The 288,358-nt window shown below is 26.3% G+C and overlaps 2 protein-coding genes and 1 long non-coding RNA gene across 3 annotated transcripts; 1 reads left to right on the forward strand and 2 right to left on the reverse strand.

Annotated features, from left to right (window-relative positions):
- Nucleotides 1-27,443: 27,443 nt before the first annotated feature.
- Nucleotides 27,444-157,433, reverse strand: LOC129610834 (semaphorin-2A; the record flags this gene model as incomplete). The annotated part of the gene is made up of 14 exons (XM_055523589.1): nt 27,444-30,775; nt 34,030-34,138; nt 34,583-34,735; nt 34,803-34,966; nt 35,131-35,467; nt 38,236-38,464; nt 38,611-38,967; nt 46,949-47,081; nt 47,669-47,806; nt 51,708-51,815; nt 53,959-54,027; nt 69,978-70,029; nt 71,423-71,510; nt 157,325-157,433. Coding segments are annotated over 14 exons (2,115 nt in total), but the record flags the coding sequence as incomplete, so codon positions are not given.
- Nucleotides 157,434-204,851: 47,418 nt separating this feature from the next.
- Nucleotides 204,852-257,378, reverse strand: LOC129610835 (uncharacterized). The gene is made up of 3 exons (XR_008697108.1): nt 257,047-257,378; nt 241,208-242,667; nt 204,852-205,158 (listed from the first exon to the last, which is right to left on the reverse strand). It is a non-coding gene; the product is annotated as an uncharacterized LOC129610835 (long non-coding RNA).
- An 8,896-nt stretch (nt 257,379-266,274) lies between these two features.
- Nucleotides 266,275-268,446, forward strand: LOC129610820 (MOXD1 homolog 1). Its single transcript, XM_055523566.1, has one exon. The coding sequence runs from the start codon at nt 266,275-266,277 to the stop codon at nt 268,444-268,446; it is 2,172 nt and encodes a 723-aa protein (XP_055379541.1).
- Nucleotides 268,447-288,358: the final 19,912 nt, after the last annotated feature.

Genomic DNA, 288,358 nt, shown 5'->3' on the forward strand with positions numbered 1-288,358 from the left:
TTAGAATGGATTCAACAACATTTAAAATACAACAATACTGTTTTTGTTTCATAATAGAGAATGTATAGAAAGCTATTAGGCAGACTAATGCAAGCAATTTTTTATTTAAGATTAATATTATTTCCATTTAATGAGAATTGGAAGTGTTTTTGATGCTATATAGATTGTGAATCTGGAGAAAATTAAGGGATAAGGGATTGAGAGTCTTAAGTTATCAGTCACGATTCTAACTAACAAATTTTAAAAAGTAGTTCAAGATTGTTGCCTCAAAAATATTTGTGAATTTGAAAAACAATTAACTTTTTGGTCGTATTAGAGAAACTAGAAGAGGCTGGATTTAAGACTTAAACCTTTTTTCTTTGAGTTTTTATGTGTTTCATGCGTTCCAAATTTTTTTCAAGAAAATTTCTTTGCTGCACATTTTGAATAAAGTTAGAAAAGATATGTTTATTAATTTTACTTTGTCTATCTGTCCGCCTATTTGTTTGTGGGCCTTAATATAAATGTTTTAAAATTTTTAAGATTATAAACTGCCACTTCTTTTTTTTTAGGAGTTTTATAATAAACTCCTAAAACTATTTTTTTTTGAAAATTTATAACGTTGAAACCACATAAACATTTTGATTTCTTAAAGCAATGGCCAACTATAGATAGTGGCCGTTCTGAACTTATTTTCTGTACCATCGAAACAATATCGAAAAAAAGATGTTATATGGACGAAATTACCACCTAAATTTAACGATATTTTGAAATTCATATATTACAATTTACAGAAGTTTGAAATCTTAACAGTTTGTATGCCGACATAAACTGCGAATTACTTTTTTTCAGGAAATAATGTGTTTCCATAATTCTATCATGCATTATTATCATTAATTTGTGTTTTCCATCTAAATATATTCCATAAGAGGACATAATTGCTTCGTGATATTAAGAGAATAATGTAAATAAAATTAAGAAGAAGTACGTTCAATTTACCTAAATATACTGCTTTACAAACCATTAGTTTGTATTGCGTTAATTACTAAGACAATATTGAAATCGTTATTTAAACACAGGCTACGATATGCATTTTTAATTGTTATAAAAAATAATTTAATAAGTGTAGTAAGTTTATACTTCTTTTTTGGAAGTTGAAACCAAATCTGAATCTATTTTATCCGGATTCCAAAATAGGACGAAATATCTTCCTTTTCGTATAAAGGGTAAATTTTGTCAATCATATGCGGCTTTTATAACAGCAAATTTTTGATAGATAATTTGCATAAAGCGCTATTTAGGAACCGTCTTAAAATTTTATCTTGCAAAGTTTTCTTAATAACATTTGAATTTTTATTATTTACACCAACATTTTGTATGAGTACAGGTATACACATCCACATTTGCATTAATTTACAGTAAATAGTATTTACCGCAAATATCATTTGTGTTGATGTTAAATTGGGAGGTAGTTATTTGGAGCGTCGGATTTTGAAATCGAATTTTAATATTTTTCTAAATATTCTGGTGTGCAATTTAAAATATAAGAAGACTTATATCTAGTAAATAGTATTATTATTTGCCATAATAAAAATTTTAACTGAAATTTAAATCTTTCTTAAAGTTCAGTCTTATCGAGCTGCCCAGAATATCTTAAAATTTTGTCTTTGCGAAATTATTATTTTTGCAGAAGGTTTTAAAAGTTTAAAATCTTCCCCCTATTGCTTTTTTTCTAAAACTTTCAATAAAACGCGTCATTACAGGAAAAGAAAATTTTCAAAAATTTTATTATGAAGTTTTATGAATTTCCAGTTTTTCCCAAAAAAAAACCTAATTTTCTTATTGACTGTCTCTTTTGAATGGTCCTTTTTCAATATTCAACTTGATTCAGCCGAAATTCTGTTGATTTTCTAAAACATATAAAACAATATGTGCTTCCCGTTGTACGGGCAATTTTTCCAAAGAAGTATACCCAAAGAATCGCCCTACGAGAGCAATTCTAAAAAAACTTGTATAATAAAAAAATTTTTTGATTTTTAGTGAAAAAAAAAATAATATTCTTTAAAAGCGAAGTCAGCCATTTGTAATCACGTTACATAAATGCACATACATTTGTACTAAGAACATTTTTTTTTACTGCGATGTAGTAAAACTCTTACTTTCAACCTGAAATGAATTGTTACTCATTTGTACTTACTTATTTTTTATCACTTTTAGCCTTAGCAATGAAATATTAAGTTATATGTATGTAAATAGGTATATGTATATCATTTGAATGTACAAAGTTAAAAGGAATGCAGTATTATAAATTTTCCTTTTTTGTGGTTTTGTGTTTTTGGTCAGTTTTTGGGGTGTTAAGCTTTTGGTGATTTACGATTTTAAGCCTTTTTTAGTCCTTTTAAATAAATATATTGTTTTACCCCTGAACAACTATTAGATATCTTATATACTGATTTTTTACTTATATTGTTTTATTATTGAAAGTTTATTGTTTAAAATATATATGTACATAGTTTACAATATCTATAAAAATGTACAAGCGTTGGAAATTGTATAAAATATAATGGGAAATAAAGGAAAAACGTAAAATAGTTTTTTAACAGCAATTATTCTATACATTCACATAATCTAAAATAAATGAGCAGTTAGACTTAACTATGCAGCCAACTTTTTGATATCTGCATAATTTCGGGATCGGGTACAGAATATTTACTAAAAATGTTAAACGTATTTTTGAACTTATGATCAAATAGGTATTCAGATTTCTTAGGGTGAATTCGTAAAAATTATAGTTCTCTTGAAGACATTTCTAGGTTCTATGTTAGCATCCATTAGAATTTATTCTGATTTGAAGTATTCATGATTTGAACATCAGTATTGTATCAAATTTGAAGTTGATGAATGTTTATTCATTTTAAAATTCATGTGATTTCTAACAACTTATTTTGTAAAAACCATTATAATTATATAATTTAACCTTTTTCTGTATGACTTGAACAGATTGAAAAGTTAAATTGAATATTTGTAAATAATTTCTAATACTTGGATGTAGTTTTTGTATTCTACAATAAAGGAGTTATTGTGATGGCTTCAAATTCCGCTTGTCTAATATTCGAATGCATTCGAATGAAGAGTACTTCTGCGTTGTGGAGAAGTATAACAAAACTTTTTCTAGAAATTTAGTACTCTGTTAGTCTTTGGATATCTATATCTCAAATTCGACTGATTTTCACTTCCGGCTGACGGGGAGGGGGGGGGGGGGATCGGGTGGCGGCTAGATGGCTCTATTGGGCAACGCTTTGTTTATAATTTTAAAAATATAAAACTTGTTGCAGATAGAGCAAATCCATTAAAGAATTTGAAGATCACCCCCAAAAATATAAAATAAAATATATTAAGTCCAAAAATTAAAAAGTGGGAATTGCCCAGGACAAGCACCAAACAGATGACACTCACAATTTAAAAGTGCCAGGATGAAAAATATTTTTGCAGCTTTCCAGTTTGTAGGAATGTATGTACGTAATTATGCATTTATGTATAGTGTGTATAGATGTGTTAAAAAAAGGTTTGCCTCTAGTTTTTCAAACAAAAGAATAAGAACAGGAAAAACAGCGTATTTGTTAAAAAAAGGCTAGGAATTAAAGATGAGAAAAAAACGAAATGAAATTATTTTGTACGAATCGCGTTCCAAGTTAAATGCACGTTATTTATGTACACATATAGGTAAGACCTAAGAGTGTGCTATTATTTCAAATTTTTAAATTATTTGCTTTTTTTTTGTATAATTTTTTTCAATTTGCAACAAGGATTTACGGATTTTTTTTATTTCCCCTTTACATTACAGCTTCCTCTTTTCTTTTACATTTTTCTGCTTTATCTTTAAAACAATACTAACGTGCTAAATATTTAGATTTATTTTAAGGATCAAAAAGGATAACAAAGAAAAAAAAACTTGATACAATTTTTAAAAATTTTATAGAAATTTTTAACTGAAATACCAAAGATAAGCAAATTTTTAGGCGTTTTATGTTTTCGTTTCCTTTATGCCAAAGAATTCATTACTGTAGCAAATTTCTCTGTTCTTCCTTATTTTTGTTATTTTGTTTTTGTTTTGTCAGCCCTCTCTTGCAATGTTGTCAACTGTAATGAATAAGAAAAAAATTTATTGAGAATAATTTTTCTAAGCAAAATGAAAGTGCCAAAATATGCAGACGGAATTCAAATTAAAAATAGTTCGGCAGAAAATGTTTTTGTTAAATATGAAAATTGTGAAAAAAAAACAAAAATAAAACAAAAATAAAATCTTAAATTAAAATATTTTTTGTTTTTGTATTTTTGAAAATTTTTGGTGTAATAACAAAATGCTTGAATACAAAAATAATGTTTTTTGCTAAAAATTCGGTGAGAGCGGGGAGAAAAGAGTAAACAATTTACAAATCGAGTTCATCAGCATCAGCCTTCACACTTCAGTAGAATGTTAAAACATCAAAAATTGGATACTTACTTACATAATTACATATTTCTCATATGTAAATATATAAATGTTTCCCTTTTCATATGTAACTAAATTTTTATAAATGAATTAATCAGATCATTGGAGACCTAATCGTAAAATTATCATAGAAAAATAGTTACTTGCAAATGGGCTGTAATTATGTTTCTTTTTTTTAATCACAAAAGCAATCATTCCAGTTGCATTAAATCGAAATGTGGAGACTTAGGCCATTTTTATACCTTGAGTGACTCAACTCGTTTCAAGTTAAAGTTTTCTCGTTAATTCTTTTCAATTAATTCTCGTTAGAGAATTAATTCTTTTTAACTAATTCTCGTCAGAGAGGGATAAGTAACCTCTCTAAATTAAAATTGTATTATTATTGTTTGTGAGCAATATGTTGAAAAAGACTCTGCCAAAGAAGAAAAAACACTATAGGTACTACGTCATTAAAGCAATTGTTATCGTTACCTTACGTAATTAAAAATTATGGGAACTAAAGAAACTAAATGCAGAGCATTTCGCATAGATGATGCGAAATTTCGAAGATGATTCTTTGATCAATTTTAGTCAAAAAAACCTAAAAAGTGCCTGCAAAAAGTTTGTGTTAAAATTTTTTTTCAATCTAAATTTAACTAAAACTTGAACTTGAGATATTACAGTACCTTGCTTTGCGCAAGTAAAAAATTCAAAAAAATTAGCAGAAAACAACGGTTAATTTTTTGTTTTATTATTTTGATTAAGGCTGCTGACATTTTTCTGTACTTTTCGACACAAATTAATTGTCAAGAGATTACATTTTTTATGGATATGACGGACTTTCTACTTACATGTGATATTAATAAGGATGATTAAGACGGCGATTTTGATGGTAATGATAATTTAAGGGGGAGAGCAGTGATTCTAGATTAGACTGACCGGAAATAATTATATTTTTTGGATAGTTCCGAAAATTATGACGTCAGGTATGAAAACATTTTTCAAAGCTTTATGGAAATCATATTAGAAAATTTAAAATTCTTTTTATTTCAATTATAATGAGATCAGTTCTAAGAAGTTTAAAGTTTTAAACAGTTTTCTGTTTCTGATTTATTTTTTGTTCATATGAATTTCAGAAATGTAAATTTGCTAATTTTTCAAAAGCCATTTTTTTCGGAGTTTTTTCAGATTTTGCGTTCTTAAAAATCTTCCTATACAATATTTGACTGGAATAAATGTAAAAAATATTAACGCCACATAAATTTCGCTATTCTGAAAAAATTTCACTCATGCTTTTAATTTTGCAATTTTGTTTTTCTCATAAATAAATTAATAATTCTGAAAATTTCAATATTGTCAATTTGAAAAAGTCAAGGGGGTTGAAAATTTAGCTTACAAGTAAGAAATCTTCAAAAGAATTAAAAAAACCTGGCAAATGCAGAAATATTTGGCGACCTATGGAAAAGTGTTAGATTAAAATTTTCTTTAGTAATTATTTTTCAAGTAATTACTAAATAAGTTTCGGCCTAGTTTTTTACTAGGCCGTTTTTGTGTAGCATCATCTTTTTAAAGTTGGAATAGTTTTGTATATAAACTTTAAAATCAGCAAACAGATAAATTGACAATAAAATCAGCACAGTTTTTCATTTTTGTTCGCTCAACTAGCGTTTTCAAAATAGAAAATGGAAAACAGAAAAAATAAATATGTGCTGTTTGATATTATTAAGTAACACCACTGTTGCATATTATATGAAATCATACATACATGTATATACATACGTATGTAAATAGCCAAACAACACACCCTAAAATTACATCTTTAAAAGTTCTCTATACACACATAACTTGTCAATCAATTATGTTAAACAATTTAGAATCAATTTTTTAAATCATCATCATTAATCCTTACATCTTAGTCTTTTTGTATATATACATTATATCTTCTTAGCAATCTGAAACAATTGATCAGTAGAAAATTATCTCATTTTTTTATAGGAAAGAAAATTAATCGTAGTAAAAAAATAAATAAAATAAAAATAGAAATAGAAAAAATTTTATATATGTGCATACAAGGATAACTTTTCATTAGGAACAAATGATTGAAAAGTTTTTGTTTCATATAGAATTGTTTTCCTGGTAGAATTCGGCCTACACAATAATGTTAGAATCGTTTCTTATACAAGGAGAGTAAATAAACAGAGACTAAGATTTAGTTAAGGAGAGTGTACGCAAAAAACATAACCAAGTTTAAAAATGCTGGTATGTCAAATTTTAAGAGATCTCTTCCATGTAATGACAATTTGTATTTCACTAACAAAATTACTTCATTTGAACCTTCGCTTAATTGGTTTAAAACGTCAAATAACACATGCACTTGTTTGATTTTAGTTTATGTTACAAACATAATATTTGCTGACTAGATTTCTGGCAGCCACTGCGATTTTTATTTTTCATTTATTATTTTGTTATTTTGTTATAGCTTCACTTTTCATTTGTCCTTGAAGTTTTTCTCAAATATCTACATATGTATGTATACATAACGTATTTATGATTGCAAGTTCCTTTTCAGTCTCTTTCAATCTGGCTATATTCATGTCAAATATAATTACTCTATAAGGTTATATAATATATTATGTATGAAAGTGAAAGTATAAGAATTTCAGTAGCACCCATTTTGAACGGAAAAAGTATTGCTTGTTTCCTGTAATCTATTGATCTATTCTCGTGTTACAATTTTAGTACGTATTCCCGTTTTAATATTATCTCTTTTACAGAATTTTGTATTGCAGGTATATAAAACAGGTGGAAAAATATTATTTAGATTTAATGAATATACATACACTATGGCATCTTCATAAAAGAGGGAATCTAAATATTCTAAGATCCCAATAAGATTTTTGGGGCAATAATTTATGTTTATATTTAGTTTGACATAGTTGTAGTTAATTGTCATACGAGCTTCATGAAATTTTTCGCTAAAGTTAATTGTTGCTATTTATTAAAAAAATAAAAAAAAATTTATTTTTTTTTTGTATTTTCAAAATGACAGAGACGTCCAATATTAAATTAATTATAAAGTCATTAAAAAGTTAAAAACCTCTACATTTTCAATAAAATTGAGATTTTTCTTAGATTGAGGAATGCTGTAAGATGGTGCTAACGGTGTCGAGGATTTGCCATTAAATCTCATTAGAAGAGCGGCTAATTATAAGTATAGTATTTAGAAAAACTTCTCCTCGGTTATAGGGGGATACTGAGATGAAATGAGAGGAGTTACAATCTGTCAAATGGTATACTGCGAATGGGAGAAATTCCGTGTTGAAGAAGCAAGTTTTTTGATAAACTTTGATAAACTAATTTTTGTCATAAAAGTCTGACAGGGTCTATTTAATCAATAATCACAATTGCTTTGTAAAATCTTTTTAACTCTTATATAAGAGAAGTAAATATTTTATGTATTTCTTGAGAAAAAGGAAGAAAAACAAGCCTAACATGCCATGTTTATAATAAAATAGAAACAAGTATTAAAATTGTATGTATAAATGTAGGTAAATCCAGGTACATGCAAATATATTTTACAGTCTAAAGATTTATTGGAAAATGTTAATCAGAATACGATTTATATGGAAGAGGTTTAAAAAAAAGTAGGTATTCACATTTATATAAAATACAAATATTTACGTATGCATGTATATAAACGATTAGAAGATGAATGAAGACTATAAATATGGTGTTCATACATACTCACATTTGCGAACTCTGAATTTTATTGTATATAGGCATAACAGATGATTACGTACAACAAACGAAATGATCCTATAAAATTATTTATCAAGAAAACAAGTTATACCTTTTATGACTGATACGTGCATATAAAAATGAAAAAAAATTAAATTTGATTATTATTATGTATTTTTTTTTTCAGAGAAACAGGATAAAATCTCAAAGCAATCGAACAAGGATATCCAATTTGTAAGAATTTTATTTCAATTTTAAATATAAGGTATTATTGTTTTTGTAAGGTGTATAGACATGGATATTGGAGTTTTTTTTTTTAATAATGGTGAAGGTTGACATAATTTGACATAATGGAAAATTAAAATGTGTTTTGTAAATTTACAATTTGAGGTGAAATGATAAATTGAACTATTCCGTTTTATGGTATACTACTATAGTATCTCAAAGAGGAGGCGAATCGAAACCTGTATTAATTTTCATAATTTAAACATTAGGTACAATATGAGCAGATTAATTGATTTGTATTTGTGGTAAATTACGTACTGATGTCAATATTCACATAACCGATAGGAAACTAACCGATAACAGAATATTCTAATTAAGTATTCCACATTTTTGCTTTAATTATTCTCAACATTTTGTTTAAACTTACAAATTTAACTTAGGCGACACATTGGTTTAACCCATACTTGTTTGAACAAATTTAGCTTGCAAGGTAGCGTTTTATTGAAATTGCTTCTAAGAGTGTAAAATTGGAACTTATCCAGCTGTTTTCTTTCTGTAGCTTGATTTGCAACTAAATTTTTTCTCAAAATATCGACTTAACTAGTCATCTGCAAATGCAAAATGAATAAATGGCTGTGGCGAACAAAATTTGGCATAGATTTTTCAAAAAACAAAAACGAAATTTGGAATGCGCTAAAAATTCTTTTCACTTGGAAATCACATTAAGCAAATATATGATACTCATATACTTTCTTCCTATACAGCGAGTAAAAAGACGAGATCATTCAAATAATTTTCTTATTGCCATAACGCCACAATTTTCAAAAAAGTTATAATAGTAAAAAAATTAAATTACGCTTAGTAAAGGGAAGATTATGCTCTAGGGTAAGCGAGTGATTATTGCAACTTGCTTTTAAAATTTTATATAGAAATTTGAAAGAGCTTATACTCGTAGAATCGAAGAAGAAGGTTGAATTTAAAGTAAGCCACATACTTTAGTTATTGTTCTGCACATTTTTAAGCCTTATGAAAATTTCATGGTATTAAAGCACTTACATTATTTTTTCATAAATACATACTGTGTATATTTTATTATGTATGTGTTTAATATAATTTAAAATAAAAATAGACTCGAACTCATTCTACAGCAGCTAAAAATTCAATAATCGAAAGAACTTGCGTGAAATAATTCTTTTAGAATGCAAAATTAATTTTATTTGTGAAAAATGGTTGTAAACTTGCAAAATTTAATTTTCAAATTAAAATTGCTCTTTATTATGAGAAAATATATTTTTTTACAATCAAATTGGTAAGTGAAAAGAGCATCAGGGAAAACCAATGTAGTAATTAATATTGCGGTAATTTTCAAATTAAATCAACGACCAAAAAATTGCAGCATTAATGTAATTTCGTGAGAATTTTAAATTGTTTTTATCCAGAAACTTTTTATATTTTCGTCTCGTTTTTATTATGGTCTCATAAAATGCCTTTAAAGACTGTATAAATTTGATTGCATCTCAAATTTCTTTTATACATACATACTTATATCAATTTTATTTTCGAATAAGGAAATGAAATAAATAAAACATTTTATATAATTCCTTTAAATTGCAAATTGAAAATATTTTATGTGGAAAATAAAGAAAGGCATTTGTGGTAATTAATAATTTTCAGCTTGTTGCAAAATAAAAACAAAGCATTTTGTAAACACACACAAATACATGAATAAAGTATATTTGCCATAGAGTGAAAATATATTACTCGAATGCTTTATTCTCAAATGAATTGCAAGTAAGTCTCTGGCTGAAACAATTAAACGCACATTTGTTTATAAGAAACTTCGAATAAAAACCCTGAAATTTGTAAAAAAAAGTTTTAAAAATCGGAGCAATTGATATTAGTAATAATTGTAACAACAAAATAATTTGAAAAACAATCAAATTCTTGAATTTTGAATCCCCAGACATACCAATTTTTACGCTCTCTTCCAACAAGTTGTTATTTGGCGTTTAAATTTGCGAATAGAATTTTCCTTTTCTAACATAAAACACTTGAAAAGAAGCCAAAACTCATGTGTTCCCAGAAAAAAAGTATGAATCTGACATCTCATTTTTTTATGCTGTTTTCTGAGCTTGGGAAGCAGCACTATATTATTTCACCTATAACAAATTACGGCACTATTCGAGAGGAAACGAAAAAAACTCTCAATGTTTCATGCGTTTCGACGAAATGATATGCCAACCTTGAAGATCCAAAAATATCTAAGTGGATATAAAATATGGAACATTTTACAGTTCGTATAGATATATATAGTCATTTATGGTACGTTCGACTAACCACATAAAAATCATAGTGAAAAACGAAATAATGCGAGAATTATAGCTAAATTAAGTAAAGAATATAATTCAAGTTGAATAACGGAGTACAGTTAAATAAAACAAGGTGGCACAAAATCGATTTAAATTTTCGGCATTTTTGACATTTTTCCAAATATTTTGAGATAAAACAAATACGCCTATTTGCTTTGCTCTCTCTATTTCTCTAAATTAAAAAATTCAAATTGATTGAATTAATAAGTAATCTAATTAAATTTAATATAAATTTATTGAAAATTATTTTGTGAGTCATCCTAAACGTACATATGTAAAAATTTATGGTAATAAGAGAATTGCTTATTGAACAACACGAGTATTCACTATTGTAGTCGCAAAACTATATACGAAAAAAAGCTCTAGATTTGAAAATTTTAATGAAAATTTGCTATTTTACAAATCATACGTTCGATATTTTACATTTTATCTGTGATTTTTGCTATTAATAGAAATAGTTTACTATACATAATTATAAATTTCATTATTTTCTTGCGATGTAGCAGTTCTTATAGTTTTTGGGGTGGCCGGTGGGTATAAAAGTTCCTTTGCTTTATGCTTTGCCATACCATGGAGTTTGCCACAAATATTTTTTATTTTTTGTTGTAATATTAAACGACATGAAACATAACAAAAGTTTTCTAAAAAAGTGGACAATAGAAATACAATTATTCTGTAACAGCGGTATTTTTTGTCGCTTTTCTAGCAGTAGTGTGAAATACTAGCCCACAATAACATTTTTAACTACGATTTTTAATTATAATTCAATTTATATTATTTTACAGTTCACAGCTTATTTTCATTATCCATACTGTAATTTCTTATTTGTTTTTACAAACACAATAACATACTCGCATTTCTAATTAATATACAAGAATTTTAATTTATTTATTTTGAAAATATCTTTTGAAAATTTAGATAATTAAGGTTTTTTTCATTTAAAAGTTAAGTAATTTTCGTTTAAATTTCTAAACTAAAAAACACGAGATTTCCATCTATAAATTCAAAAATTTTTATATTTCAATTTATTATACTAATATAATATAATATACATATATAAAAAGTTAGATTTACTTAATTTTACTTCATTTTAAAATAAATTAAGAATCCACTTTACTTTTAATCCTTTTAAAAAGTAAGTGATCCATAAAATTGTTTTAATGCATTTTATTTTAGTATTTTCGTATAATCATCTTATTATCTATTGAATTTTCTCAAAACCTAAAGTAATTATTATATTACATGGTATAATTTTTAGAAAAGAAAAAAAAAATTCAATAATCATAAATCAGAGTTCAAAAAACGGAAATTAAAGAAATTCCATAAAAATAAATTGTAAATTTTGCAAATAGACAATTTATTGATTTTGAAAATCATTTTATATCCTTGCACATAAGGGGTAGTGTGAAAGAAAGAGCAATATATATAGAGAGAGAGACTTTATGTATTATCGTATATATTCAATTTTACATTCTGAAAACAAAATATAACACATTATTTTAGAATTCAAAATGGTTCATCATTACCATATTTTACAAAGAAGAGCTGAACATACCTGTAGACACATGGATAGATCAACATATTATATTTGTGCAAAAATATGTACCAATTGGGTGGGGGGGGGGGGATGTGGGAAGGGGAACTAACTATTTTTCATTTAATACCCACATTTAAAAAAAAAAACGGAAAAGAAATAATAACTAATACGAATAAAGAATATGTAAAGAAGTTGTAGAAGGAAGCAAGAAAAAAAAGGTAACCATCAGCAGTTCGATTTTATTTCAATACAAACAAAGACAAAAACAAAACAAAAAAAAGGAAACAAAAAAAAAAACAAATTATAAAGAATTTTTGAAAATTAAAAGAAAAAGTCATTTTCTAACTTTGATCCTGGTCCGAAACCTCTGAATTAACAGTTTAGGAAAATTTTTTGACCTGAATCCTAAAATGCCATTAACTAAAGTGGGTTATGAATACCAAATAGATAAATATATGTAGACCTCTCAATCCCATAATATTGCAAATGTGTAGACATAAAAATATTTTAAGATAAGTATGTTTGTATGTGTATTTAAATTTTAGATACGTTATACGTTCAGGTGTAAGAGAAGATGAATAAAAATTAGGTATTGAACTTTTTGATAATATTTTCTTTTTTTTTTTAAATATTCATACAATTTATAGTAGATACATATCACATATGTATGTGTGGCGTAGCGTGCGTGGCAACGAAATATTTGATTTCTTTAAATAAAAAAAACGGCGACTGCTTCATAAAATTCTTCAATGCTTTTTCAATAAAACCAAAGAATAACTAACTGAGAAAAATGTCTTACTATTGAAATATAAAATTTTTTATATAACAGTTTTAATAACAACTTCAGGGGAAATGTCACCATTTTATAAACCTCTCTGGTTTCATTTCTAGTGAAATAATGTAAAGAATTTACTGCGGTAATTTTAGGTTTACCACAGAAAATGTAAAGTGTTAAAAAAACATTTATAAGTGCAAAACATCCTGCCCAGCTCATAATTTTTGTTCTCATTTTTAATTAATTTCAATTTTGATTTTGTGGAATATAAAAATGGCAATTTAAGATAACGATAAACACATTAAAATTTGTGTACGGTTATTAAATAATAGATGACGTTAATGTCACCAAATTCATTTATGTTAAATTTTACTTGAATATTCAAGCAGCATTTCTTTATAAAGGAATAAGAAACAAATTTAAGACAAAATAATAAGCACATCAGAGCCCTGTAGCAAAAACCATTTTTCATTTTTATTTCAACTAATTATAATCAAAAAATATTACAAAAGTTTCTGTTGCACCAAAAGTATGTACCGTACTAAGAAAAAAGGTACTTTTGAAAAAATTGAAATGTAAAAGTGATTGGTGCAACAGGGCTGTAGAACAATGCCTTTACCATGAAATAAATTCCTTAAGATTTGCACAAATATTAAAAGTGGGTATGCGTTTGTGTGTCAGTGTAAACAGTGTGGAAGGTTTTCGTCCTTCAATAATATTATTTTTTTAGTTTATATTTGATTTGACATTCTTATTTAAATAAATTTTTTAAAAACACCATTACACTCTTAGTTAACTGATTTTAGACAACCAAAACTGATTCAGAGTTTAAACTTTTCAAACAGACACACAAATTTCTTACTTAAATTTAAAATTTCATCGCCTCTGAACTCTTACAAAATGTTATTGCATATTATACAAAAAAGAGAATAAAATTCATATACACACACGTTATGTAATCATAAAATGAAAAAAAAAATGTTAGTAAAAAAAAAGTCGGTTGAATCTAACAAAATAATAGTAATAAGAAATCAAAAAAAGGATAACAAAATTATATGAATTTGCATATACCCTTTTAGAATTTTTTAAGAGTTTTGTTTTTGTTCTTTTTTAGTAATATTACAAACCTGAGACTCATCTTTTTTGAGATGTTAAGCTTTCTTTTTCAATTCTTTCGAAATCAATTTTTTCCTTTTTACAATTGGGTAGCTATGCATGCTTCCATACATACATACAGATCAGTATAACTTCCTGAAATATTTATAGTGTATGTAAATTTTGAAAAAATACCTGGGCTATAAACTCAAAAAAATAGAAAAAAAAAGAGGAATAAGGGATATGCTCTTTTTTTTCGTATACAATTTCTGCTCTTATTATTTTGAGCTCATTTTCATGAAGAAGAGAGAAGGAGGGCAAGAAAAAAGGAAAAGAATATGAAAAAAAAGTTATAACGGAATTTAAATTATAATCCAACAGCACATTTTGAATATAATTGTTTTTTTTTTTTTTTGCAAAATCATTTTTTCGGTCTTTTAACTTGAAATTATTTTTTTTTTCGAAATAAATAAAAAATATAAAAACTAAAAGTTATCTATGTACACTCCGACACACACACATACACCTATTTAATATTTTTGTGCATATCTTAAGGAATTTTTTCTTATTTTCATTTTTTCCTTTTGCTCCGAAAGGTATCCTCAGTTTAACTGGAATTGAAAAAAAAGGTTACCGTTATAACTATTAGTTGAAAAAAATTTTTTTTTTGTATTTAAATTTGTTTTCCTTTTATTTTTTAGTGTACATTTATTTTCGTTTTCTTCCTTTTTCCATTTGTGATCTTTTTTTTTTTTGGCCTTTTTGTTTTAAGTTCCATCTGTATAGGTACCATTTAACTTTATCATTATATAAATTCAGCTCGGGTGCAAATTTTTGTTTTTGATTTTTTTTTCTGTTGCTTTTTGCTCAGGACGATAGTTAAAAAATTCAAATTCAATATTTACTACATCTTATATACATTATAGCGTGCTATATTATGTGGGCATGCACGCAAGTATATGTTTTGGTAGCTATAAGAATTAGTATACATAATGTATACGATTTTTTTATGTACATTTATTATATGGCCTTTAGTGTGCTGTTATAGTACATATAGAAATTGCATTTTTCAATAATTATTATTTCTTTTATAAAAAATTACGTTTTATTCTGTTTGAATCTAGTGCGTTTAAACTGGGGCTCATAAGATACGCGCGGTTTTTCAATAATTTTGTGTGGCTTCCATTAATTTGCATAATATCTACTGTGGCCCTCATTATGCTCAGCGAAACGAATGAAATTTTTTATGAATATGAATTTTTGGTATTATGATTAGCGAATCAGACTAAATCTTAGGCGAATGAGCTGTCAATTCTGTTGAATAAAAATTCTGTGTGAGAAACTTGGCGAATGAAATCAAATTAAAACATAGACAATAAATTAGACAATAAAAATTAATACAATAAGTTTTCTCTTTTTATTGGATATTATAGCATTTATATAATGGAAAAATCTTAAACTATCTGTAAAATAAGTTCATAAAATTTTACAAAAAAAATTGATTGTTTAATATTACTTTAAGCCCGAAAAAAACCAACTAATTTCGAAATTTTTTTTATTACAGTTTTATTTCAAACAAACACCTTCAGAAAGACCTAGTAAAAGACTTAAAATAGACATGCTGCTTGATTCTGTATTTTATGTACTTTTCGAATACCGAGCATTAGAACTTTAGGGAAAATCAAATTATTTGATTTGTTAGAAATTTTTTGAAACCTTGAAATTTTTTTTTTATAGAATTTTTTCCAGCTGCTTAAACTTTAATTTAAGTCCTCAAATATAAAAAACATTTTTATGGCACGGAAGATGTAGTACAACAACCATTTTTAAGTGAAAATTTTTCACTATTTTTGATTTTTATTGATTTTAAGCACTGTATTTATCAACTACCATTAATTTTTGATGACTTATTTGAATATTAAATTTTAATGTTTTTATTGAAATGTAACAAATAAAAACAAAATTGAAACGAAATTTTATACAAACTTTTCATTTGAAAAACAAAAATTGATTTTAAAAAATTTAAAATTTTTGAAAAGAAAAACTAGAATTTTGAATTACGAAGAACAAAAAAAAAATCTAGTAATCAAAAAATTTTGTTCGAAACTTTTCTTGGTAAAGAAAATTGATTTGTTTTTTATTTTTGCCAATTTTTGTCAGAAATGGTACCTATATGGTTTGGAATTTTTAAATGCATTTTTCTCAGATTGGGTGCAATTTAAAAATTTGAAAAAAATATTTTCGGAATTTAGGCGCCATTTAGCATCTGAAGTTATTAAAATTATCCAACTGGAGTGAATTTTTAAAGGCATACCACATAAATTTTGACATTTATTTTAATAGAAAAATTTTTTTTTTAATAGGGAAATTTAATTTTTTAGAACAAAATGGAGTATGTGGTATTTACATTATGTAGCTAATAAATAATAAATATATAATTTAATGCGATTAATAAATTTCAAACATATTTCTACAAAAGCTGAACTTGGTGTACGGTTGATGCAACTAAAGAGGTGTTCCAGTAAAGCAATCAAAACATGCGATTGAATTGAAATAGATTTGAAAGAAGAAAAACATAAATTTTTGCCGAATTAGGTGAATTTCCTAGGAGAATTCGGTGTTTGTTTTATGAAATTTGTAAATTTCTTAGATAAGGAGTTCGTATTGTCCCAAATATTTTGATAAAGAAATAGGTATTAAATTGAATTTTATTTTAGTTTTATTAACACCTGGTTTGATTTTAATTGAATTTGTGGCTCACATCTCTTCTGTACCATAAAAAATTTTGTATTGTTTGAGGACTTAAATTGAAATTTAAGCAACTTTCTATAAAAAAAATTTCAAGGTTTTAAAAAGTTTCTTACGAAATTAACCAATTAGAAAAAACTGGAAAAATAAAACAAGGCGTATGTAAATAAAATACAGAATCAAGCAGCATATTTAGTTTAGGTCCTTTAGTTAGAGTTACCGAATGCAATACACCAAGCACTCCTTTTGCACTAAACCTAATTGAATGAGTATTTTCAATAATATTCTTCTGTAAATATTGTCAAAAAGACCTTCGCTATATCAACAAATACTAATGATATTATTGGGTTTGGATGTATTAACTCTTGAACAAATTTCGTAGTAAATCAAATAATACCGCTATTTTATCGGAATCATAAATAAACTATTTTCTTTCAAATATAATGTTAATTGCTTTGAAACACAGGCTTCTATGACTCCACTTAAAACGGTAGATACTGAAACTTTCCTGAATGTTTTTGATATTCATTTTTAAAATTAAATTTGCTAAATACTGGAGAATTTCACATAGTTCACATGAGAAAGCAGAAGAGACATTGAGATCAATGTAAAAATAGTAATGAGTCAGTAAAAATAGCACAAAAATTTTATGTTTTCCAAGCATGAAATTGAAAAGGAGTCCGTATTTCACAAATATAAAATAAAAAATTGTCAATATTTCCAAGAAAACCAATATTTAAAAAGGTAAATTTCATGTCATTTGTTTGACCTTTCAATAACCTTGGTGGCCTTACCTATTTTGCTGTATATAAGTTCTAAAAAAATTGCTCCAACCTTTTTACGTCATAGAGTGTTCATCATCAAAAGTGGTGGAATTACAGTTTCTTTTGCTACAGTCCGGCTCTCTTACAAGTTCGGAGCCATTTGTCTGAGTGAAAAACACTTTTTCTTGTAATTTATAGGTAATCGACATTTTCTTTTATATCCAATTATAAACAACATTGTGATATTTGGTTGTGCAAAATAAATGCCGTTTTACGCCAAATTTTAAAAAATCGATGACTCAAAATTTTTTACAATAATGCAGTAATAAACTTAAATGAATTGTTCAAATGTCAAACTTTTCTAACTTCTGCTGTCTTCTCCTTTTTGTTTACTTATATGAATGTCGAATAACAATAAAAAGTTCAGTTACTTCTAGATTATTTATCTAGGTTTATAGGAAAAGCATTCGATAGAATTAAGGGCATTCAATTGGCTTTAATGAGAAGACCTTCAAAAACTATAATATTGGAACTTTTCAGGTTCTTAACTGTCCCCTTTCCCTTTAGCTCTTAATGGTTGCTGTCGAAAGTAACCAAATACATTTATATGAGACATATGTGAATTCAGAAGAAATTTCAATAGTGGTCTGAATTTATTTGGTGTATTTTTTGGATATCCGTTCTGTTAGGCCTGATAGAGATTATGGAGACATGAAATAAACATCGAATACAATCATGTGATATACATGTTAAAAGGTCATACAGGTTTCTATGAGTTTTCTGGGAAGTTTTTTCGATTTATTTCAATGTCATAGGTTTTAATAGTAAACGCAATGACATCACAACGCGATTCATTTTAAAACTTTTCCTATTTCATTCAATATTTTTGCAAACGTTATGCATTATGCCAAAAATGCACTTAGCATATAATAAAAAAAAGTGAATGCAAAACAAAGATTTAATATTAAAATTGTCAGTAGGATAGAGATCACTTTCGTATTTTACATTGAACACCTGAATTTTATATAGAAACGTTTGGTCTGAAATCTCTGTAACTCTTTTTGTTACATACACAACCACAATATGTTAAGGTTGCAGCCTACTTACAATCTGTTGAAAGACCTAAGTGTCCTAAGTGATTAAAATTTTATATTAAAACAAAAATATGTACACAGACACACACACAGACATACTACGTGTTGAAATTTAAAAATTGTCTATTTTTTTCTACAATCTAATTTGAATTTTTTGTTCTGAAGTGGTTTAATTTAAGACATAAGTTTCTTTTTCTTAAAAATTACTTGAGTAAAAATATTGAAATAAAAGAAAGGAATCTTCCTTTATTTTTTCGAAACATTAAAAAATCTTAATGCAAACAAATTTCAAAAGCAAAAGAAAAACAGAAAGACGATTGTGTACCAAGGAGTAATAACAATTCTATAAATTTTTAAGTAGTTATGAAAAACTTTTTAATAAGTGAAAATTTTTGTAATTTTTTTTTTTGTTTTCCTGCACATTAGTACAATGTCTTCGTCCCAACACTAATTTTTCGAATATGAAAATGAGGTAAAAGGGGCAAAAACAAAGTTTGTCTTTTCATTTTCTCTTTTTTTTTTAAATTCATTTTTGGAGCATGAGAAAAAAAAACATCATTACATTTTCATCACCCAGCCCCCTCCATTATTTTCTCTATGTGCTATTATAATCTTTTATAATAAAATTATTTTCACTTTTGCAAAAAAATTTTCACCTCAGACATAATTTTTTTTTTGTTTTTGATTTTCTTTTTCACTTTTCATCCAAAGAAGTCCTTTTTTCCCGTTATATATAAATTATTTTTCTATTTATTCTTTAAAATTTTTCTATTCAGGTAAACTCATGTACCTATACATATAGTAAAAAAAAAACCTTCTCTTTTTCTCCGTGTAGTAAAATTAAAGTGATATTTAAAATGGTGAAATAACTGTGCTTTATAGTGTTATTCCTTTTCTTTGGCAAGTGTTTTTTATTATTTTATTAAAAAGTATTCATAAAAAAAATAAAATGTTAAAAAGAAAGGGCAAGAAAAAGACAAAGAGTAATATAGAATAGATAAAAAAAAATCGGGAATGAGGTCTAAATAAAATTATTATTAATTTTATGCCTTGTGCTTTTTATATAGATAAATTTTAATTTTACTTTAAATTAAAATTTTATAATTTAAAAATAAAAAAAAAAAATTGTTATGGTTGTTAATTTTTATATTAAACCACATCAAAATAGGCAATTAAATAAACGTTACGGAAAAATGTTTTTTTGTCTCTCTCTTTCAATCTTTCTTATATTGCAAAGTTTTAAATTTGTTACAAAGTCAGTCAATCCTAATCAGTGGTCATACAGCTAGGCCGTTAGTTTTTTAGTGTGAATTTTAGGTTGGCAACGATATCGGCAATAGTAAATTTCCGTTTAAAAACAACATTATAGCAGTGACTCTGAAGATACTGGGGTAGGTTCATGCCAAATGTTTTGTATTTGATTGAATTATGTCGGGTCCTCAGACGATTGTCTTTTTGTCTTTTTACTGACCGCCTTACTTTTTGTGAAAAAAGGGTGTCAGGTTGAATAAGGCCGAATTTATATTGTTGCTCATATATACAAGGAAATAAATAACCAATTTCTTTAAAGTTTAATATTTAAATTTAAGGTGGTGCTGATTTAAAATTTAATATTTGAGTCCTGGTTGGTAACGAAATTAATAGGAATATTTCGTTGGAAAGTAGGATTACAGAAAATGAGTCTATATTTAAAACTGCAAGTTTACAGTTTTCTGGCTATGTGAGGTATAGGCTTTCTATCTTTCATAGAATTTAAAATAATTGTTTATAGGAAAACTTTATATTATGCAACACTTTAATAATGCTGTCGGTTATTTGCTGTTCCCATCAGATTTTTTTTATTTTCTCTCTCTTTTTTATTTAAACTGTGCTTCCAGATTTCAATTCAAAATTCAATTGAATGATTGTTCACTCAAAATATTATTTCAAAACATTTCAAATATGTGTCCTAACTTTTGTTGAAACTTTGAAATTTTATTCGAATTAGTTAGAAATCTTTCTTTGGCTATTATTTTTAAAATTACCCCCATCTTTATATCTAACATTATTGTGTGGAAAAATTGCAAGTAAATAAAATCTCTAAGATTTACATCTTAGATTTATATTCAATTAACTAAACTTAAGTTGCGATTTAAAATATTTAAATTTTGGAAATTGAAAATTATGTTCGCGGGAATGAATTTCGAACGTGAGTGCAACGCATCACTCCTCACATAGGTTATGATGGAAATGGATTCATCAATATGTATGAGTTATATTAAAACTTCCGTTAGATGTAATAGATGAGATTTAATACTATTAGATGATGATGCTATTAAGATTACTATTGCTTATTGAGATTGCAGGATACTAGCTCAGTTTAAGTCCAATCGAATTTCAATTTAATCAAAATCAATCTGTAGAACACCTAGAACTAGTAAAATGATAAATATCTTTGTAAGCAGTGATGAAGAACCGATAATCGTAAAAATTCAAAACATCTTTTGTATTTTTGATCACATTGTAAGGGGTGTGTGTATATAACAATTTTCGCGCCAATTTATAAAAAACACTTTTGAAGTCATTTCAATACGAAAATCTTAAAATTAATAAGGAGATCAATATTTGTAAAAATAACGCTTTATAATGTAAATGGCAGAAATAATTATTGAAATCAAATATTGTAACATAAAAATATATGAGATTATAAAAAATTATAAGAACGAAAATAATTTTAAAGAACAGGAGATGATCATTTCGACACTTTATATTTTTATAATAAAGTTGAGGATAAATTGTCAATTAAAAAATGCGTTAAAATTTAAGGATTAATAAAATTAAATATAAATGGTACTTTTTTTATACCCTGCACTTCGTGAAGGGTATATTAACTTTGGTATGGAGTTTGTAACTACTTGAAGGAGTCATCTGCGGTATGGACATATATATATATTCTTGCTCAGCGTAAAATTCTGCGTCGATTTAGACATGTCCGTCTGTCCGTCCGTCCGTCCGTCCGTCCGTCCGTCCGTCCGTCCGTCCGTCCGTCCGTCCGTCCGTTCGCACGATAACTCAAAAACGAATAATGCAATCGACACCAAACTTTCACAAGTTTTTTCTTTTGTGCCAAGGACGAGCCCTATTGTTATTGGACTAATTCGGACAACGGGTTCGGGTAGCTGCCATACAACTCAAAGAGTTTATTTTAAATATTTCAAAAACTAATAAAGCTATAAATATAAAACTTTGTATACATGTGTCCAATTATATTCTACACATGCTCTAAAAATTATAATGGGATAGCTGCACCGGTTCGGGTGGCTGCCATACAACTCCAACAGCAAATTTTTTATATTCGGCAAAATAATAAAGTCAGATTCATGAAACTTGGCAGTCATGTGTCCAATTATAGGTCAAATATACTTCTGAAGTTTTAGAGGAATTGCTTTACAGGTTCGGGTACCTGCCATACAACTCCAGAAGCTAATTTTAAATATTTGGAAAAATAATAAAGTCAGATTCATGAAACTTGGCAGTTGGATGTCCGATTATAGATCAGATATATTTGTGAAGTTTTAGAGGAATTGCTTGACAGGTTCGGGTACTTGCCATACAACTCCAGAAGCTAATTTTAAATATTTGGAAAAATAATAAAGTCAGATTGATGAAACTTGGCAGTTGTGTGTCCAATTATAGGTCAGACATATTTCTAAAGTTTTAATGGGATTGCTTGACAGGTTCGAGTAGCTCCCATACAAGTCTTAAAGCTTATTCTTAATATTTGGAAAAATAATAAAGTCAGATCCATGAAACTTGGCAGTTGTGTGTCCGATTATAGATCATATATATTTGTGAAGTTTTAGTGGAATTGCTTGACAGATTCGGGGACTTGCCAAACAACTCCAAAAGCATATTTTAAATATTTGGAAAAATAATAAAGTCAGATTCATGATACTTGGCAGTTGTGTGTCCGATTGTAGATCAGATATATTTGTGAAGTTTTGATGGAATTGTTTGACAGGTTCAGGTACTTGCCATACAACTCCAAGAGCTAATTTTAAATATTTGGAAAAATAATAAAGTCAGATTCATGAAACTTGGCAGTCGGATGTCCAATTATAGGTCAGACATATCCGTGAAGTTTCTACAGAATGACTTCACAGGTTCGAGTAATTGCTACACAATAACGAAAGGTGCAGGGTATTATTCAATCGGTTTATACCGACTGAAACGTTTTTACTTGTTTAATATTCAAGTAAAATTAATGAAGAAAATTAGGTTTTGCAATTTAATGGATGATTGTTATAAGCACATTTTCGTATTTTTTAAACTCTGAAGCTTTCAATCTTACCAATATTTGTTATGTGTTATACAAGTGCATATTTGAATATAGTTCAAGGCGTTAGAATTATGAGAAAGCATTTGAAATATAATTGGAATTCTAATGTTCATTTTGTATGCATGAAAATTTATAGACTTATATAAGCTGAGCAAATTTATAATTAATAGATAAGTTATATGTGGTTTATTTATTCTCAGTCTCATCTGTCTCATAGAATGCAGAATATAGAAACGGATCTTTGCAAGAAATTTCTCTAAAAGAAAAATTAATACGATACGGTATTTTTTTTTTAGGCCAGTCAACTGTGGAAGTTTAAGATTTTGATGGTTATAGATGAGATTCATTTTGATTTTAACGTATTTATTGGTTACGTGAAGTCACTGACTTATGACCAAAATAGTTACTTAAAATAAAAAGACAAGAATACGTTTCTTTGAGAAAATACTTTGTTTCAAGTTCTTTTGCCGCTTTATTTTTAGTACCTTTACTTCTATACGTAAGGATATTAGCATTCTGATTTATGAGCATAGGTTTGTAATTTTTCTATTGTTATTATGCACATTGTTTTCTTAAATTAATTTTTTAGTTGCAGGAAAAGGCTAAACTTTGCCCTCTCCACTTATATTTGGAACTTTTAAAAACCTGTCTAGGCTTTTGATAGGAACATAACTGAACATATAAAATTGATTTAATTCTGATACAAATTTAAAAAGGCATTTTTCCTCTCATAATATCACAAAAACCAACGTAAATTTCGAAAGAAAGATAATTTCTTATTCAAGAAAAGTTCTTATTCAAGTTCTGTCCGTCCGAGCGTCTCTTTACAAAACTTTTACAACCTTTTTCATAGAAAGCTGCTGAAATTTTATACATGCTTCTAGAAAATTTTTTCTCACGTTCATAATATTTCAAGTTATGCCCTTTTGAAAATAGTAATATTTTCAATTTTCTGCACCTCATATTTTCGAAACTAAAAGTTATTCCAAATTTCTATAAGACCAAAAAACTAGCGATAAATCAATAAATTAAATGTTTTATTTTAACTCACCTTTTCAAACGTCGAATTGCACCACTATATTAAAGCTTATATTAATTCTTGTTATTTCACCGGAAAGTATGCAATATTTTTTATTGTATTAAGTAAATTGGAGCTACCAGAAAGAGACAAGCAATTTCAATATATTTTATCAAATACATTGGACCTACTAATATTTTCATTTGTGTGAAATTTCATATATTAGATACAGTTTTTATAATTTCTGAGATATACTCAAAATTTTGAAGTTTTATGGCAGCTACCCGAACCAGTACCTCGATCATATCCAATTTAAAAAGGGTTCTGGTATTTACTATAATAAATCATTTGTGTAAATTTGATGAACTTAGCTCAATTAGTTGTTGAGCTTTCGTTCGGACGGACGAACGGACGGACAGACAAACCTAAATCAACTCAGAATTCGGCGCTGATCAAAAACATTCCCTTGAGTTTATATCTCTGACCATTATTTCTTAGCGTTACAAACGATAAGGCAAATTTAGTAAACCCTTCGAACATACGTTTGTACGGGTATAATTACAAAAAAAAAACCTATTTGTGGAATTCTTCAATGTCCGAAATTTCTCTGTTATGCTTCTCTTTAAATTTGTATAAAATTTTCGAAGTAGCTATAGGAAGGTTTAAAATTTCCTTTAGAACATTAATCACAACAGTAATTCGTGAACATGTTTTTTGTGTTGAGGAAATTTGTCGCACATGCTATTTTTTCATATTTTTCGGTTTGGATTTATCGAACGTGCTTCATTTTAAAACTTAAGTTAAAACTGAATTAACGAAAATCCCCGAAGTATTTCCACCATTTGAAGGGAAAAATAATACTTTAGAAGTTATTGGTTTGATCAGAATTTTTTATTAAAATTTCTAGTGACATTATTACTTTTGTCTCTCACTTTCTTTACTGAAGGAATACGTTTCTTTAAGCAGAGGGTACAATTTCTTCTTGTAGAGGTACTCTTGGCTTAGTAAGCTAGAAAAATCTTTAAGTTTTTTTTTAAAAAAATGATAAAAAAATTTATAGATATTTTAAAAAATGATTTTATTTAATATTTTCTTTCTCTCTGAAATCTCCAAATTATTATTTAATATTAAATTACTATTTTTTTTTTATTACTAAAAAGAGGAATTTATTTTATCAATTTTGTTTTGTTTTCTTTGTATATTTTTTATATTGATGTGTACATATATTATTATGTATGTAAATTTATGTATATGTATAGAGCTTTATCTATTGTGGAACTTTGAAATTTAAAACAAAATATGAAAAAACAAAAATTAATATTTTTTTATAATATTTTTGTTTTCTATTTTTAAATAATTACAATTAATTTTTTCTTTTTTTTTATTCATATCTGCTTAAATATCTTAAAGATTTTAGATAAAATAAATGCAAAAATTTAAGTTATTAGGCAATGTAGAAATATAATATTTTTTTTTATATATTTATTATAATGCTTATGTAGTTATGTATGTATATCTTATTTTTAAGAAACTATAAACTAAAATGATTCAATGCATTTAAATATTAAGTAAACAGACCTACAGAATAATTGCAATAGATTTTTTATTTGTTATTAAAAAATTTTAACATAAAAAAATGATGAAATTTATAAAATATAATTGAAAATTCTTTTTTCTTAATTTAAATAGAAAGGATTTAACTAATAAGAATAACTGATAATTAGAATTGAAAAGAAGGTACCATTAAAAAAATTCATTTGCATTATTGAAAACTCGTTTCTGTTGAAAATTAGCTGACACGTATGAAAGTCAATATTTTATGTTTAAGGAAATCAGCTTCGCAAAAGGACTCAATTGAGAATTGTCAGAAATTGTCAAATTTCTCGAATATTTATTAGAGAATTTTCAGTTTAATTAAAACACTTTGGAAAAAATGGAGAACTACCTAAGTGGCAATTATTGTTAGGTTCTAGTTCATCATTCTATTGACAACTCATCTAGCATTTTTAGTTGTATGTATAGCAATTAGATTCACTGATTAATTTTTTTTAATTCAATGGTAGTATTGTACACTATTGTTAAATTTTTGAAGTAAACACAATAATTTATACTTTTGAGAATTACGCGTACTTGTAACATTTCATTTGCTTTCGTCAAACTTTTTGTCAAATCCATAAAGAAACTGGCAAAATTTTAGAATTTGATTCAATAAATTATGGTATAGGTTTTTCCGAAATATGATTAGGGTAATACTTTTTTTAATATTTAACTTAAGTTAATTGAATGGTCCGACTTGAATCAAATTTTTCTAGATTATAAACGAAGAATTTAAATATTCTCATATACCAAATTTATATCAAGTCCAGATGAAAATTTTATACTGTTTGCATACGTGAATTTTCGAATTTCCCCAACTATTGCTAACAAAAACGTTACCATTAACTTATTTTTCGGAGACTGCTTGCTTTTTCGAATTTATTTAAAACAAGTAAACAATCGGTAAATAAATTATCATTTAAAATTATGATTATTTACCATAATTTATTGAACTAATAGTCGAATTCGATGATCATCTTAACGTATTCCTTTAATTGTTTTAATCCTAAAAATATGCAATTATTATTGCTTGTAAAATAATAATTTTAGTATCTACATCAATAAGAAATAAGAAATTGTTTTTGAAGTAAAGTAGACACTTTCAATTGCTCAAGGTAAATTTGGTACAAAAATGAATCCTTGATTTGATGCACTATTTCATTAATGGACACTTTCTTTTCAATTTTAATTTTTCATTATAAACACTTATATTATTAATTTTTTTTTATGTTTTGTTCTTAATATTTTTTTTTTGCAAATTTTTTATTTTCTGATATTTTAGACTCAATTTATATTACATAAATGTTTAATATAAGGTTTATTATACCTTCTAAATTTATATATTAAACCTTTTTCATTCCATTTTTTAGCTATTTATATATATATATAATTACATGGGTGTGTAATACGATGAATGGAGAGGGTTAAAAGCGATTTCATTTTAATTGCTATTTTAACATAATTTTTTTTTTTATTTTTCGTTTTTTTTTTATATTAAATTAAAAATTTAAATATAATTTACATGAACTTATGTAAAGTAAAATTTTTATATTTATATGTACGTACATTTATAATATTATAATATGTTTGTTTTGTATATATATCTATATATACATATAATTAGTATGTATAGAAATTGTTAAAAATTTATACTAACTTAAAAATTTAATAGATTTGAACAGATTTTTAACATGTATTTTTCTTTTATTGCAAATGTATGTGTGTATTATTATATGTATTTGTTATAATGTATAAGATATTATGAATGTGTTATATGTATAAATTTTAATAATATTGCACATTAAAATAATTTTGAAAATAAATTTTCACTATTTAAAATTGGTGTTTTTTTTGCTATTAGAAATTTGTTTTGCATGTTTTGTGGCATTTTTTTAATTGTGTTAAAATTTGTTTACGTGGACGGAGCTCGTACTATTTTAAATTTTATAAAATTTTCGTTTAATATATTTTTATTTATGAATATTTTTTAGCTATTATATTATTATTATTGTTTTTTTTTTGTGGTATGCATTGTTGAGAACATCATCAGAGTGTGTGTGCGTGTGTGTTTATAGGTTAACAAAAACTTAATAATGAAAATTCTTTTTCAAATAATTTTAATGTGCCCTTTAATTGCTTATATGTGTATATGTATGTACATGTATTTTGCATAAGTATAATTAATAAATACAATGTGATTGCTTCTAATATACTTGTGTGATATGATTAAAATATAATAATAATAAATGTTATTATTTTGTTGTTTTTTTTCGCAAATGTTTTCGGTAATACTAAGTCAGGTAGACGATAATGTGGTCTATCATGTTGCAATGTCTTCAATTTCCAATCCCTATTATATTAAAATCTGACTGAATTTAATTTATGCTTTAGATTTGTCTTGCATACGAAATCATTATATAATGGAGAAAAATTTCAGGTTTTTGCTTCTTAATTGGATGTTAAATTATTTGATCTAATTCAATATATACTGTCGAATTATAACCATCGTTTGAAATTATTGTGGTTAGAATTTTCGTTCAAAAATTAAAATTTATACACAACTTGATTTGGGAGTAACGTTGATAGAGAACATTGAGTTTTGACTACTATGGAATAATACAAAATATGATGGAAATGCAATCTAAATAAGGTTTACGATAAATTAATAATATGTTCTATTTAAATATATCTCTAATTAAAGGAGTTGAACAACACTAAATAACATATTTTTCGCAGCAGGGTATTTTTCACAATATTTGAGAATTATGTTTCAAAATTAATGAAATATTTTATTTTATATATTAAAAATTAATCTAATTTGAGAACGATTTTTATGCAATATTAAGGAATTTACTTTATAACTTAAAAATTATAACTTTGAGAAATTAAACAATTCAGAAAATTTTAGAGTTTTTATACCCTTAACACAGAGTTCCTCTTAAAGATTCGTCTGTGTTAATTATTGGAAGGTTTGTGTTACAAACTTAGCATTAGCTGTCGTTTTATTTTTGTAACCTGTGTTTCTGTTGTTATAATTACAATTTTACATAGAATTCTATAGTATTTATTTTATATATTAAAATTGTAATAATTTTAATTATTTCTTTCTCTTACTTTAAAATATTCTAATTAGATAAAAATTTGTAATCATATAATAGTTTTTACTTTTACACTCTTGTTTATACCATGTACCCTCTTTTTCATACTAATAAAACTACAATCCTTAAATCTTTTTTTGAAACTTAAAATGCGCATTAATACATCAATTATGTATGTATGTGTATTTAAAAAAAGTTTTGTGACAAATTTTCAAGAACTACTTTCTTGTATATCTTTCTGACGATGGGGGAATGGGATAGCATAAAATATATTATTATAGATCGAATACTTAAATAAGTCGTTTGTGGCAAAAGTGTGATTGAACATGATTTCATAAGAGGAATGGTTACAAAAGAGTTTGATTTCGAAAATTCGATTTTATATGCATACATGTATACAGTTGATCTTCTAAAACTTGCATATCTTCTATAATTCCTAAATCTTTTTTGAGCTCAGGTCATTTTGATGAATTTAACATTCTGCCAGTTTTATTTATTTTAATAATATCTTTTAACTGAAAATCTCTTTAATTCGAACTTCTCGCCGGTTTGAATCATTTTATGATATTTAAAATATGACACAACAGTATAAATTTTTTTTCTTTTAAATAGAACATTCTTTGATATAAACTAGTTACCGCCCTTTTAGAAAGTTCGAGTATAGACGCTCCATTATATTATATTCCGCACTCAACTGACCTTTTAAGGTGAATGTGATTCTTCTCCTATTTTTGAACTTTTGAATTATTTTCAACGATCCGAACTTATTTCCCCATTATTTTCATATTGTGAACTTCTAATATAAATTTATAAATTATTCAAATTAGTATAATGTTATTAATTTTTTTTTGCATAAATATAGGCGCAAGCTAATTGTTATCTGTTTGCACATGTAATTAATTTTAGTATTTTGTTGAAGTTGAAAATACCATACACGTAGACAACACTGCGGTGAAAGCAAAATGGGCTTCTAGCTCATAAAATTGAACATTATTTCAATTTTGGAAGTTATTATTGATTACATTTCAAGAAAAATGAATGTTGTGATGGTTTTTGAAATTTTAAAATAATTTTTTACGGGAAAAGTGAACATCTTCAATGCTTGGAAATTCGATAAGACTCTGTAATGTTATGCGCCATTTTGCGAAAATAATAAATAATGATTTCACTTACAAGTAATGATTTTAAAATGATATTACATTTCGTTTCTTTTATTACATTTTCTACTATTTTTTTTTTTTACATTCTAAAAATCAAAAACTTATTCACTAATCAGTTCTCCTCGCCAAAAATTACCTACAAGTGTATGTATGTATGTTGATTCGTTTATTTTCGTTCTGTTATCATTTTGTTTTTTTTTAGGTTAGGTTAGGTAGGTCATAGGTATGCATTTGAAGTCTTTGTATAATAGTGTATTAAGGTATAATATGTACGTATATTTTAAAAATTATTAACGGGCTTTTATGGAATAATTATATAATAAGTACAACAAAATTATAATTTTAGGAAAGTCTATGTAATACTAAACTGACAGTTAAGTAATTTATAATAGTATGATATTATTTTCTAAAAAGAACTATATGTTTATGTACGTATGTTTACAGAAAAAAAAAATTAAATTTTTACCGAATTATGATTTTTGAGTATGTTTGCATGTATGTTGAATTTTGACTATTTTGCGAATTTATTTGAATTCAAATTATTTTTTATTGTTGTGTTCAGTTCAAACTTATGTTTCTTTTTCATTTATTTATTAATTTAATATTAATGTTTTCTAAATTGCTGTTTCTTTAACGATTCTGACTTTTGTTTTTTGTTTTAATTAAATATAATATATAATGGAAGTTCTATGGACGTAATTAAATACTGTCGGTTTAGAGATCAGACATTATTTTTACGAAATATTTCGTTAGGATGATGTTGGCTGAAATTTTGCCTCGATGAACATTGCTGTAAGTATAAGAAAGAAAAAGACAATTAAAAAATAATTTTTTTTTACTTATTTAAAATATTTTCTAAAGAATAAGTAAATAATAAATAAATGTGTTTTTATTCTCATAATTGGCAGTTTTACTGCGTATAGTTTTTCAAAAGATAATGGGAATGCTTTTTGGTATAGGATTAACACTGATAAGAAATTTTTCGCCATTAGACATTCAAAACAAAAAAATTGGGAAATATATTTAAGGCATTCCTACTGAGAAATAAATACTAACTATAAATCAAGTTGCGCAGCTAGGATTAGATCATATTAAAACAGCATGCTTAAATGTATTTTTTTAACTTCTAACCGCTGAACTGATAAGATGACTTGCGCAGGATTAAGAAAATTGTAAGTTTTATTAGCGGACTTCTAAATTGTGTTTTATCGCATGCCGGTGTAGTTAATAGGTTTGAAAAATAAAAGAATCTTGAGAAGCATATCCTCTATTTATTCTAAAAGTTTCCTACGAATCGAGTTTTGGCGGCTATATGGAAACCGGGGCGATAATTGACATGAAAGAGTGTCTCTGAGCCACATCCATACATAGGAGCAGTACAAGAAGCGGACTACTCTCGTTTTGATTTTTCTTTTTGAGTGTTTTTCCCGGCAGCATACTGAATCGGGTGCACACAACGTGAAATTAAAAATTGTATGGATCCGAACATAAAGTTAATAGCGTTGCAAAAATTTCAATTTTCGACAGTTTAGTTTTTGAAACTGCTTTTCCAAATTTCTATAAAAATCAAAAACTAAATATTTTATTTATTTACTTTAACTGGTATAAATCTATACTGGGTCTAACAATCACCTTGCCTCACCACTATGTGTTTTCATCCCAAAAGTATGTAATGAAAGGCCATAATATGGCGACCAAATTAAAATATAACTTGGTTTAATGTATCATTGCTTTCATCCGAATGTATCTGTGTATGTACACAACAGCAAGAGATTTTTATACCCGTACGAACGTATGTTCGAAGAGTATACTAAATTTGTCTTACCGTTTGTAACGCTAAGAAATAATGGTCTGAGATATAGACTCATGTGTATTTTTTCGATCAGCGTTGAATATTCTGAGTCGAGTTTGCATAAATTAATACTGTAATACGGCAACTTAAATTCATAGTCTGTCCCATAGTCAGCTATGGCATATTTACTCGCACATATAACAAATTCGTACGGATATTCTTCTCGTTTTTTCTATTATTTTTAAAAAGAATTTTTTTTTTAAATTTTTAAATTTTAGCTTTTAATTTACAATATTTTGTGCATTCTACCTTGTGTAATATTAAAAATACACCAATAATCATGAAATAATTCTTTTATAATTTCAGAAATTAAAATGAAATAAGGACAATTATTATCCTTCAGACCTTAATCAAAGTACTGCAATGTCAGCTTATCTGATTAAAGTTTTACTACATACACATTTTTTTAACTTAATAGTTTTTATGTTTTTTGCTTGTCATCCTCAAAGTAATTTTTCATTTAACGTAGAAAATGGAGAAAATACGGAAACTGCAAATTAAAATTTCACTTAAAAAATATTTTAGTTTTTGTAACATTTTTTTTGTTTTTTGTTCTGTGAAAAATTCATTTCCCTCTTACTCCTTCCCTTTTATATTTTAAGAATGAAATTTATGTTCGAAATACCCTTGAATTTTCCTCTTGATATCTTCAAAAAGGATTCTCTTTTTCATTTAGGGTGTTGTCGAACTTAAGAAAAGAAATCGTGTGATGGAAAATTTCTGTTTTTTACTATGTCAATACAAAATGTTTGTATGTATATGGATACATATGTATATGCACATATAAATGAGAAACAATCAGTAAATACATAGATTAGTATGCATTAGTTCTTTTAAAACTTATTTGTCATTACACTTCGTTGACATAAACATCAATGATGACAGGACAAGATGCTGTTGCTTAATTTTTTTTTATCCTTTTTTTTCTGTAAAGAACCATTTTCTTTTCATTTATTTTATAATAATGCTATATTAATCATCTCACGTGTTCTATGTCATGGAATAATAGTTTAGAGAATTTGAAAAACGATGATTTTTAGAACATAAAAAATTAAAAACACATGTTTTATTATAGAAAGTACATGTGGATATTTTAAAACAAATGATTGTGCGGGGAAACAAAAAACAAAGTAAAAACTAGAATAGGTCATCAGCCATACACAACGCTATCGAGTACGTATTATATAAGAACTGTAAAAGTATTATAAAGAGCTGCTTCAAGAATGTACAATTCTCTACTCCTTTAGCCTGGTTATTAATTTATTAGAAGGGTGGTTTTATTGGCACCACCTGGCTTACTATATTTGCTTCCGAAATTTCGATATTGTAATTAGGGTCCGTGTTTAAATATGTAACAATTAAATTGTTTTAAAAATTAAAAATTGCATTATAGACTGCATTCTAAAATTATAGAATATCGAAAATAAGTTATGATTTGTACAACAACACAAACAGGCATATTTCATTTAATTTATATAGAAGTTGAATTAATGCTAAAAATTTTAGGAATCTATATGTTTAAAAATTTAATTATTTGTCTCGTTTTAATAAAATCGGAAAATAACTAAAAAAATTTACTCCTATTTTTTTCTTTCAAAATTTATTAGTAGTAATTTTAAGTAATCTGGTGTTTCGTGCATAAAACTCGAGTAATTTAGTGTCTGATATATGAGCACTTAAGAGGAGTTAATGATAATGGAAACAATTCTAATTGTAATTTGTTTTTAATGATTAATAATTTTCTCTTAAAAAAATTTGTATATTTTCGAAAAATATTCCGAACTAAATAACTATTAATAATTAAACTGCAATGCGTATAACCCTAATTTTACACAAAATTCCGGATATCCAATTTTTAAAAAATATTTTATTTGTTCTTATTATAAAAATTTACTATATGGGATTGCCCTTAGTTTATTATGAAACATGTAATCATTTATTGAATTCATATGCATGCGTATATTAACTATTTAGGCGGACTATATGTAGTTTTCCATCCTTAGTTTTAAATGTACACCTTCTACACCATATTTTGCTCAACAAATTATACAAACGGACATATAAAATAACTATTGTACAACAAAAAATAACTATTATAATGAAAAATAAAGTGACTTTTAAAGGTATAAAAATAATATATAATTTCTTTCCTCCTTTTTTATGAAAAGAAAAAAAAATAAATCGTGACTTACCGCTTGTTTCTTTTCCCATGACTTCATAGCCGATTTGTATTTTTCAAATTCGTGACACCAGTCTGAATAGATCTTTTGATAGTCGTTACTCTTATTCGGTGGAGTGCACCTGTTTCCAATCAAATTATAATAATAATTGTTAGTAAATGTTATAATTTTTTATTTTTTTTTTTCAATTTTATCTGTACTTTTTTTTCGTCCTTTATATTATTGTTTGTTTTTTAAGAAGAAAGGACATTATATAGTTTTTTTTCTGTATTTTTGTCATTTTGTAGTTTTGTCATTAAAATGAAGAAAACAGAAAGTATAAAACAATTGAAGAAATAAAATGAAAGTCATTAGAAGAGTTTTCAAATGAACTTGGAACAATTTAAGAGGATTTTTTCCTTTTTAATTTTATTTCAAAAGTTCCCGTTTTTTTTTTTTAATTTTCTACCTCATTTTCATAATGTTTTTATAATTATTTTTTTTACTTGGAATTTTTATTGGAAAGCACAAATTGTTTTTTTGCTATCGAAATTTGACTCTAAAAAAACTTATTTTCATAATTTACCTGTGAGCATCTACTGTTATATTGTAACTGCATAATAGTGAACCACCTAAATGACAATCATAACGCCCAGCATCTGCTTCATTAACAGAAATAACAACTAAACCTCGTTCAGTTGTTTCAATATATTTTGTCGGACTATATTTAATTTCATACCTATGGGAAAACAAATTTTGAAAATAAATTTCAAATTTAAACAATAATTTCAAATTCATGTATTTACCGTCCTTTCTCCTTGGAATGATGATACCATGTCACTTGTTCATTTTTTAATACTTCTGGTATTTTAACAAAACAGCCCAAATGCACACTCTGTCCATATGTAACAACAATTTTTTTCTTTAATACACTTGTATCACAAATGTCACTTGTTTCATTTCCAACATCCTACAATTAATAAGGCATTAATGAGAAGGAATTTGAAATTCGATAGAAGGAAAAATAGAATAAAATTTTATAGAATTTTCAAAAGAATCTTTTGAAAACTAAACAAAACTTTAAGCATTATAAAATAAACTTTATAATAATTAAAATTAAAAATTAAAATTTACCTGCAATAAATCTAATTCATATGGACGGCATATACTATTGTCTTTATCCCAACCACAATATGGGTCACGTACACAACGGAAACAATTATCATAACGACGATTGCACATTGCTAAATCAATTTGTTTGACACGTTGATCAGTTGCCACATATAATGATTTACGTCTTTGACTTAATTCCATTACTTGAATTGCTTCATTCTGTGCTATTTCGAATATATCCAATAATTTTGATTTTGATTCACCATTTCGATAATATTGAACAATTTTATAAATACGTCCTTGATTTGTTCCAACATAATAAACGGTATACTCTTGATTTAGTAAATCAATTTTAATTCTAAAGACAATGAAGATAATAAATTTTTATTAACATGACTCACTTACATATTATTCTTTATAAATATTTTTGATTAAATGTTATTTTTTTGTACTCAAAGTGTTTTTGTATTTATCAATAGACATACATATATGTACATGAACCTACGAATTTATACCTTTTGTCTATTTAATTCGTTAAAAGTAGAAGGATTCCTTATAAGAAAAGAAAAAAGGGAAGCTACGAGATTCAAATCCCTTCAACTTTGTATATAAACATTGTGGTCAAGATTGTGTTTCGAAACAAAACTAAAAGAACGTAACAAGTGGAACCAATGTGAGAGAGATATTTCATTAAAAATTTAAGGAAAAATATATTAAGATTAACGCAATTTTATTAGACAACACTTGTCAAATCATTTTCAATTAACAAAATATTTTCTCTTCCCTTCGCGTCCCCTTTAAGAATTCAAGCTCAAATTTGTCTTTGTATAATTTTAATTCTAAAGTACTGTTTATGTACATGGTAAAATATAAGATTTACGGTAAAGTTTGATATCTATTTGCATGTCATACTGAAATTATGTGGCAGAGCTTAGACTTTACATCAATATTCCTTATTTGCTTTGAAAATTATAACCAAAATAAATATCAGGTGATCGCTGTTAAAAACTTCACAAAAATTTAATTTTCACCATTTTACTTTTAAAATATGGACGGCTGATGAAAATTTAGTAGTTTCTATTTGCCTTCCGATTATATATACGACTTCCACTAGACTAAGATTAAGTCTTAGATTTTTTTTATGGAATCACTGTTTAGCCTAATGATTTAGGCTTTTTCTTAGGGAAGTAATAATAAAGTTGGGTCAAACCAATGATCTGTAAAGTAGCTCTTTTATCTTCAACAAGTGAGTGTAAAAGATGCTCTTGAAAATAGTCTCCTTTTCAAATTAATTCATCACATTATTTAAATTACTTTCATTTACAAATGCATATGTTTTACCTACGATTTAGAAGAAAATTAATATCAAAAATTTGGAAAAACGAGTTTTTGGTAAGGGCAAATTTTAACGCCTTTTTTATTTTTTTAAATAAAAATGAATTTACCTTTAAAGAAAATCTTTTCTTACATTGTTGTGTTACAAATTTATGAAGTGAAAATTCCAAAAGAAAAAATCGCAACGCTCGGGAAAATAGACCTTTTTTTAGCAGTGTAGCATGTCATTATTATAAGAAAACTAGTCTTAGAACATTGTATCAGAACTGTTATGTAATTTAAATATTTATTATATAAGAAAAATAATGCAAGAGGCCGATGTAATGCAGAACTAAAAGAAGCAACAGCCTTTTGATTTTTAAATTGTATTAACTAGGAGCCGCCATAGTTACATACATAATAAAAACACCCCTTTATAATTATCTCGCACAATATTTTAAATATTTTTTAATTCATTATTAAAATGTTTTATTGTTGTAATACAATATTAAAATAAAAAAAAGTAAGGATTAATTTATCAGTTTTTATTTTATCCTTTTAATAAATATTTAACAATTAAGAATTAAATGATCGAGTAAATATTTGTTATGTTAATTTATTTTATTTTAATTTAATTACAACATTAAAAGCATAGGATGATGAACAAAAAAGTTTCTTTTATGGTAAAAGTATTTTAAATATGGATTAAAATATTAAGGATTGAAAATCTACTGAAGTGTGTTTAACATTCATGTTAATTTTAATAATAATTTTTCATTACAAACAGAAGCAGAACAGAAAAAAAAAATTAAAATATTCTTGAAAATTTTGATGAAAATATTAGCATAAAAAAAACACGAAAAAAAAATATCCTTTAATTAATTTTGTTTACCTACACACACCTCTGTTATATTTTCTATTATAATTATGATTTTCAAATATTTGAACTAGGCTAAAGAAAAAAAAAACCTGTTATACATTTTGTTTTAGTAGCACGTTGAAAAAAGATGAATCGTATCATTACACTGTGTAAACTTTGTAAGTAGATCATATTAATAGCATAAAAGTTATATTAAAAGGCATACGCTCGTATATTGCAAAAATCTGTCACGTAAAAGGACTTTATAAAACGTGACATTTGTCTTCTGATTTGTTTACAAAATGTAATGTAAATGTTCAATAATTCTAGATAAATGAAGATTTATAATTTTAACACCTGTAAAATTTGTTTGTTTTTCTTTTTTTTTTTTGTTTTAGGTAGGTGCCATAGGGAAAATTAAATGAAAATTATTTGCGTATTCAAAAATTGTTTGAAAAATAATTTTTTTTTTATTTTTAATTCCCCAATATTTTATAGAAAAACCAACCTATTTTAAAATTTATTGCGTTAGAAAATATGCAATCAATTAAAAAAAAAAATAAATTAAAAATATCCTGCCAAATGAATTGTTTTTCAACACACGTGCAATTTTTGTAATTGCAAATGAGAATAAACAACTTCGGTCTGAATTGTGCAGAAATCTAAAATTTTTCGGAATGGATGTTCCGAAAATTTTTACCATTATTTTGTTCAGTGAAAAAGATTCGTGAGGTGAAATATTTTCACAACAATCACAAAAATTTTCATTAATAACTTCAGCTGGGTCCTATTGTACCAACCACTTTTTACATTTTTTTAATCATTTTTCAATTGCACCAAGGCCTAAAAACTAATATAACCAATGAAAAAGAGTCCTTTTGTAAACAAATTAATTATTGAAAAAATGAAAAACCGTTTGGTGTAACACGGTTATGCTTTAACGTTTTACTTACTTATCAACAACCAATTTCGTAAAAACTAAATCTCTTTTATAATATACGGGATTGTTATGCTCATGGTTGACAGCCTTATCCATTAAGGGATGAGATCTAATGAAATTCAAAACATTATCTGGTAATGTTGATGTGTCATTCACACATGTACCCGGTCTAGGCTCAGGTATTTTTGAATTTAATACTGGTAACCAAGCTGAATTTGATGTTGCTTGTTCTTTAAATTTGCCTAAAAGTATACAAGAAAAATAATATATTAAAATTTTGTTTTTACGACTATGGGTGAGAATTTGTTTTATGGAACACATAAAATGCAGTCTAAAAATTTTGGTAATGTTGACTAATATTTTAATTTGTTTGAAAACAATTACTTACCCTTGAATGCGGCATGAACTTCATTTAAATCAAAACTACAAACAGCTGAACCAATTAGTCCATTTGTACTTGTTGTAAACGTTGCATAAAATTTCGTTTTGTCCGATGGTAATTGATAAACTGATTGAATTTCATTAAAGTAAAACGGAAATTCACCTGATATGCTACAGTTAAGACGTGCTTTTAAATATGTTGCCCAATTCTGGGATAAAATATTTTTGCCGCCATTATCTTTTTTACAAACTCTTGCTATACGAGAATAAACTGCTTTGCCACAATTTATATATTCAACGGCTGTTTCACGAAAGAAGAAATATACAAACTCTCCAATATCAAATGCTCCAACAAAATTTGGTTCTAAAATGAAAAAAAAGAATTAAACCTCAAAAATCTACCAATTTAAAATTTAAAAATTAAAATTTATTTTCATAATTTCAATTGACTTTTTTAAAATTAAATTTGATTGACTTTTAAAAAAAAAATTATAATTTGTTCTTTAAACTTTATAAAATTTTGAATGAAATGAGCCAACAATTCTATAAGGTCCAGCTTATAATGGAAGCAAGTTACACTTTTTTTAATCGCAAAGTGAAATCATGTATGACATTTTGCAAGTTTTCAAATCTTCAAGCACAAAAAAATTTCATTCAAGTAAAAGAAAAATTTATTGTTATGTAAAAGTTATTTATAAATTGAGATTCGGCCGTAGAGACAAAATATTATTAAATTGGGGTTAGGAACTTTGAAAACCTGAGAATTGCTTATAGTTTTTTAAAATAAAATAAATTATTCTCAAATCTTTCTGCTTTTAAAGAATTTGAATGCTACTGACGTTTTGGAAAAATAGGTTGAAAAATATTAGATAGTATTCTCATCTATATATATATATAGGGCAATGACTTGAAGGGAACAGGGTTTTCAACAGATATCACTAATCACTAAAATTATTTTTGCCGTATTTTAATATGTAAACATGTTTAGGTATAGAAAATTGTTCCATAAAACAACGATATGAATCTTATGCTCGTTCTTGTGCACATATTGAGATCAATCCGAATGAAAGTTTGGCACCAGCTGCGCTATTACTTACTAAAACATTTGTTTTACATAAGTCTTTGGTACAGTTTATTTACTTTTGATTTTGGACTTTGATTTGTCTCCCACTTACTAAATAAAAAATTTCATTTTGATTTTAAGGTTTAAGCGTAAATATTTTATTATTGAAGAACAGAATTGCAATCTAGACCTACTTCATTTTAGATTTTGCTCTCTTTCCAACAATTAAGATACATTCATGTATTTTAATGTAGTAGGTTGTTGTCTATAAACACATAAAAAATGGAAAAGAAATATTCTGAGATTACCACAATTCCCCAATGGAAACCAAAAATTATATTATTAGACAAAAGAAAAGTAAAATCTCAATAAACATTTAATTGGAAATTTTTAGAAAACCTACAATATGCACACATACATTGATTCAAAACAAAAATTCCATATCGAGTAACACTTACTATTCACTTTAGACATACATACAAAATTTTCGCATTTTCTATAACAAAATTAAATGGTTTGATGCCTTCAAGCAAGTGCCAGATGTTTCAAAATTAATTGTGGTAAAAGTATTTATTAAAAAGTACAAAACGATAGAAACAATAACAATAACAAAAAAAAACAAAAAATAGGAAAAGCATACCTACCAAAAATATTTAAGAAAAAAAACTTTTCCTTAAATTCCTTGTTACTTTTTTACATACATTTTAATGTATAAAAGAATTTAGAATTCCCAGGACGTTTAAACACATACCAAACATACCAAAAAGAAAACCGTTCCAAACTTCTCTTTTTTTATGTTATTTTTTTCATGTTTATTTTCTTCTCGCGATTTTGTATCAGACTGTCTAATATAATTTTCCAGAAACTTTTTCTTCTTTCTTTGCGTTTTCTTGTTTTCCATTTTTCCCACAAAAAAAAAAAATCTGATGTGGTCAGCACATAACCGACCGCAATGTGTATTGTCTAGTTAAGTGAAAGTGTTACAGAATATTATAAAAATGTCTGTTAAATACTTCTTTCCAATTTTTAGGACATTAGTAAGCTTATAGTTAACATACTTAGAAAAATGTAAATTTGGCTCTTAGTAGAGTTTCGCTTTGTGCTACTCGAATTCCCTGAAATGCTCGTCAGTTAGTTTCGGTAACAACCAGAACTCAAATATCAAATTTCAAGAAACTCCATCAATTCGTTCCGTAGATATGGTGAAAAATGTAAAATCGGCCCGCAAATAAGTCTTCGAGCCCTGATCTTTCCAAAAAATTTATATGTTCATAGTTTTCATACGAGGAATTCATATATTAAATTTCAATGAAATCGGTTGATTATTTCTCTTTATATACACAAAAGTGTATGTTTGGCCCGTGGTAAACGTCTAGTTGCCGATGCCTGATCTTTCCAAAAAATTTACATGTTCATTATTTTAATACAAGGAACTCAAATATTAAATTTCAATGAAATCGGTTGATTATTTCTCTTTATATACACAAAAATGTATATTTGGCCCGTAGTAAAGGTCCAGTTGCCGATGCCTGATTTGTTCCAAAAGCTAGGAATTTTCACGGACGGTCAATCAAAGCTCATATATGAAATTTCAAGTAAATCGGTTGAATATTTTCTTCAAAATGGTGAAAAATGTAAAATCGGCCCGCAAATCAGTTTTCGAGCCCTGATCTTTCCAAAAAATTTATATGTTCATAGTTTTCATACGAGGAATTCATATATTAAATTTCAATGAAATCGGTTGATTATTTCTCTTTATATACACAAAAATGTATATTTGGCCCGTAGTAAACGTCCAGTTGCTGACGCCTGATTTCTTCCAAAAGTTAGGAGGTTTCATCGCCGGTAGAGCAAAACTTATATATGAAATTTCAAGTAAATCGGTTGAATATGTTCTTCAATATGCTCAAAAATGTAAAACAGGCCTGCTGAAAAGTGCAGTTCCCGAGGCCTGATGTATACCAAAAGTTGATCGATCCGTGCCATGGTGGAAATAAACTTACATATAAAATTTCATCAAAATCGGTTCAGCCGAACTTGAGATACACGCGTGCACACACAGACCGACAGACGGACAGACCGACAGACCGACAGACCGACAGACCGACAGGTTGCTAAAAATAGTTTATTTACACTTCCCTACTATGGAGAAGTACGTTCCCACCGAAAACTCGATATGCAAAATTTGTTGCCATCACATAACCTACCTATTGTTTACACAATACGGTCGGTAAAAAGAAAAAAATTTATTCAAAAAAGACCTGAAAGAATTTTCATTATTGGAAAATGAAACCCATCCGGATTTAAAATCTCTTAAAGAAGTTATAGTTGAAATCTTATATGTTTTCTTTTTTATTTTGGTAGGTTTGGGAAAGATTTAAATAAATTTATGACAGGGACTAAGTGAAATATTTTTGTTAGTTAATTTTTGTTTATCCTTTGCGACATTGAATTTTTAAGGCAAATTTAAATTAACTTTTTAACTGTACCATATTCAATACACCGTCCAAGGACCAATAAGATCCCAATTAAATGAAAATTTCAGCATATAACTTTGTGTAGCGAAGTTTTCGTGATATTTATGAGATATTTGGCCATTCAAAGTAAAACAAAATTTTGAAAGTGGTTTTATATTAGAAAGTAAAATCAGCTTTACTTGCGTTATTTTCAAGGAAAATTGCTTCTTTATAAAATTGTATAAAATAATCATTTATTTTGCATATAGTTAATTTCCTATACCACCTCGAAAATTCAACAATGATTTTGAAAATCCTTTAAAAATCATAAGCCAGAAATTAAATGAATTATTTTATTGGTGTAAAAACATCAGGATTTTTGGTATACTCTTGGTAAGAAAGAAATCGCCACAATTATTCAAATGAAAATATTTTTATATAACAAAATTTTCTCGCAAAAACACACACAACAAATAAAAAAGAAAAGAATGAGAAAAAAACACAGTGTATAAAATTTTCATTTCTATATTTTTATCCTTATTATTCTCTCTCACGTCAGCAAGTTGCTTTTTGTACAAAATACCAATTAGTTGTACAAGATTTTAAATTTCATCAAGGATAATGGTATATATTAGGTACAAGACAAAAAAACCAAGAAAAAGAAAACAAATAACAAACAAACAAAAAAAAATATAATAATATATTTTATGTTTACTCTCGTACAGTGTTAAAATTACCATCTTTATTGCTTTTAACCCTTCTTTGTTCAAAAGTTAAAACCAAAGTAACAGTAACTGTATTGCGATGCATATTACCATTACACAATAACATATCTATCTACCTCTACCTATTTTCTAACATTAGAAATGCGACATTGAAAGTTCTTACCATATTATTTAAAACTAATTTGGTTCATGGAATGAATAAGAAAGAAAGAAACCAAGAAAGGAACAAACGAGTCCTTTTTTTTTATGTTTTGAAGGTAAAACCTCCTTTTTATTTAAAATGTGCTCATTTTCTTTACACAGCAGATATATAAAACAAAAGAAGAAGAAGAAAAACTTTGTGATTTACATAAGGTCCTTAAGGCAATTTTGTTTTTGTAATTTTAAATTGGGTGTTTTAACACAGAGAACAACCATAGAAGTGTAAAAAAGTTTTTTTTTCTCAAGTTTTTGTTTTTCTTTGTAAAAGAATAGAAAAATTTCGTGGGTCCTTTTTATTTTTTGTTCCTAAAGTTGTTGTAGTTTTATAAATTGTGATTCTGGATATAAATTTTTTTGTTGAGAATATAAAAAAATAAAAATGTGAAAAAGTAAAAAAAAAATTCAACGAGTTTTCATTTATGTACGCTTTAAAGAAGGTTTGGTTTCTTATATTTTATCCATGGCTAACATATTTTCTATCCGCTCATTTGCATTTAAAGATAAACCTAGTGGGTGTTGGTGTTTTGTTATTTTTCTTATTTTATTTTTTGGTACTCGTAAAGCAAGAAAAAAAAATATTATATTAGTTTTAGAGTAATACCATGTACGAGACCCAATATGCTATGTATGCGAATGTATGCAAAAATTGTGTATTGAAAAAATTATTTATTTTGGGTTAGGCATTTGGGTATATATTAGGAATTTTTTTTTTTAAGGATAAAAATTAATTATGTAAATCGAGTGGATACAACACATATATTTTATATTCATAATATTTATTTTAATATACGCAGGTGAATCGAAAAATATGTGACCACTAACAATTCACATATTTTTATTTATTTCTTTATAATGTTAACTTTTGTTTGAGAGAAGTCATTTTTTTCGTGGAACATTCAGTTCGACTCGGTAAGGATTGTGAAGGTACAATATTGCCTTTCTGATTTTGACACAACAGCTGTAATTTAGTGCAGCACGTAATTAGTTTATTTACTATACTATATACAAGTCTCCATATTTCCATCCTACATGACTTTTGATCTATCATGATGTTGGATTGACTTAATATATGGATGACATTTATATGCCTTCTAGACGACTAAGGCCTTATTATGTTTATAGTCGGCAAAGATGTCAGTATTTTATAAAGCTTTTTCCGTATACCAAATGATATGATGAATTAGAGTTTGTTTTGAAATCAATAGCAAATCTAAAAATCTTTTTTTTATTCTTAGGTGAGTATTCGGGTTCTTTTTATTGTTTTCTCTTAAATCTAGGAAAAAATTGTAATTTTTAGTATGGATTCATAAACTGTTTCCTAGTTAGGGATATTTTTTAACATTTTGCTTTTGTTAGTGTGTGGCGCTTAAGAACGCAAGGTAATACTAAAATTTACTGTTCGTAGAACGATCTTAACTCTATGAAAGTTTGACCAATTTCAGCAGGTCGTTCTTTATTTGAAAGTTTGACCAACTCTATGAAATCTTGACCAATTTCAGCAAGTCGTTCCTTATAATTTAATAATCAAAAAAACCAAAATCTTCTTAAAATTCTAGATTTTTCTTTTTTTTTACACAACAACTTGGAATCAAAAACCGAAGAGTGTTTCATTTGAAAATATATAATTAGTAAAATAGTAAAAGTTTATTCTATTTCACCTCTGTTAATTGTAAAATATGCAACAACTTTAATGTAAATAACAGGATATTTGAAAAAACAAAGGGAATTGCTTTCTTTAAAACGATTTTTGTTTGATACTCTCTTATTATTTTATTATTCATAAAAAGTATATGTAGAATTCAATTAAGTCAAAAGAAAACATTATAATATGAAAATTTGAATAAAATTTGTAAGTAAAATAACAAAGGTTTTCTGCGTTATTGAAATCCCTAAAAAAGATTTTCTTCCACCCATTCAAGAGTGAACAAAAACAAAATATGAACTTAAAACTACAAAGTTAACGAGATTTACATGCTATATCGAAGGATGCTTACACTTATATGAAAGTAAGGATATGATGATGTGGTTTTTCCAAATACTAATGAAAAAGTTTTTTTTTGTTATTTTTGCGTAATTTTACATTCAATATTATTTAATATTAATTATGACCTAATAGTTAAAATTCTATGGTTTTGTGAATATTGTAGAACCTATATTCTATTTTTAGAGTATATAAGTATAGAAATATTTTTGTGGCTTTATAGAGTAAAGTAAGCCTAAAAGGGTGTTTTGTAAAAAATTCGGGTACTTTTTTTTTTGTTACTTGATTGTTTTGGAAACGCGTAAAAGTGCTAATTTTATTATTATTGTTTTTAATTAATTTTCATTATTGAAAAAACAAAATATGTTGCCATCATATTGAATTTTTGTTTTTTGCTAAATTACTATTTATGACCTTTATGTTAAGAATATGGAAATTTACTTATTTGTTTCAAATTACTGTATATATTTTCGATAATCTAGAGAAATCAATGATAAGCATTAATGAGGAGCAGGCACTTTATTAACGTAGCAAATAATTGCTAGAAGAAATTATCAGCATAATATAGGAAGTTGCTAAAAACTGGTTATACTCTAGAATGAAATTTTAATTGAAAGGTGAAAATACTCTTTTCAAAAACAATCCGGCTATGTAAGACGCTAACAAAATTGCATACTTCATTCATCCACGAACATATTTTGAAAATTGCCTACATCTGGAATGAGCAATTTATGCAATCATTGAAATAAAACAAAAAATTAAGAAAAATGAAAGAGGTCTTAATGGTCTTAATGGAATTTACCATTAGAATTCGTACAGAAAAAATTTAATTTTGCATACTTCTAGGGACCGTAACTTGAGAAAGGGTGAAGGTGGGAAAAAATTTCCTTCTAACGAAACGAACTTTTTATGAATATGTAAAAGCAACTAAATTTTCAGACAGGTGAAATCTGAGGTCAAGAAGAAAAACGATATAAAAAATTTGTAAGAAACAAATTTAACTATAAGTTTTAGAAGGTAGAAGACAGGTAAAATTTCTCGTTTACAGAAATAAGTTTGAGTAAAGATCTATTTACATATGAAAATTTCAGATGTCTATCTTCAAGTATGTAGAAGTTTTGTAAAAATGTCCACGAACGGAAGACAGAGTAAAACTTAGCACTCTTTTTCAATTTTTTTTTAGAAATGTGCTAAAAACTATAACCTTATTTAATATTTTTTTCAAATTAACTCTTTACCAGATATCTTCTATCTTGGCATTGCTTACAACTACTGCTTTTAAGTTTGTGTTATAAATTTTTAGTGAAGTATAAAATGTTGCTAAAGAATTATATTAATTCCATGACACTTTTTTAGGAGGCGCATTTCAATTATTTCTAGTAACAGAAGCAGATTAACTTGTTTTGATAAATATATTTTTTTTTTGCCTCTGTCGTGTGTAACAAGAAATCTAGCTACATTATTTACTTAAGTGTAGTTGGTATTTTTATGCCTTTACGTAATTATATTAGCTGGTCGATGTACGACAATTTTATTAAAAGTATTGAATTATATTAATTCTTATAAGTTATTTATTCGCGTTATCAAATATTTAAATTGATAGCATTGTGATGCCACTCAATTAATTCATTAATGATTTAAAAATAAAAATACAAGCTATAATCATAATCCGTGTCTCATCTATAGATTTGCAGAGGTAGTCGTATAAGATAGAAATATTTAAATAAGGGAAAATAATTTTATTTTCATTTAACTTTTTTATTTTGTACTATAACGAATAAATATGGGGCTAGCATTTAGGCAATCTAAAGCAGAGATTGATACCTTATCCATAAGCTTCGGCAAGCTTCATTGAATGCATGCTGTAGTTGTTGTTATCGAAACACATAAAATATTAAAATCATTTTTTGTATACTTACTATCGAGCCATTTTGAATCGTACTTTAATGTCCTTTTAAATGCATATTCTTTCTTTTTTGCACTTATATTATATAAATCCGATCTAAAAATAACTGTATCAGCCTTTGTAAATTCAGCGTTTGTTCCAGAATACTATAAAAATAAAAATGAAAAAAAAATAAAAATTTAATAAAAATTAAAAACTTTAAAGTATTCGATGGTTTATTGGTTTTTTTTTGAGCGGGCTTTTTGTATATAATTGCAGTTATAAAATTTGTCATCATCAACAATTTTTTTTTGCTATCCAAGTACACGTAAATTTTCTTTTGTCGTCGTTTTTTTTTTAAATTGTTATTATTGTCCTTCGTCTTTCTATCAGCAAAATATAAAGGATTTGAAATTCTCTTATGCAATTTCTTACATACACACATGTACAGTTACATATTGTTATATGAGTGTTTTTATTATTGTAAACAAAATATTATATTATGTATGTACTTTGAATATAAGAACTTATACAAACACACATGTATAACATTATAGCATTATTATTTTATAAAAAAATGTAATATTATACAACGATAAAATTGCTGATGACCATGCCCAACATAATAAATAAATATTTTATACATATTGTATGCTGTCTTGTATACATTATTTTTCTGTAGAAGACAGTCAAAAACCATTAAAAAACAACAAAAAAAAAAATAATAAGAAAAAATATCAAAATTTTAACTTACCAATCCAGGTAAATCACCAGGATTTCCGTGCTCAACGTATATGGCTGTTGAATTATCAAGTGGATCATAAGGACATTTTGCAATGCCTAAGCCAATTCCAGGCACGTATTCCGACCTTGGTAAATGGGTTAAATTCGACTGTGTAAAAAGAGAAAATAAAAATATAAAGAATATTTTTTTTTTTGTTGATTTTGCATTTTTATTGTTGTTTTATTGAAGCAATTTGTTTAATTTTTTTCTTTATTTTTACAATAACATGAACTATTTTTGTATTTGTACATTTAAATCTATATATACATACAAAAGTTTTTCCATTTTGTAAAATAAATTGCATTCTATATGGAAAAGAGTTGAAAATTTATCTGTTATACAGAATAAAAGGAAAATTGACTGAATAGAATCATTATACTTGTATGAAAAAGAATTATCCTTTCTTATGCTAAAGTTGCAACAAAATTATTTTTTTCCAAGGAAATAAGTATTAAACCACGTATTCTTCTTAAATTTCATATTAAATAGTTATTAAAGATTTTATAGGCAACCTACATACATATGTACATACATTTATTTATAACAAATGTACAGTCATATAAGTAACAGTAAAAATTATATCACTTCTTACAATTATTTCTTAATTTTAAGAAATAATTTTATTTTGGTCTTATATGGGCTTTTTTTGCAATATAAGACTCATAATATGTTCTTTTTTAGCTAAATTCTTTAAATTTTATACAGTCTTTTGAAAAAAACGGACGATTATATAATTAATTTTTAAATTAAGAAGTACAACTCCGAGCTAGTGCACTTCCAAATCAAAAAAAATATATTGTGCTAACTCCTATTTTAAAAAGTTATTAAGATCCAATTTTCAATTTGCATGTTACGCATATGACATTGATTAGATCTGTTAATGTGAAACCAAACCCAAGGTTTGTAAAATAGCATATTTCCCTTAAATGATTCAATATTCTGTTGAAATAATACTGTTATTGTATTCTACATCTTATTTAAGAGGATATTAAATTTGTTGTGGAGTTTGTATCGTAAAATTCGGCGTTTCTTTAGACATGTCCGTTCACCTATTCGTATACTATAACTCAAAAATGAAAAACGCAAGCACCACCAAACTTTAAAAAAATGTTTCTTTTCCACCAAAAACGAAAAAAACGGCTGTTATAGTTATATTATTAAAAACGGCTGTTCAAAATGTAAACATTTCAAAAACTAATAAATTTACACGAAATTTGGCCGTCATGTGTCGAATTACAGCTCAGATGTATTATGTCAGAAATTGTAGAATAGTTTAACTGATTTGGATATCTACCATACAACACTGAAAGTTGCAAATTTGTAATGGTGCAGGGTAAGGATATACTCGTAATTCAGTTGCTTAAACTAGGCTATGCGACGTTATTCTACTTGTTATTATATAATTTTGCAACAAATATAAAATGATTGAGATATTATAATTTTTATAAAAGCTACTACCAATATTAACATCATAAATGAATTAGCCTCATTGATTTAGTGAAGGCATAATGATATATTGCAACATACTTGCTATTCTAAAGGTGCGATAGAGTTTATAATATCCAAAAAATCGGGAACCAGAATTTGAAATTTTGTAAACTAAGAGTGTGAATAAGTTCGGATGAGGAAGAGCTACAAAACAAATTTTCTATCAGTATATTAAAATATTTATCGATACTTACAAATTTTCTGCGTTTAGCAATCATTTCAAGACAGTCTTGCATCCACGACTCTTTATATTTTGTTTTAATATAAACAAAACAATTTGCAAACATTTGAAATGTTATTGTTTTCAATTTCAAGAAACCAATTCGTTATAGAAAACCTAAGTGGAAACATATAAAAATGTAAAAATGTTAAGTTTAAGCTTGAATGTCTAAATCAGATTAAAGATCCTTTTCGTACTTTTACTTGTCGAGATAAGTGGTGCCATAAAGTTTTTACCACACGACAGGCTGTGATAGAACAAAGAATTGATTATTTGTCGATAGCTGCTTTTTTGTACAATCTCCGACGTTGTTTATTAGTTAGAAGATTCTACAAAATGTGGAGTTTCAATAAAATATTTGGAATATTAATGCCCGAAATGTTCAAATTGTTGTTTACATGGTTTATCTACGAAATCAGTAATTAAATTCGGACTTTTTAATTTAGATATTTCTGCATAATATTTTTAACATTATGTTTACTGTATGCATGTGAAAAGGATTTATCAAATTTTGAAAAAAATTTCTTATTCTCAAAGGCGTTTTCCCCACTAAGGCCATTTGAAAAATTTCTAGGGCCAATAAAATTTTTCCTCTTGTTTCACATTGTTTGATATGGAGAATAGCAAATGGTTGAAAAAATTAAATTTAATTTTTCACAAACCAATGGTATATGAGCAAAATTTATTAGTCACTAATTTATTTTATGAAATCATAAAAATAAACCTAGTCCATCTTTTGCCAATATCTGTATGAAAAATGTTCCATGATCGTTGCTACATAAGTTATTATTTCTTGTTGCATGTTTACATCACTTTACTAATTTTTTCTTTTGTCTTCCAAATTTTTTTTTGTTTGTGATAAGAATTGAAGCACGTATATTGTGTTCTAGTAAGCTATAGATAATACAAAAGCAAACTTATAGATAAAAACCATGCAAAATCCTTGAAATACCAACTGGAGAACAATTTTCAAAAAACGTGAGATTTTCTCACATGAATTTTTTTTTCTTATGGTTTTTTACATAGGTTTTTGGTATTTTTACTTTAATAACTGCACAATAATATTTAAGTTGCTTGAATTTTTCCTTACAATTTCTTAATTTTCATGTCGCGTTTCTGTCATTAAATTTGTATTTGTCTCTATATAACTGAACGAACGTATTCTAGAAGGGTATTAAAAATTTACTTTTACATTTGTAACGCTCAAGAATAATGATTTGAAATATGAACATGTGCATCGTGAGATCACTTAGGTCATCAATCCTGTTTTTCTTTCTTGTCCGTTCCGAACCAGACCAATATACTGATTAAATAATAGCGAGACAGCGGTTCGTTCAGCTTTCATTGAAGCAACCAAAAGACTGAAGGCATAGTATTAAAGTTTTATATTATGAGGACTCAGATTCGGATGAGTACTTATAACAGTAGTCGTAAAATTAGAAATATTTCAGAAATTATTCAAGTTTGACTACTATTTATAAAAATAATTTTTAGTATGAACCTTCGAGGTAATTCAATATATTTATTGAACTTTGAGAATTATTTATTTGTACGTGTGTCACTAAGTTGAGGGGTTCAACTTTACAAATTTTTGTTTGTATTTGACTTTGTGGAAAATTATAAATATATTTTTTTTTGCAAAGAATTCCCCAGATTTTGTTTTTGTGCTTTTCGTTTATTGTCCAATAATAATGAAACTATTGAGAAGCGCTAAGAAAGTTAGTAATAAAATAAAGCTGGCCGATTATTAAAATAATCAAATCAACTTGAACCATAGTGAATCATGTTAAGAAGCATCGAAAATTCTGTAATGTCTGCCGGAATTTTTTTTATACATTTAGTCAATAGAATAGTATTTTCAATTATTCAACATAAGGAAAGCGAAAAATATTTAATAATTTTTTATTATTTAAGGTTATAATAATAAAATTATTTTATTAGTTTCGAGCACAATTGTTGTTCTAGAAAATTTTTTAATTTATTAAATATAATAAAGTTCAAAATTTTGAATTTATAAATGTTAAATGTTAGCATCTACACACTTCTATGCATATCATACCCACTGAAAATTATTTTTACAATTGTATTATAAAAAATGTATCTTTTGTATAAGAAAATGTTCTTGGTATGAAATTATTGTCAAAAAAGAAAAAAATTTTTAGGAAAACGAATTTTACATTTAAATTGAATTAAATTTTATATTTATCTAAATTTTCATTTTCCTTCATTTTCTTCTTATTTTTCATCATGCTAAATAAGAAAAAAAAATATTTTTTGAAAATTCCACAATATTTTACTTACATATATGACATAATCCTTGGGATTATGAGCGTTTGTTCCACAAATATACAGCCTGTTGCCTCCCTCCATTGGTTGAATAACGCGAATATGATTTTTACAATCGAAAACCTATAAGAAAAGCAAAAAAAAAAGTTTTCATAATGAGAAAAATGTCAAAAAATAAAATAAAAAAAAAAGTAGGATTTAAACATGAGATTACGCATAAATCTACTTTCAAAAAAAAAAAACATAAAAACAAGAAAAGAAAAAAAATCAAAAATACAAATTTTTTTCTAAGTGTATAAATTTAGTTAAATCCTTTGGAGAATTCAAAGATTTAATATTAAAATTATAAAATAATGTTATAGCTATGATAATGCTCTATGTGTATTTAAATAATGTAAAAATGGAGGTGGAATTTATTTTCTAAATTTTTCGTTTGTTGTTAAATAAATCTCTCATCGTCACTCAATATTTTTATCTTAGCCCGTACTGCTAAATTTATCAATTGACTAGGAGTTTATTCTAGCGGAATTTTGCTTTTTTTTCTTAAGTGATAAAAATAGAAACAATCATTTCTAGAAAATTTTCATCTAAATTGGACACAAAAATGTGCTTATAACGTTCACATTGTCTCCCCATCTTTTGAAATTTTCAATACCCATTTTTTTTGTCACTTGATAAACTGGAGGAGTTTAAGATTTCAGGAGTTCCTAGACAAAAAAATATTTTCTTAAGTTTTACTTGGTCCTCAAGGTGTCGAATTAATTAAATTAAATTTTTAGCCGCTTATTTTGTTGACTCTATAAGCTTTCTCAAGTCAAATAAATAAACAACACAAACTCATTTTTGTTAATGAATCACACATCAAACACAATTAAATTTTTAATTAAATGACCCAATTAACTGAATTAACCTATCAATTTGCCACAATTTTAATTTCTTTTATTTTCGTCTTCTCCTATAATTATGTAAAAATTTTAGTAAATTTGCTACTTTACAAACCATTTTTGGTTTGATTCGAGTTTATTTGATTTCTCTTTTCTTTTCAAATTTTAAAATTTTTTCCTTTAACATTCACACGATATTCCTTTAACCTCGATTTGAAATGAAGTTTACACTTGAATGAATTGAATTTTAAAAGTTTTTTTTTCTTTTTTGAATTCAAATATAGGAAAATTTTTTAAATATAATTGATATTTTAAGAATACACAATAGAATCAAAAGAATCATTGTAAAGCAGACGAAGGAATTATCTGTATATGCAAACACTAGCACACATTTTTAATATTATGGTTATAGAGTTTGTATTTGTATGATAAAATCAGACTTTCATACTATTTTTAATAGGATTTCAGACTAGATGGCACCAAATTTCTTTTACCGAATTATTTTGTGGATTAAAAAAGTATTGAGCAGAATATGATAATTTTTTAAACTTGTTAGAATATTAAAAATCTTTACTATTGCTGAAATCAAAATGATCGAGACTTAAACTAATACTTTTGAGGCAACTCTCTTGAGATTGTAAACTTATAAATTTGCATTACTATTTTTAAATTTTAATTTTTATAAATTATATTTAAAATAAAAATATTATGTTAAGATATAGCATTCATACATTTTTTTAAAACACATTTTTAAGGGGAGAAATACTCAACAGAGGAATGACTTCCAAAAATCAATCATGCGAATCAATACTTGGAATCATGTGTGACCATGTTTAATTTTATTTAATTAAATATCCTCATCCTGCGCTTCTTCTGGTCCCAAAATATCTTCTAGACAATAATCTGCTTTAAAAATATCCCAAATTTTAAATCGTTTCTATACTTATACTAGTATTCATCTTAACATTTTTTTAATTTTCTTATTGAGATCTGACATCCCGCATATGCGAGTGTATTCTTTCACGGTAAATTCCATTTCAATTTGAGTTCCTTGTGGATAGGATCCCACCAATTTAATCAAATATTCATTATCAACTTGGTAGGCCTTTAATTATAGTGTGATACAATGCTATTCAAATAAGAGAAGTTATGTAGTTCCGAAACACTTGCGCGTTTGCAAAATCATAATAAATAGGAGGAAACTTTTGTGTATTACAAGTGATAAGAAGAAATTTTTCTTTAACTTTGCAACTGCAGGTTTTTTCGTTAAAAACAAAATTTTTACATTGAAAATTAATTTTTAGTATGGGCTAAGATAGAAAGTCTTTAAGAAATAAAAATTGTGATTTTTGCAAAAATAAAATTAGTTTTTATGAACTTACTTGACTTTTTCCTTTTGATACACAGCTGACAACATCTTCTCTTGTTGGTTCTAGTAGGATATGATCTCTCTGAAATTAAAAAACAAAATTTAGTTAAATAAATTTTTATTAAATTAAAATATTTTAAATTATATTTTTTAAATAAGGAACTAAAATTTCAAATTTTAAATTACTTTAAGGGGGAAAGAACGTGAAAGAAGATAATTATTCCGTATAACTTCTCAAAATATGCCAGTTTTCAAGAATTAAACCAAACACAAGATTGTCTTTCACAAATTTAAAAAGTTTGGACGACAGTACATAGACTTAGAACAGTACTTATAACAGTTCTAGATACATCTGTGATTTGGCATTCTTACTTCTAAATAAATAATTTTTAAAGCTTTTAATTACAAAATTTACAACTATTAATTACAAATTTTCATCTAATTTTTATTTGAATTGATAAAGCAATTGTTGCCATTTACCTGTTAACTATTATCTCATGTAAATTTTATCGCGACGTTTCTGACACTATTTTCAATTCTGTTTTCTAATAGCAACCATCCATAGAAAATGGTCGATATGAAACAAGATTTCATTTCTATTTGCAAAAGATATATTCAAGAGTTAAACTCCGTAAAGATATATTAAAGATATATTCAAGAGTTAAACGTTAAACTCCGCGATCCTGGTGGCCCATAATTGCTTGGGGGTCCGTAACTTTAAATTATTATTATTTCCAGACCTAACGTACATTCCTAAATAAAAATGATTTGTTAAATGTTGTTAAGGTTGATATGATAGTTTACGAGTTCAATAAAGTCATAATATGAAGCAGTGTATTTCATTCTCCTAAAGTGTACAATTATTTAAGAAAGGTGAATGAAAACAAGTAAAAACGTTTCAGTCGGTATAAACCGATTGAATTATACCCTGCACCTTTCGTTATTGTGTAGGAATTACTCGAACCCGTGAAGTCATTCTATAGAAACTTCACGGATATGTCTGACCTATAATTGGACATCCGACTCCCAAGTTTCATGAATCTGACTTTATAATTTTTCCAAATATTTAAAATAAGCTTTTGGAGTTGTATGGCAAGTACCCGAACCTGTTAAGCAATTCCACTAAAACTTCACAAATATATCTGATCTACAATCGGACACATAACTACCAAGTTTCATGAATCTGACTTTATTATTTTTCCAAATATTTAAAATTAGCTTCTGGAGTTGTATGGCAGGTACCCGAACCTGTCAAGCAATTCTTCTAAAACTTCAGAAATATATTTAACCTATAATTGGACAAATGACTGCCAAGTTTCAGAAGCACAGAAATAACAAAATTTACTACTAGCTAAAATGCATATAGGAAAATTTCAAAAAATTTACTCCCTCGTTTTTGGCAATATGTTATTTGTTTTAATGATAAATGAAATTAATGATAGACGGAAAATATTTATTGGACACTTTGCTACAAATTATAACATGTTAAAAGAACGCAATCGAAATAAAAGAAGCATCAATTTCTAAGTAATTTCAATTTTTAATAAGAAACAATAATTTTATTTCACTTTCAAACTTCACTCATAAAATATTGTAATATTCGTCTTCTAGGAATCTGTTCTAGAAGTCCCATGTCAAATTATCACTAAACCTATATATTTTACTAAAATAATAGATAGTCAAAATCAAATAGTTTCCAAATTATAAAATTTTTGTATTTAAAATAAGGAATATTAATAGAGGAAAGGAAGGTTAGATTCCACTATCAATCTATTGATCTTGTACGGTCTCTTATTCCACAACCAGCAAAAAATTTTGCTATCAAAATTTGATAGCAAAATTCGAGACGAATTTTGTGGAAAAGCTACGAAATTTTCGAAATCTATCCTTGGATTTTGTTCGAATTTTTACATTGGCAGAAACTTTTGTTAAGTAAAAAGTTGAATTAAACCAATGGTTTGCAAGGTAGCACTTTTAACTTAAAAAAGTGAAAATTGCGTTTTAAAACAATCAAATACATTATTTAAATTACTTTTCTTTATACATTGAAAGATATTTAATAATTGCATATATTCAGGATGAGTATGAAAAAAATTTAAAAACCGTCAAAATAATGGTTCGTTTCGACAGTTAAGTGAGTTAAAATAAATAATTTTGTTTTAACGAAATTATCTATTTGTTAGTTTCTAAAAGCTGGTTAATATTTAGATTCCTACCGTGTAGCACAGTAATTCCCAAAGTGGTCTATACTATATATAGACCCCCAGGGGTGCATTACGAAAACATATGAATTTAACTAAATAAGTTTTTTATTTAACTTTCTCACATCATAGGTGTACCTTGGTGCTGTTAAAAATTTAAATCTATTAAAGAAAGTAGCATGGGGTCTATCAAAAATTGAAAAACACAACAAGAGGTCTACGAGAAGAAAAAGTTTGGGAATCTCTGGTCTAGCACAAAATATTAAAATTTGAAAAATAACTGGTTTTAGATAACGGTTAATTTTAACTGCATATATGCTATATATTTCAATTTTTTGTAATAACGCTAATAGTTTTTGAACCAAGAAAGTTTTTGGATTTATTTATTTTTGTGAATCCTTTAAAAATCAATATAATTAAAGATCGAAAATTTTATAAGCTTTCTAAACAACGGTATTTTATAACATTCTTGTTATTATGTATACAAAATGATTTGTGTATGTGCATCTAAAATAAGAAAGAAAATGTCAATTTCATTATAATGCCAAAATAATTTCTAAAGGAATTATAAAAAAATCTGGAGTATAAAAAAAAGCAATTTTCCCACATAAAAGTGCTTTATGTAAAAGCAATTATGGTTTATGTGCCGAGGTTTAAGTATATTACATTGTATATGAGTTATCTTGATTATCTTCTTAAGCCTTTAAAATACTAAAACATACCATACACACTCTTAAATATTTAAAAATTTTCGATTTTTAAGATTATGCGATATCAATGTCTTTTAAGAATTCATGGTAATGCTAAAGGCTTTTGCTGTTATGGGTATTTTATCGATGCATATGTATAGTTATTATATATATATATAGATTTACGTATAGTATGTGTATCCATTTATGTTATTGAATACCTTTGTATATATTATAGCTTCACTTTATTCAATAAATTTTGCATAATATTGTAACACTCGGAAATCATGTCAACTTAAAACTAAATAAATTTTTTTTTCTTGTTCTTATTTTTCATGTAAATATTTTTATATCGTACTTAAGAAACGATATTTTATTTTGTATATGCCTTAACTGTTCTAGATTATAAAATTAAAATATGTAGATGTAAAATGTTCATTTAAAATACAAACATAGTTGTGGAAATTTTAAGAAGATACTTTTGATTGAAAAATTATAAAATAATAAGGAAGCAAGTTGTTTCCTGATTATTCCTTATAATATTTGGGTTGTCTATTTTGTAAATACTATCCGAGTTGGTAGATAATAGTTATAAATACGGTTATATATATGAAAAGAATTTTATACATTATAAAGTGCTTCTAGGGCAATATTCGTAATGGCAAAGTACAAGACCAGGGTATACGATATTTTATTTTTTGATGACATTTAGTATTCCAGAGATATTTGCTCTTACGTGACATTTAAAAATTGTATCGTGGTTCTGATATGATTATAATTGATTTCGGATTTTACAATACCCGACTTTATAGTTGAATAGACTCCATTCAAATTATTTATTAATATATCAATTTAAATTATAAATTTGGAGTTTTGATATCCTAATTGTAATGAAAAGAGTTGAAAATATTGAAAACGGTAAGACATAATTCTTAAACAATATGCACGTTATGATCATGGCAAGTTACACCTACAGGAAATGTTTAATTTTATCTCTCTTAATAATTTCAAGTGCAATGTTGACTGATACTAGATTTAGTTCTGATACTGACTGCGGAGGCGGCAACTTTTTAAAAGCACAAACTACAGATAAGGAGAACCCATCCCTATTTTGACGATTACCCTAAATATAATTTTCATTCTTATATACGAAATTATTTAAATTTCTCGTATAGGGAGCCGAATTTTCGAATATACGCACACAAAGTTAAGATTAGATTAAAAATCTCTCTTTTACTTGGGCTAAATTTTGTGGAAGGGAATGAACAAATTTGTACGTATGAAATGAAATATATATGTATTCAAATTTTTGTCTTTTCTTGAGTAGTAGAAAATTATATTTTATATATTTTAATATTATGTTCGTATATATGTATGTAATATGTGTATACGCGTTTGTCATTTTAAAGTACTACACTATTTATGATAAGAGTAATGTAAGAATTAAATTGTGAAAATTCTTCTTGTTTCTTATTGAAAAAGTGAGAAAAAATAAGTTTTATTGCAAAGAAATTTTACCTGGTTGTCATATCTAAGTAACTAAATGTCATTTATGTCAAAAAACACTAAGTTTGAATAAAAAATAAACTTTTTGAATTTCATTCAATAGCTACAGATATTATTTTTTAATTTATTTTAGTTTTAGGTAAATATAACGAAAATAATTTTATTGTATATTTAGACACTTACGATTTTATCTTTCCTTACATTGCTGTTTTAACCATAGTTAATTGACATTATGAAAAGAAAGTGTCTAACTTTAAAACCATTACTATTTTAAAGGAGTTTTTCATTACATAATTGCTGTTATTGTTTAGAACTTATAAATTGTTTAGAACAGCAGTAATTCATTAGATATGGAAATTCTCTTGTTTCTTAAAAACTGGAATATAAAGAATTTTAACTTGATTCTTTATAAACGAGAGATCTAAACATATTATATATGTATGTACGATGGTTTTGCTTAAAGGATGTAACATTACTGTATACTATACTAAGTATTATCCAAGCGTTGACTGACCATTTATTATTGAAATCAATTATTGTTGACTACTTTTGTCATAGTAACAAAATATACAGCTTTTGGGCATCCAAAAAGAGTTTCATTAACGCCATCCAAAATTAGTTTAATTTTCATTAAGTTTTGTGTTATATTTGGCCGGATTAAGCGAAATACAATGCAGTTTTATGCTAAATTTTGAGAAATAATTTATGTATTACGTTAATCGTTCTTATAGATTCTTCTAGTTGAAAGTGTTACAATTCGAAACATTAAACATTTAGATTGTTATGTTACTGTCTGAAGGTTTGATATTAAACAGGATTGCATCACAACGCACGTCGCGTCGTGTAAAATTTTTTTCTATTTACAAATTTGAATTCAATTACAAAATTGAAAATCAAAGATTATTTAATGCATTCTTTGATTGTTAACGTACTAAAAATACTAAAAACGAAAAACTCAATGCAAAATATAGAACTATTATTATATCTAAACACTGCTCAAATTAGTGTTATACCCAAATATATCTTGAAGGTTTTCGTAAAACAATTGTAAGTTGCAATATGAAATCTGTCTTTTTATTGGTGTTTCCACAAATAAAATAACTACGTACTAGATTTCGCGTTCTACCTAAAATATCGAGTAATGCAAATAACTTTGTATTAAATCAAAGGGTAAATTCACGTGAATCGCGAGTACTTTTTCGTATCTACATACATAAATACGTATTATATACATATACAAGTACACGATACAAACATTCCTCGAGTTAAGATTTTATTCCATTTTTCTTTTTGAGAAACGTTAAACGATTTTACATAATTATGAAAACAAAAATAAATAATTTTATATAAAAACTTTAAGTGACATTTTGACAAGAGAAATAAATAATTGCGTACGAGCGTATAATATACACATACAAATACACAATGTATTTTAAATCTAATATTGTAGAATAGTATTATATTAAGGCATGTTTTCTATATAAAATTAGAGTGCTTTTGACATTGATTGTCGAAAAAAAAAATTTCCTTTTAAATATTAATAAAAATATGTTACGCAAATGAATAGTTTTTAAAGAAGCACATTTCAATTTAAAAATTGGTTAAAGAATAAACTATAAGCTCTTTTCGAAATTTTTCGGAAATTGAACCGACGCACGTTGCCAAGCAAACTTTGTAAAGTTTCATAAGAATGAGGCCATTTTCATCATTAAAGATCATTGTGCCAAGTTACAATATTCGATAATGTTTTTTACAAATCCCTCAATATATTTTTCCTGTTTTGGGCCTGTCGAAATCTATTTTCAAAAATCTCTCTTCTTAAAGTTTTTTGGGGAAAAAAGCTCCTTCATGATCCTTCCACCAGTTTAAATTATTATAAAATTTATAATACAACCTTGTTTGTCTTCTCACATTTTATTCGACTGCGTATAGTATACTCAACTACTATAAAAATATAAAATTAGAAATTGCCAAAATTTATTTTTACGCCGTATATGGTACCTATACGAGTATTACTAAAACTATATTATTTTAATTCTATTGCTAAAATATAAGAAACAAAGGACATTGGACAATAACAAAAAATACATAAGCTTTGTATTCTATTGCTAAAATATAAGAAACAAAGGACATTGGACAATAACAAAAAATACATAAGCTTTGTAAATCGAAAATTTCATAATTACCAAGGCAGAGTGAGAGCAAAAAGTTTCATCTGATAGAAATAAGTTTCTCTTCAGTATCTATATTTGTGCTTCGAATTTCGCTTTCTTATTTAAAATTTATGCAAAGACACAGATTTTGTGAACGGGCAAAAGAAAAGGTGTAAAAAGATATTTTCAACTTAATTTTTTGGAAATGGGCTAAAAAATGTTTTCGATGTGTGAATGCAGTAACGAATTGTGAATATTCAGGAATAAATAGAAATTTAGAAAAATGGAGAATGTTTGTAGTGAAATTAAACTAGAAAAACAAAATTGTGTAGATTTATAAAATAAAAATATGCATAGGTTAAATTAAATTTAATGAGTTTTAATTAAAAAACAGACTGAATTTATTTTTTTAATTTCAAAAATAATTTATTTTAAAATCAGTGATTTTCATGAATAATTTAATAACATTTTTGCTGATTAATTAAGAGATTTCAAAATTTTTTTCTGAAACTCGCAATGAGAGAAATTACTTATGTTCTTCATAAGATACATATGGGAAACATGCTCTATCATATATACTTTATACAAGTAGCATACTCTATGCGAGTATTTTAATTTAAATTTGTAAAGATTATAATTATAATGAAGTTAGAAAAATGCAGAACCTTTTTGGAAGTCCTATAACAAGTGTTACTTTACATCGTGTATGAGTTTTACATTTAACACAATACATTCTCAAATTTCACAGACGAGCTACTTGAAGCTGAATTGACAAATTCATTTCAACTTTAATTTTGCTCAATTTTCATTTAAGTTTTAAAAATTACCTATAGTTTTCTAACAATAAGGCCCATCTATGTAGGTAAAATAGATGATATTGTCTTGCAACATATTACGTAAGGTATAACTCTTGTAATTTTACAGAATTATCTGGGGCTAAAGAAATTCTCTAAGCTAGCACGAATATTGATTTTGATCTTTGTTATTTTTTTTTAAATAAATTGTAAAAATAGTGAAAAACCAAAATTATTATAAAATAGTTAACTTTAAAACGTTTTATATAATTTATTTGCTATTATTTTCACGGAAACTGTGGGAAACCGCAGCTTTTGATTTACATTTACAAATCTTTTTAAATTTTTGCACAACAAATAATATAAATGAATGCATTATTTGGATATTTTAAACTGAGGTTTCCAATAAAAATCATACTACAATAATTTGAATACCTAAATAACTTAAAATTTGTGTTTATTTATATATGTATTAACTGCACACATATATAAGAGAACATAAACATTCTTAATCAACGATAATAGGAAATCAAAAACAATTTTTTTTTACTCACTAATATTTTCTAATTAGTTCTGACTTTTAGGTATGCAATGCTGGTCGAAATCTCACCGACCAATATTTATGGCTTGATATATGATTTTTGGTATGATAGAAAAATATTTTATTTATAGTTCTGATCTTTAAGTAAGCCGTATGCTATTCGAAATTTGGAGGTTCTTGTACTTGCTAATGAACCAACTGTCTTACTCAGCTATAAATAATACTTGTAATTATCAAAATTGCCGTCCTTACGCCAATATTGTTTTGATTCGAATTCAAAATGCGTAGCAATATTTTAATTGATAATAATTCATGCTTTACAATCTTGCGAATTCAAATTGCATACACCTTTCATTAAAAATTATATTTTTTATACGAATTTTAAAACATCCCTTAAATGAAAAAATTAAAATTAAAAATGTGCCTATATTTTATTTTTATTGAAATGGAAAAAAAATGCGACTGTTACGCTTTCCCCTTCAGTGATACACGAATTTCGAACACAAATTTCACAGTTAATGTTTTATTTCAGGTAATTTTTCTTTTTGCAAAATAAAAGGCACATGTTGTTGAATAAATTGGAAGGACCTACAAAAAATATTTAATTGAAAATGCACAAAAAAAATGAAAAGAAGAAAAAGGAACAAGAGAAATTATATTGTAGGAAAAAAAGCAGGCGGTGAGGTGACATAAAATTGTTTTGAATTTGTGGGTATGTGGTTTAAAAACCTGTCATATGAACTTTTTGTGCAAAAGACAGAAATATGGAAGGTGGTAATTTCAAATGTGGAGAAAAATTATTATAACCACATTTTAAAATTATCATATTTTGGAATTTTAAAAATTTAGATGAGTGGAAAATAAATTATTTAAAATGTAAATTAATGAAAATAACGTTGATGAGTTTTCAAAAAAAAAAGAAATTTACTAAAATTATTAAGTGAAAAAATAATTCGTTGAGGTGAAAAGATAATATAATTGTGGGTAAATTTTATAAAAAATAATAATTTTAAAAATTTTTGAATATTTTGTGACATAAAATGCTTTAAATATTCAAAATATACAATTATAGTTTCTAATAGAAATTTAATTGCATTATTTCATTAAAATTATTTTACAAATTTTTAATTAACTTTAATAGAAGTTTAGTGCACTTAATGAGGAAAACTGTGTGTTGTTATGAAGTCAATATAAAAATTAAAATTAAAAAAAAATTATACGATCAGACTATTAAATATTTGATATGTGTGTTTAATGGTAAATAATAAATGTGGCTGCACAGAGACGTTTGTGTACGTTTGTGTCTGTACTTAATTTTATAAATATTAAATTATTTACTTAATGAAAAATTATTTTAGAATGAGAACCATTTTTCAGCGTTAATCATGCCACTCATCTTCTTATATTATTATAGATTTTAGATATTTAAATAGTGTTAAATTTAAAAATTATTTAAAATTTTTTATGTTTTTAATGATGTTTGCAATTTCTTATAGAATTGTAGAGAACCTGTTACGATTGCGTATGTATAATCTAAAAATTAAGTATTTTAGTAAGAATATCTTGATCTCAAACTATTGATGTGACCACAAATGAAATGAAATATCGATTTGCAATTCTGTATACCATTTGCTTAAATGGCGTTTAGAAATTGCTCAGCTATTTTATCCAAATTGCCAAACAATTTATAGAACGCTTTGACGAATTTTATAGTGTAAGTGAACAAAATTTCCACTATTAGAATGAGTGATCTGTTACTAACGAAAGAATTTTATATCTAGCAAAGTAGACCGTTTAGCGTGCGGTACGGCGGAATTCCAATCAAATGGTTTTTATTTCTTTGAAAACGACAAACGATAAGTCATTACCGTTAAAAGTAAGCCAAAGCCATACAATTAACCAAAGAATCATTTTATCAAGTACTTAGTTCTTTACGTTTAGTAAGTAGAATTAATCACTTCACCATAAAGAAACTGCTTATTAAACACTAGTAAATTGTTTTTTGTGAGGTTATTTAAACTATTGGATTACGAAAGCTGGTCAGATATTTTCATATTTACACTGGGTTTGAGAGATATTCCTTCAAATATTGCTTGGAGTAGTCGAATGGATTCATAAAATTCGATTTGTAAACGTAGTCATTCAGCATTCCTAATCAGACATGATATTTCAAACTGAAATGTAAAGTTTTTCTTTCTACTTTTAATTCATTTTATAGTTTATGATTAATAGTATCGAGAAAAATTTTATTTAAAATCCAAATTCAGAAATTCTTCAATAGTTTTAACTGTTCAACTGTTCAACAATAGTTTAAACTGTTCAAGGATGCCTTTCTTGTAAGTTCGATTGTCAAAAATTTTATTTAAATTGAAACTAAAATATAAAATGGCTTTAAAAGCAAAACACATTTTTGCTCTTTATCTCTATTTATTTTAAACTGGAGGTTTGTGGCTGAATTAGAATCAATGAAGTAAAATTTTAAATTTTTCAATAGGGTAATTTTGGTCTTATACAAATTATTTCCATATTACTAAGGAGAAAAATAATTTTTTTTTTTGAAAATTTCAACAAAGTTTATATTCATTGCATTTCAAGATTTATTACAATAAATTTTTGTTCAAAAGTGAATTTTTCTGATTAATTTTGTGTTATTACCATTATTTTTACTCGAATTCTTTTTAATTTCGAATTTGATTGTAGGTGTTCCCCTTTCTTCTTGCCTATATCGACTATTACAATTGCATGATTGCACATAAAAATTTTTTAGCAATATCCTGTGAAATGATACCAATTAAATTTCATTTGTATTCCTCTTGAGTATTTGAAGAATGTTGATTTTATTTATTTATTTATTTATTTATGTTTTTGTTTTTGTATTTCAGTTTATTTTATTCGCCATTACTAAATGATTTCATTTTGTGACCATTTTGTGTCCTTTACAGTTATATATTTTTATTTTTAATTTATAAATTTATAGAAACTGTATATCACAAATACGAAGGAGTATAATGTGGTATGAATATATGCATATATTGTATGTACACCTACATATGTATATATAGTTCAACAGACAGAAAATTTTAAAACAGAAATATTGTATTCCTAAGGGGGACATTAAACGCATGCAATACATTATAGCATAACATAAATCTATATATTTATACATTCATATACGTATATATAATAAATAAAGTATAAAATATATAAATAAATAACTGAAATTGCAGTTAGTCTCGTCCATCGTAAGGGTTGTAGAAAGATGCTGCAAATATTAGTTAATTGAAGTAACGATGTTTCTTACCATTTAAAAGGAAAATTTATAGTTTTATAGTTTTGTTCATTTAGCAGCTTTTGTTTTCTCAGTTATGTTTGAATATTTAAAAATGAATAGTCAATACAGGAATAACGCTTCGAAATTTGTTGTTATTTTTAAAATGTTATAAAAATTATAATAAAGGCAAAAAAACAAAAATACATAAATTTTGATAAAAGAAGATGAAGCAAAATTGTTCCTTTTGGCGAACTAGCATTGAGTTATCCTCACTTTTATACAAGTCAATGTTTGTCATACCTCTTTACAGCTGAAAACAGCAAATATCTAAGTACTTTCACCGTAATGGTGTGACGTCTCAAATGAGGTTTGAGACTTTTGAGTTTCTATCTGAAAAGAAGAACTTAACGATACCTTTGCATTGTAGAAAACTATAATCTAAGGTAATTCATCTTAGAGTATTGCAAAAAGAAAATATTTTTTTGCACCAGTGCTTGATTCTGTTTAGCGCATTATAAAAAAGACGCGGTATCCATTTTTTTTTTTCAAAAAATTTTGCTTATATTAAGTCCGGCCTTGGCAAAAGGATTTACAAGTTCCTTGGTTTTGTTGACAGGACAATTAGTGAAACAAATCCTACGTTTTATTTTTGAAAAAGCCATCTGTATGTAATTTTGAATATGCTTTGTAGATATTATAATAATATAATTTGTAGATCGATTGGTAAATATGCTTAGTCTTTCATATCAAAATATTCAACATATTCAACATTATAAATCAATAAATAATTCAGTTATACCATTAGTGTTCTAATGCAACTCAGAAATCATATAAATAAACATTTTTTTTTGCTTTTTAATTCGTATGCATATAAATAAATTTTCAACGTACATCTATATTATGACGTTGCAAGAATTCCAGACTACGATGACATTCATTTTGTATTTAAATTTTGTCACTTTCAATAAAATTTATAATAACATTCAAAATCAAAAAGTCTAGATTATTTAAATTATTTCTCTTAATAATACGCATTTACTGGCCTAAGTGCTTTAAGGAAAAAAAAATTTGATGACAAAATTAGTTTTAATTTACGAGAGCATCAGTCTTTTGGAAGAGTTTTTTACTTTTTTATTCTATTTTGCTCTCCAAATGTCACCCATTGCATTTTATGCGATTGGCGTTATTGTTTTAGAATATATATGTGTATGTATTGCTTAGCTTTATGCTTGCAAGTACTTCATATTCACATACACTCTATATAGGATATATGTTTGTATTTCGGTTAGAAGTATAAGGATATATATATGTACATATAAATAAGTTTACTTTACTCTGAATATTTTGATGCCGAATTTGAATGGGGAGAGTTGTTATTTTGTTGTCCCCCGTTTAGTTGACAATTTTATGTGCGATTAATTATTTGGGATATTACACCAAGATATGCTTGTAACTAGAAAAATAACTATTTCGTCGGATTGAAATTTTTTTGCTTTAATGACCTATATACCGCGATAGAAGTTATATCACGCAATCTAGCCTCGCGCCAATACAAAATTTTAAGAGTATTTTTTCGACTTTTGCAATATTTTTAGGGATATGCCGTGATTACATTAAACTTCACATGCTAAATTAAGGCGAAGTAAATGGACTATTTCTAGTAAGAATTATCTTCATTCCGACTTAATTGACTTCAATAAAATGTTATCTCTGATCTAAATTTGTAAGAATATTGATTGAAGTTATTTGCGTACGTACTTTTCTCTATTTTCCATGCGTTGAGCTTCAGAATTTTGTTTTGGCTTAGTTTCGCTTGTTTGCGACTATTAAAATATTCTTAACCAAATTAAAGCACTTAGGATTGGGATAAGTTTGATAGTGAATACAAATCATGTTAAATAAATAAGTGACTAAGAAAAAAATATTTTAGTTCCATCAAATGATGTTTGAATTAAAATTGACTTTGTATTAGTAATCAATTTGCAGGTTCTTCTTCGGCATTGGACTTAAATTATTCTGTAAAAAATTGTAAAAGTCCAATTGTAAAAACTGGAAATAGAAGTAAGTACTAAAATATTTAGACAATACTAAATCAGATAAACTAGACAGCATTTTAAGAAATATTTTTAAAATACGAAATAATTATTCAAACGCTTTATTTGATAGATCGAACTAGATACAACTATAATAGATCGAACAGTTAATTTTTTTATTCTGTTTATTGATCTAAAATTTCTGTGTATAATGTTGCTCAATAGGATCTCGAAATTTTTTATATAGTTCAACACAATCATGCTACATGCAATCCTGCTAGCAATAGTTCGTATAAATTCTCTTAATACTATATCATTTACTCAGAAAAGGTGTTCAATGGAAGGAGTTCACCGCAATATTAAATTAATAATAAATTAGTTCTATAATACCAAATAATATTCCGGAGTAGATTCATTTTTTTCTCTTTTATCCTCAATTACGCAAAAGTAAACTAATTTTCTTCTCCGCATACATTTCCATGAACGTTTTTCTATTGTATTTGTATTTTTTTCATATTGATCACCCGTGTAAATTAACCCCACGTCTGCATACTTTTGAAAAAAGTTACTTGTTCGCCATTAGTCGACCTCATCGTTTAAAATTGGAAAATTAAAAATACAAACAAGACAGAAAAAAAAATTCACTTTCTAATGAAGTTTAAGGATGAAATTTATTTTACCTTGTCTATGCTGGATTAAGGTAAATAATAATATGGAAAATCCCTCAAGTAAATAATTAATTTTTTGTTTTTTCTTCATCTAGTATACTAAAAATAAGGAAGAAAAAAATTTGAAAAAAAAGAGAACGAAAAAAAAATTATTTTTCTTTTTTTTTTTTAAGTAAACAAGGAAAAAGTGAATTTATTTTTTATCTAACATCACAGGATATATAAGGAAGGAAAAACGAATATCCTGACAAAGTGAAGTTTACTGAATACATTCATAATGTATAAAAATAACTCACAACTTTTCTCCTATATAGAGTCGAAGAGCATATGAATATTCTTGCGTGTCATAATCAAATTTAATTTTAGTTTATTTTTTTGTACATACCAACATTTTTCGCTGTAATTTAGATCGCCTAGAATATTCATTTTTTATACATTCTGGAGGTTCTCATTTCGTATTTATTCTCTAGACTTGCCAACTTTACTTTTGATTATTTTAAACAATTTTGAGATCAAGAAAACTCTAAAATTATTTTATAATTGAAATTGTGCTCAAAATGTCAGGAAAATAAAATTCAAAATGGCTACACAGAAAAACAAGTCTGCTTTGTTCCGTTTTGAGGGGTTGACTCGCAAGGGCGGGCGCGGGACTAATTATAAAGTAATTTTGTCTAATAAAATAAATTTAACGATTTTTTAAAAATGTTGAAATTAGAGATGTGCATATGAAAGTACCGAGTACAGAGAATGCTTTTTTCCAGAATGCTTGCGAAATGAATGAAAAAAATAATATCATATGGTCACTCTTGAACCTCGTAATGCAATAAATCTCTATATAATATGCATAGAAAATTTCTTTAACGTAATATTTTTCGCAAATTTTTCGAATGAAGTTGAATGCGAAAAAGAAAAACAAAACTAAAATAGAAAAATCTACTGAAAAAGTTAATTCAAAATTAATTTAACTCTCCAAACTTTTTTCAGGTATAAATCTAATTCTTTTTTCACAAAAATGTATGATTAACAGCAGCATGCAAGTTTATATCTGTGTGTAATCGTATACCTATAGTAAATGAAGGCGCTACGGTTAGTAAAATGATAGATACCACATTGTACGGTATAGGAGAAGAGAATATTCTCTTTTAAAGCAAAAATATACATAATATAAATATGCACGTACGTTTCTTAGTAATTTATTATGGCAAATGTAGAAAGGGTTTTTTTTTTCAACTAACTGTATATGCGTCACAGATCACAAGATATTTCTGGCAATGAAAGTTGACGTTAATATGTGTTGTAGCAGTGAATAAGGTTATAATTATGCAGTATGTAACGCTAAATTCTACGTCCCTATGTATTTGCAAAAATATATAGTATGAAAGGGAAATAGAAAATTATGATGAAAAAAAATTCGGATTCGTTTAGCTGTTGTTCCAATCACAGAAACTTTAGTGACTGACTATTAATATAAGGTATTTATGTGTAAGTAAATTTTATTTTTTTAGATTCTTAATTTTAGTGAAATAGATTAAGAGCGATATTAAAAAAAGATGTCTACACCGTAAATTTAAAATTCTCCACTGCAATTACAAAAATTTTATGATGAATTTTAAGAGAAATTTTAATTTTAAGCTTTCACTTGCTTTAGTAATTTAAATGTTAGTAGAAAATTCGTTCTCAAAGAAAGTATGATAATTTTTTATTTATATGTATGCTCCCTGTAAAACATGTTATATTGGCTATTTTAGTCTAGATCTATCAAATCTAGATTCAAATCTACATAATTTTTCAAAAATACATGTTTTTTATAAAATTATTTATCTACAAAATGCTCTAGGAGCTTGAGGTTTGGTGGGGTAAAGACTTCTCTAAAGAAGAAGTGATTATTATTATCATCGGTCAAAAGTGGTGCCCACATGAGCGTATGAACGTGGCACAATTTCTTTATAACTATCCATAGTTTTTTTACGATCAATTACAGTATAATAATCTACCTCATTTTCCTTTTTAATTTAGAGTTACATTACTTTTCTGTGTGACAGTTTCATACAATTTGCGACTATTTTGTATAATATCCAATTGAATTGCTTAAAAACTCTTTCAAAACTATTTAGGTTTATCAAAAAGTGTATTTCATAGATCATTAAATTTAGTAAGAAAATCTACTCATACTTACATCGCATGTTGATTGACTGATATTTTGTAAATTTAGTCTATATATCCGATCCCTGTGAAATAAAAACAAATGTTTTAATTGTTATAAAAAAAATAAAAAACAAAATTTTTCTGAATAAAATTTTAATTTTATTATAAAAATAATATATAAATTAAATTAATTTAAATATCGTACAACAACCGAATGTTATAAAATCCATTGATTTAAAATGGAAATTTTTTCACATTTAATAAACATGTATATTATGCCAATTAATATTTGCTTTATTCGAGCTTTCGAACAAAACCTTGGGAAAAAGCACATTTCCAACTCACATGTGTAATTATCGTTGCTCATTTGTAAGTATTAAAACGATTTTAGTTTTAGCAGCTAAGGGCCTAAAAATTAACGCTATGAGATAACAGTTATTGATGGAACGGTTAAGATGACGGCAAGAATTCTGAAATTAATTTGCGTTATTGTCTAAGATAGCGAGGTTTCTGTGTTTGGAGTATCAAATTATTCTTGCTTGGGAGATAGGCGAATTTGATTTTACAAAATAAATTTTTCCTCACCCGAATTCATTCCTAAATTTTAACATTTTGTTTAAAAAACTCATCAAAATTTGAGATTGAATAGCTAATCAATTAGGCAGACCTGATATACGAGTATTCAAAGTATTTCAAAATTTTTAAATTGCTAAAAATAAATCACTGCATTTTTTACGCTTCATTAAATACATATATATAAGTACATTATTTTTGAATAAATTTAAAATTTATTCATTGGACATAATTAATATTTTCCACATAAACTACGCATACAATGTATTTTATATTATAAATTTGTCATTGTAGTTGTTGCAAGAAGTTTAAAGGCGAAAAGGAAATATTATTGTGGAACTACTGCGTATGTATATTATGCTAAATACATTGATTTTAAAAATAGCGAATAATTTTTCATTACTTTAGATGCAAATTAATGCTAATTAATATCAGAATTGAAATTTCAACAATTGAGTTTAAAAAATAATAATGCCACATCCGAATTTTGTCTGCGGGAAAGGATGAAATGGAATTCAAACTGGGAAACGAAATCTTTAAGTTTGAAATTTAATTTTAAATTAATCCCTACAATATGATTTGTAATGATTGTTAGGAGATTCATCTTATAACGAGTTTCAAAATTTATTTCTGTTGGCAAATGAAACGATCCCAATTTTGCAGAGACTGTCCATGTCAAGAGAATTGAATAACTTCACCGAGTTTATTTTATAAAATATTTTCTCTCTGAAATCTCATGCAAGTTTTTCGTGTTTCTTATCATGCTTATGCAACAGTTCTGTTCATATAAAAACCTTGTTGCACATACTTAATTCAAGTTATTGCACAAAATAATCGAAAACCTACGTAAGTCCTCTTTGATATGAAAATAAATACAATAAAATTTTGTTAGAAAATACTTACATTGCGCCTACAAACAATGAATCTCTTTCTTCATCCAAATGGAAAGTTCTATAATATAATTTACCACAGTTGAACTCTCTAACATGATCTGAAAAATAAACAAAGTATAAATAAAATTTTTTTTTAATTTGGTATTCAAAATCAATAGAAAAAATCTTTATTTTTTTTTTTCTTATTCTATATAAGTATTTATAAAAATTTTCAAGTTTTCAAAGGTTATCAAAGTTTAAGAGCAAATCCATTAATGGTCTTATAAGATACTTATTCAATGTAGTTTTCTCAGTTTATTTTGGATAACCATTAGCATATTTATAACAGCTACTAAACAGTTTTATATTTATTCTATAGTATCGTCAATTTTTACTACTACCACTGTATTTAATAAATTATACGTTTCTTATAGAAAATTCTATTTTCCTTTTTAACACTACAAGTTTAAAAAAAAATTCGAATTTTTTTTAGAAGTTTATATTTCGTTTGATTGTCTGTCTTCCCTACTTTAATATACTGTGATTTCAGATATGAATTTAAAAGTTGAACAGAATTTTTAAATATTTTCGATTGATTGAAAGAATTTTATAGGTTGTCGAAGAACCTTCTTTAGCAAGCGCAGTGGACAGGTAAATCTTTATTACAAAATATTATTTCCGGCAGTTTTACACCTCTAGTAAAGAAAATCATTTCAATTTCAGATTTTGTCAGTTAGCAATTCATTCAATAAGTACGAGAAATAATTATGGAAAGCATTGAACATTAATTTTCAAAAATATGATCCGCTATAACTTAGTAAAAGAACTGATTTTCAGTCAAATTTGTGTAAAATCTTACGAACTTCCGAACTTAAAGAGCATTTTATAAATTTAAAATCCGAATTTAGTTAAAATTTTATTTAAAAAATAGATTGCTTTACTATTTCATACTCATAATTGCAATGTTCTTACTAAAAGAATTTGACTTACTGCAATGATAATGCAATTTTATGAGTGATATTATAAAAGACAATTCGAATAGGTCTTGAATTGATCCGTAACACTGCATAATATTGGTATCATAGTGTACTACATAGATTTCATATAGCTTTAAACGGGAATACTTCTTAATTCTTAAAAATATAAAAGTAATAAAAATAGATGTAGAAGAAAATAAATCCTTGCAACTCAAAGCATGGACACTTCCTTTTACGTATATAGAAAATTATATTGTGAAAAAATATACTGAAAATTGAAAAATTTTCTTCTTTTGTTTCCCGACATCGTGTATAATAAGAACACTCTATAGATACACAAAAATATGTTACTCATATAATATATATATATATATATTATATGAGAAAATGTCAGAATGTCATTTTACATATGATTTTTATACCTATATTCTATGTTATCAATTTGTATATGCGTATATTTAGTGTATAGGTTCAAGATATAGTGTAATCTATATTTAGTGTATAATGAAAACACAGTTAAGTTTCTTAAAGATTTGTTTGAAGATTTTCATTTGTAGATAATTTTTAACAAAAGGAAAATAATGAATGGCGAATGAAAGAAATTGTCTTTAAATTTAGCAAAATTTAGTTGACTTTGTATATAAAATAGACACATAATATAAAATGAATGAAATGGAATGAAGTGGCTGACACAAACTGTGAGGTATTTTGGTCTTATTGTTCAAGCAACCACTATTTTGTAGCTTGTATATTGACCGCAACTATTCACATGCGAGGAGATAATATTCCCGATTTTTCTTTTCTTTTACAACCTTGTTGTATAGTCATTAAAATTATTTTTATATAAGTTATAAGTTTTCATACAAGTTTAAGTTGAAAAGAGATAAATTTCGTCCATCTTGAATAATGAAAGAAGTTGTGTAAACGCTTACGAGAATAAACAAACAGATTGAAGCTAATAGGTAGATTTTTTCCAAAATTTTTAAAATTTTTAAGATAACTTCACTAGCTTTGTATTTTTTAAAGAGAAGTCTTAAATTCTATAGCAAAAAATTGGTTGTTCACTTAATACCATCGTGGGTTTCTTACTTTCGATTTTTTTTTAAAACAATCTTTTTTATTGTACCCATATACGAACGAATGTTCGAAGAAATAAGCAAATTTTCACATTTTAGTCATATTTTCACATTTTGAGATTTATCATACAACTCTAAATATAACCGAAATATATTTTGGAAACTCCGAAGCATGAAGTTACTAAATGAGTTTAGTAATTAAATGAGTTAAATCAATAAAGTTACTAAATGAGTTTAAATCAAAAAGTTGTCAAAATGTAGTTGTGGTGTTTTTAGTGTTACAATATCACCCATGCAAATTCAAAAATTATTTAGTTGCACCTCAGAAACTGTGAAGCCCACAGAATGTAAATTTCACAGTAACAGGTCAATAGTATTCTTAAGCAGGGTTATCTTTATTAAAATAACAGCAATACTTTTACGAGAGCCATCGTTGTCTTTTGCATAACAATTGAAAAACTTCCATACGAGTGTCACGCTGTCATATTCTATATTTTCCAAAATTGTATTTATTTCCTGTTTTCGACGTGGTCTTTTTAATATCCTTACCTCATGGTACCATAAGAGAACCGATATGCTCAATCTTGAATTAAAAATATAATATGTCGCGTTCGTTTTTATAAAGTAGAAAACGTACCTACATTAAAAACGAAAAATTTTAACTTCCAATCGTAAAAATTTTATATTAATGTTAAGAAATAAATCGTTATTTACTTAGTTCGGGCACAAACAACAACAAATTATAGTGCCAAATAATAACACTTAAATTCCGTTATATATAGAAAATGAGACTAAAAATACAATATGGGTTAGAAATACAATGTGTAAGTATAACTTTTGTTTTATATATATGTACGACATAAGGATACATTGAGTCGGACAAAAAAATATTTACAAATATTTGTTAAACTCTTGTCTTTCAAAAAACAATAAATTGATTTTCTTTGAGTTTCTTTGATTATTTCCTATCCCTTTATTTTATTCTATATTATACTCATTTATAGAAAAAATATAACAAAAGCCAAGACTGGAGCTATAACGTTCTATTCTCCTCTTATATATTGTGCGCATTATATACAAAAGTTATAAGGATTTTTTTCTATTTTCTATACATTATTTGATTTATGTTTAAGTTTTAAGGAAACAATGAAATAAGATAAGAGAAGTAGACATTTCTCCCACATACTTTTATTCTAGTTTAAGTCCCACATAGTAGTACGTTCTTATATAGTACGCGTCAAAAAAGAAAAAAAAATATTGGAGTGATAAGTCTGGGTGAGAGTAACCCAAACAAAATGAAAAAAAAAAGAAATGAAAGAAAATAAATATGAAAACAAAGTGAAAACAAAATATTAAAGAAAGACTCGAAGAATAAGTGGTCAAAACTATGGTGTATGTGAAGAATCAGGGTAAAAAAAAAAGTGAAAAAGGAAATTCTTGTCAAGGAAAGGAATCAAATATTTATGCGAAATATTTGGATATTTTTTCTCCTCTTCTTATCTTGTTTTCTTTTGTTTTAATTTTCATTTTCCTTTGATTGATTTTCACTTATAATATCAAATTTCAGTTTTTTTTTTGTGTATTTTATTTTTTTACAGCCTATGTTTTTTATTTCCTTAGAGTGAAGTGGTGATATTTTGAGCTTTCCGTCTATTTTGTCAAATATTTATTTGTTTTGCTCTTATTGTTTTTTATGGAGACATGGTAATTCCAGATTTTCTTTTCCAAATAAACTAATTTGGATTATGTTTACTTTCACGTTTTTAGGATTTTTGTAATGTTGAAATAAAGGGATATAAGATTGCTTATATGATTTATGTAAAAAATTAACTGTGATAAAAAAAAATTATTAATTCAATGGTGAAAAAGGCTGTGAAACTTTAATTATTGCAATGAACTCTCATATTCTGCCTAAAGGAAGATAAACCAACTTTTTCATTAATTATGATTTTTCATTTGAAATTAATAAATAAAAATAATTAGAAATATATTTAAGAAAAACGGCAAGTTTTATTGAGAAATAAAATGCAAACTTCAAATTTAATGACCACAGAGAAATTAATAATTAAGAAAATAAATAATATTGTATTGAAACGAATGCTAAGGTCTTTTCGAAGTGAGTTGCGCTTAGGTTGTACGCCACTGTTTTAAATAATGTTATTCAATAAAAGTTTTGTGACATATGAAAAAATTGTTCCAAAATTATTCATTTTCAGTAAATTTTAATTATTTTGTTCTTAAAGAACAGATAAGGTTATTCTTTACCAGTAATTGACTTCGAAAGTTTAAAGAACCATGCAGAATATAGGCTAAAATTATTTACAATTATAACTGAATTTCGTTATTCTTTTAAAGTCCACGAATTAGACAATCGAATATTGTGAATAAACATGAAATTTAAAATTTTATTTTAAAATTTAACCTAGAAATTTTATGAATCAAACCAAAGTTCATTAAGAAAAATATTTAAATTTCTTGAAATCTGTTACGGAATTTATGTTTTGAATTAAAAATGAACACAAGTAGACCATTGTAAAACACTATTGAAACAAAACATTTTAAATTAGTTAATCAAATGTTTAATTAATTATAAAATAAAATGAATTAAGATTTATTTAAAATAATGTTTTTGAAAATATATAAAAAGTTCGTAATAATAGATCTCTTATATTAGACAATAGTTCTCTCTAGTGGACATTAAATAATGTTCTCTTCCATTTAAAATGGTTATTTATTTGTATTTGAAATTCATTATGTACAAACATGCTTGTATCTATATTTATTATTTCAATATATAAATGTATATATATATATTATATTATAATTCATCTGATTAATTGTTCATATTATTTAATGTCCTCTTAAAAACTTGAACCTATAAATTTGTCAATTATACTAATTTAGAACAAGAATTGTCAATATTTACCAAACAAAAATTTTTCGTATTTCTTTAGACATGAACATTAGTATGTACATATATATATATATATATAGATTATTTTCTGTATTTCTTATGCAATAAAATTAATGCTTAAGAAGGATAATGATTAATTATATTTATTTTGATTTTCTTTTATGAAATTAAAAAATAAAATAACGAATATAAAAATTTTCATCAACAATAGAATTCATGTACAAATACAAGGATATTAAGGATAAGGAAGAAAAATAAATTAGAAAATAATAATAATAAAGATCAAATAAAATACTTCTTATACGTATAGTTTATTATTAGAACCGGAAAAATATTTAACATTTTGATAATAAACTATTTTCTCTATGGATCGTGGACTTAAAGGATACTCTAATGATTCACATTATATAATTAAATATTTGCCTAACATTCTTGTATATATTGTCTGTCAAAATTAAATATTATACAAAATTACACATTTTAATTTGTACATTACGAGTATTATTATTTTTTATTGTTGTAGTTTAAGAATATAATTTCTACAAATTGTCTAATAATGAAACATAAATAATTATACGAGAACAAAAATAAGGATATAAAAAGGATAAAGATTATACCTTTAAATAAAGATTAGGTAAAAATATTGTCATAGTCAGTTGAATTTTGTTTGTTTGTTCTATATCTTCAGATTATTTATAATTGTGTATGTGTACATAATATTAATATATATATGCTCTTATTTTTTGATATACTTATACATGAATACGTTTTTACCGACCGCCTGTCTTAATGTAAGATAGGTTGTGTGATAGTACCAAATTTAACATGGCACCGTTTCAGCCGGAATGAAATTACACATGGTACAGGGTAGCGTAAATAAAGTACTTTTAGCGTGTTGTTCTGTCAATCTCACGATCTGTGCGTTTCGTTTGTATTAATTTCTGGTTAAACCAATTTTGGAAGTTTAAGTTATTAGATGGTTTCAGATAAAAACTTTACATTTTCTGAAGTTATACCATATGATGACACTTTTGCTCTTCCACTTTTGGCCAAATTGTCCTTGAAGGGCGATAAGGACTTTTTAAAATAAAAGTTTAAAAATTTTTAAAAACTTATATCTCACAAGCTAAAGAAATTATCTCGATCAACTTTCATGTTTGCATAGAACATAACAACATTCATTAGCCGGTTTTGATGACATACCGGTTTTACACAAATGATTAACATTTTGATCAAAAGTGACAAAAAAAAAGTATTTTTATCACAAAGTTGAAGCCACAAATTTCGAAGCTATTATCTGGAAGCACCTTGCCGTCATAAGAGCCCAGATTTTAATGAAGATTTAAATTTTATCAGTACGTTTGAAATATGTCCAGTTTCTGGTACTATGAGCTGATTTTACATTTGTACCATACAAATTTAATATTTGTAATTTATTTCAAACCTGATCTAACTGACTAAGTATTTCAGAAAATTTTAATGGCCAAAAGTGAATTCCTATACTGAGAACCAAATTTTCATTTTTCTAAACAAGTTTACTTAAATCGTCCTTAAAACTTAAAAAACTGTTTAAAAAGAGAATTCTCATAATCTTGTGTAAAACTTTTTCTAACAGGTAAACTAAATCTGTACCTTGTCGTCGGTTATATGCAGTTCACATCAGAATTTTTAAATTTGCTAGAGGATGAGCAGCAGTAAAGAATACTAAATTTTTTTACTTGATATGTAAAAATGAGTTCGTTTTATAATGAATTTTTTACATATATAAGAATATTTATGTAAATTACTTTTAATGAAATATGTGTATATTTTGTTAAAACAGGATATCCTGATCCTTCATAATATGTTGTGCTTGTGTAATTAAATAAAAAAATACTCGAGAATACATTAAAATTACCTAGAGATTTATTTTTTAGTAAGATTGAAATTTATTTTATTAATTTAATTTTATATTTGTTTACTTTTTTTTAATTTTATTTTTCTAATTTTTAAAGATGCCTAATTCCAATTATCTGTTATTAAATATTTACTTAATATATTAAAATAAATCTAAATGATTCGTCCTTATATGTATGTACATAGGTAATAAGAAATCAATGATAACCATTATGACCTGACCTGAATAATTACTGAGGAACCCTTTTTTTTTCACTTTAAATTTTGTTTATGTAGACATCGTAAATGTTTTCGCTTGATATTTTGCTGAGTATCAGTATTTTCATTTTTACTTCTTTTATTTTGTACCTTTAATATAAGGTTTTCTAAATTTATGTACAATTATTGAATAAGTTTATTTATACGTTTTCAAATGTGTATAGATGTTTGTTCAAATTTATTATTAGAGCTACCAATGTTAACAGGTAAAATGGAAATTTATCGAAACGATCACAATAGCGACATTAGTCAAAAATTATATATAAGAACAAACTTGCTTTAATTTCTAGTCATGCCATAAAGTTTTCCTCAAATAATAGAGTCAAATTGTTCAAACTCCTCTAAGTAAGGTCAACGTTTAGCATAGCCTTTGAAAAAAAATTTAATATTAAGTTTCAGTCATGCAAAATTTCTTCAAATGCTAGAAGTGAAAAGTGAAGTTTTTCGAGATGTGACGCCTGATATTTCACATAATTATCATAGAATTGCAAATCTCCAACTTCAAAATTGTGAAAGAATGCCTGATAACTACAGTACTGGGAAAGTCTCGAGAATGAAACTGTTTTTAGCACTTTTCCAAAAAATTTTTTGAAAAAAGTGCTTATTAGTCCGTGTGTCTGTTTACAAAACTTCTACACCTTTGAAGATAGAAAGCTGAAATTTAATACGTACATAGATCTTCACTAGAAACTTATTTCCGTGGAACAAAATTTTTACCTATCTCCCCCCCTCTAGAAGTTATACCCCCCCAAAACCCTAAAAATGGCCTTTTTTAAATATTTGTTGCAATGAAACCATAAGCATTTTTGAAATTTTGCAAACGCAGAAAGGCAGTGGCTTGCTACCCCTTGCGCGGTATATTATAGTTCAACTTAAGAAAAACAAAATGGCCGCTCAAATTTACCGTTATTTAAAGTCCTTTTTTTCCAAATTTTTGATGTCGTTTTTCTTCTAGACCCCAGACTGTAGAAGCTTGAAATTTTAGGAGCTTTTAGACATTATCAAATAGTTTATTTCGCTAGAAGAAAATTTTTTTCCATCTCCACCCCCTCTCAAGTTATCACCTCTTGAAATTCGTAAAATTTGAATTTTTGACACCTTATATTTCCGAAACCGCAAGCTTTTTCAAATTTCTATTAACGCAAAAAGTTAACGGTAAATTCCATGAAATTAAAAAATATAATTATTTTTCTTAACTCACAAAATTAAACCTTAAAATCGAGCATTATGTTAACCCCACTTTATATTAATTTTTGCTTTATTTCAAAGACTGCATAAATCATTCATCCTAAATATATGCAACCCTAGAAATAGTTTTGTATATGAATGAAAATAATTTTAATAGTGTGATAGGTACATAGACTACATAGACTGTATTTAAAAGCAAAATTTTCATTTGTTGAAGGGAAAAGTGCTACAATACAAACCATTGGTTTGACCCAACTTTATTATATTAATTTTTGCTTTATTTCAAAGACTGCATATATGCGTCATCCTAAATATATGCAATCCTAGAAATAGTTTTGTATATGAATGAAAATAATTTTAATAGTGTGATAGGTATACATAGACTGTATTTAAAAGCAGAATTTTCACTTGTTGAAGGGAAAAGTGCTACAATACAAACCATTGGTTTGACCCAACTTTATTATTTATGAATTCTTTTTCAAATTCATACCGGGTGTTTACAAAATTTGCTTTGAAAATTTTTGAAATTGAATTTGAAGAACAATAAATTTAAAATCGACTGAATTGGAACGCCTTTGACAAAATGTACGTTATTTGCTTTGTTTGTGGCTGGAATGTGTGATTTAAATATGAAACAAATTTTTTGCTTCCAAATATTTCAACTTTAAATGGATTTTTTTAATCAATTCCCAAGTGGATCGATTGATAATGGACTGCAGTTTGCAATAATCTTGAGAAACAAAAATTGCAATTAAAAATTAATTATGATTTTGGTGATCTTAATAATGTACACGATAAACTGAAATATTCCTTCATAGACTTATTCTGTTCAACTTTGTGTTCAATAAGAATTTCTTTCCTAACATTAAATTATTCTTATATTATAAAAAAAAATTTAACACAGACAACGTAATATAACTTTTGCTCGTGTAACTTTTATATTTTGTAATTCAATTGTTTTTCTCCCCTTGGTCTAGTCACAATCTTCTGTCAGTATCATTACGATTGTTATTTCGTAATTATTTAAAATTGCATTGCATTCCATAAAAGTTTTTATTTTAATATTTAATTTATGTACTCTGATAGTCTGGTCACCTAAATTATCCAACAATATGATTATTTATTACTTTTTTCTCATTATGTCCTTAAAAATTTTCTGTTATATTTTCACTATAAAAATGGATGATTCTACTATTTACAAATTTATTTAACTTTTGTGCGATCTTTGATATATGAGCAAAGTTCTGTCAACATAACAAAAGAAAATAACAAAAAAAGAAAAACAAAAATAAGAAAAAAATAAAATAAAAGAATAAATAAAATGAAAATTTTATTTCAATTGAAAAAAGAAAGAAAATCCTTTAACATTGCAAACATGTGGAGGAAAGCAAAGAATACAAATGAAATTTTTTTTTTACTTTTGTAAAAAATCAGTTAGGATATTTTTTTTTATTTTTCTTTTACCGTTTGCATGTATCCTTTTTTTTTAATTTTTTCTTTTTATTTTGTATTTAACATATTCAACCCTTTCATTTTTGTTGTTATTGTATTGCAATCTAATGATAATAAAGGAACAGAGTCCTTTTTTCTTCTAATGCTAAATGATTTTATGTGCGTTTATTGTTGTTGTTCTTGTTGTGTTTTTATATAAATTTTTCTATATTATTTACAATAAATGAAAGAAAATAAAAAAAAAAACATAATATGTGTAGACTTAACGACGTCTACAATATAAATTTTCTTTAACAATTTTCTTTTTCATTTTATTATTGTTAATTTTTATTTTAAAACATTGTACATATATCTACAATTTACATAAATAAACATTACAGTAAAATTTTTATATAACGAGCTTCTTAAATCCTTTTTGTTCGTAAATAAAATCGATTGCGAATTTTCAAATATGTTCGTGCGCTAGACTAATTTTGACTGTTACGTGAAGACCCTCAACTCAATACGAATGTGCGAGAACAAAATGTTGAAACTACACTATCTGGATGTAGATATGAAGTTTTTGAATTCAATACATTGTGTAACTGCATTTTTAGAAATTTTAAGAAGCATTTGATTTGGACATTGAATTTGAAAGTTTTTCAAATTCAATTTTTTTCCGATACCATAGTAATTCTCTGAAAAATTACCGAAGGATGTTGTCATGAAATTCAACCCCGATAAAGCTTAATATGACTATACAGATTTTCGCAAATTGTAAATATTTTCAAGTGACCCAAGTCGAAAAATAAAGATTTTTGATTTTTAAGCTAATGTATCTTTTTTACTCACTTTTTATTCAATTTCAAATCAGGATTCTCCGCTTTGGCAGGATTCTCCGCCAATGGATATTTCATATTTCCAATAAGATTACTCATTTTTTTAATCAGAATTTCACGCTTTTTCTCAAATTATTGGCTGAACGTTTCACTTTCAAAAGCAAGAAAGAAAAATAACGAAATCGAAAATTATCTACATTATACAAATTTATAATAGTTACTCACTTTCTTCTTACTTGCCGAGTGTAATAGCGAGATAGACGGTTAGGCCTATAATGTTTTGGATGTTGAATTGTTCGTTAAATAAAGAAATTTTTTATACGTTTGGTTCATTGTATGGAGGTTTTACTGTATATATAAGTACATATGTACATAATATGGACATTGTCCTGTTTTGTTTGTAATGTTAAATTTTATAATAATATTCTATGTATACAAAACCTGTACAAGTGAATTGTACATATGAACGTGTACCTTATATCATGTAATCTAGTATTTTTGATTCTATTATCTCTGTTTTTCGTTTTTTTTTTCTGTGTATTAAAAACAAAGTACACACATGCAGTTTTTGTTATATTCTTGTATGTTATTATCAAGCCCATAATATAAACTTTTGTAAACAAGTTGACATTAAAAAATAAAAGAAAGGAAAAAATCATAAATAAACACAAATTATTTTACAAAAGAAAATGAAGGATATTTACAAGACAACCTTTTATGAATATTAGCTAAAGGAATACAATTATACATGAACATATCTGTAAAATATATATGAATCTTTGTGGGTAGATAGTGAAGAAATCCTTGTTAGTGAAACCAAATAGTAAGCTAAGAAAATTTATTTTTCAAAATAAATTAATCACATACATACATACAGATACATTGTATGTATGTACATATGAAATGAGTTAATAAAAAAAAATAATTTTCAATTTTATTTACTATTTAGTTCTAATATGTATTTAAAATTTTCGTTACAATAGCTAAATAAACTAAGGATATTTGCATATACATACAAACGTTCTTGCAGTTAAAACTACATTTAATCGAATTTGTGAAGAGCATACGAAATTACAATTAAATAACTAATCTTAAGTAAGAGTAACCAATCTTAAATTTTGTATGATTATATTAGACAAGGAAGATAGTTGTGATTTTATCAAATTTCAAATATCGAGTTTTCCACGAAAATGCATTTCCGGAGCTAAAAACTCTTAAAAAAAATACTAATCTGCTTACCCGTCTGTGCATTCCCGTATTCTATATATGAATTTATATTAGAAATTGAATGATCTGATTATGATAATAAACCCGTCACACCTATCAAATCAAACTTATATTTTTAGTCATATACTTATGTATATGAAAATATTCAATCTGATAACTAAAGGGACCTATTTTACATTTATAACAAAATCTTAGCATATATAAATATATAGTATATGAGTTATATGTTTGTCCTAACAACTAAACAACAAACTTCTCAGCAAAATTGAACGGAGGTACAGTAGGTTATAGGGTTGTTTTTTTTTAACGGTCTTATTTCATCAAACTGAAATTGTTTAGCCCTTTCAGCTGGAACATCAATCGTCAGTGAATGAATCAGTTGAATGGACATAAACAAAGTTATCAATATTATGCAATATAATCCAAAGAGTTTATTGAAAACAAAAGACATTTGCGTAATTCTGTCAAGCCTTTTCGCAAAAGTATCAAAAGTAATTGAAACAACAATTCTATACGCTGATCATATCAGATTGTTTTTTAGGTAATTTTCGTATTACTTATATGTTATTCAAACATTAATGCTATTGTTATTAGTATAACAAAAAAGTAATTAACAATGAAGTAAACAATCATTTACGGTATAGATTTTGAACGGCATAACGGTTCAGCTTCATCAAAATCTTATAAATTTTACGGTATAGCTATTGCTTCAAATTTCTGAGAAATCTTATTGCTATTAAAATTTTTTTTGATTAAAAAATTAAAGCAATGAATCGAAAAAAAAGCTTATGAGAAAAGTCTATCGAGTGGCAAAATTATTTATTGTTTCTTCTCTATTTTTCAGTTTCTTCTTATGACGTTTTGAATGATAATAATTTTTATTTTTTTAGGATAATACGAGTATATCCTTTCATTTCATTCCTTTTCTATTCATATGTAATACTTAATGTACATATGTAGATATAGACGCCCCCGACATTTATATATTTTTTTTGCTTTTTTTCTGAACTCCTTTACACGCCGCTTCCCCAATTTTGTTAATTTCTCACTTCATTTTTCGCTCATACAAAAAAAAAGGAAACAAAAATTCAATTTTCTGATTTAGAGGACTTGTAGGAGTAAAAGGAATGATAAAACAAATGTTTATTTTTTGTTTTGTAAATCGTATAAAGTAAACAAACATTTGTGTATAACAATAATGAACTCGTGCGTGTATAGGTATATTATATTTGTATGTGTGTAACGTGTACTTAACATAAATCCTTTTAGGGATTATAACACACAATAAAATATTTCAAAGTGTTTTTTATTTGCGATGGCACTAAAGTTGCTTTTGCTAATTTGAAATGAATATAAATTGAAGGACAAGTGACCAAGAAATTATAAGTAAGCCTATATATTAAAAACAAAAAAAATGGGTGTAGTTGGCACATAATGAAACGCACTATTTATTTTCTGAATAATGTAAATTCCAATAAATCTATTTTCATTGGCTTCATAAAGTCTTAAGTGAGGCTATAGAAATGCCCTTTAAATTATTTTATTTCTAAACTATTATAATTACTTATATATGTATGTATATTTCAATTTTAATAAATATGGTAAATAACCCTTTATTCAACATGCCTTGAAAAACGTAAATTTGAATATTAGTAGAGATTGGTTTTTTCAAAATGAGCCCCGGGTAGCTATGAATATCAATTTGTTTAATGTTTTAATGACCAGAGTTGATATATTAAATTTTAAGAAATCTGTCGATATTTCTGAACATGTTTGAAAAATATAAATTTGGAAAAAATGCTAGCTTATAAAAGTTTCTCGTAGATTCTATCGTACTTCCTCACTTTATTGTTTTGATGTCTACAGAAAAAATAATGTAAATTTGGTTCTTTAGAGACAAGGCTCATTTTCACTCAGCTAATTTTCCTGGAAATGTAATTTTCTAGAAAACCAGAACTCAAATATCAAATTTAAAGAGATTCCGTTAACTAGTTCTTTAGACATGAAAAACAATGTAAAATTCAGCCCTAGTCAATTTCAGTTTCCGAGTTCTGGTGTTGCTGAAAAATGTACTGATTCGATTTTTTGTATAACCACTAACCATAGTTTAAATATAAAATTTGAGAGGCATTGGATTTTTATTTTTTTTGCATGATCAAAAATGTAAATATAGCCCTCTAGTAAAAATTCTGTTAAAAGTTGATTAAATCGCTTAATCCCTAAAATTAATTCAAATGCAAATTTTGATTGAAATGCAAATAGCCGAACGTGAAATAAACAAGTTAATAAAACACACACAAAAAGAGCTTCCTGCTTTACGAATTTAGAAATTCCTCGTCATATTAATATGCTTTGGTTTTTTGTGTAACTGATTAATGTCAAAGCGCCAAAAATGGTCGAAAATTTGCTTTTAAGAATTGATTTCAGGAAACTGGTTTGGTTTGTTATATCGGTAACTGTACCTAAAATAAATTACAGCTGGTTAATTTGACTATTTGAAATTTAGGTTCCAATAATTTCCTACAATACTGTAGGTCAAATTAGCTGCTGCATTATGAATTTCGTATTTTGAAAGTTTTAAGAATTTCTAGCTTCGTTTCGCAGGACTATTGGTGTCCAAATTATAAAATTTCGATTGAATTAATTATTTTGATTGCTGCATATCTGCCTTTACCAATTGCTGCTTGAACTTCCTCTTTTATTTTTCACCTATATTACAATATTACCAGTGAGATATTCCTTTTATTATTTGGTACATTACTTAAAAAATTTCAATTGATTTCAAAAAAAAAACTTTATCCTTTTCTTCTTTCATTTTTAAAGAAGTTACTCTAAGTCGATTTTTCCTTATAATTCCTTCATAAAAGCTTAATTACTTCAGTCACTTTTCCAAGAATTGAAGAAATTAACTCGTACGTTGTTTTAATGAATACTAAACGAAATATTTGAGTGTGTGTATACAAAGTAAAAGAATATCTTAGGAAAGAAATTGTTTTAGCTTGTTTTTCCACTGAATGCAAACCACTCTTGGAATTTTAAACTCTTGCCCGAGGTCTTAACTTTTTACTTTTTTCTTTATTTTAATTTTTTTTGTGAAAAAAACATTGTTCGTTCTGATGTTTTTTTTGGAAGAAGTGGATGTGTTGTACTTACATGAAATGAAATTGAAAAAGGAAAAAATTCTATTTTGTGTTTTAAAAAACTGATGTAAGTATGTGATGTGCATAACATGCTGTTAGGTTTTTTGTTCTATATAGAATGAAATTTTTCTTTTGCATTTTCTTGAAGCGATAAAAAAATTTTTTAAAAACAACTTAAAAATCCACTTGTTTTCGGTTGTTTTAGATGAAGAAAATTGAACTAAATTGGTGTACATAGGAGAACCTTTTTTTCTTTACTCAAAAATTTACTTTAAAAATTAAAGAACGAATGAGGGATTCAAAAATAATATTCTACTTAATTAAAGCGTTAGTGATTTACGTGCTTAAGAATTAAGGTTTAGCTATGTCCATTTCTATAGGATTTTTTGAAGCATATATAAATGTTAAAGACTAAAAGTTTACTTGTTAAACGCTAAATGCTTGTGTATAATATGCATTTTAATTGGTTTCCAATATTTTTATTGTAAAATTAGTGCATTCTTATTTGGAAGACTGCATTAAAGGCTAAAGATTCTTTTACTTTACGCTGTAAATCAAATCATACTAACTCTAAGGTGAGGCTGCATTAGATATATTTGAAACATCAGAAAAAAGAAAAAAAGGAAAAGTAATATTATGTAGATGGTGCCCAACGTGGGGCATAATAAGAAAAAAAGCTTTTGAACATACTGTGTGTCTTTTTAAATCACAAACTACCTGACTTTCATAGTCAGTCAGAACTTGATTTTACTGAGTAATCATTAAAACTAGTTCTATTATTAGAATGGGATTTTAACGTAAATTAAAAATTCAAACCTAACAAAAATATTTGTAAAGGATTCTCATATTCAAACTTCGTTCATTTAGATTTTTCTTTCATAGTCGTGGTTCTTTCATAGGTTAACAATCAACGCAGAATTAAAATATCAAATATTCCTATTAGAACCGCATGTTGTTTACAGTAGCTACTATCAGATTAACCATAGAATTTGATATAGATCGTTCCGTCGTATTACAAAAAAAAAGAAATCAAAACACTTACAACGGTTTTTAAAAAGAGTCGCATTTTTTCATTCTTTTTGGCATAATTTTAGAACTTGTTTTTTATAATCCAGTTCTACATGATTTCTAAGAGTTGGAAGTTTAAACTAATTTAAAAAACCGTATGATTAATTTCCACATGAGTTCGGTTTTTTTAATATTAATGAGGAAATGAAAATTTTATTTTTAAAAAATGATTTTTAAATGACTTTTAGGACATGTGTAAGACCAAATATTACATTTATGGTTTCCAATACAATGTATCACAATTTAGTGCAAACACGAAGTTACAATATTAACTTTTTAATAAAATTTCACAAGACATCCACATTTTAAAAATTAATATTGAAAAAAATCAGCACTTAGAATTTCCAATAAATTTAAAATGATTTTGTGGCCCGATTCCTGTTTTTTAGAAAATGGTGAGTGCCCCAAAATATTTATACTCGTAATACTTAATTTTGACAAAAATCTAATAACCATACACTTGCGTACATATAAGAACTACTTTTAGAATCATATAGATAAGGAAAGTTTTATATACACATTATATACACATACAGAGCAGCAGAGTTACCAAGTCTATAAAAAACGATGGAAAAATTTTTACAACGAAAAGGTATTACTAAACTTGGAGACGTTACGGTTTTCACACAGAGTTACTGAATTACCTTAAATATTAACTGTTTTCTAGTAAAAGCCTATACTTTTAAATTATTTTAAAACTAATTGTTAAAAGGTGTCATATGTTTTGTAGAATAAAAAAAGTTGGATCAAACCAATGTTCTTTAAAGAAGCAACTTCTCTTGAACAAGTGATAATATTGCTTTTCAAAAGATTCTGCTATTTATAATATAACAGACCATATCAAGTCAGGCCATAAAGAAAAACTTTTAAATTTTGAATGATATTTGGACTAAATCTTAATTCAATTTACAAATTTATAAATTCAAAAAAAAAATTTCTCACTCCCAAAAAAATTCGTTATAGTTTTGAATAATAAAAAAAAAATTAAAATTCTATACGATTCCTTGAATTTGAATTAAGCACTAAATTATTTTATAAATCTATATGTACCCAGTTCCTAATTTAGAAGCTACAATATAAAAATGTAAAATTGAAATGCTACACAATCTATTTCAGGTAAATTTACATATTAAAAAATTTTAAAACAATAGACAAAAGAAGAATAGAATGTAGAATGAAAACTGTACACTGTGAAAAAGCGGAATTTTAATCAATTTTTTCAGTGCTTGATTACACCCACGTGCCTTTAATCCATAACAACCCAAAAAAATTTGCATAATTCAGCAAATGCTGATGAATATTATATTAATATATGGTGTAAGAAAATTAATTTTCATCCGTCAGGTACATATAATTCATATATATGTATATGACTATAGCAGACATAAATTGAAATTAGGTATATATGTATATCATGTATACCTGTTTTTTGTGAACCACAAAAGGCTTCTTACCTATTTGAAAATATTGGAAGAAGTATGGTAGCGAAGAAGGAATGAGCGAGCCATTATATTTATGAAATATGAACATGTTAAAGGATCGTGCTAGCTAAATTATTATGGATTTTTATGAAATTCATTGAAATTTTTCAGGAATTTCTGGAAACAGAGTGCAATTAAGCAGTTTTCTGGCATTATACCTTACTTGAATGAATAATGCAACAAATAAAGTTTCCCCCAAGCGAGGAATTTTGGTTTATTTGTTTCTTTTTGACTGAAAAATGACTTGGATTGTTCAAAATGAGAGTAGGGCTACAAAAATTTTGTTGAAATTATAAAAAGGCCTATTAAAGTTCATATTCACACTCATTAACACCCTTCAATTTTCATTAGTATGTGTAAACTGGACTTAATTTTTATACACGCACGAAGAAATGTCTCAAGGTTATCTTAAATTTATTACTCCATTTGGAACGCTAAAAGATAAACATCTAAGATCAGACTCCCTAATTTTGAATAGATTTGGTGATGTCTGTCTGCCCGCCCCAGTAATCACTTCAAAAGCAATTGTTTTAAACTAACAAAATTTTAACAAATTGCTTACAAAAGTTGTGGTACGAACCCTAGTTACTGAATTTTGGTTCAATTAAAATATAAATTTTACGGAAACGACATTAAAAGCAGAACCAAAAATTCAAGAAAATTTAGTTGTGGTTGTGTAACTTCTTACACAATAGCTGTGATACAACCTTAAATATAGCTTAGCCATATATTGAAAACTTAAGGACAAATTGTTTGAATCTTTGATGATTTAGTTCGTTAACAGGTTTCAGTTGAACAAGTATTTAATATAAGAGAAAATCTAAAACAACTTGCTCGTAACTTAAAAATTTTGGAATTTTGAAAAATAGGGCTATTTTGCTACAAAAATGATAATATCAGAAAAAATATTCAAAGGTCATCTCCATTTTTTATTGTTTGTATTTGATGAAATTTAAAATTTTTGTTTTTGAAAAAGTTCAAGCTTCAAGTGCATGAATTATAATAGTTCCCATATGTGTAAATGTAATAAAGTAAAAAACGTCATAACAAATTCTAACATCAACAATACCTTAATAGCACAAACTTTTATTTAAATCAGAACTGTCATCAATTTAAAACAAATCAATTATAAGTAGGCCAAACATATACCCAAAAATTTTGAATTTTCCCTTCATGTCCTTCAAAACAAAAGGTTTTCAATAACTGCTTTTCATTCTGAGAATTTCATATGTACACGAATTTTTATTCTGTATTTTCTAATCCTTTCTTTTTACTAAAGCAGTTAATGTTTTTATTAATTTAAGTATAAAATTTAATTAACATTAGATAGAAGAAGGGGAAAGCCCAAAAAAGGACCTTTTATTATTTTTTGATTATGTTGATTTTTATCCCCTTTTTATTTTCAGTTTTTGTTTTCTTTTGTTTTTATTATTTTTTTTTTTTGAATATCATTCATTTTACGTACTCAGTTTCAATGATTTCGTATATTAAGTTTCTTCCTCTCTTTTTACTTTTTTGGGTGATTTTCTACATAACTAAACTAGTACCCAAGGGAAAACAATGATTAAACAATGATGTGTGGGGATATTACATCCAAATTTTTTGGTTTATCCTTTTTTAAAGGTTTTGATATTTTTTTTTCTTTTATGTTTTTGTTTTAATGGCCATTATATTGAAGTTCCATATGATATACATGTGTATATTTTTGTACATGTAAGACATTGTCCCGAAATTTCTCGCGAGAAATACAATCGTCAAGAGAGAAAGTTAGAGTTAATAATAATTTTATTGTAGGCATATTTTGACTAAGAATATACTTATGTTTGCCAAATACTAGTTTTGACATATTTCTGCTAAGCAAAGCCAATAAAGAATGTTCAGTAATTGAGCGTTTGTTGGGGAATCGAAATAATTTATAAATTTCTTCTCTCTTGTAAGTAGCCCTATGACATGAATCTTCAAACTATTTTAATATGTAAATATTAATGCTTTTATATTACCCATTACAATGCGTTTGTGGGTATAAGAAATTTGAAATTTGGGAAAATTTTTAAAAAATTAGTTAAGCCCCCCTTTTTTAATAATAATGCATACGTAATTATAATGGGACTTATGATTACGTATGCAAAGTAGTGCTTGAGTTATGATAATTCTTAATCAAATATACATTTTGCTTAAAAAAATTATTTGAGCTCTGTACGATATTTGTGTTGAAAGTCTTACAGCCTATGTGAGGCTTCACCCTTAACAGCAATGAATTGCAGAGGATTTTTTTTATCGCTAGAAATTAAAAAACGAAAAATTTCGAGGATTGAATTTTATTAATCTCTTTATTTTTAATTCACAATTTTCAATAAAAAAATTTCGTGGAATTTCTCAACATTTTTCAATTTCTCGGAGAAAAACAAACGCGGTACCCTAAAAGGGTTCCTGTACATGATGGTTTATTTTACTTAGAATAACATGTACCTATTTCTATATGTCATATTCATGTTATTAGAAAAAAAACTTCTAAGTTACTTATTATTTTAACCGTATTCATTAAACTTTGGTCTGGTGTTTTTAAGAGTTGTAAAATAATTTTTAATATTATACACATTTACATATGTACATGTGTAAGTGTTTATTCTAAAACATTGAATTCACGAGCTATAATATGTAATGTGTATTTAAAAATATAACATTTAGCAAAGTAAGGAAAAAAAAGGAAAAAAACTCAATCTAAGTGAAGAAAAAAGACAAACTTGAATGATGAACGTGCTTTGGAAAATTCAATTGAAAATATTTTTATAACCATATTGTTTTTTTTTTTCCTCTCTCCTTGTGTAGTTCTCTTATTTCAATATAAAGAACTTAAAAAAATAATTTTCAGAGCATCAATACGGAAGTTTACAAGTCAAAGGAGGATTTTTTTTTATTGTTTTCTTTCCTAGTTGAAAAGATTTTCCTTTCATTTTTCTTCCTTTTCTCGTGTTTTTTTTTTCCGATTTGGCATTTAGCCACGTACTCATATTTGAGAAAAGTAAAAACAAATAATAAAAATTTTTTTAAGCTAATTTTGTATGCGAAGAATGAATTTGAATTGCGTATGCTTTACAGATATTTTATTATATTGGTTTCAGTTTCAATTAGTTTAATTTAACTTCGTTCTGCTACCCACCTACTACTTCCTCAGTGGTACAATATTGCTTAAATTAATAAGGGAATGACTGTATACATGTTGACTTGTTTTGTTTTTCTTTTCAAAATTTATTTATTTATATACGTATTTATTTTCCATACTACATCAATTTACGAATCAGCAATTAAAGAAAATAAAATAAAAAAAAAACAATCTATGAAGGCTGACATTTTATTTTATTCTGACCTGAATTAACAATTTATTAGCCCACATCCCATCATGTTCCTACTATTCTAGTTAAAAAATATGTGAAACGAATTGTGATTTAATCTAAGTATTCAATTTTCCTTTATTTATTAAATACATCAATACCAAAATACACACATACATACACTATAATTATAGTGATTGAAAATATTGTTTGTAGATTAAAATTTTGATAGAAATATTGTCATGTCCTATAAGATCTAAAACAAATTAGTTTAGAGGAGAAAATTTTGAGTGATATACCGACTTTGAGGGCTCATCCAATTCATATTTAATTTGTAGAAAGAAGTATTTCCCAAAAATCATAAAACCTTTATTTATTCCTGCATAAATATGTATCAGGTGATTTAAGCAATGTTCCCTCTTCCTTTATTGTTCCGTTTTACGAAGATGGAGGTAAAGACTTGAGGTTTGGTGAAGATAACTTACAGTAAGAAGGCTCAAGTGACCTAGATTACCGAATTGAAATGGTCTTTATTCTGCTAGGGTCCAGGAAGTTTTAAAGGCCTTGAAAAGATCCTGAGAAAATTTAAAGCATTACGATTTTACATCTTATTATCAAGCTTCTCATGGATTAGCTATACAACTTTTATTAAGCGATACTTTTAAAAATAAGAATAACATTACATTTGGTTTTCAAAAAAGTTTTGAATTTTTTATGATTTTTTCAATAAGGAAAGCTCAATTATAATAGGTGGACATTTAAAATATTTCGACTAAATCAAAAACAAGGTACTACATTGAATGGTGATCGATGTAATGATAGCTTAATTCTTCACACCCAGTCACTTAAGAGCGGTAAAAACTAAAGTGTTGGGACAGAAAAAAAAAATTTCTCCAAAATTTCAAAAACTAATTCAAATAACTTTAAGTTTGTCTTTTGAGTTTCTAACTAAAAAGAAATGAAAATAACAGTAAACCTAATTGCCTCCTAGAAAATAAAAATATCCATACAATTTTGTCTTCCAAAATCGTAGATGGGGATGTATGCTAGATAGAATATTTGTAACAATTAATATTCCAATAAGAAAATTTAAAAAGTCTAAGTACATGCATACATTTAGTGTGTTATAAAAATTTTCACCTGTTTATTAATTTATATCGTTAGTGCCGAAGTTTTATTATGTCAATTAAAAATTTCTTAATGAATGAGAAATACAAAATTTAGTTCATTCAACTAAATTAAAAATTTATTAGAATTTATTATAGCAATAAATATGCTGTTCAGTTAAACTTCAGTATTGTTATACTGGGGTAAATATTTACATAGGTTGACAAAATTTCAATTTTTGTTCTAAATATGAAAAATAGCTTTACAAAATTTTCAGCGGTTACAATATTTTATGCTAAAACTATTATTGCACTTAAAATTCTACATAAAATTTGAATTTTCGGCAAAATTTCTACTACCGATTTTGAAAAAAAATCTTAACTACTGCTTTATTTTATAATTTTTTACAACGTAATACAATAGCAATACAAACGGAAAAGTTAGAAAAAAAGAAATTTGTGTCAAACCAATGTTTGTAAATCAGCACTTTTCCCTTAAACAAGTTAAAATATACTTATATACAAAAAAAAAATCGTTTACTTGCTAATAGTTGTTATGAATACATTGAAAACGTATTATATGAAAAAAAAATATATTGCATACTTTTCGGAGAACAGCCAAAAGAGAAGCGTGAACATGATCGAATTCGAAAGTAAATTATAAACTATGTTAAAGAAACTAATCATATTTTCTAAATGAAAAAATATTTACCATTTTTATACCCGTACGAACGTATGTTCGAAGGGTATACTAAATTTGCCTTACCGTTTGTAACGCTAGACTCAAGTGTATGTTTTTGATCAGCGTCAAATTCTGAGTTGATTTAGCTTTGTCTGTCCGTCCGTCCGTCCGAACTCAAAAACTAATTGAGCTAAGTTCACCAAATTTTCACAAATGATTTATTGTAGTAAGTGCCTGAACCCTATTTAAATTGGACGTGATCGGGGTACCGGTTCGGGTAGCTGCCATACAACTTCAAAATTTATTTGGCTATATCTCAGAAACTATAAAAGTTGTGATATTGAAATTTCACACAAACGAATATATTAATAGGGCCAATGTGTCTCATAAAAGTCGTTGAAATTACTTGGCTCCTTCTGGTACCTGCCATACAACTTCAATAGTAGTTTGGCACAACCAGTATTTTGAAAAACACAAAGTACTGAAATTTTGCATAAATTAATATGGTAATACGGCATCTTAAAGTCATAGTCTGCCCCATAGTTAGTTATGGCACATTAGTTATTCGCACATAGGACAACAAATTCGTACGGGTATCACAGAGTTGACAAAGTCAACTCTACTTTTTTTCTCGTTGCCTTTAAATACATTCGAAAAGCGTGAAGTTTCGGAAAAATAACAAGCTTAAAATTGAAATGTTATTAGCATTGACAGGCGATAACTTGGAAGCAGAAGAAGTTGGACAAATATTTTGTTCCGACAAAGTAAATCACTTATTCATTTCCATGAAATTTTTATTTTAGATTTTCACAACGTATCTTAAGAGAAAGCAATGTAAAAAACTCAGCAGTCATTTTGTAACTGTAAGGTTTATGTTACTTGTCGTTTCACAATAGAAGATGTAAGTCACTATTTTTTTTTGCTTTTGATTGATTTGAAAAATGTTTTGTAGTTTCTTCACAAATCGAATGTATTTTTAAGATTTTGAAGGGTTATCAAGTGATATCATCGAAGTCGATATGTCTTTCTCTTAGAGAAATAATGTTTCTCGCAATGTAAATGATGTGATCTCTTTGCAGAAGAGTTGCTAAACAGCTGTACAGATAGACGAAATGAAGCATTTATTTTTCTCAAAATTTTATTAAAAAAGTGCTAAAAAGAATTCAAAAAATATAAAAGGGAGAATATTAATTAGACAGCCTCAAAATGTTTATGTGTCAGTGATACAAATTTTTTTTTATAAAAATGTAATTGTAACTCGCTGTGTTGTTTTTTTTTTTTTGATATTCATTACCAACTTTTTATTAAAAAAACAAAAATTTTTTTGTTTTTCAGAACTTACAAAATTAAAGGTGAGTGTCTTTGGGGTGTGGGTTGTCACTGCATATATTCGGCATAGTCTCCCTTTTGTATTTTATTTATTGAAAAGTATTTTGTTATTATTTTTTTTTCTTTTCCTAATGGTTAATTTTGTATAATAGATTAAAAATATATTAAATAGCGTTTTCTGATGGTATTCAATTCCTTTTCATTCTCCAGTTTTGTTTTTATGGTTTTTTTGTTCAGTAGTATTTTTTTTTTTTCTTGGTAAAACTTTTTTATAGGGGTGTTCTGAAAGATTTCAGTTTCAATAACCTAGCATGTTTTTGTTTTATTTTACCATAAAATTAGAATAATATACTAATATGTTTTTTTCTATATGTATGAATGTATGTAAATATATATGTATGCACGACACAATAGTAAAAATTAAATTCTACAAAAACGTGCAGGTAATCAATCTCTAATGTTTTCTTTTGTTATTTTGTTTTTATTTTTACCTGTTCTGTTTCTTTTTTTTTTCTATTTGGAAAATTAAAAGTTTTCTCATTTCATTTCACTTTTTGCTTTTATTTCTTTTTAGTTTCATTTTTTGAATTTTTTTCATTTTCTATACAAATATTTTATATATTTTTATTGTTATTTATAATATGTCAAATTGACAGTAGAATAGACAATATTGAAAGAGAAACAAATATAAAAATATTTTTGTGCTTGTAAGGAAAATTTCAACGATAACATCAATGCTTCACAACTGACTGACTAATTTGTCTAAATTTGGAGTGATTTTTTTTTTTTTTAGTTTTTATTTTGAAAATTGTAAGAATTCTCTTTTTTTTTCAAATTTTTACATTGGTGGGTATACTTGGAGGGAATTTCAGTGATGAAGCAAAATATTAAATTGTGGTTTGTTTTTTTTTTGAAGTAGGACTATGTAATTGTAGTGTGCACATACAATTTTTACAGATTATTATGTATTACATTTGAAATGAATGTATGTATGTCGTGTAATTTGACTATTCTTATATGTGGTACCAAATTTGTATTAAGAGGGATGTAAACGACGTCATAAACATGTAATTCAAGAGATTTTCGTTAGTTTAAGAATACAAAATTGTTGCCATGGCAACTGGCTTAGGAGGTAGAGGGCCCTAAAAGAAAAATTTTTCTTTTGGAAGATTTTATTGGAATTAGGGCTATAACTTTACGATAATCTACGATCTACTTTACGATGCGAAATGAATGAGAATGAATCGTTGCAAATTAATTGAACAAACAATTGAACTTTAGAAAACAATCACTTAATTATTTTATTTGCCGGTTGATTTATTTTAAGGAGTCAAGTTGACTACAACTGAACTTAAAATATAAATTGACCAGAACCCTAAGTTAACAGGACCCACCCTGTAAATTAAAAAGCTACTATTTATGATGGTTATGTGAAAATAATCATTACATAAATAGGACAATATTCTAAACTCAAACGTTAAAGCAATATTTATATGAATTTTATTTAAAATATTTTAAGATATTTTCAGTAGTTTAAATTATTTTGTGCATTACATAAATTAAGACATGTATAGCATTCAAAATTACCTATATTACCCAAATTTCAAAAAGAAGAAGGCATATTAAAAATTTCAGCTCTAAAATCTTTAGCGAATTAAGATTTGATTTTAGTGCTTCAGTTATTCAACTAATTCTTGCCCAATTAATTATCTTTATCACACTATTAATTGTTGAATTAATTGTAAAGTTTAATAATTGACTGGCATTTAACACTATTTACTTATTAATATAAAAAATGTCATTAAATCTTTTCTTTTTAAACTATTATTTTTGTTTTTCTAGAATTAATTAAGTTAAAAAATAAATTTTCCATATTTTACTTAATTCTACGTTGTTTTCAAATTTACATTAGAATTATTCTATAATTATAACGTAGTTTATACAGAATTACATATGTAAACACATTATATATGAAGATAGTAGAATCAAAATCCATACATTTGCAGATTAATAAATTTTGAGTAAAATGGAAAAAAAAACGTTTTGTGGGTAATTCGGCACTCATATTTCAAATTATATTATTTATACTCGTGAAAAAAATGAGCTTAAGTCTTTATGTAAAGAAATAATAAAGATAAACAAGACTCAAGATGTATTCAAGATTTTACGGTTAGTAAAAAGGACTTCAAAAATATTAAACGCATTCTTATACCAATCGTGTTTTTAGCTTTTTTTCATGCGAAGATTCTAAAATAACCTAAATTTTATAATAGATAAGAATCATTTGCAAAATCTATTACTAAAGCAACGTTATTTGAATTGCTGAATAAAATTCAAATTTTTTCCCTGAGTTTGCTTATCTGTCTGATAATATCATGTACTATATATGTATACAGATATGTATTGTGTCGATATATGTATACAGAATTAAAAAATTTCAATAATGATTTATGAAAGTGAAGCATATTCGGCCTTATAATTTGAATTTTCATGTCATTTTATGCGAATTAAAATAGCGTACTTTCTGTATCTGCGGACAATATAAATAACTAATTGTTATGTTTTAAGATACACATGTGGGTGCAATTTTGTCGTTTCTCTTAATTAAGCTAATCTTATAATTTTAATTTTTTTCATAGTTCAATATTTTCATACTCAAACCACCTACCTTCATATTGTATAAGTATTTCATACTTTTGAAAGTATTTATAATGTGTAGTAATTAGTTCGGTTCAAACTTATTCTAGAAACCTTAAGGGTTTTATAATATTTAGAAGATTAACAAAGTTAATTTTTTGCATTATATACTGTAATATGTAATATATACTGTAAAATATACGTATTTATACATATAATGTCAAATTTTTTTCAGTTTACTACTAACAGGAGTCTCAGAAAGGAAAAGTACTTTTGAAATTCCAACAACTAAAAAAAGATTCTACGAAAATTTCATTTTCGGTGATGTTTAAAGCATTTGTATTACAGAAAACTTACTGCAATTTTTTATAATATTGTGCTTAAGAATAAATCTCAAAAAATTTACTGTTAAAAACTCGGAAAAGCTACATAATATTTGCTTATCACAACAGCAATACTATAAAGTATAAGCCGCGTAGTTCAATGACTTCAAAAAGGATTAATTTCTTTGTTAAAAATACTTTGTTTATACCATTATTTATTCTTTTTTTATTTGGTAACGAACAAGGTGTGATAATTAAAAAATTGTTAATAAAGATAAATATATATATATATAAATATACGTTTATATATATATATAAAACCAACAAAACCAATAACACTATATTATAACAAAAAATTATTTTCTCATTTCAGTAAACTATACCTTTATCCCTTAATTGAGCTTTATTAAGCTTAAGTATACACTTTCTATTCCCAAAAGTCACTTTAATTTCTCAAAAATTACCATTAAAACACAGAAAGGTTACAGTACGTATTAAAAAGTGGAGTTACAATTTTACATGATTCTTTTTAGGGATGCAACACTTTCAACCCGTTACAAAATTATTGTACATTACATCAAATGTATATGTATGTATGTATGTACACATTTGAATTACAACAATAGTTTGTAAAAAATAATACAATTTTACAATTATACTATAAAACAACCACAAAATTGCAACCAAAAATAAACAACAACAAAAATTCTCTTCAAATTTCACAGGGAGAAAAAATTTAAATCTCTTGTATATTTCAGTGCATTTTTCCTTTTCACATTAACTAAATCCTTAATGGACCATAAATCAATCGTTTTTTATTATTATTTTTTTGCAGACATTCTCCCTCCCGTACAAACGGTATAAATGTTAACATTCTGAAACTGCTTTTTTCTTTTGTAATTCTTCCTATGTAGTAGAGCTGTTACATGCCACAGTATGTATGGAAATTTTTTAAGAGCGAAATGAAAATTCGAACTTTAACAATTTTTTAGAGAAAAACCTGAATGAGCTCAATGCAACAACACTATTGTTGGCCGTTTATCTATGTAGTACATAATATATATACTCGTACTCTTTCAGATAATTGTTTAAATTGAATATATATATACATTGGTACACATGAACACATTATGTTCAAGCATGGTTATTTGTGTGCATTAAATGGAAACACTATAAGCATAATTTAAAGTTACTCTTGCACACAGAAAACAACCAGAAAAAAAAAACAAAATATGTAAATAAAAATAAATCCTTAAAAATTTTTAAAACAATATTATTAAAATAAAAAAGTAAAACTTTTCTGAACAAGTTGATCCGCTCGACCACTTTAAAAAGTTTTAAAAATAAGTTTTATATTTATAGTAAGTACATTATGTACACATCAGAAAAAAAAACCGTATTTACATACATAAATGTATTTCTTAACGGAACTCATGTCCTGAACTCATTTTTACGTTTATAACACTATTATAATTTTTTAATCATTGAACTTTAGCTATCATCTAATGTTTAGTCAAGAATCAGTTTAAATTGTTGGTTTTTTGAACAGAACTATTTTATTGCTTGCAGATTTTGACCACTTAGTTGATGTAATGTCCCAGTGGACCTATATTTCATAAGCTCTATTTTCTTCGCATTCCCTTATCACTATGTTTCTGGTTTCTTCAATTTTTACCTTAATGCTTTTTACTGCTTTATTTTGTACGTACAAGTTCAATTGACCTACAAGTCTGTTTTGACCATTATTAAGTTTTAAAACAAGGCCAAGCCGGTAAAATATTTTTTTAAAATAAAAAATTAGATTATTAAGAATTCCATATTTGAAGCAACCAATTTTTTGAAAATGCTTTGAAAACGTTGTGAAGCACTCGTTGGTTATGAAGTTCTAAAGCATTCAGTTCTGCGTAATATCATTTATGAGGTATTGAGCTTTAAATGAACTCTAATCAAATCAAAGTCTTAAATAAAGTACATTTGTATATTACCCAAATATTCAAGTTTTTATATACAAAATCTGTTTTAATCTATTGTAATTCGCTAAGTAGATCACGTTTTATGCCGATTCTATCCTTTCCATAAAACATTTATTCGTACCGTTATACAGAAAAATTTCAGTCATGAAGTACAACGGTTATATTACACTTTTTTACACAATTTTTTTAAAAATTGTTATAAAAAAAAGACTGAAATTAATGAATATAACAATCGCCGGTTTATCATGTGTTTTACAGTTAATGCTGTTGTTTTCGCGCAATTGAAAACCTTTTAAAAACACATTTAAATTCAGAATGAATTGAATTTACTGTAAATAAAACGAAGAGGTTTAAAAATCTCCACGCAAATTTAATAGTGAAACAAAAATAAAACGTAAGATTTTTTTTACAATACAATTTTGTGAAAAAAAAAAAAAACTAAATTGAGGATGTCAATAGCGTTTATAGCTTGCACTTTTCTTATTTTAAAAATTTCATTTTATATTAATCAAACAGTAATGATTACATTATGATAAAACCTATGTGAATTTTGGATTTCTACAACACCATAAAAGATTTATAAAATCTATTTATAAAAATCTATGCTTTATTCATCATAAAACTAAAAAATTTAATTATTGTCTGTCATAAATTTTAAGGAAAATAATGCAATTATCTTATAGAAATAGACGTGATATAATTTTATTAATTAATAATATCTTTTAACTGTCTTATAATCCAAAACTTAATTTAGCGCACTTATAATCCAAGAAAATAAAGCCAATGGGATTTCCCACCAAATTTTCCGAAAAATTTTAATTGATTGAAATTTTCGAGAAAAATGTTGGAATTGAATGTTCTTGCACCAGAGTTTTTGTTATGTGAAAATAATAATTTTTTATCTAATGCCCCAAAATAAATTTGAAATTTTATGTAAAAATTGTTTAGAACCAAATACAGTCGTTTAAAAACCAGGTATAGTTTATGCAAAAAGTTTGACAAAAATTTCTGACAAAAAATTCCCTTAGGTTGGTATGTTTGTTAAGAAATAACGTCAAGACTTTTACAATGTTATTTTACCGAACACACCGTTTAAAATGTCTCTTAATGAGTTCGCACTACTGTTTAAGTTTTAAGTTTTTACACTAAAATTATATGCGCTTTTAAAATTAACGAAATTTGTTTTTTGAAGAATAAAAATTGCATTTTATTCAAAAGTTGTTCTTTTGTAATTGACTGACGTTCAGGCAATTATTCTTTCAATTTTTAATAGCCTGCAAAATAACATTGCAGCAACGCCTTTTTTTTTGGAACAAAAACAATTATTTCACAAATAAAATATTAATTTAATGAGAAGACGTTATTACTCGTATAAAGAGCATAAAGTCTTGCAGTGTTCTGTTTTTTATGCCTTTGATGTGGATGGTTCCAATAAATTATGAAATATAAACTTTTTCAAGATTTTCCTTTAGAGTGCTCATTGTCACAACGATAAAACAAATTATCTTTGGTTTTACTTTCTTAATATATCCAACTGTTAGCTACAATTCCAGAATATTGTGTTTGTGTCATATTACGTATAATTCCAACATTAAAATTGGAATACTGCCTTATCCATCATAAGCCAATATTCCTTACTATTATTGCAATAAATGTTACTAGTATGTTATAAGTAATTATTTATATTGACATAACACTAATATCAAACTTTTTGCGTTAAAATTGTGTGTAGAAAACTACCAATAGGCTGTCACTTTTAAAGATTAAGGAGATTGGTACTCGTAATTATATCTATAATATTATTTATAATGCAGTGCAGTGCAGTGTCATTTTCTATTTACATAATAATATGTACTCGTAAATATGAAGTTTAAAGGCGGTCTTAAAATTTAGTCTTTGACAATGCGTTATTGTCTGTGTTTTTGATAATACGGAATACTATTTTATTAATATGACGTAGCAGTTAGAGTTCATAGATTTCAAAAAATCAAATATTATGATTTTGGTATTAAGACTAGGTTTTCATTACAGAATAAACTGAATAATAATCCAGCGAACATGAAACATATATTTCGTTATTTTCATATTCGAAGATATTTCTATTATTGAGATCTCATACTTATACTCTTCATTTCTATACATTGAGATTTAATTTGTTGAAAATACCCAAACTCTTATTTTAAGATTATAAAACTACAAAATACAATCTATATTTCTATTGAATTACATTGTAATTTAAAAAGCTTTCATTTTCACTTACCGAAAGTTTTTGACAAAAACAGTAAATACAAAATGGATTGGTCTTGACATTTTTAATGTTTTATATAAATTTTGGAACGTTTTTTAATTAAAGTAATTATTTTTGTGGAAATTTGTTTTGAATGAAAAATTTTTTTCTTTTTATGCCTAAATAATGTAATTATTTGGAAATTTGATTGTCTGTCTGTCAATCAATGTGTTACATTAAATTCTTATGAAATTACTCAATTTTTCTTATAAGTATTTTGTGACCTAAATATGAAGTCAATAATCTTTAAATCAAATATATTTAAGAAAAAACAAGAAAACGAAAAAAAATCTTTTATTTTGTGAAACAAAAGCTCAGATTTGTCATACATCCATCGTCGTGGAATTTTAACAAGACAGCCAAAATTTTTCCATAATTTGAAATTAATGAAAAAACAAAAAAATTAAGATTTTCTACTTACGAACATTATCTGTCACTCTTATTACTTAAAGTCTTATTTAAACTGTTTTAATTGCAAACAACTTTATGTCTCACCTGAAATTAAAAATAAAATTTTAAATTAAAATTATAATTTACGCAAAATAAACAAATATTTTGTTAAAATTAATATAAAATATTTTTGTTAAAGGCAATAATGATCTTTTATTCATAAATCATTAAAAATCATTTCCCGACAAATTATTAAAAAAAAAAATAAATAAAAAACGTTCATGAATATTTTGTTTTTTCTTTTGTTTTTAAAAATTAATTTGCATACGTACGATAAGAAAAACCACTTAGCTCAGATGGAACCAAAACTAAGAAAGCACAAAAAATACAAAACTGGTACTGGCATAAAAGTATAATGCTCATATTTAACCCCTACTGCAGTTTAGAAAACATCTTTTCTAATTACGAAAAACAAATGCGAATAAGAAAAACAAGAATAATAAAAAACAGAAACACAAAAGGAGATTATTTCCGCAAAAATTAAATTAATTTTTGTCATTAAAATGATGAAATTTAAACTTAAATCACTAATTTAACTAGCAAAAATAACACATTAACAATAAAACATGTATTAAAGCAGAGAACAACAAAAATATATAGCTAGTAACTTAAGGTCAAAAATGACCTAATATTTTTTAAGCTTATAAATATTATCTAGGTATATATGCTGTGCATATCATATGGAAGGTATAACATATGTTTTCAAAAATAATTTTTTTAATGAACTTAACTTTTTCAACAACTACATTGACCTAAATTACGTTAACAAACTAAAATAAGTGGCATATAATAATTATGAGTAAATTGTACGCACGCAAATATACGCGACTATGTAATTTATATTTTAAATCACATAGTTTTAGCTGCTATTCACTTATCCACCATATTGAATTACAAGCTTTTGATTTCTCTTCAAAGATTGAAACTCTTTATTTTACAATAAATTTTAAATACAAAAATTTTTGTCTCGGCCTTATTTCAAACTTTTGAAGGCAATTGCCATTAATATAATAATATCGTGTTAACAGTTAAACAATCTTATTATGTAGGTTCTTAAACCACAATAATCTTTTTGTCCTTTATTGAACTCAACCAATTCAAAATTTCATATAGGGAGTTTCTAAAAATCGTTCGTCGAATTAATTATTAGGTAAGAAGTTTAAAATTAAGTATTAGTTTTTTGTTTTTACGTAAATTGGATAAGTTTGTAATTATAAATAAGTACCTCAAAAAATTGAAATTTGCTTCAATATTCTAAATAAATTTTTTTGTTATTTTGTGAAATAACTAGTAACTACAGAGACTACAGGGTAACTTATTGCCAAAATTAATCGGTATAAATTTGTCAAATCATATTGGATCTTTGATATGACATTTTCATGTGTCTAAGTCTAATGTAACTTTCCAGATCTGGGAATTGTTTAAGTATGTATATTTAATTTAATTTTATATTAATATGAGAAAAAATAAAGTTGACCGTTTCATTTTTGTGTTACCTGTACGGGAAGCTGTATAACATTTTTTCAGAATAAAAAGGACAGCAGAATATCAAATATGGTGATTTGATGATTGGAAGTTCTTTTTCACTTCTGTATTTCACAGAACTTCATTGTTATGACTTAAGCTTCTATAAACGACTCAAAGAAACAGTTTGTTACTTTATTTAAAACAACAGGTGAACAAAAATTGAAGGTGTGTTTTTTAAAAGCGTAAGAATAAAAGTTAAGGAGCTTTTGTTTTATGTACTAATTTTGTTAAAATATTCAAACACTTAAAAACCAAGCTTTACGCAAGACAAAGTGCAATACCTTTTACTATAAGTCTTAAACGTCAAATATCTAGACTTTAGTTAATTTTTTTTTTTTGGTATCTTTGTTTACTCTTATTTCTTTCAAATAAAATTCAATTTTTCTTTCAATTTTTTTTTTGAAAAATTAGCATTGGATTCGCAGGTTTTTAAAGCGGTGACCATTAAAATCATTTTAATTCATTTTTTTTCTCAAATTTCAATTTACATAAAATTCCAATAAAAAACGAATTATGAGATCTCCTAAAATTAGTAAAACCACTATTTATTTAAAAAAAAATAATTTTTTTATTGCAAACTAAATTTTTTTTTTTGTACTTTTATTAAATTGAGACAAAGTTAATTCAAAGTGTACATATGTACATGATAAAGTAGAAAATTTACTTGCGCACTGAGATAAAAAATGATTAAAAGAAATATGTTGAAATTTTGTGACATTACCATTGATCGATTTTTAATGATTAAGTAGACAATTCCTTCTTTATTACACATTAATTTTAAAAAATGGTTTATGTTTAAATTATTTTAGTATAAATACTGAATAAATTCAGCAATAAGACATCAATCTTCAATTTGTCTTTTTGCAGATAACATTGAGTATTAATAAAAATAAAACTTAAAAATGGTAAGGAATCCAACAAGATTTTCTTAAAATTATAACCAAATCAAAATTTATAAGTTTTTATATATTAACTACAATGCGTGCCTTTTTGAATTTTTAATATAGAAATTCATCTTAGTAACATTAGCATTAGTAGGAGTTGTAGCTGCTCAGTATAATTATCCTGCACCACCTCCACCACCAGCACAAGAATATATTCCACCAGCAGCATCATCTCATCAAATTGCTGCCGCTCCACCACCAGCACCAGCACCAGAATATATTCCACCACCCCCACCAGCACCAGCCCCAGAATATATTCCTCCAGCACCTCCATCAAATGAATATATTCCTCCAGGTCATGATCAAGGTGCTGATGGTTATAGATATCGTACTGTCAAAAGATTGAGATACAGAAACCGTTTTTAATTTTTTTTTAAAAAAGGTTTTGTTATTGTGAAATAAATAGGACAATTATTATGAAAACTATGTATTGGAACCCGATAATCATAAAATATTAAAACAAGAAAAAAATTATAAAATTTGTTTTCTTATTTCTATCATTGAACTCATAAGTTATAAACCCTTTCATAACTTTCGCCAGGCAATTTTGAATAGAAAACAAAAATCCATTTTATCTTGTTAATAATTTTTTTGGTCTAAACTTTTATTAAGAATGAACTACTTAAAGTTCATTCTTAATATTTCTTTTGTGCATATCTACTTATTCATCAACATTTTGTATATAAGAAGGTTTATTTCAAAAAAATTATAAGGACTAAGACGCCCTACAGCCCTATGCACAAATGAAGATACAAGTAAATTAAGGGGTCATTAACAATTTTTACGAAAATGGGTTTATTGCATAAGTAGAAGTTTTGTAATGACATTTATTTTTCATATGCAAAAACCCGTTTTTCAAAAAACGTCCCAATTTAAGAAATAGCTTTGAAAACTGTAGTTGACACCTTCATTCACTTGTGTCTTTAAATATAAAATGTTAAAATTATGAAGAATTGCTAATAGCCAAGGAATTTCCAATCCACAGTATTAAGTTTGCGTTGGTTAATTCTGCAAACTAACTATGTATGTATATAAAATGTTTCTTGTAAATTACGCAATATAATCAGTTTCCGTAAATTTGTTTATAAACATGTTTAAAATATTGAATAACATTGTAATAAACAATTCATATTCTGACTTTCCATTCGTAAATATAAAAAAGTTGCTACGAGAAGATTCGAATACCCTAAAATAAATTTCTAGTATTGCACTTTCGTCAGCTGATCATCTTTTTCCAATGCTAGAAGAAACAGTTAAAAAAATAAAATTTTACCTTTTTGCGTTCATTCATTTTCTAAAGTGACGTTAAAGTTAAATTTTTTTCTATATGTAAAATGGCGCTATATTTTATTTATAAATAAACATTTTCAGTTGATCTTTAGCGCGCCTGATTTTCTAAAGTTAAGAAAATTAAATGTGCTCATGACGAATAAATGTGCACAGATAAGAATCTGAAAAATGAGAAAATCTCAATAAAACTCTGTAGGAAAAACTCAGTGGAAGTAAAACGTGATTCAATAAAAAGAACTGTATCTGATAACTAAGTGCACTATGTACGTATGTTTAAAATTATTGTTAGAAAATTTATTTTTTAGTTTACAGTTTATTACATCGCAGTCTGTCAAAACAATGGTTTTTAAAGCAGCACATTTTCTTTGAACAAGTGAAAACAACTTTTTAATAATACAAGAAAACACTTTTAGCACTTTTCCAAAAAGTTTTTGAAGAAAGGCGCTTATTAGTTTCACTCTGTTCGTCCGTCCGTCCGTAGACATGTTTACAAAACTTCTATTAATACTATAGTTCTATTAATACTAATGCGGCATATCTTAGTTAAACTTTAGAAAAATAAAATGGTCGTTTAAATTTGCCGTTATCTATTCTTTCTTCTAGACCCCAGCTTCTAGGGCCTGAAATTTTACCGGCTGTTAGACACTAATACATACTTTATTTCGTTAGAAGAAAAATGTCTTTTTCCATTTCCACCCCCTCTCAAGTTATCGCCGCTTGAAATTTGTAAAATTTGAATTTTTGACACCTTATATTATAAAATGTAGTTATTTTTCTTAACTCACGCAATTAACCCTTAAAATCAAGCATTATGTGAACCCCTCTTTAAATTATTTTTTACTTTATTTCAAAGACTGCATAAATCGTTCATCCTAAATATATGCAATCCTAGACATAATTTGGTTTAGGAATGAAAATAATTTTAATAATGTAGTAGACTGTATTTAAAAGCAATATTTTCACTTGTTGAAGGGAAAGTTCTAAAATACAAACCATAAGTTTGACCCAACTTTATTAATAATAAGTCTCATTATTATGCAATGCCAAAATTATTGCATTCTTTTCGGATGGAAATAAAATTTAAAAAAAAAATAAACTTAATGATCACTTGTCTTAAGGTAAAGAAATTTTTCGTATATAAAGGTAAAATGCGGAAATTTTGCTTATTTTGCAAGTTTTTGCTTATCTTGAAGTGGAAAAAATCATTTAATGTACACAATTTAAACGGTAACCGTTAAAATTTTGGACTATAGAAAATATATCTATAATTTACCATCCTAAAGGCTAATAAAAATTTTCGTTTAGGAAAGTGGGTTTCTTGAAAGATCTTGAAAGTATCATATGCATGAGTGCCTTGGTATAAGTCATACGCACGAGCGCCTTGGCGAGCGGAGAGCCGGGCAGCTTGAAATTATAAGAACAGTTTTTCCAATTTAATTGAAAATACGCTAATAAGCTAAGATTTCTTTGTTATTTTTTAAAAAATTCATGAAAATCTCAAAACTAGTACGTCAAGGTTTAGTCTTTTAAAAAATAATCATTATCATTGATTATTAATTATTGAAAAACAAAAAATTTATTTAAATAACTAGGAAAATAATTTTATTTTTTGAAATAGTTTGGTATTTTTATTGTAATATATTCGACTGGAAACAATAAAATAAAAGAACAAATAAACTATTAAAATTAACTTTATTTTAATTTAATAGTTTACAATAAATTAGAACTGGTTGAGTTCAAAATTAATTTCGTTTTAATAAAATTTAATACAATAATTAACATTTAAAATACGCGGGTCAGATGCGAACCGATAATAAAAGTTTTCATACACTAACCTTCGAAATTTAAATTAAATATACTACACGAATGTGAATGAACTCTAAAACAGAAGCATTATTCATTAAATTGTGGTTAAAGAAAACTAATGTGTAAACGTTTAGGAATGCTATATTTGGAAAATATTCCATGACGACACATAAATATTGGTAATTCAAAATATCACTGATTTTTGCCTAAAAGACCAACTAGCAAAACGTTCTAGATTGAAAGTAATAATTGCTTTCATATATAAAATAATAATTTACAAAATTCACTCTTGGCTAGATTAAATAACAAGGCTTTTGTACGAAACTTGCTAATAGAGTTGGGAAAAAATTTGAAATTCTAAACAGTTCCTCACGGTAACCTTTAAAATAATTTTAGTTACGCTGTAAATGTGTTAAAAGTTTTTCCATAATGCAGAAACTCTTTCGACGTATTTTTACTATTCAATTGAATGATTAAGCTTACTTAGTTATAAGTTCTTAGTATTTGGTTATCTGATTATTTTAATTAAATATGATCTTAACAAATGTAATAAAACGCAGTCTGAACAATGAGCTGATTATATATTGCATTTTCATTTTATATCAATGGTTGATCTGAGTTATATACATATGAGAGCAACCCTTCTTATTCTAACTCCCGAAAACACAATAAAGAGTAGGCTATGACGGAATATCGGATCAGGAGACAAAGCTCAGTTTTTAATGCCTTCGAATAAGTCAAGGAATTTTTGTTCTTATACATATATAAATCCATCTCGAGGCTTAAAGATTTAGTTAAAGATTAAATTAAAGGCTAAAAGTTTATTAAGGGTGTAAATCTTCGTGAAAATTAACATAGTCCTTTTGAATAATGTATGTAGTTGGAAAACTCCTAAGGGATTCGATTCTTTAAAATTAGAATGATCACGTATACATAAAACATTCTGGTATTAGGGATTCAATTTATCATGATAAAATTTTAAATTTACTTCGGGTTCGATTTAAAAAACTTATCAATTCAGTGATTTTCGCTCTTTCGCTGAAAATCGTAGAAAAAAGTTATTGCTGAAACTAATTTATTAATTTTAGGTAAATATAATAATAAAAGGAGCCCCTGATATCCTATAATAATCAGGGGCTCCTTTTGCAAATAAGAATATTTTCTGATTTATTGTTAAATCTTAATTAAAGGTAAATCAAATAATTAGTAAATGATCTTGCATCCATTTGTGCTAATGTTTGTTGCTTAGTGCTACTTCCCTAATTTTTCGCACCTTTTCTTGTTAATTTATTCCTAGTCTTGCAACTGACGGAGCCATATATGTATATAGCCTGGCAATAAAGCTTTTTGGCTCCTCACAATATGTGGGTTTTGGTGGGCTTCATCGAATATAGATTTTGTGATAGATATCTTAGATGTGAACTTATTTATTATATCGCTTAGTTTATTTACAAGAGGAGAAGCTTCTTCATTCAAACGTCTTCCAGCTTTTATCATATTCTCTTGTATTTTCTCTAGTTTTTCAATTTATTTTTGAAATTCGGACACTAGATGGTTAAATTTTTAAACTTTGGTAGGATCAACTCTGAATAGTCCACTCATTTTAAAATATTGTTCTTTGTATATTGTGTGAAAAGCAACGTATAAAATTATTTATTAATTGGTACTTAAAATTTTTAAAAAGCGCAATGGGTAAAAAGACATTTTTGCTTATACGCTTTTGTTGCTTATTACCATTTTAGTGGGTTCATGGGTTAAACGAAGCTAATGTTTCTCTGGTGAAAAAGAGTAGAACTATATTTACAATGGAAAATTAAAAAGAAAACTTTTTTTTGATTCAAATAAATATTATTTCTTCTTTTTGTAACTTTTTTACACAATAATTATGTATGTAGAGCTTTATCATTGCAATTTACTGTAAAATTTGTAAATGAAATGATTTAAATATGGTTTTCTTGTCATTAGTTGCTGCTACAGTTTCTTTGGTCATATTATTAATTCTTTCAATATTTAAAATCTATTTCTGTATCTCAATCTTTTAACGGTACGGTATCTGTAACCATCAGCAGCTTGTTCATGAGCTGGAGGAATGTATTCGTTTGATGGGGCTGGTGGAGGAGCTGCAGCAATTTGTTGTACAGGTGCTGGTGGTGGAATATATTCTGGTGCTGGTGCTGGTGGTGGGGCAGCTGCTATTTGTTGTACTGGAGCTGGTGGTGGGGGTGGGATATATTCTGGTGCTGGTGGTGGTGGTGGTGGGGCTGGTGGTGCTGGTGGAATATATTCTGGAGCTGGGGCTGGTGGTGGTGCAGCTGCAATTGAATGAGAGGATGGTGCTGGTGGAATATATTCTTGTTGTGGTGGTGGAGGTGGTGCAGGATAGTTGTATTGAGCAGCAACAGCTCCTATTAATGCTAATGCAACCAAAACGAATTTCTAAAAAAAAAATTCAAAATCCATCAATAATAATGTTCTTAATAATTTTCCAAGAATTATTTGTAATTTACCATTGTTGTTGTTTTTGTTAAGTGTTAGATCAGATAATGTTATCCGTTAAAAGTCAAACTGCTGATTGATACTTTTGATTTGAGATCTTTTTGTATTTATAGTAAAAATTAATGTTAATAAGTTTTTCGGTGCAAGTTTACAGAAATATGAATATTGGTTTGCCTTCTACTATAAACTTAATTATATTTTTAATTTTTAAAATATTCTGGTAGGAAATTTAACAAAATTTTTTAATCAAAACTGAAAAAAAATCGCGTATACCGTACAAAAAATAAAGTCAAAATTAGAAATAGAAAATTTACAATAAAAGTAGAAAAAAATTCATTTGAATTGTGGTCAGCATTGTCATATTGTTATTTTTGGCCGATTTTTTTTTAAAGACTCAATATTTTACTCATAAAAAAAACGTTATTTAACTTTTTTTGTTATGCAAACACAAGGCTAATGTCTTGATTGTCTAGGTCAAGAAATCTTCTACCGACGGAAAAAAAGAAGTTTTACAAATGGCTAGTGATTTTTTATTGTAATTTGTGTTTTTGATTGTGCGTCGGGTATTTATTTTGGCGTTTTGTAATTATAATACATACTTAGTTATGTTTTGTTATGCTTTTCGAATTTGCCAAGAAAATAACAAACGAAAATTATAAGATAATCAAGAAGGTTAAAACGGATTTTAGAGATTTTTAATTCGATTATAATTTTATATTTTTTTTTAATAAAATAATTTTTCGATAACTCACGAATACAAATCTAAAAAATTATCAGTTCAAAAGCAAAAAAATATTAACCCTTTGAATCCGGACACTACGTTAATAACTAAAAATGCATTTATAGTAACTCCAGTAGTAGACCAAAATAAAATAAGGATTGTGGATTGTTAATTTCTATTTTAATTTAGAAAAAACAATGGCGTTCGCTAACAACTGGAAAGTAAGTCAAAAATCTCAACCACTTATGTATATACTAAGAGTAAGATATATATCCACTTGTATACATATGAATATATTATATAAAAGCAAAAATACTTGATTTTTTAAATTATTTATAGCAGGTTGTGATATTAGATTGTGCGACTAAATTAAATAATTTTTTTAAAAATTTTTAGTGTTCATAATAAAATTTTGCGCCTTTTACAATGTATGTAGGTGTATTTTACTGCAAAACAAATAAAAATTTCAAATTTAATCTAACAAAAATTTGAATAGCAATAACTTTTATTATATTTCTATCAAAATTGATTTTCTGATCAAATTAAATTTCCGTATTATTTTTACTTATACCGAGCACTACACCATAGGTCATAATTGTGTTCCTTTTTTTGTAACCTAAATAGGTTAGTGGACTGCTATATTTATGATTTTAGAGAATTCTGTAGAGATCATAGTGTCGAGCAAACGAGGGACCAAAAATTACGTTCTGAATATTTTAACGTGAAATAAGGCAGCAAGCAGAGATGGAGTTACAGAAATACCTTATTTTGAAAAAAAGTGTTCGCCGACATTCTGTAAAATAGAGTTTTCGTGGTTTTCGCAAATTTGAGCAGCTGTAACTTTTTGAGAGGGGGGTGAACACGAAAAATTATGAAAAAAGGAAATAACACTTTCTCGGGTAATATTTCTCTTTCATATTTGGGTATAAAATTTCTACTTTTTATATTTAAGAAAATTTTATAAAGCAGATTAACGGACGAACTGACAGAATGAAACAAATACGTACATTGAACGGAATGAAACTAATACGTCTAATTTTATTTGAAAATGTGCTAAAAAATAATATAAAATAAAATAAGATTTCATTATTTCTAAAAACATTGTTGAGTGGTAAAAAAGAAACATTTATGAGTAAAATTAATTTACAACTGTAGACAATTTAATGAAACAAGTTAAGTAATTTCAAATAGTTCAAATGAGGAACCGAATTAAAAAATTTTTCACGAAACCTGTTCAATTATATTAAACAAACTACATGTATTATTTCAAACAATAATTTGAAATTTTATTTGATCTTGCTTTTATAATGAGGCATTTAAAGGGTTAAGTATAGATACCTTAATATCGTATAATAACAATAATATTCAGTTAGTTTTATGGTTATGATTCAATTAAAATGTTAAACTTTATGAGGTGCATTAGGTTGAATATACTATGAATATGCTCATAACAATGAGACGATTATTTAATTTTTGAGCAGTTAATGAATGAAATAATTTTTCATATTGAATTAATTGACTAAAAAATGGGCACTATATACATACCTATGTACATATACATATATTATAATATTTTATGGTAACAAAGATTTTCTGACAAAATATTAAATGAATATTTAATTTGGTATATACGGGCATAATATGCAGTTTTAAAATATTGGAATTTTCGCTAAAAATTTTTTCGAATGCGAATAATATGAATAATCTACTATCTATATATCTAATTAGCATTGTACATACATACATATTTTATTTAAAATTAAAAAAAAATTAAAGACTGCTCTTGTTCGACATATTCCATTGCTACACAACCTATTTTTAAATGTTGTGATTTAACCTAGTGCGTAAGGAAATTGAGATGGATTCGAAAAGGTAGTCAAAAGAAGCACTTCCAATATTTGTAACGCCAGTGTAACAAAACATACAAATCTCATAAATACACCAAATTTCCCATTATAAGAGCCAGCTTGTAAGTTTGTAGACACATAAAACACAGACGGAGAACAAGCGAGAATAAAAAACAAAATTTTCTGCTTACAATGTAAGATGAGTAAGTTGTACGAAGTGTGCTTGTGTGCTTTTTTTTTAAGATTAATTCAATTAACAAAATTTTTTAGTCACGGATAATTTGTAAAATTATAATTAATTTTTTATTAGGCATTTTTTTTAATTTTTAAATGAATAAAAAGAAGAGGAAGGAAAAAATTTCTTCACATATTGAAATATTTTCATTTTATAGTTTGACGACATATCATTGTTATCGTCATGCAAAATAAGGCCACTATTCGCCAAAAATTAAAATTCAAGATCAAAGTAAAATTTTGGTTCTTATAATTGTTGTAATAAAAACTTAATAAACTTATCAAAATTAGATGACTTTTTTTATGTTTTTTGATAATTTTTTAGCGTGTAACATAAAAATTATATGGCCGTTTTTATGCTAAATGCCATATTAACATAAAAGATTGTGTGTAGAATATGATTTGGCTATTTTAATTTATTTTTTGATTTATTCGAGATTATAAATAATCTGTCAACATTTTTTTTACAACTTTTTATGTTTAAATTTATTTGTTTTTTTTTTTTAATTTTTTTTTTTAACAAAAGCTACAAAAAAAAGGTATTTATTACCTCATCAATCGAGATGTGTCTGCGTATATTTTTAACATTCAGCTTGTAAAGAAGTTACTGATGTGTATAGCTATAAGTGTGTAATAAATGCTTTGTGTAGACATACACATGTATTATGTATATATCAGCTATATGTAAAATGATTATACAAAATAGAAAAATTAAACCTAAAAACTTAGTCATTTTCTTAATGAATATTAGAATAGGTATGCAACAATAATGTTATTGAAGTGTTTCGGCAACAAAGGGTTAATATTACAAATTAAGATCAAACGCAAATCTATAGTAATCCTACGTTTCCTTAGCGTTTCATTGTAATCGATTGAGGAATTGTCTTTCAAGAAATTCTAAAACATGTTAAAGGTTTCCATGTTATTAATAATGTGTTTATTTATTAATAAAGTCTGCGAACGTAATAGCAATATACTGCTGTGTAGATGGTTTCCCAAAAAAACAGATTTTTGTAAATTCTTCGAGTAAAAATATTTAATTTTTAGTTTGGTATATCTATAACAATATATTTTAATATCGTAAATTTTCCTAGAGATTAATCGAAAATAAAATAAGCTAGAAAAACCATGCTTTAGGTTTGGAAGTCGTTACAGTAAATTGCCATGCAACTTGCCAATCGTATTTTAAAGTATTTACATATTTTGATTTTGCAAGTACTTATACAATACAATAATGTGGTATACGAATGCACAGAATTTTAAGCAGAAGAACAGAAGAACAAACCTTTCAACAGAAAAAAAATCTGATGTGATCAGCACATAATTAACCGTAATGGGTATTGAAATATGAAAATGAAGAATATGAAAATGCTTGTTAAACATTTTAAGGTTGCTAGTAAATTTTTAGTTGACATACCTAGAAAAATGTAAATTTAAAAACTTTAAGTAGTGTTTCACTTTGTTCATGAAATTCCAATCAGCTTCTTGTAGATATGCGCAAAAATGTAAAATTGGCTTAGTTCCTGAGGCCTGATATATTCCAAAGGTTCACCAATCTGTGAAATAGCGAAAACAAATTCACATATGTATAAAATTTCATCAAAATGAGTTCAGCCGAACTTGATATACGCTATTACTGGTAGACCGACATCTTTCTAAAAATAAAGAAGTGCGTTCTCACCAAATTTGGTCCCATTAGGTAGCCTCTGTTATTGTGTGCAATTCGGTATAAAATAATTTGGTTCTATTTCAAAGCTAATTTAAACTAAATTTCAGGAAACAATTTTGTCAGCGGCCAATACAACTGTAAGAAAAAATTTGTACAGGAATTACAGAAGTCCTGTGGTTCGATTCTGTATTTTTTTATTTATTTTTGCGAATGTGCTTTATTTTACATAAACCTATAGGAACGAGCGGCAGGATAATAAAACATAAAAGAATTGAATAAAACATAAAAACCAATTGTTCATATTATTTGTAATGAGTTCGTCAGCTCTGATTTACTAGAATGTTGTGTATATTTTTTTCTTTTCTTTCATTACTTTGGTTCTATATGAATATGATTAATTTTCTATATCTAAATCTAGTTGATATAAAAGAATATAAATTTAAAAATTTCCATAGTAAAGTTTACCCTTTCAAAAACTCATAACAAAATAGCATCTTGACAGGGTTATGACTATGGTATAACACATTGTAGTGCTATTTCTTTACAAAGGGTGTTTTGTATTCAATAATAATTTATTATTATACGCTTTATGAGAAAGTATTTAAAATTTATTTAATATTAATTTACATTTTAGATGCCATTAGAATTGCACTCTTTTTTGTTGCGTCTAGACAACATTTTAGTTTTTTTAATTAAAATCTCATATAGTGTCAAAGAAAATTTGATTACTTTTAAAATAAGGAAAACTAAAGAAAATAATTTTCTTTTTATAACCATTTTTATAATATCGATTGAACGTTATTGGAAATTAAAAAAAAAACGATATGCAATTAAATTTTATCAGAAACGCATAAAAGCAAGAAAGCATAGTGATTTTTAATTTGTGATATAAAAGTTTTTTTTTTATGTGAACAAATTAATTTTTTATAACATTTACTTAATATTAAATTTAATTTTAAAAGTTATAAAAACCTTTGAAGTTAATTAAAGTAATTAAAAATTTTAGAGTTTTAATTACTAAAAGTATACAAAAGTCAAATTGCATTGCAATCACATTCCAAGGTTTTTTTTTTTGAAATTCTAGCACTTTGAACTTTTTTATTTAAACTTTTGAATTTTGTTTACATTTTAAAATTATAATTAGTTTTTGATAGTTCAATGTGTAGGAAAACAGTCGTCGAAATTTTTTCTTATAAAAACATTGCATTTTTTAAATTTAAAATGTATTAGGTAAGTATATAGTTATTTTATAATATTTAATTATACTTACTAATGATAAATATAACAAATTGAAACTTTTACTATCTATTTTGTTTCAGTAAACCGGAAATTTTTAAAAGTCAAGAATTTAAACTTTAAATAGAGTAGTTGCAGTTCTTTTAAATTTCAACCAATTTATGATCACTAGCGTTTATTGCACTTGCAAACCGATGTACTTTGGTAAATTTATTATAAGGCTGTTATACATTAGTAATTTTTTTTAATTTTGCATGGTTGGAGTCTGGAGCATGATTGATTAAGATTTTACTTGTCCCTTTAAAAAGCCAATCGTTTTCAAAAATTTCTATGCGGGTGAGCCATCTACTTATGCATAATTTTTTAAAATACAATATTGCCATCAGCTCACAATTGAAATTTAACGTGAAAGTTTTATATTAGGAATTAGATGACGGCAAGACTTGTGTATACATCGACTATTGTTTGTAAAATATAATCATAAAATTGTTTTAATTGTAATTAATTCTATAAGTATTAAAATTATAGATCTGAAACTGTAAATGTAATTTTGAATAATTTGATTCAACTATCTCTTTAATTATCTCGAAAACAGGCACGGGTAATGCACATGGGTAAAGCACAGGTAATTTGCATGTTTTCGAGATAATAAATTTCCTCTTTTTAATTGAAGATGGTTTTTTGTCTCTTTCATTTTTATGTAAGTGTTTAAGTACAAGTTATTCGACTAAATAATTTCTACAAGTAAATTTTTGCAAACAAACCACAAATTAAAATATGATTTAAAAAAGTAATTAAAAAAAATTCTTAATTTTGAAGGCCTAATATTCGGCACAATTGCTTAATTTCCTTGTGCTTTTTCGAATACTTAATAATTTCCAGCACTCAAAACATCTTTAACATGAAAAATTTTTTTATACATAATGTTTTATTTCTTATCTAATAAAAATCATAATAAAAGAATTGAAGTTCAAAATAAGAAGACGCACTTCTTAATTGTTATAAAATGCTATAATAACCTGGAGTTTTCAGATGGTTAGTCTTAGAAACACATAATATATGAGTAATGAGAGCGAAAACAACTAACTATAAAATGTTTTTTCATATAAAAAGAATAAAGGTATATATTTCTATTATTATTCTAACTCACATGCTACTAACGGTTGCTATAATTTATTTTGAAAAGTATTCAGTAATTTTTGGTCATATACATACTTATTGCAATTATTTTTGTACTAAAGCTGTGTTACCAATGAAATGCAACTTTCTGGGTATTCATAAGCAACTAGTGAGATTACAAAATAAAAAAAGAATATTTTGTGATTTTTGAAATCCTAACCTTCTCTGATAGTAATTCTATAGTTTAAGTTTGTAGGTAACTAAAATGTTAATTGTTGTTATCGCTTTATTTTACTATAGTATGGCTCAATTTACTAATGTTTATGAAGGTGATTCAGAGAGTTATACAAAATAATATACCATTGGTTAGAACAGCGAAAATGGGTAAAACTTTTGTTCCGGACTGGATGCGAAATCTCAAGGGTTTCCGAATTTCAGGGATTTTAACGAATTTTCACGAAATTTTTAATTAATCAAGTTTTTTGGATTATAACTTCCATTCTGAAAAAGATAGGAACTTCAAACAAACAATTTCAGAAAGGCTCTGTGAAGAACTTAAAATAGACATCCTGGTTAATTCTGTATTTTATGTATCTTCGGAATACAAAGCATTCGAACTTTAAGGAAAATTAAATTTTTTTCTAGATTTTGTCAATTTTTTCTAGCTAGATAATTTTGTAAAAAAGTTTTTGAAACCTAGAAATATTTTTATAGAATTTTCCCCAGTTGCTTAATTTTTAATTTAAGTCCTCAAACATAAAAAAAAAATTTATGGTACAGAAGATTTAGCACAAAAACTATTTCTATGTCATGATTTTTAAGGCCCTATTTTTCACTATTTTTGATTTTTATTGATTTTAAATGCTGTAATTATCAACTACCATTAATTTTTGATAACAAGAGTCACTCGAAAAAACAGTTGTGATTTTTAAGAGCCTGAATTTTAATGTTTTTATTGAAATGTAACAAGTAATATTAAAATAGAAACGAAATTTTATACAAACTTTTAAATTGAAAAACAAAAATTGATTTTAAAAAATTTAAAATTTTTGAAAAGAAAAACTACAATTTTGAATTACGAAGAACAAAAAAAAATCTAGTAATCAAAAAATTTTGTTCGAAACTTTTCTTGGTAAAGAAAATTGATTTGTTTTTTATTTTTGCCAATTTTCATAAGAAATGGTCCCTATATGGTTTGGAATTTTTAAATGCATTTTTCTCAGATTGGGTGCAATTTAAAAATTTGAAAAAAATATTTTCGGAATTTAGGCGCCATTTAGCATCTGAAGTTATTAAAATTATCCAACTGGAGTGAATTTTTAAAGGCATACCACATAAATTTTGACATTTATTTAAGTAGAAAAAATTTTTTTTTAATAGGAAAATTTAATTTTTTAGAACAAAATGGAGTATGTGGTATTTACATTATGTAGCTAATAAATAATAAATATATAATTTAATGCGATTAATAAATTTCAAACATATTTCTACAAAAGCTGAACTTGGTGTACGGTTGATGCAACTAAAGAGGTGTTCCAGTAAAGCAATCAATTTAAAACATGCGATTGAATTGAAATAGATTTGAAAGAAGAAAAACATAAATTTTTGCCGAATTAGGTGAATTTCATAGGAGAATTCGGTGTATGTTTTGGGAAATTTGTAAATTTTTTAATAAAGGATTATTAAATTCAATTTAATTTTAGTTTCATTAACACCTGGTTTGATTTTAATTAAATTTTTGGCTCACAATTTTGTGGTGTTGACGAGTCTTAAATTGTAAATAAATCTTAAACGGCTGGGCAAAATTCCATAAAAAAAATTTCTTACAAAATTATCTAGTTATAGAAAAAACTAAAAAAATAAAACAAAGGAAAAATTTTATTTTGAAGTTCGATTGCTTGGTACTCCGAAGGTTCATAAAATAAGAATTAAACAGCATATCTATTTTAAGTCCTTCACTGACCCTTTCTGAAATTGATTGTTTGAAGTTCTAATCTTTTTCAGAATGGAAGTTATAATCCAAAAAACTTGGATAAGTAAATATTTCGTGAAAATTCGTTAAAATCCTTGGAACTGGGAAGTCCTTGAGATTTGGTACCCAGTTTGGAACAAAAGTTTTACCCATTTTCGATCTTTTAACCAATGGTATATGTTGTTGTATAACTTTTTGAATCATCATGTTAATAAGCTAATTTAGTTTTAAATCAAAAACACAAAATCAAACCGCGTTTGTTTGGTTTTATGGTTTCATAGATTACAGCTGAGAAAAACTTACTATACACACATATAAGTAAGTAAGAAATTGTATTTTGAAGTTAGTTCGAGGGATTGAATATTTCAAATTGTTTGGATTGCAATTTGTTAAAACTTATTAAATTTTTAATTTTTCATAATTCTGAAACAAAACAAAATTTATGAAGTAGATTTCAATTTGAGTTGTACTCATAATTTTGTTAAGTTTCTTATGTATTGAAATTAGTACATTTCCACACTCATAAGTACAGTTAATTTGTCTATGAACCATACATGTATTAGTAATGCTGAGATATTACACTTCTTTAGTCTTTTGTTTTCATACAGATATCATGACTCGCGAACTGTGACACCAATATGTCGTAATTCTATGCTGTTTGATTACGATTTTTATACGATAATTTCATGAGCGGTTTCCTATACAAATAAATAAATACATTGCATATAAAAAAAATTTACAGCATCATTAAAATTGTTCAAGCGGATAAGAAATTTCTTTATATAAAAATAAAAATACTGAGTCCCTCATCCTAGTAATGGTGCATATTTTTTCTTTTGCTTTTATTTATATTTTTTTTAGTTTCTAGCTGTTAACATAAATCATTTATTGTTTTGACAGCAGTAATAAGATAGTGAATATTTGCTCTCTATTGTGGGCATAAGAAGGGAAAGAAATTGCGACCATGCGGGACCACGAAGCAAAAACTATACAAGCCGGAATATCATAAAATGTATAAGAAAATTTTAATGTTTTAAATAAGAATAAAGGATATGTGAAAAGTATTTTATGTCTTCAGTTAAAAAATTTGACTTTTTCTTTAAAAAAGGATAACAAAAAATAAGAATGTATCCTTAAAAAAATTTTAATCTAGTAAAATGAAAAAAAAAACTAAAATATTAAAAACGAACGCGACAAGGCGTTTTATGTCAGTCGAAATAAATTCAGATCATTTTGAACTTTATTTAACCTTAAACAAGCAGTGAGTCACCTTTAAAACGGAAAAAATAAAACAGAAAAAATATTACTGCAGTAAGACTTTCTTCTTTGCAGATACATTTATATATACGTATATATAGGTACATATAGAGTCTTATTGTTTGGGGCCTTATTAAAGATTATAGAACACGGAGAAAAGAACTTTTCCCCTTTACCAAGCAAAGTAAGAGAATTGAAAAAATTTAGAGGCTATAATAATATCTAAGTCTTTAATATACAAATTTGCTGGTTCGTTGCCCATAAAATTATTTTAAAAAGGAATTTGTTACAGTAAGGCTTAAAATAAATACTCCAAAAATAATATTAGCGCAGAATCTTCGTTCTTGATAAACTGCATTTGCTTTTATTTTCAGTATAATACTCTTGATCTAATCTTTATTCTGAAATTTCATATTTTCTTGATAATTTTACTTAAGAAATCAAAACCAAAATCATAATGCCACCAGATTTAACATCCGAAAATAAAACATTTTGATATACAGTCGAACACTGCGACCAAGACCTTGGTTAATTTTTTATACAATGTTATTTTTATATATACAACAGAAACCGATACTTTTATTTATAGTTTAACAGTACTCCTTTGAAAAAGTTTGCCATTTATCTACTTACGAGTATGTACCCTTGCATTCAAAAATTGTACTTTTGTTTATAATTTATGATTTTTATTTAGTGGTGTTATAAGAATTTTACTTATGAAGGAATTTTTTGAGAAACTTTACATATTGTTATTCTCGAATCATAAAATCTGTAGGATATCTTAAATAAAGTTGGGTCAAACCAATGGTTTGTATTGTAGCACTTTCCCCTTCAACAAGTGAAAATTCTGCTTTTAAATACAGTCTATGTATATCCGCCACACTATTTTTCATTCACAAATTATTTTCAATCAAAAACGACATTATTTCTAGGATTGCATATATTTAGGATGAACCATTTATGCAGTATTTGATATAAAGCAAAAATTAATATAAAGTGGGGTTGACTTAATGCTCGATTTTAAGGTTTAATTGTGCGAGTTAAGAAAAATAATTATATTTTTTAATGTCATGGAATTTACCGTTAGCTTTTTGCGTCAAAAATTCAAATTTTACAAATTTAAAGAGGTGATAACTTGAGAGGGGGTGGAGATGCAAAAAAATTTTCTTCTAACGAAATGAACTATTTGATAATGTCTAAAAGCCCCTAAAATTTCAAGCTTCTACAGGCTGGGGTCTAGAAGAAAAACGACATCAAAAATCGCGCTAGGGGAAGCAAGCCGCTGCCTTTCTGCGTTTGCAAAATTTCAAAAATGCTTATGGTTTCATTGCAACAAATAGTTAAAAAGGGCCATTTTTAGAGTTTTGGGGGGGTATAACTTCTAAAGTGGGGGAGATAGATAAAAATTTTGTTCTACAGAAATAACTTTCTAGTAAAGATCTATGTACGTATTAAATTTCAGCTTTCTATCTTTAAGGGTGTGGAAGTTTTGTAAACAAAAAAAGTGTCCACGGACGGACGGACGGACGGACGGACGGACGGACTGACGGACGGACAGAGTGAAACTAATAAGCACTTTTTTTCAAAAATTTTTTGGAAAAGTGCTAAAAATGAATTTGTGAAGTGCAAGAATAACACCGAATTTATATTTGCAATTAATCTATGAGTATATCAAATAAGTAAGTTTAGTTATATAACATATGTGTATTTAGAAGGAAATTGGGACTCAATCTTTAGCAGCAGTTTATATGCACTTATATATTCGATATTTTGAGAAAGCGTGGTGGCTATAATATCAAACTTTTACTGATTTTTTTTGATTAGTGGATTGTATAATGACGAGAATTCCATAGTTTCGAAGTAGATGGCAATAACTATTTATTAAAATTTCTTTTCAAATTTCAGTAATTTACAATTCAAATATAAAATATAAAATAAAATAAATATTTAAATTTTGGCGTTATTTAAGGCTTAAAAATGATTGAATTGGAAAACAGTTTGATCTCTTTCCAAGACAAATGCACTTAAGTTAAATAAAAGTGATAGATCCTCTTATTTTTCTGCAATTCATATGAACTAGTTCCATTCCTTAATTTTTAATTAAGTTTCATAGCATTTACATTGTCCTACTTTCTTTTCCTTTACAACGATTTGTAAGTTTTATTTAACAAGTAAATATAATTAAAAGAATATTTCAAAAGTAATATTTTAAAGTTTGACAATTTAGAAGCCTAATCTAATTGCTGTTGCGTAGTCTTAATTTTGATTTACACTGAAAACCCTTACCGTTAGGCTTTTTGTCTTTACTCAATTTTTTAATAATGCGTTAAAAGCCTTAATTTTAGAAATATTTGCGTTTTTAAAAAAAATTACAACTTCGATTTTTATTCTAAAAGTTAAGACATACATATACCAACACATTACACTTTCTTTCATAAAAGTTTTCTTTGAAGAGAAAAATTTCAAAATCCCTGCAAGAATAACTGAACTTATTCCAAAAAAACTTTCTTCAAAATAAGTTTAAATCAAATTATGTCACGGTTTTTTTAAATGAAGTTTTTATTGTAATTCCCTAAAATATTATTAAAAATGAATGTAATTCAAGTGTACTTGCAAAATAAAAAGTGTAAGGATAACGCAAAAACGCAAACAATGAAATTTACCTGAATTTTTCACCGTTATTACTTTCGTCTTTATTTAAGAAAAAAAAAAACGTGAAAGTTTTAGTCAAATAATTTTTGAGAAAAATAAAAATAATTCGAAAGTAAAATTTAGAACGAAAAAATAAAATTACAAAAAAAAGAATAAAAACAAATGACAAAGAAAACATGAAAACAAGAATTCTGCTATCACTTTTTTTAACAGTAAAGCCCCAAATAATAGAACAATAACAATTGTTTGGAAATAAACTTTTATTGTAACCATATAAGCTTTATAGTTCCCAAAAGTTAAAATTGTTGAAATAATAAAGTATAGAATGGTTTGAGGCGAAATTCAATTATGAAAAATGAAAACAGTCAGTAAAAGTGTGAGAACAGAAGCTACCTTTAACTTCTGCTACCTTTAAATTCAGAAAAAGTGACCGTTTTCTGTACAAGCTCTGTGGTACTGCGTAATTATTGGATCTTTACTCTGTATAAATAAGCTGGAGATTATTCCAAAATGAATACTGGATAATGAATTAGTGTCTCCAAATTGTGCTGAATACATTTCAAGCCGAAATTATAATTTTTACTTTTCGTGTTTATTTCAATAAAATTTCAAACTCTGACAATCTTTGTCTCTTCAAAAATTATTTAGTAAAATTCTTTTCTAAAATACTAAAAATGCTCTAGAATTAGATATTTGCTTCATTTGCGTCACCACTTGTTTTTCAATTATAGAATAATTATTTTTATAAAATTTTACAAAAAATGTGATGTGCAGAAACGCCATTATGTGTTCAAATTCATTGTCAATAATTTTTCCCAGATATGTATATATAAGCATAATTTCAATTAACTAGAAAATAGACCAAAATTTAACAAAGAAAGTATACGTATAACAGTTTTATAAGAAAACTTGGTCTTACTGTTATTCAAATGTAATTTTGATATGAAAATTTAAATAAATTGAATAAAAAGCTTGCAATAAAGCAATATACTTTTACCTTTCATATAGTCTAGACTTGAAAAAAATATTGATTTAATTGAGAAATGAAATAACATTTTTAGAAGTCAATTTTGTTGTCTAAAATATTTTCTATATTAGAATCAAGAGTATAGCTTTCAATTATGAAAATCGATGATCTAGCTAGAGTTTTAACTGTTTTTTAAAGCGTTTAGCATCATAGAAATTTACTTTTCGACAATTAATCAAAGTCTTTCGGATTCCCAAATCAATCGACGTCTTGAGTCTAAAAAGCAAACATCTATACAATTTGATGAATCCCAATATGTTTGAACTTTGCCATTTGATTAATAATAAGTAATAATGAGTAAATTAGTTATTTATTTTTTTGCATATTCTAGCCTTGTTTGTTGGCTTCATCATACTTAGATAAAGTAGAAATTACGGCTTTAAATGAATGGAAACAAAATGTGTCATTTTTAGTTTTTGATTTTTGAAAATTCCCAGTGATTATTAGAATTAGAGCAACATTAGAAATTTTTACAAAAAGAAAAGCTATATTTTAAAGGTTTTTGAAAACATTAACATAATTAAAATAAAGTTAGGTGTGTAATGTTAACCAATGGTTTGTAATGCAACACTTTTCCCTTCAACAAGTGAAACTACAACTTTTAAAAGCAATTAAATTATGTATTACTTCATTAAAATTATTTTCATTTATATACGAATACATTTTAAAACTTGCATAAATAAGAAATGAAAAAAATCAAAATAAATTGAAAGAGGTGTTAAAATAATGCTCGAACTTAAGGGTTAATATTCTGAGTTGAGAAAAATAATTATATATTTTAATGCCAGTTTCGGAAATATAAGGTGCGAGTATTCGAGTTTTAAACATTTCGAAAGGCAATGTGGTATTTGGGGATGTCAAAATTTCAAGAGGGTGGAGGTACAAAATATTTTCTTCTAATGTAATGAACTATTATAAATTTCTATTAAAGCTAAAACTAATTTAAAAGAAATTAAATCACTAATATGAAAGTGATGATTTCCTATACTTAAAATGAAAACCTTAATCTTAATCTATGAGTGGCTATAATTTCTAAACCGAAGCAAATAGGTGGAAATTTCTTCTACGGAAATAAGTTTATAGTAAAGATCTGTACGTATATGAAATTTCAGGTTTCAGGCTTTGTAAACATGTCCATGGACGGACGAAAAGAATGAAATTAATTAGCACTGTTTTTCTAAATTTTTTTTGGAAAAGTGCTAAAAGTGATCAAATTATAACTTTAGTTAAAAATATCAACAATTTAGTTTGAAAACATCTAAGGAATTGACAAGAAGTATGAAAATTGTTTTGTAATTTAATGTCAGGGTTCTGAATTAAATTCTAATTTTCCAAAGTTCAAGTGTCATTATTTCAATTGTTATGATATTTATATGAAATTTTGTTAAAGACATTTCGAATTAGTTTTGAAATTTTAATGTTCCAAGAAATTCTAATATTAAACTCTGGGTTTTATTATACCTATCTAGACATTGCGTGTATACGCAACAAGATAGAAAAGTATTTTTTAAGATCGAAATATTTTTTGATTATAAATTTAAGTCCTACGGATATGGTAGTTGTATTTCATACGGTATATGCGTTATATTACTCGTGTATTAATATTTTATATGATATTTAAATTATTTTAAATTATTTTAAGCAATTTAAGTTTTATGTTTGAAATTTTTCGTCCTGTTTTTTTTTATTATTATTATTATAATATAATAAATACTTGCGTATGGGACGTGACATAATAGTGTACTCTAACTCTGTGATGTAATCAAAGATAGGGTTGGCTCCAAATAAAACAAAAATTTATCCGAAATATTAAATTATGTTTGTGTTATGTCTGTGTTTTATGGTTACTATTACAAGACTTGTACAGTATAAAATGCCAAATATTTTTGTTTACTCAATTCCTTATTATTATTACATAAGTACATTCTATAAAACAATGAATTTGATAACAAAAACAATTTAATGTAAGGACCATATAAGGACATGGTAATATAATTTTTATGTATTTGAAAATTTTTTTATGTTTTCACGTTCGATTGTGTTTTATACTCGGAATAGATGGTGGGGTTTTGAGAAAAAAAAATTTTATTTTATATTCTTCGTTTTATTAAGATAACTTTTTCCATTAACTTGGTTTATAAAAAAAAAAACAAGAAAATTTAAAAATTGGTTGAACTCAAAATTGGATTTTTATTATTTTAACTTTTAAATAACAATTTGACTTTTTTAAAATATTAATGTATTAAATTCTACTTTTTAATTCTAATAAGGCAAAACAAGAAAGAAATAAAAAAAAAATAATTTTCTTCTTATTTGGTTTTTAATTAATATGAAAAATTTCCAGAAATTCTCTACTTTTCTTAATATTAAATGTAGGAGTTGTTACTTTGCAAGTTTTAATAGAAGAACGTTTTAAATTGATTTTTTTTAAGATAGGCTTAGTTTAAAGTGAAATTCATTAAATTAGCGAAATACGATGAAATTAAGTAAATGTGTTTTGTGTAACTAACATATTCGTTACTTTTTCTATTAATTTATTAACGCCTAATGACTTTTGTGGTAGATAATCAAACCACCAAATAAAATATAACAGTTAAAATCACAATAAATTATTATTATGTTTATTAACGGTGCTAGATATAAACTCAAGTGTATGTTTTTGATCAGCATCAAATTCTGAGTTGATTTAGCTTTGTCTGTCCGTCTGTCCGTCCGTACCAGCGATAACTCAAAAACTAATTGAGCTAAGTTCACCAAATTTTCAAAAATGATTTATTGTAGTAAGTCCCAGAGCCCTATTTAAATAGGACATGATCGGGGTACCAGTTCGGGTAGCTGCCATACAAATTCAAAATTTATTTGGCTATATCTCAGAAACTATAAAAGCTGTGGTATTGAAATTTCACCCAAACGAATACATTAGTAGCGCCAATGTGCCTCACAAAAATCGTTGAAATTACTTGGTTCCTTCTGGTACCTGCCATACAACTTCAAAAGTTATTTACCTATGTCCCAAAAACCATAAAAGCTATGGTATTGAAATTTCACACAAACGAATAAATTAGTATTTTCAATGTGTTTGATCAAAGTCTTTGAAATTTCTTGGCTCCTTCTGGTAGCTCCCATATAACTTCAGTAGTAGAGTGGCCATATCTTAGATAATATAGAAAACACAGTACTGAAATTTGGCATATGATAATATGATAATACGGCAACTTAAAGTCTTAGTCTTTCTCATAGTCAGTTATGGCATATTTATTTGCACATAGGATAACAAATTCGTACGGATATCACAGAGTTGACAAGGTCAACTCTATTTTTTCTCGTTTTGAATTAAAAACTGATTGTTAATCAGTTTTGTTGAATTTGTATAGCTAAATTCAAAGTTTTGAATAACCCCTGATGTCTATATTTAAAACTGTTGTAAGTTTGAACTTCAACTCAATAATTTTAAGAATATAAAAACAGTTAATGTTCGCGGAATCAGAATGTCTTTGTTGCGAGTTTTTACGAAAATATGCCTTAACAAATAAGGTATTGTCTTACATATAATTTCTTTCCTATTTTTCATATTTGTGGTAAATAGGAAAGAAAATAAATCGTTTCCTTCACCGATATGAAAGTGAGGAGTTCCTATACTTAAAATGAAAACCTTAATCTTAATTTATCTACGAACGTAAATAGGTATATTAACTTTAATTATTAAAAATGTTATTAATTTCGAAAAAAAAACCAAATTTCAATTTTATCGTTTTCTAAAAAAATCGCTTTTTCAGTACCAATCCTACCCTACCTTATTTAATATTGAAGAAACACATTGACAGATTACGAATTTCCACTTACCCAACTTTTTTTTTGTTTTTTTTCCCCATTTTCCTTTTTTTTAGAGATAATAACCATTTTATAACCTTAATAGCAGTAAATGCTTTTTTTGAATTCTTAAAAAGTGCATTTTACGATCAACTTCAAGTGCTTTTCAAATACTATAAATTTTTTTCAGTTTACTAAATTTGAAATTGGAAAATGAAAAATTTATTTAAATTATTCATGACAAAATATGCTCATTTCATTCAAAGAAGTTGCAAAAGATATCTTGAAGCTTAGGAGGTACTTGAATATCCTTTTTGGAGATGGACATTAGAATAATAATATAAAATATTTAACATATTTTAATATTACAAAATGAATGAATTTTATTTATTTGAAAACTTTTATTGCAATTTATAGAAAATGGGGTTTTATTTTGTATTTTAATCTGGAATATTCGTATAAATTATTCTTTATTGATAATAATTAATGATATTACATTAAAAAGAAATTTCAAATTGAGACCTATAGGAATTCTTATTTAGGATTTTGTAGTATTTTTTCTTCTGAAATCACTGTACCGGCCAGCTTAAAAGTTAGCCAAGAATAAAATTCCCTGGCATGAAGTGACATAGCCAAAGCTGAATCGAAACATAATGACTCAATTGCTTGGTACTAAACGACCAGGTTCTTATCAAATAAAGAAGAAGGGAGAAATGAGCCTTAATTTTTGAAAGGAATTACTTAATATAGTGTAGTTTTGATTCTGACAGAGAACCACCATAGCTTTATTAATTAGCCTTTTAAAAATATTAGGCCGCATAATTAAAATTGTCGTGAAACTCGGAATTTTTACCACTCGTATATATTTAAATAATTTGTTTGTATCGTTTAAGTTTAAAGAAAAAGATTTCAGAAAATAAATGCTTTTTAAACATATGAATTGCGGAATTTTGATTTGTAAGCACATAAATAAAGGGAAAATATTTTTCGGATTACCATATTCCTTATTTGTAATATGATTTGATTGCTTTTTAACTTTAAAGAGATCGGATTGCGATTGGGTAATGAAACAAAATTGAACTTTTCCTTCTTTTTAAGATAAAAATCTTTCTCATATAAAATCGAAGAAAAAATGTTATTTTGTGCGATCCTTTTTATTTTATGACATTTATTTTTTGAAAAGAAATTTTTTTAATGCGAATAAGGTTGCCATATTATTTCAATAATTAAGCTATAAGAAAGACAAGTTCTTATAAATATTTCATTGCATGAAGAACTAATACATGATCAATAATGTTTAAGAATAGGACCCGTGTGATAGAAACAGTTCAGGAGTCCGCACTTTATAGTTTTACCGATGACTCCAAGATTGTGAGGACGATTTGGCCGGTGGTTGGCCGTATTGAATGTATGAGCGCTTTTTTTAATTGTGGTGTTATGCTTGAAGTTGCATTTTGGTGCTCATTTGAATATTATTCTTGGTAGGACTAATAAGAAGTTGGACTTTGTTATGAGGTGGGCTAGGGAGTTTGTTGATCCGTATGTTGCGAAGCATTTATATCCGACCTTTGTTGGGCCAATTATGGAGTACGCTTGTCAAGTTCGGACGCCCTTGCGTGTGGTGGATATCTCTCGTGTTGAGTCTGTTCAGAAAAAAAATTCTGCGTTTTGCTTTGACAGGTTTGACCTGGTCTGACCCATTTAGATTGCCGTCTTATGAACCTAGGTTGATGTTGATAGATTTTCAGTCCTTGAGGACTCGTTGGGTCGTCGCTTATGTCGGGGCCGTTGTGGCTCCTTCACTGTGGGAGCGGGTTTCTATTAGGGATAATGTAAGGAAACTTAGATGTTTAATGTTAGCTATTATTCTACTGATTATGGTAAAAACAAGCCGGTCACTAGAATGTTACATTGTGTTATTTCTAATTCTTTGGTATTTGATCCTACTTCTAATAAAGATACTCTTAGATCTAGATTTTTATGTAATTTAATTTTATTGGAAAATTGTCATAAATACAAAAAGTCCATCAAATTTCATTTTTATTGGATTTTTTTTTGTCTTACTTACTCGCCTTTATTTATCTATTTTTTCTTTCTTAACGCTTTTTTTTGTTTTGCTCTTATTTCTTGTCTCGTGTTCGATAAATTGTTAACCTTTATGTTTTTTTTTTGTTTTAATTATTTTTAAGTTGTGCACGTCATTTTATTGTAGTTGCCTCTCTTCTCTTCACTATATTAACCTTCAAGGAACTGCTAGTTTCTTAGTTTCGGCCAAATGATATTTTTATTTGCGCCTATTGGCGATGTGTTTAATACTTGATCTAAAAATGGATGCCAGATATTAAATAAAGTACTTATAATATTCAGTTCGTCCTCGTATACGATAAAAAAAAACATCCTCCTATTTTATTTAAGACGTGAAGCACACGATTACCTTAATTTATTCTTTTTTCCTTTTTATTAACAAAAAAAAAATCCTGGCTAATGTCGCTTACGAATGGACTTTCATATTATTTAATTTAAAAAGAGTCAGTAATAATGAAATTATACTTTTTATATTTTCTAAATTTTATAGAACTTTAAACATAATTTTGAGTCAATTTGTGAGTTTATGTAAGCAATTATTATGAACATGTACGTATTATATTTAGACTTATTCAGACACCCGACTGTAATATTCTACTTTCATTTAGCTAAAAATTAAAATTTTTATAAAGATTATTTAAAAGGTTGAAAAAACAGTACAGGTTATTGATGTCATTCTACTGAATTTGAATATGAACTTTCTTTGTACCCAAAAGTTTTTTCATTCACGACAATTAAACTTGTTTTCCAGCAGTCCTAGTTTTAGATTTGAATTAAAGCAAAATATAAATGTAAGAAGTGTTGTTAGATTTAAGCAAAATTCAATTTTTTGTTGACTGTAAACGACGATTTAAAGTGACGACTTTAATCGTTTTAAAAGCGATTTTGGAGTTGGAAAGAAACTCTAACTGCATTGTTATGTACATACGAATATTAAAAAAATTATTTTGTTCTTGAATAACCTTTAAATCAATTCATGAATACCACTTAAATCAATTTCAATACTAAAAGCGAAAATTTTGTCCGAGTTCCAGGTTTAAAAAATGTGTACCTTAAATTTTATATAACGACATTGTAATATTATTGTGTTACAATAATATTAACTGTACTAAATTATCTCAGTGAGTTCGCAAATTACTATTAACAAATAAGTTTGACGATGATAAAAATATTGCAAAATTTTACACGTTCATAGTACATTATCAGGGGATAGAATGAAAAATTTATGTGCATAAAGCCGGTTTTATTAAAATGCTGCTTAATAATAATTTTAAGGAAACAAAATATGCTTTTTTTTTATATGCAGTGTGCAACAATATTGTACCTTTAAGAAACATAAAATTTTAAATGAAAATAAAAATTCAAGGATTTAGGGATTAAGTTTATATTTTTACAAAAAAAAAATAAAAAGAATGAAATAACAATATGGGAAGCGAAGAATAAAATAAGTTGTTTTTGCTCTAAGCTTTTAAGAATCTCTTGTCGAATTAAACAAAAACTCATATCAAACCAATTTTTAAAAACGTAACCTGCTAGCTAGCTATTTAAATTATTTTTGTTAATATCCCCAAATATATTTAATTATCGCGTACATTTAACCGTGAAGGAGTGAGAGGGGCAAAAATGATCCTTTAGTGCAAAAAATTATTTATTGGTCATTTAAGTGAAAACTGCTAAAATTTCAGATTTCTATAACTCATCGTCTAGATTCTAGAGGAAAAGCATAATCAAAAATTGAAGAAAAAAACGGGCTTCAGATAACGATTAATTTCAACAGCTATTTTGTCATTTGAATCTTTGTCTATACTGTATAACGGTAAAAGAAGACTCTAGTTAAGTTTGTAGAATTTCGGAAATGTTTGTAATTTCAAAAAATATCATCTCAGGCCTTTCAGAGACTAAAATTTTTGAAGAGGGAAAAAGGTAAATATTTTCTTCCAAAGAAATGAATTTCTAGGAAAGATTAATTTATAAAACAAATGAGTTTCTAAAGATTCGTATGTAAAATTACAGCTTTCTATCCCTAAAGGTCTAGAACAAACGAACGAACGGACTGTTCGTCTGAGTAAAACTAATAAGTGCTTTTTTTCCCATTTTTTTTTAGAAAGTCTCAAAAATTCGAAGACAACATTAAGGAATTCTGAAATTTTTCCAATATATCTCAACTGTTCACATAAATTACTAGTTCGTACGGTATTTTGCGTTTCATGATGCGGAATTGTGCGTGTAATGGATTGCATTTATTAAGCGACATTTACATTTACGTCATTAGGCCCAAACATTAATATATGTTAAAAAATATTTAAATTACATAAAACCAGTAAACCACCATTTTTTAAAATTATTATACGCTTTTGACTATTTCATAAAGTAATATGATACTTTTTTTTAAAAATTCAAAACTCCACTAGACTAAACACTTTTAAATAGCGTGCGTATTGGGAGATACCTAAAATTAACCTTTAGATTTTAATTCAGTATATGGTTTGAGTTCTTTGGCATATAGGATCTTATGATTGAAAAGAAATAAATCTTAAATCATTTCATGTAACATAGAGTCAACAACAAACACATTAAGTCCATCAAATTTCATTTTAACATTTTCAATTTGAAAAAGTTCTTATGCACTTTTTTAAATTCGAAATATTAAAACTGCATTCCAAAACAGATGAAAAAGTTTTTAAAGTAGTTCTCCTTTTTTTAATAAATAAAATTTTAATTTTATTATAATGCTGATTTCATATGTACGTAAATAATATTTTCAAAGCAGCATAAATCAGAATTAAAAACAAAATTTTTAGAAATTACTTATATTTGAGTGATCAAAGGGTGAAGCATTTAGAAATTCTAAAACAAAAAAATATTTAGTTTTAGTTTTATATGACATAAATTTGTGAAACTTATTTTGACAAAAAAAAAATAAAAAATCTTTATAAAAGTTCTTGTTTGAAAGAAGTCTTTTTAATGACCTGAAAGAAATGTTTTTAGAAAGAACTTTCTAAAAAATTTAAAATATAAATTAGTTAAAAAATTAGAAGAATGTGATGTTGTGATGATGTTTCTGATGCCTTAAAATCGTGTGGTGAATGCAAGAGCCAGAATATCCAGTTTCTAATAAATCGAGTTTAAAATTTTTAATTTTAAATTCACAATTTAATTATTGGCTTAATTTTGAAAATCTGTTATAGCCTTTTATTAATTTTTTTTTTTAAACTTGCAATTTTGAGCCAGGCCCAGTTAATCAGCTTTTCCTTTTAGCCACAGAAATAATACACTTTGAAAATTTTTACAGTAAAAATTAGAAAATTTAAATGTAATGATAAACAAAAAACCTTCTTAGGCAATTTTATGATTAAAATATCTTTTATTATATCTCCAATTTCGACCAGGTTTGAAGCCTCCTTCATTATAAATCTGTTATGACAATATGATTTGTATTCCCATTTAAAATTATGACAAAAAAAATTCTATTTGTCCCTTAATCGAATTAAAATACATATGTGTGTAAGAACGTTATAAAGAGCACATAGTGACCTAATCTATTCTACATACAAAAAACATCTAAGCATTTAAAAGAGCATTGAGTCACACATGAAATGAGCATTTAGTCATGTTTTTAATAATCGACAATTCAAATAATTGCGAATAATAGAATATAATTGCTTTTGAGTCTGACTTTATGTAACTACGATTCATATTCATACATCTATGAGTCTGACTAAATTATTTCAATTTTTTTATGAGTTTTGAAATATTAGTCGTAAAAATTTGCAAAAAAATTTATGAAATAATAAAAAAATTAAATGATTTTTATGGCAAGCATATCAAGTCTCTTATATTTTTATGAGGGACTTTATAAGCTCTTCCTGATATCTTAAGAATAGTATAAACTTATATATAGAAATTATGATTAAATAAAAAGTATTTGTGAATTTTTCAATATAAAATAAAATAAAAGAGAAAAAAGGGAAAATTTTTTAACTTAATTTTTCTTTTAGTTTGCACTTTCATTTAAATATTTTTGTGACATAATGATGTCCTTTAGTTACGTATGCGGATGTAAAATGTGTTTATTTTTTTAAATGTTAATATCATTAGCATAATTATTATACCATATGAGCACACTAAATAATAATAAGAGCGTAAGTTTTATTTTCTTTCCTCTTCACATTCAGTTTTCTGTTTTTTCTTTTATTTTTTTCGTCCTTTAAAGATTTTTTTTTCTTTTTTTTTATTGTTTTTCAGCTCCAATTTGTACACAAAGTGAATAAAATGTTCATTAATGCCACTATTAACTTAGCAATATAACAGCAACAAAGTATAATATGCAATGTTTATGTTATAACTCTGTTAATTATGTTTTATGTTATTTAATTATGTTAACACATAATAATATATAAGAACTTATTATATAGATTTTATATTATATTGTACGATAGTAGAATGAGTTGCCAACTTTTGAAGTCCTTTGAATGTACATACATATTTGTGTTATAATAATATTTACTTATAATTTATAATATTAAGGTTATAATGGTTTATTATAATAATTCAAATGTGCTATTATAATTCAACTTTTATGTTTAATTTTATAAGCTTTATTAAATAAGATTGAATTGTTGCTTTTGTGGTTTTTTAATTAATTTGTGTAAGTCACTTAAATCTATAAATTAATGTTGTATGTAGCTGTAATAAAAATATATACATAATTACTCTTGCATTTTTAGATGTACAGAGTTTTTTTTAACTTACGTATAACTGTTAAGATGCATATATGCATTCCATGACTTTTTTAAAAAATTATTGCGCATGAGGGCATTTCGTGGAGATTAAAAAATACGCGTGTTATGCAGAATTTTAAAATGATAATGATTTATTTTGAAATTCTGCACTTAAACGGTATATTAAGCATTTTGTCTGCATTTTGCAATATCAACTGCAATTTTGAAAACTCGTGTAAATTTTTAGAAAAAATTACATGACTAATATTGTGAAAAACAAGAATATCTATAAATAACTATATTTACCCACTTGTGAACATTTGGTGAACTCAGCTCAATTAGTTTTTAAGTTATCGTTGAAAGGGATGGGCGAACGGACATATAGACGGATAGGCATGTTTAAATCGGCTCAGAATACTTGACTCTTTATGTCCGTCCATTATTTCTTAGCGTTACAAACGGTAAGACAAATTTAGTATATCTTCTGAACATACGTTCGTACGCTTATATAAAGTGACAAATAGGCGATTCTCTTCTCTTACAAATTAGGTTTTTGTTTTAATCACTCCACAAAAACAATTCATGTTATGTACTACAATAATTTTGTGTCATTACTACTTATGCACATTATTTCAAACATTTTTACTATACCTACATGATATCAAATAATTATTAGTGTTTTGCAACGATTTGGTGATATAGAAAAGTAAACAAATCCACTGTATTAGCGTAACAACAGTGTGTGCGTAGATTAAGAGATAGTTGAAGATAAAATGTAAATTTGGTAACCCTAATAATTTCAAAAATTATTTCAACATAACAAAAAAAGCTGTTTTAACTCATAAAGAGTAATAATATTTATTCATTTATGTTCTCAATTAAAAGTCTGAAAATATCGTTTCAATTAGAGGAGCCTCAAGCAGTGTGTACGCGTATTAGTATAACAACCATATAAATTAAAGTATATATACTTATACAATTGTGTTCTGTAAAATTCTACAATTATATGTGTGTGTACATATACAATTTTTCATAACAATAATATTTTGTTTTTTATATGATGATTACATAATTTCTACTGTAATATTGCAATAGTTTTGTTTTCTACTAAAGATTTTCTCATTACATTCTTAAAATTTCATATAGCGTAAGGCTATACGAATGTGAAATAAAATTTTGTACAAATAAGAGTAAAATTCCAATTTATTATAATTGGAATTAAAAAAAAAAAATTTATAATGAAAATAAAATAAGAAGACTTTAAAATTTAATTTTTATTTTATTATTATTTTTAATGCTACAAAATTGTAATTTATATGAGCTGAGTGATTGTGTGGTTTTAAAATAATAGACAAACAAAGTATTTAAAATTAAAGGAGTCATTGAAAACTAAAACATATTTCAATTCTATGATATCACAGAAAATAGACAGCAGACGCGAAAGAAGTGAAATTTTACATAAGAAGTGACTAATGAAAATGAAGCATCTTCATATTTCTCTGCCTTATCTATATGATTTTTAAATGCAAAGAGTGTCTGTTATACAATATAAGTATACATGTTATTTCATCAAAAATTCAGACGATCGTCGTATTATATAATATAAATGATTTTTGATAATCATAATTTTAGCAGCTTACATTACAATTCAAATGGTGGTCAAAGAAAGAAGAACTATTCCTAATAAATTTTTGAAAACAGTGGCTTATAATAAAAATTTATAGTTTTCAGATTCAAATTTTCGAATCCGACTTAAAAAAATTCAAAATTTGAATTTGCTGAAATTATCTAAGTAGTTACACATTTTTAGCGGTCAAAATTTGTTAACACTACAATGTATAAGTATGTATGTATACGCAGCTCTAAAATTTGAATATTAAATTTTAAAAGTAATAATTAATTTTATAAAATACTTTTTAGCACTTTTCCAAAAAAAAAGTTTTGAAAAAAAGTTCTCATTAGTTCCACTGGGACTGTCCGTCCGTTGCACTTTTGTAAATCTTCACTAGAAGAACTTCATTAGAACTTATTTCCGCAGAAAAAAAAAATCCCTATTAGTTTTGGGCCCCAAGAACTCTCAAAAAGCAATTTTTCAACTACTAATTACAGGGAACCCATAAACATTTTTGAAATTTTGCAAATACAGCAAAATAGTGGCTGGTTTCTTCTACCGCGGATTACTTTTGAACTTTAAAAAAACAAAATAGCCGTTAAAATTTACCAAATTATTTACCATTTATATTTAAAATTTGTTTTTTCCAAATTTTTTATATCGTGTTACTTCTAGATCTCATGTTGTGCCCGTAGGTGCCTGAAATTTTAGCAGCTTTTAAAAACTAATAAATCTTTCATTTACTTGGAAGAAATTTTTTTTTCTAACTCCACTCTCTCTCGAAATTTGTAAAATTTATGTTTTTGACACCTTTCTGGAACTGTTAGCTTTTTCTTATTTCTATAAATGCAGAAAGCTAACGGTAAATGCCATTAAGAAGTGTAATTATTTTATTTAACTCACGCAATTAACCCTTAAATTCGTGCATTATGCTAACGCCTCTTTCAATATTATATTTTGGAAATATGTTCCTATATGAATGAGAGTAATTTTAATAATGTAATACATCGCCAGATTGTTTTTAAAAGCAGTACTTTCACCCGTTGGAGGGAAAAATGCTACATTACAAATCATTGGTTTGACTCAACTTTATTGTTAAACAATGTAGCTAAAATTTGAACAAAATTTAATGTTATTTTATAGATTTTTTTTAATCAAGTTTTGGGCTTTTTTATATGAAGAAAAACACTTAATATACAAAATTCTTCAAAAAACATTCCTGCACAGTGCACATAAAATTTGAAACATCAAAACTTTTATATAGTTTTTGCATATGGTTTGCATTTTTTACATTTTTTTATATAATAAAATTGCAACTTTAATTACAATAAAAAAAAGTTCTACAAAGAAAAAAAGAATAAAAACAGTTTTCGCGTTATTTTACTAAAATGATTTCGCGTTTTTTTTATGACTTCACAATTTTTTGAATTTTTGAAAGATTAAAAAAACAAGTAAAAACGTTTCAGTCGGTATAAACCGATTGAATTATACCCTGCACCTTTCGTTATTACGTAGCAATTACTCGAACCTCTGAAATCATTCTATAGAAACTTCACGGACGTGTCTGACCTATAATTGGACATCCGACTGCCCAGTTTCATAAATCTGACCTTATAATTTTTCCAAATATTTAAAATTAACTTTTGGAGTTGTATGGTAAGTACCTGACCTTTCAAGCAATTCTACTAAAACTTCAACAATATATCTGATCTATAATCGGACACACAACTGCCAAGTTTCATGAATCTGACTTTATTATTTTTCCAAATATGTAAAATAAGCTTTTGGAGTTTTATGGCAAGTACCTGAACCTGTCAAGCAATTCCATCAAAACTTCACAAATATATCTGATCTATAATCGGACACACAACTGCCAAGTTTCATGAATCTGACTTTATTATTTTTCCAAATATTAAGAATAAGCTTTTGGAGTTGTATGGGAAGTACCCGAACCTGTCAAGCAATCGCACCAAAACTTTAGAAATATGTGTGACCTTTAATTGGACACACGACTGCCAAGTCTCACGAATTTGACTTCATTATTTTTCCAAATATTTAAAATAAGCTTTTAGACTTGTATGGGAGCTACTCGAACCTGTCGAGCAATTCCACCAAAACTTCAGAAATATATTTGAGCCATAATTGGACACATGACTGCCAAGTTTCATGAATCTGACTTTATTATTTTTCCAAATATTTAAAATTAGCTTCTGGAGTTGTATGGCAGGTATCCGAACCTGTCAAGCGATTCCTCTAAAACTTCAGAAATATATTTGACCTATAATTGGACACATGACTGCCAAGTTTCATGAATCTGACTTTATTATTTTTCCGTATATAAAAAATTTGCTGTTGGAGTTGTATGGCAGCCACCCGAACCGGTGCAGCTATCCCATTATAATTTTTAGAACATATGTAGAATATAATTGGACACATGTATACAAAATTTTATATTTATAGCTTTATTAGTTTTTGAAATATTTAAAATAAACTCTTGGAGTTGTATGGCAGCTACCCGAACCCGTTGTCCGACTTAGTCCAATAACAATAGGGTTCGTCCTTGGCACAAAAGAAAAAACTTGTGAAAGTTTGGTGTCGATTGCATTATTCGTTTTTGAGTTATCGTGCGATCGGACGGACGGACGGACGGACGGACGGACGGACGGACGGACGGACGGACGGACGGACATGTCTAAATCGACGCAGAATTTTACGCTGAGCAAGAATATATATATATGTCCATACCGCAGATGACTCCTTCAAGTAGTTACAAACTCCATACCAAAGTTAATATACCCTTCACGAAGTGCAGGGTATAAAAATGGCATAATAGTTATTATAATAAACTTTGTAATTTTTTCAACAACTATGTGTACTTAATTTTAAGTTAATAAAAGAATTGATGAAGTTCATTAAATAAAAAATAAAGTAAAAAATTTTAAAATACATAATTGTTCCTATATAGCAGATTTTTGTTTTTGGAGCGTAACATGCTAAGCACTATTATGTGCGATGAAGCTTTTGTTATATTAAAAAATAAATTTGAAAATTTCTAAAAGTATATTGATCGGTATTTTTATGGTTTAATCTACGTATAAGTCTATATGTATACATACATGTATGTATGCAAGTAAATACACCAAAACCTCGCTTTACGACTATAAAAGTGTAAGTTGCCGAGAAACTCAACGCAAGCAAAACGTCGCAATTTTAAATATGCAGGTGTACTAAAATATTTTAAATATATTTCAGTGCTAAATCCAAATGGTTGCTTGAAATATAAGATGGTGATCCTTCATCAAATATATGAAAGATTCTTCTTGAGTGCGAACGTTCATATATGTATATACCTATGTTGGTAGCTGCAAAATTGACATGTAGGGGTTCGATTGATAGTCATATGAGAAAATTCTTTTGTCAATTATTTTTTTTTCTTAAACGTCGAAAACTAAAATTTCGCTGCTCTCAAAGCATTGGTGTATGTATATAAGCATATGCTCTCAGTATAGAATAAAATATTTTGTATGTCTACATGCATATAAACATTCGTACACGATTTTTTTTATGATATTAATTTTGCTATCTTTTAGTACATTTTTCGTGCACACATATTTATGGTGGTGAAAAAAAAAATTTGCATATGAATATGAATTTAATTTTAATGATAATGAGGTGGAAATTATGATTTTATATTTTTTTTATGTTCTTTCTTTTTTGTTTTTAATACGGAAAAAAATTCAAAAGTTTCTATTTGGGACATACTCGTATAATGTGGTGAATGCTGATAAAAATTATATTTATGGACTTAATTGTGTACAATTATGTTCAAGTATGTATAGTTGCCTGTTATGTGCAAAAATATTTAAAAAGAATGCTTGCATTATTATATAAGTTTGCTTTTAACAAAAATATAAATAAGATACATACATGCAAATACAAGACAGAGTGTCAAACATGCATATTTTTTACAGGAACCACTTTGGATTTTATGTTTTGAGATTTATTTGAAATTGAAACGGATACTACTTTAAAAATCTTCAAAAACGGATTAAAATTTTTCTCTTGATACCTCAATTGATTACATTGAAATTCTTTTTATGTTTAACCATTTTGCCCTACATATATTTTTAATACGAGCTCCTTGCACGGGGCTTGTACTTCTTTGTTATTAAAGCTAACAGAAACAAAAATAATCTTTTTTCGTTTCGAAATCTGTTATAAAAATTTTGCATGCTTTTCATATGAGGCACAATTTTAATTAAAACTAATCGCTAACTCACTGATCGGGAGTTTACATTATCACATTTTTTTTTTCTTTCTTCACTCCTAGGAGGAAGAGCATAGGGCTAGTGTATGATATCACGCCCTTGTTTCATAGCGTCATAAAATTAACTAGCTGGGCGACTAGCCTGCCGTAGTTTTATTTATATTAAGTATTTAAGTTTATTAATATTTACTGCTTATTTTTCATAGTTTTTTTAATATCTAATAATACGAATATTTGAAAATTACTTGTATAATATTTATTGTATGTACTTGTATATAATATTGAACATAATTTTTATAGTGACCTGACCGGGGTTTGAACCCGAAACCCCTCGGTTAAAGGAAGATGATCACTTTTAATTTATTGTAATTTTGTCATATAACTTTCCCCCAAAAAATCGTTTCATTTTCTTTCTCTAAAATATAATCTATATGCGATTGACTTAAATTATTACTTGCCACTTTTTCCTAAAATAATATACATATACTGAGCTTATTTTACAAAAGCTTATACAAACCGTACACAGGATACGTAGATAATATACATAAAAAAAACTGACCATAACTTACTTATTTGTTCGCATACTTGAACCAATCGGCGTATGTGAGTATCAAAATAACAATGCAATAATTTGCGCACATCACGTATTATGTACGTACCTACATACATTTATTTTTGCAAATAAAAATAGAACAAATATGTTATAACAGAAACTATTTTGGCAAGTGTTTATAGGCATGTGCATGGTTTAAGTAATAAGATTTCTGTGCCTTCTGAAAAATTTCTTTTTGAACATAAATTAAAACCTTTTAAATATCCATTGCATAAAATCTGTATGCTATGCATAAAACTAAATATCAAAAGTCTCACAAGATTCATTTTCAAATGTTTCCTGGAACAAAAGCTGCAGATATTGGCAAGAACAATTCCAAGATTTTTTGCAACAAATTGAGTAAATTGTCCACCGCTGTAATTTTTTTATACAGGTTATTGTTTTGAAACCATAAGGAATTTTTGAATTCTACAAACGCAGAAAGTTCGATCTTTAGTGTAGCTTTGACTATTTGGTCGACAATATCTTATCATTTCGTGTCAATTTTCGGAATTTGTTTTCATTAGAAATTTTCATTAGAAATTCAAACAAAAACCAAAAAAATTATATGGAGAACACCTTACACAAAATTGCATTGTTCATAATTACATATTATGATAAAACAACATTATTATTGAGTTATTGGCTTAAATTGTTACACTATCATAATCAGGTGCATTAACAAACAGTTTAATTTTTTATGAAAAGAAATTAAAAAATGTCAACATCAATTTTGGTAATATTTTAACAAAAGCTGTATGTCATGCGACTCATTTTGTACTACTATGTACATAATATATATGTATGTATATAATTGATATATAATAAAGATTATTAAAAGTTGATAATTTTTGGAAAATATGTTGATTGAACAGTTGTATAAAGTTTTTAAAAAATTTTTAATATAACAACCGAAATATTTTACAAAAATAATTTCATTAAAATATAACAATACCAACTTAAGGCACGAATGAATGTAGGCGCTAACAACAATGAAAGTGGGTTTCTTTGCACTATAATAAAGGTGCTGTACTCTATATTTGTATCTTTTATAAGCGAAAACTGATTGTTCGAATAACGATACCATTCATATAGCTAAAAAATTTATGTTATTTGTAATATCTTTTCAGAATATCGAGTTTATGGAAGTAAAAGAAAAAAATTTCATAAGTGCAGTGAAAAAAGATTTAAAACTTTAAAATATTCATTCAGTCGTGTCATAGAGCCTGATAAGGTCATTTGAAAAAAGAAACACATTGAAAGGGAATTCAATATAGTAGTTCTTTCTTATAGAATATTATAAATTCACTCTCAAATGCATTACTTGCAGAACTATATATTCATTATAAACTAATAGATGCAGAATTTCATTGGTTATAAAATGGGCCAATGAAATTCGATTCGAAGACTAAAAAGCCTTAAAATTTAGCCATAATAATGAATAAGGCCATGATTAATTTGTGGTTAATGAGTTCCCGAAATTTGTTATGAACTATTATAAACACATACATAATGTAGATGGAATGAATATTTGAGATTGTAAAGATAATTATTCAATTTTTGTATTAATTTGAATTTAAATTTTGAAGACACTTCAACAATTAATAAAAATATCGTGTATAGGAAGTCTCAACGAGTGTGTAATTCAAATTATGTTTATTTTTGATGTTATTTGACTATAAAGGCTCTATACATAAGTTTCATTTCTAACCGACATTGACATTTTATCTGAATAATATGGTTTTAATTTGTTGTTACAATTCGAAAAGTATAATTGTGTTTCCCATAGTTTTCAGGCACAAATTATGCTTTAAAATATAGTAGTTTTGGATTTGTTAAAAAAATATAGGCTCTGTTCATTAATTATTAGATTATGTAGTGCTAAAAATTTTATGTAAAAATAAAATAGAAATAATTTTTGGTTGTTTTTTTTTTTGTTTTATAAAGGATATTGTTTCACATTCATGAAAAAATTATTTCGTTTTATTCGAAATTTTCAATATTATGCCCAGATAATTTGTTTAATTATAAAGAGTTTTTAGATTACTCTTTATGAAATTAAGGTTAATAGAAACTATCAAATTTTCTACAACATAGAATATAGTTTTCAATTGATTTCCACGCTATTGAACCACAATTCAAGTACTTTCTGTTTTTTTTAGTTTATTTATGGTATAAATTTTTCATTTTAGCTAGATAAATAGTGTTGAGAATTAGGATGAAAGAGTGCCGCTATCTTATATGTGTTAAAAAAATAAAGTGAAATATGTAGTGTTTTTTAATTATTGGCATGAACCGAAAACTTGAATCGCACACCACCTTATAGCTATTCCAGTCACGTGTTTAATCTATATTTTAAATTTATACTTACAACTACCTTGATTTGGGCTAGTTGTAATATTCCAAAAATTCCAAAATACCAAAAAAAAATTCACATAATCAAGAAATCTCTTACCTGTAAAGAAAAAAAAAATGATTTTTGTTAATTGAAATTTTAGTAATTGTTTCAAAATCTAAGATATAAAGTTGTCAGAATATAATCGGCCACACATTGTAAGAGTTCTAAATAAAAAATTACAATAAACATTTACACAAACAGCTATTTAAATTTATAGAAATTTATTATAGACACGAATTGTATTCGTAATGGTTCATGTTTATAATAACAACTTGTTTAAATGGTTCATGTTTATTAGAATAATTTGTTGTGATTAAGAAGCACAAAATGTTAAATTTTTATTGTTTTTTATGAAGCATAATTTTTATAATCATATTTTTTAAATCTTTCTTAATTTCTCCATTTTTTTTCCTTAAAACAATAACAAGAAAATAATTAAAAAAAACGTTCAAATTTTTTGAGTCACTGTAGGTCCTAAATTTTTCTAATTCTATTTGTCAACCCTAAGGAAAAATTACAGCACCATTGGAAAATGGTTGTTCCTTTTTATAATGAAAAATCTTTCAAAATTATAGTTCAGATCAATGTAATAATTTTACGACAGTTTTATTCAAAAATTTAAAAGTTATCTCTCAGCTTTATTCTGGACCCCTTTTAGGTACATGTTGTTCTTAATTATTGTCTCAATTTGGTCCACAATTTTTTATTTATTTTAAATAAATTAATGTAAGAATATGGCAAAATTGGTATAAAATCTGAAAAAATAAATCTAAATCTGTGCTGTTAAAACTCAAGTGTCACTTAGACGCAGTTATTTAATGGAAAGTATTGAAAAATGTTTTCTTTTAAATTTAGATGAAATTACAGCATTGTTCTGAAAAAATATAACTATTCGTTTCTAACAAAAACTAAAAATTACTTTAAAATCATTTGGGAAGCGCTCCGGGATCAAAAATTAATTTATAAAAATTATATTTAATGAAATTGGGTCAAAGCAATGGTTTGTAATGTAGCACTTTTCCCACCAACAAGTGAAAATACTGCGCTATTACTTTCATTCATATACAAATTTATTTTAAAACTTGCATACATTTAGGATTATCAAAAAATGCTAAACTAAAACAAAAAAAAAGAAAAGCGTAAAGAGGCGTTTAAATAATGCTCGAACTTAAGAGTTAGTTGCTAAGAAAAATAATTATATTTTTTAATATTGTTGGTATCCTGGATTTATAGAAATTTTGAGAAACTTGCAGTCCCGGAAATATAAGGTGCCAAAAATTAAAATTTTACAAATTTCAATAGGCGACAATTTGGATTAGGATGGAGGTGGAAAAAAAGTTTCTTCTAAGGGAATGAACTATTTATTAGTGTCTAAAATCTGATAAAATTTCAGACTCCCACAACTTGACGTCTAGAAGAAGAACGTTATCAAAAATTTTGGAAAAAACGGATTTTAGATAACGGTAAATTTTAACAGCAATTTTATTTTTTTAAAGTTCAAATAAGGTATGCTGCGGTAGAAGAAGCCACCCACTATTTTTCTGCCTATGCAGGATTTCAAATATGTTTGTGGTGTTGTTACAATAAATAATACAAAAACGGCATTTTTAGGTTTTTGAGAGGCACGTAATTTTTAGAGACAGGTGAAAGTTTCTAGCAAAGATCTACATATGTACGTATGAAATTTTAGCTTTCTATCTTTAACGTTTTGTTGACATGTCCACGGACGCACGGACGAACAAAGTTAAATTAATAAGTACTAATTTTAAGTGCTAAAAACATATTATATTATTTTGATTTGTAATTTTACAATTTTTTTTTAAGAAGTTATTAGAAAAGAATCGTATTAGGACCGAATTAGAGCAGTTTACTTTTTTAATTTCCCTTTGATTGCACCCTGTAATTCTGGTTTATAGTTTGGAGTATTGATGTCTCAAATTGAGTACGGAAGCCTTTGCTTTCACCGTTTTTACTGAAGCAACAAATTTTCAATGTGAACTAGCAAATTTTACTAGAGGCCGACTTTTATTTCTTACGTGTTTAAAGTAAATTTTCATAATATTGATTGTGTATTACTACTTTTATGCAACCGGAAAATAAACTTTGTCATAAAACATTTTTCATTTCTTGTTTTTTTTAAATTGTACTAACAATAAATCATTAATTAATTCAAAAACTACCAAATTTAAATGCGCGACGTCTGCAGCTATTATACAAAGTATTACATCCAAAATTTCAAACAAAAATCATCTCTTTTTTTTTTGTTATTCTTAAATCACTTAAAACAATTATTATCCTCCTATTTCAATGATTAGCATTAAATTAATCCGAACACGTAACTTTTATACATTTTAAATTCTTTACCCACTCCTAATATAAAAGGCATTAAATCTTATTATTGCAATAAAAACAAATTCGAACACCTCTCTTATAATTTTATGTAACAGTAAATAAAAAGCTGCTCATCACACTTAGATTGGATTTTTACTTATTCAATATATATACCTAAAAGGCATTATTTGTAATTAAATTCGTAAACCAGACCACATAGGACAATAAGCAAAAAGGATAATATTATACGTTCCCATCGTTATCATTGGCTTAATACAATATTTTTACAAAATTGTTTCAAATGAGTAAACGTGAAAGGCATATAAAACGTTTTGTTTTTTCTGTTTTTTTTCCATAAAAACGCAAAACACAAAACAAATTTTTTTAAAAAACATCCCCAGTGTCCACAACAAAAAAAAATATTCAAGTATATTTATATAAGGTGATTCAGCGCGCTGAATAACTTTCTAGATGTTCTATAGTTCTCATAAGCGGCTGGAAACTAACCATGTGTGAAATCGGATGATCCAGCAAAAAAAATTAATGTCATTTAGAAAATAAATAAGTTTTGGTAATTTGGTATTACTTAGCTTGAAAATCGATGGTTAGCGTATTAGATGATTTCATCAGCATTTATTGCTAAAGGAACGTGAAAAATCTACTATTTTAGCTTTATTACGCTTCCCAAATACTCTAGATTCTCTTTATTAACTAATAGTTAGCACGCTAATCAACTATACGGTGATATATAATGTTGTGCTCTTTGCGGCATCACTCTGTACGTATAGTATGTACAAATACAAAGGCTAAAACGAAAAGGCAAAAATTTTTAATATCCGAATCAAAAATTATTTTAAATAAAAGGGACATTAGAAGCTATAAAAGAAATTATTTGTCTTTTTTTTCGTTTTAATGCTCCCATTTTTTGGTAAAATTAAAATTGACTTTTATTAAAATAACTAAAAAGTGAATAAGGATTTTGCTAAACTATTTGAAGTACTTATAGAAATTTATTGGAACGTGTATGCGTATCATTTTTCTGGTGCCGGAGTAATGATATAAATTAAGGCAATACCCCTCGCTTAAATTGTAGATATTTATGGTTAGGAATGTTTTTGCGGATATACATATGTAGTTCTTATGAATGAAATCCATTTTCTCAATTGAAATTTTTTTAAAAATATGTACTTATGTAACTATACTTAGTATAAGTTATGAAATTAGAGTTTCCCAAACGTATCTTGCTACTTATGTTTATCTATATTTTTATAGAATGTGTAGACCAATTAAATAAGATGTATGTATATATAAAAGATAAATGTATTCTCTAACTACAGCATAAGAAATTGGTAACATTCAGATATTAATCTGAACTGAAATTATACAATTATGTGAATTAAGTCAGAACATTCAATTTCTTATACAATGCTTTTGACCACATTTTACAATATTGGCAATTACAAATTGTAATAATTAAAAGATGTTTATTACTTCAGCTGCCATATTCAATCAGAACAATGTACTTTCCCACATTTGTGGAACTCCTAAATTTCTTATCACACTACCACGGCTACATAAAATCTAATAACGGTATGAAAATTGAAATTTTTTTCTAAAGGCCCAAATGAAGAGGCAGTGGAATTAATGAAAGACAGATAAAATTTTGCTAAAATGATTTTTGAATTGAAAATAATCCAGGAAGTAGTTTTCAGAAAACTATAACACTTTTGTAACAAAAACTTTTGCTTGCGAAGAATTATGCTCTATACCTGACAGCAATCAATTTTTTTTGCCACAATCTTCGTAGATTTTATGATAATTTTAGTTTCTATGAAATTACTCATTTACTTACTTTTAATAAGTTTTTTCTTGCTGTAGGGAAGATTTCACTAGTAAATATGAAGCTCTGATCCCAAGGTAAACGTCGAATCTCAAAACAAATTTTGATTCCATTAAAAGATTATAGGTTAAAGTATGATTTATCGCGGATAAATGCTTAGGCTACCAGGGGAAATGGGAAATTCGGAAAATCAGAAAATTTTTAATAGATTTGCAATGCGCGTAATGCTTGAATGAAAACAAAACAAAAATTTTGAATTTTCTCAATATTGATAAGGAATTTCTATTCCTCATTAAATTCGATTAACTTTAAATTTCTATAAGGTTCTGTTTGGATTTACCAAAAATTTTCAAAAATTTTGAAATTTCAAATTACTATTAAATCTTGATATGAGGAGTTCTGCATTCAATTTGAATTTTTGAATTTATGATTTTTTTTTTTTAATTTTTTAATATTATAGTCTGCACAATCAGTCAGAAAAAGGTAATAAAAATTTTCATTCCTTTTGTATATTTTCACAAATGGGTATTTAATAGTATTCATATACATTTAATAATATAATGTTTATATTAAATATTATAAAAAGAATGTCCTTTTCCCTTTTTTTTTTTTATAAAAATTTTTAAAGCGATGTATAATAATTTTGTCTGCATCATACTGTTGAGTTTTGTTTTTGTTGCACACAATATGAATACAAAACGTACCACTTATTGGTATAATTGCATCAGACAAACAAATATTTGTGAGCTACACAAAAGACAAATAAATCAGAAGGACATTTTTAAAAATGATAAAATTTTTTGTTTTATTATTAGCGTTGTTGCGAAGAGGAAAGAAGGGAATATTACATTTAATATCCTTAATGAAAAATTTTCATCGAATGTGAATTTATTTCATATTTTTTTTTTTCGTTTTTCGTATACGTATAGGTTCGTTCATCAGTCATGATTTTTGTAATGTTTATTTTAAATTTAAGAGGAATTTTTTATTCAAATCTTTTCCATGATATCAATAGTTTAAATATTAAAATAATATAAACTGTTATATTCATTTTAAAATTTTTGAAATATTATTTTGTTTAATTAAGCGATTAGTCTCAAAAAATTTTCAAAACATAAAAATTATCAACCTTTTGTCGTACAGTACAGTTTTTTTTTTTCAAAATATTTTGATATTTTTTTTTTAAATTTCATAAATGTTATGAGATTTTACTACTAGACTCTATGTGTTCAAAATAATATCTAAGTCCATAGTGTCATGTAAAACATAATTTTTAATGAAAATGAAATGTACTTAATCACTACTTATGGTAACGAAAAATTTCGAAGAAAAATTAAATTTTTATCATTATTATGAAAACTGAAAAATGTTAAAACAGGGTGATTTCACTTTGACCAGCTCTACCTTCAAAACGATAGAACAGATCAAATTAACTAAAAGACTGAAAAAAAAAAGAACAATCAATTGTCAGTAAAACAAGCCCCCGATAGTAACCCTATGTTGCACGGTTATGAAGTTATAAGCATTTATTTATACTTATACAGAAAAATTTGGTACTTTTTTTTCAACAAGCTCATATATTCGTAAATTAATCAAAGAATCATCCCTGAAATTATTTGCCAACTTATGCGAAACATCCTGTATTTTATGTAACAGTAATATTTATGTATGCTAACGTATGTTTAATACATATCTTTACTGTTATATATACATATATACGCATTTGATTACAATCATAATCAATTATGTACAACAAAATAGTGAATAAATATTTTAATATACCTGAACTACTTATCAATAAACTGTCATACAATACGTGTATGTACTAAATATATTATAATCGAATATAGTTCTTTATTTAAACAAAATTTAATAACTTTTCGAAAAAAATATTTTTTCAAACCAGTTTTTGAACTCTTTTGCAATGAATGTAGCTTTCTCGGTGTTCTATGAGCCATTGGCATCCCTTCCTCCTGGGCAGTATATCGCCACTCTCCTAGTCATATAGACTAAGTTTTCTGGTTAGTTAAAATGCTTTCGGATATTTATCGCGGTTGCGTTGCAAATTTCCTATGGTAACTGATGGCGCTTGTAAAGAACCTTGTGGTACTTGTGTTACTATATATTCCGCATTGCAACTTACTGGCCAGTAGTCTATATTCTTAATTCCAATATAAATTCATACATATAAGTAAGTAGTTGATAAATGTAATTGAAACAAAATTTTTGTTTTCCAGAATTTTTCCACTAAACTTTAGAGCTGAACAATTCTTCTAAAATAATTTTTATAGGACCATTTTGGAAAAGTTTTTTTTTATTTAAAAAAAATGTAAGTTCTTAGCAATTTTAAATTGCTCAAATAATTTGCTTTGCATAATTTTATCATTTTTTGAAATTTACAATAAAAAAGAAAAATATAAAAGTCAAAACAGAAGAATAAATCCTTTGAAAAATATTTTTATTTTTATGTTTTATTTTTACAATTCTGCACCTTTTAAGAGTCACGTCACGTTATCCATAGTGTTATACTACATCTGAATTATAAGATGTTCAATATCCTTTTGATACGCGTTTTATTGTATTTCAAAATCTTTTTACTTTCCCGATAACTTTTGGAAACCCGTTTTGGAAACGAAAAGCAATTGAAATTTTAGTATAACACTTAATTTTGTTCGCAAGTATAGTGTTGTAAGTCAATTAATGAATAATTAGATCTTAAAATTATAAAGTTTTATTTATTCAGCATTAAAAATTTAAAGAAAAGCCTTACAGCTTGCATTCAAACATAGTTTTTTCAATTCTGTACTGAAAATATATAAAATTTTTAAATGTGGTATGGAAAATTTTAACAGAACAATAAATGGGAGCCTCATTTGGAGCAGCAAGTAAAAAATTTGTAATCAATGATGTATTCTGTTAATAACTAAACAACAAATTCACTTCATTGAATTGGATTGTAAATTAAGCAAAGCAATATTCGTGAGCCAATAACATCAAAAGTCGGGAAAACTACGCTATAGATTTGACCATTTACTTTACAAAAATTTAAAAATTTTTCTTTTTTAACAGAATTTGATATTACAATCAAATTGAAAGTTACCAAAAAAAAAAAATTGAAGTAAAATTAAGAAAAAATTGGACGTACTAACGTACATTTTTACATTACAATGAATAACACCATGGACGTGTGTATATATGTATATTATGTTGATTCGATGTAGGGAACATTAAGATGTAATATATGTGCAAGTACCTTAATGTTTATCGCTTTAAAGTAAGTGTGACCAACAAGAATATTTTTGAGTTAATGTTTTTACTTTCTATACGAAATACTTAGAATTTGTTAAGTAAAAAATTGTCAAATAAATAACTAAGGTAAGTTGTATGTAAATATTATGTAAATCAATAAAAAGAAGATTGAAATTCGGCTTCTAAAATCTTTCAGAAATAATAAAGGTAAATAAATGAAGTTAAAAAATGAATTCTGATTGGATGATGCATAGCCAATGTCAAATTCTAAACATTTTGCAAAATAATTTCAAAATATTTTTAGCTTCGAAAATATTTGGCTCACAAAATTCGATTTGGTGTTAACACTAAAAATTTTTAATTCAAAAACAAATTTTACATGTTTTTAACAATGTATGTAGAACTACGAGTATAATAAGATGTAGGGTTATGTAAGATTGCAACATGAATTTAGATTTGGACATCAGGAATTTGCAAAATATAATATTCTACACATAAAAAATTTTTTTACAGTTTATTTTCAATGAATATTTTAAAGAAAAAAGGCTAGACATTAGACGAATAGGTAATCTTTAAGGAGATGAAATTAAAGAAAGAAAAAAATAAAACAAGTTGGAAAAATGTGCTCGTAATAAAGTTTCTGTTTTTTACATTTGAGAGATCTAATTTTAGAAGAACTTTAATTGCTTCTAAGAACTAAAGTACAAGATTAAGATATTCGAAAAATTTGCTACATTCAAATTTTCAAAGCATTTTGTTAAGTATGTTTTAATTATTATTACTTATAGATAACACAAATATTTTTGTTTATTTAGCCTTAAATTTTAGGCAACAATCACAAGTTTATAATTTTGAGGTAGGTATAATTATTGGACTTCGCAAGTTGGCGCTCAATCAAATAACAAGTGGGGTACAAGTAAATCACATTCAAAAAAACCATGTTTTGATAAAAATTGTGAAGTCTATCAGGTAAATAAAAATTTACTGACGTAACCTATGTGATCTCTTATAATATGGCAATACGTTTTGGTACTAGTTGATATTAGTTAACAGAAAATTTTATCGTCCGCACTTATTATAAAGTCAATTTCGACATAACTGAAACATAATTTACATTTAAACTAATTGGTTTCACGAAAGTTGTTTCCAATTACTTTTATTTTGACGGCAATATTTGGATCAGCATTATTGAGAAGGATTTCACAAGGAGTCCGATTATTAAGTACGTCTTAAAAATATCGATCCATCACGTAAGAAGAACAAATTTGGTATACTAATCTTTTATATTTGCTGTGCTCTTTTTCAAGCTCCGCGTGTTTGTTTATACTACATTTCTCTTCATTTCTTAGAAATAGATAGAAATATTAGATAGAAAGTATATTAATAAAATATTAACCATTCTTTTGAATAAAGCTCTAATCTAAACAATATTAAGAGTTAAATTTTTTAAACTCAGAATTCATGCTTAATAAATTAAAATAACCTGAATCTATTATTTACTTTGCTTGTTATTATTTTTTTTTTGTTTAATTAGATAAATGTCACGAGATTTATTAAAACAAATCATTGAAACCTTTTACTTATAGTCAAATAAAGAAGTATACTTGTATAGCATACCATTATTATATTAAATTCCTTTTGATTTTTTACGCATCAAATAAAAAAGATTTTTAATGGATATATCCCTTGTCAGGTTAGGTCAACATCAGGATGATTATCATTATCATTACTTTTATATCATTATTATAAAATTCTCATTATCATCACATTATTACCATCACTTATAGTCATGTACATTAAAGCAAACATTATGGCACTCTATTAGTGTCGGCTGATCCATCATTTTTTTTTTTACCACAATCGTTCTGTTCCGCTATTATTCCTTCCTTATCTTCTTGATAGAAACATCTTTTTTCTATTCTTTTTAGATTTATCCCTATATACATATATTTTATTTAATATATTATGCATGTATATTTATATTTTAGTATTTATACATAGTTTTAAGGATAATAGAATTAGAAAATGAAAAAACGAAATGCTTTGCCCCTTTGTAACATGCAACCATCAATCTATTTTTTCATTGTCTTGAATATTTTATTATGGAATTTTAGAAAATTCTAGGATACAAAAAAGAAACTGGAATAGATAGTTGCTTACATATATGTATTTAAAGAGAATTTTTTTGCGTAGCCTTATATGACCAAAAAGGTGATATAATGATATATAAAAAATGTGCTTCGATACACATGATAAACAAATTAGAAGGTTAAAAATATTCGCGGTAACAATCTGCTTACTGCATAATTATAAATAAAATATTAATGCTAATGCAGCAAAAATAATTTAGAGGTAAGGTAGCAAAGCACATCTCTTATTGAAAAGTATGAAATTATTACTTTGAAATTCATTCTAAACGCATGACAATAAAACAATCATTTTGATACAACACCCTTTTATCATCGATTATTTTGACTTAAAACTATACTGTATGAATAAAAGACCTTAGAATTTAAATTGTTCAAATGTATTGTTTTTCAAATTCTGTGATAGATCGACTATATTCTTGAATTTTAAGTTATAGCTTTTCTCTTTAAAATATTCGAAATTATTATGGTAAAAATTGGGTTTTACTTGCCTTGGATTCTTTATCAATACACGATTATCAATAAAATTTTAATTGTTTGATTTTTCATAGGTTACTTTATGAAAATTGTAAAACTAAACCCAATTTAAAATTTGTTTTAATTGCGAAGAGAAGCATATTGGCAAAAGAATTCCTCCCCTCCAGCCACCGCAGACAGTCATGTCTTATTTAAAGTTTTATCAAAATAAATTACTGAAATATTGTAAGAACTTATTTAAGAATCAATAATAAGAATACAACCAAATTATGATATTATTGAAAGATAAAATTTTAACAACAAATAGAGTGTTGAAAAATAACAATAAAATTGCGTCAAACGAATGGTTTAAAGTGACAATTTTCGCTTGACTCGTTTTACAAACATTCTAGGTATATTATTTAAATTACTTTTATACGTATGTATACTAAATATAAAAGACATTGCATAGATTTAGGATGAAAAAATAAAAAAATTGAAAAAAGTGATAACGTAATGGTTGAATTGCATATACTTAAGTTAGCGAGTTGAAAAAAATTTAATATTTTTGGATAGCACATCAGTTACGGTTAAACTTTTGCTTTCATAGAATTTTCAAATAGTTTGTAGTTTCAAAAATACAAAGCGCCGTAAATTTTAATTGTACGTATTTCGGAAAGCGATAACTTGGGACGGAGGGGCTACAGCTGCAAAGGAATTTTCTTCTAACTATCTAATTCCAGCTTTTTGTCATTCAGGATACAGAAGTTTCACAAAGAGACACACAGGCGGACAATTGGACGAGTAGTCAAATAGATTGAAACTAATAACCTTTTTTTTCCAATTTTTTGTAAATTTGTTCTCATATAATGGCTAAGCCATGGAGAGAAGTTTCTCAAGTTAATTTAGGGATTTTAAAATATTAATTAGAAAATCAGTAACTTTTACATCAAAAACCTCCCACGTTGTGCAAACATTTCATTCCAAATTATAATTTTAAAAATTTATAAGGATCTTAAGAAGACAATAAACAATAGCTACAAATTAACAAAAGAAATTAAAATTTTAATTAATGCATGGAGTAATTTAAATTGTTATTAAAAATATTTTAATTAAATTATTGATCTCTGCATATTAAAATCAATTAAATTCGAAAGAAAATATGGGAAAATACGGAATTGAAAATATTCAAAATTGAAAAAATCGCAAAAAAAGTCAACTTTTAAATTTGATTTTATTTTTCTTTTTGAATGCACTTCAACAGCATTATCACGCTTAAAAATTAATAATAATTTTAATAAAAAGTGTGCATACATCTGTAGGTTGCTGTTTGTACATATAATCAGTAACTGAGTATTAAAATATGAATTGATAATATTTTACAAAATATTGAAATTATAAAAATTGTTTATAAAAAAAAAATCAATAAATAAATTATTTCGAATTGATTGCGATGACTCTTAAACACAATGCACCAAATTAATTTCATATCAGTGTCAGAAAACTTTTTAAAATAATTACTAATAAAATTGTTATTATTAATTATTTAAAAATATTCTTTCATTATGTTAAATTAATAATTTTGCCGACCGAATAAAATACGTTAAAGTATATGTATTGTGATCGCATCAATATAACATGTCGAGTTTTCTATGAACATCAAAACTTTCCATGTCAGAGAAACGAATACACAAAGTGTGCGCATTCTTCTGTATTTAAACTGAGAATAAAACGATTGGATCAATTTTTGATGTAGGTCAGAAGCAAGTAAGTACAGAAGAAAACTATTTTGCTAAATTAATATTTTGGAAGTTGAACCAAAAATTTTGAAAATTAAAAACTTGTCGCACACGTTTGTTGAACGCGTTCTGAAAATTGATGTAGAAACCTCACTCCATTACTTTTTTTAGATAAACAAGAGATAGAATTTGTCTGACAACGGTGTTTATATTCACCGCTATTTCTACTTAAGTACAATGTGAACCTATAACGAACCAGCCACAGTTTTGTCGAAATAAGAGGCCACCAACTGTGGCTTTGCTAGATCCTAAATTATATTTTCAAAAGCATCCTAGGAAAATTTCTTTTTTAATTTTAAAATTTAAATTTATTTAACAAGTTTTTCAGAAAAAACGTATTCTTGCAAGTGAACTTCAGCTAAGAATCATCAAATAGAAATAGAAAGTGATCGGTTACATGCTGAACACATCAGATATTTTTTTTTCAATTTTGTTGAAACATGAACTGCTTATCACATTCATTTAATTACAATACGAAATTTTGTCATAATTTTAATTAATTTTAATATACCCGTGATTTAGCAAATTTAAAATTTATTTTATTTTTCTACAATATTATTTGCAAAAAATTTTAAATTTATAAAATTTTTTAAATCAACGTTGTAGGTATTATCAATTATGTAAGTAATCCTTAATATGTCAGTAATATAGTCAGTATCTTAAATTTATTTGGTTCTACAAAAATTTTAATACACTACGGTTATGCAATGGTATTCCCTGTGTGAAAGAGACCTTCGAGAATCACGAATTTCACATTAAATTTTGAATATTATACTACCTATATTCATCAACAATTCAACAAGTATGATAAGGTATTTGCTAATTCAACATAAACGCATGTTTAAGTCAAAAGGAGATGACAATAGAATCGTAATTGATAATATTGAAATATTTGGAATGATATTGTAAACCTCATTTCAAATGCATAATTTTTATAAAAATGTCATGTGCCTATATAATATGTCTGAAATTTATTGTCTTTTGCATTTAAACTCGAAGACTGTAGTATTTGCTGATTCGATTACTTGTAATTTTTGATTTCTGACTATTTAATTAAAATTAAATTTGTATTTGATTTTTAATTAAAATTATAAATTTTACATTTAGATTATATAGGTATAGATAGGTAATATTATTTGTGTCACAATATTATCATAAAATTATTGAAGCTTAAAAAGTAATATCAAAATTATATAATTAAAATATGTCATTTACCTTTATGAGAATTTGTATAACGTACACCATTTTTAGTTGTCAATCCCCCACAACATGGTTGTTCATAATAAAAATGAAATGTGTTCGCATAATCACAATTAACATAAAAATATTTGTGGTTAAAAATGATAGCAAATACAAATGCCAAAATCAGAAACAATAAATTATTAAGAGAGCACATTTTCATTATAATATTAAAATAATTTCTATATTAATTATATATATACATATATATAAATTTATATATTTACACTATTATATTTTGTATAATTAATATCTTTTTTGTATACTAGGTTAAGTTGTTATGAATAGCACAATATTCTATTTCTGAAATTTATCGTTTGATTGTCCTTTCAGAGCGATTTAAAAAGTTAAAATGTTGCCCTCTAGTGATAATAATATTAACAATTATTAATATTTTTTTTTATTATTTATTTATTTATTTATTTATTCATATTATTATTTTTTTTTATTTTCACTTAAAACAATGAATATTAATTAATTTTTATATTGTTTAAAAAATAACTTTTTTATTTATCAACAATTTGCTCTTCGTTTATTTAACTGAGTATTATTTTCTTATAAAAAAAAGCATGGTAATATTATTTATGAATATAAAATTCAATTTAATTTTTTTTATTAAATTTATATTTAAATATAGACGAAAAAAAAATTCACTTGAATTTCGATATTAATAACAAATTGTTATTGTCTCAGATGACGAGCAGAAAAACAAATAAATACTTAATGTAAAAAAATGCATTAAATTTTTTTTTTTGTTTATTCAATTGTAATATTCAAGGATAATGCCTGAAGTCTCTTGAGATACACGTATATAGTTTTAAAATTCAAAATGAAAAAATTGAATGAACTGTATTATATAATAATATTGTACATATGTATGTCAAGAACAGATCATTTATTATTTGGCAAATACAATGCTACAGGACCCAAAAAAAAAAAACACAAGGATGCAAAATCAATAAAAATATTGCAACTCATAAGTAACATTTCAATTTTAGTTTGAGACTACAGTGGAATACCATCATAGAATATCTTAATTCTAAAAGGTTTATTTTCTTATAAGCAAATGAGGAATTTGAAAGATTAATTAATATAAATGAAAAAGAAGTATGGTGTCAACTCTAGGATACAAGAACAATGTTTTTCTAATACTTGGCAGATGATTTAAAGGTTCATACCACTTTTAAGTACCAACTACCTTGTATTAAAAAGTCCAACTAACAGTTAACAAAAGGATTTACACTCTTCAGACTATCATCGTTTTTGAATATCACTTAACTTTTCTCAACAGTTTGAGTGACTTTTAAAATATTACAAAATTATTTTTAAAATTGTACCACACCTATAATTTGAACAGAGAGATAACTTTTCGTAACAAACTAGTTCATGTAAAATCCGATAACTTTATATTTTATACATTATTCACGATATGAGCCATTATTTTCTGGAGCTGTCCGGCAGCTACTCAAAGAGTTATTTCTTTCTTATTCAAATTAAATTGCGTTCGTGGGGTAAAAGATCTACTTAATTTGAAAAAATCTAGATAGTGTTTCTCAATGCGCTTTTAAACAATCTGATGGAGGGCGGGACAGATAAACATATTTTCAGAATTCTTGTTGACTAAAAATACGTATACCTATTCTTTGGGTTATTGCCAAATTCTAATAATACCAGCTTTAGAGTTTCTTTTGGTATTTTTTGTAATTGGTTTTAAACAGAATTTTAAATAATAATCTAGGAGTAGCTCTTTTAAATTAGAATTAAGTTTTTAGGTTTTTTCTAATTTTGAACAACTCCTTCCTTTTTTTGCATTATTTCTTGGGAAACTGTGTTGCATGGTCTTATTGTTAAAAGAATTAATTACTTTTACTTTTTCGCAATTCTTCTTAAATTTATTACCATTTTATTTAAAAATTTTTCATTTAATTCACATATTTGAAATGCACATAAATTAAAAAAGTAAAAATTTAGAACCCTGGTTTCAGTAAAAAAATTCACATAATACACTTGTTATGCATGATATGTGAGTAAGAGTATATTATGTAATTGAAATTTTAAAAATAATTTAATTTTTAAAGGACAACATTCTTTTATTTTATTATAAGAATAGAAAATTACATAAAGGCTCGTAATTTTCTTTTTAAGCTTAATTGAATTTAAACTATTTCAAGCATTTTTTTTCTTTCTCAAATCTGTATTTGTTGGATTTCTCAATTTATTTATAATTTTCATGGTACTGCTAAAGAATAAAAGAAGAAAAAAAGTAATAACATTTTCTTCATTTGTCTTTTAGTAATAAGTACTTCATTTTTTTTCCTCAGCTCAGAAATTCTAATCTCTTCCAATACTATTACGATACTTATTTTCTATTTTCTTTATCACATTTAAACTAAAATGTTAGAAGAAAAAATGAAATGAAAACAAAATTTTTCTTATTTTTTTTTTTATATTTCTTTTCATGATTTAATCTAACTTCCTTATAGTATTATTCTTTGACTAGACCCAATGTTTAGTCATTATAAACCTCGTTTTATTCCGGTCACGTTTCCGCAAACAAAAAAAAAAGTGAAGAAATTATAGATTTAAGAAATAAAAAAACTAAGAAGCTCCCTCCAGTCCCAACTACTGTTGATATTTGTTTAATAAATAATTCTTTACATAGAGTGAATTCACATAGACTCAGCGTTCACATCTTAATGTAGCATAGCTGAAGAGACAGATTTTTAAATTTAAAATTTTTGTATTTTAAAATTTGTTATGATGTACAATACAAAATAAAATCTTAGTTCTTTTCATATATCAAACAGTATTCGTATATAAAACTTGTAAAATTTCGAGCGCTAGAAATTAACAGAAACCGCGTATTTAAAATCTCTGAAAAGATATCTAACACATTTACAAAAACTTTAATATAATAATTTTCAGACTAATAGGTTAAGTCTAATAGGTTTCAGACTTTTAACAGGGCTCAAGTGTTCCTATTTTCTAAGTAAATACAAATATTCGAATTATTATATTTATTCGGTCACTTTCATATTACAAAATCAACGTTTACTAAGGTGAAGTATCGTCTTTTATATTGATTGTGGAGAAATTTTGAAGAAATATTCAATTTAGCTCAAAACTAGTTTTGAAAGTAGAGAAAAATCGAGTGGGCGTCTGGAAAAAAGTCTATGTTTTTTATAATCTTTCAAAGTGTAGCTTTGCAAGTTGGTTCATTTGATTTATTTCATATTTTTCAGCCATAAAGTCGTAAATTTAAATTTCAAATGTAAAAAATGTAATCTGTAAACTATTTACGCTGCAGCATTTAGAACTATTTAAAGGTGGTTTAAAACCAGTTTTTTTTTTGCAATGTTCAATCTGCGTTACGTTTATGTAACGTGAAAATTTCATAAAACTCTATAACAAGTCTTACGTTATATTAGTTCATTAGCACTTAGACTATCGCCGTTGTAATGTCTATATGAAGATTTATCATACATAATGTAGGTTCAGAAAGTGGAATTTAGGTCTTGAATTCGGAAAAAGGGTTTTGCATTTCTTTTTATTTTGAAAGTCTAATAATTAAAATACTTCAGTTATTAAAAAAGTGAGGCACTGCCAAAAGCCGAAATGTTTATTGTATTTATAGGTGTAAATGTAATTCATAATGAAAACCTTTTACCAATTCTGTTGTTTTCAATCTTCTTTGGGAAGATCACAATTTTACAGTTAGGAAAAAAAAGAACTGATGTTCTCCCCACCCTACATAAATAATTGCAAAATTTCTATATATACATATATATTTACTACAAAAGTACTGTAGCTAATATTGTACAAATAGGTACTCGTATACTTATTAATTAAGTATTTAAGTATTAAAATAGGGTGATTTTTTATTGATTAAAAAATCGAAAAAAAACTTAAATTATTTTAACTTACAATGATGAAAATGTAATATTAATCGGCATTAACTTGCACAAGCTCTGCGTCATATGAATTCCGGCATATAAAACTACAGCTGTCTTAATTATTATTCATTTGAAAATTCTTGAGAATAGCCTTATTTCCATAAGACTTTTATCATTTTCTTTCTATACGAGTATTAACTTTTTTCATTATAATTAAACTTATTAAGCAACTGTAAAATGAGGCGTGGGGAACTACTGGGTTACAATATTAGAGAATCATTGCATCATTGTATGAAATATTCATATAAATAGTAGCATTCGAACTAGTCTACTACAAAAATTGGCTAGCTGTATATCTGGTACAACTATTTGTCAAGACTACTTGTAGATGTTGATGAAGTTCAGGTCAGGATGAATATATAGTGTTCGTTATTGATTGTACTAGCTTCCCTTTCTCAATTTTTAAATAATTAAGGACTGATGATTCCGTCGTGCTTTTGAACAAACCAAGAAGTAATTTTTACTAGATTTAAAGTACGATATCAAGCTGCTTTACCCATTTTACAGAATTATTCAAAATAATTATCGCAATATGCATTTATTTTTAATTAGGATCTTAGAAAAATATGTACATGGAAATAATATATACACACATCCAAACATATTTTATATCACTTTTAAGTATAAGTACTTAGAATTTTATAAAAAATAGAATTTCTTGCTCTAATTTTACGTAATATGAAGTATTCCTAGGAATGTCAATATAAGTATGTATATGAGTACGTGAGTTCTTCAATATCTATTTCGGTATTAAAATAGAAATCGCAAATATATATGTATATACATACATATATATATATATTTAGGAAAAAATCACAAATATAACAGCTGATGATGATTAATTTTCATAATAAAATTTTCTTTTGCTTTATGAGTTTTAAAATTTTACGATAATCTCATTTAAAATTAGTTGGTAAAAAGTGATTGAAAGTGATTTAGAAAAAGTTGTACGATATCTTTATTATACCCGTACGAACGTATGTTCGAAGGGTATACTAAATTTGCCTTACCGTTTGTAACGCTAAGAAATAACGGTGTTAGATATAGACTCAAGTGTATGTTTTTGATAAGCGTCAAATTCTGAGTTGATTTAGCTTTGTCTGTCCGTCCGTCCGTCCGTCCGTCCGTCCGTCCGTCCGTCCGAACGATAACTCAAAAACTAATTGAGCTAAGTTCACCAAATTTTCACAAATGATTTATGGTAGTAAGTGCCAGAACCCTATTTAAATTGGACATGATCGGGGTACCGGTTCGGGTAGCTGCCATACAACTTCAAAATTTATTTGGCTATATCTCAGAAACTATAAAAGTTATGGTATTGAAATTTCACACAAACGAATATATTAGTAGGGCCAATGTGTCTCATAAAAGTCGTTGAAATTACTTGGCTCCTTCTGGTACCTGCCATACAACTTCAAAAGTTATTTGACTATATTTCAGAAACTATTAAAGCTATGGTATTGAAATTTCACACAAACGAATATATTAGTAGGGCCAATGTGTCTCATAAAAGTCGTTGAAATTACTTGGCTCCTTCTGGTACCTGCCATACAACTTCAAAAGTTATTTGGCTATATCTCAGAAACTATAAAAGCTGTGATATTGAGATTTCACACAAGTGAATATATTAGTAGGGCCGATGTGCTTGATAAAATTCGCTAAAATTTCTCGGCTCTTTCTGGTAGCTGCCATACAACTTCAATAGTAGTTTGGCACAACCAGTATTTTGAAAAACACATAGTACTGAAATTTTGCATAAATTAATATGGTAATACGGCAACTTAAAGTCATAGTCTGGCCCCTAGTTAGTTATGGCACATTAGTTATTCGCACATAGGATAACAAATTCGTACGGGTATCACAGAGTTGACAAGGTCAACTCTACTTTTTTTCTCGTTTTTTAGTAGGTTTTTTTCTTCAAGTTCCCTTAATTCTCACATTTAAAATATGGAATGTCGGAATAATTGTGTAATTACTTAACTTTGAAGTAAAAATTGAAAGATTAATAATAATTTGGTGTGTTTGCCGTTGAGTGATAATTTTCTTACGAATTTACACTTACTCATACAGCTCGATTTTTAATGCATGAGCATTATTATTATGACTGCAATATGCAATTTATCTTAAAGAATACGGTCAGTAAACAAATTTATTGTAAGATATTCATTATTCGCAAGGAGATATTTTTAGTAAGTAATTAATATTACGATATGAAACCAAATTGTATACGATAATAAAATAATATTTGAAATAAAAATTCTTAAAACCATTTGGTTTAAATTTTGGAACCATTGACTAAAAACGAAATAGTATCACAATATGATTTTCATTTGGATTTCTTGAAAATGCCGAACTGAATTCAATTATTTCATGCTGCTATTAATGCATGAATTGTAGTATGTACTTGCATATAGAAGTTTGTATGTGTAGACACACAATATGCCATCAAAGTTTTAAAATTTCATTAAATTTCAATGCAAGTTATTTCAATGGTTTTTTGTATATTTTTTTTAGAAGCGAAATAAAAATATAGTTTTTCTTTGAATGCCTGCGTGAAATTGGGTGTGCGAATGTAGACACATTATATACATACATGTATACATGTACAAAAACAAATTTTACCAAAAGAAACAATGAATGCTATTATTAATAAATTATTGCTTTCCGTATTTCATTTCATTTTATTTTTAAATATTCATTTCAATAGATCAACTTTGTTATTTTTATTGAGTTTATCTGTAAATTTACAATTCTCTTAAATTTGAATAGTTTCTTTTTTTTAAAGTTGAACGAATGTATTTGTTTTTAATTAAACAAAATTGTATCTATGTGTGCATACAACAAATCAATAGTTACATATGTATCTATGTGTACTTATTGTTACATTCACATTTTAGTAAGAAATTATCTCTGTGTTCTCAGTAAAATGTAAGGAAGAGGCATTTTTTCTATATTTTATTTTCATATTTTAGATAAAGAAAAAATGTTTACAATATAATCTCTTTACATGATTACAAAAATTTGAGAGACCTAGTGTACATTGCCATTTTGTTTAATGAATTTATTTTTAATTTTTTATAAAATTAATTTTATTTTGAATTAAAGAAGCATAATTTTTTAAACAATTGGCTTTTTCGAAATTGTAAATTTGTTCACCTTCAACAAATTATTATTTTCAATAACTTCTTAGTATACCCTGAAGAATTTAACTTAAAAAATTATTCAGGTTAACACTAATTATGAAATTTTTTATCTCTATTTTATTTGATTTTTATTTTAACACATTTTTTCACATAATTTAAGATATTTGAATGATATTAAAGAAACTTTTAATTGATATTTTTGGAAAAAACAATTTTATATCAATAAAATTATAAATTACATTCTCGAAAAAAAAATCGTATCCTACAGAAAAAATTGACCGACACGTCGGTGTTTAACAACAGCGCGAGGATCACTGACTTTCTTCTTTTATGAATAAAATAACAGAAATTATAGTGCACAAGAATACGTACACAATATGTTGAAAATATCGTTTATTCTGCCAATATTAAGGTTTTTAAAGAAAAATTGAAATTCATACTGAAAAGAGAATAAACGTAGTTGAATACATATACAAGTTTTGATATATTGTGTGAGCAGCTAAAATAGCAGCTCTAATAATTTAAACTAAATTTTAAGGGAATTGAAGCAATATTATGAAATTTGTTTGTGGAAAATATTAAAATTTAAATAATTGGAAAAATATGACGAAATTACATTTGACTACAGGAACTTACACAATTTAAGGTACTTTTCACGAAAATAACGGCTCCGTTTAAAGATAATCGTAGTAAGAGCTGCTTAGGTAATATATTTGTTTGATTAAATTTTTTGAATTTTATAGGTATGTAGGTATAAATTAAATTATATTAATTAGCTTGTGTTCCAAATCTAAAATTTAACAAAGTAAAAATCTCCTAAAATTCATTTTTCTTTTTCATAAATCTGCGTTCAACTATAAACGAAAATAGAATTTTGGATTACGTTTGTTTGCATACTGTGCAAGATATATGATATACATTGTTTATAGTTATCTCCAATAAATAACAGAAACATACATAACAGAAAAAAATGTTATTTTTTGCTCGACATAATGATTCCCGACATAATGAAAACATGACAATGAGAGAGCAAAGAAATTTATTTGTACTCAAATTACAAATAATTGGAAAAAAATATAATGTTCTAACATTTTAAAAGAATTAAAAGAAAGTATGTGATTTTGAGAATAATTTATTCTCAGAAACAGTCAAATATCAAAAAATTCCTACTTAATAAAATGAAAAATAAGAAAAAAAATTAAACATAAAATTACATTCCCAAATTTTTCTCAATTAAGAGAGAAATAGTATGGAAAAAACAATGAAAACTTGGCTGAAAATTAAAAACATAAAATTAATGTCATTCATAACTCGTTATCTGTTATTTTGCGCTGGTGCGAACTTAAAATACGTTTGGATATATGGAAATGTTAGTATATAATGTAAAGATCATTTGTTCATCCATCTCTACACGATTTTAGCTGTGGATGTATGTAGGCGATAAAAATATTCAATTTCTCTTCTCTTATTCTCCATTTCATGAAAAGAAATGTAAAAATATTTTGTTTATTTTTTTACCAAGTACTCATTCTTTTAAATAACATAAAGTAATAAATAACTTGTCTAGCTGAGAAATAAAAATATAACAGGCCGTAATGAAAAATAAATTTGTTTACCTCTTACAACGGCGGTTTATCTATTATGAGGTGTAGACGCTTTTATTTTTGTTTTTGGGATGCACAGGTATGACTCAGTAAACTTTTTGTTGAGAAAGCCAGATACAGAAATTTTTTTTTGTTTTCAATTTTTTTTTACCTTATTAATATTTTCTTGGAAATTTTTGACAAAATCTGGCTAATACAAACAATAAAGGTAAATAATTTTTGTTAGATTGGCGGTAATAAAGAAATTAAAAATTCCAAAAACCAAAATAAAGTTAATGATTTAATTTAGTTCATATAAGCAAATATACAAATTTGTCACAAAGTTACCAGTTAATTTTTTTTTAAATTAACAAATTATGCATCTGTTTAAATAATGTGGAAGCATAATATGTCAATGCTCAGTGGTTTTGTAAAGTTTTCCCTTCAACAAGGCAAAATGCTGCTGTTAAAAAAATCTACTACATTATTTAAAAACTGCCATTCATAATACCAAAAATATCAATAAATTTGTTGCATATAAATTTTCACTGCTTAATTTTTTTCACCTATTATTTTAATAAATCTATCAATTACCCTTGATTGCTAAATCTTCAATTACAAGTAGACAAAATTATTGTAAGAATGGATTTTTTTTTAGAAAACTACTAGTTTGTTCTGAATTTTTTTTTTTCTTTTTGTTTGAAGTTATGTTTGAGCTTCAATTTGTTTTTCTTTTAACATATCACTTCTGATTTTTAATAACATCAATATTACAGATGTTTTAAGTATTTATTCTATTATAACAGTTTTATTGCAAGAATATACCTACGTACCTCAGGTTAAAAATAAACGAAAAACCGGTTTTTTACCTTTATATTTTTTGGATATAACACAATTTTCGTTCTCTGGCATTTTACTCTCTCATACACAATCGATAACATGAACTGGAATGGAATATAATAAAAAATTCAATGATCTTTCATTTTACAATCTCGCATTTTATTGTTGTTATATTATGTGCATACATTTACGTTATGTACATTTCGTAATTGTTTATTAGTTGAATGTCAGTTTAATACATTTTGGATTTGAGTATCTTTCAAAGCACACCCGAAGAGCAACACTTTGCGTAGTTTAAGTTAGTGATTTAAAAGTTTTTCTGTTTAAAATTGTCTCGTGTATCTTGAATTTTGAATACTATGCTGATCTTAAAAAGGTAAAAGGTTATGCTGATCTTAAAATACACTATGTGTGTCAGTACATACATTTATAGATATATTTTATTGCCTTTTTTAAATGTAAAAGCACAAAATGTGTTCATTTTTATGCTTAACTTCATTAGAAATATGAATGTGTGCATGTACATAATATATGAATCTATGGTTGTAAATATGACAACACCAAATTAGGAATTTATGTTAATCAGTGCTATAATTAAACTGTTAAGAATACATGATTAAGCTTTTAATAAGACATGGTATTGGTGAAATATTTGAAATTTATCTAATATTCTATTTTACGTATTCTTATACCGCTTAATAAAGTTATTTACAAATTCTTGAATAAAAATTATAACATTAAAAAAAATGATAATAAGTGTAAAAACAAGGTGAAAATAAGCTGACACCTTATGCAAAAAAGGCAAATGTGACTTTATTTTCTGAGATGTTTTATTTGAAGGGAATTTGTAGTATAAACTGCTGCAGAATAGCTATTTCACAAAATTCAGTTCTAAAATATGCGGCATGTAGTAATCGAAATTATCGTATTAGCACTGCGGGTATATCGAAATAATAAATCCATGTTGATACATCGGCCCAATAAAAAACTGCAAAAAATATGAAAACAGTTTTTTAGTTCGAACAGCGCACAACTGCAATTGAAATTAAGTAAGTAGCAACCGCATACCGCATATCGTGTTTGCTTGCATTAAAACAGAACCTTGTTTTTTTTAAACCTTTCAAACTTAGTTTGCCATCTTTTTCTACAAATCCACAAAAATGTGGGTACTTACCTAAATTTTTCTTAAAACTCTATGTAGATTGATGATTGATGAATTTAATGTGTAGAAATACAATCCTGTGGAACCAAAAAAAGAGTTTTGAAATTGGTAAATATTATCCAAAAAAAAAAAAACGAAACGCTGTGAGTTATATGTTTCTGATCACATCATATGGTCACACTGTATTAAAAATACACCTTTTGTTTGAATTAAATTAAGACATTTAAGACAAAACTGGTAGAAAATGTGGCAGTTTATAAGTATGTGCGTATATACATACATAAATAAGTTCGTACCTGCTTATACTATAATCTGAATCCGTAAGTCCGTTGGGCTTGTAGTTGTATAAAAACATACTTTATAGACATACACAAGCACAAGTGCTTATAAACAGATATAAGTTTCGATTATAATGAAAATGTTATCTGTTCATTTAAAATTATAATAAATTTGGGTTTCTTTTTTTTCTAAATTTTCTTTGAATTCTTTTGTAGCTGTTGATTTATTCCTGTCTGTTTTTTTGTTCCTTCCCAAGTATAACAGCCACATCATTGAATTAATAGCCGGCTGTTTTTTTTCCTTTTCTGAATTCTGTTAAATACATTGTACGTATACATGATAATCATACACATACATATACATAATGTATATTTATAGTTTTCGTTCATTTATAATTATACGATTGGCAATGAATAAAATGAACTGTCTATTTTTTTTTAGATTTGAATGGTGTTCTGAATTCAGCGTTTAGTTTATGATTCCAGTAAATATAAGAATAACAAAATGAATAATTTGTTATGACGACACAAAGCTGAAAATCGTTTTTGACACATCATACCTATTTTGTTACAGTTCTTAACGAAAAATGAGATCAGATTAGGGTGAAATTGAGCTATCAAGAGACTTTGTTTTCAATTTGTCCGAGGACTCTTCCAAGTTATTAATAATTAATATAATATCTACATATATTAGCCAAAAATGTTTTCAATGAGCAATTTACTTTACGTTTTTAGCGTACTAAATGGCTGTTGGAACCTTGATGTTATTAGTCTGTTTTCTTCTGGAGCACATAAAATTTTGCGATCACAATAATTTTTCGATTTAAATAAAATTGTAAATAAATAAAATCTACAAATAATTTGTTATTTTTTCTATATTTGTAGTGTTGACTACTTCTTGTGTAAGTATCTTATTATTTCCATTAGCTGAACTAAATATATTTGGCATATACAGTGAGAAAATTTTACACTTATACAATCTTTAATTGGCATACATACATACCTACATGTATTAATGTATTTTGAATTCAGATACAATTAAGACATTAATTATATTAAAAATATTTACGTTAAAACTCGACTTGCGGCTTCGTTCGTATTATTATAATTAAATTTGTATGCTTCATTATACGATTATAGACTTTAAATTCCTTTTTTATATTCTAAGAATTTTTTCCCGCTTTTAAACAGAAAACAAACTTATATGTACAACACGAAATATATAACAGAAAAAAAACTTAAACAGGCAGAATTGATCAGAAAAAAAACTTGTCAGATATGTTTCGACTTATATTTTCTTTGGTTGAGTAATTTTTCAACGACAAAAATTAAGACATTAAATTTTAAATTAGTATTAAGAACAGCTCTTTTTTGAACAACTCAAGAATATTATTTAACTATTCGTTAGGCCAGTTCTGATATCTTGTTCCCCATCATTATAAAATTAGTCTTCAAGAGCCTGACGTATTTTACTGCGTGTGAAAAATGTATACACATAACAATAACCATAACTGATTGCATGAACAAACATTGTTCTCTTCAAAAATTGAAGAGAACAATGTTTATTAATCTATATATTATGAAGGTATGCTTTTAAGAGATTTCGATATACACGATATACATAATGTATGTATGTCGATTTAGTGTAAAATACATGGGAAAGATTATTGAAAATTTGAAAGCCATTTTACGATTGTGACGAAAAACTATTTTTGTGTACCAGACAGCAACGCGTAGTATCGCGAAATATTTCAACTGACATACATAATTAATTATAGTCTCAAAATAAGGTGTAAGTGAACCCTAAAACTGTTACTCAACCACTTTACTTACCTTGTGTAGCCACAAGTAAGTTAACCACCCAATTAACATAAATACAATATTAAGCACGACCTTACGCTAGTTTGCGAGCATACGTACACATTCAATATCCTCCTGGATAGAAAAATTTAATTCGACACATAAACATTTATCAGCCTTTAGTCAAAGTTCGTATTCCGAGCCCTGATATTCCTAAAAAATTTATTTCTTCTTTCTCTTTGAAAAAGTTCTTTGTTTTCAAATCTTGAATATTGAATTTCACGGAAACTGTTTGATTATTTCTCTTTTTATGCGCAATAATGTAATTTTGGTCCAGTTGCTGAAACCTGATTTTCTTAAATAGTTAAGTGGCTTCTCGTATTGCCAGACGAAGCCTAATATAAAATTTAATTAATAAATTACTCGAAGCCTTAATATAAATTTTAAAATTTGTCAGATAAAGCTTTAGTATAAAATTTCAAGTTAATATTTTCTTAAAGCGGTCCAGTATTCGAAAAATAATATATTCTAAAAGTTCTGCCTTTTTATTGAGAATTTAAAACAATGAGTCGAAGAACATTGCGCTAATTGAAGAATCTTGTGCGACCCTTTTGTCCAACTACTAAAAATAATTTAATAATATTGTTCAGAAAATAAATTTTATTAAACACTAAATGCTTACTAAGCTCAATGTTCTGCTTTCTTTTTTACAAGTCTTTATCTTATAAAATAAGTGTAAATTGTTTATGCGTAAGTACGTATGTACATACAAACTTTCCCTTTTTTAAAGTCCAGTTGGAAACTATTGTGATGTCATCATTACAAAATGGGCTAAATATAAAATTCATTATGGTAGTTTTGATAAAAATCGCGAAATTCTTTTGAAATACTGGTATACCTAATAGATCTAATATACGATAATTAACATTATTCTCTTCTTTTTTAAATAAACTTTAATTGTTTCAATAAATAATAAAGTTTAATAAATTTTTTATGTATTTTAAATTAATTTTTATGAGAAATTGTCTCATTCGATTCAATGCTCACTAATTAAATGCTTGTGTTGTGAGGACCATAATTCTTCAGCTTAGAACTTCAGTTTAAAGATTAAAATGCGTGGCCGTGCTAATTATAATATTTTATTGAGAGAATTAAATTGAATGAGAATTTTTTTAAAGTAGTGGCGTACTAGTAAAAATAATGGTCTTAAGTCAAAATATGCCGAAAAGCGTATACAATACTCGAGTACTAAAGTGACGAATTACGTTAATAAAGTGTTTCGAAAAGCTCGATTAAGTTAGGTTTTAAAGCACCCGAAACTATGTGAAAATTATTAAATTATCGAACACGTAATATTTGAACTAAAATAAATGCTGCAACATTAATTAAAAACACATACTGCTGGGAGTGGATTCACGTCTGTTATCTATTCTGAGAATTATTTTGCAGAAATTGAGTTGTTCTTAAATATCAAAATGAAGCCCCGGAGTCTAAAATTCACTTTATGAAGAGAAAACTTTTTCGATATTAAAATATTAAAAAATACATTTGTATGTGTCTTGCTTTGAAAGGCAATCTGAAAAAGTTATAGGAAATTTCGTTTTATCATTTCATATACATCAAAATTTTTATTTAAAAAAAAAACATCAGATGATATGAATATTGTGTCCACCGTCAAGAAAATCATCCTATAATAAATAACGATCTCATAGATTTTACTTTGTAAATTTTCCTCCTCATTTATAAATTTTTGCCCTTAATTCTTACTTTTGTGTTTTAATAATTTCGTAACTCCGTACACTAAAATTGTAACGGGAAAAGGTACGTGAACTAAAAAGAGATGGATTGTTGAAAAAATTTGATTTATAACATGTCGTCGACATGTGTCGCGCATATTTTTAAAATTTTTGAATTACACTGGCAAATAATGATTTGTTCTAAAAAAAAATCTTCTATGGGTACTGTAATTTCCCTAAACATGATAAGACTAATACAGATATACAAATATAGGTACACATTGTACTTGCATTTTCGTCTTTCGTAATCTGAGCGGAAATTATAACTAAAATATTTTTCGAATATATGATTTTAGATTTTTTAACAATTTTTTTTCAGGAATAAAAAAAATTGCCCTTTTATTTATTTAAAATACAAAATATACAAATAGTTATACCATTCTAAATAACTTAAATATTAAGAAAAGTGAATTTTGGATTTCTCTTATAAAAACTTATACCAAACAAAAAAAAGACTTTCTCTATCAGCAAGTTAGTCTCGACGATTCTTGATGATAACAGTGTAAAACGATAATGCTAGTTATGTCTCGAAAATTTCGTATTTCTTTTCAATGCATACAGTACAACACGAATAAGTTGACATCTATCTAATGTAGTAATCCTTTGTCACTTGAAAAAAAAGATAACTGCCTTGTAGGCTTATTGAAATTACACTTAAAAGAATTTTTTTGTACAAAATATTTGGAAAATTTTGTGCACTTAAACCTCGGTTCTATAAAAATATTTAATTTTTAATCAAATATTTAATTTCGCCGTTCTATATAATAAATTCATTTTGAAAAACATTAAATGTAACTTAGTAGTTTACGCAAAAGTATTGATAAATTTGAACTAATTTAGTCGAAATATGAATGATGAAAATATATGTATGTACATTAAAAAACTTTATTTATTTTATTCATGGATTTTTGAGAACATAAGTTTCTTCTCGCTAAAGAAACTTATTTTCGTGATTTCTTTGGAATATTTTTTAAACCAAAGCATCATAAAACAACATAAAAATTTCCTGTTTGCGGAGGGTGCGGTATTTACATCGTTATTTGCAAGTTCCCCATAAATTTTCCAATTTATATTTTCTGAGAGTTCAATTACTCCTTGAAATCAAAACTCTTTTTTTGGAAAAGTTAACTTTAATGTAGTGATATAAGGAATATGTATTCCACAACTTGTAAACGTATTCAGTCTAATTCTAAAATAGAAAAAGATTTCGTAAAAAGTGCTCAGTCCTACTACTAAAATTTTTGATAATGTTATCCCATTTTTTTACTAGAAATTACTATAAATATTGTAAAACTAATGTATACAGGATTCGCAAGTCTAAATTAGGTAGGTAGTAAGTAAATCATACTAGCTACTTATATGCTGGTCTTACCTTAAAAATATACATTTTGTAACTAAAAGCGGAAATTGAGTGACATTCAAAACTCTTTAGATTTTGTCAGATCTGAGATTTTTTTAAATGGTGCTAAGTAAATTTTTCTATTTGTTACCACTCTTTTAATAATTTTTTATTCAGACAACGTTACTTACTAAATGTACATGCAATGGTTTTATTTTGGCTTTCATCTACAATTTCCATATAAAAACAATTAACTCTAATTTTAAAATGCAGGGTGGGACGCTTCGCCAGCGATTTTTGAAGCAGTTGCTGTGACGAAGAGAAGGAGGATATTGTGACTCATCTTCTGTGTTCGTACCCGGTTTTGGCACCGGTAAGGCGGAGGCTTATTGTAGAAAACGTGAGATATGTGGTGTTGCGTGCGATACGATACAACAAGAAATTCGGTTAAGGGAACATTCGAACAACGTAAGGTCTTTTCCTAGGAATGTAAATTTTGCATTTTGAATTCAAGTTTATAAATTGAAACTAAAGTGCTGAATAACGTGCCCAGACTGTAGTTTTTAATAGTTTTCTTTACTGTAGACTGTTTGAAAGTTACATAAAAAAACTTCACATAAAACATTCATAGAAAAAAAAAACTTTTTCAATTTTTTATCCTTTTTTCTTTTTTCGATTCTTTTTGTCCTGTCAACATAAATATTTATGTAGATTTGCATTGTTTTTTTAAACCCGCAAAATATGTTGACATTTTCTATTTGAATGTTTTCTAGCCTTTTGCATCTCCCATTTCTCTCTCCCTCACATATTTTTCATCTTGTTTCCCCAATTTTCAAAATAACAACATAATACAGTAACTCAAGGATAAGACAGGAAAATATAGAAAAAAATGAAAAAAAAAAAAACAACAAAAATGAACGCAGAGGAAAAATAAAATTCATAACTCCCGATATTTAACTCCTACTTTATCCCTTTTTCCCTCTTTCACTTGTGTGTACCTATTTAGTGTACATTATGTATGTGTTTGTTGTATATGACGTAATAAAGGAATCAAACATATTGGAATAGAGAAAACAAAAAAAAAATCTATTACCTAGTTAAGGAGTGCAAAGAAAATTATTTATATATTTTGTTTTATATGCCAACTTCATTTTATTTCCCATTCAGAGAAGTTCATTGCCGACTGACTATTTAGAGATTTATTACGGTTTAGTTTAATGTAACGAGGGCGGCAAAAAGAAGTAAAACGTAGACGTTTGATTTTAGGTTCTACTATATAATATGTTATGTATACATAAATTCCATATGTATATAATTAGAATGTTTATAAGTAGATATTTCTCAAATAGAAAAAAAAGGAGTGATATGTATTCATAAAAACAATAAGCACAAATATAAATACAAAATATTTTAATGTGGAACTCAGACGTTGTTGAACAGAAACAAGAGTGTTTTGTAAACGTACAGGAATATAAAAAATGTACATAATAATATGTTGGCTGGTACGAGTATGTATGTATATGTTAGCATGTGGATTTAAATACTATATGATGTAAGTACAAATGTTCATAAATGAGAAATTAAAATGTTTACAGACCTTACGTACATGCATATGATTATCCTTTTTATGTAACTTTTTCCTTTAATTTTTATTTTGTGCGGTTGTTTTTCTTCTTCTTATATTTTTGTATTGAAAGGACACTTTTTTTTTATTTAATGTTATATTTTATGGTAAAGACAAGAGAACATTAATGTTTTTTTTTTTTTTGTAATAAAAGTTAAAGCTAAAGTGAAAAAATTGTTGTTTTGAAAAGAACTTTTCTATATATAAAATAAAGAAGTTTTGTGGAATCCATTAAGTTGAGTTGGGGAATAAATGACGGGATTTTTTATATGCAAAGACTAATCGAGTCCATGTGAAAAAGAAAAAAATTATTATTATTCTTTTTTTTGAAAAGTATTATAATTAAATGCAAAAACGATAGATGAATGTAAATATTTACATATGTACACATGAACGTCTTTGCTAAAAGGTAATATTAATTTAAATTATTAAAAAAGAATCTATGAATTTATTAAAATGTTCTTTAAAATGTTTTTTTAATAGAACTTTAAGAAATTTTATAAATATTTGTGTTTCTTAAGGCATAATTATTATACGAAAATAATTTTAGATGATTGTTCGTAGTCCCGTTGATTTATATTTTGACGGTATTTAAGGGCATCTTCATAGAGTATTTCAATGTTTATTAACCTTGAATATATAAGTAAGATTAGGGGTGTTAGAGATCGTTATCACTATTGTGAAGGTAGGAATAGCAAATAAAGGAGCTACTTTAGTATATAAGAAAGTTTTCTCTTATTGAATTTAAATAAGATTGGATCCAACCAGTGGTTTGTAACGTAGCACTTTTTCCTTCAAGAAGTTAAAATACTGCTTTTGAAAGCAGTCTATACCAAGATTGCATAAATTTAGGATAAGAAAAAAAAAATGAAAAATATTTTAACATAATGTCTAAAATCAAGGGTTAATTACGTGAGCTAAGAAAAATTATTACATTTCGTGATAGCTTTCTGTATTAATAAAAATTTGAAAAAATTTGCAATTCCGGAAATTTTAAGAGGCGATAACTTGTTGTGTTGAGAGGAGGCGAATTTAAAAAAAATTTTCTTCTAACTTAATAAACCATTTATTAATAGCTAAAAGGTGCTAAAAACTTCAGACCCCTACAACTTATTGTCTAAAAAACAAACGATATCCAATATGTGAAAAAAGGCGATTTTTAAATATAGGTTAACTTTAGCAGACATTCTCAATTTTATAATACTCAATTAAGTTGTGATGTAGCAGAAAAAACACTTTCAGCGCTATTAGACTTTCCTGCGTTTGCAAAGTTTCTAAAATGCTAATAGTTTTGGTGCAATAAATAGTTAATATGGTGCAGAAAATAGTTAAGATGGTAAAAATTTACTCCTACAAAAATAGCTTTTTAGTAAAGATTTTGTAAACATATCTACGGACAAACGGACGGATGCAGTAAAATTAATAAGTACTTTATTCAAAAACTGATCGCATGTGATTGTGATTTTCAAACAGATCTGAATTGAATTGAAACACAATGAATTTTATTTTGTGCTGCGTTTTTTCGGTTTTGTTGAGCGTTCAGACTATACCAAGGACTAAAAAAATCTGATAGGAGTAAGCAGTTAGAAATAGTAAGTAAGTTAGAAATTTCTCCAAAAACTTCTTTGATCAAATTCGAATTTAAAATATCGTTTTCAGTTTTAAGGAATATGAAATTGGATTTTTCTTAATTATGGAAATTTATTGCATTAAAAATACAGGAAATCTCAAAATTATTGGCGAATCGCAATTTTTTGAACGACATATCAAGTAAATGTATCGTTCACCGTTTTGTAGGCGTATTTGTGGTATTAGTTTTGCATTTAATTGCAGAATGCAATTGCAATTAAATGCAAAACTAATTTTTTAGCCTTGAAATGAAAGTTTAAGTTGAGATTAAATTCATTTTCGTCGTCGCACTCATATTATGTAAATTATGACTTCTTGTTCAACTCTCGCAACTGTCACAAACGCGTACCAATATAAATTGCGCATTAGCCAAGAAGAAAGTAAAGTAAGTGCTTTTGTATGATTTTTTCCTGTGCACTAATTGTCAGTGCCAAAATCTTATTCAAATTCAAAAACGTATTGAAATGGAAAACGTATTGAAAATTTCATGTGATTAAATGAAATTACCGGCATACTGATGCATCGTAAAATTTTGCATATTAATTATGTAATAGAATGAAGGAAGTTATCTGGTAATTATGCATTTTCTATTTAAATGATTTCTCATTTAAAATTAAAATGCATAATTATAACAATTAAACATTTTATTCTTCAGCAACTATGGCACAAATTGTCAAATAGTAAAATGTTATATATCGGTGGCATCTATGTATAAAAATATTTATAATAATAAATATTATAATAAAAATTATAGACGTAAGCGTGAAGGAAAATTTTACTTCATTAATGGAATTTTCAGTTTGTTATTTTGTTAATAAAGTATTTTCTTTTCTTAGCGTAAAATAAATTATTGTGTAAGAATTTCAGATTTATTGTTTAAATTGAAATTTTTTTTAGTGGGAATGGTATAGACTTAACACTCTAATGAACGTATTTGGTAAAAATGATGGTCTCGTGAAATTATTTAAATTAATTTTTTAAAAAAGAGTTTTAATAGCTATTTTTTATAATACAATTGGCATGCAATATCTTATAGGAACAGTTATACGCCAGCAACGATGAATGAAAGAAAGGGAAATTTTTCTACAAAAAACTCAAAGAAAGTTTCTATTTTAATTTATTTTGATTTCGCTAGCATAGTGTGAGGAGAACTTATGAAGAAAAAATGTTTTATGAATGAGAGATTTTTCGAGAAAAAAAATTTTAATATAAAAACCTCAAATTTTTTTACATACATTGCGCCATCAAAGTGTTTATGTGACAGATCTTAAACGAACTGTTAACAAATGTGTGAGTTTTTAAATTTGTAAAGCTTATGGAAAAAGGCAATTGCGAAAAAAGTTTATTGCGAGAAAGCCTATAGTAAGAACAAGTGGTTTTAATAATTTTCCTCAGTTTAACTGTTCGAACCTTTTATTACTATATTGCCAAAAATCCATTTAAGGCTGGCTTTGGGTTTGTTTCAATTTTCACTTTTGTTAAGCCACTTTATTAATTATGTTGCTCAATTTATTTTAATTTATTCCTGCCTTTTGATATTAATAACGTTGATGATATTTTTTAACTGTAAAATTTTGATCAAGCGTCTTTTAAGAAAAGCTCTGCTTGTTTATACAATTATACTGGATTGTAATTATTGTTTAAAATTTTGTTGATGGTTTCAAAATTTTGTTGAAATTTCAGTCTGCAAAAATTAATTGAAATTTTATTGACACAAACACGTACGTCGTCCTTGATTTAAGAGACTTGAATTCCCTTTGTCTAAATCAATATGTTCGTATAAATTCACCTCATCACTTTAGATAGATTTTAATCGCCGAAATTTATTAACTTGTTCTTTAGAGAATTCTTTTTCTAACTCTTCTTTTTTTTATAGGTATTCTTAAATTTCATTTTGGTGCAATTGTGTCTCCTTGGCTTTCTAATTAAAATTTTATGTTATAAAAAGCATTTAAACGTGAAAGAATTTTACATAATAACACAAACAAAGAAGAAAATAAAATAGGGAAAAAACGCGAAAAGAAGGGGAAGCACAAACTTAAAAAAAAATTTAAAAAGGAAAATGAAAATTTATGTACATACTTTGTACATATGTATGTACATTATTACATATTAAGAAAAACGGAGATAAAAAAGGAGCATAAAATTTTTCTCCATAAGGAAAATTATAAAAATTGCAAGAGTATCTTTTGCATTTTGTATTTTTGTGTGTGTGTGTGTATGGATCTACAAAGGCAGGATAACTATAAAATTTTAAAGCTATAAAATATTTTAACATAAAAATTTTGAAGGTATGGCACGTTAAAAATTAAGTATTATTTTTGACTGCTTTAATCATTTAAAGTGAAATACGACGGCATGGCAAAATGAAGTATATATGTATGTATATATACAAGGACTATACTGATTTTATGATACAATTTCAAATTTTTAAGTTAAGTATTAAAAATATTTATAAATATAAGTAATGATAAAAAAATATCTTTACAAATATAATAAGCAAATTCGGGTTACGGGAATTTCCCAAAATATTGTAATTTTCAATAAATTTTAATAAATTTTTGGAATAAGTGTCAGTTATCCGTAAGTTTTAGGAAAATGGAATATAATAGTCATATTCTAATATGAAAGGCACTCAGGACTAGAATTGAAACCGAATTTTTAATTAAGTGATTTAAGACAATAAGAAATATCATGTTACACCTTTAGCATATTAGATTTTCAAATTCTTGTATAGGCAATGTAAGAGGAACTATGAAGCAACACAACAAATTAAAGTAACATACAATTAGAGCAATAATATCAGAATTTACGCACTAATTTTTTTGTTACTTAAAATTTAGCAAATTTTATCCTGGCAGCGTTTGTAATTATATTGTGGTCAATATGTAAAGTTGCATTGAAAACAGAATTTCAAACTAGTGTTATTTCGCTACAATGGTATGTGAACTGAAAGATCTAAAAAGTATCTAAATTTTTGGAATGTGGAATATTAACAAATTTAGCGAAAACTGTGAAAATGATCATTTTCGATTATCTTTGCCAAAATATTTGACAAGTTTGAAATTAGGTTTTCGAAAAACCTCTAATCGTTTCCGAATACCTAAAGAATTTTTAATTAAAATCTTTTTAAATCCGTTTCTGACATTAAATTCTTAATTTACAACAGGATATTTTTAATTATTATAGAAGCTAACACTTATTTATGTATATATATATATATTAATTTCGTATGGAATAGGACACACGATTGTGATTTGCGTTGTTAGAAATTTTTCATGAATTTTTTTTATCAAATATTTTGCTAAAAATGTTACTATATCAGGTTCAATTTGATCAAGATAGAAAAGTATGTACTAATTGATTTTAGTAAAAGAAATTTCCTCGTTATTTCCGAGGAAAGAATTTATTCATTTTTCCCCACGTTTTCTAATTACAACTCTGTAAAGTCTTGAAATTAGCTGGTTTTATCAACTCTTGCTAATCGCCCTCCTTTCTAAAATTTCAAATTTTACTAATTTCGATTTTTTGAAGTATCATTTTAAGATTTCTCGTTAATTCATATAAAATTTCCTTTATGGCAATTAGGAAATTATTTCGATAAATCTTTTTTAAAATTTAGGATTAACGTTATATATTTAAATAAAACGTTCTAGATTTAACAATAATTACTTGTAGGAAATGTGCTGTTTTACAAACCAATGATTTGATTAATTACTTTTCTTTGTTTTTCTTTAAACATATGAAAATTTTCTCCTTAGTAAGGCTACGAACATTCAGATAGTATTTTAGTGGACAGGTTATTAACGAGATTGTATAAAAGTAATTTGCATGTCTCTTATTTCCACAAGAGAATGTTCTTGAATTTACCAAAAAAGCAAAAAAAAAAAAATAAATAAAAACAATTTTACTCAAAATTACAGTTAACGTAAAAAAAGGAGTCGAGGCAATAAAAAAATTAAAAAAAAAAATTCTTAAAAAAACTCATTTGCAGTGAGTTATTTATGGTTGGATCTTCTGTTATCATGAAAAATTTTAATTTTATACTTTTCAACTGAATTTTAATAAATGAAGTATTGGCTAATTATACACCATAAACGAAAAACACAGTGCATGTATGTATGTATGTTTGCATGTACATATTTTAATTTTCACAAATTAATGATTTTATACAAAAGGGAAAACTAAACTTCATTCACACATACTTAGATAAAATAACAGCACGGATCAACGTCATTTTCTTTTGGCCAGCTTTACCAAGTTCAACTAGCCTAATAATTAGAACTAAAAAGAAAATGTATAATTTATTTATCTTTATATTCCGTTGTTGTGGTTACATTATGAAATAATTATTACGATATAGTACAAATATGGCAAGGTAGATTTCATGAATTCTTATTGACGTGAAAAGCTGTAAGTAGCGTTGATTTGTTTATGCGAACTGATATGAAAGCTATTAAAAACAGAAAATGAGGAAGTAGTAAAGTTGGAAAGAAATGCAATTAAAACTTTGGGTAATGCAAATTTAAAAACAAAATTTTTTTCCATTTCATGAAGAAATCAAGACTGTAATTTATTACAATTATATTTTCCATTGTAATTTGGAAAACAAAGCTGTGTTGGTGTAAATGGTGGTGCTATTGTTATATGTATATCATAGGATCCGATGGCTTGATGTCTATAATTTTGAAAAAAATACAAAATGTAATCTCGTTTGTATAGTATGAGCAACACAATAAAAGCGTTAGACTTTTCTCAGCCTTTTCAAGTTTTCGGATACTTAACTACGTGTTAATGAATCTGACTAATGATTCAATAGCCTAGGCGCCGGTCTAGGTCTCAAATCTTGGTCATTTTAATATTTATACTTAATATTATATAGCTTAATATGTAATATTAGAAAATAGAATGTTTATATAAAAGTAACTGCCCCAATATCCACAATATTCAAAATTGAACACCAACAAAAATCGACAATAAATATCAATATTCAGTATTTAGTATGAAGAAAAACTACGGCAGGCTAATCACCGTCTAGTTAACTCTAATGATGTGTAAAACTGATGCGTGACTGTAAAATCAAGTGAAGAATCACGTTTCTGTAACTAAATTGCGTAGTATTCTTTATAAAAATTTCTAGATAAATTCTAAAAAGTCCATTTAATCGATTAATTACCATAATGCTTTAAAATAAGCAAAAATTAAACATTTGGACTTAAAATTATTCTTATTTATTTGCTAATGCGATTAGTTCACTCCACGTGTCATTTTATTAAGATGATTTGTTCATTTTGTCAATAAATAATGCTCCTTGTCGAGAAACAGGAGTTTTACGTACCAGTTTTATACAGTTGAAACAGTTTCCTTTGAAAAAGAATATCTTTCAAGAAATTTTAAGAACTACAAATCCTTTTGTTTGAACTGGATTTTAATTTTTGATTACATGACTAAGAGTCTTTCAAACAATATATCATGGTAATATGATCATATTACCAAAATTTTAAAAGGAGAAGCTTTAATTCATTTGCTTTTTGTTAGAAAGAAAGGTATGAGCATGTTTTCTTATATTTATATTGTATTTATAATAAAACATTTACTTGAAATTATTGTACTTTTGATCCGACAGAAAAGGAAGAAACAAAAACTGTCGATAAACGAAAAATTTATCCTGCATATTATACAATCAATCCCTCACACTACAAATTTAAATTAAAATATTCAAAATTTTATTTTTTATTTCAGATCTAATAAATTAATAAAATACATTTTTCTGATTTGCTGATTTCTCTCGCTTAATTGTTATTAACAGTAGTAGTTCAAAATATATATCTTGCACATGAGCCAAACATAAAAATTTTTCAACATTATAAAAACATTTTTGAATTTCAAATGCGGTACCAAATACTTTTGCCAAAATACACTAATAAACACAAAGTAATAAATGGTTATTCAATAAAAGTATCCGAATTTCAAACTATTAGTGTAGTCTTACGTGAATTGAAAAATTTATTTGTTATTGTTTATTTTATGCTGTAAGTTTCAAAATGTCATCAATGAAATTACAAGTCTGAAAATTTTTTGATGTTGTTAACCATTATAATTAAATATTACACTTAAAATCATTGTTTTTAATCTGGAAATACAAATAACGCAGGCACCATTGAATATTGATCACTGTATTCATGAAATTACACTTCAAATATCACAGAAAAGGGGCTTCTTTTACTTTTCTTTTACTGCAAGCGTAGATGAGGATACCGTATAAATCCTGTTCCATTCCACATATAACATTGTGCTGAAAGTAATTCTGAAATAATAATTTTTCCTCTTTTTCAATTTCGAGAAAAAACTCGGAAACTCTCATTGAAAAACCCTTTGTTTTAACTACAATTATGTACATTTGTGTATGCACTTGATATCAACATGATATTGAACTTAAAATTATTGAAAAAAAAGTGAATAAATAAATGAAAAAGTAAATAAATAAAATAAATATATAATTTTAATTTAAAATGTTTCCTAGGTTTTTATTTACGTATGTTTTTAGGAGGGAAAAATTCTTTTCATTTCGGATTACTTATTGTTTTCTCGCTAATTGGCCTTATATTGCTGATGTTATTCAGTTTTTGTTTTTTAATTTGTTTTTATTTAAAAATGAATAAATTGCTGAGTAAAAGTTTACATATTTTAACTTCATAATCCTATTTAATCACATTAAAAGGATTAAGAAAGAAAAACAATTACCGAAACAAAACAAATCAAAAAACCAAAATGATTTAAGAAAGAAAATCGAAAGAAAAACGAGACTTAAAAGGAAAAACAAAATAATTAACCAATACAGTTGACTAGAACATTTTTTGCAACTACCGAAAATAGGAATAATATCACGGATTAGGCAGTTTTATTTACTTTTAAAGATTTTTTTAACATAATTAGTTTTTTTAATTAAATAAGTATTTCAATTTTGGCTGATTATAAAGTAAAAATAGTTTTGTGTGCAATATTAAAATAGTAAAAATATTTTTTATACATTTAAAAATTTTATCATATGAAATATTACTGTTTCGGTTCAGACACCCTTAAGATATTTTTATGTTATTCGATATTATTATAGTACGAAGGATGCTACAAAATTTTCTGTATCTAAATCTGAATTCTAAATGTAAAATCTGAATTCCGGATTGCAAAAATATTAATTTTTGAAAATTAGGTACCAATGTGGGTAAAAACTAAACATATGAAGTTTTTTAATTATCCTTAAATAAATTTTACTTGAATCTTGTTGACGTTGTTCTTTTGTGTTGTCATCAAACTCGTATAGCTTACACCTCTTTGCCTCCAATAACTTAAATCTCCGAATACCTAGTGACCTATTGTCCTTTATTCTTTTTCCAATACTTCCCACCCTGAAAACGTTCCTTTTTTTAAAAATGGCAAGCAATTGGTAACGAATATGTCTGGACATGATAAAATGAAATAAAATTTCAGTGGGTAAGACTATTCGTTCTATACCTAATCACCCCTCGAAAACTGCCCCTGACAGCTATTATGTATATAGCTGTTGATTGTGGACGAATTTATTAACAAAAACCACATTAAGAGTTTCTTAAAATTTTTGAAAAATTTTCCATAAATGTGATACGAGTTTTTGTATCAATTTGTATATTATTAATAGTTATCATTTTGCTCTATAAAACTGACACAAACTGCTAATAATTATTGTGATTTTCAATAAAATAATCGAAATGTGTACCCATGTGTATATTCTCATATCATCTCTCATATTTTGTTCATATGTACATATAGATATGATTTGTAAAACACAAGTTATCCTTGTAATTTTACAGCATTTATACAAATCACTCCCACTTCATGCCTTTATGTACAAAATTCAATGAAAACTAAATATTGATCGAATAAAAATGTTGTTACGAATTTGCAAGAAAAAAACCATAAAAATAAAATAAAAAGCTCAATAGTGTAGGTATGATTTTTGTTCTTATTTTGTACCTTTACATTGCTGCTCTTTTGACTCCTTTTAATTATTGTTCATTTTAGTTAAAAAAAATAAATAAAAATAAATAAATAAATAAAAATGAAAAGGCTAAAAAATTTTGTATTTCTGCATTTTATTTTTATACCCTGCACTTCGTGAAGGGTATATTAACTTTGGTATGGAGTTTGTAACTACTTGAAGGAGTCATCTGCGGTATGGACATATATATATATTCTTGCTCAGCGTAAAATTCTGCGTCGATTTAGACATGTCCGTCCGTCCGTCCGTCCGTCCGTCCGATCGCACGATAACTCAAAAACGAATAATGCAATCGACACCAAACTTTCACAAGTTGTTTCTTTTGTGCCAAGGACGAACCCTATTGTTTTTGGACCAATTCGGACAACGGGTTCGGGTAGCTGCCATACAACTCAAAGAGTTTATTTTAAATATTTCGAAAACTAATAAAGCTATAAATATAAAATTTTGTATACATGTGTCCAATTACATTTTACACATGCTCTAAAAATTATAATGGGATAGCTGCACCGGTTCGGGTGGCTGCCATACAACTCCAACAGCAAATTTTTTATATTTGGAAAAATAATAAAGTCAGATTCATGAAACTTGGCAGTTGTGTGTCCGATTGTAGATCAGACATATTTGTGAAGTTTTAGTGGAATTGCTTGACAGGTTCGGGTACTTGCCATGCAAGTCTAAAAGCTTATTTTAAATATTTGGAAAAATAATAAAGTCAGATTCATGAAACTTGGCAGTTGTATGTCGAGTTATAGGTCAGATATATTTCTGAAGTTTTGGTGGGATTGCTTGACAGGTTCGAGTAGCTCCCATACAAGTCCAAAAGCTTATTCTTAATATTTCGAAAAATAATAAAGTCAGATTCATGAGACTTGGCAGTCGTGTGTCCAATTATAGGTCAGATATATTTCTAAAGTTTTGGTGGGATTGCTTAACAGGTTCGGGTACTTGCCATACAACTTCAACAGCAAATTTTTTATATTCGGCAAAATAATAAAGTCAGATTCATGAAACTTGGCAGTCATGTGTCCAATTATAGGTCACAGATATTTCTGAAGTTTTAGAAGAATTGCTTGACAGGTTCGGGTACCTGCCATATAACTCCAGAAGTTAATTTTAAATATTTGAAAAAATAATAAAGCCAGATTCATGAAACTTGGCAGTTGTGTGTCCGATTGTAGATCAGATATATGAAGTTTTGATGGAATTGCTTGACAGGTTCAGGTACCTGCCATACAACTCCAAAAGCTAATTTTAAATATTTGGAAAAATTATAAAGTCAGATTCATGAAACTTGACAGTCGGATGTCCAATAATAGGTCAGACATATCCGTGAAGTTTCTATAGAATGTCTTCACGTGGTCGAGTAATTGCTACACAATAACGAAAGGTGCAGGGTATAATTCAATCGGTTTATACCGACTGAAACGTTTTTACTTGTTTTTTTTCATTTTGTTACAATTTCAATTGCACCATTTTGTGGATATATTCACATATGTATATGTATATTTTTTTCAGTTTCATTTTTCATGGTTTTATTAATAGCGAAAGGTTTTGCTCTTATCTATTTTACTGTCATGTGTTTACACAGGACTAATGAAGTCAAAGATTTTTCAACAGAGTGGAAAATTTAAAAAATAAAATACACACATTTTTTGTACACATATATATGTATACATATATACTTGTTTATATGAGTATATAGAAAAAAAATCCGGTTTAAATGTTTACATATTACATACAAAAAAAAATTTACCCGTATGAATCTATGCAACAAGGAAGATATTGAGATCATACCAAATTTCACAGGCCGAGTTTTCACAGAAAATGAATTTCTCAATTATAAGGCAACGTAACAAAGCTTCCTTTAGTTAGATGAACTCATTTTGGAATTTTGTGTTGAGTGCACCAATTTTTGATACATATCTGGCGAATAAATTGAGTGAATTGGAAAGTGAATCCCTCCTAAGAAATTATATATATTTTAGGAGATTTTTTAGGCTTTTCCTTCATTTTTCCTTCATTTTTTCCTTCAATAAGTGAAAATACCGTTTTTTTAAATAATCTATGTACAAACTACATTTTATATAAAATTACATTTATTTATATACTAATACCTACATATATTATGAATTGATTTGAATTGAATTGATTATAAAATTGCATACATTTAGGATGAACAATGAATAATTGTTTTTTTTAATGGCATGACATTTACCGTTAGCTTTTTGGGTTAAATAAGGTGCTAAAAATTCAAATTTTATACATATTGAAGGGCGATAACCTTACCTTTGGTTGGTAAATAATAAATTAACAGTCAAAAAATGGTATTTTTAGGACTTTGAAGGCTTATAATTTTATGGAGGCCGCCTCCATAGGAGGGGATATAGGTAAAAATTTTCTTTTACATAAATAACTTTTTAGTAAATATCTATGTACACATGAATTTCAATTTTCTATCTTTAAGGGAGGAGAGTTTTGAAAAAAAGTAACATTTTTACATTAGAACTTCTAAATATTGTTTAACATTTTGTACTTCCTCTGAAAGCCCTTCATATATGCTGACCACATCAGATATTGTTTTTTCAATTATACCTACATACATATTTTTATATATTTATTGCAAAGGACCGTGAAAAAATGCAAAAATAAAACAGCTATTAACCATTTTATGTGTAGCAAATTTTTACATCAAAAATACACATGTAAATACATTAGAGCAAATATAATGCTCCGATATTTTTTTGTGTTGGTAGATAATAAAATTTGGGATCTTTAATATGTATGTAGTTCAGAAAAATTTTGTGGAACAGAATATTAATGAAATTTTTTCCAAAATATCGTTATTGTGAACTTTAATTTTAATGCGAAATAAAGTTTTGCATAGCTGAACTACAAAAATTAGTACAAATGAAAAATTGTATTAGAATAAGAATTAAATATTTTTCGAAAAAATAAGCACCTAGAAAACCTCTAAATTTTTTATTTGTTTCTTACAAGTAACTTCAGTTTATAGAAAAAAAACTGAAAAGGGTATTAAAATACAAAAAAAATATATTTTGGTGTTTTAATTTCTAATAGAGATAAATTGGCTAGATGTCAGTTTGTCGATCAGTTAGTCTGTTGGTCTATCTTTGTGAGAGAAGGTTTATAATAGTAATATAGGTTATATTAATATTATTATTATTATTATTATTATTATGAACTTATGGCAATCATGTTAACTTTCTTTAAAATTCAAGCCAAAATTGGAAGCTTTTTCAAAATCGTTCCACATTGACAAAGTTAGCATCTAACAATTTTATATGAAATATTCAGACACAAGAACATATTATAAGAAATGGTAAAATAGTTTCCAAATGGTATTGCATGAAAAATGCTTTTTAAGTATCCAAAATATACGCACCCCTACAATCATGCAGGCCTTTTTGAATTTATTTAATTAAGTAATGTCAAAATTTTGTATTTTTAAAGAAAATATGAATACATTTATGAAGTATACTGCATAGTATCCAAGCTCTCTTCTGTATTAAGATGAGTGAGTATTTTCCGAATGAGTAAAGCCAACCAAATGCACATCCAAGTTGAAAATTTTAGAATTTAAAATCTTTCTGTTTTGGTTTTATTCAGTTATTTTTCAAAATTTTATTTTTAAACATTACATTAGTCTAATAAATTGTTTAACTGATTTTCTGTTACTATCCAAAATAAAAAAAATAAAAATCTAGATATTCTCATTGCTTGAACACTAAAATTATGCATGCATTTGTATATACATAATATTTTGCTATTAAATCAGAAATCAGAAATTCTAAACATGTGTAGCTATAATATTTATTGTCAACTAATATTTGTTTGATTCTTAATATTCTCTGTTATTTGTAAGTGAAATATCAATTATAATAATTGTTTATTGAAAATGTGCTGATTGACAAACCACAATTCTATTATACTTCAGATATATTTTAACTTTGTAAGCAATTTAGCTAATATTTTGTATGAATCTAGCTTTTAGCATATACTAGATAATATTTGTATACATATACATATATGTATGTAAAAAATTTAAGTGAGCTAGTGAGTGAACTTATATTTACATATGCATACATATATGTATGTGCATAAATAAAAAATGTTATATATTTTAGAGACATTGCATATTCGATTTTTGATATATGGCTCTTATAAATGGATCATTGAAAATTTCATGCTATATACAAGGCAATGAAAGGCACATTTTTATATTTCGACATTAGAAAATACATATATACATACAATATTTTGTTCTTTTATTTTATGCATATTTTGAATTGCAAAGCACTATTTTTCATTTTATTCTTTTATTGAACTTATACACATAAATGATATTCAAACAAGACCGGAGGTGAAAATGTTCATACATATTTTAAAATTGTGAATATTTGAATATTTTTATTTTTCATTTTTTATATGGTATTAATCCTATATACACATATATATACATGAGTATATATGCGTATTTAAATGATACGTGGCAATAATTTGAAAGATGGTTTAATTGTTATACCGTAGAAAGAGAAAATTTGTATGTTCGTACGTGTGTATACTATTGATGAATATTTTTCACTGTTGAAATAATAACTAAAAATATGCAATTTTTGCGAACAAAGCATGACATTTTGTATATTTACAACCATCAATGTACACACATATATTGATCTATCATATAAACATCTACACAAACAATTCGTATTAAATTATGAGTATATACAGACAAATACATACAGATTGGTCTATCATATGTCAGATGTATGGTGAGTTTTGGATAAAAATATTCAAAAATAACAACAGCTCATAGTCAGATATGTGTACATACATATGTATGTGTAGGTATATATTTTTGGATATAGAATATTAGCAAGGAAAATGTATAGATTTGTTTCAAGGATATATAAAAAATATTTTGGAATTTTCATAATATGCAGTGAAAATAAAAGCAAAAAGAGAAAATAATGAAATTACAAAAATGTAATAAAATGAACATTTGAATCAATTAACGATTTTCGATGTATTTTTGGGAAAAATTTATAATTAAATTGAAAATTTTATTAAAATTTAATTGATTTTTTTAATGGGAATTTAAATTTTTTTCATTTATTTTTATTTTTAGATTTTGGCTTAAATTTTTGTTTTTATATACGACTTTAAAAATGTGATTGCGTTGAAAAATGGCAATTATAATTAATTCTGTAAGAAAAAAAAATTTTCACAAATAATATAGAATTATATATGTGTGTAAAATTTATGTGGATTATTTACATACAAAGTTATTAAATTTTATTTTCAAATATTCATGGCTTTTAAAAAATTTAGTGAGCCGTTTTAGAAAAACAATTAAATAGGTTTTACAGGATAAATTTCCAAAAAAAAACTATAATTAGCATAAGATCAATGTGGATGAAGTATTTATGAAATGTATTAAGAATTTTCAAAATCAATTTTTCCTTTTCAAACAAATAAGCCATAAAATTAGAAAGTCATTTCTCTGTAGCTGCATTATCATGAATCGATTTTCAGAAATATCGGCACCATACAGCCTATATTGTACAAATATTTGGAAAATCCTTTCCAAACAGCCTAATAATTTTGGAAGGAATCTGCAAGTATAATCAAAAAACATGTAGCAGTCAAACGCAGAACCTTCTTCTTCACTAAGTCGGTTATTATTATTTCCTCTTTTTTTAAGAAAAATATTAGCTAATCGAAGTTGTGGTCAACGTCATTTCCACTCAAAAGCTGTTATGTATTTACTAAAATTTATATTTCTCGCCATAATACGAGCAGCTTTAAAGTATAATTTTTCCAAAAAAAAATTGGTTGATCCATTATTATGGACATGTTTATGTACATAGAAATATGATATAGAAATGTATGTGTATGTATATTTTTCAAATTGTAATAAATATAAATTATTTAGGATTTATTTTAAATTTTATCAAATTAAATTAAAAAAAGTAGTAAATTGTTTTAAATTTCAGTCCAATTAATTACACATAGATTTTAAAAAATTATTTCGTTATTATTATTACAAACATAACTTTACTGGAAATAAAAAGAGTATGCTAGATAATTTTGAATTTTTTATCATAAAAAGAAACAAAATAGGGTTTAATTTAAAAAGAATTTATTGCATAACTGGAAATAAGTGGTAAGTTTTGAATTATTCTGAATAATTTCAATTATTTTTGTTTCATAAAAATTTTTGTTTTAAGAACTCTCTATTTGAGAAAATAAAATATACAGAGGGTAAAGTGAGGAGTAGTTTTACTACGGGCCGATTTTATGCTTTTGCTTTTATACCTACCTACAGGGAATATTTTACCCAGTTTTTTCAAAATTTAATATTTCCCACCTGGTTATTAATACAATAAACATTAAATTTTTCGGAAATATTAGGACTTGCAAAAAGAACCTTTTGCAGTGGTGGATTTTATATAAAATCAGATCACAGAAAATAAGCCCCTCTTAAGAGAAAAATTTACATATTTCTAGAGATTCATAAACTAAAAACTACTTTTGATCTTTCATAAAAATTTTAAATTAATGCTTAAGTAAGAATTTTATTTTGGATTGCCGGGGCAAAATCCTAGGTAGTCAATACTATGATGACAATGAATAGACCTTTTATAGATATGCTACAATGACAATATTATTGGACGTCTTATGCATATGTAGGTTTATGAAAATTTGTCAGTTAACTGAATTTGATTTCAAATATCTAAAAGGTAATAATATAAGCTAGTTTGTGCTAAAAATTTTGCTCTCAAAATTAAAGCAAAAGTTTTTGGAAGAAAGTTAGGTATTTTTTTTTTAGACATTAGTTAGCAAACTCTAATCCAAAAGTAGTCAAAGTACAATTAATCAAGTTTTAAAGGTGGGTATAATTATTACAATAAATTCAAAAAAAAAAAAAGGTTTAAATTAAGGTATCACATATACTTAAATTAGGTGTATGCAACCCACGACCCGCCTGCAGTTCTTATTCGGAATTTTTGAAACGCTCATTTTTGAAAAGCTAATTATTTTTTTTTTTAAATTTCTTTGATAATTATAAAACTGTATGAAATATATTGAAATAGTTCTATAGTCTTCCTAACTTAAGGGTTTACAAAAAACATCATTCCATTTCCAAGCTACTCCGAATTATGTCAGAGTAATTTTGATTATGTTCCTATAACAAGAAATTATGGGTAACACGCCTTCAGAAATACTTTCACTTTTTTTGTGAATGCTAACTACATTAATTCGATTTGAAAATGGTGTCGCCAGTCACAATATACTACATGTATTGCATATATACACATTCTTAAGGGCACAATTACAACAGTCCTGTATAAATTTTACTTATACTCAATTTATATAAACCGCTTTTGTAATTTTATATTGTAATTAATTGAATAACATTCTTTGAAAATTAATTTTTATTGAACAATATTTCAATTCTAATGAAAATAATTAAGTCAAGGTTATGAAAGAAACGCTATAGAACAGCAATTAAAATTAATTATCTTATATAGTTTTGGAATTTCTTTCTTAAATGTAATCACATTAACATAATACCAACTTATTAATGAATTAAATTTCTTCGTTTTTTCAATATTATCAAAATATTATTAATATTCATGATTAGATACTGTGAAAGTGGAAAAATCTCAGAAATTATATACCATGTTAATGGTATAAATTAAATTTTTGTGCGATAAAATTGGAAAATTTCTTAATTGAAATAAAGTTTATGAAAACTTTAATTAGTAAATTATTTACATTGTAAATAAAATCACGTAGGTAACAATTATAATTTAATTCTGTTTTTTTTTTGTAACTATTTTTTCTGAACACTTTTCTTCTTAAAAAAATCAATCACGTTCACATTTAAAATAAAATTTAATTCAAAGATTTTTATTTAATTCTACTTTTACAAAGGGTTTAAGTTAATTAATATAGGCACACTAGGATGGAAATTGAAACTTGAATTTAGAATCAGATGAGTTTCTGAAATTATCGAAAGTACGATTAAAAAATATATTTCGCCAAAGTAAAATCTAGGAACAAAAATTTATAGTTGCCTAATTTGTACATAAGAATGTAGAAATTGGGCAAGTACAAACAGGTATTACACGGGTACTTATGAACTTTACAATACACGGGTACAATATATGAACTTTATTTATGATTTAGATTAGGCTAGTTTAGAACTCCTTGAAGAAAAGACTTTTAGGCCACAATCCTAAATTTCATTCCTTGATTCAAATCAGTCTAAATTTTTCAAAAAGCTGATGAACATCATTAACATTTAAATTGAGTCCATAATTCATAGAGAAAAGCTGGGCGTTTGTGTTTTGGTATTTTCACTAGTTTGCTACACTTTTCTATTTTAATTATTGTACTAATTCAATTCAAATACTTAAAACAAGTAACATGATTATAATCATCATTTCAGAAATGGACTTTATTATAAACATAAAACAGAGTATAAATTCTCATGAAAGATATAAAGGATTAAAGATTTTGTTATACTGCGATTCACAATATTTCTCATGAATGTTATGCAATACTTCCAATTACTGTTCTTATAAAATATCACTAGAATATAGTTTGTACATAAAATACAGAAATATCAGCCTTTGGCTAAAACTTATACTAATGTGTTACACGGGTATTATCTGTTTCACAAGGCTCCTTATAAACTTTTATAATATTCAAATTGTACAGAATTATGTTCAAATATATACTGAAAATTTATTGATTTTTAATACAAAAATTTAAACAACAGAATTATGCAATTCTTTTCAAATTTAAATAACCCAATATTCCATATTAAAACCGGAAATGGAAATCAATTTTAATATTTCAATTTATGAAAACATTATGCCTTAACATTTTTCATCAATGTTCTACATTATAGGAGATGTATTGTCTGTATGTAAAGATAACAATATAGAAATAACTATTTAACTACATATATTAAAAGAAAAAAGAAAACAAAATTTCAAAAATGACATGAAGAAATTAAAATTTCCGCTGTAAAAGAGCACCATTTTCCGTTAAGTTTCCTATATCCAAATAAGCAGGATGTTAAGAATAGTTTATTGGAATACTCTTCAAATATCCTTTAAAAATTGCCATCATCAAAAATATTTGAATTTTGTTTTCTTGTTTTTGTTTTTTTTTTTGTTGGGGTTTCGAATAACGTACAAAACAAAAATATTTGCCTTTATGTTATTTTTCTGTAGATTTTTTTCCCCGCATTCTATCAAGTTTTATTTTTTGCCTGAAAATAAAATTCTGTATAGAATAATAACATGTAACGGAATGTTACAGTTGTTGCAGAATTTTCCTTTGAATAAATTATCCGTGGAGACTTTTTGTTTTTGTCTGGAGAAATTACAATCAAAGGTTTTGAGAACAGTTTTATTTTAATATTTTTTGCAGATTTTCGTTAGTAAGAGGTAAGTAGCATATTCAGTATATTAAAATATATTATGTTTTGTATTACAAAATGTATAAGAAAACCAATTCATGAATGTGTGCATGTATGACGTTCTCTTAACCCTTATGTTATTTTTAACATTCTTCTGTACAATATTCTTAACATGTTATTGGAATATATGAAATAAAATATTTCGTATGTTTTTTTTTGTTCCTCTTTCAATAAAATAGTGAATTGCAGACGGTTTTCTACACACAAGGTCAACAACCATTGCAGCGACAATGAATTTTCATTTTTTTTTATTATTTTTTTATTATTGTATTTTTATTTCGCTTTTATTTTCTCTCGATTAAAACAAAAGAAAAATAAAGAAAACACAATTTTTCACTCAAATATCAAAAGGAAATTTTTGAATTGCAACGGTAAATTGCCTCTGTATCCATATATATTAATTTATGTACACATATTATGTGCATATGTATGTATGTATGTTAACAAAATAGTATTTGAAATTATAATAATGTAGGTACAGCAATGAAGACTCGTAGATATTTAAAATATGTATGCATAATAATATAATATTTATGCACGAATTTATGTACATATATAATGTATATTTAAGTATATTTTATAAACATACGTACAACTATGTATATAATCTTAAGTCTTTGACGAGTATTTTACAATACGTTATGAATATACTTGTGTTTTATTACAAGGCATTTCTATTTATATATTATGTAAGGGGTACATATGTATCTATCTATTTATGTATAATCATTTTCAGGATGACTTCAAGGATACCTTTTAGGATTTGAATATGATTTATGCATAATATTTAAAAACAAAAAAACTTGTAGGTATATGTGGTTAAATATAAATTTATAACACTATATAATAATTCTGTAATTTTATGTAGACAGAAATTTTGTGCACATATAAAGAGTAAAAGTATAACATATAGGTATATGTGTTTAAAATATTATATAATTATATAAATGTAGTATTTTACGATATAATAGTACATATACTCTTGTTATAGATTATTTAATATATTTTCAATAGAAGTATGAATCTTATTGTTTTACGTAGAATATCTGAATATCTACGTATATTTGTCAATAATAACGTAAACAGAATATTTATGTTGTACATACATTTATACATATATCTTTACAAATATAGGTAGATAAATATTGTATATTTTAATATTTCATAAGATATTAAAATGATTTTTATAGCTTGTATTGATTTTTCTTGATTTTTTATTGCATTATTTTTTATTTTTTTCTTTTTTTAGCGACGGAAGAAACAAGAGATTAGGAAACAAATTCAAAATACGTAATAAAGCAAAATCAAGAGAAAGTGAAATAAACACTAATGATAAGGATTTGTAAAAAAAATTATTAGACAAATTTGAAAACAAAATTCAGGGCTTTTATTCAGAAATAGTATAGTAAATAGTAATTTTAAATATTGGGAAGGTTAAATTTTTTAATTCTCTATCGAATTTATTATTCGCAAGTGGAAGAATTATAAATGAAAAAGTTAATATTAAAATTTCGACTCAAATCGTAACATCTAACCAAATAATTTTAGAAATGCTTTAACCTTCCTCCGTGCACCGTTTTGGTAACCTGTATTCGTTTTTGGGAGGTAGAATATTTTCCTGATATTTTTATCTGTGTCAATCTGTGTAACTGGAAAATTGTTAAGATTTGTTAAGGCTACAAAATTTTTTAAAATAAACGGATTTTAATTAAGATTTGTCATTTTTTTTATATAATATAATAATTTAAGCGAGCTCTCCTTAAACCATTGGGTTCGGAATTTATATGTCATGGCTAGTTTAATTTACATTTAAGTGTTTTTTGAAGTCGGGGAGGTGTGCATATGCTTAATTTAAGGCTCCAAAATATTTTAAAACTAACAAATTTTCATCCAATTTTCTCCGTTTGGGGTAAGGTTTTCTTGGGGACGGGTTTGAAAATTGAGATGGTTAAGAAAGCTCAGTTTGTTGAGATATTACAGTATAGTTTGTTATATTACAGTCTGAAATTTCTTAGAAAATTGGAATAGATACCAATTATAAATATAGTCACAAACAATAAATGACGAAATTTATTATGTAAGTTAGTGTAATAGAGATTTGTGATGTGGAAAAGCGTTGCATAAATAATTTGAAAATTTAAAATAAAATTTTGTAAAAAAAAAAAATTGAAAATTTGGGACTGTTTATAAACACGTATAGCGTCGAATGATCTGCAAAGTTTCCTGACAAAAATAAATTTATTTTAAAATAATTTCGCTTGTATGCCGAGCTTAAATTGAAGAACAATTCCGTGTTTAAGCTCTAAGATGGAAAAATCGTCCGAAAATGAAAAAAAATAATTTGTTGTCAAGCTGTAACTGTAAATTATGTCACTTTAAGGTTTAAAATAAAAAAAAAACAATGTCACCCATTTGTTTACGAAAACTCATAACTTCATTCAATCAAATTCAAACCTTAATTTTAATATATAAAACCCTGAAATAAAAATTATTGAAAATATTTTAGTGTAAAATGAGGTACAGACTCTCATCCACTCCTACTATATATGAACCAAATGTAAACATTAGAAATAGAATTTGTTTTTATAACAAACAGTATTATCCGATGAAAAGATTTTAACGACATACGAATATAAAAAACAAAAATTAAATAAAATGGAATTTCAATATAAAAAACTGAAATAAAATTCCAAAAATAAACATTTCTAATTAACCTAACTTAATTTAAATAAAAACCAAGAAAACCCGACAAAAAAAAAAGGAAAAAATTAAAAATTAACAAAAGCACAAATAAGCAGAATGAAATTCTCATACTTTCTGATTTTTCACAACAGTAAATTTCAATTACAAATTTAATTTTCCGCTATCCTGTCTGTAGTAAAAACACAAAAAAGAAAAATGAACAATAAAAATAATGGAAGCAAACAAAACAAAAAAAAACAAGAGAAAAAAAAGCGAATTAAAACAAAAGAAAACATAAAATTATTTTAAAACTTCATCGAAAATCAGCTCTCATCTTCATTACATTCGAAATAATTCCATGTACAGTAATAGACATAAATAATACATAAATATTCACATTAGACATACATTCAAACAAATAATTTGAATAGCCCCCCCCCTCCGCCCCAGAAAAAAAAAACACAAATAACATAACAAAAGTCACAGCTCTCTTTCACTCCCTCTTAACATAAAATTAAAGCCAAATAAGTGATAACAATATAAGAGAGTGTATAAAATGACTCTCGTTATTCCACCCAACTAAATCATAACTAACCTTACATATTCGATTTTGAGTTTATTTTATTATTTTATTTTTAATTTGTAATTTTTTTTTCCACAATTTTATACTAAAAAAAAAATTCTTGTTTTTTTTTTTTAATAAAACGGAAACTAAAATAAAATATTACAGGGAGTCGGAAACAGTAAAAGAACACACAGCAGGACAACAGCATAATCAACCGGATAAATATGTACTGCAAATTCAGTATAGTACCATGCTGTCTTTGTGAGGGTGTATACATTTATAACAAATCCAGAAGAGAAGAAATTCAAAGGAAAATGCAAAACATGAAAAAAGAAGAAATGAGAAAAATTTAAAAATAAAAAAAACTGAATGTGTTTGTGTACATAACAAAAGGATACTACTTAAAATAAAAAAAAAAGCATAGAGCAGAGAGCAGAGAAGTAGATTCATATATCATGCAAGTTTTACATTCGTTCCTTTTTTTTTATAGAGAATGTATTTTGACCGCAAAAAAAAAGGAGATGATTTCCTACATTTTAAAGTTCTCTTTTCAAAATAACTTATGTATGTTTTTCCTTTTCGTTTTCTTGAAGTATTTTGTAAAATGTAATTCATGTATAGTGCTTTCAAAAAGCCCAAAATAGATTTTTGTATGAAACAACAACTTTAATTATAATCACATTGACATTTTATAGATTTATCTAATTTATAATAAGATAAGTCTACAAAATTCTTGATTCCCACACACTTTAACCAATACAAGGTTTATTTGTTCCCATACATAATAAAAATATTTCATGAATATGAAATTCTTAGAACCACACGTATGTGCAAATGCTATGTTAATTGAAAACAAAATGTTCTTGCTAAATTATTTTTGGCTTAGAGCTTCGCAAAATAATTTTAGGAAAATTTATATGGCTACGCCAAATTTATGAATTCTTCATTTACATAGATTATTAATGAAGAAGAGTACTTGCAGCTATAAGAATAAGCGACTATTCATGGTAATATTAATATCATCTTAATTATTATTAGTCTCATCAATATAAACCACTTTCCGGTTCATTTTAACGACAACTAATTATAACAAAATGTTGACTAATAAAAATTATCAGTTGCAAACAGGAAAATCAGAAAATCCTTCTTGAATATTTCAGGAATTCAAAAATTAAAAAATATTCTTCTTGTTCTGTTGATATTAGATCAGCCTTTAGATAGACGTTCAGCGTTTAGATGGCATACAATATACTATACATTTCCTTTTGGTGTAGGGTATCTTACTGATCTTTTCTTATTTATTCTTTTATCTAGTATTGATTATTGTCATTTATTATCTACATTTGACTCTATTGACATTATGTCATAATTTTATTTTATGTATGCAAATATTTCTAATTTTAATATGACCCAATATAGAGTTTTGAATTAAATATTAAGATCAAATGTGCATTCTTTTAAAACGTTGAACTTTTGAAGGTTCTATTGAAATTCAAACATTAAAGCAGAACTAGCATACTGCATTTTATTAAATATAATATTGAAAAACTTTGAAAATCTCAATTATCATTCATTTTGCTTTATTAAAATATAAAATAAAATTAAATTTATCCTTTAGTATATTATATTGAACTTTATTAATTTTTTAAAACGTTAAATAAATGTGCATAAATCTGTTAATGCCTTTGTATTTACGTTTTGTGTTTTTATTTGCAAATTATTTTAAATAAAGGCGACATTAATGCAGGACAAAAAAAAATTCAATAATAAATTTATAAATTTTATTTTAATATTAATATAAATTTTAAAATAGCTTCTAATAAACATGAGTGCACTTCAATGAAAATGAATTCTCAATATCATAATACAATCACTAGCAAAAGTTTAAATGCAAATATAGATTTTAATATTTGATGGATAAATAAAAATAATATGTAGACTTGATTTGAATTGTTTCCATAAATTTAATAATATTAACGTTGAAAATTGTAATGCTGATGCAATATTTTCATTCTAAAACTGTTTGTGCGCAAATATTTAATTATTTCAATTTCATGTACATTTATGAATATCTTACTTTCAACTCTTACTTCCAATTATTCTCACAAACGGCTCTAACTGGTATGGTAAATACTTAAAAATAGAAATATGAAGCCATTTCCAACAAAATACGACTATAATCAGATATTGCATAATATTATGGCAGCTATTCCATCCCAATAAATTGTGTACATCGAGTTTTTTACTTAAAAATGCATTTCTCCTATTTGTCATGCAAACGTAAGTAAACAATGTATTTTTAGGTTTCAACGAATTAATTTCTAATTTAAACCAAATATATATGTAGATTCGGACATTTCGGTAGAAGTTTTATAATTATTTTATTATTTGAAACAAGTGTAGAAAGAGAGTTTTCACAATTCTATGGAAAAGTTCCACATTGTACAAAAACTATAATAGCAAACACATTTTGTATTGATATTGATGAAAATAAGCATAATTTTTCGTTCGCCTAAAAATATGCAATTTTCTTGCAATTAAATTTTTTCTGCAGAGTTTTTAAATTGAAATGTTCGACTAGTACAGCATCAGTAGAATAGTAATAAAACAAATAATGTTCTTCCTATGTTTTTTTCATACATTTTTACAGACTTTATTTGGCAGATATACTAAAAAAAAAAACAAAAACCAAAAAAAACTTTCTTGAAAAACAAAATCCAAAACCAAAAAATTTAATTAACTGAAAACTAAATTTTTAAGGAAAGTGTGAGTAATAAAAGAGAAGGAAACAAAAAAAAATTATTTCAAATTTAAGAACAAGAGAAGCTAATTGAATCTATTCGCATCAATGAGTTTTGTTTGAAACTGCCAACAAAAGAAAATAAATGTTTTCTTCGCAGTTCTCATTACCAAAAATTTTTGAGGAAGGAAGAAAAAATAAAAGAAATTTATAAGAAAATCATTTGCATCATTTGTACATTTTACCAACTGCATTCAGCACATTAGGAAAGGTATTGTGATCGTGCCACATTTCATTTAAATAAAGTTTCTGTGTCTAAGTTGAACGGACTTACATAAAAATTGGTGTCTGAACTTATTTGTAGTAATTTTAAGCTTGTATCAACTTTTAACGTATGCTTAATTCCAAAACTGGGAGTTTAATGCGAGCGAGATTTTTTTATTAATGAATTTAAGGAATATATGCTTAATCATAATATATCGAGCTAAGAACATTTTTGCAGAATCAAGCACTAGAAAGATTAATAGTGGACAAAATATCGCTTCGACTTGCTTCGACTTAAAGTAAATTTGCATTTTTGGAAGCAGAAGTGTAATAAAATTTTTAAAATTTGAAATGAGTGATACAAAAAATGTCATTTTCATTATTTTGGCCTGACCTTCTAAAAAGCAAATAGGAATAAATTTATGAGAATTTGTGGTTATTATTCAGAAAATGCACGATGTGGTGGGTTATATGCCGTTCACATCAAATTTTTGGTTTTTATTTAATTTTAAATTATTTAAAGTTAAAAATTACAGTTATTAAATTGGTTATTGAATAGATTTTTCCATATACATATTTTATATTTTTTTTTTGTATAATTCTTAAATGACTTATTATTCGAAATCAGCCACTAATTTCGTTTATAACAATATTAATAATAAATTCATCAAATAGTCGCTTTAAAAACTAATGTGATCTAATAGCTACGTGTTAAAACAACGAAACCGTGATCTTAAAACTTAATTAAAAAATAAGAACGATGCGTTCATATACAAAGTTTGCGTATGTCTACTTGAATAATCCTTATCGAAATCTTGTATTCTAACAATTTTATACGACACGATCTAATGTTTTTAATAAAAATACTGTTGTATTTTCAGAAATCGGTTCAATTTTATACTTTTGCGCTGCATAAAAATACTCAAAATAACTGCTAAAAGTGGTTATTCCGAGCTCTAAAATCGAACACCAAAAATAAAATAAATGCATTATCTCCTTCTATTGGCCGCAATATTGGTTTACTCTTCTCGCAATACAGGTGCAAATAATTGTATCGGTTGTGAAAATTAGATTTCCGAAATATTTATAAAGACAATATAACCGACACCTGCTCATTATTGAATTCAAAGAGTAACGTAATAATACGGAATATAGTGTGGTAAATTTGGTACATTTTCACTTTAAGTAAAATTTTAATCATGGGGGAATTTTAGTACGGAAAATGTGTGGGAGACCTGGTTCTTTTGTTCAATAAAATAGTTTTAACTTTTGTTTTTATCGATAACTATGTTTTTCGTGTGAAAGTTTTAGTTTCTTGTTCTTTTACATTGAATTGTTTACACTACAATTCCTTTATGTGGAAAAACCACTCCATTTCTTTTTTCTAATTTTAAAATAATGCAGTATTAGAATTGAGACAAGAACAATTATTGAAGGTATAGCGATATCAGTATTTATAGTTGCACTACCATGTAAGAAATTAATATGAACTCTTATTCATTTGTAATTTATGGGTTTTTATAGAAAAGTTCCAGACATCAAGGGTAATAAATAACAAGAAAAAAATATTGTTTTTGCGATATGCCACAAAACTGAAAAATAAAAGAAATAATAATTAAAATGTAGTCTTTGATCTTGAAATGTAAAACCATTGTGGTTTTGTTGAAAATAATTGTTTTTGAAATAAAAATAATTTCTTAAATGTTTGATTACGTAATAAGAAAAAGGTAGTATAATTTAGGGATTAAAACGATTAGTGTTTTGCATTTAAAAATTTAGAAATAATCTTAAAACAATAATGAAATTTCAACCGCATTTTTCCTAATTTCATCGTAAAAGTTTAAAACATTTGAACGAAAATGTAATTTAATAAACAAAATCAGAATTGCTATCTTGTGAAAAATCTTACTTAATTTTATGAATAATCCTCAACATTTTTCGTTTCCTTTGCCCAATCTTATTCATATTTTCGTTATTAATTATATTGGCAAATTTTCGTTCAATTCAAATAACTTACATTTATCTTGGCATAACACGGGTGAGTATTTAAATTTAAAAATATTAATAGAAACGAATAAACATTTATATACCTATATAAATTAAGGTAGTTTTATCGAGATCTTAACTCATATTCAAAATTAAAGTTAATTTTTCTAGTCTAGAGAACAATAATTGTACTCAGAAATGAAAAAGAACAATTTCTTTCTTAACAAACACATTTTTCTATTTTTATAGTCACTATAGTTTTGAATTTGGACTCTTTGTTTTGGTATACGTATTGGAATTTACATGATCTTTATAACCTATTAAGGTAGAATAATAACTGGCTATATTTATGAAAAGGTCTTTTCAGAATATTCAAATTCATTATAAGCAATTTTCTATGTTCAAAAACAAAATTACTTTTAATAATATTTTGAGTTGCCATATCACCATTCTCTCAAAAATTTGGAAAGGTAATACGAAAGATTTTTAAATTGTGTCTGTTTTTAGTATGAGGAGAATTATTTTTAGATATCCGTTGTGTAAGGAGCCGTCTGTATTATTAAACAAATTTTAAATTTTAAAATAACTCTTATGACTGAAACAAGTTAGAGAGAGTATAATATAATAATAATCTCAATAACTCATTGGGACAAGTGAGAGAGAAACCGAAATAAGAACTTCTAAATTTAGATAATCTTTATTCGTCGAAGATGTTTAGATATTTACATAAATCAATAATCAAAAATATTATTTTTTCTTCCTTCTCTTATACTTTCAAACCATTTTAATTAACTCTTTCATTCCTTAATCTTGTAGCAGTAAACTTTGCTAAAGGTAATAATCGTAATTCGAAGTAAAGAAGTGCAAAATGAAATCCCACATCAACTTTTTTCTAAATGTACCATCACAGCAATTATTTGTGTTACATTGCATTTTTATAAAACTTTCCACAAAATTCAATGATTTTCATATGTGATTGCTACCATGGTTATATCGAATACCGTAATTTAATTAGAAAACCCATTTAACCTCTTCATTGATAGAAAATTTTTGGTTAACCCGGCCACTCATCACTTGTTCCGTTTTTTATTAAAATATTCATTATAAAATACACAAAATTAAATGTTTTTCCAGGAGTTCATTTTCCCAGAATTTTCCATTATTTGAGTTTGTACCTATGTTTTTCCTTTTTTTTAATACTTCTTATTTTTTCTAATTTTTTTTTCCGAATTTACCTTGAAAAATTGAACGGCAGATTTATCTTTTGTCTAGAATTTTTTAAGGAATTTTATAAAAGGATTTTCTATTTCGTTGGAGTGCTTTCTTTTTGTTTTTCTTTTTTATACAAAATATAAATGTTCCTTTTTCTCTATGCTGTCGTACTCCTGTATAATTTGAGGTATTAAGATTAAGGCGTACTGAAGAGAAAATATTTGTGTTTTGTCCTTTCTTTTCCTTTGTTATTTTTTCTCTCTTTTAAACTTTGATTTTGTGTTTGCAAAAACTCTTGATATGAATTGGAGTGGAGTCTAAAGATTTTATTAAAATATTTGCATAAATATTTTTTTTTTAATATTGTTTGCATAGAACATTTTTTATAGAACATTTTGAAATTTACAAGTGTGAGGTGTTGCAAAAGAAAACTGAGAAAATAATGAAAAAAAAATGTTATTTAAGAAATCGTTGAGACTGAATAGGTCATGTAATAATTAATTACGATGAACTAGAAAATTATTATTGCCTTTATATATTAGGTACGCATACAGTGAGTACATTACAAATGTATAAACAGTATGCAATAATGAAAACTAATAAAATTGGTGTATAAAAGTTTAAAATTTTCATGGGTTTAGGTGGGAAATGTTAATAATGTAATTGATTTTTGAGGTATTTGTATAAAGAGGATTAAGAGGATTAGCATGCGGGCGTGCTTATATTTTACAGATCATGCAATTTTATTTTTTCACCAAACTGAAAAACTCGCAAACATGTGCCGCACCAGACATTTTTGTGGCACATGTTATCACAAAAACTAGTTTACTTTTAATAACATTTTAAATCTCAAAAATGACATTGTTTACTTATATATTACATAATGTTATTTACTTATTTACCATTAGTATATGTAAACAAAAGCAGTGGTCGAAAGTAAATTGTAAATCATTCCTTGTATTCTTTTGGGTCCTAGAGTCACGTTGTAATACAACACAAAAATATATTGTTGAGAATATAGTGAGCATTTTTTTCCATTTATTTTTTGGTATAAGTCTTCGCTATGAGGTGTTGTATAAAAAAATTTACATACAGATACGTTCATATATCTTACTTTATTATGTATTTATCACACATGCATCATATAGAGACATAGACTATAATAATTATAATAAAAATTATTTTCTTATTAAAATTCATTTACCAGAAGAGTCATGGCGTTTACCATACTATTTTGGAATTTTGTTCTAAACAACAACTATTCGATTGAGAAGATATTATTGTAAACGCATGACAATTCATATTCAAACAACCAGTGTCCATAAATATTAGTGATCACACCTTCCCAAAAAAATTTTTTAAATTTTTACCATAACATTCACTTAATTACCAATTTTATAAAAGTTTATGCACTTCATATTGAAATTCTGCAATATTTTTAATCAGAACTGTTTTGTGAGTTTGGTTCCGATAAATTTGTTGCATTCCGGAACGTCGAATTTTTTTGGTGTTGTTGTCAATTTCGATATATTAAAATGACAAGCCCTTCCTTCTTAACCATAAACATATCAACAAAGTTTTGATAATAACCAAAACATTAAAAAAAATTACCTTAATTTTTAACAAAATACTTTAAATCGTTGCATTTTTGACATTTACCTGAAAAAGAAATATAAAATAAACATTAAAAATAAATTTAAATTTAAAGAGTCTTATTTTAAATTTATTTTGTAAAAGATATTTATTTGGTAACTACGTATTTAGTTTTTACCGTCCGCGTGGCACACAACTTAGGTGAAAGGAAATCTTTTTTCTATATTCGGAAACCGTAAATAACCTATTTTTAGAGAGGTGTTTGTTTGTCTATGAATATTTTGGCCTCATGCTTCTCAAGTTCAGGACAACCGATTTCAATGAAAATTTATATTTGTACTTACTTTGAACATATTACGAATTGATAAATTTTCATGCACTATAAACAAATAAAAAATCAAATCAATGGAAATTTAACATTTTATTTATAGAAAGGTAAAACAACAAAACTGTAAGTTTTATGAAAATATCAGAGTTCAGAAACTAACAATTAATACTGGGCGATTTTACGAGTACATTTAAATGATATGTAAGAAATTTAACGGAATTTTTTGAAATTAAATATTTGTGTTCTATTCCTGATCGTAAAATTAGCTGAAGAGAAATTAACAATTTTAATGCAGCCAATTGTTTTTATATGGCAGCTATGACATGTGTTAAAGAAAACTCAAGAAGAAGAAAAATGTGTAATCATATTTTGCGTGACGTACCTACCAAAATCAGTGTGAATAATGTAGTACAAAATAGTCAAGCCTGAGTGGGGTTATTTAATACTACATTATTAGTTTTAGATAAGCTAAAACCTTTGAAATAAAAGTTATAGGCGTCCGTAAAGAGACCTTCAAAGATTTGTAACATTAGCATTTTTTCAGTAATAAATTTCAGTGAGCTATTCTAAAGGTCGCTGAATTAGGTTTCATGAGATATCGTTAATAAGAGTTTGCTCCAAAAATTTATTGAACAAAATTGATTCGGGAAGTATAGTCACGCCATTAGGTTGAAGACGTCTTTTAAGTAGTGAATGATGCCACAAAAAAATCGGTGACCTGACGTATCTGATTCTATAAGACCCTGAGAAGGAAAATTTTTAATAAATTGTATAGAAAGTTTTATGAAATTACCATGTCGTGATGGTCTTAAAATTATGTCGACATTATAAAATTTTTAAGCTTTGAGTCTTCTTTTATTGCACGAAGAAATTTACCTGTTGTATGTATTTAGAATAGTACAGTAACGTCTACTGCAACGGATTTCATAATTTTAAATTTGTTAATACATACTTGCTCTAAACCTGCTATCTCATTACAAATTTTGGAAGTTTTAATTCAATAATAATATTATACATGTATATACGTGTATGTGTATGAAAAATAAAATGAAATTGTGTTTTGAAATACTTGCTTTTTATTTTAAAAACTTGACAGTATTGCATTTTAAAATCTTTTACAATCATTTCGAATTATTCTACACATTTAAATTTTATTTTTGAAATTTTATATTTAAAAATTAAAAATGTCAAAATAAAGAATTATGAAACTGGAAAAAAGTATTAAAAACAGTCATAGCCTTTTATTCCTGAAATAGTTTCTTGCTTCTATTCTTCTTCTTAGCAGAATTCTCCATCAAATGTTTTAAAGACAACTTCATTTACTTTTTATTTTCTTTGTTTGCATTAAAATACCAAAGTCTTATATTGCATTTTGAAAATAATTGAAAAGCAAGAAAAACAAAAACAACAAATACCAAATAAAAAAAAAAATAAATTTTAAGGAAAAATGATAAAATAGAAAATGAAAACTCTAACATTGTTACAAAAACGTCTCGATAGCAAAAACTATGTAATGACATTATAATAAATATAAAAGAAACCAAGGGAATACCCAAAACCTAAAATAAAATAGGAAAAACAAAAATGTCCTTATACTCCAAGTTAACTGTTATACAAACGCCTTTGAAGAAAAAAACTATAAAATAGTAACAAAGTTAACATTTTCAATAATTCTCAGAATATTGTCACGTTGTTTATTATATTGAACTGGGAACACGGTCTAACATTGTATAAAAATAATTTTATAATTGTTTTTTCTTTAAGTAGGACCTACTTACAATTGTGCGGACCGTACAATGAATAAAATAAGAAATTACGATTAAATTTAAAAAAAAAAGAGAGTTGACCGTGTCAACTATGTGATGTCCGTACGCATGAATGATTTTAAGTGCTGTGTTTTGATTGTTCCATAAGTTTATGGAAAATTTCAGCACAGTTATTTCAATATTATCCCTAATATAAGGCCAAACGACTTTCGAATTTTTATGGCAGCATCACCACAAGAAAAGAAGTAATGATTTTTATCGCACATAACAGCCCTAATGATACAAGTAAGACAGACGGCCAGATACGGTCTATATTTCAGACCATTATTTTTTAACGTTACAAAAGGTAAGATATAAATTTAGTATATTATAACACACGTTCTTTTAACCGCTTTTAAAAATTTTTAAAATTTTAATGGCTAATATTGAATTTGTAAATTTTTTTAACTCGCGTATGTGAATCTCACCATTGAAAAAATTTCCCCCATGTTTGCAATATTGCAACATTATTCAATGGTTGGCACAAACTTTAAATCATAGTTAGTAAGGTCAAGAGTTTTGTTTTCTTGTTTATCAAGTTACTATTATTTATAAAATAGGAGTCTTACGTGATTTCTCATATCCATTATCAGTAATAATATAAATGACTTAAAGCATATCAACAGGGCTAAAAGTATGTAAGCAAGTATGTATGACTAATGGCTTGAAAAATCTGATCGAATTCGGAGTTTAAGAGAAATTCAAAAGAAATTTAAGGAGGTGCATGTATGATCAAAAAAAAGTACTTGAACTTGACCCAAGCAACCTAAAGAGCAGTGGTTTTCCATAAAAATAATTGATTGGAATTAAAAATTAATGTGAATACTGAATATAAACATTTGGTATCTTTAAAAATTTCTATGTCTCTCTTATTTTAAGATATTTTAAGAGAGATTTAACATCAATTTTCAAATACAAATTGCGCGAAATTGCAGTTTTAGATTTGCATTCAGATTTTAGCACTTTTCGATTTAGATATTCTTTAATTCGGATGTGAGGTAAAATGTCAAATAATATGAAATATACCAATTTACCCTACTGCGTATTGGAATTTTTTATTGTAGAATTTTCCGAGGTATTCAAAAATTTAAAGTATTTATGCATATAAATTATAATATTTGTGTATATATATATGTTGTTTCCTTGTATGGATACTATAGTAATAAATTAATACTTTTATGCATTCTAAAAATCAAAAAGACATTCCGAGAGATAAAATAAAACACTTTTGGAATGTTAAAAGTGGATGATTATATTACCAGCAATATAAACTGACTATATTATGTATGTATATGCACATTATACATGTACATACACATTACATTCAACATACATTCTTATATGTATGTACACATAATATAAAATTTTGTATGTATGTTGCAAATAATGCAGAAAATCGAATTTTTTTTTTGCGATAACAAAGAAATTTTTTACATTGTACAGGGTGCTGAATTCCTATTGTTTATTTGAAAAATATGATTTTTAAGGGAACTTTATAACTCAGTTAACTTATAAGACTTGAAGTGAATATGTCTACATATAATATGTTTGTTTTACGCATTTTCATACTCGAACAGAATTGTTTTGTTCATTTGTACCAGCCAGACTGTATAATTTCATTGCGAAAATCACAATAGGTTTGGAATATCGTTACACAATTCACATATTGTAGGAGTAATGGAAAGGGATGAAAAGAAAAAATTGATTATTCGACATGAAGAGTTGTGGAAGCTTGTCCACTGATTAATTTTTTGAGTAATCAAGAAAGCAACGACGTCTTCGAATACTCGAATATGGGAAAAACAATATTTATAATTAACTTATATAACCACAAGAATTTTTTGATACAACTGTAAGCTAATAGAAACTTTTTCTATTAGCTTAAGAAACGGTTAAGTAGACGAAAACAATTTTCACTTTCTATTGTAACTTTAAATGCAACACCTTGTATATGAAAAAAAAATGGCAAAATTTATTCAACTAGCTACATAGAAAATATATAGATGTCACTAGCAGGAATCTATAAAACATAGAATATTCAAATAAAAATACTCTTTGAAAAGAGTGGAAGAGGGGTAAGGAAGGAGTCATAGTACAATAAGGAAAAATGAATATGTTTTAAAGCATACGAAAAATAGAAGTCACATGTAACAAAAGAGAAGAGAGACAAAATAGCAAAAATGATAAGAGAAACATGATATCTAAAAATATTTTGTAGAGAAACAGAATGACAGAATGAAATTATCTGTGCAATTGGAAAATTATAAAAATGTATTTGTACTTGTATGTATAAATAGAAACATATTTAAACAAGTTTATGCATTCTTGTACATTATAAAGAACAACAAAGAATACAATTGGTATCTATTACATGGAATGAATTACAGGTGTATCCCAAAAGGGATCTGTTCAAATGATTACTTGAAATACTTTTTTTTCTCCTGCTGTTAAGCTTTTCGTTCGGTTTTTTTTTTAAGCGAATGAGATGAAAGTTATTTTCACTTTTGTTGCACATCTTATCGTAGCTTCTATAGAAAAATATACCGTTAATAATATCAATCTATGCCAATATTTCGAATTAACATTCAGCCACGTATGTCATTACGAGTGTATTATTTTATTTGTGAGTTCAAAATTTAGGACGTTTTTGTTACTTTATGGGTATACAAAACGAAAATAAAATTAAAACATCAGATTGGAAAATTAGAAAGGGTTAAGCATAAGAAACTATACTTTTTAATACTCAAAACAAAAAAAGCATGAATTTACAAGGAGTATGCAAAAAAACGTCTTAGTTGTTTGAATGAAAATTTTTCTTTATCCCCGGATTTTTGTAAAACAAAGAAGAACTTGGAAATTAATTGATTTAAAACCATTAGAAACCATTAGAAATTCAATGGAAAGAGAAAAAAAATTTAGCTCAATTTCATTCTTTTCGCTATGCTTTACAATTTTCGAACTACTATATATTACAAAATCTAAGTAGTTTTTGTTTGCAAAAGCCGAGTCTAAAATATGATACTTTTCTAATTTGTGCATGTAGAAAGTTGTCATAATTGAAATTATTTTATTATTTTTTCAGTAACGTCCGCAAACCATGAAAGATGTGAGTCTCTTTCTTTTTGCTTTTATCTATTTCTCTATCTGTTGCAGTTTAGTCTATCATGATCGGTTACTGATTGACAAGGTTTTGTAATTTATTAAAAAACAATAATTTAAAAGCTTTATTATAAAGAATAGAATTTTATATTTTATCAAATTTTTGGCGTAAGGCTTTGTCTCGAGTAAACTGAACATAAAGTCAAAATATATTTAACTAAAAAGCACATAAGCGTTTTAAATGCCTTTTACTGCAATATGTGCTCATTAAAGCCTTTAAAGTATCTTCTTGTAATTGTGTTGAAGTGCAAATAGCATAAGGCTTAATAAAATCAAACAGATTATAAAAACTTTTAAAAACCTGAAAATAGTAACGATAATAAATTTTTGACAATAGAATATTTTTCATTTAATATTTGGATTGGACTCAATTTGTTTTTTACCGATTAGCATTGTATACAGTAAGAGAAGTATCTAGAAGTTATTATAATACCAAATTTTATTTCTTGAGTTTTCCACCGAAATTATCTAGCCTGTCTTAGGGCAACAAAATAAACTTTTTGCAGTTAAATGTCGTCGTACCTGAACGAACGCATTGTCTATAATGTACCCCGTTCCTTGATTTACATAGTTTTGTTGTATATATTTTATAAATAAAGTGTTACATAAGTAAAAATCTACTTCAAAATTAATTACAAATAATAACATATAGTTTTCAAAATTAATAATAATAATTATTATTAATTAATAATTAAACTTATATTATAATTAATAATTAAACTTATTAAAAATTAATAATAACTTATACTTTTGCACTATAAAGAAACTTTCTGTTTGGATGTGACTGTATAAATTCTTGCAACAGCTGACATATAAATTCAAAAACAATTAATCGTCTTAGACACACACAAATAAACTTTAGCAATAGGTCCATTGAAGTGGAGATAGTGATTCCTTTTGTCAACTGTTCAATAGCTTTTGAAAAGTTATAGCCTCTTAGTCTTAAGGTCCTAAAAATGCCCTTTTTAATTATTTATTGTAACAAAGCGGCATAGCATAATTAATCTTTAAAAAACCAAAATGGCCGCTAAAATTAACCGTTATCTAAAATCCGTTTTTTTTTTCAAGTTTTTTACATTTATTTACTTTACTTATTTCGCTTATTTCATTTCTGCTCTTCAGTTATCGCCTTTCGCTTGTAAAGTCTAAATTTTTGACGCGTTATATTTCCGAAACTGGAAGCTTTTCCAAACTTCTATAAAGAACTGGAAGCTTACATGAAAATGCCATCAAAAAATATAATTATTTTTCTTAATTCATTCAAATTCAAATAAGCCCTTCAATTGCACTATTAATGTATTATCATATAGAACAGATTGTTTTGAACAGCAGTTATTAAAGGGAAAAATGCTACTTTACAAACCATTGGTTTGAACCATCTTTATTATTTTTTTTTTTTTTTCAAAAACATAGATTATTTAAATACTGCGTATTCAAAATATTCTAGTTGTTCTTTTTAATACTTAAATTTTTTTTCAAAAATTTGTACGGACTTTTACGTTTACAACTTAGAAAAAATTCTGAATTCAAAATGCCAAGAATAAAATTCAAGCAGAGCAAAGACCTGAGCTGTACTATCCACGAAATATTTTCTGTATTAAAATTATAAATGTACCCACCTATGTATATATTATTGAATTTAAACATCAAAGAAACGAAAATATTATAAGACTAGATATTAGGTCTTCATCAATATTGAATGCTAACAAAAAAGGATATTAAAATACAGAAAAATCTGAGCAAGAAACGGAATAATGTGAGGAAAGAAGCAATAATTTTAAAAATCGATTTTATAATAGGCATACGTCCCCCATCACCACAAATTGTTCTATAAGAATCGAAAAGTGTCGCCGGTCCTTAAGTTTGTTGTTTTATTTTTTTTTATTATTTTTTTGTCTTTTGATTTAATTTCGTGGATTCTTTATGGAAATTGTTGTTGTAATATTAATTTTTTACTCTCCTTTTATCTTTTCTAAGCTAATTTCATTTCGACCTAATCTGTATTTTCTTTTCTGTTGTCATTTCACACGAAGTGTTAAAAAATTTATTAAAACGTGGAGCAGCACACATAAAGAAAACAAAAAAAAAAAAGAAAGCCAAAGAAAAGTGGGAAAACGGAAAATCCATAATAATATTATCTAGGAAAAATGTTTTTCTTTTCTTATTTTTAAATTTTCTTCTTTCTTTGTTTGATCTTGTTATTTTGCTTTTTTTTTTGTTGTCATTATTCACTTTTTGTCGCTCTAATAAAGAATTTCTCGTCAAGCATATTTCTTTCTTTTTTTTTGATTTTCTTCTTTCTTTTTCATCCTTATTTCTTTGATGTTTTGTTTTCATCACTTGCATTCCTTAATAGTCTTTTTACTCTATTGAATTATGCAAAAATTTTTTTGAAATGAAAGTGACTTACGTATTTCAGTTTCCATTTTGAAAAAGACCAAGAATAAATCAGGGAATGTACTGGGGTGTTCTTGTTATTTTTTTTGTAACAATATTAACTCGGTATCGTTATCCACTACAAAATAAAATCGTTACTTGTGAAACTGTCATGGTTACAACGACAAATCTTTAAAGTACTTCTATTAATTGAAAAAAATTGATAAGGTCATTTGTCGAAAATTAATCATTTAAATTAAATAAGAAAAGTTTAGATTTTAAAGCGATAATTTTAAATTAACTTTGAAGCATGTTCTAACTCATTTTTCACAGTTATCATGTTGAGGAGCACAAAATGTTGTTATAAGCTGTGAAAGGAATCAGTCAAAACCATAAAATCTAACACTTAGATTACATGTAGGTGTTATATGCTAACATTTTTGTAAAAATTAATAAATACTTTTTGGAATTGATTTATACAATCTAGTATTTTAATATTCCACTATAAGTCTAGTATCTTTTCCTAAATTTAGGAGAGACACTGACGTTGCTTTGTGTGCTTAATATTGCCTTAAAGTTTTTCGTATCAACCACAATTTTATATTTTGCCTCATTTAGCTCATAATTTTTTATCAGTTTTTTTTTTTTTGTTTTTCTCTTCTTACTTACTCATATACTTTTGCAATACTCCCTATAGAGTTTTATAATTTTGATACATTCATGGTTCCTGAATCTTGTTTTCTATTTTTGGTAAAATTTTTCCATTTTGTTCTCTTTAAGTAAAAAGTGTTATTACATATAAAAACAAAAAATAACAAAAAATCGAAAAGAAAAAGGAAATATTGCCATACTGTACGAGTAGTTATTAATGTATGTACGTGTGTATGATTGTCATTTAGTGTGGCATAGGATGGTAGATATGCTAGGCTATAAGCGGCTTTAAAATCTTCTTTTTCCATTAAGTGGTTTTCACATTCTTTTATAGAATTTCGTGTAATATGGTTTTTATTTAGTTAAAAAGATAATTGTGTTACCAGGGGTTTTCTCATTTTTCTCTCTTTCTCTTTAATAATTTTTTTTTTCACATTTTTCTTCTTCTAACTTAACTTAATTTCGCGCGTTTTTAATACGTTTCCTTGTATTTTGTTGTTTTCGTCCATTTTTGTTTTAGTTTTATTTCTTTTTGTTTTTTTTTTGTTTTGTTGAAACTCCAAATAGGAAAATAAATAAAATTATAATTTTTTTTTTACAAAAAAAAAAATAATATGCTTTATGATAATAGTTATTTTATATAGAAGTAGAAAGGTAAAATTCTCTAGTTGAGTTAAGTGGAAAATTATTTAATTTCTCGAAAAGAAAAGATAATAATAAGATTTTTAATGGAATTCATAAAATTGATTAAATAAAAGCAAAGCATTAAAAGTGAAAGGGAGAAAAATTTATGTTTTTTTTTTTTATTAAAATGTAAAGTAAAAAACTTGGAATTTAAAAAATAATTTCAGCTTTCAAAGTAAAGTAATTTTGCAATGATTTTAAATGAATTAAATTCTGAAATTTTTGTACAGCTAAAAAAATTGAATGCATTAAAATTTGATGTTTTCGAGTGAAATAAAAGATTGAGTGCAATAATCCCCAACAATCGCGTTGCTCTAAACCGTTTATACCATTACACTTCAGAATTTTAAGAAGTTTGTGTAAAAAGCTTATTAGATTAACTTTAGTTTATAATAAAATTTTGTTAAAAAACTAAAAGGTAATTTAATGAAAAGGGACAAAAAAAGAGATGGAAATATGTATACGTTCATGTTATATTTGCTCATCGTAAGAATCTGCGTTGATTAAGACATACATCTGGCAGTTTGTTTATAATTTACAAATTGAGTCAATTAAGTACATTAAATTGTTGTTCAAAATTTGTTAATGCTCATACGCAAACTCAATTCTTTGAGTAACCAGAAAATTACTTACTTCCTTCTAGTTTTAAAATGGCATCTAAAAATTATGGACTCTTTTTTTTGATATTACAAGATATAAGTACCTACCTAATCATAAAAATGTAATCAGTAAAAACAATAAAATTTTCCTTTATAATAAATGAAATTTTCAAAATAATTTTTGTGCTATAATAAACTAACATAATTATTAAACGAATTACAAGACCTTTTTCTATTAAGCCCTTGAATATTCTCTCTAATTTGCCATAATTTTTATAACGCATGGTTTGCAAAATTTCCACAACAAAAAATTTCGACCTTTTGACAAACTCTTTTATTTATATTTAGCAAAATACAAGCAGAAAGAAAAAAAATACTTTAAAATTATGATTCTCTTCAATGCCTTCCTAATCATTTTACGAGTTAAAGTATAGAAAAAAAAAGGTCTTTTTTAATTTTCATCATCGAGAAGAATTTCCATTTCATTGATTTTTGAACGACCTTCAATACAAATTTAAATTTTGTTGACGACATGATTTATTTATTTTGTTCTCTTTTTATACTTTATTTTTGTCCTTTTTTATTATAGGCACTGGTAATGAATCAATGTTGTATTGATTTTTAGTTATTGAGTTAAAAATATTTTGTTGAGTAAATTTGAAAGGTTCCACGAAGAAAATGAGACATGAAAAATGTTCAATTCACGTAATTATTAAATGAACTTTTAAAAAAATTCTTAAGATTTTTGGGTAGTTAGTAGTGACATAAGCTGTTTTTAAAATTTGCTTTTTATTATGAAAATTCAAAATTTTAAGGACAATATTATCAAAGTTCATTATAGATTTTAAAGGATTTGCCTTTTTGCGAAGAACACTAAGTCTTTTGATTAAAATCTTTTTCATCACTTTCAGATTAATCTAATTTTATAGTAAAATTGCATTTTATTTAAAATAGAGTAAAGTCGATTGAAGAATTTGCTCCATTTAAAATTTATGTCTAAAATATGATTGTGATCTAAGACCACTATGATTATTCACTACAAAATCTGCTTATCTGCAAGATCGCGTGATGGTGTGTCGATAACGCGAAAGAATTTTTGGGGTGATTTTTGAAAAATCTGCCAAAACAATATTTACAAGCTTTATGAAAAACATTACAGCATTTCGTCCTGTAGCACAAAAATATTCAAGTTAAACGTGACTATAAATAATTCCGTACAGTTAGGCAAACAATATTTAGTTGTTATAAGGAAATTAAAAACAACTTGTTTACTCAATAATGTTTAACTTTCGATAACCTATAGTTTCCATTAGATTGATGTAGATTGACTCAAAATTTCTTAAGTTCTTTTATCTACACAATTAAATGCAGTATAGATGTAGTACATCGAAAGAATGATGAAGATGAATCGAAACTTCTCTGTTGCTTAACTCTGTCTTTATAAGTCAATAGTCGTACATGGAAAATTCTTGGTATTATTCAATTAAAATTTTTGTGATTCATTTGAGAAAAACTCATAAATTGGGAAAGACTTAAATAAATATGCTCTTCATAGAACTTGCATTTATTTGCACAATGAAGTTGTATAAAAAGTTGATGAGATAATGATGTCTTAAAGATTACTGACATTATTATTTGCATAATGATAGAACAGTTCAGCATTCCATTAAATATTTCACGACAATAGCCTTGCAAGATTTATCAAACAATGGAAATCTATATGATTTCCTCTGAGAAATTAGAAATGAAAAATTTATCTTCCGACTAAAATGCATGCATTTTTTAATTAGGTTTGAAATATTATGATTTATTTATTTATGTAACTTGCTTTGCAAAATTATATATCCTTTGTGAGATTTTCAATCTTAGTTTCTTATTACAATCGTGTTTTGGGGTTAAATAGAAACCAAAAAAATGAAGTCAATTCATAAATTATAATATTGCAATATTTATTAAAATCCTTGATGATTCTTGGATTTTCTTCTCAGACCTGTTGTATATTCCCTTACTGGAATTGTTACTCATACCACTGAATGTACAAATTATTCTATTGTCTATCATAAGGATTGATACTTTATACAAGTAATAATGTCATTACGATACGAACTGTGATAAATTTACATTATTCATCAGCTTTTATGGCTTTTGGTATTTTGGTATTGGTAAAATTAAAAGAAGACTTCACCTGGAAATTTTAATTGGACATATAGTTAAAAAATTTTACATTAACGCTGTTTTACTTACAACTATCCAATTAGAAAAATTAGAGCAGATGTGCCCAACGTTATTATTACAAGTATATTGGGCCCAACGTTGTACTTGCTTTACACGATTGATCTCGCAAATAGAGAATGCTACGGTAGCCACTTTTGTTGACGATACTGCAATATTGACAGTATGATCAAACATTGACGATTCAACAAAAAAATCGCTGGAGCCAAAAAGAGCCAGTGGCCGAAAGATTGGAAAATAAAATTGAATAAACAAAGTCGGTTCACATAAAGTTCACCAATCGAAAAATAGTGAATCCACCACAAGTTAACTTAAATGGAACGAACGTCGCAATCCATAACTCATTAAAATACCTAGGAATGGCTTTAGATGTCAAGCTAAGGTGGAAAGAGCATATAAAGAAGAAACACATACCATATACGTATATACCGCTAATGCGGTATGGTATATACGTAACAGTGACATTCACAGGTTCTTTAATAATTGCTTTGGTTGTAGATGAAATTGGGAGTTGTGCTACAAAGCATTGGACTCGTCTAGAACAGCATGTAATTATAGAAGCAGCTCGGCTGCTAGACAATGGCGTTATCACAGTAAGACTTTAACGAACAAGACCTTTCGATTTAACACGAAATACCAATTTTCTTATGGAAAGTATTTAATTCCTGTACGGAAAAACCAAGTAAGCGCAGAGTTAATAGTTAGTCTGTGGGACCAGTTTTATCCGTTTAGAGTTTAAGTGATTGTTTAAGGTAGGAGTCACGCCCCCCAACTATCGAAGGGAAAAGGCAGGTAGTGCTGTCTTTCTTCGTCTTTAGGGATTTTTTCACCTAGTAGAAAAAAAAATTAAATTATTAACTCATTACTCAAGTTAATTATTAACTTGCTGATTGAGATTTTGAACAAATCTGTTCGTTAATTAATAACTCCATCTACTAAAATGATTAAATTACTATTACTTAAAATAGCAAAGATGCTTTGGTAATAGTATATTTTTCGGATTTTTTTTTGGATATGAGCAAAAATAATTGATGTGCACCAATATGCATATGAGTAGATTTAAGTGGAAATCATATACGATTCTCAATAAATATTAGTTTAATGTTTTTTATGAAAGTAATAAAGATTTTTCATTCAACTTGTAAAACTAGTCCTCACTCACTCTTATTTTTGTATGGTACTGGTAAAATAAGCTTATAGACTCATTTTTAAATATTATAAATAGCTTATACACTCATTTTTAAATTTCCAACCGCAATTCAAGACAGTTTTGAAGTATTTTAAAAAAAATGGGTGGAACCTATAATGTTGGTAAAGTTGGTGGCTGCAATTTCATAATATAATGAGAACAGATGTAGTTTGACCCTGTTAACTCTGTAATACCCGTACGAATAAATGATTTTGAATAACAGAAATAATTGGAATACACTTTCATACAACTTCTTGCCTTTTCTGTCTAACGCTATTTCATACATAAATCATAGTTACCATATAAACTCATACAATCTAAAAGAGTTTCACTGAAAATGATGACCACATCACCAAATTCTTTTGCTCAGCATTTGTGGGCTCTGACGGCACAGCTTATATAGTTATGTGGCAGCTACTAAGCTAAGATCTCAACAGCTTTTAATAAATATAGCTGCCATTTTACCATATTTCTTTTTCTGTGAAATTTCGGTATTGTATATACCGAAAAACAGTTTGAACCGTTGAACAGTTTGAACAGTTTTCAAGATATAGCCAAATAACTTTTGAAGTTGTATGTCAGCTAGCCGAACTAGTACCTCGATCATATTCAGTTTAAATCGGGTTAAGGCATTTATCAGTTGTAAAAATTTGCTTAACTTAGCTCAATTAGTTTTTGAGTTATCGACGGACACAAATAAACTCAGAATCAACTAAGTTAAATCAACTCAGAATTCGACGCTGATTAAAAGCATACCCTTGAGCCTATATATCAGACCATTAATTCTTAGCGTTATAAAGGGAAAAGCAAATTTAGTACACTCTTCGAACATACGTTCAAACGGGTATAAACATGAAAGTCGAGAAAATTTAACTTCAGTCAATGCTTTTTAATTCAATGCATGTATGTAGTCGTATATATATGGTATCAATGGAAAAGTGGCTTGAATTAAAATGGAAAAAAAAGTTTATTCATTTTCACTTTTTTGCAAAAAATGCTGTAAAATTAAAAACTTTACTTATCGTATTTAATAAAATTTCTCAACTGGTTTGTAATTATTCATTTGCAAATTTTTAGCATAATTTCTGAGCAGTCCCGACTATATCATATCTGCAGTTCTGTGTACAGATATTCATTTTTAAGGATTTTCTTAAAATCAAGTTATAGCGATGTGTTTTATCTCTCCCTTAAGGTATTCAACCATCCAAAGTACAATTAATCTAACCAGTGAAATAAATTTCATTCTTTCAAATAAAATATTTTCTTCCTTTTTTTAAAAATTTATTACTTTGATTAATATTTTCTTGATTAAAAAATTCTTTCTTGAAAGGTATAGACGAAAACGTGAAAGTTGTAATAATTGGGAAGTAATTTTTTGCGTGAATTATAATTGAAAATAAGTACTTGCTTTAGACTGGAAGCGATTTAAAAGATTTATTCTCAAAATTTATTTTCTAATTGAAGAATTTATTCATTACTCTTATAGCATTAAAGCAGTACTCGATTTGTTTAAGTAATTGTTTGAATTAAAGTTATTGTTTTGCTTTAGCACAACAGAAATACTATATTCCAAATATATCTAAAAGAAATTAGGTTCTGTTTGAGAAAATAAGTAGTTGAAATGTAGTATATGGAAATTTACATTTTGAAATGAAGTGTTATGGTTGCTGACACCCGTGCGACAATTTAACCGCACTGCAAGTAGCACAAATGTGCCGTTTTTCTACAATAACTTCTTGAACGTTCGACTAGAAGTCACCTTTTTAAATCTCCACCCAGTTCCTTTGGGAAATCTGTCTCCGATATCAACCTTCGACACCTGGTCAAATCCCGTCACGCTAATCTAACCTCACATGACCAGGTAAGGGTTTGGCCCGCAGAAAGTTGGAATTAAATTTTAATTTCGCTTTTGTCTATCTTTCAGCAGCTGCGACACAATGCGCTGAGGAGTAGCCCCGACCCGGACGTTTTAATCCTCCAACGGCTCGCACCTAGTGTTAATCGTCGTCAGGAATTTCGGTATAAAAATTGCATACAAACTTAAAAAATATTTGTATAAAATGTCAATGAACTTTTATTAACAAACAGGCAAGATGGAAAGAACTTACTAAATCTTTTAATATTTTTATGAAAATATTGGAAATAACCAAATAACCAAAGGGCTTTAATTCCTAACCAAATTTTAAACGTCAAGAAGAATGTTCGATTCAACTCTCTTCTTTACAACTAGTAATCAATCTTCAAAAGCTTAATCGAAATGGTGATGTTGCGGGGTTGAATAATATGATGTACTACGATAAGATATAGTTTAATTGAACAGGTGTATTGCAAGTACTTAGACGGAGGGAATCTTATATCAGAATGATCTCCCAGTATTTTGAATAATTCGAGCTAATTCAAAGTTTGCATTTAATAGTTTTATTCTTTTTCATGTTTTTGTCCATGTATATGTCCCTATTGTACAGTGTGATGGTTATATTATTTAATTAAAATTCATATTGTTTTGTAGAAATTTTTCTTAAAATATACTGGAATATTTTTATTGTAAAATAAAAGACAAAATCAAATGAAACTAGAGTAAAAATAAATCCAAACAATTTACACCCTCATTTAATTTCTTCGTAGTTGTGTTTTTGTAGTTTTTTATTTTTCTAATTTAATCCTTTTGTTTTTCTAAATTTTTTTTTTAATTTTGTTGTTATTGTCATCATTTTTTAAGTAATAAAAACCAATTACATTATCAATTTGAAAATCCAAGTAAAAAGGTACCACTTATATCGATTTGTTATAAGATGATAAAAAATGTAATAACACTTAAATTGAAAGAGAAAAAAAGATGTTTAAATAAAAGCAGAAAGGATATACAAGTATAGAGAAAAGAAAAAGGATATGAAATACATATAATATAAATATTTTAATAATATAATATGGACACCTAACAAAGTGATCCTTAACAGTTATTTTGTGTATTGTGTCAAGTTTTATGCTTTTTATTGTACACATAAATTTATAAATAAAAAACAGAGTGTGTAATTAAAGCTAGTTAGAAGCAGTATTTAATTCCAGTATTGTAAAAATATGAATGCGACATTAGTTTTTGAAAAATGTAGTTGATGAAACCCATAGGTAGACATAAACATAGAAAAGTTTTTCGATAAAGTTAACTATATTTTATAATTTTGCATAAATTTAGGAGAAGTGTTAGAGTAATAATGTTCGGAAAATTTGTACTAACATAAGATTTGATGAATTTTGTTTGCTAAATATTTATGTACAGATGACTGTTACATTTTGCCACTTATTGAAATTTAAAAGATCTTATATAGAAAGAGTATAGAAATGAAAATCGACACTTTGGAAAGTTTCGGAACTAATTTTTAGAATTTTGTGAAGTTCAGGAGAAGGAGAGAAGTCACAAAAAAATTTTGATTTGATAAACTAAGATATTTTTCAAAATCTTAAAACTGTTAAGTGCTAGGTTATCCAGTGTACTATTTAATTATATCATATAAAAATTTTAGTCTTTTCAGATGAGTGGATTGAAAAAAAGAAAAATTATTTTTTTGGGTTTTCTCTTTCTTTTATACTCGTATTTATACATTAATTGATTAATGTAATTAACTTAATTAAGAAAGAACATTTGTACTAGTAGCTACAAGTTTAATTGCATCCATCATTTATCTGGTGCTCTTAAAGAATTCAACTGTAAGTTTGTTTGATTTATAAAACATTTTGTTAAAGAAAATGAATAAAGGAGCCAATATTATTCTTATAAGAAACCTACATATAAAATTCAATAGCATGTATGATTTTCAAAAATTTTTATAACATTCAATTTCAAATCAATGAAGAAACTAAAGTGAAAAATATTATTAATGTAACGAATCCATATTAAAAATTGGAAATAGCAACACTCCATTTTGAAATAAGAAAATAAATATCACCAAAAAATTAACACGACGACGGCGGTGGTGCAGTGGTACCCAACGTGTTAAGAAAATTTTAGTATTTAGTATTAAAACTTTCACTTAACGAAAAACAAATAGAAGCAAAAAAGAACAACAATATAACACATCTCTGTGGCTTCATTTTTCCAAGGTTATCAATATGTTGCGTCTAAATATGGTTGCTAAACTATATAGACCTGCTTCATGAATTTTAAATTGTCTGTAACTAAAAATCGCTATAATCGTTGCTTTTTGATTGTTAAATACAATAGCAAAATTAATTAGTTAGCAGAAACAGTGGCTACATATGGATGAATGTAAAAGTTCTTTTAAAAATTCTTTTTATGTCGGTTAAATTACTCCTAATTATTAACCATATAGTCCTGCATCTTCTCAAACCACCTGTATTTTTGAAATTCTACTATAGTTTGCGTTCTATATGCTAATTAATAATCAAAAAATTTTAAAAATAAAAATTTATGAATAATTTGAACTTGTTTTGCTGATGTTGTAGCTTAAGTTTGATTTTTATTTCCTTATATGTATTCTAAGGCTATTGTTAGTAATCACAATCAAGTAACATAGTTTTAAGAGAAATAAAACGCAAGACCATGATTTTTACTTTTTCGAAAATTTTTAATATAATTAATTTCGGTAAATTAATTAATTAAAAAAAAATTAAATTTAAAATTAATTAATTTAATTTTCAATTTAATTATTTTTAAATTTAAAACTATCTACTAATACTGTTTATCTGATCATTGGTGCAGTGGTTATGGCACCGGCCCTTTAACCGAAGGGTCTCGGGTTCAAACCCCGGTCAGGTCACTATAAAAAATTATATTCAATATTATATAACTTAATATGCAATACTAATAAATATTAAAAAACAAGTAATTTTCAAATATTCATTCGATACTAAAAACTAAGAAAAATAAACAGTAAATATTAATAACCTCAAATAATTAATATAAATAAAACTACGGCAGGCTAGTCACCTACCTAGCTAACTCTCTATGACTATAAGAAACTAGGGCATGATAGATATCATGCACTAGCCCTATACTCCTCCTAGGAGTAAAGAAGGAAAAAAAAAAAAAAAACTAATACTGTTTACAGTTTGCTTCCATCGTAATTAATCGAGTTGGAATGAACAAATGACTCTTACTTACGTCTGATATTGTAAGTTAAACACTTAAGCTATAAGTGTTTTAATATCTTCTTAGATCTTTTGCATGTTATTTTTAATGAGATAATAAAATGCGTAGATCTCTATCTAATAAAAATATTTCTATATTAATTTTTCCTGCTTTTCTTACTAAATATATTATTATATGGATACTCCATGTTTCAAATTATTAGTGGTTTTTAACTACTTGGGAATGCATACGAATTATCTGCATCCAAATTTCGAAAATTTCAACAAATATTAAATTTCGCGTTTTGTTATTTGCTGAATTATTCAAATTAGCTGAATTACTCAACTTTCATAAATACAAATACTTTTTTAAGGATTTTGCATTTGAACTTAAAAAAAGCATATTTTTAAGTGCAACTTCTTACCCATTATTTCCACAAATGTTTGAGAACTTACACTTAATGTGCTATTTTAAAGTGGTTAGCACCAAAATACAAAATGCAATAACGTCTACCGTTTAATTGCTATAAAAGAAACATTTCCATTACTATTGATAAAACATTTAAATATTATTAAACACTCTGTAGTTTTGTCTATATGCATAATATGTGCTTCTACTATAAATTTACTATGTGTTTATAAATATTTTATTTGGGATTTTCAATAGCAATAAATGCCAACATCAAAAGGGAATGCAAAAAAAAAAACCCGATATCAAAAATTGTTATTTAAAAGGTATAAAATGGGTTTTTCTTTAAGTAACTACATAAAAAAAAAAATTAAACTAAAATGAAATAAAATGAAACCTGGTTAAGAAAATGACAAAAAAAAACTCTTTGTTTTTTTTTTTTTCTAAATTTACAAGTATTCGAAAAAACTTTAAAATTTTCATAAAAAAAAATAAAATAAAATTTACTCTTTATTCCTTTATTAATATATCATAAGTGTATTTTGTAAGTAAAAATTTCTGTATGTCTAAAACCCAAAAAGGATATAATATATTATGTATATGCAGGAGTACGTAAGGATATATGAGAATTATTCACGTGGGTATGATTTACAGTCAAACAAGAGTTTTCACTTTACTTTGGTTTTTAGAATTTTTTTTTGTAATTTTTTGTTTTTGTTCTCTTGTATTTATGTTGCTATTTTTAAAGCATTTTGTACAGTTTTTCCGGTTGAAATTATTTTTGAACATATTTCATATATCTATATAAATAAATATTTATTATAAATATACATATTGCAGTTGTATGTATATATATATACAGCATAACTACTCTGAAACAAATATGTTTTAAAAATAGGAAATAAAGGTAAAAATAAAATAATAATATAAAAAACGTAAATAGGTCATTTTATGGATTGATTGTATTAAATTTATTGTATAGTTACTATGAATTTGAAATACAATACCTTATATAGCTACCTGGAAAATTTTCAAAATGACAGAATTAAAGTAATTTCCTTAATACAATGGAACAATTCCTAAAAACTGTTAGGTACATTATAATACACATTAATACGTTTAATGTATGTATAATTATGTAAAATAATATTATGCATATAAATATTGAAAAATAATGTAAAAAAAATATTAAAAGCGAAAATTTAAAAATTGAATTTTTTCATTTTTGCTAAAATATGAATGAAAATTTTCTATTAGAGCTGCACTAACTAATTGTTATTGTACCAACGACTTAAAGGTATAAAAGGTGTACAAATAAAAGAAACTATTAAAATACAAGTCAGTAATACACTGCATCTCTTGACTTAAACCATTTGTTCGAAATTATTAACTTCACAGTGTTTTTATTACTGTAGTACACCCAAGCTGGAACTCATTTTCTGTACTTTATATCTTGACTACCTATATAAACTAATTTTTAAAATTACACATAAAATGCGGGATGGTGTGGAAGTTGCGTGTAGAATGATTCGTTAGCCTTGTTGCTAAACATTATTCGTGTTGGTGTGAGGAGCTGGGATATCTAAGAGTACTTTTGTTTAATTTAATTTAAAATAAAAAATATTTTTCTTATAAAATTCCTTAGCAGCTTTTTTTTTGAAATTGGAGCAATGTATTGTTCTCAACATTTTTTCTAAATTTATGTAGCTATATAACCGAAGGCGTTTAATTGGTGTCAGACTTACCATTTTCGAGTAATAGCTGCGCTTAAACATAAAATTTGAAAACTAATAATTTTTCAAAAAATGTAGATTATCTAAGAAATGTTTGGTACTTTTTTCGATGCTCTATATCCTATATAGCAAATCATTGACATGCCCGCCAGACTTGGCACGTTTCGAATTTTCTATGGCACGCGTGGAACGGAACATTTTCATATTTTTATTCTATTTATTCAAAAATTTTTAGGGAAAAAAGTTTAAAAATTAATAAAAATAAATAAAAATAAATTTTTTGAAAGAATTATTTTAGTTTGTTTATCACTTGCATCTGCTTTAATAAAAGCCTAAATTTTTTACAAAAATGCAAGTGTTCATTTAGTAATATAGTTTATTTCAAGTTTTGTATAAAATTCAAATCAAGGGTATATTAACTTTGATATGGAGTTTCTCGCCACTTGAAGGAGTCATCTCCGGTATGGACATATATATATATATTCTTGCTCAGCGTAAAATTCTGCGTCGATATTCGTTCTTCCGAGCGCACGATAACTCAAAAACAAATAATGCAATCGACACCAAACTTTCACAAGTTGTTGCTTTTGTGCCAGCGACAGCTGCTATTATAATTGAACCAATTCGGATGACGGATTCAGATAGCTGCCACACAACTAAAAGTGGTTTTTTTTATAAAACCTTCAATAAAAAATTTCAAAAACTAATAGATAACATCAAGTTTCGTAAAGGTTTGTCGAATTACGTTCTACATATATTTTGAGAATTTTAATGGAATAGCGGCACTGGTTCGGATAGCTACCATACAACTCCAAATGAAAACTTTAAATATTTGGAAAAATATTAAACGTAGATACATGAAACTTAGCAGTCCTGTGTCCATTTATAGGTAAGACATAATATCCGGGAAGTTTAACAGGTTCGAGTAATTGCCATTTAACAATTAAAGCTAATTCTAGACATTTCTAAAAGGAAATATTTAAATTCGGATTGTCAAACTGCAGGGTATTATTCTGTCGGTTTTACTTGTTTATTACTTACAATTTGTAAAATTGAACTCATACTCGTATAATATTTTTTTATTGAAATAAAAATTATTATTAACATACGTGTGTAAGTATGTACATTATATAGCCAATTTTTTGAAATTGTTATACAAATTTATTTTTCAGTTTAATTCTCTTATAAAAACTTCTCGGTACATTTGCATAGCAAAATATATAATTTTCAAAAATTTGGCATTCAGGTCTTACAAGTTTTGCCATGTATTGTTGGTTAGGTGAAGAAATAATATTTTTTTCTTTATATTTTGGCTGGAAAATTAAAACCTATAACATTTTTTTACTAAAATTCATAAAATTTTTATAATTATTTTTCTTTTAATCAGCATAATTAGGTGCGAATTTATAAACTTTAATACACAATTTTAATAGTAAGGGGCATAAAATATCTAACGTATAAAAATAAAAGTGTAGAATCAGGACTTAGTGTAGAAAGTAAATTTTGTCATGCCATTAATATAATAACATACACTTTTCTTCTAAAAAACACTTTCTAAAGAAATTTAATTTCAGAAAACAAGGAAAAATATTAAAAAGGTATTAAACTCTCTATATATAAAAATAATATTTACCCATATTTATGTAGGTACAGATGAATGAACGAAGCTACTAAACTCTATTTTAAATATGTACGCAAAAATTTCAATAAAATTTTAGCAACAGTTCAAACACTCACCATCATGTCATTGAACTGGAGTCACCCAGACCTGCATTTTTATACACTATACCATACTATACTTGTCATTATACCGAATTTGGCATATCTACATGCACATATGTATATATATACAATCATTTTATATTCTATTATATGTTTGTAAATATACATACCTTAAATATATATAAGCATAACAAACAAACCGTAAAATAAATTGAAAACAAAAAAAAAGAAAATTGAAGCAAAAATGATTTTACCAGAATTTTACGTTTATTCTTTTCATGTTAGGCCGCCGCTGTACTAAAAAGCGTAACGACAGAAAATGCATGTACATTTGCTTATACATGTGTTAATAAATACATACATATGTACATACTTAATATTATGTCGTTGTTTTTTGATTTTTTTTTTCATGTCCATTTTCTTTTTTTCTCTAAATATACTTCCTCTTGTTTTAATTCAAATTCGTCCTTTTCTTTGAGTATAAATTGACAAGATTTAAAGGATAACCGCATGTGCAGAATTAAAAAATCTATTTTTCATGAAATTTATGCATTTTCATTTATTTTCAGGACATTTTCTAGCAAAAAAAAAGGAAAAAGCAAATGAAAGAAAAATTGAAAAACGAAACAAACAAAACTGTGTACCTTAATTGTTTCTAATACCCACCTTTTTAGCGTGCAGTGTACCTTAATTGAGAATAACGCTCCACCGAAGAAAAACAAAATAATTTTTTTTTTTTGAAATAACGTTATTTAAAATCCCCTTTTTTAAGTACATAGAAATCGGGTTTTCAATATTGGTGATTGAAAAGGAGAATTTCTAAACATCTGGATGAAGAGTATTAGGTATTATTTTATCCTTTATTATTGTTTCTTCTTTTTTTTATTATTATTATTTTTATTATTATATTATTGATGAAAGAGTTGCTGTTGTGAATTTCAATGAAGAGATAAAATCAAAAAAAACATGTTTGGTGTCAATTTCGAGTCTCTTTGTTTAAGTACACCTTTGTGAAAGAATTAATATTTTTTTTTTTATTTTAGATACTTTGCTAAAAGGATGATATAAAGAAAGAATTTTAATTATACTCAACACTGAATTATTGGAAAAATAATTGAATAAAATGACTTAATATTCATTTTATTCCCAACTTATTCAAAAATCTTTTTTCTCCATCAAATTAAATTTTTTTTTTTCTGAATTAATTCCGTTACGTAAGTAGGGGGGCATACTTTAGCACGCCCAGTAAAATTGCTGTAAAAAATTTTTTGATATCCTTAATAATCCTGATTGCATGTTTGAAGTTTTTCATTTAGTTCTATTTTTGGGGATATTGAGGTAAAACCCACTGGCATTTACTCTCAGAAAAAATTCATTTTTTCTTATTTACGCTGTTTCTTAATCAATAGATTACAATTATTTTAAATGCTGAAATGCTGCACTAAATTTTACATTCTAATAAAATTCCAGAATTAGAATTTAGTAGGTAAATATGCTCTTTCACAAAGCATGGGCTTGTGTGGCTACTTTTGTCAGGTTAAATCTTGGATTTCATTTCACTTTACAGTTTCAAATGAGAATAGCTTAATTCGGTACAACTTTCGTTTATCAATTTTTCGATATGGTTAAAATTAATATTGAAAAAGATTTAATGGTCTTAGAACAAAATTAGTAAATTTTATGACACGGCAAAGAATAATTCATTAAAGTTAAATAGATCATTTTTGTATAAAAAAGGTAGACGAGATTAAATTTTTGAATGTTGTTTTATATAAAATTTTAAATGACAAACTTTTAATTGCCGCTTAGGTGTAGTTAGGTATAGCAATTAACTTGACCGTGACAAGTAATAAAAAAACAAGGTACAATATGCGTATAATTTTAATATGAAAATTCTTTGATTTCTCGGGAAATATTTTTTGTGTTATTTATATTGCTCACGATATATATGTAATTCATAGATCATAAGCCAATATAATGTATGTATGTCTAGTTTTAGTTTATTCAGAAAGCGTTTGAAGTTATATTTAAACTATCGTTAGGTTATTAGATGTTTAGTTTTTATAAAAGGTGAGCATCTTCCTTCGGATTACCCGCAGTTGATGGATACTTTGAGATATCATGAGACATTGAACAAATTGTCCCAGGAGGTTGATATCTTGAGTTTTTGGTTGAATATCTGCAGCGGATGAGGGAATTGTAACTGCACCCCGCCCACCCATTCAATTTTTCGCTGGAAATTGATCAAAGAATCTTCCCTGAAATTATTTGCCACTTTATGCTAAACACCCTGTACATATATATATATATACATAACGTAATCGACATAGATCGAAATTTCATAGCTGTTGAATTATATAAGGAAAAATTGATCAAATACCTATGTATTTTTAGTTCGCACGTAAAATTATTTAAAAATCAAAATAAAATCAAAATAACTTATTTTTTAATCCTGTCCATGATTTTCGCTTTTGGCCTATAAGTAAATTAAAATTGAAATATAGAAAAGCGTAAATTATACAAATTACAAGTCCATCCTCCAAAGAGATGGAATTTTTTGGTAATTATTCTTCAAAAAAAAGTTTTTAAGCGAAAAAAACTTTAAACGTTTTAAATTTTTTAAAAAACCTACAATCTATTTCGAAAAAGTATTACCGCCGGTAAGTACGTTTTCGATCTTTATCACCATCTTTATTTCGATATTTATCAGCATATTGAGCACATCTTTCTGTAGATGGAATTTGAGACTTTACAATTAACAAAATTTCAATAAAAATATTGTTGGAAAGAAAAAAGTCTTAAATGTGCCTTTTTGACGTGCATTTAAAAGGAAATAACCTTAAACATAAATTTGTTGTAAAATATGCATTCTTATGGTAAAAGAGTAGTATATACAGTAATATGCAATTGCATGAAGCTCTAGACTTCGAAATTCATACGTTTATGTTAAAAAATAAAAAAACTTTTAATTTGGGCTTAAGATATGAATTTATAACTTTTTTATGTGTTAGTCATGCAAGATAAAGCTATCCAATGAAATTTGTTGTAAGTTCCGATAAAACATTTTGTAAACAAACAATATTAGATGGCGGAAGAAAAGTCGAACATTTGTCATAAATACGGGTAGATAAAACTCATAATTATATAGGCAGATCCCAGTTCAAAATTCACAAAATTTTGTTATTGCTCAGCAAATATCTGACCTTATGCTTTACCTACATTTATATTAATTTTTCATATAAATACATTTAAATTTATATAATATGTACATATAGATTTCTTAATTAACTCAAGCTAAAATAATATTGATATCATATTTTTTAATATTCATACTTATTTATTTTTATTTTCTCGTCAAAATTTTATTATTTTTAAACTGTTAATTCCACAAAATGAGAATCCTTTTATATAATAATATAATATAGCATCAATATTTTTGATTTACTTTTAAAATATGTATATTATATTTAATATACATATTTTCACATATGCATGAAGGCGTCATCAACCATTTCACAGTTTTAATAAAAACAACTGTATGATAATTAAATAAAAAATAATATAAAAAACAACATAATTGTGTCTAGGGTTTTAAAGAATGAATATGAAAAAAATGTAACTGTTGTTGCTTATATAAATACCAGTTCAAAATAATGCTTTAATAAAGCATTTTTTCCTGACGGGCAATCTCTATTGCATAAGTTTTTTATAATTTGAATGTTAAAACTTCCTAACATTAAAAATAATTCCTAAGTTACATTGAAATTAATTTATTTTATTTTATGTGACGTACTACTACAAAGGCTTTATTAAAGCGAGATACTAATTAAAGTAAGTCAAATTATATCATCTAGTTTCTAACATTTACTGAATGAAATATAATTTTCATTTGTGAAAAATTGGTTTGCTTAACACAATTACTTTTTGAGTTATTAATAGGACGGATGGACGTTAGGATTCATGCATATATATTAATTTCTAAAACCATTATTTCTCAAACTTATGAACGGCATAGTAGTACAAATATTTAATAAATGGGTGAAAATCACAACGAGATCTAAATAAATAGAAGAAATTTTGACCTTGGTATCTAAAAAATTAACATTTATTTTTTGTAATAGTTCTCAGAACTTTGCAACTATACACGTGGCTTAAGACAAATTTAATTCAGTTCGAGACAAAGGCTCAAATCTATATGATGTTGATCGTCTATTTAAAAAAATTTTATTGAATTGAGTAATCAGAAAAAAATTATTGAGTATAATGAAAAAAATTATAAACACATTTCTCTAAGCCAACCGTCTGCAAACTTTTGTGGGGTGTGGGCAAGCATTTACTATGTGAGTTAGACAATGGGCCACTCGAGTTTCTTATCCCACTTACTTACAAGAAAAAATGGCATTTTCATCTAACTTTATTGATTGTTTTGTTTTGACATCTAATAAATTTTTATGGAATTTTTTGTACCTTTATCTATGTTATCTCCAATTAAAAAAAAAATTCAAATTTCAATAGTTGCAATCGAATATTTTTTTTCTTGCAAGTAGAATGATGTGCCGCATTTTGAAGTTAAATAGGCCGCATGTTGCCATGGGCCGCACTCTGCCGGCAACTGCTCTAAAGTATAAGTATATATATATATATAGAAATTGGTACATTCTTTTAGTGGATCGCCCCAAAATATCCCTGCAGTTTGTTTCCTCAAAAAAAAAGAGACAATATGCAATCCTGTCAAAGTAGGGAATTCATCATCCATTCTGTGACATTTTTAATAATAAAATGAAATACAATTGCATTTTTTTGCAATCTACATTATTTTTTTTTGTCTTGCATTGAATCATATTTGGTGTCCACATCAAAAACACAATTTATAAAAAAGGACATTTAAAAATAGAAACATGGCTAGAAAATTTTCGATGAAATTGCTTTAATCCAAAACAAAACAAGAGAAAAATAAATGAATGTATTTAATATGAATAATGAAATGAATTAAAAAACAAAAAGGGTGAATAAAATGACGTCTAGCTGAGAATAACTTGGTATTTTGGTATACTCAATTAATTTCGTAACCAGAATTTTGTTTTTTCTGAGTTCATATATATTCGTACAATCACCTAACAGGCATAGTTTGTGTTTTCTTTTTTTTAAGGGAAAAAAGGACTACAACGATTTTGAATAAAAAATTTAATGAATTTAATAAGTGAAATGCAAAAATTTTTTTTTTGTAACATCGTATTGTAATGAAAGTTTTGGTGATAATTCATGCACTACTTGTTATTGTTGAACAAGTTCATTTTTGTTGGAACAGTTTGATTTCATTGTACTTTATTTTGTACTAACGTACATACATATATGTATATATAAATTTGTCTTGATATGAAACTTGATTAAGTTACGAAAGATACAACTTACTCATAAAAAATCTCGATTTTGATTTGAAAATTTCGAAATAAAATAGTATGTAATTTTAATTCTGCAGTTTCCGGAGACAGTTGAGAAGCTGGTGAAATACATTCCTTTGTTGAGCATAGATCCTTTGAGAAAGATCATAAGCCGTTATTAGTAGGTTGAAGAGACACAAAATAAGTAAAAATAAATAGATATTTTCCAGAAGTTAGAAAAGTTAAAACCCATTAAGTATTTATATAGAAACTCATAAAAATAATTTTCTTAAAAATTCAAAATTAGTCTTTAAAAATGTTTCAGTACATTCACATATTTTAAGCCTCCTCGTTTTCTTCATAATTTTCTACAATGTAGTGTATACATTAATATTGTTTTTATAAAAATGAGCTGCCGTTTCATTAGTCTACTAATAGTCAAGTAATATATTTTTCGAAATAGCAGATTGTCGGAAAAGTATATTCAAATGTACATAACTGAAATGATAGACCCTCAAATAAAATGAATCTTTAATTGATGTTTTTTATTGGAAAACAGCAGAATTTTGAAAAAGATCAATCACTAATTTTTTAGAAAGCGAAAAAATTGAGGCCAATCACAATCACTAAAGTAAGTATTGAATACTTTTTTTGTTATTTTTAGTAATAAAAAATTTAATAACAACCATTTGTGTTGAAACACCGAAATGGAAATTTCAATTACTTTGTTATTTATTGAATTTCTAGAATCGGTTTATAAACTTTTTAAATGAACACTTATCTGCCTTATAATTTGTAGGTGAGAAAAAGTAACGCGTTACCCTATAGTTTTTATATTTCGTAGTATAATTTTCATAGAGCCATTTTATTTTACTAATTTTCACACTTATGAGATTTTAAATTCTAATTACTCAAATAATTAACAAAACTCATATATTTTAAAAGGTAGCTTTGTTTCTTTCAACTCATATATTATCGGGATATTAAAATATTATAACATTTCATGAAATTATAATCCTTGATTCATATGAAACTAAAATTAAAAAAGTTGTACGAGATGACAGAGTGGACAAAATTTTTAAATTTCCTCCTTCTCTTTTTTTGTCTCTCATATTGAATTCGGTAAACGATTTTGAATTAATGTTGCTCTAAGATAACCGAAAAAAAAAGACATTCAAACATCAAAAGAATTTTCAATTACCATTTTGCTTTTGTATTTTAAGGTAAAATTACTAATTATTATTGTATTATACAATACTTATATAATAAGAGCAACAAATAGTCCTAAAAGGAGTACAAAACCCGTACACCTTTTTCAATTTATTTTCCTGTACAAGTGTACAAGAAGCAACAAAATAATATATTTTTAATTCTATTCTATAAGTACCTAGTACTGATGAATACTCTAAAAAAAAAATGCTTTGCAAAAAGTACAACAAATCATAATATTTAAAAGGGTGACAGTTTTCGGATTTTAATAAAGAAATAAAAAATATTCTTCAACAGAAATCCCCTAAAGGATATTTTTTAATGTTAAAAAATATTATAGTCGTTTAAGCTAATGTTAAGAGCACATTCCAATTTATGGTTCGAGCCACCAATTAACAATTTTATCAAATTAGAGACAAAAAACTTGAACCATATTCTATGAAATGTAAATGTTGCATACATTTAGGAGGAATGTGTAACGAATTTTGTTTGCTTGGTAGTTATTATAGTCGAACTACTCCTAATTGAATTTTGCTTTTCAACAAGTCTGTTAAAGTTTTCATTTGAAATTAATGCCATTGTTTTGAAAATATTAATTACACTAAAAATTTTTGCTTAAACTGTTGTTCGTTAGGGAAAGAAAGTAGGAAAAATTTTGTAATAATTAAATATTGCTTGTTGACATTCTTCTGGTTGAGTTCAAGATGATTTATAAATCGACATATAGCAGGATAGATAGATAGGTGGACAGTCAAAGTAAGACATATAAGAAAATATTTGTTCGATTTCATTGAAATAAGATTAAAATGATAAAGGCCATAATATAAAAACATATTCGAATATGAACTTTTTTGTTCAAATTTTGAGTACTCTTGGCACTGCTTAGAAGCTCTAATAAAAGTTTCAACCGTTTTATTTTATAAGTGAATTTTAAAAACTAAGTTTCATTAAAGCAGCTGCGTTCAAAAATGTTCCTAAAGTATTAACTGCTACGTTACGTACTGCATTATTCATATAACTAAAACCTAGATAATATAATTTTCGAGCTGTTTCTCTGAGGATTGTTAACATGTAGTGTTACATTTACAAAAACCGCGAAAGAGATAACTTAGCGATAATGTAGCGTAATTTTGAAAAATTATCACTTCAGATGAAAATTATATGCAAGTTTGCCTTTGCATTTATTTGCCTTTATAGATTATATTTTTGGGAATACCTACTGCATTCATGGATATTTGTACATTATGTTTTTGATAATGATAAAAAAAAATATGAAAATAAGAACCAATAAGAAACAGGAGAGGGAGAAATTGATTTTTAAAATTTCATTTTCTCTTTCATGGAGTCAAAAAATTTTTTTTTTTTGTGGCCTCTTGAACAAATTGTTTATAAAATACATGCAATATAAGCAGAATGGACGAAATGATTACGTCTACAAAAAAAATTTTCTCAATTAAATTTGATTTTTTTGTTTTTAATTAAATTATCCTGTCGAATTTTCAGATTGACATAAAGGGCATAAATGATTAGCTATTTAAAAGCGCACTTTATGTTTTAATGTGAAATGAGTAATTTATAATAATGTGAGCAGATACATACATACATGGTACGTAATGGTTTAAATTTTAAGTTATAGACGAGTGTGTTGAACTGAAAGAACCATTTTAAAATTAAATAATATATTTGAAGTATTTTGAATTGGACAGACTCATGGATTTCGAATATGTATGGTATTCTAATAAAATTTTTTCCAAAATTAGTTTAGGAATTTTAAATATTTTTAATTTAAAATTTACATAAGTCCATATGTATGTATGAATGCTGTACATTAATATTAAAATATTTAAATTATCAATTGAGTTTAATTTAAACATCAAAAATAAATAAGAACAAAATTGGATAAAAAACAAAGATGAATATTTTAGTATGGGTCTTCAAGAGAATAAAAAATTCAATTTTGATTTTCTACTACGGTGTGTTTGTTATTTTAAAGATTTACACTCTTATTTCAAAGCCCCTGACGCTTCTTTTGAAAATAAATATTCTATTTAATTGCGGAATATGTACGTATAAACGAATGTTTATTTTTTAAGTGCTCATATATACAATGCCCCTGCATGTTTCATAGCTTTCTTTTTTTTATTCGTTTCAACTTAGTAAGCCCATTAAGTTCTGCATCTTTATGAAAGTTATATTAACTTTATAGTATGGAGTTTTTAACCACTTGATGGAATCGTCTGCGGAAATCAGATGTACGAGTATTTATTCTTGCTCAGCGTAAAATTTTACGTTGATTTAGACATGTCCGTCTGTCCGTCCGATCAAACGATAAATCCAATACAAGTTTGAATAATTGCTATACAACAACGAAATGCGTGGGGTATAATTAAATTGGTTTATACCGACTGAAACGTTTTTACTTTTTTGATATTTCACAGCTGTAAAAGTCATTGTATTTTGCAAAATATTTGAGCGAAAGTTTAAACTTTCAAGATTTTTTTAGAATAAATGTTCAGAAACCAAAGAATTCTAAAATAATTCGGCAAGTTAAAGTTCAGATATAGTGAGGAAAAAATTTACATCATCTCTGCAAGAATAATCAATAATTTATGAATGGATGATTCGAAAATATAAACAGCAAATGAATATACAAGGAAACGCCAAATGTTTTTTTAAGATTGCAAAGCTGATTTCAACGCTACACTAAGTTAACTTTTGGTGATTCGATTATATCAATAGTCAACTTTTACGCAATACTTTTAAAATATTTCAAAATCTTGAAACTTTCGTAACCTCTGTTTTAGGAAAAATATTTTAAGACTAAAATATTTTCTGAATACTAAATTAAAAATTTGAATTTTCAAAGTAAAATTTTCTTTAATTTAAAATACAAATTAAATGATTTTATTTTTTGTTTTCACAACATTAATCTTGTTATAAATTTCACGTTAAAGTTAGATCAAAAATTCAATAATTTCCTTATATTTTTGAAAACTCTATAATCTTTAAAGAAGAAAAAACAAAAATATTAAAACCTCATCTTAATTTATGTATAATAGTCAAAATATTTGCACAAATTCTGCAAAATGGTATTACAAAAATAAAAATAAGCAAGAGGAATTTGTATCTAAGGTATATCGAAAATACTTAATGTACTTAATCCTAGTTACCCTTTTTGGTTAAATTATTTCAATTCATTTTCATTCATATCTCCTTCTATATAGCTATATTTTTTCCCCCTCTGCAATAACACGTTATCCAAAAGGAGCTGTTTTTAATTCTCTTTGTTTTTTTTTTTTGTTGTTTTGGGGGGAATTTCTAATTTTAAGGGTAAAATTTTATCAGTCCATTGAAGAAGAAATCATGAATTTCTATACATTTATGTATAGTTTGCATATACAATTAAATACCTATGTATTATCTATTATATAGTGTGTATGAATGTACAAAATATCTGTGTTTAATGTGTGCTTATAACCCTTGGCTTTTCAATTGAAAATGTCCGAGAAAATAACGAAAAAATAAAAAAAAAAGATCTTAGGTTTGATTATTTATTAAAAAGTTTGTTAAGAAAAGGGGGGACATTGAGAAATTCTTTTGTTAAGGTATTTTCAGTTTTCGTTTTTCTCTCATTTTAAGAAGTGTACTTTTGTTAATGGGCATAAATTGAAAGAACAAGGATGTACCTATACAAGAGAAAACAAAAAATAAAAAATGTATAAATATTTTTATTCAAATGTGTGTAAAACCAACCCATATAATTTGTAACTCCAACTTCTATTTAACCCGGGTAATGTTGAAAATGTCTACGGAATTTTAAATAAAATTGTGGGATTCATAAGAGATCTAATAATAGAAATGTACATAATAATAATAAATGAAAATAAAAGTTCATACCTATACGTTTTTTTTTTTTTGAATAGCATTGCAATATCTATTTCAGATGCGAATATTGATCGGAATTAGGATGATGGGGTTCTACGTCTTAAAGATTATGGTATTTGTTTTTGGGATTTTATGACTCGTTTTTAATGGCGGCTATGGTACTTGTTTGAATAACATATTCTTTGTATAATATTAATTTCCATTAAAATAATACTTTTTCTAGCATAAAATATTGGAACACAATAATAATGTAGTAATTATGGTATAATATCAATCTAGAAGTAGTTTCGCTTTTCTTCCAGAAATCTAAATTTAATATTATAATTTTTGGTTAGATACACCATCATACAAAAAACTTCTGTCGCAACAAAATTTAAAAACTTTTACATTTTTTGAGTTACAAAACCTGTACACCCTTTGAGATTGAAAGTTGAAATTTTTTACATGAAATTTTTAGTAGAAATTATCAATAAAATTCTTTTTGTTATGCATGGGATTTAATCTTTCTAGAGAAACATTGTTGGCTTATTTGCATACTACAATGATCAAATCTATATTTATAATTCTACTTTAAATGAAATTACGGAGGATTATTTATATTGTTAACTGATGCTACGAGTATTCAACAAATCTCTCTATCCTTGTGAAGAATTCATGTTTTAGATTAACTCGCTTCAACATTCTATTTGCCAAAATAACGCGCATTTTGTCAATTAACTGGAAATTATTCTGTTCAAAAAATTAAATTTCCATTATAATATTGCACTTTATTATGAAATACAGGCATAAACGGATGTGAAAAATAAGCGTATACATATGTAGATTTATAATTAGATCTATTTATAAGTATATTGAAGATAAGTATATTGAACATCTTTAAATTGATCTTCAGTAAATAAATCGAAATAGAAATGTCTTAAGTGGTAAATTTATTATGAATTAACTGACTACTATAAAAAGTTTTTTGTTTCATACAATTATGTAATTTTGATTTTGTAAATTACGCCAGTTAGTAGGCCTAACTACAAAAAAATTATTTTAAAAAATGAAAAGTAAATTTAATTTACAGTAAACTAATCTTATGAGCTTGAAAATAATTTTCTTGAAATTGTGACGTATGTTAAAACTAACGTACATATGTACTTTATACTAACATATATACTCCATATATATTAGGTCAATTCAAGGTACACGAATTGACTGTATAATCAGATTTAAATTTAAAAAACAATATTTTCAAGCCTATACAATGTAATTATGTATACATTTCTGTTGATACACATTTTGTCTTCATTGAAATTAAAAGTAAATGCTTAGAATATTATTTTGTCTCCTCCCGCATCTTCCAATTGAATTCAATTTAATTTCAACTATATAAATGAAAATTTTTAGACTAGACCCAATTAAAGTAAACAAAGGACAAATATAATAAAAATGGTTCATAAAATCATTTTATGAAAATGGGGATCTCATCGGTACATTAAGCAACCCTAACTAAATATCTCCTTAAATGATATGATTTCAATGCTTATGATTTCCGTTTTCTGCTTTATGATTTTTTTGGATATGAAAATTTTTGTCGTTATGACTAAAATCATTAGCAAAAATATTAATACCATTTTTATTTCTATTCATTGATATGAATATATGTATATATGTGCCAGGGTATTCCTATACACAAGAAGTGTATTTTACATCCAAAGTTTTTTCGATTATCGAAAATTTATAATGTTCTGGAAACAGTACAGTTTTAAAAATTTTCCTGGAAATATATTTGAACAAAATTTTTAAAGCGAAATAACACATTCGTAAATATTCCGCTGCAGTAGTACACACTGCTTCTGAAAATAATTTAGACTTTGGCAAATGATCTTGTAGGGCTCGTATTTGAAGATAAATCTCGCTATTTTTCGAACAACTTTATAAATTTGTAAACTTTTGACGACTAACTATAAATTGAATGTCATTGAAATTGAAAACTCTTGAAATTGAATGTTATTCTGACACTGGTATAGTTTTGAAATTGAAAAGTAACCGCCCTGTGGGACAAAAATAAATGGTGTGTGTAAATGTAAATTTATAGTATTGTTACAATTGTATTTTTTATGTCAATTCTTTTGCTTTGTTATGTAAATGTTAACTTGTAAAACAAATAATTAAGGAAACATGGTTATATACTGTTAATATACGTTTGCGATTGTATATAGTACGTAATACATATTGACATATTCCCATATTTATGATATTATAGATAAAAATCTACATATTATAATAAAGACAATATAAGCCCGTAATCGAAAACCTTTAAACCATTCATCGCTTTGTAATATCTTGTATAATGATATTCAATTCGTAAAAATAATTATTGTTATTGTCACAATGTGACGTTATGAAGATAATAAAAAAGAATTATCCTTTTTGTGCGATAAATTGCATAATGAAATTCATAGAATTTCATTCAAAAACATAATTCACGAATTACAATGTCTAATTTTATAGAATATTTTCCAAAAAAAAGAGAAAGTATCCTGAAAAGGATTTAATATTGTAATGGCCAAGACAATACTGAAAACAAAAAATTCGCATGTAGCTAAAGTAAAGTTACTATACTTTAAAAGATATAAACTCAAATTCAATACTATGTAGGGATTCAAATTTGAAATTTTGATTTATAAAAGCCAAGCAATGTACTTAAAGGCTAAGAATAATGTGAACCTTGTTTTAAAACATGATATCAAACTTTCTAGCCAATTAAATTACCGGGCTACCGTAATTTGTATATTAAAATATCTAACAAGTCTGCCCAATTTTCGCTGGTGCGATTGAGTAGAATCTATTACTTCTCTTGAATTAAATGGAAGCACCTCAATTGAAGCAATACTCAAATTTTGAGTAAATGGCTAGTCAACATTGTTATTACACTTTAACCAGTATTAAATTTATGATTTCAATATAAAAGGAAAAACAAATATTTTGGTTTATACTGGTTGGTGTTGAAAATTTAACAATATAAATTAATTAGTAAATATATGTATGCATAATATCAGGGATAATTCTTTGATCAATTTCCAGTAGAAAATCATATGGAATATAAAAAATTTCTTATAAAAAAAAAATTCAAATTGAATATTAGTGATATTCAGTCGAGGCAGCTATGGTATACGCATTCATTTTTTATATGAGTTTTATAAAATTCAATTACATTAAGATTATTAGGATAAGATAGGAAGTGAACCTTTAATTTATTAATTTTAAATAAGAAGTTATTTGGTCTCAATTACTAATACAACCTGTAGTATAAGTATTGTGTCTATTGCACTAATAATATTAACTCAATGGAAATTTGGATTTCTAGAGCAATTTTCTAAAGTAATTTGCATTTCTAGAGTAATTGGCATTTTATGAATTTAATTTTCAAAATTTGTCGAAATATTATAAGTTAACTGATCAACTAAACACAGCTCAAGTACAAGTATTTTAGGGTTACATAAAAGAAGTCTACTCTTAATTTGTAAATTCAAAGCAAACCTTCTTTCAAATAATAACAAAATTTATTGAATTCTAGTTTCATATTCTGTCCATTTTTAATATAGATTTTTTTACAAAGAAGCTTTTAGCCCATATTTTTAATATATAAAAATGTACAAAAAATGTAATTCTGTGCTTACCTGGTGATAATTCTTCTGTTATCCCACGAATGGACGAAACAAAAATCATCAAAATAACAAAAAATATTTTTCCGTTCAAAGGCATCTTGCAATAATCCTTTTTGTTGTTCAGCGAGTAGTCATTTAATTTGTTTTTCATAATGCTCTTTTGTATTTTTTCTTTCTTATTTTTTGTTCTATTTGTGTACGTCTGCCTGTTTTCTATTCTGTTCACTTGTAAAAAAAAAAATTCTATTTGAAAATTATTTATTTTTCCACAAATTTTCTTTTTTTTTTTAATTTTTTTTGTAAATCCTTTATTTTTTCCCCGTTGAATTTCTTTTTTTATTCTTCTTTACCTACACTAATTCTATAATTACTTTTTTCCTTCTTTTTGCTCAATGCTTCTATAATTTGGTCTTTTTCAACTAGGAATTTTTTTTTTTTTTTTTTTTACGTTTAATAATTTAGACAAATAAGTTTTCCATTCTTGCATTCATATCTGTATGTAGGTATACATAATTACTTGTATATATAATTATAAGCGTGTTTGTATCTATGTATGCAGCACATTTATACTTGTGTATAATATTTATCCATCTCTCCCTATTTATATTGTTTTATATAAGAGCAATATATTTGCTAATTTTCTTAATAATTTTATAATATTCTTCTCCCAAAAAGAAAAAAGCTAGATCCTTTGTTTTGCTCCAGATTATAATATATTTTTCATTAGAATATAGTCATTGTTGTTGCTTACTCTTCTTGAACTATGTTGAACAATGCTTCGATATTAAATAGATGACAATGCCATTAGTTGTTATTACATAGTAACAACTAATGTAATTTAATAAAATTTCAATGACACTAAGTACCTATACAGTTTTGCAACACTAGACTACATTTTATTGTGTAAGTATGTATATAATTACATCTTCATACATCTTATAAAAAGTTAGTGCCAATGTTATAAAAAAAAAATTCCTTTGAAGATTTTATTTTCAAGAAAATTAAAAAAAGAAAAACAAAAAATTGTAAAATACTTTACGCGAACAACACTATTTGAAAAAAATCTTCAACTCTGTATTTTATTGTAAATTAAAATGGAGAAGAAATTCAATGCAAATGTCTGTTTTTCATTGCTTTTTTGTATCTAATAATATGTAGAAGCTGATGATATTCTGATGCAATCTCTGGTACCTTATGCACTTTCGTTGCTTTTCTTTCAATAAAAGTAGTAAAAGAAGCCTCTTCAATACTGATGAAATAAAGATGAAATTTGTTTTAGTTATTTTGCTAAATTCTCTTTTGAAAAGTGAATTGCAACTTAACGATTTCTTTTTTTCTTAATTTAATTTGGGTTCTATGCCTTTTTGATACATTTTCTGTTCTAAAAATTTGTCATATTATAAACAAACTGAAAGCGTAACTAAGCTGAAGATGAGAAAAAATTTTATTCACGTTGACTGCTTGCGCTATTCCTGTAAAGAAAAAAAAAAGAAAAATTAAAAAAATTATTCATGATTGTAGGAAGTTTTTTGTATTGCAATTTTTCTTTCTTTTTTGCAAATTTTGAATTGAATTTTTAATGTGTAGGAAAATAAAAGACGGCCCACTTAAAATAAATTTGAAGAAAAATACCAAAAAGGTATTTTTTTAAAATGATAAAGGTCAAGAGTTATTCCAGATATTGTGAAAATGTTTTGTGAAAAAGAGCAATTTTGAAAAATATAAAGAGAAAAATTTTAGGAGGAAAATTAAGAAAAAAAATAAATTGTTTTAGAAGAAAAAGTTTAATGGTTGAGAAAAATTTCTTATTATTGCAATTTTCAAAATATTTGAATTTTTAATGCATTGGTGTTAAAAAGCATCATGAAATTTGACTAAATTTTACTTGTCAGCGAACATTTTTGTTCCAGAAAGTGTTTCCAGAATTAGAAAATTACGTAGATGTTAACTCAATTTGCTAGGCATAATCTCGTTTGTATTATTCTCGGGGTCCAATTGAACGACAATCATGAAATACGAGTATTCTTAATTTTTTTTTAAAGTTTCCAGTTTAAAAATTATTTTAAAATATTTTTATTTTATTTTGTATGAATTGATACATAAAATTCTCTTTTATTTTCAATTTATCAATGTTAATAAATGTCAAGGGATGCCTTGGAACTCTATGTGTATAACATAATAAAAATGTTCCATTAATGTTTACGTGTATATATGCATATGTACGTACATATATCATGTGTATATATAAAATGTAATAAACGGGATAATTGGGGTGTGAGTTTTTATTTTACTAAATTTTTTTTTATTTCATTACCCTACGTATTTTTTTATTTATAGTCCCTGAAAATACATTTAGGCAAAAACTAGCCTTGTTGGTGGTACAGAGAGCGAGAACTGGTTAAAAGTGAAAAAAAAACACTCTTTTTTAATTCAATAGATTTAATCCCCATTGGTTATTAATTGAAAATTTTCCAATAACAGTAAATTTTAAGAGCTTAAAATGTTCAAAAATTGAAAAGAAAAATAAGAATCAAAACGTGGAGCAGCATAACTCATCTTCCGTTTCCTTGAACAACTATTTAATAATTTTTTTTTTTATTTTCAATTATTATTGTTTTTATCCTTTATTTCTGTTGCTAACATTATTTTTTTTAATATAAAATAAAATAAAAGAAAAACAAATAATTCCTGGTCATTACATAAATCAATTCCGGAAAATCTACGTTTGTATCTAATATATACATATATAAATACGTGAGTATGCTTTATATTTACATAAATTTCAAAAAAGAATTCAAAATATAGTAACAAAATATGTAGGTATACGTTAATTTCGAAATTATTGTGCACGGGGTATGACAAATCCTTACGAAACTAGAAAAATATGATGTTTTTAATGTGAAAGAAGAAGTAGTACGAAGTTCTGTAAGGAAAAGATGTAAAATGTGATATAAAAATAATGCAAAGGTAACGGGTTTTTTGAATACAGTCAGTGAATGGCTGTATATGAAATAGGAAATAATGTTCAAAAGAATTTTTGTAACACAAGGAGAATTATCATAACATACACACAATAATAATAATTGTTTACGCGCATCTACCCTGAATATCATCCATGTAAACATTTTCTGTTGCATAATAAGTAAATAATTAAGCAAGGTAGTAGAAAGGCACATGCTTGTGAGAGAATTTCTATTAATAATTCACACAATTGCCCGCTTTTGCTTTTCAATTAATGCAATCTCATATTTGGATACCTCTAAATATTGTGTACTTTTCGGATATTTCAACAAAATTATCAACAATTTCACTTTTAATATTGACAAGCCTAAAAGATCAAATTAGTTAGGAACTACCAATGTAATTAATCCATTAAATTAAATAATTCCAAAAATTCATGCATTATTCAAACATTACCCTATGCGTAATAAAATGACAATTATACAAGTAAATCGATTTCATTAAGCAAACTACACCCTTCACAAATCAGCTGTGAAAGTTTTAAAATAAAATCATAAAAAAACCTAGTAGCAAAAATTTCGTTTTTAGGTTTTCGTTTAGGTTTCGTTAATAGGTTTGAAATCTCTTTTAAGGAAATGTAAAGTATCACTTTAAAAAAAATTTTTTTTACTCATAACGTACACGATTTAAAAGAATAATTTGATTTTTGTTTTCTCCAAAAGCAATTTTGCAAATATAAAAATATTGCATACATTTAGGAGAAGCATTGAATGCACCAATATTCACTATGCAAAACGTTATATTTAATATCAAAATTTTACGTGAACCAATTTAAATTTAATTAATAAATGGATAATAAAATTAATAAAAAAAGTGCATACCTACTTAATTTAATTAAAATATTGATTTTATAATTTTAATATTGACTTTCCATGAATTTAGAATATTATAATTAATTCCTATATAATATAAATTGGAGCATAGAAACTTTGCATTTAAATTATGCAACATAATAAATGAAATTGAGGATTTTAAATAGAGTATATTTATTAAAAAAATTTAAGCATTTTAAAAAGTTACAATTCGTGCCCAATTTCATAATTAATGCGAAATTTTTCAATGCAACCAGAATCCAAAAATTTGCTACTCATATTGTGTTAGAATTTCCATACTTTAAAAGTCAAGTGTTGTGTTCATTTTAGTTTTTCAAGGTATTTATATCTACTTACAGTTTTCTAAGAGTTTTAAAAGAATAACCGCAAACGTTAAAATAGTGGGCATTATTCCAGCAATGGTTTGTGGCTGAATATAATGCCCACTATTTCAAATTCTCGAACTTTATACAAATTTAACAGTGAGAACAATACAAATTTAATAGTGAGAAAAATCAAGATTGTTTCACCGGTTTTCAAATCTTTTAACTTAAATTTATTGATTTTAATATATTTTTCAAATATGTATAACGTGGAAAAATCTTTTATACGTGTGAGGTTGTTTTGCACCGTTTGCTTATATTCAAAGTTAACACACCTAACGGCAAACCCATTACTTTTAAAAATTGCTTTTTCAAATAACAAGGGGGCATTCCAATATTGTTAGAATTTTACGAAACTATACGTGCTATCACTAGTTTTATATAATTGTAGGTAAATTTTATAAAATCGATCTTACATTTATGCACCCTTGTTAATAATAGAATGGTTTTGTCAAACTTTTATATACTGTTTGATTAATAATTTATTTGCATGATCCAAGAAAAATATTTGATAAAAGAGAGCGCCTTGTTTTCGGTTTCATAATTCACTAACGTTTTGTAAAATTAAAAAATATAAAATTGAAACTATGACTACAATTTTAGAATTTTTCCAAAGCTAGAATACGTTTGTTTCATGGGATTAAAATTTTTCTATGAAATACATTTTTTCTTTTAAATTCATTCAAGGATAATGATGAAAAAAAAAATACAAAAAAAAAAAAAAAAAAAAAACACAAAATTGCTCGAAATCTCTCATGGGAAATTTATTTACACAATTTCCAAGAAAGAGAAAAAATTAAAATAGAAAAATAAAGTAAATACAATAAAAATATCAATAAATTATTGAATTGACTGTTAAATATAACACGTTAACTACGAAATGATTTTCCCGTACGCCCTGCTTCCTCTTATTAATTTTTTTAATTTTGTATTACAGTTATACCAATACAATAATTGTTTGGATTTTTATTTTTCTACACGATCTCTGCATAAACTGGCCATGGCGAACGACACTACATGGTTTTGCGCAGAGGGACTTCATAACGGAAATTAAGGCAAAAAAGAAAAATCGATTTAATTTGATTATTTCACAATTTTAATTTTTATTTCATTTTTATTCTATTAAAGCTGTTAAGATTTATTAAGTTTTTTTTTTTGATATTTTTTTCATATGGTTTTTTACAGTTATTTAATAATTTTATTTAAAAAAATTATTGACTGCTCGTCGGTTTAATAATTATATTCCTTACGTTAGGAACCTGCAAAGATTGTAAATTTAAAATATAACGGCTTTACATAAACGAAATATGACGCCATATAGAGCTTAAACTGCGCTGTGTTTATTTTGCAAATCAATTTTATTCATAAATATTTCTGAATTATCAGCAATATAGTGAAGCTGTTATGAGAACTTAATTTTAACTTAGTCTTTTTAATAGAACTTAATAGAACGGTTTTGCTATTGTAAAATTGCCAAAAGCATACTGCGGTTATTGTTTTGCTATTTTGCGTTTATGAAAATTTCTATACAATTTTGATTTTACATTTAGAATATAGAGGGTGATTCAGAAAAGTATACAATAACCTATACCTAGATAGGAACTTCAAACAAACAATTTCAGAAAGGCCTCGTAAAGGACTTGAAATAGACATGCTGCTTAATTCTGTATTTTATGTACCTTCGGAATACCAAGCACTTTAGGGAAATTTAGGGAACTTTAGGGAAAATCAAATTTTTCCCTTATTTTATTTTTTAAGTTTTTTCTAACTAGATAATTTGGTAAGAATTTTTTTAAAACCTTGAACTTTTTTTAAAGAATTTTTCCCAGCTGTTTAAGCTTTACTTTAAGTCTACTATTTCTTTATCAAAAAATTTAGAAAAATAGGAATTCCTTATTCAAAAAATTTACAAATTTGTCAAAACAAACGCCAAATTCTCCTATGAAATTAATGTTTTTCTTCAATATTTCAAATGAATTACTTTACTGAAATTACTTTTTACTTGAATTAAAAGCATATATACCAATTTTGGAATATGTTGAAAATTTATTAATCCCATTAAATTATTAATTAATTATTTATTAGCTTCATAATGTTCACTTACAAACTCCATTTTGTTCAAAAATATTAAATTTTTCTAGAAAAAATTTTTTTCTGTTCAAAAAAATGTCAAAATTTATATGGCATGTCTTTAAAAATTCGCTCCAGCTGAATAATTTTAATAATTTCAGATGCCAAATGGTGTCTAGATTCCGAAAATATTTTTTTCAAATTTTTAAATTGCACCCAATCTGAAAAAATGCATTTAAAAATTCCAAACCATATAGGTACCATTTCTAACAAAAATTGGCAAAAATAAAAAACAAATCAATTTTCTTTACCAAGAAAAGTTTCGAACAAAATTTTTTGATTACTAGATTTTTTTTGTTTTTCCAAAATGAAAATTCTAGTTTTTCTTTTTAAAAATTTCAAATTTTTTAAAATCTATTTTTGTTTTTCAAATGAAAAGTTTGAATAAAATTTCGTTTCAATTTTGTTATTTTTTGTTACATCTCAATAAAAACAATAAAATTCAGATTTTTATTATAATAATGGCTCTTAACAAAATTATGAAAATTCGATAAATCTCTGGAACTTTTAAACCCTTGAGATTTGGCACCCAGTCGTATACCTTTCTAAATCACCCTGTACATACATTCCATTGCTCTCATTTGCTGCTAATAGTGAATTATCTGTTAAAAAATTCTTAAACAATTTAGTTAATCAATATGATCATCAGTAGAAGAGGTGGGCCTGTGAGCCTTTTATTCCGAAAAAAAAAATTTAAATGGAACATTAATCATTCCGGGAAAAAATTAATATGCGAAATTGAGAGAGTTATGCGTAATGGAATATGTTAAAATATTTTTGATTGAATTCATTTAAAGGTATTCATTTACAATCTTGAGAACGTAAAACTAATGAAAGCTTGAAATTTCATCATTTCAAATTGATTAATTTAATAGATATTATCACATTTAATTGAATTTCTATTTTATAAAATTGTATGCTAGAATAGAAAATTGTGCATGCAAAATTAAAGCCCTGTAACCCCATTTTATTGAAATAATTAACGGCATATTTAACAGGAGTAGCATGAGAGACTTAAGTAAAGATAGGCTAAGCGCAAGTAATAAATCGCTGGTCCAACAAGCAGTACATTTGTCATTTAGTATATTTTTAATTAAAAATATAAGTCAGTGAAAAATGGAAATTCGATTTTTCACTGACCCTGTAAAGTTATCTAGAACTATTTCAAAAGCTTTAATTTTATATCAAAAGTCCTATTAATACAGATTAGTTATTAGTAGTTAAATATAATAAATGGACCCCACTTTACATGCGAAAACTTTATAAAAAAAGCATTATTTATAATACTTTTATTTTCTTTGCTTTTTTTTATAGAAATTATGAGATATTGGGAGTTCCAAGGCACAAATGAGTTTATAAAATTTTTTTATTGAATTTTGTTGAATATTAATTTTTATATTACTTATCAAATTTAAATATTCATATCCAGTTAGTACAAATAACGGAAATAGGATTCAATATCACGGTTATTAAGTTTTTATTAAAAACCATAAATTTTTTATGTGCTTGTGATCTATATACGCTTTTATATTTTATTTATACATACATACATTAAATACAATGTGCATTGTGTATATAAGGTTTAACAGACAGATGAATTTTTTTTAATATTCATTTCCAAATGGTATAAAAATTTTTCGAATTTCAATAAAAACAAAAAGAAAATTAATAAATGTTGTATGTATACTTCATAAAAAACTTTTTAATGATAATAAAATAAATCAAACATTTAGATTAAATTCGAAAAACAAAATCTACCTACGGAAGGTATAGTACTTTGGCAATGCTGTTACAATCATCACAAATTTTTGTTGAATAATTGAAAATAAAATTCGCTTTTGCAATACTTTGGTTTGGAATTTTTCTAAATTTGAGGAAGACATAAATTTTTTTGACAAATAAATTTTTAATTTATTATAGCACTATTCAAGCTCTTTACTTCCCGTACATCCAAAAAAAAATTTTCATGTTTTTCTGTTGAAAAATAATCTAACAGTTCCGAAATAAAATTGCAGATTTTTGTTCTCTAATTGGACAATGATAGCTTGAAAATGTTTGCTCTCGAAGTGAGTATTGAAAATTGTGGAAAATTAGAAAAATTCGATACTTTAATATTTATAAAATTATTAGATTTTGTTGATTTGAAAACAAATTAAATTGAATTCCACATTCTTGGACACTATATTCCACAAATTCCACATTATTTATTAATTTTAGTTACCTTTACTCATGTTGTATTAGTTTTAAACATTATAGAACTTTTGATTCAGTGCCATCATTATTAGTTTTGTATTAAATTTTTTTCCTCACAGAACCTGTTTGATATAATGAAGAAATTATTATTGTTATCTTATAATTTCTGAACCAATATGTTTAATTATTATTACACAACACATCACACTATATTCAGTGTGAAAAGGACCAGTACCTTCACAGTGAAAAGGATCAATCTCGTATTCACTTCCACCCTCCTACAATTATGTTGCAAAAAACAAGCAAGAGAAAGCAATCAGTTGCGTGTAAAAATTACTCTCTTCATTCCTGCATTTGCAAATTGTTCCTGTACCTACATTAGACAAGAACTTGCACTTTTTCTTCTTAAAAAAATTAAGAACTTTTCATTTTAAAGAAAGAATGAACTTTTTTCCGTTGTCTTAAAAAAAGAGCGGAAAATGTGATATGTACAATGGTTTCTCAAGACTTAATATAATGAAGTTACATATTTTCACTATTACTCCATAACTTCAACTGAAGTAACGAAGAAATTAATTTCTTTTTCTATTATTACGTAGTCTTTAATTTGAATTCTGTTAGTTCAATTTGTTAGAAAAGTATCACTTGAGTCAGGCTTTACAGTTTTCCTTTTCAAAATAGATTTTCTTTGACATACCTAGAAGATGCTGAAACTACTGATATTTCAACAATAAAAGTTGAATACCTAAGATTAATTACAAATTTGCTCATTGAATAGGTTAAATTTCATGCCTGCTCCGAAGAGAATTTTCAGAAAGAAAAGAAACCAGATCCCTTCCATGTTGATTCAAAATACGATGAGTAGAAAGCGTAACATACGAGTATATAAGCTATAGGAAATTCAACTTATACACTTACATCATTAAGGATTTAAATTTTTTGAGGTTCGCTCGTATATTTATATGAAAGCTATTTTTTTATTTGTTATTACATATGTATGCCACTTGTTAATAATCATTTCAAAAAACTTAGTCTCATATAAAACGTGCAGTTAGCTTTTACATATTTTATGAATATTTTAAATATAAAAATGAATTTGGAGCATAACAGGTACATAATATTTGAACAAAGAAAAATGTAATCTTTATATTCACTATATCCTATGCAATATATGGCTGCATATACTAGCAGTACATTGGGTGAAAACACAAATCATATATTCACATAGATATGTACATAAATCCTCGACATAATCCTTCTATAAGCAGACATTATCTAAACTTTATTTTCTAGAATTAATAGTGAAAAAATCAAGTACAAATTGAAAAATAACTGAGAAAACTACCTTTAATACAAATGTAAAATTTGTCCCAGTTTCCTGAATATTCTACTGTTTCTACATTGTGTACCTATAGTCTATAGAATGCAAATAATTTTAATAGCTCATCAAATAATAATTTTATCGTGCTCTATAAAATTGAAAATGAAATTGGCACGTTAAGTTATGAAATTTTGATAAGGGTTATTTAAAACAGAAAGCAAAGTACGTACTCAAATATAACGTGTTTAAATAAAACGTGCAGTTTTATTTGTTATACTGTCTGTGTCTCACTTGATTTAGTTTTTTTTTTTATAAAAATTAATATATATTTATAATTTAAATTTTAAATTTTTGAGGAAAAGATATTTAGTTGGTATTTTCATTAATTATCAATTTTTAGTACCAATGTCATAACGCAGACCTCAACACCCAAATTGTATTAGCGCAGTATTTGTTTCTTGAATAACTTCCTATACAAATAAAATTTATAAAGTACCGGTTCGATAAATTTGAGTTTTGTATCACAATATATTGGTAGTTTATTTTATAAAAGCCTATAACAATATGTTTCTTTATTACAATAAATTTCTTCAAAATAAAAGATTTGAAAGAAATGTATCGCAAGATTATTATTTTGGCTTTTTTCAGGAGCTATTAAATTTTGGAAAGTTGAAAGGCTCTAGAAATTGTGAGACTTTTTCAAATTGAGAAAATATGTTATATAACCGTATTTCCATCTGTTTTGCAGTTGTATGAAAAAAGTTCCATTACTTATTCTTACAAGAATTAATAGTAAATTATAAAAACAAAAATTAACAGCTACACTCTGTATTGCTAATTAGTAATATTATTGGTGTAATAGGCATAATTCCTATTTATATGCTCTTGTGATTGTGTGTTTCAAATAGAAGATTGTATGTGGCTTCTCTTGTAAATAATACTTGGTAATCATGCAGACTACAGTATAAAATAATGTGAAGGACAATCTGCCGACAATTTCTTCATACCTCTGTAGTTCAGTTGGTTGAGCGTACGTCTAGAAAGTGGTGAATCACTGGTTCGAGTCCAGTTTGAGGAGAAAAATTTTTTTAATTTAAAACTCGTTCCTTTGCTTACGCCATCCATCTGTTCTGCAGTTGTATAAGTTAATTTCCATTAGTTATTCTTATAAGAATTAATAATAATTTATAAAAAAAATGTGATATGGTCAACACATAACCAACCGCAATATATACTGTTTAAATTAGTAAAACTATTCCAGAAGATTATAAAAATGCATTCTAAACACTTCTTTAAAATTTCAATAAGCTTTTATTTAAACATATGTACATAGAAAAAAGTGAATTTGGCTCTTAGCAGAGTTTCATTTTGTGCCATCCGATCTTTGCTTTGTTAATAAAACATTTGATAACTAATTTTTATCTTTATATAATATAAACATCATATTTCAATACTTCACATAGCAAACCGCACATAAAAGGAAAGCTCTTTCGGTGATAGTCCGTTTTTGTTTTTCAAAATAAGATGTTGCTGAATAAAAGATCATTCGATGGATACAAATTTGTTGGCATTCAAATAAAAACATTACAAAATAAGAAAGAATATATTTGCAATCTCTCGATAAACTGAGAAAACTTTATAGCACTTTTTTCTTTTTGGGCTCTTGTTCTCGAGTTATGGGGCCTCAAAGTTGGAACATGCAAAAACCGTCTGATTTTCACATTTTTATTTATTACTCGGGAAATGTGACAGATAAATCCAACTTTTTAAAGCTTAAGAAATTCTCCTTCTAACGGTATGCCAATAGTTCCAAAGACGTCTTTAGTTTCAGAAATATTAAAGAACAAAGTCAGAATTTTGGAAAAATTTTTTTAATAAATTTTCGTTTAACCGTCATTTAGCCGTAATTTCACGTTATTAACCTGTTGTTTTTTTACAGGAAGAAGAGCCTTATATTCTGACCTTCATTTTGATATAACATAATGTGGTGAAAACTGTAGAAATAATATGTCTATCAGGCGAAAACTGAGCTCAAAACCTTAGAAAATAAACGAAATCAAAGTATTTTTCAAACAAAAACTATTTTTTTTAGTCTTTGTTACGCAGTATTGTGCATTATTAACATGTCCTTTTTCTTTTCCAAAATGAAAGACATTTGCATTACCTTTATTTCTCTACAAAATACGTCCAAAAGTTTCAGGAATATCGTGTCTACGAGAGAAATTTAACATTAAATTTGAAAAAAAACAACAAATATAAGCTTCGTTTGCAACAAATTGATTATAAACCCAAGTTATGTTGACCCTTCTTATAGTGTTATGTTATTATTTCAAAAACGCAATTAATGGCCATCAGGTACCTTATATGAAAAAATTTATTATACCCGCACGAACGTATATTCGAAGGGTATATTAAATTTGCCTTACCGTTTGTAACACTAAGAAATAACGCTCTTAGATATAGACTCAAGTGTATGTTTTTGATCGGCGTCAAATTCGGAGTTGATTTAGCTTTGTCTGTCCGTTCGTCCGCCCCAGTGATAACTCAAAAACTAATTGAGCTAAGTTCACCAAATTTTCACAAATGATTTCTTGTACCAAGTGCCAGAACCCTATTTAAATTGGACATGATCGGGGTAGCGGTTCGGGTAGCTACTATACAACTTCAAAATTTATTTGGCTATATCAGAGAAACTGTAAAAGCTGTGGTATTGAAATTTCATACAAACGAACATATTAGTAGGGCCAATGTGTCTCATAAAAGTCGTTGAAATTACTTGGCTCCTTCTGGTACCTGCCATACAACTTCAAAAGTTAGTTGGCTATATCTCAGAAACTATAAAAGCTATGGTATTGAAATTTTACACAAGTGAGTATATTAGTAGGGCCAATGTCATACAAATTCAATAGTAGTTTGGCACACAGTATTTTGAAAAACACTGTACTGAAATTTTGCATAAATTAATATGGTACTACGGCAACTTAAAGTCATAGTCTGTCCCATAGTCAGTTATGGCATCTTTATTCGCACATAGGATAACAAATTCGTACGCGTATCACAGAGTTGTCAAGGTCAACTCAATTTTTTCTCGTTTTATTATGATATTATTTACAAAATATTGTTTTTGCTTAATATTATTAAGACTATCATTTATTTTGTATAAATAGGATTTTAATTAATTTACCTAATTACTTTGATTTAGTTCTTGTAATTGAAAACACCGAAAGTAATTTTTAAAAACTAAAATAAAAAAATGTCAAATTTTAGCAATAGTGAATTAGCTGTATAATATATGTAAATGGACAATGCGAAGGTAATCAAAACCAAGCCTGTGAGCTATACAAATTACCTTTCCCGCGAAGAATGGTTCCAGATCCAAGCTTTTTCACGTAATTTTAGAAGATTGCATGAAACCGGAAGTGTTACATTCCAAAGACGTGAAATAACCAGGGTAAATCAAGTAATACATACTACGGAAGAGGCAATATTGTCCTTAATTCAGCGTGACCCAAGTATTAGCATTCGCAGAATCGCAAACGTTATTGATGTAGCTCGGTCCACTGTATGGGATATAATTTCAGTTAATGATTTATATTTATATTATTTACAACCTTTTGCAAGTAGACCGCATGAATAGGTTGTATTTTTGCAGATGGTTGCAAGAGAAAGATCTTGATGCAACAGGTTTTTTAGAAAGAATTTTATGGACCGATGTATCAACATTTACTCGTAGCGGTATATTTAATAACCATAACGAACATCGATGGTGTGAAAGAAATCCTCATGCAATGTATTGATGGGTATTATAGGTAACAAAATTTTCGGACCGTTTTATTTTGATAACTCTCTAAATGGAGTAAAATACTTGGAATTTCTAAACCATTCGTTACCAGAATTATTGGAAGATATTCCATTGGTAACGAGACGCTTCATGTGGTACCAACACGATGGAGCTCCAGTACATTGTCACAAAGACGTCAAAAGGTGGCTAGATTTACATTACCACAAGAGATGGATCGGTAAAAATGACACAGTTCGCTGGCCAGCTCGTTCGCCTAATCTTAATCCTCTTGATTTTTACATTTGGGGACGTCTCAAAACAATTGTATACTCCACAGAGTTAAGATCAAAAGAACATTTAATTAAAATAATTAATGAAGCTTGCCAAACCATCAAAGAAGACAGTTTAGAGATCAATGTTCTTACATCTTTAAAGGAAAGAATCATGTATTGTGTCCATAATAATGGTGGGCATTTTGAACAATTTTTAAATTCTTATTTTTAATGTTAAATGGAAAAAAATAGTTATGTTTATTATTACGTATACCTTACTTATTTCGTAAAAAAAATAATTATTTGTTTTCTTAAATATTCACAATATTAAACAAAAACAATATTTTGTAAATAATATCATAATAAAATAAATTTTTTCTTGGAATTACGGGTAAATGACGGTTAAGCGAAAATTTAGTAAAAAAATTTTTCAAAAATTCTGACTTTGCAGTTTAAGATTTCTGAAACTAAAAAAGTCTTTGCAACTATTGGCATACCGTTAGAAGGAGAATTTCATTAGCTTTAAAATGAGTGCACAAAGTTGGATTTATCTGTCACATTTCCGGAGTTATAAATAAAAATGTGAAAATCAGGCGGTTTTTGTATGTTCCAACTTTGAGGCCCCATAACTCGAGAACACCCTAAAAGGAAAAATGTCACTAGGTGTTTTTTGTTTGTCTGCATGCATTCTATCACCCTGCTTCGGGAATACCATTGAATCCCGAACACCCTGTATATTAATATATAATATAAAAAATGAAGGAGTTGGAAATAAATTTCTTTGAATATTTGAGATATAAAGTATGGTTGTTGTGATTTTGGATAAGTGTGTGACTGCTGTGTTTAAAAAAAATATCTAATTTACATAAAATGTTTCGCCGTGTAAGGATCTCCTATTCCGAATTTTTTTTCTATTGAATATTTTGTTAATGTTAATATTAATTTGAGTTAATTATAATACGACAATATTTATTTTTTGTTGACATCCGAAACAATTTTTTCAGATTTAAAAGCGCTATAATATATATTGTACACATGCGATGAATGGACTAGAATTAAAAGTAATTGCATTGAAATTGTTGAGAGAACAAAATTTACATGATTTGAAAATTATAGGGAAAACATAACAAACATTCGATGAATTTCATTCGATATTAAGTTTTCTTGTAGTTTACTATACGTAAAAGAAAAAATTAATGGTAAAACTGGGAAAAATCTTTAATAAATATTTTGCTTCGTTAATGACACTAGACCCTGGGCTAAATAAAACTGATTTACATCGTTTTTAATAAAAATTTTCCTGAAACTTCTAATAAATTCAGCTAAGTGTAATAAAAAAAGAACTATTTGGAACGTATTTTGTATATTGAAATTAAATTTTTATATTCGGTTCATAACACACTTTTGTATAGTACGTTATTGTGTATTGCATACCAATACACATACAATAAAATCACATCTTGTTTTGTTTAGATAATTTTTTTATCTTATTACAACGATACAAACTCTGGAATATTTGGAATATTTCAATTTGCCTTTGACACTTTGGCAATGTAAATTTCTTTTAGTGCAAAAATATACCACATTACCAATTGTTTTATTAGAAATAATTAATTACTAAGAATGTTTTAATAAAAAAATTTTTGCAGAGTGATATTAAGTGTTATGAATTTTCTCCCCAACATGAGTATTTATAACACTTTAAAATGTTTACATGTTTACGTACATGTATATATGTATATATGAATATTTACGATGTTTGAGAAAGCTAATTTTGAATGAATAGCTAGTGGAAAATTTGTAATAAAAAATTACAGATGCTAGGAAGAAATACCAATTTATTCATCTAATATAATTCAATACGATTTTAGGATCGGTTTTTAATATAATTTAAGAAATTTTGTATAACTGTAATATTTATAATTTCAAAATACCTACTGTAACACTAAATATTCTTCAATTTTTGAAATTATATGATGTTATTTATCGCAGAATACAAAACAAATAGAAAAATATTGTACACTTAAATGTCAAAAAATTGTTTTCATTTGTCATGCGTGTGTCAAATTTTGTTTTTTTTTTCCTTTTTTTCTCTCTTTCTCACTCTCTTCTATTTTCGCCCTCTCCAATTTTCTTTTTCATTAATATAAAGTCCTTTTATTTAAAACAATTTTTTTTTTCTTTTCATATACTTTTTATATTACAATTTTTGATAAAACTTTAATTTTTTTTAATTTTACTTCATTTATTTTAAATTTTCAGTGATTTTAGAAATAAATTATTTATTTTGAATCGTCAAATACACAAGAGTGTAAACAATATTTTGTTGTTTTGTTTATTTGAGTCAAACACCAATACACAAAAAAATGCTAAAAAAATGTGTACACAGTATGGAAAAGGATTCAATTTTTTCTTTTAAGTGAACTTCACTTTTTTTCTTGTTTTTTCTATACTTTTTGATAATTCCAAAAATGAAAAAGTTTTTTTTTTTGTGAATGAATTTCTAAAAAATTTTAAATTTAAAATTACTAAAACTTCATTTATCTTTTGGCAAACAATATTTTTAAAGAATTTCAATAAAATTCCACTTAAATAAAAGTTATAAAAGTAAAATTTTTGGATAATTATATTTTTTATTTTAATTAAAATACACGACACAATATAATTCAAAACGACCGCAGTACACGGTAAACCGAAAACTACACTCTTTCTCTAGGCATTCCCATATGAAACATCTACATATTTATAAATGTATTGCACACAAATAAAGGAAGTATGCTTGTATTTGTGTTTTTTATACAAAATATAAATTTCATATTTTTCTCTTTGGATATTTTTTCATATAAACTAACATGAAACAAATAGCATATATTATATGTATATCCATCGCACATACAAATGTATTTACTAGAATGTAGATAAAATGTCTATGTATGTATGTGTATTGTTATTCAAAAAAGGACACTAATTTTATTAAGGATATTAGAATAAAGAGAGAATTTCAAGAACATATAAATTATTTATATTATAGAATGCAAGAGAAAATTGGCTTATCATAGCAGACAAAATTTTTGACACGGTGTAATGACCAAAGATAAAATGCAGAGGAAGATTAAGTAAAAAATTTTCAATAAATCCAAAATAAGTTCCTTTTTCTTCTCAATCGTTCTGTAATATTTTTGCAATATTCGTGTATTACTGCTCGTACCTTGGTTTTGCTCACAAGTATAATATAAACGTTCGTGTTACGTACATATTTCGTAGTGGTTTCATTAATTTGAATTTTCTTAAATACGCAATTTATAAATTTGTACATTTATAAAATGAAATTACTAACTTTTCTTCAGATTGTCATAATATGTATGTATTTAATTTGTTCACTGATGAATGTTGGAGTAACAAAATGACAAATCCTTCTAAGCAAAGGCAAGAGTTTCTTCGAAATCCATTTAACTGCGTTTTGGATTTTAAAATCCTTATATAAAATAAAAAAAAATTATTTCTAAAGCAGAAGTCACTTGAGATTTTTTCCATAACTTTTTGATGTCATGAGATCAACATACAGAATTTCTTGAGCATTTTTTAATAATAATATGCAAATACTGCAATTATTATAAAACGAAATTTATGACCTTCTATGGTATTTGTCGAAAGGTTTCATTTGAATTATGCAAATATCAATTAAACAAAGCATGACCATATTTGCTTAATTTATTAAAAGCAATTAAGGCCTATAAGAGCAAATATAATAATAAGTCCTGGTTCTTGGCCTTACTTATAAAGATCAAGAACGGGGAACGCTAATTACCTTTCATATTTGCGCTAAATTTTAAGTTTTTAACAGTTCTCAACAAGTATTTTAGTTGAAGTATCGATTTATTCTTTATTGGCTCGCAATAGTTTATACTAACTTGGGTCGCAATTGTGTGTGACAGAGTTTGTCTAAGTTGATAACTTATTAGTAAATTTAACAACTACATATTTTTTGATCCACTCCTGTTTGTTTTAAAAATGTGTTGCGCAGGACTTTCACATCTAATTATTGTGTATATAATAAACACATATACTATTTATTAAATATTCTGCTTCAGCTAGATTTTCTCTTGTATAAAACAATTTGTGCTCTCACCGATTTTTTTCTCATTTATTTTACTCAAATTTTTTACAGATTCAATGTTATTAAGTACATAAGTACATTATATTCTCTCTTAGTGCTTATATTAAACTCTTGTATTGAATATTGCCTATAATATTATAGTATTTAAGAATTGGACAATTATTGTACTAATGTGTTATTACATGGTATGAATGTACATATGATAACATTTTAAGAAATAAAAACCTTCTATTTTGAAATATCCTTATATAAAATGCTTATCAATTGTATTTTATTCAAACTTTATTATAAAATATAAAAAATGATTAGAAATTAATTTTGTGATTAATGACACGGTTTTTTAAGTACCTGATTTCGCGATCATTTATATTTAAAATAAATACTAATGTAAAATATCCTATGTTATGTCCATAATATGTCTATAAAATGTCCAACGGCGGCAATGGAGGTGATTTTGGGACTAACCCCTTTGCATCTCGTTGTGGAGATGGCAGCGAAGGCTGTCATTTTCAGGTTAGGGTGAAATGGAGCCGGAATAATCGGAGTGAGAGATCGAGGTCGTCTTGTCGGGGAGGTTCCGCTCCTATCGATTCCTCGGGACGACATGGTAAAGAGGTACAGCTTCGAAAAAAATTTTGCCTCGTTGCTGAGTTACAGGAGGGACTAGAAGCGTGACTTTTCAAGTCGCCCAGTGGGAACACACGCTATCAGATGGTACGCAGATGGGTCAAAGACCAGTATTGGGACGAGTGCGGGGGATTTGGGACAAGAACCAAATTCTCCGAACCTATGGAAATCTGAAATAGATATTAGTAAAAATGTTATTACTTTAGAAGTATAGAACAACATTTTTACGTATTCTTCGTTCTCTTCAAAATCGTGAAAATGCAGGGAAATTAAAAGCATTTTGTAAATTCTGTAAAAGCAGGAAATTACACGAAATTGTGATATTTCTAATACATCTGATTTCACATTAAAGATATTAACAAATACATTATTTTACTAAATTAAAATTTCGTTTTTATTCCTACATCTTTCGAGTAATTTTCGACATTACAATTACAACAATGAAGCACAACACAACAATGAAGCTCCATTTTCGAAATTCTATCACACTCGAAATACAACCGTAATAGTTCTTTCATTAGTGTTCTGACCCGGTTGATAACCAATGCAGTTCAATCGTATCCTATAGTACAATTTTTTTGAAAATTTTACCTAAAGATTGATTATAAACTTGAAAATAAAAAAGAAATTATTTATTTAAAATAAATTAAAATTAATTATTAAATTACGGAAGTTTGAAACTATATACTACATACACACAAATATTGGACTTTCAATATCAATTAAAAGAAGGTGCTATTCTACAAACCATGGGTTTTGATCGATTACATTGTTGGTTTTATGTTTGATATTGAAAAATTAATGTGTGAAATTCAAATTAATTAGTTTTTCTGAATATTGAATATTGTTGCCCTCTTAAATTATAAAAATGAAATGATGGCATAAACCAAATTTCAACTCTTACACAATTATAATATGGAAATATAAAATTTTATAAAAACTAGAGACCATTAGCTTATAAAATTTATTTATTTTAAAGTTTTATAGTAAAAATCTGATGCGGTCAGCAAAATATTCTTCTAGTTTAGCGAAAGTATTACAAGAGATTGAAACACTTCTCAAAGGAAGTTAGTAAGCTTTTAGTTCACATACCCGAAAAATGTAAATTTAGCTCTTAGTGGAGTTTCGCTATCTGAGGTGTGCCACCCGAATCTCTGAAAAGTTTGCCAGTTAGTTTCGGTAACAACCAGAACTCAAATATCAAATTTCGAGAAATTCATTCAATTAGTTTCGTAAATATGATTAAAATGTAAAATCGGCCCTAGTCTGATTTCTGAGCCCTAATCTTTCCAAAAAATTTATAAGTTTATTATTTGATTTATACAAATTTAGCATTAAATTTCAAGAAAATCGGTTTATTATGTCTATTTATATGCACAAAAATATAAAATCTGCCCGCAGGTAGGTCGAATTTCCGAGGCCTGATATATCCCGAAAGTTAATCAATCCGTGGCATAGTCAAAATGAACTCATAATATATAAAATATCAAAACCGATTATGCTGAACTTCTGATACACGGAAGTTCTCCAGACAGACAAACAGACCGACATCCCTGTAAAAATATTTACGCTTCCTACACTTCTATGAAGTTAAGTACGTTTCCATCGAAAACTCGGACATCCGAAATTTGGGGTCATGACATCACCTTCCTTTTTGTATACAATGCATAAATGTGATTGGTTGAGGGCTTACAAACAAAAGCCGGAAGAGGGAAGAAGTTTGTAAAAATATTTCTTATTGCTTTATTACATTGATATTAAGTTTGATCGAAGAAAAAGTGCAAAAGAATAATTCTGTGAAACGAAAATTAAAAATCATACAAATTTAATATCATACGTTCTTGCATAAGAAATTCTTGAAGAATGTTCTTGAGGAATAAATCGGACTGTGTGTCGAGTTGATTATAAAGCAAAGTTGGGACAAACCAATATTTTGCAAAGTAACACTACTCCCTTCAACAATTGAAAACACAGATTTTAACAATCGTAGTAAATTATTAAAATTACTTTCATTCATAAACCAAAATATTTCGAAGATTGCATACAATTAGGATGAGCAATGTTAAAATAATGCTCGAATTTAAAGTTTAATTTCTTTTTTTATAAATGTCTTTATTTTCATCAGAGTGAAAATTGTAGAACTAAGAAAAATAATTATACTTTTTGATTGCATCGTATTTACCGTAAACTTTCTGAATTTATAGAAATTGGAAAAACTTTAAAATTTTTAAATATATTAGTCAAGGTGCCCAAGATCCAAATTTTACAAATTTCGAGCGACAAAAACTTAAGACTGTTTGGAGATAGAAAAAAGTTTTCTTTTAACAAAATAAACTATTTATTAATATCTAGTCTATCTACGGATTTTTAGTTTCATAGACATCTCCACGGACGGGCTAATGCATAGGGTGAAACTAGTAAGCACTTTTCTTCAATATTTTTTGAAAAAATGCTGAAAAACAATTATTTTTCTAATCCTTTTCTTTTGGGATTTTCTTTATAAACAACAATCTGCTGCTTTATTTGGTAAAAATTTAACTTTATCTTCAATATTATCTTGTGTTTCAACTTTACCCAAATTTTTGGATTACAAATTTTCGTAAAAAGTCTGAAACTCATAGTAATAAGTATAATAAGTGTATATTCGGAAATCTAAAAGCGCCTCTTTTCATTTAGAAATTTAAAATGTGCTCTTTCGCGTACCGAAATTGTTTAAACTATTGAATTAAAATAATAATCCATTATATAAATAAAATGTATATGTATTTATGCATATGAATGAAATCATGTGCACGCAACATTGCGTTTTTGAGCATGCATTTAACTAAAACAATGGTTCCCAAAAAAAAAAAAAAAAATTGAAGGAAATATTTATGTAAATAATTGTAATATTAGAGGTAAGTATATAAAAGTATAGAAAGTTTTTGACGCCATAAAGTTAAATAGTAAATAAGACACAATAATGTGCATATATTATGTATATAAATGTATATGTGTATTAATGTATATATTATTACCGCTCAAAATGAAGAAATACTTATAATGTTAATAAAAAATTGACAGTGTTAATAAGCTGGGTGGAGGAAAATTAATACTTGACAATTAAAAGTTTTTATATATGTACGTATATCAAATAAAATGCACTGCAGATATTTTTTTTAATTTTGATCAAATACAAAGAGAAACGGGAGGTAGAGCCTCATGTATATTTGTAAATATTTTATTTAAATGTTGTTATAACAAATCAAGAAACAATGGAAACCCTTGGCATCTATCAAAACTTGGAACAATTATATAAATTATAAATTTAACTCAAGTTAAATAAATTATGTGGGCTGTAAAAACGTACATTTTATATTGGAATTGCAATTTTCATTCGAAAATTGTAAAAAAAAAAACATCATTTTAGGAGCTATTTTATATTAACGAGTTTATTTATTCATAATTCATGAATTAAATTTATTAGCATAGGATAAACTAGCTAATTACGAATTTATCCAAAAATATTTTCGTTATTCTAAAACAGCAAAATTTAAATTTGGTCCAAATTAGCCTATATGAAACTTGGACACCATTAAAAATAGAAGAAGCTCCATACGTTTGCCCACTGTACTATAAACGCTATAACTGCGCCTTTCATAAAATTTGCATTTATTTGACACTATATGGAACTTTAGATATAAAAATGCTTCGGACAAAACTAAATGGCAATTATTTTCCGGAAACTAGGATATTAAATTGTTTTACGAATTTGGAATGAATATAAAGCAGCCATGAAATTTATTAATTTTACAAAAATTTGAATACATACATAAGTACAAAAAACTGCAAAATATAAGTGTTGTTATAATCTTGTGCAATCCTTTAAGAAAACTAATGAGAATGGATTTATTAGAACTTAGAAACATGATCTGTAGAACGAGTAATGCGGTCGGCCATATGTTGACCACATCAGAGTTCTTTTTATTTCATAAGCATATATACAGTATGACTTAAAAATTTCTTCTGCTTACACATTTCTTTTTCTGTACCTATATACATTATATCAGGTAATTTGTTCGACGAGCCAAAAATATTTTTTTTTTGGTTTTGCCATTTCTTCCTGTTCTTCTTTTAATTATGAACTTAACCCACTTATACATACATAATGTATATTTAAAATTTTGAGTAATAGCTACATATACAAATACATGCATATTTGCACAAAAAAAAATTGTTGTTGGACTCGGTATAATCATGTTTTAATTCTACTTTTGATATGTTACGGTAAATGTGCTTATTTCAATGCTAGTTTTTAAAATATTTAATTAGTAACCTTTTTAGTTAATTTTGAGTTTAGAAGTTAATTATGTATGTACCTATATCTATTTGAAATGGCTTGGTACGAGTACATACACTTGATTGAAAAATTTGGTCTAACATATTTAAAATATACTCATATAATGTACGAATTTTTGAAGTTGAATGGTACTAAAACACATGTTTTATTTACAGAAAAAGATAATCCTGCCATTAAAATGTGAAGAAAAAACAATTACACGCGTAAGTTATACTCGTATTTGTTAATAAATGTAGTTTAAGAAACCAAAATATGTAAGTATAGACGAAATACTTCTTAAAGTATTGTCACTTGAAGTGTGACACAAAGTTGTCTGTGTTAATATATTTTGTAATAAATTCTACACTAACATAGTACTAAAGTATTCAAGTCCAGATTTGTCACGGGTAAACGGTTTTAAAATCACCCCACTATTTGTTTTTGCTTTAGCTTGTAAAATAAAAAAAATATGAATTAAAAACATTGTTATATATTTAAAATGAAAACCAAAAAAAAACGACAAAAAGTAACTTCAGATTTTTTGCAACATGAACAGAATTCTAATAAAAAATAAACGTTCTTATTTTCTTCAAATTCAAAAAATATGAAGCCGATCGTACCAAACAAAAAATAATGGGCAGATGTGGAATCGTATTTGTGGTTTAAAAATAATATTTTTATTTATGTTAGTTTTTATTTTTTCTGTTGAGCAAGCAACCGTATCATATATATATGTACATACATATAGGTTCACAAACACAAATGCACTTATGCTTAGGTGATATTATAAGAACAGAACGGAAGGTAACTAAGTAAATTAAAGTATAGTTGCTATCTTTTGCCATGCGTAAACTTAACACGACAAAAAAGAAAAAAAAAACAATATTTTGCTCATCATAACAAACATCTGCCGTGCGATTTCAAAAATTTTAGAAGGGAAAAAAACGAAACAACAACAAAACTATACTGGCAACGTAATAATAGTGGAATTGATCGAGCAGCTATTTGCTGGAGAATAAACAAAGAGAACTTCAATAACAGGAAAAGAGGGAATGAGAGAAAATTGTATATGGAAAGCCAACAAATCACTTATTTTTGTTTTTTATAATAGGGTGTTCCAAAATTTTTGAAAATTAAAGTTTCAAATTGATGGCTTCTTTAGAAAGTCAATTTTCACACAATTTTCTTTTTCTGAGACTATTTCAGTTGTTTCACAAAATGTAATTTTTGAATTGCACTTGCATTATTTCAAAACGTTGGCTGTGCAATTCAAAATGAAATCTCGTCGTTTTAATTTTGCTTTGCATTCGCCACTAATAAAAACATTAAAATATTAATTTTTATGTAAACCGTGGACAACCTTTTATGAAAGCAAAAAAGGAATTGGTGAAACAAAAAATGAACAAGGAAACGAGTAAAAGTAAAAGAGTGCATAAATAAACTAACACCAAGTTATTTTATAAGTAAAGCAACTACAGCAGCAAGCCATTTAATCAATACTAAGGATAAAAACTGCCGATCTTGTCTACTGTTTCATTCTACTGATTCATTAGTATTCGATATGAAAGTGTGCTGTACGGGCGATACTAATTTTAAACTGCGTTAAAAAATATTTTAAAAGCTACAACATAAAAATAATTTTATCCTTTTTGGACATTTTTATGAAATATTATTTAAATATGGCGGATATTGAAAGTATAATTTGGAATATTCTTTTCGAATTGTGAACTAATTTTAAATAAGTGATTGTATATAAGGATTAGAGTGGATATTGTTGAACTCATTTGACAAAAAATTAAAATTGTTAATTAAAAACGTGTAGATTCTTTAACATTTAATTTTAGAGTAAATTTTTATTTTTGAAATAAGAAAAATAAAAACAATGATAATTACTTAATGTTCGACGTGTTAGTGTACCTTGAAATTTAAGGTAAAGTAAAAAAAAATTGTAAAAACGGGCGTCGTTTCATTTATTTTACCAGTTTTCTTTTATTTTTAATAAATATTTTTACTATTCCACGGTACTAATAACACAGTTTTAAAACAATACTATATTAATACACGATTTTTAAGAAAGAAAATATTTTACTAATATGCGTAAATCATGTTGAAAACAAATTTAGTAATATTAATTTCAATTGTCGTTCTTTTGCAACATACAATATGTCTCCAAAGTACGCCAATGAATCACAATCCTCCAGGAAACGAAGAGGAAGAAACTATTCTTCAACACAAAATACATCATCATGATTGGAAACGTATTGAAATAATGGATCCTGTAGGGCTTTACACGTTAGAATGGTGGGTAAAGTCAAAGGAAATATTTTTTCGTGCAACTGTCAACACACAAGGGTTTATTGGATTAGGATTTTCTAAAAAGTCTGGTTTAATGGCCGGATCAGATTTAGTTTTATTATGGGTGGATGATCGTACTGGTAAGCCAAATATATTGGATTGCCATGGAGATTTAACATCAAATAGTGCCGCTCCTATACAGGATGATACTCAGAACTATAACATTATTGACGGTTTTCAAAATTCAACACATACACAAATTGAATTTTCTCGTTCTTTAGAAACATGTGATCCACATGATTTACCTATTGGAAGTGAAACTTTAAAGGTTTTATGGTCTTTTGGTAAAACAGATCCAATTCATGGAAATTTAAATAGCCATGGCCACAATCGTGGTGTAAAATCGCTTTTTTTATTGGGACCATTATTCAAAAGACCATCTCCTCCCTTATTAGACTTTTTTGACATAAAGCAATGGGATGTCACGGTAAAAAATGTTGCTGTAGAAAACAATGTAAATTCTTTATACTGGTGCAAAATAATAAGTGCTCCACCCTTAAATGAAAAACATCACATAATTGGATACGAGCCGCTGCTAACCAAAGAAATTAATACAAAAAAACCGCTTGTTCATCATATGATTTTATTTGAATGCTCTACGTCATCATATTCTAATTCGAATTCGGCTTCTTGGGATGTTTGGGTCAAAAGTAATGGGTCAGTTTGTAACAGTAATTTAGTAACACCACGCGATTGGGATTCATGTATAACGCCGGTTGCTGTTTGGTCAATTGGCTCTACAGGTCAATTTTTACCAAGCCATGTTGGTATTCCAATAGGTGGTGGATCTCATAGTGCTAAATACTATATGCTTGAAGTACACTATGATAACATTTATTCCAGAAAACTTTTTGATAATTCCGGTTTTCGTATTCATTATACAAAAAATTTAAGACAAAACGATGCTGGCATCATGATTTCTGGCATATCAGCTTCCGATACTCTTATAATCCCACCAGGACAAAAACTTTATCGCAATGTTGGTATATGCGCACCAACATGTACAAGTGCTTTATTTCCAAAATCAGGTATTAAAATTATATCGGGAGCCCTACATTCACATTCTGCCGGCAGAAAACTAAAACTAAGGCATATTCGAGATGGGAAAGAATTAGAAAGAATTATTGAAGACGACAACTACGATTACAATTATCAACAAGTTCGACAATTAGAAAATGAAACAACTATATTACCTGGTGATTATATTATTACTGATTGTGCCTACGAGACAATCGAACGTAAGCGACCTACATTTGGAGGTTTCTCAATGAAACAAGAAATATGTCGTTCATTTTTAACTTATTATCCTAAAATTGATTTAGCGGGTTGTTACAGTATGACACCGGTCCAAGAATTTTTTGCTACCTTTGGAGTCTATAAATTTCGTTCTTTAAATATGACTGATGTTGAAAACCTTTTTCTATATAATGGAAATATTTTAGATTTGTTGCCTAGTAAAGTATATGAAACTGATACTTTTAACAATACAGTTAGTGATGTAAAAGAAAAAGCTGACGAATATTACCAACAATCCCTTTTAAATAAATTAATAATATCAGATCCAGTTGAATTTCATGACAGAACATTTATGAATCATTTAATGATTTTACCATGGTCAGAACAGTTATTTACCCGAAGAGTAGAACAAAATATAATTAATGGAAAGCATATGACATTTTGTAAAATTTCTAATGAATCAGCTTCAATACCATCTGAAATCATTTGTTATCCAAAATATACACCGTACATAAAATTATCTAGTACATGTCCATATCATCAGCTACTATTAGAAAGTAGTACTTTGACAGCGACGGCGATTTCAATAAATTGTGTAACTGAAAAAATTTTACTAGTCTTAATAAGTTTAACATTAATATCAGTAAATTTTAATTCTGAAATTTTTCTTAGTCATATAATTTAAGTCGAAAGAATGAAAATCTTATGTTTAAGCTATTTATTGAAAAACATAAAAGGAAAATATGTGAATATAAAATGAATAGATCTAATTTTAAATATTTATTATTGTAAATTTTTTAAAACTGAACTGTAAGTAGTATTATTATTTCAAAAATTGTGTTATAATGGGAAAAAATTCAAACTTTTAGAATTTTATTTATAAGTATGAGTAAGTTTATTAGAAAATTTAAGTTCAATTCACGAAATGATTAATGCGCTTAAATGATTATTTAAGCGCATTTAAGTGAGTTTAAAGTTGAATTGTATGAAATTATAAGAAAATTTTAGTCAGAACTTAGAAAATTCCCATTGATCTCAAGAAGAGAGGAACATACCGCTAATTATAATAATATTTGAACTCGGGTTTTTTGAATATATTTTTTCCGTATCTTTGACAAGCAAATTTAAAAGAAATTAATATAAATACATACATACATACTGTTGTATTTATATTAATTTCTTTTAAAGACTCAAAGTAAGTGTTGTAATTATTAATTTGGAAATATTTTGATACGTATGTGTCTCTATAATATTAATACGAGTATAATATAATGTCTGCATGTATCTATCTGAGTCTCTATAATTATATGCATGATTGTAGGTATATTTGTATGATATATATATATAGGGATGGTGAACTTACATAAATAACTCTTATGGTATAAAAATTTATATCTAACTCCAGTAAAGTCAACTTGCTTATACATACATATACATAATACATTTTGTACATACAACATTTTAATATAGAACATTTTAATGTTTGCTAGAAAATTTCATGAAATAATTTAATATAATGTGTATATATGTGTATGTATATACATTATATGAAATTAAATTTTAATAAAATAATTTTAAAATATTTCGTAAAGATGGTCAGAAAATAATTTATCTAGAAAGTTTAATAAAGTCTAATTCAGTTTAAGTAATAATTGTATATGATAAATAAAATCTAATAATAATAATATAGGTATAATATATATAATTATAATCATATTATTTAGAAAATACCAAAGTCAGAATACCAAATTTGGGTATAAGAATTTAATATTTCGATTAAAACTTTCGTTAAAGGAAATTATCTTTTAGTTGTAATTAAGAAATGTAAATGTAAATTTATACTTAAAATACAATTTATTTAAAATAAAATTAGAATTTAATTTTTTTTCTATTTAATTACAATGTTTAATTTTACTATATGTACTTAATAATAATTGATTTCAATAAAAAGGAAGAACTTTATTTTTTAAGTAAAATTAAACTGCAAAAAGTGAAAATTTTTCATCACTAATAAAATAAAAATTTTGTATTTGGTTTATCTTAAGTTGGAAAATCGAACTTGTTAGCAATAAAATTAATATTGAACCTAAAGAAAGAAAATTGAGAAATAAAATTCATCCTGTATTTAAATTTATTATTTTTAGGTTTTGAGTCAGAAATGTATTTGTGGTTGTCAGCTCGATGAAATTTTGTCGATATTTTTTGATGTATTTGCGAATATTTTTTTTTCTAAAGTTCACATCCGATATTCACTGGTTTAGCAAAAGTTTAACGAAAATCTCCTTCAAATATTTCTTTCAAAATTTTTCTAAAAAATCTAGTATAATTTTCTAGTTAATATAAATAGGAAAATGTAAATTTGGTTATTATTAGAGGTAAACTTTCCTAAAAATTTGTTTAGCTATTATAATTGGGAAATATAATAAATATGAAAGTTTAAAAAATTCCGTTAGGTAGTCCTTTTAATATGGTAAATATGTGAAGTCGGCCCGTAGTGAAACTGGAGTTTCTGTAACCCTTTCCAAAAATTTTATTACTTTATAATTTTTTAAGAGCAAAAATGTGAATTCAGGCCATAGTGGAAACCCTAATGGTGGCATCTGATATCTTCAAAAATTTAAAATTTCGATACAGTTTCCGTGACATAATCTTACAAATGACGAGAAACTCGAAACTAATGAAACCTAAGACATGTCCCCGAAGTTTATGAATAAGGTAAACTCAGATTTGCAAACCACGCACCGGCAAAGAGAAAAACAGACAGGCATATCGCCATAAAAAACTTATTTACGAGAATTTTTCAAAGTGCTTTTTATATCGTAAATGATATAAATGAGCAATGAGCTTTGGTTCAGAATAATTAAAAATATTATTCATCTATCACTAAAATCTGAGCTGTTCTTATAAATTCTTCTTATTAAAATAACGAATACGCTGAATTACAAGTCTTTCAGGTACTCACCGAAAATTTTAATATTTGAGTACAGAAACAAATTTATTAAGGAAAAAATTATTGTATTAAAAAAATTACATTATGTGGCCGTCATTTATGCTTGTTCCATTTATCATAATTTCATTTTCAATTTTACTTGAAAACTTGACAAAAATTGTGATTTCAGGATGGATTAAAAAAGAAAACAATATTTTTTTAAATTTGAAATCAATTGGGAATTAAATCTTAAAAGAATTTTTTTTAGTACAATTCCCATATAATTGAAAAAATGTGCCTAGTAGTTACATTTTATCTACCCGTTCTGTTAACAAAAGTTGTGTACCTTCAAAAATATAATAAGTCTGCAATTTTATACATTAAGGTATCTTGGCGATAACTTAATTTGGTAATTATTTCGAAGAAAAAAATTTTTACCATTAACTTAAAACAGGCGATCTCTAAAAGTTAAAATGCTTAAAAGTCCTAAGATCCAACTTGTTAAATTTTTTTGTATATCGAAGCTACAAATATTTACGAAACATGTTTTTTTATTGTAAAAAAATATAACATCATAACGATGAAAAGGCAGTTGGAATGAAGTATTGAACCTTTTTTTTCGAATATGTACCTAAAATTATTTTCTCTCACATGATGAGTTGTAGAAATCTGAAATTAAACGACTTTCCTGTTTTAAGTAATTTATAAATAAGTTCTTGAGAAAATTATTAAACAATATAATTCTTGATAAAAAATCGCTCAGCAAATAAAGCAAAATTTCAACTTCCGACAAGTCGCTGTGCATTAACATCGTCTTTGTTCGAGTAATTAAATTCAATAGTGCCCCTTAATCATAATTGAAATAATAACATTACTGTTCTCATTGGCTCTTTTTTCGTTTTGCATTTGTTTTTAGGAAATGTGCTATACTTGTTGCCTTGCTCCAAATTTATTTAAATGTCATAAGGCAGACTAATTTTCTATAACTTAAAAATTTAAACATTTTCGTTCAAATATAGAAAAACATTAAAAATTATTTTTTTTTAATATTATTATAAATATTTGTTCATATAACAAAAAATACCTTATATTCGTGTACAAGGATAACAACATTGTACGTAGTCGCATGTGTACACTATTCCTACACAAAATCTAGTAATAAAACAATCGTCAAATAAAATAGCAATCAAAAAAACAACCAGTTTTAATATTCATCTAATTTATAATTGAATTTCATATAAATATTACAACGTTTCAAATGTTGGTCTAGTCTTATGATATTGCGTTTATGAAAAATATACACAAACCATTACTGTAAAAACCACTAAAAGTAAAATTCATTTTTTTTTTATTCTATTTTTTTGTTCTCCTAACTTTCATTTAGCCTTAACCGTTATTACATTTGGTTGTATTTTCAATTACATAAAAATCAACTTCCTGTCTGTCAAATGATAATAATCTTTGACATCAAAACCATTAATATTGTCATACTACTTTTTTGCTTATTTTTGTTGATACAACCAACATGTTAAAAAATTGAACAAAAAGCAAACAATCAAAAGTAACAACATATAAAATACCATAAAAATACAAAAAGAAAAAATAAAATAAAAAAGGACTCCCTATAAGGATAATATGAAATAAAATTGTTACAAAAATCAACAAAAAAAAAAGAAAATTGTTTTATAAGAAATCGACGTTGCTCTGATGACGGCGTTTGTATGACTTGTTGTAAACTTATGACATAGAAGAAAATTATTTATATTGCATACACATATTGTATATATATCTAATTTATAATATATGTTTTATATACCAATATAAAACATATATTATGAAAAAAATAAGGTAATAAAATAAAATAAAAGTCCTTTTTGAAATGCAACAGGATAAAGACAAAATTTTCTTTTTCAATTCAAACAACTATTTATGACTTGTGTTTTATGAACGTATAGAAACAAGTATGAAAGTATCAATATGTTATACACATATATTCACACTCATGTATCCGTGTATGTTTTTCAGTTCAATATAGGCCGGCTTTTGGTATTTTTAAGAATTTTTATCCTTAAATGTATATAATATGATATAGATCTTTTAGTTTTAATAAATAATGCGGATAATATGTTTAGATATGTTAGTTTTAATATGTACATGTATACATATTTGGACTCCAAAAAAATGTTTGATTCCTCCGTTTCGTTGGTCTTGAACCGTAACGAAATTACTTGAATATGTTTAATGTCTAGTATTATTGAATTAAATGTATTTCTAGAACACAAAATCGAAAAATAGATTATGGTTTGCACTATTGATGCACATGAATTTTATCATCGGCTTGTGAATTGAGATATTTTTCTTATGACAACTACTTATGGTAATATCCAAGCAATAGAACGAAAAATTATTAAAAATTTTCTGAAATTTAAAAATATTTTTAGTAATTGATCAAGATATTTTTGAGAATTTTCATAAAAAATATACATATAATGAATTTTAAATTATATAGATGGAAGGCAAAAATATGCTCTCAAATTTGCTTAAATGATATTATGGGTAGCGGAATATGGAAATAAAATTGTTTCGAAAGAAATATCAAAACTATGCGAACAAAAGTATGTAATAGAAATATGCATGTAATAGAAATATGCATGTAATAGAAATATTTAGTTTTATTTTTATAGCAAAACAAAAGTAGCGTTTGTATAAAAATAAAGAGGAGCAGTTCCCAAAATTGATGGAACTAATGGAAAGCAATTCGGAGGTAGCTCGTCTTGGAGTTAAGTTCGAACTCAATAAAAGTATATTGGTGGAAATATGGGCGAACTTTGCTGTGGAGTTAAGCGCTTTAGGACCTTCAATAAAAAATCAATTATAATAGCACAGTTTCTGGTAACACCAGGGTTTGATTGATTTCTTAAAAATTTTTATGTCTTTTGTCTTCCCTACTATTAGTGGTGTACTCATCACAATAGAATAAACTTGAGCTCGATAAAAACAAAATTTCATTTCTTACATAAATTAAAAATTTTCGGATATGAATTAAATTAAATTATTAATTAAGGTATTAAATATTTTTGAAAAATGTATTTTATTTTTTAACCTATATTATTTACTTTGTCTACTTTTTTAATAATTTCAAATGTAATTTTTGAAATCTCACTAGCAATGATTTTTTCCTATCGAATTCAACTGTTCTCATAAGTCACCATAATATCCCTTTTAATTAGCTTCATTTTTGGGGAAGATTATTAAAGGAAATTATTACTCGTCTTAAGATATGTATACAAGTTCGATATTTGGTCGAAAAGTATTTGTTTGCTTACATAATTTCAGTCCGATTTGAGGTATGCAGCTCTATATTTCTAGCATGAATTAGATAATTTTCTTTTGTTTATTTCTACCCAATTTTGATAATATTCTTCAAACAAATCTTCATGGTCACACTTTATGAAAACAAAACAAATCAGAGATGAAACAAAACTGGGACTAAATTTTTCAATGTTACTACAAAAGTATGATTAAAATTGCTATAACTTTCTCATTTAAATTTTCAATGGTATTTTCGACAGTTTATAATAATCATGTTTTCATCAATTAAGTACATTTTTGTTAATTTTAAAGCATTTCGTATTTGTTTATCAGACTTAGAACTAAATTGAACAGTCGAACTAAAATCATAGAACTTAATTATAAATTAATTATTGAGTAAGGAAAAAATGTCCGTATTTCAAAAAAATTATAGCAACACATTAAAAAAAAATCTGCTTATATAATTTGTAACCAATTTCAATAACACTTTCTAAATGATTAAAAATAATCTTGTAAATCCCAGAACTAATGTAAAAGACCGACTATTTGAATTAAAGCGATTTTTAACAATTTTATATAAAGCAAAATTAAAGGGGGTTATAAGAATTATATATAGTAATAAAAACACCAGCAAAAACAGTTGGAAAAACTTTACTAATTTTTCTTTTTTTTTTTTGTTTCTTACACTTTTTACTAAAACCCCATTTATATTTCTTCTGCTTAGATTTTATATTATCAAAGTTTTACTTCATTATTTTAATACTGCTATTCTAGGAAAGAGAAAATGAAACTTTTATGATGAAATCCTTGGCTTATTCACAATTTTCTATATACAAACAATGTACAATTTGACCATTCAGCAGGGGAAAAAAAATTGAGCAATGAAATGACAAGTATATAGTGTAGTCTAGCAAAACCATTAAAAAACCAAGAAAGTACATTAGTTATTTTAGGATATAATAATATTTTATTGTATCGTATGGGACACTACCTATAGTTATATTTCATTTTATATATACACATAATGTATATTTGGATGTATAAGTATATGTACATATAATGCGTTTTTATTTAATTAAACAAATACTATTCTTTTGGTTTTGAAAATAGCAAATATTCGTTTTGTGGGAATGTAAAAAAAATTAAATTTATGAATAATTTATAGAAATTCGCCTCAGACGATTGCAGATATTTTAAATTTATACTTTCTAGCTGGAAGGTGTTCAAAAATACAGAAATTAGTTAAATTTCAGTCAGTTGACTTCTGACTTAAAATTTAATTTTGAACAAGATTTTGTGTTCAAATATAAAAAAGTTTTTTAACTATTTTTCGTTAAGCTTAACTTAATTACAATCGTTCTCATCACAAATTAGAATTTTATTAAAAAGAAATGAAATGCAATGCTATAAAGTACAATTATTAAAGATCTGTTGAATATGTAAAAAATTTAAAAGTTCGTATTTTTTTTTATTTTTGTTTCTTTTTGTAAGGCGGATTGAAGCATGGGTTGGAATTTTGTTTATTAAATTCTGTAATTTCATAAAGTTAGCAATAATCTAATATTCTTCTTTTTCCCAAATGCGCTTCTATATTTTAAATCAATCAATTAATTGGGCAGACACTTTTAACTTTTCTGTCAATATAAAATTTTTATTCAAATTATTGATTAAATATTTTTCCTAAATTTATGCAAAATTATATGGCAACAAGATCATAGAACATTTTCATCTTAACAAAAAATTTTCTAATTTTCGAAGTTTTTTAGAAAAAAGTGTGTTTTGATAAAATTCGTTGGCTGCACATGAATAAATAAAGTACTTTTTAAATTAAACGGAATCACCTTCTTCTTTTAAGAAAAATCAGCTATTTAGTATCAGTAGTACTCATTATTAAAATTACTTTCATTCATATATGAATATATTTCAAAAATTGCAAACCTTTACGATGAGCAATGTTTTAAATAAACAAAAACATAAATTGAAAGTGGCGTTAACCTAACGTAATTCTCGATTTAAGGGTTTATTTTCGTAATTAAGAAAAATAATTATATTATTAGTAGCATGGAACTTATCTTTAGCTTTTTGCGTTTATAGAAATTTGGAAAAGCTTACGGTTTCGGAAATATAAGGTACCAAAAATTTCAATTTTACAAATTTCGTGAAACAATAACTTGAGTGGAGGTGGAGGTAGAAAATAATTTTCTTCTACAAAATGAACTAGTTATTAGTGTCCACAATCTGCTAAAATTTTAAATTCCTAAACCTTTCGGTCTGGAAGAAAAACGATATAAAAAATTTGGTAAAAAAAGTAACGGTAACAGCCATTTGTTTTCTAAAGTTCAAATATAGTATGGTGCGATAGAAGAAGCCACCCAGTATTTTTCTGCATTTGCAAAATTTGAAAAATGCTTATGGTTTCGATGTAATAAATATTTGAAAAATGGCATTTTAAGGGGTTTCAGGGTTTATAACTTTTAAAGGGGAGATAGGTGAAACAGGTCTTTTACGGAAATAAGTTTCTAGTAAAGATCTATGTACATATGAAATTTAGCTTTCCATCTTCAAGGGTGTAGAAGTTTTGTAATCATCTCCACGTACGGACGGACGGACAGAGTGAAATTAATAAGCACTTTTTTCAAAAAATTTTTAGAAAAGTGGTAAAAAGGAAAAAAAATATTCCAAAACCCCTTAAGTTGCACCACTATTTTTTTAAGAACTAACCAAGTTAGAAAATTTTTTAAAATTCTAACCAAGTTAGAAAACATTTTTAAGAATTAACCAAGTGTATATTTTGAATGACTCTGTTTACTGATCTAACTTGGAATAATAGCGTATATAGCCTATTAGATAGTGGAAATATAATAACGTATAATCTATTGCGCTATGTCAATAATGCATTTAAATAGAGGTATTTTTGGCATAATTCTTTCCTCTTTATTACTCGTCAGCTGACGAGATGAATTAGTTGAAAATTATTTGCTAATTTACGATTTCTAAGTTTTCAGCTTTGAGAGTTAGATAAAACTATCGATAAGAAAAAACAAACTTCTAATTGGCACATTTAAAAGTATAATTCAAATCAAATATTAAATATGGCCTCTGTAATAATTATCAATCTTATAAGGCAATATCTTATAAGACAATTTTAATCAGATAAATCTAAATACGAGTATTAATTAAAGCAAAATTTATTTGAAAATATTTTAAAAAAATTGAGGTTGTACCCAAATATTTTCAGAACTGAAAACGTTTTTGGTAAGAATGACAAACCGGTTGCAGGAGAATTTTATGAGTTTTAAAACTAGTACACCAAGTTGGCTTTGTCAATATTTCTCAAGTTATAAAAAAATGTGAGCATTAAATGGTTCCCAAAAAGAAAACGAATTCGTCTGGATCATATAGGGACAAGCATTTATGAGGAAATAAAATCGCTTAATAAACTTGATGTTGTATTCTGTTTCACACATATTTTAATTAAAATTCAATATTTATTTTTATTCAAAAAATAATTAAAGCGGCCCATGTGACATGTTTGATTTGGTTTGAAATATGCATGTTGCTAAAATGATCGATTTTCAAATCAACTAACAGATTTCCCTAGTTCATACTCCATAGGTTAGTCGTTACAATTCAATGGCAAAATTTTCGAACTAAATTACAAAAAATCATTTCAAAAATTTTTTTAATGTAAAGAAAAAACTCACAACATATTGTTCGTATAAGTTGGCACAGTTCTTATATGAAAAATCTTTGATTTGAAGATCAAATATTTTAACATTAAGTACAGTAGTTTTAGTATGCATTCAAGTAAGTTATATGCTACATAAGATTTATTTTAAATTCTATTCAATGAATATTATTTCAGAAATAGAAAATTACAATATTGCATAGCTCTTGTGAGCATTAAAAATTTTTATTATTGATTCGTTCTACTACTTTAGTTTTCAATAATATTATTATAATTAAATTTCACATTTCGCGAGGGGGAGAATTCTCTAAGAACTTTTTGAAAACAATTTTAGAAAATAAAGGGGTATTATTTGTCAGAAAGCAAATTTTTATAATATTTTAATAACAAGAAATTAGATAGGGTAAAATTAAAATCATGCAGCACGTCTCCCCCATTCAAAAAGAATATCAAATAACGAGGTATTAAGATTAAGACTTTTATAACGTTTGTATTCTAAATTAACATTATAGTTAAAAGTGCCTATATTCCATTTAGAATTTGAGTTCTCTGCACGTTAAAAACTTTTCGTGTTTGCATTAGAAATTCCTTGTTTTTTCTTACAAAAGCTTTTAAAATGTATTTTATTATTAAATAGTAAAATTAATTCACAATTAAAAAATATTTTTCTTTTTCAAATATTAATGATAAATGAATCTTTAAAAATACTTAGCCTTTTGTCGGGTATTTTATCCTTCTCAACTCGCATTATTAAAATCAAAAATTAAGTGAAACCACAAAGAAATGGTTTGCTACGTTTTATAGTAAACAACTTTTTTTTATATTCTGAGTGTCAAATTATTAGGATTTAATTACAAAAAAAAAAAGAAGAAGAAAAACAGACACAACAGGAACTTTGCTAATATTTTTAATTTCACAGAAAACAAAACAACAATTTTAAACCGACAAAATACAAAGAAATGAGGATCTCTGTATACATTTAGATGGTGAGAACCGCACAGACTGAAGCGATGTGATTTCAATTAAAACTAAGAGGAAAATTTTTTATTTTTTCTTATTTTATTTTATTTTTTTTTTTTGTTTCTATATTTAAGGGAAGGAAAACTTTCATTTTTGATTCATTCAGAGTTTTATAAGAATTTAATTAAAATTTTATGTAAAATTTTCTCTAAAATGACGAGGACAAAAGGAAAGTGTATACATGTACATACATAGATAAATATGTATATTTTGTGTTAAGGAAATTTTATGAAAGTTTTGCCATCGTGAATGTGAAATATAAAATTGTGAATATTATGTAGGTATATTTTCTCTACTATTAAATTGTGCTATATAAATTTTATTATTTTTGTATGAGGGTTTGTTCTTTTTTAATCCATAATTATTGTTTTAAAGTTGAGATAAAAATTTAATCTGCTTATTTGAAAAAAAAATAGGAATAATTAATTAATTTTGCATTTAAACTTCAAAGAGTAGACTAAAAAAAACCCCCATTTAAACTTTTAAGATGAGTGTTCTACATATATTTTATTCATATATTTTTGTTGCATGCCAAAAAAGACAGTATACCTACTTCATAATGTTCGTGTGCTTCTAAAAGGGGCGACATTTTTTTGCTATAGTTTTTATCAAAACATTTAAATTTGATTCTTCGCTTAAGTTTCTTTAAGGATATTATTATTTCCTATGTTATTGAAAGCTCAATTTAAAATCAATATTTAAAAGGGAAATTCGGGCTTTCTTTTTATCTACTTACATTTTTCTTGATGTCGCTAAATGTGAATGGAAAATGTGAAGTTTATATTGATTTATCGCTATGAAGTGTTGAAATTATAATTATTGCATATTTTTAGGACTATCCAGTTAGTTGTTGGTTGCTTATTGTATGAAATTGAACACATAATAAAGTTGGGTCAAACCAATGGTTTGTATTGTAAACAATCTATGTATACCTACTACACTATTGAAATTATTTTAATTCACATACGAAGCTATTTCTAGGATTGCATATATTTAGGATGAACAATTTATGCAACCTTTGAAATAAAACAAAAATAAATTTAAAGAGAGGTTAACATAATGCTCGATTTTAAGGGTTAATTGTGTGAGTTAAGGAAAATAATTATATTTTTTAATGTTATAGAATTTACCGTTAGCTTTTAACGTTTATAGAAATTTGAAAAACCTTGCGGTTTTAGAAATATAAGGTGCCACATATTCAAATTTTACAAATTTCGAGAAGCGATAACTTGAGAGGGGGCGGAGATGGAAAAAAAACTTTCTTCTAACGAAATGAAATATTTATTAATGTCTAAGAGTTGTGTAGAAGAAAAACGACATAAAAAATTTGAAAAGACCGGATTTTAGTTAACGGTAAATTTTAATAGCCATTTTGTTTTTTTTAAAATTGAAATATAGTATGTCGTTATAGAAGAACCATCCACTATATTTCTGCGTTTTGCAAAATTTAAAAAAATTCTTATGGTTTCACTGCAATAAATAGTTAAAAATGCGGTTTTTAGGGTTTTAGGGGGTATAATTTTTAGAGGGGGGGAGATAGGTAAAAATTTTGTTCTACAGAAATAAGTTCCTAATAAAAATCTATGTACATAAATGAAATTTCAGCTTTCTATTTTCAAGGGTGTAGAAGTTTTGTAAACATGTCCAGGAACGGATTGACGGACGAACAGGGTGAAACTAATAAGCACTTTTTCCAAACATTTTTTTGCAAAAATGCTAAAAAGTAGCCTTCAAGCCTTGGAATGAGGTTACAAAAAAAATGAAGTTTATGTTTAATTGATATCTTAACATTTTTAATTTGTGTAAGAAAGGAAATTTTGTTTTCACCGAGCGCTGATTTGTTCTATTGTGATGAGTACACCAGTATTAATAGTGAAGACGACAAAAATGCAAATATTGGAAAATGCGGAGATATATAAGTGATCTATCAAATCCATTAGAGTTATCAGAAACTGAACCAGTATAATTGATTTTTTATTGGAGATTCCGGAGCGTTTAACTCCACAGCAAAGCTCGTCCACATTTCCTTCAATATATTTTTATTGAATCCAAACTTAATTTCAGCACGAGCTACCTCGTGCCTTTTTCTTAACTGATAAATGATGTTTTTCATAGTTGGTTTACATTTGATATATCTTCTTGTTGGCTCTTTGCTTGAATTGTTTTGCATATTTTAAATGGTACTTGATTGAAATATAACCCAAAATCCTTATGTCGACCTTAAAATCCAATAGCTCCTTTTGAACAACCCTGGGACCCACGTTGTCATCTTGCATACTCCTTATTAATCGAATTGAACTAAATTTGAATCGGCTAACGTTGTTCAAGTATTTTTCCGCTGAATTGTAATGGCACGGTCTTAAAATATTAGTTTATATTGGTTTTTATACCACTGTAATAATTAAGAAGTTATAACAGGGCTGTTGCTCTTATTTGATAGCAAATCTGTGGTACGCAAAAATTATACTTTATGATTAATGAATTATACTTTATGACTACTTTAATGATTGCTTTTGTTAATGAATAACTTAATACAGATAAATTCATATAGTAACTCATTGGGTAAGAGATTTTGTTTAAAAGTACTTTTCAATTATTTTGGTAGATTGGTGTGAAGCTTTAGTATTGCGTAAACAAAACTATTTAAACCGTAAGTTGGTTTTGCTTTATATTTATTGTAGCCTCAACTTTTCATAAATTCCAAGGTAATTTTCAGTTTAGATTAAATATTTATGTACACCCAAACATTTTTACTAGTGAAGCTTTAAGTGTTTTTAATAAATTTAAAATAAAATTTTAAAGAAAAACTTAAAGTAATGAGAAAACTTTAAAGTTAGTAAAAACTTTTCCATAATTGAATTCAATTAGCATAGATAATTCAATTAATGTTTCCTTTTTAATCTTCTTATAATTGAATTTGTTTATATTTTTCTTTTCCAATATATACAAGTATATAGGGGGACTTCTTTTACAACTATTAAACTTTAATAAATATAATAAAACTTTCAAGTACTCTTAAAAATGGTGTTACACTCGTTATAAGGAAAACGATAACATCTTGCAGCTAAAAAGAGAGAAAGGATTAAAAAATTGCGATAATATTTTTTTTCTAAGTTTTAAGATCAGATTATTTTCATCAGGCAGAATAAATTACACATACATTTATAATTTTTTTTCGTTCCACTTTATCCTTTTTGTTTTTAAATAACTTACTAGAACATGAAAAATATAAGATTTTTTTTGTCTTTCAAATTTTCAAATCTTTAATTTTTTTAAATTTTCTTCTCAAAAGTTTTATTCTTACCTTCACTTTCATATTTTTATGTATATAGTTCCTGAGTTCTTAATATACTATAAAAGTATGAATATTCTGACATATTTAACCGTACATATAAATATTTGATTTGTTTTGGCAACATTAGTCAAATGCTAATCCGAAAGTTTGAAAAAGTTTAAAATAAAATTAGCCCTCGTTATTAATAAATTTCTGCCGCTGAAATTACGTGTTAAAGTTACTTGACCTTTGACTTCCTACTTTTGATCATATCAACATACAAATTTCCATGTCAAAAAACAAACGTGAAATTCAATACTAAATAATCTCTGTTGCAAGGCCATGAACATTGTTTGTAAAATGTTTGACATCTGGATTCGACTAAAAAGCAATTTCACTTGAATTAATCATAAAATTTCTGATTACATGCAAATGCAAAGAAAGAATCAACAAAGTACGTATCAAAACGAACACGTCTAACAGAACTATCAGAGTACAAATACACAGAAATAAATAAGATCAACTAAAATGCACATATTGGAAGCGTTTATAAATTCGTTAATTGAATAATGAAGAATGAAGAGTCTATATGTTTTTATTCGTAGTGAAAACTGCTTTAGATCTTAAAGAATAATTTTACCGGACAATGTAAATTGGATTGACAAAAAAACTCTCTTCGACATATAAAATTCATAAAAACTTAAAAATTCTTTTGTATCTTCCGCCTTCAGTTAGCCAAAACTTACATCAAAATATCTGCTGAGCTGAAATTATAAAAAATTTTGACATGGACACATCTATTTTGTTCAGCTTGATTAAAATTATATTCTATGTCATAAAGTACGTCTTATTAAAACGTGCACTTGAATCACAACTTCAGGTGAATAAAGGATGTGTTTTTAAGGATTTCGATCGCAATAAATTAATATAAATTAGAAAATTCATCATGTGAGATATAGACGAATCAAGAATTGTAAGCTATACAATTTTAAAAGACTTCAGTGTTCAAAAGTTATATTATTTAAAAGCTATTAATTATATTATCGAGTATTTATTAGAAATGAATTTTCATATTATTAATTTATATTATGTAAGAAATTTAATGGAGAACTCGCTATTTAAACATCATCTCGCTCAAGAAGAGTATATTAATTTCAATCAAACTAATTTAGAAAATTCCACAAAAATAATAAAATAAGAAGATTTTTGGAATAATTTGTAGAGTGTAATTTGTCCTTAAAATAGATCAGGAGTAATAAATTGTAAAATTGTAAAGAAGAAGACAAAACACTTTTTGACTTTATGACTTTGTGATTAATTATAAATTCTCTTTTTTTTTGTATATTGAATTCTTTCTCTATTATTTTTCGTATATCCTTTATCATCATTGAAAAAGAAAAAAAATAGAATTAAAAATTTATAATAAGAAATAGATTTTTTTTTCTTATTTTTCTCATTTTTTGTTTATCTTTATTACAACCCTTACAAAAATAAATTTCATAATTATTCTTCCATTAATTTTTATGCTCCTTAAGGAATTCATGTAATATAATACTCTCACAATTGCATTCGTCTTATAATACTCATCATAGTAATAACAATAATAATAATAGCAATAACAAAATAATAATTATTATACTATTGTTGATGATGAAGATGATGATAATATCTAATGGGAATTCATTTTCTCAGCGCATTACCACGTTCTTCATGTAACCCTTGTTATATTTTCTCCTCTTTCAGTTATCATAATTATTATTAATATATAAAAAGCTTCAAATTTTTTTTTTATCCTGATGAACTGTTAGTTTTGCATTATTCCACTCTTATACTTTTATATATGTACATAATAATATCGTTCATCTTCAAATACTTCCTTCTATTTTAATATATTTATTTTTAAATGAAAAATAAAGATTCTTCCCACCTTTGTCATAATAATTTATCCTGCCACAAATACCATTAAAAAACTTTCAACTTTTAACCAAAGAGTAATTTTTCTTCTTCTTTTTCTTCTTCCTCTATTATTCTTATTTTTTTTTGTTTTTATTAATTTTTCCTTCTTCCTGTTCTATAACATCTACTGTATCTACTTACTTTACTATATATTGGTCTTCTTATGTTAAGAAGAGATTTATAGCAATTTTGGAACCATTAATTCATCTCTTTTAAGTTCAATTAACTTGTAAAAGAAAAAAATTGAATATATAAAATGTAAGAAATTCTTACTCTTTGTAGTCGTACTCTTTGTGGTGTTAGACTATTAAAATTATATACAAAAGTAATGTACCTACCTAAGACATATGGATTCATGAAAAAATATTTAAAAATGAACAGCTTATATACATAGTTGCAAAAAACGTAGCCAAAACTAAAATTCGTGAATGCATTAAAATTCTCTTCAATTTTAAAATTGGAATTGTTTAAACATGGACACTGAACGATGCCTACGTAAGATCATAAGGTATAATTTGTGTAATTACTGCGTTTGGAAGAGCATAGTTTGGATGATGTTATTGTAGTATAGAACACTGTTATTTGTGATGTTAACGGAATAACTTAAATATAAACAAACGGTAATTAATTAAGCGTGGCAAAACAAAATTAAAATAAAACAACTTTTTCAGAGATATTATAATTTAAATGAATTTTCTGTTAATTTTTACTCTAATAATTTTAATTTAATGTTTTGTTTTTAAACGGTAAACTTTTAATTGTGATACAAAACTGAATTGTGTTTTGTCTTGTGCACTATAGCATATGCGTATATTAAAGTCAGCCGCAACGTTTTTTATTATTCTTCGTTACTTTTTCATAAGCCTACTAAATACTTTTGTAATACTAAAAATACTCTCATACAAATTCAGGTACAGGAGATCAAAGCCAAGATGAATGAGCATCCAAAATAAAATGCTTAAAATAAGTTGCTTAAAATTACGAGAAATAGTGATTGACAAATAGAAGTATCTTAAATTTTAACAAGAATATTTTAGGGAAATCAAAAGGAAATTTTTAAATGCCATAGTGTAAATCCTCCAAAGTGTACATGTAGTTTCCCAGAATTTCTTGGTGAGAGTCTCGCATTTTCCCAGAAGGTGTACCGAGGCCCCCTCATCCTGCCCACAAAATCTGAAAACGCCTTAACTTTCTAGACTCAGCCTCCTAAGGTGACCCCTGAGCCAACAATGCCTCGTCAAGATACCGGCGTGAATTCTTACCTGATTCTTGCCGAACCCCATAATTTTCGTCTCTGGTCGTAAGTTTCCAGAAGCTCCTTGGCTTGTCGAAGCCCCGGAAGGTCTTTCCAGCGCTCCGAATGCCGCTTCTCCGTTTTCTTCCTTAATTCTTCTCGAACCGTATGTGGTCCGACTCCGCAAAAGCGCTCCGACCCAAGAAGAAGTATGCTTGCCTTCTTCCTCGTTAATGCAGTGGTCGACTCGTTACCTTCCACGTCCGCATATCCATTGAGTATGGCAATGCGGAGTGAAAAATGCAACACCATTCTCCTTAACTTGTTTTAACTATGGTAATTCACATTGGAAAAATTATTGCGAAAACAATTATAATTGGTAAAATATAGCAAATATAAATTTTAAGGAGATTACAAATATTAACTAATATGAAAAATGAAAACGGGCTTATGTATTGTAAATTTATTATATAAACCTTTAATGTGGTTTAAGAATAATAAAAGGCGGTGTTTCTAATAAAAATTGGTCATAATGTAAGGTTGCCAGGGGCAAAAATTTCGAATTTAAGAAATTTAGTCAAAATATCGAATTCTTATCGATCCACATTCGTAATTTTCAAAAAATTTTATAAATTAAATTTTCTTGATTCTGATATTGAAGTAAAGCTTCAAACCGAATATTTCAATGGGGATGGAATACATAAAATTTGAAAAATAAATTGCTATTATGTGCAATATGTATAATTAAATCAAGTATTTTCGAAATTCTCCAAATGAAAATTATGTGAGATTAAAGCAAATAAATTTAATCGAACCAAGTTTGTGCGAATTTCGTTTATTTAAACAACACAGTTAAAATTTTACTCCAGGTACATAGGTTTCCGAAGCATACTTTTGTATGAAATTGCAGTTTTCTCTATTTGGAAGGATGTGTACGTAAAGATTTTGTAAACTGCAAAACTAAAAGGCGCACTTTTTGTAATATTTATTACAAAACTTTGAAGCACCCTTTCACCGAGAAAAAATTGTCCAGATTTTCGAAGAAGAAGATCAGTGGTAATCCTAAAATTGTAGGTATGACATAACATCAATTTTAACTAAGATTTTCGCATTTTAAGTTAGTAATATTATTATTCTTACTATTTATTTAGTGTACCTTTATATGTACATATATATATATACACATAGATATTTACATTATAGGCATTTAAAATTTTTTCGCATATGCTGTAAAAATAAAATATTTCATATCAAATCTAAATTCGTGAGAAAGTGAAAAGTCAGAGGAAAAGCATTAAGCATTAACATAATGACCCTGTCATTTATATTGATAAAGTTAGTCGTCCATTAGGTATTTTTGTGGTACTCGCATTCTTGTAAAATGGAGTGGGTTTCTTTTATTCTCTTAGAATTATGTTTGTAAGAATGTCAGTGTTTTTTTCTTCCTTTTAATAATAAAGATTTTTTTTTGTAATATTTCAACGAAAAAATAATTTTGGGGAAATAAAAAAACAATTTGGGAATAATTTATATTGCAAAGTCTATTTCTGTACAAAACTTTATTATTATTATTACTACATTCAAATGTTTTATGTAGGTCTGTAAATACATACATACATATATATTTATAAATGAATGATAATAATAAAGATGAAAATTATAAAAGTATTCACCGACTTCTAAATTATTTTGAAATTGTCTTTTAAATGCACATTATAAAAATATTAACCAAGGTTTATTTTAGTTATAAATCATATTATTTTATAATTCATGAGCGTAGCAAATTCTGTTTTGTTTTGGTCTTTAAATACATAATGACCTATGAGTTAATTTTCATGGAAAGCTTAAGTAGGAGCCACATCATAATTCATTTTTTTTTGAGATTGTTTGAATTCGGTTTACTTACTTATATGTAAATGATTTATTTAATGCTTTTCGATGTTATGTAGCATGTATTCAATGGATTTTTGGTAAATTATCCACAGGCTTAATATTCACATAAATTTACTGAGTAACTGTCTGTGCAAGCGTGTGGATAATTTAATAAAAATCGATTAAATATATGCTACATATGCAGATGAAAATACCTCATTCTTGCTAGTATGAGGTAAACAGGGTTTCCCAAGAAATTTTCTAACAAAATGTCCTACAAGTTTTGTACAGAGAATGCGAAACAAATACAAAACTTTTTTTATGATTGTTGAATCTCAAATATACTAAATTTTAAAAAATCATGCTTATAGAGACTAGCAAATGCCTAAAGAATTTTTTAAATAAATGCAGCTTTTGCTTACTCTTATGGTAAAATTTATTTATCAAATGCCCCAAAAATTGAATTAAAATGCCGATTCCAGTTTTAAAACTTACAAATTTAGACGTTGCTTGATTATGCTGAATCCTTTAATATATTTAAGTAAATTCTTATTTTATTTTTATCTTTGATTACCCATTTTCTCAAGTAAATGTTTTTTGCACTGACCTTTAGTCGCAAATGACCGTCCGTCAAGGTTTAAATCGTATTTTAATGAATTCAGGTATTTGTAGAAACCTTAAATAAGTTACAAATATTTGCTGTAAACAAAATTTCACTAACATTTTATCAAATAAAATTACTATATGTATGTAAATTGTTTTTATGTATTTTGACATAATATAATAATGTATAAGTTTTGCTTAGGTTTATAGGTATGTGAATAAAATATATTCATAACAATTTTCTTCTGAAATTATATGTATGTAACTCAAAAAGAATAAAACACAACTTACATTTAATATTTTAATACTTAATTTATTTTATGAAAAAATTTAAATGTCAAATTTAAAACAACGCTGTGACAGATATAATTTTGAAATGAGACTGTATGTCATTCTTTTTAATTAAAGTTTCTTATTCTCGTATATTATTATTACAAATGTGTGGTGACCATTTTAATTGAATTCTGTGTACATTCAAAAATTCAGTTTCGCAATTCCTCAATGGATATGAAAGCTATTTTAAAAATAAGTATGAAATATTGACTTTTCGCATGTTTTTTGAACACATTTAACACGTTTTACTCGCAAAACTATGAGAGATAGAGGAATATGTTATATACATAGATTAACTTTTAAATCTCATCGTAGCACATCGAAAAAAACAAAAAATAATAAAAATTTTCTAGAAATTTCGAGTTTAGTAAAATAA

Source organism: Condylostylus longicornis, unplaced genomic scaffold, assembly GCF_029603195.1.
Source record: "Condylostylus longicornis isolate FDR11 unplaced genomic scaffold, ASM2960319v2 ptg000048l, whole genome shotgun sequence".
NCBI lineage: Eukaryota > Metazoa > Arthropoda > Insecta > Diptera > Dolichopodidae > Condylostylus > Condylostylus longicornis.

What these genes read in the sequence shown, in the direction of transcription:
- LOC129610820 (XM_055523566.1), top strand. Translation starts at nt 266,275, where the DNA reads ATGTTGAAAACAAATTTAGTAATATTAATTTCAATTGTCGTTCTTTTG.